We start from the raw sequence: 288,358 nt of genomic DNA on the forward strand, positions 1-288,358 counted from the left end.
CCGATCTATCACTATCAGCATAGTCATAACAAACAGCAACATTATGTTTTAGACTAACTTAATATTGGATTGAACGGCAAGCATATTCGTATGGTCAGTGTTATATTCGATAATATTCGTTACTTTTTTCACGAATTAGTCTATATTCAGTAATATAATCTGTCGTGAGGTATTCAGGACTTAAGCAATTTTTGTCACATAAACGTAACTTCTACTTCATGTGTATTCAGATTCTGATATAGCTTTCTTGGAAATCATTCAGAAAAATTACCTATTCTGACTTTATATCGTTATATTATACCTTACTAAAACTTAATGTTATTCTAACTTAATAATAATATCGTTATAGGCGGAAAGAAAGTTATAAGTTAGCGTCCGGATTTAGCGTACCGACTGTTAATTAAAATACCTGTAGGGAAGGGAAACTTGTAAGCCGTTAATCATGGCGGTCTCCAGAGATCGGAGGATTATCTTGTCCTGATCTGCATCACCAATACTCACATAAACACCCTTCGTGCAAGTTACCCCACTAGAGCCACACGGCTCTGATTCTACTTCTACCTGGCAAGTTTTTATTAAATAAACGGATTGCTCTTATATGCTTACATCTTCCCATTCCATATATAGTACAGGGAAATCCGTCTGAAAAAATCGATCTGCTGACACACGAAGCTTTCAGAGGATTTTTGACGTTTTTGAGTCCCATTAGGTGCCCTTTATGGCTGACCAACTTTTCCAAACTTTTCCACGTGGCTTAAGGCCACTTTTTGCCACTTTACCACTTTTTACCACCTTTCTTGTTTGTCGAATATCTTTAGTTGTGAACATCGTAAAAGGTTGCGAATCAATCGAGTGTGTTCATATTATCAGGAAGAAAAACTTTTGTTCAAACAATTTTTACGTCAGATAATAAGTTAATTGGATAATTATCAATTAACCAATTAGCAAAATTCTAAAAAAATTTTATTGGCTAAAAATGATCGGAATAGCTTAAAACACGGAGAAAAGTAGTTTTTAGAAAAAATTGTAAAATTTTTCACTTACATTTTTTTTTCGAGACTTCGAAAAATTTCGAAAATTCATCAAAATTCATCAAAATTGATCAAATTGCATGAAACGCGGAGAAAAATGATTTTCAAAAATACTTAGTCAATTTTTCGTTTCAAGAATACTTAAATCACCAATATTTTTAGTTGGAGTTCAGTAAATCTCGGCAGATTTTAGTAATAATCAGGAATTACTAACTCTAAGTGGAAAGGTCTGAAACTGAAAAACGTTTAACCATACGATCGCGATATAAGAGTTTCATAACTAATTACAATACAGCCTTATCGATTTTCACAGAAACTGCACCAATGGCACAGTCAAGATCGAAACGATAGCATGCTGTACTGTCATTTTATTGATTTCAATGATGAATCAGTGGGGTTAAGATAATCACATTTGTAATAAATAAAACCTCTCTGTACCGTCAATTGTGCTAATCTAAACCGGCCTACCTGTATTACCAGACCTCTTCTTTTCCTCAACAATCAAACCGAGTTGTTCATATCGCATTTGGTGGGTGATGTAAACTAAGTAGTAATACATATCGAGCTATATTCAATCACAATACGACACAATGCAACACGTGTATATTATATTATGGCCCTTAATGAGGTATATGAAACGTTCTATACCGTACACTTCTCGTTTCTCCCGTGAGAGGCCTGATATGGAGAGGTTTTACAGTTTATCACGAAAACGTCCACTTGGTCTCATGGCTCTTTGACAGCTCAAAGAAGGCAAGAAAAGACCAGAAAGCTTAGAATGTCAACTCGCAAGAGCGGGCTACCGGACAACTGAACCCAATTTAGACATTTAGATTAACCCTAACCCTAACCCTAACCCTAACCCTAACCCTAACCCTAACCCTAACCCTAACCCTAACCATTTAAGCTGATTAGTTAGTGGGAACTAGGTTCAATTGGGTTCAGTTGGCAGTCTTCGATCTGGCCCACATTAATCCCGGGCTGATCATCATGGGCCCCGAATATCCTGCGGGAAGAACCTGTATTTTTACTTCACGACGTCCGGATTTCAAATCAACATCCTCAATAAGTCACATTAACAATCCTTCCTGATCAGGATCTGTCTCTATTAGCAATTTCCAAAATATCCTGACTCTCGTGGAACATTTCACTGAATTAATTATTACCGGTTCTTTACTACCCCTTGCCCGACACTGTACTCGTATCTAAATCTTACCCTTTCCCGTATGTTACCCTTGTTGATTTTACTTTTAGCCGACGCTGACATATGGGGGTGATTTGAGGTATCCCGCAAATGAAGCGGTATGCAGTACAATACAAAACAGTCACAGTAGATGTTGGAAGGTGTATTTACACTTGCTTCCTGGACCTGGCTGTTCCTCAGTTTCCCTGATCTGTTCTTGCCCTTCTTCGAACTGTAAATGAGCCATGAGACCAAGTAGACGTTTTCGTGATAAACTGTAAAACCTCTCTATACCGGGTTTCTCACGCTATAAAGCGTTTCATAAACCTCATTAAGAGCCATATAATATACACGTACTGTGTCGTATTGTGATTGAATATAGCTCGATATGTATTACTACTTAGTTTAGATCACCCACCAAATGCGATATGAACAACTCGGTTTGATTGTTGAGGAAAAGAAGAGGTCTGGTAATACAGGTAGGCCGGTTTAGATTAGCACAATTGACGGTACAGAGAGGTTTTATTTATTACAAATGTGATTATCTTAACCCCACTGATTCATCATTGAAATCAATAAAATGACAGTACAGCATGCTATCGTTTCGATCTTGACTGTGCCATTGGTGCAGTTTCTGTGAAAATCGATAAGGCTGTATTGTAATTAGTTATGAAACTCTTATATCGCGATCGTATGGTTAAACTTAACGTTTTTCAGTTTCAGACCTTTCCACTTAGAGTTAGTAATTCCTGATTATTACTAAAATCTGCCGAGATTTACTGAACTCCAACTAAAAATATTGGTGATTTAAGTATTCTTGAAACGAAAAATTGACTAAGTATTTTTGAAAATCATTTTTCTCCGCGTTTCATGCAATTTGATCACTTTTGGCGGAAAAAAATATTTTGAATTTTCGAAATTTTTCGAAGTCTCGAAAAAAAAATGTAAGTGAAAAATTTTACAATTTTTTCTAAAAACTACTTTTCTCCGTGTTTTAAGCTATTCCGATCATTTTTAGCCAATAAAATTTTTTTAGAATTTTGCTAATTAGTTAATTGATAATTATCCAATTAACTTATTATCTGACGCAAAAATTGTTTGAACAAAAGTTTTTCTTCCTGATAATATGAACACACTCGATTGATTCGCAACCTTTTACGATGTTCACAACTAAAGATATTCGACAAACAAGAAAGGTGGTAAAAAGTGGTAAAGTGGCAAAAAGTGGCCTTAAGCCACGTGGAAAAGTTTGGAAAAGTTGGTCAGCCATAAAGGGCACCTAATGGGACTCAAAAACGTCAAAAATCCTCTGAAAGCTTCGTGTGTCAGCAGATCGATTTTTTCAGACGGATTTCCCTGTACTAATAATTTCAAAAGTTACGCAAGACCTTTATTATAATAAGGGGACAAAGTTCATAAACCAAAACCGTTTATGATTTACGGGATCATATTGTTGTTTGCAAATCATAAACGGTTTTAAATACTCTTACCTCAAAAGTAATATTTGTTGAAGGGAGAAGCCGCACTGCCATGTAGCGACAGGATCCTTGGAAATCGAAAAACTTTCCGTCAAAAGTGCGGTAGTGCGGATCACCTGAGAAACCGCGGTTTTGAAAGGGAGTTCAGCCCTACACTAATAGCATATGTTTGTTCAATTCGCTCTTTTATCTGCTTTATTATCTCGCCTTGTTTAACGGCGAGATTTTGTGCCTCTCACCTTGTAGCTTAGCCTTACATCATGGCAGCTGTGGACGACACGGAAATTGACAGTATCATGTTTAAAGCTGAGGATTGGATGGCAAAAGTTATGAATCAGTTCGGTTGTGAAGCACCAGTTGACATGACCTCTGTAAAGTGCAACATTTTTTTGCTTAAAAGGTCATTAAGTTTAACAGATAAAGAAAAGTTTGCAGCGTTTCTGTCAGAATCGTTTCATTTGGTTCGCTTTCAAAATGACAAGTTGAAGAAGATGAAAAACTTACTGAGCTCAATCAAGAATCAGTTGATTGAGAATCAGAAATTGGTCATCAGCGCCAATAGGTTCAATAGGTAGGTTCAATAGGTAAGTAGGCTCAGGAATCAATAATTGACTGCAAAAAAAACAGTTGCAGAAACAGTTGCAGGCAGTGCAGACCGTCGTTAAAGACACGGTAGAAAGTCAGTTTAAATCGTACAGCGATGCATTTCAGGAAAACGTCATGGTTTGTCAACCTAAAAGTTGAGTTATCCTCGAAACTTTGAAGGAAGTCGTCAAGTCTGTGGTGCAAGCAGAAGACCGGAGCAAGAACATCATGATTTTCGGTTTGTCTGAAGATCCCAGTAAAGACTTGAACAGAACAGTCAGAGACATATTTGAGGAGATTGGACTGAAAACAGCAATGGAGCTAGTAGAGTTTTCAAGTTGAAGGAGAAGACTACTTGGCCAGTCAAGGTTACTCTGTCCAGCTCCAGTAGAGCCTATCAGATACTCAGTCAAGCTCGAAAGCTGCGACAGTCAGCGAAGTTTAGTTCAGTCTTCATTAGTCCAGACCGCTCATTGGTGGATCGAGTTGAGTATAGACTTCTTTTTCAAAACAATTCAGTAAGATGAGTGTGGCTTTTACTAGAGTAAATTTTGTCAATACCTGTCTTGCTATTACATTAGGTTATGTTGTAAGAGGATGGGGACTTGTCCCGTTGTGATAGCCAATTTTATTTGTTGAGTTATTCTTTCTGGCCGTTGAAGCATACGAAACTTAAAGTTTTCGCAATATTTGTCAGATGAGGTTTAAATTCCGTCGTTAAGTGCTGATCTACACAGTGTGGCATTTTTCTATTAAGAGTGCAGTGCCCTTGTGAGGGATTATTACTATTTCTATTATATTTTTGCTAAAATTAAAATTGGTCATTAGAACCACCCGGGCACCGTCTCGGAAATAGTTTAATTTTCCCTTTCATCACTCCAAAGGTAATATACACTATACAGGGTGAGTGTAGATAGCAGGTAAAGAACTTTGTATTACGCAGTACAGAGTTCTGCAGAGTTAATGGCAATAATTAAAAGCTAGACAATTTGTCGATATTAAACGTAAGAACACTCAGTCGATTTTTTAGAAATGCTATCGTTGTCAGCTGTATATAACCCGGCATGAGCTTTTTGTATTCAATAATTGGTTTCGTTTTACCTTGCAGCTGCCAGCTATACTGTAAATAAGTTTAATCCTCACTCCTCAGGCTCAATTAAATAATGGGTTTAAAACCAATTTTTCATTAATAAGCGATACTCCGAGCTGGTAATCTTTGGATATAACAAACCAGAAACAAAGCAGGAGGCAGGGCAGTACTCCTTGTCGCAGACCCAGTCCCTCCCATCACACGTGCAGCTCTTACACTGCTGAGTGATCAGGGACCCCTCAGGGTACGACACATCTCTGTAGTGACAAGACTTGGTCTCCGCTCCTACTGCTCCCAGGAGATCTGCAGGGGGTTAGTTAAATTAGTGACACGACTTCATGGTCCCCACTCCTATTGCTCCCAGAAGTTAGAATAATCTAGAGTTAGTTAAATCTAGAGTTTGTTAAATCTAGAGTTAGTTAAATCTAGAGTTAGTTAAATCTAGAGTTAGTGGTGGTGTTAAACTTTTAAAAATTGTATTATATAAAGACAGCGAAATCGGATTTAAACGTACCACAAAATTATGGTTGACACCAAAGAATTGACTTTTAAATATCGGTACTGGCACTGGATCACTTTTTGGAAATATTTTTTAATTTGGTAAAGTCTGTCACTGTAATACCAATTTTTTAGTCATCTCGTTAGTCATCTACATTGAGTTAAATCTACAGTGAGTTAAATGTAGAGTTTGTTAAATCTACAGTGAGTTTAATCTAGAGATAGTTAAATCTACAGTGAGTTAAATCTACAGTGAGTTAAATCTAGAGTTAGTTAAATCTACATTGAGTTAAATCTAGAGTTAGTTAAATCTGGTGAGGGATATAAGATAGATGCATGAATCTAGGCACCTCAGGTTTCATAAATAGTCTATGGGTCATATCAAGCGTCGTAAGATTAAACTCTTTGGTTATATAGATATTATATAACTATATAACAAATAATTTGAGGCTCTCAAGTCTCATGATGTAGTTTTTACGAAGATTACAAGCCTCATATTGTGTGTTGATGCTTATCATAACCTCATAAGTACCAATTTCATTAGCTCGTAACTCTAAGTCTTAGATTCTGGTTACCTGTGTCTGTAACTATTAGTTATTATCAGTACCTCAGTTCTCAGTTTATTTCGTATAGAGTTATTTAAATCTACATTGAGTTAAATTTAGAGTTAGTTAAAACTTAAATCTACAGTGAGTTAAATCTAGAGTAAGTTAAATCTACAGTGAGTTAAATCCATGCAGTGAGTTGAATCTACAGTGAGTTAAATCTAGAGTTAGTTAAATCTACAGTGAGTTAAATGATGTGAACCAGAACAGTTTAATCTTACAACGCTTGATATGACTCATAGATAATTTATGAAACCTGAGGTAAAGGTGCTCTAGATTCATGCATATATCTTATATCCCTCCCCAGATTTAACTAACTATAGATTTAACTCAATGTAGATTTAACTCACTCTAGCTGTAGATTTAACTATCTCTAGATTTAACTCACTGTAGATTTAACTAACTCTAGATTTAACTCACTGTAGATTTAACTAACTCTAGATTTAACTCACTGTAGATTTAACTAACTCTAGATTTAACTCACTGTAGATTTAACTCACTCTAGATTTAACTCACTGTAGATTTAACTAACTGTAGATTTAACTCACTGTAGATTTAACTCAATGTAGATTTAACTCACTGTAGATTTAACTAACTGTAGATTTAACTCACTGTAGATTTAACTAACTCTAGATTTAACTCACTGTAGATTTAACTCAATGTAGATTTAACTCACTGTAGATTTAACTAACTCTAGATTTAACTCACTGTAGATTTAACTCAATGTAGATTTAACTCACTGTAGATTTAACTAACTGTAGATTTAACTCACTGTAGATTTAACTCACTGTAGATTTAACTAACTCTAGATTTAACTCACTGTAGATTTAACTCACTGTAGATTTAACTAACTCTAGATTTAACTCAATGTAGATTTAACTCAATGTAGATTTAACTAACTCTAGATTTAACTCAATGTAGATTTAACTCACTGTAGATTTAACTAACTCTAGATTTAACTCAATGTAGATTTAACTCACTCTAGCTGTAGATTTAACTATCTCTAGATTTAACTCACTGTAGATTTAACTAACTCTACATTTAACTCACTGTAGATTTAACTCAATGTAGATGACTAAAGAGATGACTAAAAAATTGGTATTACAGTGACAGACTTTACCAAATTAAAAAATATTTCCAAAAAGTGATCCAGTGCCAGTAGCGATATTTAAAAGTCAATTCTTTGGTGTCAACCATAATTTTGTGGTACGTTTAAATCAGATTTCGCTATCTTTATATAATACAATTTTTAAAACTTATACACCACCATTATGACTCAGGATATTAATAATTGCTGCTAATAGGTACTAAAATTTTTAATCAAATAATTAATTTTTGCCCTGAAAAAAAACAAGCATTAGACGCGCAAATTAATTAGTTCCTGAGGAAATTGGAAAACCACATATTCATAAAAGCAGTACAGGGATCCACTGTAATTTATGGCGTAAAGTATAAACTCAAAGTGATTTACCGTAATTTACGGCGTAAAGTATAAACTCAAAGTGATTTACCGTAATTTACGGCGTAAAGTATAGTCTTAGACTCAAAATGATTATCATGCAGAAAACTTACTGCAGTAGGTTTTAGAGCAAACGAACTTTCCTTCTTTACAGACACTGAAATAATATAATTGGTGAGTTGAAAGCATAATTAGTACACACCAGTAATAGTATACTCAACAACAAAAAACCTATATAACAAATAATTTGAGGCTCTCAAGTCTCATGATGTAGTTTTTACGAAGATTACAAGCCTAATATTGTGTTTGTGTGTTGCTGCTTCCCTTCGTTTCCAAAGGTAACGTTACTCAAATAAATTGTACATAGATTGTTGGTAGAGTTTGCAGAGTAAACATACTGTGCTAAAGACTCTGCAGAATTTACCAAAATAATATTCAAAGACTTTTAGAGTGTATGAATTTTGCTTTGATTTGCCGGAAAAAATTTGCCAAGCTTCTCCGCACAAAAGCTCGATATTGAATTTTCGAAGACTTTTATTCTTCGGGGGACCTTTAAAACTCAACTTTTCGATTGAGTTGAAGTCAGTACACAATGGTTGAATGAGAGTCGTTCACAATTAAATCGTGAAAAAAAATAAACGTTGAAAGATTATGTATAGATATATAATATATATTATATCTTTACATAAACCGTAGTATCCATTAACCGCAACTCCAAACTTTTCTTTGTCGTTTTGTCTGCAGCGTGGAATATGAGTATTGTAATAATATATAAAATTATGCCATGTTTAGTATTGTGAATATTTTGAATCACAATATTTTCGCTGTTGACTGATGTCAAATATGTATCACTTGCGTTTTTACCGTTTTTAAGTGGAATAAACGGTCTCAATTCGCATTGAAACCGGCCTAGCTATAAGCATAACCACAACCCTAACCCTAAACGATAGAATTCATTTTTTACTAGCCTGTCTCGTGACCGAAACAGTTTTTGATCATAACTCCTCTTACTGGCGAGCGTGCTAAATCACTCTACAGTCGATCTTCGAGATTGTTCTAAAAGGGCCCCCGACAGTTGAAACCAGCTTGAATCGATGTATTTCCGAATCACCCCCCATGACATAGGGTTAAAATGCTCCCCTGCCGAGATATTTGCGAAAAACTGTCTTGATCACGTGATATGACCGTATAAGGAAGTTGGTCGAATTTCTCGTTAGGGTTAGGGTTTCAGCATATGCTTTTGTTAGGGATTGGGTTAGGGTTAAGGTTGGCATCAGATTAGAGGGCTATGATTTCGAATAGTCATTCAGGGCCACCAAGAGAACGTGTTTAAAAAGTCACGTGACAGTCGAGTGTAGAGTGATTAATCATCATCCTCTTACTGGGCGGTGCTCAGCCTGTCATTCCGCCGAATCTCTATTGTTTATGAACATTATAGCTTTATATAGTTCCCCAGGTAAAACTTCTCAGGCTCTCAGTCTTAGGGAAGTGTTTTAACCTTCAACATGGGGATGTTTTGGAATCAACATCGAAAAATATCTTAAATAATACCATTTTCATTTGCCCAGGGCCCTTTAATTCTGTAAAAATAAAAAATCCTTGGCAAGTGATTTAGAATTATTCATAGTGGGACCGCTGTGCATTACAATTACACGTGTGTGTACGCGTGTCAGTACGTGTGCACGTGTACGCACTCACGGTTTTTTTTATAGATGCGAAAAGAATGAAACTACGACAAAGACTTAAAGTTCATTGTTTCAAAGTTTTCATTCAATCGACGTCAATAAGCTTTAAGGGATAAAAAAGAAAAGATGCGCCGCAAAAGAAAAATATTTATAAATACTAGGATCTCTTCTTTGGTGGACCTTAGTGACGGGTTGTTGCTCTGCTAAATCGCAGACTTTTCTTCGTTTGTCGTTTTATTTGGGCTAATTATAAAACCAGATACCAAGGAAACATGTTGGAAAGCACGTTCATTTCACAGCCCTCAGTCGTCAGCTGTCAGGATCACATGATCAATCATATTGGCAAGTTCACCGAGATCTATAAAAACACAGCCATGAGTGACGTAATAATCGCAAAGTTCGTGTGCATCGTGTTTTTGTTTCCCTGATCTAAATAAGTGACTGAAGGAGACTAAACATCTTCTGCCATAATGTTCATCTGATGAACGACTCCTATGATCAGTTTCACAGCTCAAAATCCCTAGATTTGCACGCTGTATCTCGACATACACTGTATATCGTCACGCATGTTATATCGCCATGTAAGTAGAATGCATTTTCTGCTCGATACGCTAGGGACCCCAGAATCCAGATACTCCTTATTTTTGACCGTAGAATTCATTAAAAGTGGTCCTGAGATGATTAAACTGAGTATACCCGGTTAAACCCCAATTTTCTCGATCCAAAATGGGCTAAAAAGCCCATGTTTTTTAAAATAAGGTTAATTTCGTTGGCATATTAGCAAAATTTGCACAAAAGTGTATTAGAACTAGCTGCACAAGATAGTATCAAATATCGATATTTTGCTATTATTTTAGGATTTCCCCGGTCAAAGATCCAATCGAATGGACATATAAGGTTGTCGAGATACAGTGTATGTAGATATATACAGTGTGATTACCATATCCATAGTGTAGCCCTTCCTTCTAATGCTTCACCAGAATCCTTTTCGTTATCAGTTTGCCTTGTGACTCCTCTCATGCTACAACACGTTATAGTTGTTTGGCCTATTATCATTTTGTTAACTTCAGATAAGCAAAAGGAATCCATATCTATTGAATAGGAAATGGAATACATTCGATATATACCACTATAAACGATCCGACTAATAAATTTAATCGATCGAGCAATGATTACGCAGTTGCTATGAAATCCAATAATTTCGGGTTGTTCAAAAATCCAATAATTTCCCGGCATTAAAAGGTATTAATTATGTACAGTATTTTTCACATTTTTATAATTCTGGCATTACATACTGTAATATACCTTATCGGTCATAATTATCACGGACATTACTTTCGCGCTGAAGACCTTAGCGTGAATAATTACATCCGTGAAAATAATGTCTGTGGCATTAAGGTCTACTAATAATAAAGTCCGGTAATTATTTCCATTAATTTTAGTGTACTTATTATTATTAAGCGTAGATATGTGTGTAGCCGATTACTATATAATTAGCTTATTAGTATACCTACTAGGACAAATATAATGACTCCTCAGTCACATTCTAGGGTTCAGAAAAATAGTAAAACACTTATTAAAAAATCACCAACAACTTTCACAATTTCTTGGACTTTTTTGGGCGGTCATGACCGTGAATAGTTATGTCCGTGAAACATTTGGTCGGTGAAAGACTTGTCCGTGACAATTATGTCCAATAAGGTACTTGTGTTCTGTAGGTAGTAAAGCTACCTAATTAAATTTGATAAACGAAGCGAAGCAGATATTCAGTGCCTGGTAATGGTACAACTTGAATATTATAATTATTTATTATTTATAATTTAACCGGGTACTGCGTGTCTCTCTCTCGAGTCTTGATAGGTGACAAATACTTTACCCGATGTTAAAAAACGTTTCCGTTTATAGTTATACTATTACTACTAACCTTATTAGACGTTATTTGATCGGGCATTTTGTGATCGGGCATACCTTAATTCCCAAAAATTTGGGCGACAAAAAATTTGAGCGGGCCTCTCGCCCAAATTTTTTGCAGACCAAATTAATTGCATAAATCTTTTCCGTCTGCTAAATTTTTTGCTAACCAAACTTCTGGCATTTGGCCTGTGGCCCTGAAATCTATAGAAAGATGGCTTTTTCTTCATATCCAAGTGAAATAGTATTTGAAATTTTAGTTTTCTAATCTGTCATTCATGGCTTGACCAAGTAAAAAGGCTTATATTTTAAATGAATAGAAATAACTGGAATAGCTAACAGCTACTAATAAAACAAATGGCTAGAGGTACGGATAGCTAGTATAGAGATTTAAACAAGATCTGCAAATGGATTATCATCCACCGTAAAGTCTGATCTACAAGCATCAGTTATACCCGACTTCTCAAAGCCTTTCCTTATGTCATCTGGCCTCCCTTTTAAATATACAAAAAGTTCGTTGATCCAACGAGCGTGTACTTCACGGATCACTGTCAAGTGTCAAGCGGGTATCAATTTTCACATTGTCTGATGAAACTCATCCATTGAGCTGACACACTATGTTTTTCGCGTACCAATCTTCGTACTTATTGCGCATGAATTTCTTAGCCAGTCCATTGATAGATATGTCCAGGGGCTGTAGATGATGGGTCATATTTGCTGGAACTTTCTGTAGGATGCAGTTGTTGGCTGTCATCAGATCTTTTAGTGTCTGTGTGTGTTGGGCCCGAAACACATCTGGTAGCGCTTTCTGCTCAGGGTTGTTGATTCTATGTGGTGAAGAAGGATTTTCTCAAAGAACTGGACACTGGTCAGGGTATTAGAAAACTAAATGACTGGAATAATAAGGAATAATAATGAACTAAGGCAAATATCTAACTGAAATTTTAGTGGAAAATCGTTCATTTTTCGAAGAATTTGTGCCCAAATTTTCGGTCGCCCAAATGAGTTCAAATTTTCTGCCCAAATTTTTCGGGCTCAAATAAATTGTGCTCAATATAATGGCACACAAATTTTTGGGAACTAAGGTAATTTTGAACGGACATTAAAATGAAAGCTCAAAGGCATTCATTAAATATAGTTAATTTAACTAAGTACCTTGTCGGACTTTTTTGAACGGACGTCCAATTAATGTCCGTTCAAATAAAGTTCGACAAGGTACTTAAAATAATCACTTCGCCACAGTGAACAGTCGCGTTTAGTAAAAAGGTTATTCACTTATAATACTATACCTATTATATATACAGGATGGGCCAAAAGTCAGTGTGCAAACGATGGCCTTAATAGCTCAGTCACTGAGTGCCCAATTGAAATAATTTGTTCTGGTATGACTTACTACCAACACTGGTTCGAGAAATTTGTCAAATCGAAACATATTTGTGTTCATTTTTTTCAAAAGAAGGTTCATTTTCGCATTTATTTGATAGTTTGGATAGTCGGATCGAGCCAAATTTTATTGAATTGTGTTTGGCCATTTAAATTACGTTTGGCCTGAAAAAATGAGGGTTCTAGCTTCTCAGATGACCGAGATATGAACCTTAACGAGGTTATTCATTACGTGTGATCAGGTGATTGGTTTACCTAATCACGTGATTAGGTGACCCCGTTAACCTCCCCGTTAAACATTATGGGAATCATGAAGGCTGCCCAATTAAGGTGTCGTGTCGCGGTGTCACATAATCACCCAGTTAATTTTGTTAACGAGATACAGAAAATGATTGTCAACTTCGTCATTTCCAATCCGTTTTGCCTCATATTTTCAGATCATATGCAACATTTATTAATCTACTGTCTCTGAAAAAATTAGACATCTAGAGTACAATATAAGTGTTTTAATATTGAATGGGCGTGGTCTAAAATATTCGAATTTTCAAATTTTGCTGACGGAATCCTCGAACCAGTAGGTACAGTAAACCATCTGCAAAGCAACAACCCTCAAATACAAAACACGGCGGAGGTATAAGACCCAACGTTTGCACACTGACTTTTGGCCCACCCTGTATATATATATTTGGTGTTTATAAACTTAAAAATATGGAACATAATGCTGCATATGGATCCGTTCAGTTATTTGAAGTTTGAAATTTTAGGGTTTGTTGAACTAATATATTTTCACCGAGAATAAATCAGAAATCATATTTGTAATCATCCCATTTTTAACAGTAGAATGAACACAAACGGGTCAGAAGATTCAGCGGGCCCTGTTAAAAATAAACAAAATCTGGTGTTATTTTTGGATCCTGAGGAGCACCAGATTAGAGCATGCCCGGACAGTTCTTTCTGTCCAGATACACAGACTACTCCGGCAACATCCCCAGCTCCTTTTCAGTCCTACCCCGCTCTTCCTTACAACGAGGAGATTTATTTAGCTGATCACGACGATATTCCAAGTAAGTTTTTATTATTTGTAACAACTATAAATTAGTTAATAATTTGACATACGTTGCATGCCACTTTTCGCGCGCGAAGCGCGCGCCGCATATTTGGATACGAAACATGTATCAATTATAATTAAAGAGTTGATTTGACTGATGAGTCTCGTAACTTCATGGGTTTAACACTGAGTGGAGACTTTCACAGGTTTCACTTCATTACCAACTATCAAACTATATAAGTATATACGATCGTTTTTTTCTTTATCTCTACTATAATTCAGAGAATTATTTCTGTACGACCGCCCACGTGCAAATCAGATGAGAAATAGGAAGTTGCATAGTAACCTTGGTAACGAGGGTTGTTACACGCACGGGCACGTGCAAAGATTTGCGAGCGATATTTTGATCGGTTTTGTGGTAATTACGTTGTGTTCAGTGCTTAACGGGTGATACTCGTAAAATATTTGTTCCAGCGGCGCGCGTCCTGGTAGGTTGTAAACCTACAAGTTCAGTGCGAGCTACATTTTAATTGGCTGTATCTTCGGTTGTGACGGATATTTGTTGATACTATGAAAACTGACTTCCAAAGAATACTATTATGTATTAGCTTCCTCCCTGTGACCACGGGCTTTCTAGTACTTTTATAATTCTCGTTGTTGTAAAGTTGTAAAGTCGAGACATTTCATGATGCAACTTTTATACTCGAATCATAATTTAAAGTATGCACGTTTCTTAACGATGCAAAAACAACAATTTGTTGACAAATAGAATGAAAAAATCTTCATTTTATTTGAAATTTTTTAAAGATTTACATAATATTGTATTTGCAAAATTTGTTTAAATAGATTTTATGACTTATCTTTTTGCTATCCGTTAGTTTTATAATTTATTAGAAAGCCCGCGGTAACAGGGATGAAGCTATAAGCAGTGTTCTTTGAAAGAAAGTTTTAATCGCATCAAACAATTTGTATCTTAACCGAAGATACAGCCGATTCAAATGTAAAACACTCGCATTACAACACCGTTGCTATGCAACCTTTTGGTTTTTACCTAACTTCCTTTTTCTCGTCTAATTTGCACGTGGGCGGTCGTACAGACAGAAAGACATACAAAGAGAATCTTTCGAATTATTATATAGACTAGAGAGCCCGTGGTCACAGGGAGGAAGGTAATAATATTCTTCGGTAGTCAGATTTTATCGCATCAAAAAATATCCGTCACAACCGAAGACACAGCCGATCAAAATGTAGCTTGCACTAAACACAAAGTAATTACCTCAAAACCGATCAAAATGTCGTAACAATAATCATTGCACGTGCACGTACGTGTACAATCCTTGTTACCAATACCATGGTTACTTTGCAACTACCTATTACATATGGTTGAGTGGTTAAGGGGTTTTCCAAACTCCAGGGGCTCGTGAAGTGTCTTACACAACCTCTCCGAGCCCAAGATCCGTAGTGCGTGGTGAAGAGCCACACCCTTCTCGAGGTGCCACTGTTAAGCTTAGTAGCCTGTTCTGGGTGATTCCAGTTAAAACAGGTGAACGGTAACAGAACACTGCGGCTCTAGACCAGTACAGGTCGAAAAATATAACCGGGACATCTGTCTCGTTAGGACTGCATGCAGTTCATCGGGTGCGAAGGGCCAGCATCCCTTCCACCTCAAATAACATCGCTACTGAAACAACACACACATCAAATGGACGGAGTGCTACTTCCAATTCAAGGACGGATGGTTCCAGCATGACGGAGGCTGGGCAAAGCCTACGGGAACCCAGTCGCCTGATGAGAAGAGGGGGTACTCGTCATCCGACCAGATTTATTAGTCAACAGATCATCCATGTTGACCCTGCTTCCAACAAATCCAATCCAGTAAATTATTGCAAACAGTTTTTACGTTTTGGAACATGGAACGTTCTATCTCTTGTCAGCTCATCTACACAGCTCTACCAACTTAGTCAAAACATTGATCAGTACAGATTGGATCTTTTGGGGATCACCGAGACTCACATGCCTGGATCTGGCACCACTCTACTGGACAATGGCAGTCTACTCATCCATTCCGGTAGAGTCGACGGGATCAAGAGACAGGGAGTCGGTCTCAGTCTTTCAAAACGAATCAGAAACTCCCTGATATCGTTCACTCCCACATCGGAGCGGGTTTTAACTGCTAGGCTGCATAGTAAGCAAATCAACATCTCTGTTGTTGTGGCCTATGCTCCAACTGAGGGTGCAGAGGAGAGTGAGAAAGATAAGTTTTATAGGACACTCACAGATACATTTGATGGGCTACCTCGTCACGATATCAAGTTACTGCTCGGCGATTTTAATGCAAAAGTAACATCAGGCAGATATGGAAGTGAAGCGGTCATCGGTGGGGAATCACTCCATAGCTCATCAAATGACAACGGGACAAGACTTGTGGATTTCTGTGCGACGAACCAGCTTGTCATCGGGGGAACTCTCTTCGAGCACAAGAAAATTCACAAGGGAACATGGCGGTCCCCCAACGGGCTCACCGTCAATCAGATAGATCATATCTGCATTGGAAAGCGGTTTCGTCAGTCACTTTTTGATGTTAGGGTATGTCGCGGGGCAGACATCGGCCCCGATCATTATCTGGTTCTAGGACTGCTGAAAATCAAACTTCAGTCAGTGACAAAGATCAACGCCAACAGGCCCAATGTGCCTGCCATTGAGCGCCTGAGGGATAGTACTACGGTTACAGAGTACAATGTGGCTCTTCAAAACCGATTTGCAAGTCTGGATAGTGAGGTCAACCTCGAGGATATGTGGCGTAATCTCAGTCAGACCGTCACTGATGTCTCACTGGAGGTACTAGGCAAGAGACCCCGGAAGGCAAAGGAGCAACACCTGTCACGGAAGACCAAGGATTTATTGATTCAGCGGGCACAGTTTAAGTGCAAAGACCCAAACTCGGACGCTAACAGGTCAGAGTATTCTAAACTTAATAAGTTAGTCAAGAAAAGCAGCAAGCTAGACGACAACAACTGGGCAGTTAGAGTAGCTACTGATCTTGAGGAAGCAGCGAGCAAAGGTCAGCAGCGTGAGGTATGGGCAAAGATCAAGAAGATCTCTGGTAAGAACAAGAAGCCTCAAGCATCTTGTGTCCGGGACAAGGACGGTAGGAAGATCACGGATCCCCAACAGCAGAGGGATAGGTGGAAGGAGTACTTTACTGAACTTCTGAACCCTCCATTATCAAGTGTCGACCTTGCCGACCTTGATACAGTACCACCCCAACCCCACTTTAACTCTCTCTCTTGTTCGGATGGACCACCCACCAGAGACGAGATTAGTTACTCCCTGACAAAGCTTAAGAACAACAAAAGCCCAGGAGTGGACGGGATAACTAACTGAAGTATGGTGCGAGTGCTCTAGTTGATCAACTAGAGTGTCTATTCAAGAAAGTCTGGGAAGAAGAGACTGTTCCTGAAGATTGGTTAAAGAGTGTGATCATTGTTATTGGGAAGAAATGAGACACTTCAGTCTGCGGGAACAACAGAGGGATCACCTTAAGGTCTACAGCATCTAAGCTTTTTCAGATGATTCTTCTTAAGCGGTTACATGCTGGTATGGAGTGTCTTCTCAGGGAGAATCAGTGCGGATTTAGACAGAACCGCTCATGTATTGATCAGATTTATTCTCTCCGAACTATTATTCATAACTGTCTTGAGTTTAACATTCTTCTTTACATTAATTTTGTCGATTTCAAGGCAGCGTTCGATTCTATCAGAAGGGACTTTATTTGGTGCAGTATGAGACACTATGGGCTGCCTGAAAAATATGTCAGAATATTTTAGTCATTTTTTGGGGGTACCATGAGTGCCGTGAGGGTTAATGGGGAGCTGACAGACTGGTTTGATGTTAACTCAGGCACAGGTCAGGGCGACATTCAAGCACCTCCTGTCTTTAATTTCTGCCTAAACTTTTCTGCATTTCTGGCTGAGACCAACAAGATCATCAGTCAAGGCGCAGTGCTGCAGAAAGAGACGAAGACGGTCGAGGAAAAGGTCATTTTGGACACCGATTATGCTGATGACATGGCTATTATGGACAACTCAGGGGAAGGCCTACAGGAGTCAACTGATCTATTAGTTCATTACAGCTCCTACGCTGGGCTCAGAATAAATGCAAAGAAGACCCAATGCATGGCTGTAAGCAAGTGCGCCTCCCAGCGACCTTTCATCAAGGATGATTGTATTGAGCTGTCGGTTGAGGGTGAACCCGTCGAGCAGGTTAGCAACTTTGTCTACCTGGGTGCAACTATCAGTGGGGATGGGACAATCAACAGAGACCTGGATGTCCGTATCCAGAAGGCTACTGGCGCCTGGATTATTTTACACTTTTGAATACGTTTACATTTGCATAGCTCTCTTATCTAATATTTCTATTTGAGATAAGACTGGCTCATCACTGTGTGCGTGTAATTGTTCGACGGATTTTTACACACTATACACAATACAAGTACACGGAATCTGTAAACTATGTCAACTGTCATTCCAAATTTCGATGAAAAGATACGGCTTATTATTGGTAATCTTTTGAGTAAAGCAGATCCACTTCCCAAAACACTCCTGACTGCTTTTGACTCGTCTAAAGATGTGTCCGATAATCAGACTGTACTCGGTGGGCCCCGTTTTCAGTTAGCTACATTGAACGCTTGTGCTCTTTTTCTCAACATCAAAACCGAGGAGCCTAAAGGCAACCGTATATTTTCAAATAAGCCTTCACTTGCCAAGAGAATCATACTCGAGATTCAGTCACTGTACCCTGCCATCTGTCCGGATTGTGATATCGAATACTCGACTCAGTTTGATTCTGTTACAAAACCTGCCGCATGTTGCTTTCTTTGTTTGCAAGGCTGCCATGATTGTGATTCTTTTGAACCACGTGTGTCTTCAGCTACTTCTGTTTGGCTTTGCAAAGCATGTTATGAAACCAACTTATCAAATCAGTCAAAGGCGAAATCCAAGGCCCCTAGTAAATTGGCCTCTAAACAGCAATCTGGTGCAAACACTCCATCTTCCCAGAACCAGAAAAAACAACATGTCTCCCTTGATCAAGATGAGCTTCAGAAAAAGCTTTCAATCGTCAAATCACAGGAAGATGAACAACATTCAGTAAATGACGATAAATCGCAGCTGCCCAATTTACGGCTTGATGAGATCTGCAGCTTGCTAAAACTTGGAAAATGCCCACACGGTGTCAGTGGTAAAACGCCAAGTAATGATCAATCAGCATGCAAAATGTTCCACCCTCCACGCTGCTCTAAGTTCATTAAAAATAGTACCCACAGAAAGTTTGGCTGTAGGCGTGGTGATAAATGCAAATTTTTTCATCCCCAACACTGTCCAACATCCTTGTCTGATAAGTCTTGTTACGATGAGGAATGCTTATTAGTTCACACTGTTGGTACTAAACGACACAAACCCAAGGAGCGTGATTCCTACAGAAGAGACATCTCTGATAACAGAACTTCCAATGATCAGAAAAATAAAGAGAATAACAACAATAAAAGGACGCGCTCTTCTTCTCAGTCTCATACTAAGTCAACACCCCATCATGAGAACAAGGATTTTTTAGAGATTCGATCCCTTCTGACGAACTTCCAGACCACTTTTCAGAAAGAGATCGAAAACATAAAATCCAGTATTGTGACTCAGGAGAACAGAATTGCCTCGCTCTTCCCCAGTGCCAACCAGCACATCATCAGGCAGTTCGTCCCTCACGGTCCTCCAAGCCAGAACATCATGTTCCAACATCCTGTTCCCCAGTTCCAACCGCAGAGTCGTTTTCCTCCTCCCCAAGCGAACTGGTCGAACATTCTAGCATCTGGCTGCTAAACATTCAATCATTTAACCCTAGCACCCATAGCACCTCCAGATGGAAAGCCTCTTACCTTGAAGACGAATTAAGAAAGGAACAAGCCAAGAACCACACTGTTCCATTAATCGCCTTAACAGAGACATGGCTTAAGTCTTACATTGAGGATGCTCAACTTGAAATTCCGGGTTACTCTCTGTTCAGAAGTGATAGAGAAGCTAGGGTTGGAGGTGGAGTTTTACTTTATACACATGATGAACTCCCCATAACTAACGTCCAGACATATGATGATAGATACTGTCAGGCTTTGATGTGTACCAGCGAATCTGAAAAGTCAATCATTTGTGTTCTATATCGCCCGCCCGAGTGTCCAGTTCCCAGTTTTAAATCATGTTTGGACTTCATTGACCAGTACATTGCCAGTGGCGATGGCGAATACCGGCTATCACTTCTTGGAGACTTTAATATTCCCCTCATTGGCTGGTCCACTAATTCTATCTTACCCGGTGGTTCCTCATGTTCAACTTACAGTGCAGCTCTTTTACTTGACTTCATGTCTGAGAATCTATGTACTCAACATGTGCTGGAACCCACCCGACTCAGAAATGTATTAGATCTGTACATTTCAAACTCAGAGGATCTAGTTTCTCACGTCTCTATTTCGGACACTCCACTATCAGATCACAGACGTGTAGAGATATTTTTGTCTTACAATCCTTGTTCTCCTACTCATTCAGATCCTCCGGATTTCATTGATTCTTCGTTTAGAAGCTTAGACTTTAATAAAGCAGATTTTTCATCGATCAATGACATGCTCTCATCTGTTGACTGGGCTCAACTCATCAACCTTTGCGACAAAGAGGATTTTCCAGAGCTATTCACTCTTATTACTCTACAAATCTGCCAGATTGGCTGTCCGAAGAAGATCCCTCCCAAAACCCAAACTCGCTCATCTGTGCGCATCCCCTCTCGCAGAAAACGAAAGCTTCAAACCCAGCTAGAGGCTGCAAAAATTAATCCTCATAGCCCTCCCACACAGATTGAATCTTTGAACCGGAAACTTGCTCTCGCTCATATGGATATTCGTGATGCCATCAACCAGGATCTCCTGTACCGTGAACAGCAAGCCGTAAGCAAGGTAAAAGAAAATCCCAAGTATTTCTATAGTTACGCTAAGAAATTTTCGAAGAAGAAAAGCAACATCAGCATGCTTTTTGATGGAAACGGTGCCATCAAATCAAATCCAAAAGATATTGCCAACCTCTTGCAGAATCAGTTCTTGTCAGTATTCAGTGATCCTTCGAAAACTCGGATCGACTCTGCTTCTTTCAGTCCCCCTCCAATCAAGCATCCTTTTACTGACGATATGCTGAATTTCTCCGTGGACGACATCATTAAGGCCATTGAAGACATCAAACCTAATGCTGCATCAGGTCCTGACGAAATTCCAGTCACCCTTCTCAAGAACTGCAAGAAAGCCCTAGCAGAACCAATGCACATCATCTGGTCCCGCTCTTTAGTTACTGGGGAGGTCCCTAGTTTCTATAAGTTCTCACACGTATTTCCTCTCCACAAGAAGGATAGTCGAGCCAAACCAGCTAACTACCGACCTATATCACTCACCTCTCATGTGGTTAAAGTATACGAGAGGGTGATAAGAAAAAAGCTGGTAAACTATTTGGAGATCAACAACCTCATATGTAGTAAGCAGCACGGATTTAGATCTGGCCGGAGTTGCCTTACTCAACTTCTCCACCATTTTGATGACGTTTTGGATTCTCTGAGCAACAATTCAGATTTTGATTCAATATACCTCGACTATGCCAAGGCTTTCGATAAAGTCGATCACAAACTCCTACTGAGAAAGCTCCAACTCTATGGAATCCATCCTAAAATCATAAAGTGGATAGAATCTTTCCTCTCAGACCGGAAACAAGCAATTGTTGTTGACGGTCATCTGTCCATCCTTGCACTGATAATCAGCGGAGTTCCACAAGGTACTGTTTTGGGGCCGATCCTTTTCTTGATTTTTATCAATGATATCGAACATTGTATCATGCACTCTATAATTCGATGTTTTGCTGATGACACTCGCATATCCATTGCTATCAAATCGGAGCATGACGTCAAGCTCCTCCAAGAAGATCTGCAAAATGTCATTGACTGGTCTGAAAGAAATAATATGGCCCTTCACAAAGACAAATTTGAGTACATGTGTCATAAATTCAACCACCAATATGTACTATCTGAACTTCCATTTGTGGTTGAACACTATCAATACTCAGTTTCCAAAGACACTATACTTGAGCCAATACATCAGCTCAGGGATTTAGGCGTCATAGTGTCAAGTGATCTCTCTTGGTCCCCTCACATACGAGCCATTGCAGATAAAGCTCGCCAAAAAGCATCATGGGTTCTCAGTGTATTTCACACACGATCTCACTCCATCATGCTGACGCTATACAAATCAATGGTTCGAAGTCTGATTGAATATTGCTGTCCATTATGGCATCCCTCAAAAATCAGCGATATCCAAGAACTGGAGAGTGTACAGAAAGCATTCACCGCCAGAATATCAGGAATGCGCGATCTCCACTACTGGGATCGCCTGGTCTATCTATCTCTGATGTCTCTTCAACGAAGGCGGGAGCGATTCATCATTCTCCATATGTGGAAAATCCTCCACGGAAAGACCAGCAATGATCTGAACGTTCTATTTGTTTCACGCCCAAGGCTTGGAAACCTTGCAGTAATTCCATCAAAACGTAGAACCAGTTCAACAGCAAACCTCACCTTGTTTGACAACTCATTTGCAGTTCAGGGACCTAAATTGTGGAATGCAATCCCCTACCATCTGAATGTCATTCAAGATCTAGAGCACTTCAAAGATAAGCTCACAAAGTTCATGTTGTCTCTCCCTGATAAGCCGCCGATCAGGGGATATACTCCTCCAAATACGAACTCTCTGCTGTGCTGGCGCAACGAGCGAGACTCTACTTCGCTATGGGGTGGTCAGAAGATGTGATGGCCCCGTCAAGTCTTGACGAAACTCAACATAGGTCACATAGGTAGGTAGGTAGGTCCTTTCATCAGCTGTGGAACATTTGGAATAGCAGAACTATAAAGACTCCAACCAAGATCAGGATCTATAGGGCTGCTGTCCTCACCATCCTGTTGTATGGAGCTGAAGTCTGAAACACCACCAAAAAGCAGATGAAACGCTTCAAGGTTTTCCATCAAACCTCCTTGAGAAGGATCCTTAGGATTAAATGGTTCTTTCATGTGACCAACGAAGAAGTTCTTAGGAGGGCTGGCATCAAGTCAGTCGAGACTTTCATCAGTGCTGCCAGGTTACGTTGGTATGGACATGTAGTTAGAATGCCAGACTCTAGACTACCAAGGTTTCTGTTGAACTGGAAGCCAAATTATGGAAAGAGGTCAAGGGGCAGACCCCGTAAGAACTGGAAGTCCTGCGTACTCGAAGATGCTGCTAAGTTTACAGGTGTTGAAAACATCGACAACAACACGACAGAAGCTTTGGCTACCAACCGAGTACAGTGGAGACATATGTTACGCCGCCAACGCGATGTGTGTGATGCAGGCCACTCCAACGACTAGGAGGAGACCTTACCATGTAACATGTATGTATGTATTACATATCTATTTGCACGTGGGCGGTCGTGCAAACAAAGAGAATCTTTCGAATTATAATAATGACTAAAAAACCCGTGGTCACAGGGAGGAAACTAATAGCGTTCTTATCGCATGAAAAAACATCCATCCCTACCATAGATATAGTCGATTTAAATTAAAACCACTCTCAACACAGCGTAATTAATTAGTATTGCTGTACAACTACTACAGCGTAATTATCACAAAGCCGATAAAAATGACGTTCCAACAATCATTGCAACAATCGTTGCAGAAGTTGCTATGCAACTTCTATTTCTCATCTGATTTGCACGTCGACGGTCGTACATACAAAGAGAATTTTTCGAATTATAAGTAAGATATACAATAATATCGTATCGATTTTTTTCTTTCTTCAAAATAATTATTTTCACAAAGATATATTACGGCACCTTGGTACTAGTATTGCTGTATTATAGTATTATTATAGCTTATTATTATAAGTAATCATAGTAACAAAGTATCATAGTAACAAAGTAACAAACTTACCACTGAGCACAGGGTTTGTTGACAGTTTCTCCCTCACTATACAGCTCCCCGCTCATCTGACACTTGCACTGTGACTTCTCCACACAGCTCTCGTCCTCATCCCTTACCAACCCTGGAGAGCGAGGGTTTAATGATTAAGTACTGGGAGAATATGTAGAATTAAAATATAACTTTTGAGACAAAGGTGGCAGAGAATTTTAGTAAGGTGTTTTATCCTTGGCCAATAATAGCAGCTGCATCTGTACCCATTATTTATTTTTTGATTTCCCCCTGAAATTTCATGTTGTAGAGGCTTTTACCAATGCAGCTTGTGCTTTACCTTGTTTAAAATATTCTTGTAATAAATATTACCAACCTGGTGGACAGTTGCAGCCCTCCACTGTGGCTGTCTCATCACATCTCGGAGTTATACCAGACTTTAGATCAGAGCACGTGAGTTGGCATGACGACCCTGCTTCTTGGTACGTCTCCCCGGAAACTTGGCAGTCCACCTCTGAGGAAATCACTTGTCAGACATTGGGTGAAATGAAATCAAGATCTGGAGTTGTCTTGATATCAACTTGTTTGTTTGGGGACCAGCTTTTGGTACACTGGTTAAATGTTTACTAATATTGAACTTGAAATAAAGACAACTCCAAACCTTTATTACCAATTATATTACCTAAAGTTTTAACACAAAGTAAAAGCTTGCGCTTATCAGACATTTAACTATTTTATAAATGCAGATAAATGATGTAATAAAACTAACTGCAGTTTGCGGCGGATCTCCACCATAGGTTGACATCATGTCTCTCGCATTGTTTAGCGTAGAGCTCCAGTGCTTCACAGCGACATTGAGCGTGTGTCATGTGACCAGGGCAGGAGCACATGTCCTGGGGAGATGGCCGTTATTTTAGAGATTAGAGAGTAGATCCTCAGCTCTAGACAAGGTGCTCTAGACAATTGGTGCTGGTGGGTACATTTAAAAAGTTATAACTCTATAAGTTGACTGCAAACTACAGTCTACACTATTGGATACGGGTTGTTTTTATAGTGATACAACTTCATTCGGTTTTTGAGTACTTCAATTCTTGTCTGTTAAAACTTGTTTGAACCACGCCAAGTTTTCCAGAAATGCGGCAGAACTTATAACAACACGCAACACTCATTGCTCATGTATTGTATAAAATGTAAAATAACTAAGTCATACTCATATCCAACCTGCAAGCACATTTCATAAAACAGTTCAGGGTCCACAGTACCATGACACCTCTGAAACACCCCCTGCTCCCTGATAATCCTACAACTCTCCCGGGCCCAATTTATCTGCTCCTCCTTTCCATCACAGGGTTTCCCGGAGAGGTCTCTAGTTGGGCACTCTTCCTCTGTCCTCCAACTGTTTGCAAACTCACTTGATGAGGTCGAGAGTGCGCTGAAAGTTTGGAATTGTAGATCAACTGCGTTTAATGTGAAACTCTCAATCGATATTATAATTTCATTTTGCACTTAGAAAGTAATTACCTTATCGGACCTTATTTGGACGGACATTAACATGAATGGACACAATTATGAACGGACATTAATATGAACGCTCGAAGGCATTCAAAACCATCAAAAATCCAAATTTTTTTTTGACGTTTTTTAATTTCAGCAAATGATTTTTAAATCCATTTTTATACAGTAAAGTAAGGAAGAAAAGCAGTCATTAAGCAGTAAAAATGTTAAAATATGTGTACATGATCAGTGTCTAATATCACATTATATCATCTTTATCAAATGGGTTTTCGTGCATGAAATTGTCCATGCTTAAAGCATCAGTGATTTCTAGCTTAATGGAAACCTTTTTTATCAAACTACCCCGGTCATGCATTTCAGTGTTAACTTTTACAAGCCATTCGGCGTGAAGTGGTTTTATCTTAGACAACTTAATGTTAACCTTCACATTACGTGGAGCTTTCCTAGCACTGTTTCATTACCGCCCCCGAGTAATATGAACTATAACAACTTCGGACAATGTCCTTGGCAACACGATTTACCGTCATATCTAGAGGCTGGAACAAGTTTGTCATGTTGGCGGGGACTAGTTCATGAACTATGTTGTTGAGTGCCATAATTTCGTTGACTATTTTCCGCCAAGTGACCCTTGAAAACATCATATACTAGTAGTAGTAGTAGTAGAGATTTTGTGCCTCCAGCAGACCAAGGAGAACCTTTCCGTCGTTAACTTAAGGCACAATAAAGTTCTCAAAGTTGTCATATTCTGGACAAAAAGTTCGAAATGGAACAATTTTTGAAAAAATTTCAATGGACTTTATTTGAACGGACATTAAGATGAACGCTAGGGCCTCCAGCGTTCAAGTAATGTCCGTCCAAATAAGGTCCGATAAGGTATGTGATTATTTGTTTGAACATATTCTTGAGGTGCAAATAGCAAACACGTTTCAGCCATGCAAGGTTTTTGAAGAGTGGTGGGGTCGATACGTCACGGGTTGAAAGTTAGGTAATTGTCCCTTCCCGAGAAAATCGAAATATTGGGAGGGCCTGATTTGATTTTAAATAAAGCTGCGTCACAGACAATAACTCTTGCTGGTAAATTAAACTGTTTTTACGTTTAACTGTTTAAAAGGATCAGAATTACAGAGTTGTAATTAAGAGAATCATTAAATCTTGTAGTTGAACTCCCAACCAGCTCAATTATAGTTTTTGACAAATGGGTTCTTTTGCGATAGTCAAAACGCGACAACTAGCGCTAGTTGGCGACAACTAGCGCTGGATAGCGACAATTATCGAACATATATATTTTGCGCTGGCCAGCGTTATCCAGCGCTGGATAGCGACAACTAGCGCTGGATGGCGACAACTAGCGCCGAAATGTTAATCAGAGTTACAAACTTCTTTAAACCTGTGCGCGGAGATGAAGTAACTAGGTGGTAACTAGGTGGTAACTAGGTGGTAACTAGGTGGTAACTAGTTGGTAACCTGTGTGCGGAGACGAAGTCGTCACTGCTTCTCCCATTGTAGGAACCACACAGACCACACACACTCTTCTGTAAACTGTCCGGAACCGATACCTGAAGTGGGTCATTTCCGGATAATTAATAATATGTGGATAGTTAATGATATGTGGATAATTTAATGATATGTGGATAATTATGATATTCAGTTTCAACAGTAAGTAATTAAATCAGATTTTCAAATAATCCGATAGGAAATACTTTGAGTTTGAGAGTGACGGCTTGAAGTAACAATACAGTTGTGGATCAGATCTTGATATTAAAATATCCTTAACGTTCGGTTATTAGTGATTACATCTCATTGGTTAATAATTAATCTATTAATTACAATCACCTTGACTAAGGGATATGTACAGCAGTGTGTCTGAATTATTGGCGTGTTTTTATGCGTATTTTATGATGAAATAAATATTTTTCAACGGGTCATAACTTTACTTCTGAATATCGAAATTACAAAATTCAAAAACTGGTCTGTAGACAATCGTTTAAATTTTTTCTAGTTTCAGAATATTGCGTTGGTGTACTTCAAAACACATAATTTAGGCCGTTATTTAAAGGGTCGATTCCATACTTGGTTAGGTTTATAAAGGAGTAAGGGATTTATGTGTCTTTTTTTCTGAAATGATTCTTTAGACTAAAGTGTACAGCTTTTCAGGCGATAGCGAAACATATAGAATTTAGAAAACTATAGCTTTTATAAAAATTCTCTTTCTCCCCTAACTGATGAAATAAAATTTAGTCGAGCGGATGCATCCCAGAAATCAGGGAAAGTAGCCACATTTTTCACTTTCGTCGTAATTATCGACAAAATTTACCTTCTTTCAGACTTCGATTAACTCTCGAATGATCAAAACTGCAAAACTAACTCTAAAAAGTCAAGAAATTATCGTTTTTATAAGCTTCGGTAAGCTAAAATTTCGCGCAAAATTGTCTACGCGGTCGATAATTATGACACCCTAGGCTGTAGGACCTACCTACATCCTCTAAAATCACCTAATTTGTTCAATTTTAGGGAGGGGCGCCAAAAGGGGAGGGGGAGCTGATAGGGGGGGGGGGCGGATTTTCGGCGGGGGTGCCAACAAGCAACGTTACGCCACTGCTGTAGGTGTCAAATTTAAAACAAGGAATGCTTGAATGCTTGAATAAAGGAATGTGCATACACCCTTGTAAAAAGTTGCTATTATTCCATTCCCATTTGAAGTGCTTTGTCCTGTTGGCTATTTGGCGACAGGTACATTTCTCATTTCTTGCTGTACTTTAAATTTCTTATTTCTTGTTGTAAATTTAGCTAGGACGGCAGTTCTGATGTCATTTGTATAAATGTATTTTTCTTTCTTTGATTATATCATCCCTGAGTATCACGTTGGTAGATACTGTAGTGTTGTAGTACCCTTACCTCGGCATAATGACTACCGTCCCAGGATATCTTAATGTTATTGTAGAGACTGATAGTGACTACAAGTGAGGAGGCTTTATCCACAGTCAGGTACCGGTTATAGTACGGTATGTTGTGCTTAGTGCTCTCCTCTCCAACTCTTTGTACCTGTGGTAGTTTACTGTGGTTACTGTGGTTACTGTGGTTACTGTGGTTAATATTCAGCTACCTCATAATGGCTAATATCCCTCATGTAGCAGACCTCTAGTTTCTCAAAGTTCTAATGAAAAACAAACGAGGAAAAGAACTGACCTGAGTAACACTAACTCCGATGATTGTAAAGATTTCTTCTGCAATAGATATACGGAGCTTCCTTCCACATGTCTTGCTGTCTTCGCAAGCTAAAGAGTAAAAAATTATAGTGTAGTTTAGATGACCCTAAAAAATCCGCCCATCTCGGATGATATGACCCCACTAACAACCCCCACTAACAACCTCCACTAACCTCCACCGCGCTGAGAGAGGATCCTGAAGCTCTGTCCTATGTTGGGGTCCAGGGGGTCACCCTGGTCACAGTTACTGAGCAGAACATACTCGCACTCCCCGTAGAAGTCAAACAGGGTATGGTCTAGTGTCTGGTAGTGTCCAAACCCTCCTACTGAGCAGGTAGATCCACAACCTGGGATATTACCACACTCCCACCGTCCTCCAACACAGTAACTAAAGGGACAGAGTGGTTACTAGGTCGTAACTAGGTCGTAACTAGGTCGTAACTAGGTCGTAACTAGGTCGTAACTAGGTCGTAACTAGGTCGTAACTAGGTCGTAACTAGGTCGTAACTAGGTCGTAACTAACTAAAGGGAGTTGTATATTAGTGGGATCTTTAAAATAGTTAAATTAACATTAGCCGCTCGTTCGTTGTTGTGAGGCTAGAAATTGACTTTTTATTTGACTATTTTTCTCAATTATGAAAATCTATGAAAGACAAAGAAATGTATCTGACCATTGTTCACAGTTCTGGGTCCTCTTAGCACCGGAAGGATAGACCACGTTGTTATGTTGACAAGTGCACTGTGTTGCCGGGATGCAAGCTCCTCCAGCATGTTCATCTGAGGGATAATTACTAATTAGTAATTAGTCTTATTTAGTTAAGTTATCCTCCTCAAGGCATTGGTACTACTTCCGACATACACACCATTGTTCATCCGACAATGTGGCTTCCTGGCATTGCCCTATATTTCTAGCCATAATACTTCTCTTCGTGTCCGTGCCAAGAATTACATGTCGGCCAACAGGTATTTAATACTGACAGTACTATCGAAATGATAACTACTAGTATTGAACCTGCTCTGAAGCTTTAGAGAGCACACAAAAACCAGTGCTTTTATCTCTTCTATTGGACAGTACGTTGTAATATATTTTGTAATTAAAAACTCAGAAATAAATTCGTTTTTGAATTCTGTTGGCTCTAAAATGTATTTAATGTTTTATACCATGACGGCACTTTCATTTTAAATATAGTTCAAATTTCAAGCAAGTAAACGCTCCATTAGAGTTCAGACGAATTTCCCTTTGAGTGTATTAACTTTCATTTAAATTAGTTTGAATTCTATTGAGACAAATGCGGAGACTCCCTTGTGCACCTCAATGTCAGGATATTCAGTTTTTAATTTTGGACGTTTAATCATCCGTTTAATCCATTCGTCAGTTACATACTCCATAATATAGAAACCACTTAAATGATGTCTGGTGAGAAATGCTGGTTAAGTTTAACAGCTATGACAAGCTTTAAAGACATCATTTGAGGACGCTCAAATGATGGCTCGCAACCTGTCAGAACATTTATATAAACCATCAGAAACTGCGAAACTACCGAATATGAAACAGCTGCCCTAATGGAAATTCTTTGCTGGACTGGAGTATGAAGAAGGCAGCAGTGATGCTATAAGGGTGATCGAACTATTCGATGACCCAGTAGAGGAATCTACGAATATCTCCTAAGTATCCTGAGTAAGAAATGTTGTGCACATACCAGCTACAGTTCCAGCAGGACAGAAGCACCCCTCAGTACACTCCAGGTCGCACGTGTCATGGTGTTGGTAGTTTGCGCAGGATACCGGGCAGGAGGTCCCACAGGTTGAGTAAACCGTGTCCCCCGGACACTCTTCAGCTGGAGAATGAGAGTCTATTAGTAACAAACAACAATTGGGATAAACTTGTTCAGGATTATTATTGAGACTAGTAAGTAGTACACCTAGTTGTTTTGTTAGTTGTACCAGCTGCCAGGAAAGTAGCTGGTATAAGATAATTAGCCTCTATGACAAGAAATCTCGGTAGAATATTAGTTACTTAAAATTCCTCCTTAAAACTCCTCCTTAAAACTCCTCCTTAAAATTCCTCCTCAAACTCACAACACACGGATCCAGATCTCCAGTTGACATCAAGTCCAGTATTTCTGGCGCAGTTGGAGAAGAAAGTAGCTAGGACGGTACAGGACGAGGAACCTGAACAAGAACTCCGGGTACAGGCTGAGTAGTAGGAGTCATCCGGGTCCGGACACTGGTCAGAGAACAGCTTTATAGCCTGAAAGGTAGGTCGTGGTCAGTGTGGTCATCATTCTACACTGGTCAGAGAACAGCTTTATAGCCTGAAAGGTAGGTCGTGGTCAGTGTGGTCATCATTCTACACTGGTCAGAGAACAGCTTTATAGCCTGAAAGGTAGGTCTTGGTCAGTGTGGTCATCATTCTACACTGGTCAGAGAACAGCTTTATAGCCTGAAAGGTAGGTCGTGGTCAGTGTGGTCATCATTCTACACTGGTCAGAGAACAGCTTTATAGCCTGAAAGGTAGGTCGTGGTCAGTGTGGTCATCATTCTACACTGGTCAGAGAACAGCTTTATAGCCTGAAAGGTAGGTCGTGGTCAGTGTGGTCATCATTCTACACTGGTCAGAGAACAGCTTTATAGCCTGAAAGGTAGGTCGTGGTCAGTGTGGTCATCATTCTACACTGGTCAGAGAACAGCTTTATAGCCTGAAAGGAAGGTCGTGGTCAGTGTGGTCATCATTCTACACTGGTCAGAGAACAGCTTTATAGCCTGAAAGGTAGGTCGTGGTCAGTGTGGTCATCATTCTACACTGGTCAGAGAACAGCTTTATAGCCTGAAAGGTAGGTCGTGGTCAGTGTGGTCATCATTCTACACTGGTCAGAGAACAGCTTAATAGTCTGAAAGGTAGGTCGTGGTCAGTGTGGTCATCATTCTACACTGGTCAGAGAACAGCTTTATAGCCTGAAAGGAAGGTCGTGGTCAGTGTGGTCATCATTCTACACTGGTCAGAGAACAGCTTTATAGCCTGAAAGGTAGGTCGTGGTCAGTGTGGTCATCATTCTACACTGGTCAGAGAACAGCTTTATAGCCTGAAAGGTAGGTCGTGGTCAGTGTGGTCATCATTCTACACTGGTCAGAGAACAGCTTTATAGCCTGAAAGGTAGGTCGTGGTCAGTGTGGTCATCATTCTACACTGGTCAGAGAACAGCTTTATAGCCTGAAAGGTAGGTCGTGGTCAGTGTGGTCATCATTCTACACTGGTCAGAGAACAGCTTTATAGCCTGAAAGGTAGGTCGTGGTCAGTGTGGTCATCATTCTACACTGGTCAGAGAACAGCTTTATAGCCTGAAAGGTAGGTCGTGGTCAGTGTAGTCATCATTCTACACTGGTCAGAGAACAGCTTTATAGCCTGAAAGGTAGGTCGTGGTCAGTGTGGTCATCATTCTACACTGGTCAGAGAACAGCTTTATAGCCTGAAAGGAAGGTCGTGGTCAGTGTGGTCATCATTCTACACTGGTCAGAGAACAGCTTAATAGCCTGAAAGGTAGGTCGTGGTCAGTGTGGTCATCATTCTACACTGGTCAGAGAACAGCTTTATAGCCTGAAAGGTAGGTCGTGGTCAGTGTGGTCATCATTCTACACTGGTCAGAGAACAGCTTTATAGCCTGAAAGGAAGGTCTTGGTCAGTGTGGTCATCATTCTACACTGGTCAGAGAACAGCTTTATAGCCTGAAAGGAAGGTCGTGGTCAGTGTGGTCATCATTCTACACTGGTCAGAGAACAGCTTTATAGCCTGAAAGGTAAGTCGTGGTCAGTGTGGTCATCATCCAACACTATGACGTGTTGGAGAGTGACGTAATTTAGCACGCTCGTGTATAGAGACTAGAGAGAGGTACGGTACATAAGGCTCTATAGTGAATAATTTAGTGTCAAGTGCTGCTCAATGGCGACAACTTGGTCTCTTGATTGTTGACAACTGCATCTGATGAATTTATAAATCATTTTAGTGGCCTTAGGGTACATGTACTCTACTTCGACACACACTCTATATGACATGTACTATAGTTCAAAAAACCCTTAAGTTTGACTGTGTTGAACTAGACTGCTCTTGAAATCGCACAACTTAGTCTTTTTGTTGTTGCTAATATATAGGTACTTATAGGTACTATAATTGAAACATGAAACATCAGGCCAACGTCGTGAATTTTCAACTAATTTGTTTAGCTTTTATAAGCTTCTAATAGAGCATGGAACGGATAGTTTGTAGTTTGATTATTAGTTTGATAACTTGGAGAACAGACAAATTAATGATATTTTTGGCAGATAAAAGAATTTTTATGAGGGCAATCTTCTCATAATGACACATTTCCAATATCTCTTATTGGGATACGATATTGTATGTGATATTATTTCTCAATTAATATCTCTGGTTGAGATAATTGGCCATCAGTCTATCTCTACAGATACTATACTTGTATCTATGGATACTATCCTTGTTTCTAGGATACTATCTTTGTTTCTAGGATACTATCTTTTTATCTAGGATACTATCTTTGTATATAGGATACTATCTTTGTATCTAGGATACTATCTTTGTATCTAGCTCTCACCTTGCACTCCTCCGCTGGTTGCTCTTCATCGCAAGCTCTCGGAACAGTACAGTTCCCTGCAAAGAAGGCGAATTAGCAGTGAATTAACAGTAAGCGTTAAAGATGATTTCACATTTAGTCACTAATTGCTAAGGAGTATGGTCATATTGCTATATTGGCATTGTTTAGTAGGTTAATATTACTTAATAACTTGACGCTACTATAATTTTATTTATTTTAAAGCAGTTAATTAGCGGATGTGATGTATCAGATTCAATAATAGTGGCTTGTAATGATCTTCGTTAATGTCATCGGAACAATTACAAATAACGAGAATCCAACATTTACCAAAGTCTCATTCGTCGTACAAAACGGTTTATTATGATTGATGCACGTTCCGTTAATTAGCTAAATATCAAGACTGCATATAAATAATTTATGATCATTCCCTCATTTTATCATCTCTTGTAGTTAATTCTTTTCGTTTCTTTGCAGCTTACCTATTTGACCTAACCTATCTAGCTTCTCATATCAATATTGATATCTTAATATAAGGTCATACCGCGAGTAGCACCAATCATGCCTCATCGAGATGTATAGTGAGTTACCTTGAGCCCATGAGTTCAGGAAGGAGATAGCATCAGTCTGGTCCCCGAATGGGTCAGTAAACTCATCCTCCGAATCTCCGTTGAAGTCTCCACAGAGACCACACAATCGCTCCCTGATTGGATAATGAGGGGGTTTAATAAAATCAGTTATTATTGTGTTCACCTTCTGGATTGGTACTTGGATTTAATTTCTAGTGCACAATGTCTTCATACTACAACTTTTTTAAATTTAAGTCTCTCGATTTTCGAACATTAACTTTTGTTGGTTTGTGTTTTCTGGTTATTGTTGGATTTATTCATGAAGTATGATGGGTATCGTGTTTGGATGACATGCCGTGTATAGGAGGAAGCTACTACAAGATCAATTAGCTCGCACTTCCTCGGGACGTTGCCACAATCTGACACGTGACAACGATTAACCGATGAGTTTGCAGCAGTAACCAATCAAACCCTCGGTTAGTTAACTGACGTGGTAACACAAATGTGTCACGTCATTGCAAATGGTGAAACGAAGGGCTACGCCGACCCCGCTGTGCGGGGGGGGAGCAATCTTAGGGGGTCGCCAAATCGACGTTTGAATGAGGGACAATTTCGAAAAATCAACAGGGGGGGCGCTTTTTCAGCGGGGGGGAGGGGGCGCCAACAGGCAACGTTAGGGTCTTTTTTTTTAATCTGTGCCTCTATTCCCCGAGAGTTTCCTTGCCAACTGGCGGGAGCTCTAAACATGTACTGTGCCTTTTGACCCACGCCATGACCCACGCCATGTGGTCCGTCACCACATGGCGTAGTGTGGGCAGAAATTCGGGGAATAGAGGCGTAGTGTGGGCAGACCCTTACGCCACTGTATATGGCAAATGTGTCACGTCATGGCAAATGTGTTGCCCTCTATTTTACCTGAAGTGAGAGTCTGCGTGTACATGTAAACTATCTGCTCCGTCCCAGCGAACTGAAATGTCCTGAAAAGTGGATTTTATAAAGGGCGTTATCTTATGATTTATCTGTAATGGTATGTAATGAATTTTAGCAGACTATGATTGCCGTCAAGGTGTGCAAGTTCGAGTCAAAATCATGGAGAGTAACTCAAAAAATCACTTAGAAACATTTAAGTGAATGTCACGACCTTATTTGTCTCTATTTTATATTAGACCTGAACTTCAATCAGAAAATATATGTAATTTCTCCTAAAAAGCAATTGCTGATTTTAACATACAGGCGTGGTTACAAAGAGGAAGAATCCGACTCTCTGCAGTATAATCTCGTTAACACTGTGCGGGAGAGCGACAGTCACCCCGTCAACCTCCACTAGCCCGTCACGTGACAGTACAATGTGATGTGTTGTGTAGTGGATATCAACCTGGAGAATAGGGGGTCATTACTGGGACATTATAAATACTGGGACTTTACAGCTCCGCTACGTATACCGCTGTGGAGTGTGGAATAGGAGGTCATTACAGGGACATTATAAATACTGGTACATTACAAATAGGAGGTCATTACAGGGACATTATAAATACTGATTACTGGGACATTACAAACCACACCTTGCTCCACCACGTATACCGCTGTGGAATGAGGGGTTATTATGCTATGTCTCCACAACAACGTATACCGCTGCTATTACGACATACGTCACTAGACATTGTGAGGTGTAATTTGTATCCCTATTCCCTTTAACCTGATATTGGCAGTGCCAAGCCCAACACCTGTCAGTATCCTGACAGGTTCTACATCAATCTGATATCTTGTGCTGGGTAATTTTCATTCTTTAGATATTTGAGGTCAATTTGATCTCTGCTTCAGCGGTTCTTGGCGGTTGTCAGTGTAATTTTAGCTTTTTGTTATTTACATTTTTTGTTGACTCCAACTCTTTGTAGTTCTGTGACGCAATATAACTGGTTGTAACTTTTCGAACCTATGACGCAACATGACTGGTGGCTGGCAAACCTTTTTTGCGAACACTGGCCTTCAAACCAGCACGTGAATAATAGAGTTTAAAACCAATCAACAGAAAGATGCAATAATCTCAAAACTGCTGACGGCAACAGGTGGTGAGCCTGTAACTTACCAGTGAGATCTGTGATACTCTGTCACGTGACTGCAAGGTTTGGTCACGTGACAGCGAGGTTAGCAGAATCTTGAACTTCTGTTCTTCAGAGCAGTCCTTAGCTAGCACGTGCTGGCAGTTTGTGGTTTTCTGGTAGTGCAGACCGTCGAACGACAGCAGGTTCCCCCCAAAAACTTGACAGACACCTGCGGAGATGATGATAAGGTTTTTTTTTATTCTTTCGTTTTGTATCTCGTATGATTGGTCTCAGCTGAGAAATAAGATTTCTTCTGACGTCACACGAAGTTTAATAACTTGATTAAAATAATAAAAAGTGTGCAGTTTTAATGTTTAGATTGATAGAAATGCCTTTACAGTTTACAAGCTTAACAAGATCAAGTCGTTGCTCCAGGAATTAACTGTATCCCTTATGACACCGTCTTATTGCTTTATACTTTTATAGAGCGGATACACTTATGAATATCATTATCTTGAGTGAGTGAGGGGTTTCATAACGTTTTACGGCAGTTATTAAGGAATACGTTTATATAGGGGTTTGCCTTGGTTGCAGCATCGCTTCACTTATAGGTGCATATAGGGCCCAATGTAATTGCTATGATCAGTTTACTGGTCAACTGGTGTTTCGGTGTCCCTAATTTTGTTTACACTCGGTCACTTGTCAAGGCATGTAAGGTCATTCGGCGATATTTTCTTTGAAATAAAATGATGTATTTGTGTAACAATTTGAAAGTTTATTGATTAAAAAAAAGAAAAAAAAAAGCTTTGTGATTATCGCAGTCTCCGATTCGCCTAGTGATTCTCGGATCTTTACTAGCTTCATTTGCTGACGTTTCAGTTCAAACACCTTGAGCAATTACACAGAATTGATCAAGCCTGTACTCTTTAAGAGCTTAGCAATTCAATTTAATTTGTGAGGGTTTCGCTCTAGCTGAGCGTTGCTGACCAATGACCATTTACCAGAGCGGTGATATCCATGTACCTTGTAACGTGAACTTTATTGCTTTTATTTCCAGTCTAGAGTTATTTCCTTGATTATAAACTGTGCTTAGTAATCAGAGTTTATAAGCAGTGCTTACCATTGCAAGAGCTGGTATCACAACTCCACCTTCTGCTCTGACATTCACTGAGAAACAACGATTTATTAATTCTTGAATGATTTAGTTTTAATTAAACAGCGTGCAAGACTTTCTAACTATCATGAAGTCATGATATCACAGTGACTGCTACTTTTTTCTAATATTAGGTAACAATTCACAATCCACACAGTGTCCACTGACCATCTCCTACACCCTGCAACTCTGATCTGACCCTCAGTCTCACAGACTACCTCATCTTTCTGTATTTCTGATCTGTAATTTGGTCCTGTCAGCACTGAAAATACAATAGTTGTGCTTTGTTTGTGGGGGAGGTATAAATAAATAGAATACATAGAAAATAATGGTTTTACAAAGAAAGTATTTAATCTCCACAAATATGGCTAAATACTTTCTTTGTAAAACTTGCTATAAATTGTTTATATTGACGTGGTTCCTTTATTTTACGTGAAGATGAGTTTTACATAAAAAATTGCTCTCTAAATGTTAGATCTGAGTATCACAGCTAGTTTATATCACGACATGCTGGATTAAAACTAATGTGGTTTTATCAAGTCTTTAATATTTTGACCTGCTAATGATCAAGCAAATGAACTGTGTTAGTTATAATATATCTCATCAGAGTGAAATAAGTATGGAGGACGTAAGACTTTTAACTTATAGTTATAAAAACAGTAAAATGGACAGCAGCATGCAAGTACTCAAGAAGTATCCCCTTTCTTAATAATTAGTTTCATTAGTATAATTACTACTAATTAGACTGACCTTGATCGCAGTCGTCTCCCGTCCAGCCTGGGCAGCATTCCCTTATTTCCCTAGGGTCGTGTACATATGTCATTCTGAAATCATACTTTAACTTACTTTCCGATGTTCAGTAAGAAATAAACTTTTGTAGAAGAAATAAACTTTTGTAGAAGGATTGGCACGATCAATTAATGAAAATTTAACATAATTATTACTTATTAGCATTATTGGGCAGTATCCAGATAGCCCGACACTTTTTCGCGAACAGGTGTTCGCGAGTTCATTCGTTTTGTTTTCTCTGTTTGTGTACAACTGTCGGGTAATCTGGATACTGCCCACTATTGCAATTAGATTATTATCATTTAATATTTATATGTAAGAGTGTCATGAGCATAATATGATCCATGAGGCCTTTGTTAGCGTCATTCTTTCATTAACTTCATACAGACAGAAAGATCTTCAAATGTACAGCTCATTCTTTATATCCCCAATAATTACTTGCATTTAATCTTTGTTGTTTGATAATTAATTAATTTTTTTAAATTTGATATCTTTTGTTTAATGGCCAATTAATTACTATCTGTTTAATCTCTGTTGTCGGAATGAGTGTGAACTTGCTTACCAGGCAATCATGATTTCCGCTTGGTACTCATCAGGTCTCTAAGAAAGCCAACAGTATGCTGATATGTATTGTCATATGTACTTCCTAGAAGCAGCACACGGCCCATTTCGGACTTGCACGAGTTATAATTATATTTTTATTAATCTCTGTTGTTTTAATGGTGAGGCAGGCTAATCAATGAGTGTCTTACAAAGCTGTAACAGCTGGTGTTGCATTCAACCCACCCGGCGTCCAATGCACAATTTATCTAATGGCTAAATAAATTGCAAGAATATTGGTGAGAGAAGGCGGAATTTATTCGGATTGTTGTCTGGTAAGCTGCAGGTAACTGTAAAGCCGTAAGTGGTGTAGTAAGTAGTGTAGTTACGTTTTAAAATAGACTTGCAATGCAGGTATATTTCTGCATTACGTACAGAGCATCCACTAGTACGATATGATATTGCTGTTTTTCTGTTAATCATAAAGATTCAGACGCGTATATTAATATAATATTCAGTCACTACATATTCAGTACATAATAAAATATTTCTTTGAAATTGTCATTTTTTATTGAAATCTTGTATTCAGATCTGTTAACTGATCGGAATTGTATACTAAGATACTAGTTCTGATTAACTATATTTTTATTTTTAGCAATAAATTAAATATAGATCGTATAATGATGATCGTGTGCCTAATCACAAATTATTCATAACATTTTTTTTCTTAGATTTCTGTTTATCTTGAAATTGCTCAGTTTTTATTCGTTTTCATTTTCACAACTACAAATCACTACAACTGCAAATCACACGAATCGAGATTTCTCAGTATTCGGGGCAATTATAACTCTACATTTGTAACATCATCGAGCAATCAGCAAATCATCACTTTATTGTAGCTTACTAAACATTCTAATCTACAAAAATTTCAAACTTACTAAGCATAAACCTTACAAAATTAATTTCGACCTGTAATTATAAAACTCACTTTATCCGATGACAAGCTTCAGTTCCTCCATCTGGGTCAGCACATCTTCGTACCCTAATACTCCTTACAAACTTTGCTCCCTCCTGATAATTAAATATTAAGTCGGTAAACTTGGTGGTTAGCGTGGTTACTAGGTGGTTACTAGGTGGTTACTAGGTTGTAATTATGTGGTTACTAGGTGGTAACTATGTGGTTACTAGGTGGTTACTAGGTGGTTACTAGGTGGTAACTAGGTGGTAACTATGTGGTTACTAGGTGGTTACTAGGTGGTTACTAGGTGGTTACTAGGTGGTTACTAGGTGGTTACTAGGTGTGGTTACTAGGTGGTTACTAGGTGGTTACTAGGTGGTTAATAGGTGGTTACTAGGTGGTTACTAGGTGGTAATTAGGTGGTTACTAGGTGGTAACTATGTGGTTACTAGGTGGTTACTAGGTGGTTACTAGGTGGTTACTAGGTGGTAATTAGGTGGTAACTATGTGGTTACTAGGTAGTTACTAGGTGGTTACTAGGTGGTTACTAGGTGGTTACTAGGTGGTTACTAGGTGGTTACTAGGTGGTTACTAGGTGGTAACTAGGTGTTTACTAGGTGGTAACTATGTGGTTACTAGGTGGTTACAAGGTGGTTACTAGGTGGTTACTAGTTGGTTACTAGGTGGTAACTATGTGGTTACTAGGTGGTTACTAGGTGGTAACTATGTGGTTACTAGGTGGTTACTAGGTGGTTACTAGATGGTTACTAGGTGGTTACTAGGTGGTTTATAATATGACGTAGCTCTTGAAGGTGTTCAAACATATCCTTGAAGTACGAGACCAGATCGCACTTGCGGAAACTGAGACTCTAATTACAGATACTCTCTACGTTACTGTACGGTGAATGAGAAAAGCAATCTGACGTTAGCATTGAAGCACCTGCTAGACTCAAATAAGAAGCCGATTTACGCACTCTAGTTCGACACGCATTATAGTTCGACAACTTAAGATATCACCCTTGTAGAACTTCGGTACGTGTCGAACTAGAGTCCAGGTAGAGCACTTTAGTTCGACAGAGTGGTATGTGGTAGATATTTACCTTATCGGACATAATTATCACGGACAAGTTTTTCACGGACCAAATGTTTCACGGACATAATTATTCACGCTCATGACCACCCAAAAATTTCCAAGAAATTGTGATAATTTTTGGTGATTTTTTAATAAGTATTTTACTCTTTTTCTGAACTCTAGAATGTGACTGAGGAGTGATTATATTTGTCCTAGTATACTAATAAACTAATATAGTAATCGGGCTACACACATATCTACGCATATGTAGGACACACACACTAAAATTAATGGAAATAATTACCGGACTTTATTATTCACGGACCTTAATGCCACTGACATTATTTTCACGGACATACTTATTCACGCTAAGGTATTCAGCGTGAAAGTATAATGTCCGTGATAATTATGACCGATAAGGTATATAGCGTACTCTACCATCTAGATCTATAAAATAGAGTACGGGTTACACGTAAGTCTTTTCTCCGCTTAGTCTACATTAATTATGCTAACTAACAATTGAGTATGAGGCCAGTTAAATTTTCATAGATGAGTATTACAGAGATTACATTCACACCAATCACACATAATTGAACAGCATGAGACAAGTGGAAAACAAACAAACAAATAGATTTCAAGCTCGTAAAGAATCGTTGCTTGATATCGGAGATTTCAAAACTCTAGTTCGACAGTCGAAGTTATTTTGTTGAAAAACTTTAGTACATGTCGAATTTGAGTCCAGGTAGCGGCTAACGCACTTTAGTTCGACAGAATCGAACCTTATAGTTATAGGGTTTGTCGAACCACAGTACGTGTCGAACTAAAGTGCGTGTCGAACTTGAGTACGTCTACCGAAATGGAAATGAATTCTCGCACAAGTTCTTTCTTTTCTTTTTTCTCTTTTTTTTAAATATGCAACCTACCAAAACCAATGGTTGAGGCCGACCGTCAGCCTGGGATGCAGGGCCAAGTGGGAAACAACGTCAAGGCCCCTTCCTACATGGGCCATGTTGGTTCTGGTAGATACTGTAGTAATAAGATATGAGGTGAATTGAGTGAGGTGATGTGAAAAGGGCGTAGTAAAGGAGGAAGTTAAAAGGTAATTTAGGAAATGAAGGAAGCAGGGCATGAAATAGAAAATTTGAAATTTCGTTTTCTGAGAAAAGTGCTTAAGTACAGCCACATCAGCAAAAGCTCCATGTTCTGATGAAAATGACCCGTTCAAACCATTGGTCATCGAAAGTAAAACGAAAAATTAGCCTAAAACTTTTTTGATGAAACATTGGTTGTAAATAGGGGACACGCTGAAATAGAAAATTTCGTTTTCTGAGAAAAGTGCTTAAGTACAGCCACATTAGTGGGATCTTTATCTGCGATCATTCTGACCTAAAATTTTACGACAAATTGATTGGTGGTGGTTTAAGAACACGAAAACACTCCCTTCTCCCCAGCGGATTAAAAAATAGTCGAAATTCTACCAGCATTTCAACGAAGAGTTGATTGGTGAAAGTACGGGATAATAATAAATAAGTTTCTTTCTTTAGAAATTAAATTAAGAACTCAGATGAGGCTTTCTTCATAAAGACCAATGATTTGAGAATTATTGATATCGTAACGCGAGGCAAAGAAAAACAAGCGTATAAAAATGTAACATAATTGTAAGTAATGCTGTACATAAATAAATGGTAAATAATACAAGAAATAGATGATTTTTAGTCAAACACTCGATTAAGATCTGTTATATAGCTTTACTATCAGGCAAGTTCATCCAGAATACCCTACTACTCGGGGCCATAAGCCTGCACAGTTTACGTATAATGTCTTGTTTTTTGGGAGTAGCTATCCCCCGGGGCTCTTCCTGGGCGAAAGCTATTTTGCAACCTATGGAAATGAGTCTCTCGTCTTTTTGTCTGAGAAATGGAGTGAAATGAAAGGAAACCTCGTCATGATTTGTTTTCGATTCCATTTCTACAGACCCACGCTGGAAACTTACAACTTTAACATCTTTAGTTTTTTAGTTGCTTGTTCCGTAGGACCTTGGCCACGATTCAAAGTCTGTGCAGTTCATGCTTATCGCAAAACCCACCTGTTCAACTGCCCGAACAAAGTCCTTATAATCATGAAGTTGACCTGATTGTTTAATGGACAACTCCACTTTATGGTGGAATGAGTCTGCACTCATAAAGGTGTGCACTGGCTTTAGATACTTGACCGTTATCTTGTCCAGGTCAACATCTGGGCTGTTGATGAACATAGGGCAGTAAATAAAGTCCAACACTTGTTTTGAGCAGAACAATTGTCTGCCCAAAAAATGATCTCCCTGCTACCACCAATCTTGCCAACTGGCAAAATGTTTTATTGCCCTTATCCAAGTCGAGGACACATTCTCATCTTTCCTTCCTGCGATTGACTCATTCCAAAGAATTGCTAAAGGAGCTCCGTCTGACCCCAGCCTCGCGAAGGTCTCGTTAAATGTGACAAGGCGTCTTGTAAAAATCGCCTCCTTGTACTCCGGCATGTGTGGTAGTAAAAGAACTTTCTCCATATCAACAGAGAAGGAGCAGTGAAGCAAATCGCTTCTATCTCTTTGCTAATGTTCCCTTGCCTCTCGATAATCCCGCCAGTCTCAACTTATAAGAGAATAAAAAATTTTAAAGCAAATTATGACGTATATTTTGAAACGTTCTGCATTAACAAACCGGCAATTTTGACGGCGAAGCTAGCGTTTCTGAAGTTTATGACCATCACCAATCGATCCGTCGTGAAAATTTAAATTTGTTAGTGCCGATTATATAGTTTCAGTTGGCAGAATCAACATTTAATTAAACGTATAATGGCACTTAAGCACTTTTGTGAGAAAACAAGCCCGTTTTCACAAAAGTGCTTAAGTGACATAAATTGTTTTTTCCCAGGCCAAAAGACCCACGATCACCAAATTGCCGTCACTAGGCCAGTTTTTGACGTAGAAAACAATGCCACCGTTTTTAGTTTCCAAAATGGCACCATTTTTGAAATAAACGGCACCCGTTTTCCAAAATGTTACTTAAGCACTTTTCTCAGAAAAATGACCATTTTTTGCATTTTAGGGGGTTTCAAAAAGGGGGTTTTGGGGGGTCGGCGAATGCATCCAGTGGTCCTCAGGGATAGTTCTTGGCCCAAAAACAAAAGTTAGACCAAAAAACCCGAAATTTCCAAAATGTTACTTAATCACTTTTGTCAGAAAACGGCAGATGTACTACTACTACAAAACAGTTAGTAGTACTACAAGATAATAACAATAACCATTAATAATTAAATATCGTAGACAGCAATTTAAATGGAGTGGACATTTTGCCCTAATCGGCAAAGATCGACACAATAGAACTTATGTGACCTATTTTGTCTCCTGTTAGTGAAAGCTTAAGTAATTGTGAAAGCGTAACTAATTTGTGAAAGCTTAATTAAAGCAAAGAGTTCTTGGCATTTTAGTGTTTTGATGTAGGATACCTTAAGCCGGACTCGGTATTAATAATTAGCACAAAGGTATAAAAATAAAAGTACACATTTCGTTGTTATCTTCCAGACCACTCAGAAGATAACATTAAAGGAGCTGTAGTAATACTCATCAGCAGCAAAGTGATTCACGTTTCTGCGCCATTCAGAATAACAGGTACTATTGTGGTTCTGAAAATCTTCGTCTTGATCTTCCTACATATTTCCGATTTCCAAAAAGCATTGCTTTCCAGGCTGAGGCAAGGCTTTTCCTAACATTGATGTCTCTACTCTCTGCTAGTTGAACTTATGTAACTGTAAGATCCACGGTATTTGAAGTCATTCACTTCTTCTAGAGGTGTGCCGTTGAAGAACACACGCACTTATTGTTCTTTGTTAAAATGTATACAGATAAATATTTCCCATTAATTTTACTTAAAAGCCGTATAATTGTTGCGCAACAGCTTCCAAAGATTCATACTAATCTATGTAATAAGCGCCATGAGTGGGCACAGAATTTTTGTCTCCGATTTTGATAAATTTTGTATCGAAAGTTACCTTCAAGTGTGCATAATGCAAATTCACCGTGCAGCACGATAAGATCGAGCTGTATGTGGGCCTCCTGTGCATTGCAAGAAGGACGAAAAATGGGTAATTTTTTGCTTAAAAATAAAATGCCTATAATTCCTAAAATATCGAATAGTTTGAAATAGCTTGGTCAGACGAAATTTTGTACCAAAATTATAATAGTTTAAAATTATAATAGTTTAAAATAGTTCAAAATTTTACACAAAGGGTGAGTGACCCTTATGTTCAGGTTTTAAAATTTTTTAAATAATGTTCCTTTAAATCTATTGAGATATTAGTACCAAAAGTTTCGTCTCGCTGAGCTGATTACGACTCCGTATCAATTATTTCAAAATAAATGAAACTGTGGAAGTTACAGGCTAAAATCTAAAAATGTTCGCGGAGAAAAGTACGCGCGGCGAACAAGCGCCGTGCAGCATTTTTATCGAAAATTGCTACACGGTGAAATTGTTTAATTCACATTTTAGACAAATTTTTGTACCAAATTTATCAAAATCGGAAGAAAAAATTCTGTGCCAACTCATGGCGCTTATTGTATAAACTATACCTGTTGAACTTGAGGAGCAGGGTAAGTACACCAATTCCCATCATCTGCACTCGTCAGCAGTCTGTGTAGTGAGGAAGTAGTTTATTTTACAAAAAGTCTCGCCAGTAATCATTTAAATTACCGTCTGCAGTGTTTATAAGCGGAGGATCTCGTATTAAATTAAAAAACCACTGTTGCAAACATGAGAGTAAATTATTGATTAACACGAAGTTTAACAAATGGTCCTCTTTGACAACCTACCTAGACAAATCGTTGAGAATCCCACCATCAGAAATAAAAAGCAGGGCAGCTATAAAAAACACGCTTACAGCATGACTGCCAAATAAACTCATAGTTGAAACAAAAATATTATCCTCTCACCCACAACTGAGCATATTGAGCGTCCGATCACATGACGACACTTCGAATCCCATTCTCCCAGAACCGCTTCTGATTGGACAGTCCCTATCATTTGGGCAGTATCTGGCTTCTGATTGGCTTAGAGAGGATCGGAACGACGGGTGTTGGTGTAGGGGTAATGATATGAATGCAGGTGATTCTATAAGGCGGGCCCACATCTAACAGTGGTGCGAGCTTGATAATCACATCACATGATGTGGTTCCAGGTTCTTACTTACTACTACTAGTTACTACATCAACAATACTGCATTTTACTATCTCATATCAGGTATTGAGGTTACTGGAGCAACTGTCCCAATCTTCTTAAATAAGTACTGTAATTCTGTAGATTATCTGGAAGCTCGGTTAGTTGGTCACATTACGGAGGGTTGCTAGCATACAACAGAGATAGCAGCTTAGGAAGATAACGATTGTAATTTTAGAAATGAAAATAGTGATTTTACAAAGTTGAATTCTCAGTATACACTATTCACATATATTCAAGGAGAATGCCAATATAGCCGGAGTCCAAGTATCCAATAGCAATTCAAATACCTTTCCTTCTCTTTATACGTGTGCATATAGTTCGGTATAACGGTGCGTTAAGTGTTTTTTTTGTTAACTGTATGTCTCAAGTGGGACCGGGACTCTGTTTCAAGAAATATCCAAATTCTCTACAGGATCTTCAAAACTCTGTTTTTTCCGTCAGGCGTTATTTTTATCTCTCTTGAACGATGGGCGTGTCTGAAATGCACAGGGCTACTCAGGTGAAAATGTGATTTTAATCAGAAAGTTCCTCGACCTTTATCCAATTCCAGCTGTTCTCATCTGAAAGTATGTTTTAAGTTTACGTAGCATACTTTTCACGTAGCTTTTATTTCAGTTGTAGCTGGGCTTTTAATGCATCTTGTCTTTCTCATCGATCACGAAATATATTCAACAACAAGCTCATTGTTCAAGTTTCTTGTTTTGGCGCTCAGGTAGCATGATTAATAATAGTCCAGGATTAAATATTGGTTAGTAGAATCAGGTAACACGACTCCTGTCCGACAGCGACATCTGTCCGACAGCGACATCTGTCCGACTAAGGGTACCAGAAAAAAACGACATTTGTCCGAAATTGTGATTTGATTTCAATACCCAGGTGTCTATCTCCAGGTGTCTATTTTCCAGGAATGAGTCCATAGAAGAGGGGGAGGTGCCAGCCATCAGGGAAGAGTCCGTGGACTATGAAGAGCTGATGGAAGAGATTAGGTGCGGATTTGAAGGTACCGTCGACTACCCAATGCTCCGCGACCACCATATGATCTGCGTTCTTAGAAGTCCCCCAAAGGAAAGATCGACGAGTCTGTTGATCGTCCCATCCAGAGTCCCAGAGTATCATTGGACTGTTGTCGGTAGAGAGGATGTAGTTTGCAGGAATGGATAGCGTTTCCAGATCTCTCGGGTCTGTTTGCTGCGGATCTGGGTCTGTTTACTGAAGATTGGTTGATTTTGTGGATTGCGATAACTGATCTCCATACGGCCGCTGTCCTATATGCACTCATGTAGGCTGTGTCCTGTGATGTGATCGACAGTGTACGGCTAGCACAACCCTGTCCTCAAATAGTCAATCACGTATCGATGGATCAGATCTCAATGGATCACATCAGCATTCGAACAATGGGAGCAACGTCACGAGATTACCCGTGAGCTTGTGAAATACGAATGTGAACCGAAATTACAATATGATCCGAAATTCGGACAGATGTCGCCAAGAACGACTCCTGTCCGACAGCGACATCTGTCCGAAAACCCCAATTCGGCTGTCGGACAGATGTCGCTGTCGGACAGATGTCGCCCAATCCTAACGTAATTCTCTCCTATTACAAATATTATCCAGAAAAACCCAATATTAATTTCTAACACAAAGATATGGGTTACTATGAGTTTAAACGTCTGTTAGTTGGCCTGCAACATTTTACATTAATAAATAGAGCGGTAAAACCTTTTTTGAAAAGGAATTACAAAGATACCCGACTGCTCCATACTATATTATAATTATATCGATAAAGGGTTTTACCCCTTTTGTGACCTCCTGCCTGAGTGCACACTTTGCGTGCACGAGAGAGGCTTGCAACGTGTAGCAAATAAAGGGGGAGTTATAACTTGTATCATAGGTACCCAATATCATACATGGAGAACAATGTTAAAGCATCGGCGGGCAGTAAGGACTTTACCTGTGCCTTATACTTATAGCTAGTGGAACAAATGACAAGTTTTAAGTGCTAACTTCATGGCGAGCGCTATTTTGATCGGTTTGTGAATTGTGGTAATTACGTTGTGTTCAGTGCGAGCTTCATTTCATCGGTTGAATCTTCGGTTGTGACGGATATTTTTTGATGCTACTAAACACTATAATACTAAACACTATAATACTAAACACTATCATACTAAACACTATAATACTACACTTTAAACACTGTAATACTACACACTTAACACTGCAATACTAAACACTTAACACTGTAATACTAAACATTAAACACTGCAATACTAAACATTAAACACTGCAATACTAAACACTAAACACTGCAATACTAAACACTAAACACTGTAATACTAAACACTAAACACTGTAATACTAAACACTATAATACTAAACACTATCATACTAAACACTATAATACTACACTTTAAACACTGCAATACTACACACTTAACACTGCAATACTAAACACTAAACACTGCAATACTAAACACTAAACACTGTAATACTAAACACTAAACACTGTAATACTAAACACTAAACACTGTAATACTAAACACTAAACACTGCAATACTAAACACTAAACACTGTAATACTAAACACTAAACACTGTAATACTAAACACTAAACACTGTAATACTAAACACTAAACACTGTAATACTAAACATTAAACACTGTAATACTAAACATTAAACACTGTAATACTAAACATTAAACACTGTAATACTAAACATTAAACACTGTAATACTAAACATTAAACACTGTAATACTAAACACTAAACACTGTAATACTAAACACTAAACACTGTAATACTAAACACTAAACACTGTAATACTAAACACTAAACACTGCAATACTACACACTTAACACTGTAATACTAAACACTAAACACTGTAATACTAAACATTAAACACTGTAATACTAAACATTAAACACTGTAATACTAAACATTAAACACTGTAATACTAAACACTAAACACTGTAATACTAAACACTAAACACTGTAATACTAAACACTAAACACTGCAATACTAAACACTAAACACTGTAATACTAAACATTAAACACTGCAATACTAAACACTAAACACTGCAATACTACACACTTAACACTGTAATACTAAACATTAAACACTGCAATACTGAACACTAAACACTGTACTACTAAACATTGAACACTGCAATACTAAACACTAAACACTGTAATACTAAACACTAAACACTGTAATACTAAACACTAAACACTGCAATACTAAACACTAAACACTGCAATACTAAACATTAAACACTGTAATACTAAACATTAAACACTGCAATACTACACACTTAACACTGCAATACTAAACACTAAACACTGCAATACTAAACACTAAACACTGTAATACTAAACACTAAACACTGTAATACTAAACACTAAACACTGTAATACTAAACACTAAACACTGCAATACTAAACACTAAACACTGTAATACTAAACACTAAACACTGTAATACTAAACACTAAACACTGTAATACTAAACATTAAACACTGTAATACTAAACATTAAACACTGTAATACTAAACATTAAACACTGTAATACTAAACATTAAACACTGTAATACTAAACATTAAACACTGTAATACTAAACACTAAACACTGTAATACTAAACACTAAACACTGTAATACTAAACACTAAACACTGTAATACTAAACACTAAACACTGCAATACTACACACTTAACACTGTAATACTAAACACTAAACACTGTAATACTAAACATTAAACACTGTAATACTAAACATTAAACACTGTAATACTAAACATTAAACACTGTAATACTAAACACTAAACACTGTAATACTAAACACTAAACACTGTAATACTAAACACTAAACACTGCAATACTAAACACTAAACACTGTAATACTAAACATTAAACACTGCAATACTAAACACTAAACACTGCAATACTACACACTTAACACTGTAATACTAAACATTAAACACTGCAATACTGAACACTAAACACTGTACTACTAAACATTGAACACTGCAATACTAAACACTAAACACTGTAATACTAAACACTAAACACTGTAATACTAAACACTAAACACTGCAATACTAAACACTAAACACTGCAATACTAAACATTAAACACTGTAATACTAAACATTAAACACTGTAATACTAAACATTGAACACTGCAATACTAAACACTAAACACTGCAATACTACACACTTAACACTGCAATACTAAACATTAAACACTGTAATACTAAACATTAAACACTGTAATACTAAACATTAAACACTGCAATACTAAACACTAAACACTGCAATACTACACACTTAACACTGTAATACTAAACATTAAACACTGCAATACTGAACACTAAACACTGTACTACTAAACATTAAACACTGTAATACTAAACACTAAACACTGTAATACTAAACACTAAACACTGTAATACTAAACACTAAACACTGCAATACTAAACACTAAACACTGCAATACTAAACATTAAACACTGTAATACTAAACATTAAACACTGTAATACTAAACATTGAACACTGCAATACTAAACACTAAACACTGTACTACTAAACACTATTTATTATTATCTTTAGTAAATGGTATAATATCGAACGCTGTGTTCTATTATATTAGATGACTAAAGTTTACTTTTGGGTTAGTTGAGAATCCATCTATGTTACTGAATAACTGATCCTGAACCAAATACCATCTGATTTAAATGGCTTTATTACAAAAGCTTTAATTGACCAGCTTTGTTGAAGAGAGTTTTGCTATATGTTGTATATCTCTTATCTTTTCTTAGAAAAGGGGTTGCAACGTGTTGAAGAGAGTTTCAGTACGTTGCGACCTCGACTATAAATAGACAGTGTCACTGGCAAAAGAGGGCGCAAGCGTATATTATCTTATTATTTGTAAATGTAACCTTTCCTGAAAGTAATATTTACACACTAATTACAGGTATGTATCTACAAGCACCTCAATACAGCTTAATTGTGTCTCTTCGTTTTCGGTGTGTCTTTGTTCTCAACATATGTAGATTGTAGGTAGCTAAGCAGCCTAGCTTCTTGCGTCTGCTCTGCAGTGCTTCTCTCGCGTTAAATACCACATGCGTTTAATTCTTCAAGATATCAGCAGAGTTACCTTATCGGACGTTATTTGACCGGATATTTTGTGAACGGACATAATTTTGATCAACGGACATTAAAATGAACACTCAAAGACATTCATTTAATATATTTAATCTAAAAACCTTGTCGGACTTTATTTGAACGGACATTAAAATGAACTCTAAGGCGTCCAGCGTCCAATTAATGTCCGTTCAAATAAAGTCCAATAAGGTAGTTAAATTTAGCTCAAGTAGCAAACTATGGACAATCTAGTATCTACATTGTGAACGTTTCTTTGGAAGCAACTTTTATATTCCAGTGACTTGTACGAGTCAGCACTAGATCACAGCTATAATATGCAACATTGTAATGAAACTTGAAACTTGATACGGCTCCCCTCATCAAGCTTACACAACCCATTAAAAAGTCACAAACCCATTAAATAGTCGCATATTGTTCAATTTGAAATGGTCCGTGTATCAATATTCAATAGTTTTTCAATTAACTGCATGTTGGCATACCTTACTTTTTTTCTTTCCAGTGGAAAACCCAATTGATTTTCAGAATTAGAAAAAAAATACAGCAAATTTGAGCGTCTTCCTTTTCTATTTTTAATCGGCATATCTATGCGAAACACTTCTATAAACATTTAAATTCGATAGTGTTTATATACACTGTACTATATTATATTCCTTGTGCACTTACAATTTCAGATGTAGCGTTTAGTAATTTCGTTTAGCTTTAGTAATGTTCCCTCTTTAAGTACTTACGTCTTACAGTTACAATTACTCAAGTACAACTACTGTGCATGTGGTCAAAGTTTTCAGTACGCGTACTCTAGTTCGACATGCACTGTAATTCAAGTTCAACACGTACTCTAGTTCGACATGCACTGTAGTTCGACATGCACTGTAGTTCAAGTTCAACACGTACTCTAGTTCGACATGCACTGTAGTTCGACATGCACTGTAGTTCGACATGCACTGTAATTCAAGTTCAACACGTACTCTAGTTCGACATGCACTGTAGTTCGACATGCACTGTAGTTCGACATGCACTGTAGTTCGACATGCACTGTAGTTCAACACGCACTGTAGTTCAACACGCACTCTAGTTCAACACGCACTGTAGTTCGACACGTACTCTAGTTCAACACGCACTCTAGTTCAACACGCACTGTAGTTCGACACGTACTCTAGTTCGACATGCACTGTAGTTCGACATGCACTGTAATTCAAGTTCAACACGTACTCTAGTTCGACATGCACTGTAGTTCGACATGCACTGTAGTTCGACATGCACTGTAGTTCGACATGCACTGTAGTTCAACACGCACTGTAGTTCAACACGCACTCTAGTTCAACACGCACTGTAGTTCGACACGTACTCTAGTTCAACACGCACTCTAGTTCAACACGCACTGTAGTTCGACACGTACTCTAGTTCAACACGCACTGTAGTTCAACACGCACTCTAGTTCAACACGCACTGTAGTTCACCATGAACTGTAGTTCAACACGCACTGTAGTTCAACACGCACTGTCGTTCGACACGCACTGTAGTTCAACACGCACTGTAGTTCAACACGCACTCTAGTTCAACACGCACTCTAGTTCAACACGCACTGTAGTTCAACACGCACTCTAGTTCAACACGCACTGTAGTTCGACACGTACTCTAGTTCAACACGCACTCTAGTTCAACACGCACTCTAGTTCGACACGTACTCTAGTTCAACACGCACTGTAGTTCAACACGCACTCTAGTTCAACACGCACTGTAGTTCACCATGAACTGTAGTTCAACACGCACTGTAGTTCAACACGCACTGTAGTTCAACACGCACTGTCGTTCGACACGCACTGTAGTTCAACACGCACTGTAGTTCAACACGCACTCTAGTTCAACACGCACTGTAGTTCAACACGCACTGTCGTTCGACACGCACTGTAGTTCAACACGCACTGTCGTTCGACACGCACTGTAGTTCGACACGCACTGTAGTTCAACACGCACTGTAGTTCGACACGCACTGTAGTTCAACACGCACTGTAGTTCAACACGCACTGTAGTTCGACACGCACTGTAGTTCAACACGCACTGTAGTTCAACACGCACTGTAGTTCAACACGCACTGTAGTTCAACACGCACTGTAGTTCAACACTCACTCTAGTTCAACACGCACTGTAGTTCAACACGCACTGTAATTCAACACGCACTCTAGTTCGACAAACTTTGAAGTTCGACTACTTTGACCTGCTTAATTCAAATATTTATTCCTAGAAGATATCTAACACTCCAATTGGTACACGTACACGTATTACACGTGGTTTACAAATATCAGGTAGCATGTTTATAAAGTTATAAGGTGCAAAATACTTTTCAGAACATCAATTTGATGCCCTTAAAAATAATTGTTTTCACTTTTCATAATTTATTTTGAATTTCGGAACAGTCTGTAACCTTTCGACTCGGGTGGTGATTGGCTACAATTTTGGGCGATCCATTTATTTGTTGAGTCATTTTTTACAAACTTTTAAATTACTAGGCCAGAAGTAATAGTATGCTGTATGCGACGAAGAATGTTCAAATGATATGTGATAAAGTGTGATTTGAGCATGCGGCATTGTGCAATATGTCACATACTACCCTGTAGTTACCTTATAAATCTAGCTCACGATTCTTATATATCATGGAATATTTTGTATCACGTCGTGTCGCGTAACCCCCATTGTCGTTTCACTAAGTAGTAGTATCATGGCGAAAGCCTTGTGACAAGGAATATTCAGATACTGGAACAATGACAAATATGACTAATTGAATAGCAATACACTTACAGTTAAACAGTCACCTGGCTTCACTCACTTGGTCAACACGTGCAAGCCATCCTATATGTGACAGGGCTTTTGCAGTACAATCATTATTATTGTTATAGTGTTATTGAAATGTAATCTACAACTTCTTGATTGCACTATCAAAGCAGATTATTTGCATATATAGATATATGTACGCGATTGTATCAAAGATGTGTTATTTGAACACCATAATGAGCCATTCTGAGAGCATCTATTTTTGGAAAAACCTTTATTCTGGGAACTAATTTGCCACAAGCATTTCTGTGAAGGGTTGTTCATGATAGTCCCACCCTAAAGACTTGTTAAGGTAGGTTTGATAGGCTCGTTACCACGTGTTATGGGAAGTGCTCGATGTTAACAATAATCTCTATAACTCCATCATTTCTGAATTCTGAACTCCAATGCTTGTACTCTTGTATATATTTTCGCATCTCCATTTGTTTTATGTTCAACTTTTTATCTATTTATTTATGTTTTGAGCCAGTGTTTATCTAATTGGTAAGCGTGTCGGCACGAGTTTCATGTTGTGTGAGCACGATACGAACTTCCTGTTATCAGCCTAGTGGTTTACTCACATATTATACATACAGTTCATGTTTGTTTTATAAACGGCTCATGTCCGGCATGTCAATTATATTCTTGTTTCAAGATGTGATAGTTTAAACTTTATTAATTCGTCATTTAAATTTTTTTCTTCCATTATAACTGATCATTATCAATGCTACGTTTATATATGTATATATTATTTCATTCATTGAATATTTTGTTACTTTAAATTAACATAAGCGAACAGAAATGAAGTGGAGTGTTTTCGATGGCATCTTTTCGAACATTTATATTTTTGTTCAAGAAAAGATCCATCTTCTTGTAGTTTACCACTCCTGGTTATGTTTTTCTGGGAATCAGAATATACCTAGGTACAGTCTTGCATCAGTCACATACTGATCAAAATTCATTTACAGCTATTATACTAAATAAGTACCTTTTTTCTATAATACTAGAAATGTGACGATTTTTCTTCAGCAATGTCGTGTGGAACAGGAGTGGTACGGATCGTACTGTTTATCTGCAACATAGTAGTATGGGTAAGTCATACTTATTCTCCCTTTTCTATCTATTTGAGGTGCTCTTAACTTATTTAAAAACATAAATAAAAGTGGGCTGGGGGTTTCCATTCATGCGAATGAATACTGAATGTTGTTGCACAATGTAAAGTTTGTTATTTGCGCTTAACTAGTTTATCAATAATATAATATAACCTCAGTTGCTAGGTGTGGCCCTGTTTGCAGTGGGTCTCTACATCTTTATAGATGGTAAAGACTACTCAGAGCTTATGGACGGTGGTCTCTTCAGTGCGAGTGTTGTTCTTCTAGTGGTCGGGTTCCTTATCGCTCTTATCGGCTTCCTGGGCTGTTGTGGAGCCGCTAAGAAGAACGGCTGCATGCTCTTACTGGTGAGTGTAGTTCGAGAGTTTACCTAGGTTACCACGTGTTACCTGGGTTACCATGTGTTACCTGGGTTACCTGGGTTTTACCACGTGTTACCTGGGTTACCACGTGTTACCTGGTTTACCACGTGTTACCTGGTTTACCACGTGTTACCTGGGTTACCACGTGTTACCTGGGTTACCACGTGTTACCTGGGTTACCACGTGTTACCTGGTTACCACGTGTTACCTGGGTTACCACGTGTTACCTGGGTTACCACGTGTTACCTGGGTTACCACGTGTTACCTGGGTTACCACGTGTTACCTGGGTTACCACGTGTTACCTGGGTTACCACGTGTTACCTGGGTTACCACGTGTTACCTGGGTTACCACGTGTTACCTGGGTTACCACGTGTTACCTGGAGTTACCACGTGTTACCTGGGTTACCACGTGTTACCTGGGTTACCACTTGTTACCTGGGTTACCACGTGTTACTTGGGTTACCACGTGTTACCTGGTGAGTGTAGTTCGAGGGTTTTGGAATGAAAACCAATATTTATACCCTCTGAGTTATACTTATGCTTTTAGTTAAACGTTACTCTCTGTATTAACTTAAGTTATAAATCATCTATAATAATAATTTTTTTATTACTTAGAAAGTTCGTCGATGCCTCTACAAGGTCGTCGTATAGTTCGACTGCCCTTTCTTTACAGTACACTTCATTGTAGATGTTCTACAATGAAAACCCTCCAAATTTAACACGCGACTTATTTACCTGCAATATTATTTTCGGAACAAAATTTGAAATCCACCGAATTTACCAGTCATATTGCAAAATTCTACCCAATTTTGCTTCCAGACTGCGTTTTTGTTCGCAGTTTCAAAGTAAAATAACATTTTAAATTAAAAGTATTGTAGTATAATATCTTAGTAATTGATATGAATAGGTAGTAAGTTTGAATAGGTAATAAGTATCATAGTACGGTATCAATCAGTTTGACAGTACTTATTCGTCTATTACAACCAACGTATTTGAATAAAACCACCTCGCTATGGTCGGACTACCTAGAAAGTGAGTTCATGACCCTTGTTTCAATGTAAAATAGGAACGATACAATTATTATGATATATTCCCTGTCAGTAATCCAAAAGTTGACTCGGCGGGTTTTTATTATGGCGGGTAAAAATAATGGCGGGTTAAAATAAGACGGAATTTCCGAAAAACCGCCGAATTTAACCCGCCATAATTAAACGAACTTGGGTATATATAATATAATATTATCTAAAACCCACAGTAACTCAACTTTAAGTAATAATGTTTTATTTCAGTATGGAATTTTTCTTCTGATAATAATCCTAATTCAACTGGCTGGGATAGTCATCGCTTTCCTCTTCCAAGACGATGCTGAGTCTTATATCAGGGAAGGAATCACCAAATCTCTAGCGGCGTACGGAGGGACCGAGTCGGAGGAGGAGGCTTATACAACCGCTCTCAATTTAGCTCAGGTAACCTGATTTCACTTTGATATCAGTATATCAGAATTCAGAGTATTTCACTATAATATTATATCAGAGTGAAGTCTTAATAATCAAATAATAGGGAAATCCGAAACTAAAACTGACTAAATACTTTCAGGAGAATCTCGACTGCTGCGGGTTGACTGACTACAAAGACTATTCTAACTCCACGCTAGCTGTAAAGTGGGTTGCTGCTGGTAACTCCACTCACGTGCCTGACTCATGCTGTCTAAAGGTGGAGCTGAAGTGCGGGGAAAACCAGGGCACCAAAGCTGACTCAATTCACACAAATGTAAGTTTATCAAAATTCAAAACGTTTTAAAAAATTCTTAAACTTATTGGATTAATTACGTTAAGATTGAATTAATTCTGTATTTGAAACCATTTTCAGGGCTGTGTGACGAAGCTGGAGGATTTCGTGACGGGTAACCTCAAGTTAATGGGAATTGTAGCAATAGTATTTGTGGTGGTGGAGATCTGCAACCTTGTGTTCGCGTTCTGGCTTTACAAGAGATACAAGTGAAGATATCAGGAGTAGGCACTACTTGTTATCTCACGATATCACCTCACACAATCTCACATCTCATAGTCATAAGAGCAGCTATCTTTTCTCAGGATCAGTGATACCACTTGGTATAATGCAATGACAACTTTCATATCACAATATCACCTATCATATCACAATATCAATTACCATATCACAATATCATCTACCATATCACAATATCTCCTATCATATCACTATATCTCCTATCATATCACATTATCACTTACCATATCACAATATCACCTACCATATGGCAGTGTAAGTCATTTCACCTGATAACTTGATCACTTATTTCCTCATCGCCCATCGATCAATGCTTTACTTCATATCAAAGAGGACAGAACCACGTGGGAATGAAGTGAGGACATTTAGGATACCATGTTCAGACGGTAAAAGATAGTGAAATAAAGTTAAATAAAGTGAAATAAAGTGAAACATAGTAGACTGAAGAGACGTTAGAGCGAGTAAGATAGTCATACGCCTAGCTAGAAGACGAAGAAACAAGACACCAACTGCGGAAATTTTATCAGATACATTATAATTTGAATTTGCGATTATGATTTCTTCAATTTCAATTGATTGTTAATAGTTCAGACTTTAAGACTAACAATTGCTTTGTTTTCATTTGAGGGGTAAGCCATGATAAAAAGCCATTTCATTTTTGTTTGTGCCATGTCATAATATGTTAATATTTTTATCGGTATTACTATAGTATGGAACCATAGTAACTAGTAACTATAGTAACTAACTATAGTAAGGAAAATAACTATTGATATACTGGCATCTCGTGATTTTGTCAATTCAGGACCGTGAACACGATATCTTACTTCTAGCACACATACAAGGAAACTTTTTCTAAACTTCACCTATATATATTATATAAGGAACTTTTGTTCTGTAGTATTGTTTTGAATGGTTACTGTTCAAGAAGTAGAATACAAAGTGCCCTGCCAAGATTACCATAACGCTGGAAACAAAAAAATTCTCTCAAATCTGTGAACGAATTTGATTGAACTCAAGGACAAAGCCAGTTAATAATAGGTTGAAGTAGCGGGATACGGCAAATAGTATACCACCGAATCTGGATCTTCACATTTCTTTCAGTGACTGGGCGGTGCTGAGCCTGTCGTTCCGACTTCAATCTGTTTATGAACAGAAAAGCCTGAGGTCCGGAGGTAATTTTTTTAAATCTTGGAGGTCTCTTGCTTACATTCAATAAAACATTTTGCCTTAAATTATTAAATTTATTTACGAACATGAAGATAATCAACCCAGCAACACGCACAATTGACCCAATTTGAATTTAAGTAACGTAACTGCAATTATTTCTAGTCACAACATTCAATTTAAATTTGGTAACGAAAATATGAGATTTTTTTCCGAAATCCACCGCATTTCGCACCCCAAATTAAATCATCGTATTTGAGGAATTTTTTATTTGAGAAAATCAATAAAATAAAATATGAAATTTGAAAAATTACAAGTCAATTTCTTCTTCTGGTTCAGGGACGTTTCTCTCTCCAGTGTAGTCCCAGGTGTAGGCACCTCTAACAAGCTGTTTCATCTTATGAACAGTTTCTCCGGCGCCTTTAAAAGTTAGTTTTAACTTGACTTCTAATCCTCCAGACGGGAATCGGAATGGGAGACCGCCGGCATTTATTTTCCTCCACCGCTCCCGAAATTTCACCGCCGTGGCAAATGAAATAGTAGCAGAGCTTGCTGACTTCTATAAATGGAACGTGTTCAACCGTTATGAATCATATTTATAACTTACTAAATTGATAGTAAATCGACAAAGTCTTCTTCTTTCTTCTTTTGATTGGTCGGCGTCGACTGTAAGCCTTCCTTGCGGTGGCTTTCACAACGCGTCCCCATTCTCCAACTCCTGCTGCTAGAGAGAGAGACTCCCAAGTTATATACCATAATTATATTATACATAGATATCGACAACAGAATCCGAGAGTCTTGAAGTTCTGTTACCACCGCCCCTGGTGCAACCCCTTACGGGTTAACGATGAGGAGACAGGGACTTCCAGGGACGGTCATGGCCTGCTACATGCAACTCGTAGGAGTATGCAATGTTCCTGTAACGTCACTATGTAGACCACTCCTCTGTCGTTGTTTTGAGTGTCCGATCCAAAAACCAAATCCTAGGGTACACGAGACGTGGAAGCCTGTGAGCGTGTTAGAGTCTGTTAAGTGTTAGAGTCCTAAGGTTACACGAGACTTGGTAGCCTGTGAGCGTGTTAAATCCTAGGGTTACACGAGACATGGTAGCCTGTGAGCGTGTAGAGTGTAGACCGCTCCTCTATCGTTGTTTTGAGTGTCCGATCCAAAACCAAATCCTAGGGTACACGAGGCGTGGTAGCCTTTGAACGTGTAAAATCCTGGGGTGACACGAGACATGGTAGCCTGTGAGCGTGTACTCGTGTAGTCCGCTCCTCTACCGTTGTTTTGAGTGTCCGATCCAAAACCAAATCCTAGGGTTACACAAGACGTGGTAGCCTGTGAGCGTGTTAAATCCTGAGGTTACACGAGACTTGGTAGTCTGTGAGCGTGTAGACCGCTCCTCTATCGTTGTTTTGAGTGTCCGATCCAAAAACAAAATCCTAGGGTACACGAGGCGTAGTAGCCTGTGAACGTGTAAAATCCTGGGGTTACACGAGACATGGTAGCCTGTGAGCGTGTAGACCACTCCTCTATCGTTCTTTTGAGTGTCCGATCCAAAACCAAATCCTAGGGTACCCGAGACGTGGAAGCCTGTGAGCGTATTAGAGTCTGTTAAGTGTTAGAGTCCTAGGGTTACACGAGACGTGGTAGCCTGTGAGCGTGTTAAATCCTAAGGTTACACGAGACGTGGTAGTCTGTGAGCGTGTAGACCGCTCCTCTATCGTTGTTTTGAGTGTCCGATCCAAAAACCAAATCCTAGGGTACACGAGACGTGGAAGCCTGTGAGCGTGTTAGAGTCTGTTAAGTGTTAGAGTCCTAAGGTTACACGAGACTTGGTAGCCTGTGAGCGTGTTAAATCCTAGGGTTACACGAGACATGGTAGCCTGTGTGCGTGTAGACCGCTCCTCTATTGTTGTTTTGAGTGTCCGATCCAAAACCAAATCCTAGGGTACACGAGACGTGGAAGCCTGTGAGCGTGTTAGAATCTGTTAAGTGTTCGAGTCCTAAGGTTACACGAGACTTGGTAGCCTGTGAGCGTGTCAAATCCTAGGGTACACGAGGCGTGGTAGCCTGTGAACGTGTAAAATCCTGGGGTTACACGAGACATGGTAGCCTGTGAGCGTGTAGACTGCTCCTCTATCGTTGTTTTGAGTGTCCGATCCAAAACAAAATCCTAGGGTACACGAGACGTGGAATCCTGTGAGCGTGTTAGAGTCTGTTAAGTGTTAGAGTCCTAGGGTTACACGAGACGTGGTAGCCTGTGAGCGTGTTAAATCCTAAGGTTACACGAGACTTGGTAGCCTGTGAACGTGTCAAATCCTGGGGTTACACGAGACGTGGTAGTCTGTGAGCGTGTAGACTCTATCGTTGTTTTCAGCGTCCGATCCAAAACCAAATCCTGGGGTTACACGTCATGTGGGGGCCTGTGAGCGTGTTAGTTTCCTGCGGAAGGTGTTATTTGCCTGTGGGAAAAGCGGTTATGCTGCGGTTCTAAGGTTAGTAGAGGCTATTAGAGCCTTTCCTTGTTGTAGAGATGGCTAGTCCCTTCCTTTGCATAGGTTAGAAACACCCATGCACCTCCCGTTCGAGCCACCCACCCCACACCGCGTGGAGGTTCGGTGAGGTTTTTCGACAAAGTCATACCTAATTAAAGAAAATACGTGAAAAATAATTTGGGGAAAATGATGATGGTGACCTAAATTGTGGTAGTCCGAAAATATGGTGTTTTTTCGGAAAACCACCGACTTTCATACCTTTTTAATATTTCTCGTAAGGTATTACCCACTACCCCGGGTAGTACCCGTTCGATTTTTTAAGAAGACGATCTCCTTGTTCTTTTGTTGCAAGATCAAAATGTTCTTCGTTTGAGTAAAGCATAAATTTTAGGGATAAGGTTGTTGAGTTGTAAAACCAACTTAAATCGATTTCTCGTGCAATGTCAGGTGAGGAACAGTCACCAAAATGAGTTGCTTACCTGCTGTGTGTTTTCGTACTCTGCTCTTCAATCAAGTTGCAAAGCTGCAATAAACATATTGCAACGAACATTTCTCTCTGAAAATTATGTTAGTACCTGTTCGATCAGTTAAGTTGACGATTGCCTCGATCTTTCGGTTTCGGTTTAACCCCCGAAGATCAAAATATGTGTTGCTTGCTGCTCGTATTAACTGTAAAACATCAATTTTAAGGGATAAGGAAGTGTTTGTGGGTTCTGAAACCTAGTTAAATCGATTTCTCTCTCAGGTACTTACTATTGAAGTTAAAAAATGTACCTCTCCTCCCCACGATACGAGAATCCACATCTATAACAAATTTTCTTTATTTACATTTTTCCTTGTTCCATTATTCTATCGCCGAGAAACTTTTTGGAGCACTTGTCACTTATACCCAATCAATTGGGTTCTGGCCTGGTCAGCCCCCTGTCACCCGATCTTGAGGTGACGTACGACACCTCGTTGACCCATTCAATGTCTGGAAGGCTGCAAATTTTCTCATGCCAAATTCACAAGATTCTTAAAGTTAGAGAGTTGTGCGAGATGACGATACATAGAGGCCGCAGAATTATGAAGACTACCAGATCCTGGTGGAACATAAGCGATCCATAATATCACGACAGGCCCTAGCACTTGAGGCACAACATTACAATCCGCGTTACAACTACATGCAGCACTGAAAGAATTTGACTGACATTTCATTCTATTTGATTTTGTAAACGATGAGTATACAGAGGGTAAAAACATGACACAATGTTTAATGGGTTGGTCTCAGCCTGATTGTTCACTCTTCCAGGACCTTCCATAGTGCTAGTACATATCCTTTATTTATGGTTGTTAAACTATCAAATCCTACGCGAGGTAGTATATTAGTTTAACACAGGGTAACTGCTATATTTTTACTGTGCACAAATCGTACCTTTAAAATTACGTGGAGAAACATGCTTCGGTGAGGCCAATGTTTACAGTAAATTTCTGTCAACATTGGTCTCTCTGGCCGCACCAAAACATTGGTCTCTCTGGCCGCACCAAAACATGGATCTTTAGGAGATCCTAACGTATATTGGGAGGTAAGATTTCTGTACAGTATACGTGTTCATCATTTGAGTTTTACGACTGTGTTTAATAAGTCCATGGTCGTATTACTATTAATCTTATCTTTGAGTCTACGATATTTGGTTAATACTTTCAACATTACTATATAACAAATAATTTGAGATCATGAATACGATGTAGTTACATTGAAACGTCGAGTAATCTCCTTTCCCTAATAAGAGCATTTTTACTTGTCGCAACAACCGGGATAAAGATAATTTTACCCAGAATACATTACAACAATGCGACTCATAAATAATACTCCAATCCGGATTTTACATATTTGGTTCCACCATATAAGTGTCCGAAGTAATGTAATAGTGTAACTGTAATGTGATTTCACCATAATCTCAATCCTTTCCGAAAAGATCCACCCGTCCGCCGTAAACTATATGTTGTGTCGATTTCATCTGGATAAACTTAAATCGTTAAATTGTTTTCATACTAACAATAAATAGCTTGGACAGTAGTGTGTCACATGACTCCATTTGAATGTGGGATATAAATTCCACTGTAGGTCTGATGATGATAGTCTTTTAATAAAATCCCATCGACTTCTATTTATTATTTAATATTTACGGCGAATGATATGATGAAATAATAAGAAGATTTTTTTGAAAGTGGGGAGTTTTCACATGTTCAGCATACAGAATTACTAAACACTAATAAACGCATTTTGGTCCATTTGCTCGCTACACGAGTAATCCGCTTGCAACGTCCACACAATTTATTTCCCAACCTTCAAGGCTCGACAGGGTTGGTTGCTGCTTGAATAACAGTTCTGCTTGTATTTGAGGTATGTGGAATATAGCGATAGCGATATATATTGTATAATGCGTATATCACCAAACCTTTATGAGCTTTGGGAAATGACTTTTCTTTATTTTTGATTTTGTATTTATTCAATAAAAACACAACATAACCGCTCAATCAACCTTTAATTTATGCTCCTTCAGGAAATGAAGCTGTTTCTACTCCTCCTATTGGTTGGCACAGGGTATTGCCTTGACAAAGAGCAAATAAAGGGCCTTAAGGCTCTTCTCAAAAACCTTGACGGAGCTTTCGCAACGTGCCAACTTGTCTTATTCAGTGTAAGTAAAATAAAGCAAAATAAAATCAACTTTCGTGCTTGCCAGCATTGTGACATAATAATGTCACAAGAACAGAAGATTTAGCTTATGGTTGATTTTTTGAAGATGACTAGGTGAGTCGTATATTTTCTGTACCGGTTATTAGTTAAAACTAAATCCTTGAATGAAGGTACGTGTGCGTGTATTCGAAATCACGCATTACATTTTCTTACTTAAAACGGTGCGAAAGTGTGAACTCGCTCATTCCAAACAGACTGCAATTTAATTCTGGGTGCCCTTCACAAGTCACATAGCTAATACTCTTGAAGCAATACTTGATAACCAATCTTGAGACCTAGTCCACTGCCAAATTACATAACTATAATATGATATATTGCAAATCTGTTATGAGGGGAGAGATAGTAGGAGAGTACACTCACACACTTTAGTATCACATTTGGGTCACAAAATGATCAATTAAACCACTTACCATCGACCGATTTTTAATCTTGGACCTCGTTTTTTGATGATTTTTTGAGGTCCACGATTTTCAAAATCGAATAAAAATTTTTAAAAGGCCTATCTCAAAATTTTGTCTGGCTCATCTCTTTTAAATGATCCCTAGAACATATCCTGAAAGTTTCAGGGTGATTGCTTTAAAAATGTAGGAGAATATAGATTTTTAGACTCGATTTTCAGGGCACACGATTTGAGAACCCCATTAGGACGAATTTAAGATTTTTTGGAAAACTGCCAAAAATCAACCAAATTATGAGTTAGAATCAAATGAGAGGCAAAAATGAAATATGTAAAGTTTATGAACTGATAGCAATTCACCTTTCAAAATTTGCTCCTTCATAAAAAAGATGATCGATTTTTACTTTCCACACACTATTTTCAACTCACCCTGTATGTAATGAGGTCTGATCGTCATCTTCTTACAGCGTTCGATGTCTGTGTGAAGGTAAAATGGTGATATCCTCTGGATCAGGCAGAGGTTGAGTGTTATCGGGATTATTTCTTTAGTAGTGGAAGAATTATACACCCTGTATATAATCACAACTACTTCATAATCAATACTTCACGATATGTATCCTGCAGGAACTGGTTGACTACGACACAGCAGAGCAAAAATGTCAGAACTTTGATATAGGTCAGTGTTTGTTTATTCCTTTGTGCAGCTATCATGTTAAAGTATATCATCACAGATTAGGTACTCAAAACCCCAAAGAATATAGTTCAAAATTTCAAAAATCATTTGTTTATTCATATTTCGATAAAACCGGCACTATACTTACAATCTTAGTTGTTATGGACGGTTGATTTCGGAATAAAAACGTTTTTAAACTCTTCTTGAAAAATAAACGATAAAAAAGATTTTAGCTTAAACGATTCAAAAATTTTCAACAGCAGGTATTTATGTTTTTATTAGTGAACTTACGAATTCATTTGAATTCCACCTTCTCCGCCTCCAACCCTAAATAAAAACTTTGATTTGGGATACCCTTACAAAACGTTTTTTATCGTTTCAAACGGTAATATGTGAAAAAACGTTTTTAACGATCTTGTGAAAACGTTCTTAACGTATATAACAACTAAGCTTACAATAAATAAAACGTTTATTATCAGATCCCATCAAAGTAAAAGGCTGAATTATTTAAAAATTATGAGCTTGGATTTGGAAAAGCCATTTTGCCCAAAATATTAATTACTCACTATTCTAACGGCCAAATTAAACTTAAGGCCGATAAATTAGCGTCCCAATTAGCATGGCACATTACACAATACTTAAAACGCATAATTACCTAAGGAGTATGACTTTTCTATTTCCATACTTGTTTTTATAGATAGATTAAACATTCCAAAATGTATAATATTTTCATTTTGTCCCAGGTACGGGAAGTGGTACCGGAAACCTGGCAACTGTGTCAGATGAGGACAAAAACACTGATCTGAAGTTGCTGTTAGGCATGGCTTATGATGTGAAAGAAGACAAATCTGGCAGGTATGATCATATAAGTAATTGTTTCACAAGTAAAAATGGCGGTCGTGCGCTATTGGTACTGCAAGCGCAAGAGTGCTCTGGTTAGAGACATTTTATAGGATGGCTCAGAGTTAACACTATACTATCTAAGGTGGCATATATATTTTTAGTTGTGAGCTATTTTTTAAACACGATCGTAGTGTTAGCTAAACGATCAATAGATTGACTTTAGTTACATTTTATTTTGTTTACGGACGACGACTTTATTTTAAATCAATCAAGAGGAAGAGCTGTTCAACAAATTAAAGTAATCGTATCATCAAAACCTATCGTAGTTAAGTTGTTAATATAATAGGTGGGACCCTGATCAATGGGTTTGGGCTGGACTAAGAAAAACGACAAATAACGACGGTAGCCAAATAAGTCGCACTTACAACGCAGAGGTAGGTTTTTTGTAAATTTCGTTTAAACTGTTCATGCCGGTAAATATTATATCTATACAAAGTCCCCCAAAGAAGTGTAACCAAATAATCAGTTTTAATAACTCAAGATCGGCTTGAGACCGTTGTTTTTTGTAACGTTAAATCTGAGTCGAATTATTAACAAAAGTAATTTGGTTGCGTTTGTTTTGGACCACTCCGTATCTATCAATTTTACTTCTAGGATTGGGAATGGGCAGACGGGGCCAATCCAAACGATTTCAAAAAGTGGATGAAAGGACAGCCTGATCAGAGGAAGGATGGTGACAACCTGCAGAACCAAATGAGAATCAGTCATCACGGTACATTAAACATTTCAATATCGGTGATAAGATCACTGATAAGAAAAGAATGATACTAAATCGTTTTTATAAAAAGTTGGAAATTTCATGGTGTTTAATTTTATGAATATCAAATTTCTCCAACTTTTCACAAATAAATCTTAGAACTGTGCAGTATCGATAATAAAAAATAAAAATAACTCTGCGCCAGGAATCAGTAAATTAACGGTTAAGGGGGGGTGGGGGGGGGGTTCACCCTGATTTTTTTGTGAAACTTGGTTTCGAGATAGCAGTTGACCAACAAACTAGGACCGGTGACCAAACTTTTGAGGGGGTCCCGGACCCCAACCGCCAAACGGTGCCCGCGGGGCAGCCACGCCCATATTTGGTCCAAATTAGGTCAAATTTAGCCAAATAGCCTGAACATGCCCAAAAACCAGATTTTAGGTGCTCTTCTTGTAGCTAGTGGTCTCTTGAACTCGTATATGAATTTTCATTAAGATTGGACAAAAAATGACCGAGTTATGAGCCAAAAACCATATGACCATATTTGGGCATACGCACCAAATTTGATCGATTTTGGCCCATAAATTGGTCAAATATCAATATTTTTGAATGAAACCAACTTTATATGGAAGGTAAGCCTATACTACACATCCTCTATGATTATCAGCTCAGTATCTACCTAACTGTGGATTCTGTGTTCAAATAATCGCAAAAAATGAACAAAATCGTCCATATCTCAGTTCGCGATATTTGCGAAACTGATTTCGCTCAAAACAATAGAACTCAATAGGGTTTCCATATTTTTACATGAAATTTTCAGAATCAACGTAGAATCGCATTTCGACCTTAAGTTTTGTATTGGAATTTTGAGTTAGGCCTTTAAAAAAATTTGGCGGCCAAATTCTGAAAAATGCCAGGCAAATTTTGGAATTTGGCCGCCAAATTTTTTTAAAGGCCTAACTCAAAATTCCAATACAAAACTTAAGGTCGAAATGCGATTCTACGTTGATTCTGAAAATTTCATGTAAAAATATGGAAACCCTATTGAGTTCTATTGTTTTGAGCGAAATCAGTTTCGCAAATATCGCGAACTGAGATATGGACGATTTTGTTCATTTTTTGCGATTATTTGAACACAGAATCCACAGTTAGGTAGATACTGAGCTGATAATCATAGAGGATGTGTAGTATAGGCTTACCTTCCATATAAAGTTGGTTTCATTCAAAAATATTGATATTTGACCAATTTATGGGCCAAAATCGATCAAATTTGGTGCGTATGCCCAAATATGGTCATATGGTTTTTGGCTCATAACTCGGTCATTTTTTGTCCAATCTTAATGAAAATTCATATACGAGTTCAAGAGACCACTAGCTACAAGAAGAGCACCTAAAATCTGGTTTTTGGGCATGTTCAGGCTATTTGGCTAAATTTGGCCTAATTTGGACCAAATATGGGCGTGGCTGCCCCGCGGGCACCGTTTGGCAGTTGGGGTCCGGGACCCCCTCAAAAGTTTGGTCACCGGTCCTAGTTTGTTGGTCAACTGCTATCTCGAAACCAAGTTTCACAAAAAAATCAGGGTGAACCGCCCCCCCCCCCTCCCCTTAAACAAACCATACATCCCCAGGTGAATGGGATGACACATTCAAGTACAAAAAACACCCTTACGCTTGCGACTACCAAGGGAAATATATCCTCTCCAGTTCTTTGTCGAGTTGGAGCCAAGCTAAAGCGGCTTGTGAAAAGGCTGGACTACAGCTGGCAAAGGTAAGACTTGAAGAACTTAATCGACCCTTAATTTTCTGGCCTTTGGCTTTAATACTTAAGATATCAAGAGTTTAAATTCCCAAATAGCCAGACTGAGCAGGTTGAGCTGTAGTAAAACAGAGTACTGAGGTGTTAAAACATTTTCATTACTATCTTCAGTAACATCCTGAATCAGAAACTCGGTTAATATCAGTTCTTACAAAGTGTAACATTGGAAATGAAATGACACAACTAAAAACGATATGAATATTTTTAAAAACATAACTCTTGTGCCCCAATGCAATACTTAAAATATAAAATGTCATCTTACAAACTCCAGTTCTATCTACCATCTACTTCATCAAACTCTGTCCTACTTTTCCCTCTCCCTCCTATTCTGGTTCTTTTCAGCAAGCTCGGGCTATATTCTGCTCTATCTAGCTCTATCCTATTTTTCTCTCTCCTCCTATTCTAGTTATTTTCAGCAAGCTCGGGCTATATTCTGCTCTATCTAGCTCTATCCTACTTTTCCCTCTCCCTCCTATTCTAGTTCTTTTCAGCAAGCTCGGGCTATATTCTGCTCTATCTAGCTCTATCCTATTTTTCTCTCTCCTCCTATTCTAGTTATTTTCAGCAAGCTCGGGCTATATTCTGCTCTATCTAGCTCTATCCTACTTTTCCCTCTCCCTCCTATTCTAGTTATTTTCAGCAAGCTCGGGCTATATTCTGCTCTATCTAGCTCTATCCTACTTTTCTCTCTCCTCCTATTCTAGTTCTTTTCAGCAAGCTCGGGCTATATTCTGCTCTATCTAGCTCTATCCTACTTTTCTCTCTCCCTCCTATTCTAGTTCTTTTCAGCAAACTCGGGCTATATTCCGCTCTATCTAGCCCTACTCTACTTTTCCCTCTCCCTCCTATTCTAGTTCTTTTCAGCAAGCTCGGGTTATTTTCTGCTCTATCTAGCTCTATCCTACTTTTCTCTCTCCCTTCTACTCTAGTTCTTTTCAGCAAGCTCGGGTTATTTTCTGCTCTATCTAGCTCTATCCTACTTTTCCCTCTCCGTCCCTCCTATTCTAGTTCTTTTCAGCAAGCTCGGGTTATTTTCTGCTCTATCTAGCTCTATCCTACTTTTCTCTCTCCCTTCTACTCTAGTTCTTTTCAGCAAGCTCGGGTTATTTTCTGCTCTATCTAGCTCTATCCTACTTTTCCCTCTCCCTCCTATTCTAGTTATTTTCAGCAAGCTCGGGCTATATTTTGCTCTATCTAGCTCTATTCTACTTTTCCCTCTCCCTCCTATTCTAGTTCTTTTCAGCAAACTCGGGCTATATTCCGCTCTATCTAGCCCTACTCTACTTTTCCCTCTCCCTCCTATTCTAGTTCTTTTCAGCAAGCTCGGGTTATTTTCTGCTCTATCTAGCTCTATCCTACTTTTCTCTCTCCCTTCTACTCTAGTTCTTTTCAGCAAGCTCGGGTTATTTTCTGCTCTATCTAGCTCTATCCTACTTTTCTCTCTCCCTCCTATTCTAGTTCTTTTCAGCAAGCTCGGGTTATTTTCTGCTCTATCTAGCTCTATCCTACTTTTCTCTCTCCCTTCTACTCTAGTTCTTTTCAGCAAGCTCGGGTTATTTTCTGCTCTATCTAGCTCTATCCTACTTTTCCCTCTCCCTCCTATTCTAGTTATTTTCAGCAAGCTCGGGCTATATTTTGCTCTATCTAGCTCTATTCTACTTTTCCCTCTCCGTCCCTCCTATTCTAGTTCTTTTCAGCAAGATCGGGCTATATTCTGCTCTATCTAGCTCTATCCTACTATTCTCTCTCCCTCCTATTCTAGTTCTTTTCAGCAAGATCGGGCTATATTCTGCTCTATCTAGCTCTATCCTACTTTTCCCTCTCCCTCCTATTCTAGTTATTTTCAGCAAGCTCGGGCTATATTTTGCTCTATCTAGCTCTATTCTACTTTTCCCTCTCCGTCCCTCCTATTCTAGTTCTTTTCAGCAAGCTCGGGCTATATTCTGCTCTATCTAGCTCTATCCTACTTTTCCCTCTCCCTCCTATTCTGGTTCTTTTCAGCAAGCTCGGGCTATATTCTGCTCTATCTAGCTCTATCCTACTTTTCCCTCTCCCTCCTATTCTAGTTCTTTTCAGCAAGCTCGGGCTATATTCTGCTCTATCTAGCTCTATCCTACTTTTCCCTCTCCGTCCCTCCTATTCTGGTTCTTTTCAGCAAGCTCGTGCTATATTCTGCTCTATCTAGCTCTATCCTACTTTTCCCTCTCCCTACTATTCTAGTTCTTTTCAGCAAGCTCGGGCTATATTCTGCTCTATCTAGCTCTATCCTACTTTTCCCTCTCCCTCCTATTCTAGTTCTTTTCAGCAAGCTCGGGCTATATTCTGCTCTATATAGCTCTATCCTACTTTTCCCTCTCCGTCCCTCCTATTCTAGTTCTTTTCAGCAAGCTCGTGCTATATTCTGCTCTATCTAGCTCTATCCTACTTTTCCCTCTCCCTACTATTCTAGTTCTTTTCAGCAAGCTCGGGCTATATTCTGCTCTATATAGCTCTATCCTATTTTTCTCTCTCCCTCCTATTCTAGTTATTTTCAGCAAACTCGGGCTATATTCTGCTCTATCTAGCTCTATCCTACTTTTCTCTCTCCTCCTATTCTAGTTATTTTCAGCAAGCTCGGGCTATATTTTGCTCTATCTAGCTCTATCCTACTTCCCCTCTCCCTCATATTCTGGTTCTTTTCGCCAAGCTCGGGCTATATTTTGCTCTATCTAGCTCTATCCTACTTTTCCCTCTCCGTCCCTCCTATTCTAGTTCTTTTCAGCAAGCTCGTGCTATATTCTGCTCTATCTAGCTCTATCCTACTTTTCCCTCTCCCTACTATTCTAGTTCTTTTCAGCAAGCTCGGGCTATATTCTGCTCTATATAGCTCTATCCTACTTTTCTCTCTCCTCCTATTCTAGTTATTTTCAGCAAGCTCGGGCTATATTTTGCTCTATCTAGCTCTATCCTACTTTTCCCTCTCCTCCTATTCTGGTTCTTTTCAGCAAGCTCGGGCTATATTCTGCTCTATATAGCTCTATCCTACTTTTCTCTCTCCTCCTATTCTAGTTATTTTCAGCAAACTCGGGCTATATTCTGCTCTATCTAGCTCTATCCTACTTTTCTCTCTCCTCCTATTCTAGTTATTTTCAGCAAGCTCGGGCTATATTTTGCTCTATCTAGCTCTATCCTACTTTTCCCTCTCCTACTATTCTAGTTCTTTTCAGCAAGCTCGGGCTATATTCTGCTCTATATAGCTCTATCCTACTTTTCTCTCTCCTCCTATTCTAGTTATTTTCAGCAAACTCGGGCTATATTCTGCTCTATCTAGCTCTATCCTACTTTTCTCTCTCCTCCTATTCTAGTTATTTTCAGCAAGCTCGGGCTATATTTTGCTCTATCTAGCTCTATCCTACTTTTCCCTCTCCCTACTATTCTAGTTCTTTTCAGCAAGCTCGGGCTATATTCCGCTCTGTCTAGCTCTATCCTACTTTTCCCTCTCCGTCCCTCCTATTCTAGTTCTTTTCAGCAAGCTCGTGCTATATTCTGCTCTATCTAGCTCTATCCTACTTTTCCCTCTCCCTACTATTCTAGTTCTTTTCAGCAAGCTCGGGCTATATTCTGCTCTATATAGCTCTATCCTACTTTTCTCTCTCCTCCTATTCTAGTTATTTTCAGCAAGCTCGGGCTATATTCTGCTCTATATAGCTCTATCCTATTTTTCTCTCCTCCTATTCTGGTTCTTTTCAGCAAGCTCGGGCTATATTTTGCTCTATCTAGCTCTATCCTACTTTTCCCTCTCCGTCCCTCCTATTCTAGTTCTTTTCAGCAAGCTCGTGCTATATTCTGCTCTATCTAGCTCTATCCTACTTTTCCCTCTCCCTACTATTCTAGTTCTTTTCCTTATATTTGACCAATTATGGCCAATCGATCAATTTTCGTCTACCCCAATATGTCTGGTTTTTGCTCATAACTCGGTCATTTTTTCCAATCTAATGAAAATCATATCACGTTTCAAGAGACCACTACACAGAAACCCTAAATCTGTTTTTTGGCAGTCAGCTATTTGGCTAAATTTTGCCTATTTGGACCAAATATGGCTAGCTTGTTCCCCGTGCACCGTTGGCAGTTGGGGTCGGACCCCAAAGTTTTTCACACCGGTCTAGTATTTTGGTCACTGCTACTCAAACCAAGTTCACAAAAAAATCAGTACCGTTCCCCCCCCTCCCTTAACAACCATAATCCAGTGAATGGGATTACAATTCAAGTACAAACACCTTACGCTTTGCCACTACCTAGGATTATATCCTCTCCAGTCCTTTTCGAGTTGGATGTTCCAGCAAGCTCTTGTGAAAGCTGATATCAGCTGCAAAGTAACTTGAGACTCTATACCTAATTTTCTGGCCTTTGGCTTTAATACTTAAGATATCAAGAGTTTAAATTCCCAAATAGTCAGACTGAGCAGGTTGAGCTGTAGTAAAACAGAGTACTGAGGTGTTAAAACATTTTCATTACTATCTTCAGTAACATCCTGAATCAGAAACTCGGTTAATATCAGTTCTTACAAAGTGTAACATTGGAAATGAAATGACACAACTAAAAACGATATGAATATTTTTAAAAACATAACTCTTGTGCCCCAATGCAATACTTAAAATATAAAATGTCATCTTACAAACTCCAGTTCTATCTACCATCTACTTCATCAAACTCTGTCCTACTTTTCCCTCTCCTCCTATTCTAGTTCTTTTCAGCAAGCTCGGGCTATATTCTGCTCTATCTAGCTCTATCCTATTTTTCTCTCTCCTCCTATTCTAGTTCTTTTCAGCAAGCTCGGGCTATATTCTGCTCTATCTAGCTCTATCCTACTTCCCCTCTCCCTCCTATTCTAGTTCTTTTCAGCAAGCTCGGGCTATATTCTGCTCTATCTAGCTCTATCCTACTTTTCCCTCTCCCTCCTATTCTAGTTCTTTTCAGCAAGCTCGGGCTATATTCTGCTCTATCTAGCTCTATCCTACTTTTCCCTCTCCCTCCTATTCTAGTTCTTTTCAGCAAGCTCGGGCTATATTCTGCTCTATCTAGCTCTATCCTACTTTTCCCTCTCCCTCCTATTCTAGTTATTTTCAGCAAGCTCGGGCTATATTCTGCTCTATCTAGCTCTATCCTACTTTTCCCTCTCCCTCCTATTCTGGTTCTTTTCAGCAAGCTCGGGCTATATTCTGCTCTATCTAGCTCTATCCTACTTTTCCCTCTCCTCCTATTCTAGTTCTTTTCAGCAAACTCGGGCTATATTCTGCTCTATATAGCTCTATCCTACTTTTTCCTCTCCCTCCTATTCTAGTTATTTTCAGCAAGCTCGTGCTATATTCTGCTCTATCTAGCTCTATCCTACTTTTCCCTCTCCTCCTATTCTAGTTCTTTTCAGCAAACTCGGGCTATATTCTGCTCTATCTAGCTCTATCCTATTTTTCTCTCTCCTCCTATTCTAGTTCTTTTCAGCAAGCTCGGGCTATATTCTGCTCTATCTAGCTCTATCCTATTTTTCCCTCTCCCTCCTATTCTAGTTCTTTTCAGCAAGCTCGGGCTATATTCTGCTCTATCTAGCTCTATCCTACTTTTCCCTCTCCCTCCTATTCTAGTTCTTTTCAGCAAGCTCGGGCTATATTCTGCTCTATCTAGCTCTATCCTACTTTTCCCTCTCCCTCCTATTCTAGTTCTTTTCAGCAAGCTCGGGCTATATTCTGCTCTATCTAGCTCTATCCTACTTTTCCCTCTCCCTACTATTCTAGTTCTTTTCAGCAAGCTCGGGCTATATTCTGCTCTATCTAGCTCTATCCTACTTTTCCTCTCCCTCCTATTCTAGTTCTTTTCAGCAAGCTCGGGCTATATTCTGCTCTATCTAGCTCTATCCTACTTTTCCCTCTCCCTACTATTCTAGTTCTTTTCAGCAAGCTCGGGCTATATTCTGCTCTATCTAGCTCTATCCTACTTTTCCCTCTCCCTCCTATTCTAGTTCTTTTCAGCAAGCTCGGGCTATATTCTGCTCTATCTAGCTCTATCCTACTTTTCTCTCTCCCTCCTATTCTAGTTCTTTTCAGCAAGCTCGGGCTATATTCTGCTCTATCTAGCTCTATCCTACTTTTCCCTCTCCCTCCTATTCTAGTTCTTTTCAGCAAGCTCGGGCTATATTCGCTCTATCTAGCTCTATCCTACTTTCCCTCTCCCTCCTATTCTAGTTCTTTTCAGCAAGCTCGGGCTATATTCCGCTCTATCTAGCTCTATCCTACTTCCCCTCTCCCTCCTATTCTAGTTCTTTTCAGCAAGCTCGGGCTATATTCTGCTCTATCTAGCTCTATCCTACTTTTCCCTCTCCCTACTATTCTAGTTCTTTTCAGCAAGCTCGGGCTATATTCTGCTCTATCTAGCTCTATCCTACTTTTCCCTCTCCCTCCTATTCTAGTTCTTTTCAGCAAGCTCGGGCTATATTCTGCTCTATCTAGCTCTATCCTACTTTCCCTCTCCCTCCTATTCTAGTTCTTTTCAGCAAGCTCGGGCTATATTCTGCTCTATCTAGCTCTATCCTACTTTTCCCTCTCCCTACTATTCTAGTTCTTTTCAGCAAGCTCGGGCTATATTCTGCTCTATCTAGCTCTATCCTACTTTTCCCTCTCCCTCATATTCTAGTTCTTTTCAGCAAGCTCGGGCTATATTCTGCTCTATCTAGCTCTATCCTACTTTTCCCTCTCCCTCCTATTCTAGTTCTTTTCAGCAAGCTCGGGCTATATTCCGCTCTATCTAGCTCTATCCTACTTCCCCTCTCCCTCCTATTCTAGTTCTTTTCAGCAAGCTCGGGCTATATTCTGCTCTATCTAGCTCTATCCTACTTTTCCCTCTCCCTCCTATTCTGGTTCTTTTCAGCAAGCTCGGGCTATATTCTGCTCTATCTAGCTCTATCCTACTTTTCCCTCTCCCTACTATTCTAGTTCTTTTCAGCAAGCTCGGGCTATATTCTGCTCTATCTAGCTCTATCCTACTTTTCCCTCTCCCTACTATTCTAGTTCTTTTCAGCAAGCTCGGGCTATATTCTGCTCTATCTAGCTCTATCCTACTTTTCCCTCTCCCTACTATTCTAGTTCTTTTCAGCAAGCTCGGGCTATATTCTGCTCTATCTAGCTCTATCCTACTTTTCTCTCTCTCTCCTATTCTAGTTCTTTTCAGCAAGCTCGGGCTATATTCTGCTCTATCTAGCTCTATCCTACTTTTCCCTCTCCCTCCTATTCTAGTTCTTTTCAGCAAGCTCGGGCTATATTCTGCTCTATCTAGCTCTATCCTACTTTTCCCTCTCCCTCATATTCTGGTTCTTTTCAGCAAGCTCGGGCTATATTCTGCTCTATCTAGCTCTATCCTACTTTTCTCTCTCCCTCCTATTCTAGTTCTTTTCAGCAAGCTCGGGCTATATTCTGCTCTATTCCACTACTACTAGTGTTTATATGATGTCTGGAGTATCAATGAGGGGGGTTCGAATTTCAACGCAGTTAGTGCTTGGTGTGGCACCATACATCATTCAAAGTGCTGAACACCTCTTAACATAGTTGTATTGGTAATTGTCGGTAGATATGATGAATGGCTTCAGGCACTAACTTATTCCAGGTAAGAAGTGACCAAGAAGTAACGGAGATGATGGCGGCGGCAAATAGTTTTCTGGGACTCCGGTAAGGTCTAGACGTTACGATCGCTTTTAAGATCATTCTCATTGTGTTCTAGACTCATTATTCTAGACTCATTGTCCTAGACTCTTTATTCATAAAGAGAGTACTCAAAATATTTTAGATTGTTCCAGAAAATGGTAAAAGTGTTATGTATTTAAAATTCTCTTAGACGTACCTCAAAAAGCTTTTAAGGAAAAAATATGCACTCATTTGACAAATGACTTTAATATATTAAGTGAGTACATTTGCTGCACGTTCTTTAAAAACGTGCGATCACCACATGATCTACGTAATAAGATCACAAGCCCAGTTAATAACATTACAACTCTATACTAGTCTAGTAAAACTAGACTAAAATAGTCAAAACATGTTAGTAATATTACAACTTTGGGCTAATCATAATCTATAAGTAATTTATTTATTTCCAGTCTAGACCGGACTAATAGTACGTGATTCGAGAATTTGGAGTGGTGGTGGATCCGCATTAAAATCTACCCATAAGTCATGAGTTCCAACACTTGGATTGCAGTTTCTTGATTTCGTTCCCTAATTAAAATAATCTAATCCGCAATTTTCATGAATATAAATGTTGGAATTCTCTCAGAGATGAATCTCTGAAGACGTGGAATCCTTCCAACTGGATCTGGCTTGGTGGGTCTGATGCCGCAGAAGAGGGGGTCTGGAAATGGGTCGACGGATCTCCTGTTAGTATATTAAGAGGGAAAGTAACAAATAATAATATAAACATTAATTGTAAAAGCCGATTACATTGTGAGATAATCACTTTATCAAGAAACATTCGGTAAGTTATCAATGAGAACGACATTTCCTGGCTGCTAATGGGATAGTTCTCAAGTTTGATAAATCAATGTCTGACTAATCTTTACTGACTATCCAACATTTCAGATTGACTACTTCGATGGAATGGATTGGAGACCCCCTAACCCCGACAATGCTGACTTTCTAGGCGGCGAAGATGGCCAACATTTCCTCGCTCTTTCACGATGGGGTAAATTTGATGACTCCTTTGATAGCAAGAAAAAACAACGACCATTTGCTTGCCAATGCCCAGGCACGTGAAACTTGGAGGGAGTCTGTGGAATATAGCTGTAGAGGGATTATTGTGTATGAAAATTGATTGCTTTAGATAAAACTTGCTCCAGAAAAAAACAAAGATTATATCATGGAAGTTGACAACTGTAAAATATTTTACATTTTCAATAGTTTCAAAAAAATATTTTTTTATTTTGAGTTCTCGACAGTGAAAATGATAAAATAGCATTATCGTCACATTTTAAGCTTTCAAAAAATTATTTCATCTGAGTAGCTAGAACTCCCATTTTTCAGGAGAAGTCTATTTTAAAAGGCCAAACACAATCCATTATAAAATTATAATTTTCAAAACGCGAAAAAGAACGTGGTTATTATTTGATTTGATATTATAATCCTCGAATGAGTAATAATAGCAAGTCATACCAAAAATATTTATTAATCGATGAAATTATCTTATTCACATTTTAAGACAACTTTTGGTACCAAATTTATCAAAATCGGAGAAACAAAATTCTGTACCAATTCATGGCGCTTATTAATATTACATTAGACTATTACATTAGACTTATTACATTACATAGACTATCGGGCGCACTCAATGAATCAGAAATAAGCCCCAGTGTATGTGTACTGACTTCTCGCACACACCTCCCCCTTCCCTTAATATTTACGGCGAATGATATGATGAAATAATGAGAAGACGTTTGTACTTGTAGATTTTTGCGCAGTATTTAGAATCGTGAACATGTACTTTAGCCCGTAAAGCGGAGAATTTCTATGTGTTCGTAATACTAAACACTAATAGTAATAGACAATTTTGGAAAAATGAGCAATTTAAACAAGATGTGCTTCATGTCATTTGCTCGTTAGAAGAGTTGCATATCGCCCACTTTTCGTGTTGCAACGCCCACGTTCACAAAATTTATCTTCAAACCTTAAAGGCTCATTACATTATTTTTGTTGCTCGTGCCTGGTTGCTGCTTATAGATTGAAGTTCATTAAATACAGACTCTGGTTGTCTTTGAGGTACGTGACTTTTCCCAGCTTTGGGAAATTAATTTGTTTCATTTTTGATTTTTGATTTATTCAGTCAAAAATAACATAGGTAACCAGTCAATCAACCTTATCGTTTTATTTTTCCTTTTTCAGGAAATGAAGGTGTTTCTACTCCTCCTATTGGTTGGCACAGGGTATTGCCTTGACAGAACGCAACTCCATGGCCTTAAGGCTCTTCTCAAAAACCTTGACGGAGCTTTCGCAACGTGCCAACTTGTCTTATTCAGTGTAAGTAAAATAAAGTAAAATAAAATCAACGTTCGTGCTTGCCAGCATTGTGACATAATAATGTCACAAGAACAGAAGATTTAGCTATGGTCGATTTTTTGAAGATGGCTAGGTGATTCGTATATTTTCTGTACCGGTTATTAGTTAAAACCAGGTATGTGTGCTGTAAAAACAAATTTGTGTCACCGATCCGACCATTAACCAACTTTATCAATCAGTAAGAGCATTAAACTTTGAGATACCATTAATACATCTACTATTATATCTATACTACGGCCGGGACTTCACTATCGCAGTTGAAATGCAAAAGTATAAAACCTCTATTATATTCTAAAACACGCATTACATTTTCTTACTTAAAACGGTGCGAAAGTATGAACTCGCTCAGTCCAAACAGACTGCAATTTAATTCTGAGTGCACCTCACATATCTAATACTCTAAAAGTAATACTTGATAGCAAATCTTGATACCTCCACTGCCAAATTACATAATTATATGATATATCGAAAATCTGTTATGAGGGAAGAGAGAGATATAGCGAGAGTGGGAGAATACACACATACACTTTAGTATCACATTTGTCATTTGGGTCACAAAATGATCAATTAAACCACTTACCATCGACCGATTTTTAAAAACTTAATCGTTTGGCTTCGTCAGAGTTTTTTCGACAGTATACCGAAAAAACCAGTCGCGTATCTCTTACCGTTTTCTTGATTTAACCGTTCGGAAATTTCCCACACACAAACAGACACACACATCCTGGGATTATTAATATTGATATATATAATCACAACTACTTCATAATCAACACTTCACGATATGTATCCTGCAGGAAATGGTCGACTACGACACAGCCGAGCAAAAATGTCAGAACTTTGATATAGGTCAGTGTTTGTTTATTCCTTTGTGCAGTTATCATGTTAAAGCATATAATAATAATATATATATAATAAGGAACATGCATTTTCTATTTCCATATTTCCAAAATGTGTAATATTTTTCCTTTTGTCCCAGGTACGGGAAGTGGTACCGGAAACCTGGCAACTGTGTCAGATGAGGACAAAAACACTGATTTGAAGTTGCTGTTAGGCATGGCTTATACTGTGAAAGATAAAGCCGGCAGGTATGACATAGGGTTTTAACTTGTTTCGCAAGTAAATCAAGCGTGAGAAGGCTCTCGTTAGAGCAATGATATATAATAGCTCAGAGTTAATCACGATCGTAATTACAAATGTAAGCTGAACGATCAATAGCGCAGATCTAGTTTAGTTAACATTTATTTAGTACACTACCGACATATTTATTTTAAATGAATCATGAAGAAGAGCTGTTCAATAAATCTAAACTATTATCATTATAAAACTTAGGTGGGACGCTGATCAATGGGTTTGGGCTGGAATGAGAAAAACGAAAAACAACGACGGTAGCAAAAAATCTCGCGATTACAACGCAGCGGTGGGTTTTATGTAAAACTTTCTTCCAGTAATTTTATACAGGGTGCCTCAACAAAACTCATCCAAATTATCAGTACTGGGTTTTATTTCGGGTTGGAATTAAACGCTGGACGCCACAATAAGATGATGGTTTAACATATAATGATGGTCTTACTAATATAACATGTTGCTACACGTTGTATACCTCTTATCTTCGGCCGCCGAAAAGAGGTATTTATACAAGCGTGTGTCAAAATACATTTTTTCTTCCATCTTATCAATTTTACTTCTAGGATTGGGAATGGGCAGACGGGGCCAATCCACAGGATTTCAAAAAGTGGATGAAAGGACAGCCTGATCAGAGGAAGGATGGTGACAACCTGCAGAACCAAATGAGAATCAGTCATCACGGTACATTTTTAATATTATCTTATCAGTAATGTTTTGTCTGGTCGTTCTTAAAATTGGTAGAAAAACAACCGAATAACATCGTGCACAATTTTTACCATCCAATTTATCACTGATAAAATACTTTTCAAAAGAATGGTACTATTAGTATTACTAAGTCGTGTCCATAGAAAGTTGAAGATATTTGGTGGTATCGACTATCGATAATAAAAATAAGATAATTCTGCGTCAGATCAGAAAATTAACGGTTAAACAAACCATACATCCCCAGGGGAATGGGACGACACATTCAAGTACAAAGAACACCCTTACGCTTGCGACTACCAAGGGAAATATATCCTCTCCAGTACTTTGTCGACTTGGAGCCAAGCTAAAGCGGCTTGTGAAAAAGCTGGACTACAGCTGGCAAAGGTAAGATTTGAACGTCCCTAGTTTTCTGGCCTTAGAGTTTTTTTGATTTTGGTTTCAGAGGATACTGGGATAGAAAAACAAAACCCCGTGAATAATTAAGACAGAATTAGGCTATGTACGTAAACTCATGAGTCGTGACGATCAGTCACTTGATCTGAACAAGCGGAATATTTGTATACAACAATTAGTTCAGAAATAAGATGTGAATGGAGTGGTGTTATTGTTAACGGTAGAAAAATTGAGTCAAGGATTTGACAATTTCGATTGACAGCTTAACAATATAAAGATTGGGAGAATTGGGACAGAGATCAAAATGTTTTATTAAATTAGGGCCGAAATTTCTGAATAATTCTTAATTATTTGAATATTAAATTTGATTGATTTTATCAGTATAAGCACCCCAGACCAATTTATTTGTTAATTATTCAAAAGGAAATTGTCGTTAGATATGATAAATGGCTTATTCCAGGTAAGAAGTGACCAAGAAGTAGCGGAGATGTTGAGGGCGGCAAATACGTTTCTGGGGCTCCAGTGAGTACTATCCGCTACGAACGCTTTTAAAATCATTTTTCCATCATTTTCATTTTGATCTTGACTCTCATTATTGATCAAGTGCGCTAAAAACAGTTTAGAATTAGATTGTTTCAGGAAATGGTAGAGGAGGTATGTATTTAAAATTTAGTCGATATTCGTCCTTAACCTACCTCACAAAGCTTTTAAGGCAACAATATGCACTCATTTGACAAATGACCTTTATATTAGTAAGTATAAGTACATCGTATTTGCTGCACATTTTTTAGAACGGCCGATCACCACATGATCCACGTACTATAACTATAAATAACTATAAATAAGATCACAAGTCCAGTAAAGTAGATAACACTACAACTCTATATAACTGTATACGGGCTAATAGTACGAGATTCGAGTGAGGATTCAGTGGTTTCGTGTTAAGATCTAGTCATAACTCATGAGTTTCAACACTTGGAGTTCGTTTTCTTAATTAAAACAATCCGCAATTTAGTACAATAAATATAAACCCTCCCAGAGACGAGAGTCTAGCAACCTGGGATGCTCCCAACTGGATCTGGCTTGGTGGAACTGATGCTGCTGAAGAAGGGGTCTGGACATGGATCGACGGATCTCCTGTTAGTTATTTATATTTTAGACAGATCAAAGTCACAAATAATAATATCCACATTTATAAAACCGATGAAATTATGGGATGATTATTAATTACTCTACACTCGAATGTCACGTGACTTTTTCAACTCGTTCTCTAGCTTGCCCTGAACGACTATTCGAAACCCTAAGTCTAACCCTCTAATCTGATCCCAACTTTAACCCTAACCCAATCCCTAACAAAAGCATATGCTGAAACCCTAACCACTAACCATAACGAGAAATTAGACAAACTTCCTTATAAGGTCATATCACGTGATCGAGACATTTTTTCGCCAATACCTTGCCACTTATTTTAACCCTATGTCATGTTGGGTGACTTCGAGATTTTTCAAGAAAAATCTCGAAGTTCGAGTGTACTTGTAGAGTGATTTAACACGCTCGGAAATCATGACGGACGTCAATAAAACATTTTTTGGCTGTTTAAGGCTATCCCACTGAAAGCGGGAACTCAAGTTCAATAAATCATTGTGTGACTATTATGTATTATCTACTGACTATCCAACTTTTCAGATTGATTATTTCGATGGAATGAACTGGAGAGCGCCTAACCCTGACAATGCTGCCTATGTAGGTAAAGATAGCCAAAACTCCCTTTCTCTTTCACGATGGGGTGAATTTGACGACTCCTTTGATAGCAAGAAAAGACGACGACCATTTGCTTGCCAATGCCCAGGCACGTAAAACTTGGTGGGAGTCTGTGGCATAGCTGTAGTATGTAGAGGGATTATTGTGTATGAAAATTGATTGCTTTAGGGAAAACTTGCTTCAGAAAACACAAAGATTATATCATGGAAGTTGATAACTGTGGAATATTTAACATAAATATTTTGATCGCAAGAGATCAAATTTTTCAATAGTTTTGAAAAAATAAAACAACCGAAAATGTTTAAAAAAGTGTTTTTCTTCATAAAATTATTTAACTATGTATAGTTTCAATGACAAATTTTTCAAAAAAGCTTTTTTATTAAAAACCCAAAGTCCTCGAAAGTGAAAATGATGGACGCTACAGATTATAAAAATTGTATTTAGTTTTACATCACAATCACATTTAAGCTTTAAAAATAGTATTTTAGATACAATGTTGACATTTCACACTTGGAATTGGAAATGATGTTATGAAAGATACGTACTACAAAAGAAAAGTCCAGATATTAATTCAATCTGTTCAAATTGATGCTGCTTCCAAATTGTAGTACAATGCACAATATAGTTATACTGGGCCGCGCCGCGCATCCAACAATTCTTTTCGTTAGATCGGCGAGATGGCGGGATGCATAGACTAACCCGGCGCGTGCTACTTCGTAGCACTTGCCTCGAGAAGAAACAAGAAAGCGGCTTACCTGTGGACCTCAGGCTATTATGTTCATAAACATAGAGATTCGGCGCGGCGGAATGACAGGCCGAGCGCGGCCCAGTAAAAAGTTGTATCACGTTGCGACCCCCACGGTCGTTTCACTATACAGGGGGAGCCGTGCACTTCGTGCGCGACGGGTCATACAACGTATGACAAGTAAAAAGCGGCGCGAGCTACTTCGAAGAAATTTAGACGAGTACACTCCTGCGCGCAGTGTCGTGACCTCCTTTCGTCGTAATTAGCTCGTATTCAGATTGAACAATTTTGAAGTCAAATAAATGTGGTTTCTTTTAGACTTAAATAAACAATATGGATGTAGTCCGAAAGTAATTTGTCTACTAAATAACATTTTGAAATTATGAACAAAATTGGCGAAAATTTGCCGTAGATGTGACCAAAAAACTACGCGCAGAACTAAATATTTCTTCATAAACGCGTGAAAATTTTTTCCTTTTCACCCTTTTGAAAAAAGGCAATAGTGAAAGGTTACGAATGGAGGTTTTTGCAGAAAAACGTGGATTTTGGAGAACGAGATAGGTGGGTTTAAATATGTCGTGTGTCCTTCCTTCCGTTCGTTACCATGCAACGAAAAAGTTGGGCGCGCGCGAGGATTGCTTGCGGAGATGTGATGTATAGATAGCCTGTGATCTATGAATGCGCGGCGCGACTGTGTTTTAATGTATATGATGCATGTAATGTATAATATTACTATTGGTTAATACGCCCAATTTGTACGTGGCACGCGTAGTGTATTGATGTGTACACGAGTATAGTTTACCTTTGCTGATAATTTCTTGAATTACAGATACAAGTTAAGTTCTACGGCAATTGAACAGAATTTCAAGTGTTTCCCGTATTTGATGCATAATTTATCAATATTATTATCATGAAGATTGAAGTGAGCTGATTGGAGCTTATACTTAAATTTATAGTAAATCTGACCAAAACCCATAATCATGGGTAGAGTGAACCGCTGCCAGTGTCTCTGATCTTTTCCAAACAAAAGGAAATGATATTAATTTGAGGAACCGTCCGCAAATGCAAATTGATACCGAGAATGAAATCGGTCGCTCGCTTTTCCCATTCAATAAGCTTTATTACAATTCGTAAGCCGTGAATGAATGGGAAAAGCGAGCGACCGATTTCATTCTCGGTATCAATTTGCATTTGCGGACGGTTCCTCAAATTAATATCATTTCCTTTTGTTTGGAAAAGATCAGAGACACTGGCAGCGGTTCACTCTACCCATGATTATGGGTTTTGGTCAGATATCATCTCTTTTTGATTATAATGTCAGGATAATTTACAAAGTCGAAACTTCATTAATAAGGAGGTAATTTCAACGATTTCGAAATTTTACCTTTGAAAACGTTTCCTTGTGTTTAGGTAGGTATATCTGTCGATAACAGACTGAATATGGCACTTTTTATTCATTCAAGTTGGCATTTAATTCATATATAATGCCATTTAAATATCGTGGGAAAGCAGAATATATTCGATATCACGAATGAGCAAAATTCTCACCTTTCGCACGTACAAACTTTGAGCGGACGTTGCGTGCGCATACAATATTGAATCGCCGTAAAATTTTGCATAGTGGTATTTAATATATAGTTTAATAAGCATGCAAAGTTTCAGAAGATTTCAACAAGAACTTGAATCACAACGGGACTCCAAAGTTGATAAAAATCGTGAAAATAACAATTTTCAGTGATATAAGCTATTTTAAATCAATTTGGGCGTGTCCCCACGTGTGCAACTTTTCGATTTTTAACTTTAAAACTAGTCTATAACACAATTTAGACCTTTAGGAAGCAAAATTGAGCTCCACAACCCAAGGGATGGTCCAACACCAGAGAATACTAATTCACAACTTTTGTGTTTTTATAAAATTATTCTTCAAAAAAGCACTAACTTCAATAGCGAATATCTTTATGAAGGAGTAAGGTAGGAAACTTTTCCGGTAGATTTTCAGAATGCTTGAACAATTATCTAAGATGAAAATGTCCTCAGATTTTGAATAAAATTACTTTTTAATGGTGTAATATCGATTTGAAAAGTTGTTACTTTGTCAAAAATCAAGTTTTAAAAACACTTAAATTGATGACGTCATCAAGTGATGATTATGACGATAAATTATTTTTCAATATAGTGTAAACTAAAGTATAAACAATTATCTTTAAAACCTGTGGTTCGAAATGACTGTATCTTTTATACTTTTGAATCTATGGACACTTAAATGTAGGCTATAATTGACTGCCAAAGCGTCTATACATATATACATATTATATACTATACTTCACGACAATCTGTTGTAAAACAGGGGTTCCAGAAAACCCACTTCCCAATACTCCTGAAACATGAAATTTTTTTAACAGTCGATTTGGACAAGGTCTAGACGCCCTGCAAAGTTTCAGATCTCTAACTCAATTTTAACATGGTTTTTAAGGCACCTGAATATGGCGATTTTGGGTTTTTTACCTAATTTCGTATAACATGCTGGCGCGTATTTTGCGCAAATTTCTTAAAAACCTCCACATAACTATTTCTTATTCCTGTCATCTTTAACATTGAATTAGAATGTTTTGAACTTAAATGTACCTGCTGATCTACTTTCGATGAGTCTTAATGCCTGGAAATCAATAAAGGGGATATAATAGTATAGGGGGTAAATAGTATTGTGGATATAAGGGCGACGGTAATGCTTGCCAGCATTGTGATGTGAAATGGAAATCTAGCGTCCGCCGAAACGAAACAACGGGCGCAATTCTTGTTGAGTTTAACATTGAATATTTTAGCTTGGTTATTGTAATACTTAATTTTCAAGTCTCTATCCGATAACTAAATATTTTATCTTTACGACAGTATAAAATTTGTTTGTATATTTGCTAAATTAAAAAAACAGTAGCAATAGAAACGTCGAAGGTCTTGCGCTTATTTCAGTCCCAAAATATACCCTAATCATAAACTTCATAAAACCCACTGAAAATGATGTCTACAGGCATATTTATCCCGTACACCTTCCTAAATCATTTAGCAAGGGTTCAGAGCCAGTTTTTAAAATTAGCTTTCGAATATCATTGTCAAGACATAAAACTATAAATAAATGAGTGCCTTTTTCTCTTTCGTCTCAACAATTTCTCTTTCATTTTAACACTATGCATTAGTTAAAGCAATCAGCGATCTTTATTAATCATTGAAGGAGTAGAGTAATTGGTCCTCGTCAATGTTTAGTGTCTGATTACAGTTTCGGTCCGACCTCCACAACTGAAAAGATATTGGGGGTATTATCAGTTATGTAAATGGACAAATTATATTTGCATCATAAAACTATGAAAAGATTGAAACTAATGTTTTTGAAGGCTCGCCTTTTCGTTTAACTTTAAGCAATCAAATAGTCAGTGCATGCACAGTAAAGAACAGTTGAAGGCACCGGGAATGTTTCAAATATAACCTCTGTCTACTATCAAGTATCAGACCACACACCCCATTATGCACTACAATGTACAATGGCAATTAAAATGTGTTCCCGCCATTTTAAAATGCGCGCATCTTGCGCCGTGACCATGATGGTCACAGCGCATGCTGGTGAACGAGTTATTGGGACAAAATTGGAACATTTTGGAACATTGGTTACATCGGTTTTGGACATGCAGTGATCCCCAAACTTGGTTTGAGTGGTCCTAGGACCAATCTAAACGCTTTCCGGCCAGTTTTCAACCGTTCTGAGCACTTTTAGTTTTAGGAGATTCTTAATTTTTGTTCATTTTCGTGCATTCCATGAACCTGGGTAATTTTCATGCTCATTGGAAATTAGAAGGTAAAATAACTCACATAACAGTGCTCCCGACAAGTTTCACGGATATAGTGATTGAGTTTCTAGTCACCTAACCTCTTGGCCTGAAAGATTTCTTGTTCGCCAGGGTGACTGCTCGAACGTCAACTTCAACCTCTCCCACTGCATCGAATCGAGGTAGAGTTGTTAACTGAAATATTACATTCAGTCTAGCGGCCAAATTTCATTGATTTCAGAGGGTGTGGCACGTCACCCTCTCCTTTTAGTTTTGATTATTGTCGCCATAAAGCGAGAACACTTTATACTAGGAACTCCAAAGTTGACAGACACATTTGGTATAACAATTCAAGTGATTCCCAAAATTCCCACGACAAAGGGGAACCCCAATTATTTATATTAGGGGGTCAAATTATATCACCAATTAGTGCCGTATAATTAATGATGTGATCATCCATCCAGTTGTTTGACAAGTGCCCGGATGAAGTATATGAAAAGTAGAATGGTATGAAGAGAACAGTGGAAGTGGAGGCGTCGAAGAAAGTCTGTGTCTAGGGGGAGCGGTGATTCCAAACGTAGCGGAAAAGCCAATCAAGTTCCTGGGTCGGTGGATTAGAGCAGAGGCAGCACAACAACAGTTTTCTGAGGAAGTGGCAGGGTGTAGGCCATACACGGAGTAACATCTGCTTATTTAGTCAACCATTTAGTGTGGCCTTGCCCATCAGCAGCCTGTCCGATACTCCATCAGTCCTACCAGCAGTTTTTTGATGACATGATAAGGGCGATTTAACCGCAAGTCAGGTCAGGGAGAGTTTGGAGACCAGACAAGGAACTAGATTGTGCTGAGAGGGACTTAGTCTGTGAAGTCGAAGAGGTGAGAGGAATGGTCCAGCCGTACAGCAGGGCAGGGATTGGTTTTGGAGAATGGAAGAAACCGTGGAAGAAGATGAAGACGGACATGAGCTGGCACACACTCTTTAAGTATGGTGATTCGCTCACAGGTTTTATGCTCAGTGCGACTTATGGTACTGTGGTCACACCAAATTGATTTTTTCAAATAATCCAAATACAGGCAGCGATTTAGTCAACTTACGTTTTTCATTTATGTAATTGAACATTAAAAATGTATCCTTCATAGAATTTTACATTTTTCATTATCTCGAGGATATAAAATTGTCAATTGAGAAACACGTCATAAATCTAAATAAATAAGTTCATTAAAATAGCTATCAATCAGTAAATGAACGAACCTGTACATCTAGATTCTAGATGATGTAGGTCCACCACTTGTAACTTGTCAGACCGGTTGTTGTACAGCTTCCTGCTCAGCCTGAAAACACATTTCTGTTACCATGACAACGTTACCATTACAAGTTACACGTGATGGGGAGTGTCCCGAGGTTACGTGACTGATAAAGTTAATAGACGTAGACTTAGTGACTCTAGGGACGGAATTGTATAATTGCCAGAATTATGTTAAATATGAAATAAGTCTCAAGACAAACATTTTGACATGCGTTTTGACACACGTTTTCTCTGCGTAATTTCCACACTTGAGGGGGGGGGGGGGGGGTATAAAGCATGTCATCAAACCCTAATTATACAATTCACATTCAATATTCACTCATGTACACAGACAATTAATTGACACGTGTTTGATGTTTATCGTTAATCTACTCATGTACATACAACAACAAGATACGAGGCTAGGTCACTCCCGGTGTTGGGATGGCCTGAGGTGCTAATCTCCTTTTCATTAACCCTAAGCCACACTGTGCCAAGGCACTATACTTGCTCATGCTGTAGGGGGGTTAGTCCTGCGCCAGAGAAAGTGTATCACCAGCCGAAGCTGTACCAAATCACATCTTGGTAACTAAATGACTATTCCAGAAGTTTATGAAATTCGGAACTTACGTAGATGAGGGCAATCTTCGATACTGGAAGCTTCCTAATTCTTTGCGTCCACCTAGGACTAGCTGCTTCAGAAAGATTTCTTATTTTGTAGAATTCTAAACTGAAAAAGTTGAAAGTATCATTATAAGAAATGCATAAATTCCACAATAAGACTTTTCGTTATTCTTTAATCGTGAGACATTAATTGTTAATGCTTAAAAGTAATTCATCCGGACGAATCCAAGAGTACAATATGTGGTAGGTGTGCTGAGTATTTAGTAGGGTAATTATAAAACACATTATTTGGCCGTTTTAAATCCTGAAATGAGTGCCAAGAGTCAGTTTTGTGGATTATATTGCTGGCTTTAAAGTGGTTTTTAAAAGTTTAAATAGTAGGGTATTTATAAAACACATTATTTGGCCGTTTTAAATCCTGAAATGAGTGCCAAGAGTCAGTTTTGTGGATTATATTTCTGGCTTTAAAGTGGTTTTTAAAAGTTTAAATAGTAGGATATCTATAAAACACATTATTTGGCCGTTTAGGATCCTGAAATGAGTGCCAAGAGTCAGTTTTGTGGATTATATTGCTGGCTTTAAAGGGATTTAAAAAGTTTAAATAGTAGGGTATTTATAAAACACATTATTTGGCCGTTTAAAATCCTGAAATGAGTGCCAAGAGTCAGTTTTGTGGATTATATTGCTGGCTTTAAAGTGGTTTTTAAAAGTTTAAATAGTAGGGTATTTATAAAACACATTATTTGGCCGTTTTAAATCCTGAAATGAGTGCCAAGAGTCAGTTTTGTGGATTATATTGTTGGCTTTCAAGGGATTTAAAAAGTGTAAACAGTAGGGTATTTATAAAACACATAATTACTGAACACGTAACGAGATTTACACCCCTCGGGAAACGTGAGCACACACTTATAACGTGAAAAATCAATAATCAAGTAATAACACGTTTCCTTGCCCCTTCCCTTGTCTGAAAAGTGAAAACTATCCCCTCCCCTTTCACCAAACGTGTGTCTAATCACGAGCAATTTAAATCTAACACGTAAAAACAAGTAACACATAAATGTGAGTACAGTGGCAGTCAACTACATGAGTGGTAGTCAACTGATAGTGCGGAGAAACACGGCACACACGTTAGGCCAGGAATGTTCCGCGCCGTATAAGGAATAATTCATTGGGTGTACAAATAAACAATGTAGTTGGGCCGTGAACTGGTGGTATTTTTTACACAACTTGTTTTAGTGGGCTTGTCAAGTCCTGTGCTCGATTATAGGAGTATAGAAGTGAGGCGGAACACCATAGTATTAAGAAACAGGCACTTTTAGAGTCCATATTATCACTTTTCACGCTCAGTGCTTCAGACTTTAAAGTAAAATTGGCACTTTCCATTTTAACTTCGGCTAATTGATCCCTTACCAATATAAGATAAGTTGTAAATGTAAGTATGAAATTGTGGGTCAAATAAGACAGTAGTTTTTATGTTCTTAGGTGACTTTTTAATCTATAATTCCCGGCCAAAAACTCAAAATTGGCCGGGGCCGGGAATAAACACCTCCCCCGGCGCCGGGAATCCCGGTCGTTCACTGCATTACAGCACAGTAAACAGAGCCAAAGTTGTTACTTGTCAAATGCTAAAATAGAATCTCTAGAATACAAATAAATTCATTCGATCAACATCGACAATGACGTCACAACGACGGTAACGTCACGAAGCTCACTTGAAGTGTTTGCTGCTGTCTGAGTTTATCGGCGCCCAGCTTGTTCGCCAGTCTCTGTACTTCTTCAGCGTGCTGATTCAACAGCTCTTTAGGAGATGCTTCTTGGTCTTTCAGCGCTTTTATGTTTTAGCTTCACCTGAAATAATCGAGAGGTAATATTGTCTTCTTTCTCTGATAACAAACAAAATAATAAACAAACAAATAAGCAAAGTTTTGTCTGTTTTCAAGCTCAAAAGTAATAGTTTAATATAACAAGACTGGCTAAGTAAAGTAAAACAATTATACTCGTTCTAATTGATATTAGCTTACTTTGATTCAACGAAAACCTACCTTTTATCTGCTTTCGTGAAATTCAAAAGTGATGTTAAACTTTAAAGTAACACGAGCCCTTTTGATAAATTATGTACCAAGTACACTATGTAATACAGCAAAGTCGATAACTGCTGTTAAAGCCAAAGTTCAAAGCGAGTGTAGAAACAAGAAATAGCGCGAAATTATAATGATCACACCACGTACACGTACAACGTATGATCTGCATTATGCTCCTTCATCAACTAATTCTAGTTTTAAACGATTTTGACACGCTAAAATGCGCGCGTGGATTTGCGCGGCGCCTAGAAAACTTTTAAAGCTGTCGGATAGAGGTTAATTAATTTTTCTACTGTCAACACAGCCCAAGTTATACATGTTTTAATATCAAAAAATGTCCAATTTTTTTGTATCATTTTTAACTAATTTCTTTTTTAAATCGCTGCCACATCAAAATTATTTTACGAAAGTACATTAAAGTTTCACAAAAAGCAAGCTTTATCGTTTTAGAACCAAATTAAAAAAGAATTTGGTATAAAAATGTTAAAACTTTAAATTTATCAATGGAATAAATTGGCAACGTCCAAATATGTGTAAAATAAGACGAAGAGGGGTCACAACACTGCGCGCAGCGGTGGAGTAAGTGTAACATGACATCCGTCGATCGAGAGTGATGTGAAACTTTTACTAGCCTCTATCTGCTCCTGTCTTCCAGAACTTGGGTTCAAGTTGCTGGTTACAGCAGATACAGGGCGGGTAGCAATTATGTTTAATTGACGATGTCAATTCATCGCAGCTCCAAGCTCGCGGCGAGGCCCAGTTGCGCATTTCGCGGCCGATCTAGCTGTGGTTGCGAGACTCATAATTGAGTGCGCGGCGCCGCCCAGTAACGCATCGTACTACAAGATTTGGTCTAAATTTAATTTCTCGTTAGGGTTAGGGTTTCAGCATGTGCTTTTACATATGTTTTATTAGGTGTTGGGTTTGGGTTGTGATCAGATTGGCGGGTTAGAGTTTCGAATATTCATTCAATGACACTTAGAGAATGGGTTCAAAAAGTCACGTGGCTGTGATTAATCATCGTTCACGTACACGGTGACATAATAGTGCAAAATAAAGCAAGTTTTGAAACTTTTTCATACGTATCAAATTGAATGTGTTTTCGCGGGAGATATCAGATATACAATATAGCAATAGCGCGCCATAATTTAACGGGTGATACTCGTAAAATATTTGTTCCAAATACTAATATATTTGGATTAATTAATACCGTCGACGATCGTCCAACTCGGCGCGCGTCTTGGTAGGTTTTTTTAAATCTCAACACTTATTTTACTTCGGACATTCCAACAGCCACATTCAACATTGTACACAATGTGTAACCAGCCAAGTGTGTAACCAGCCAATTACAGGAAGCCGAAGGATTCAATTATACATTAGGCCAGTGACGGTTAAGGTAGTGTGTACCATACTTTCTTCGCCCGAGACTTTGCTGCAATGGGCAGCTCCTCATTTAACCCTCACACCCGATTTCTCGAGTATTTGGCTGAGTGGACCGGGGGCTGCATAGACCACTCAGGATCCTTAGCTGAGCGTCGACGACGCTCACCCCACGGCCGGCTAGTGACAGAGTCGGGAATCGAAACTGGTACCTCAAGCAATACCAGGCGGATTAACCAACTGAGCCACTAAGCCGTTATAAACCTACAAGCCATATAATAATATATCGCAATTATTGAACCCCGGCCCCCTCAGTGGTTACTTGCTACACGTTGTATTTTACTGGGCCGCGCTCAGCCTGTCATTCCGCCTAATCTCTATATGTTTATGAACATGATAGCCTGAGGCCCCCAGGTAAGTTGTATTATAATTATATGCCTTTAAGTTTAATCTTTGTAGCGCGATGCACTACTAGGCCGCGTCGCGCATCCAATAATGCTTCTTTGTTCTTGCCGAGCTGCTGAAGGATCGAAATCGCGTCAAGTTTTGATTTTAAAGTAATCGTGAAGATAATATAAAGATTTGAAGTACTAACAACTAATTTCTACACATTAACTTTAAATACTTCAACTTGCCATTATTATTAAAATAGAAATTAAATCAGCATTTACAAATGTACACAGAACGGTTTAAATCTAATTTGCCATACGTCATGCGTTGTATGACCCGCCGCGCACGAGTGCTCGGCTCCTCCTGTATCGTAGAAACGATAGTGAAACGACAATGGGGGTCACGACGTGATACAGGTCATTCCTCCAGATCTCTATGGACATAATAGCCTCGAGTCCCCGGGTAGTATTGTGCTTTTAACGGAGAAATACGTCAGTAGCGTTTTTGAGTGTGATATTCTCTTTTAAAAGTATTCCAAGTGCAAGTGATTTGTATTTACCTGGGGACCCCAGGCTATTATGTTCATAAACATTATGTTCATAAATGCCGAATAAAGACTCGGCGGAATGACAGTGGCGCGAAAGCACATGGTTAGGTGAATTTGACCATTGTTAATGATCTGGCCCGGGCGCGCGCTACTTCGTAGAACTTGCCATCGAGAAGAAAGCGGCGCGCGCTACTTCGAAGAAATTTAGACGAGTAACATCCGTCAAAGGTGAATAAGATTTGTATAAGTGCATATATTAATTTTGAATACATTGCAAAAGATTTTATCTCGATTCATTTGCTACACGTTGTATACCTCTCTCGTGCACTCTAGCTCTGGCTGGCCGCCACGCGCGCGGTCATATTCATAAGGGGATTACACTTACAGCGTGTGTCACCGATTCATGAAGTTAATTATCAAGGTCGTTCACATATTACGTAATCAGCAGAGGGAGGTGGGGGATTTCCAAATTGCGAATGAATACGTTAGTATAATTTTGACACAATAGCATTGAGCATGTGTAAAACTGATAATACGGAGGGGTGGGGTAAAGAGTTTACAAAAAGTGAAATATGAGAAAGAGTCGACCCCTAAACTGTAAACTGCTTACTGCGCTTTACGTAATAATTGAGCGACCCCTCAGAAAATAAATTTGAACTTTCCATCCTATCTAATCAAGACAAAAATTCTGCTAAGAAATGCGAAAAGAGCGTAAAATTTCCGTTGTTTACAGTGGCACAATAAGGCGGAATATTAGCAACAACGAAATACTAATACCTGAGGACCTCAGGCTTTTCTGTTCATAAACGATTGAAAATATGGCGAAATGGTTGCTACACGTTGCAAGCCTCTCTGATCTCGTGCACTCCGACCTTGGACCTGAAGCCGCCGCGTGCGAAGGGGTTACAACGTGTATCAACGAAATGGCAGGCTGAGCGCCGACCAATAATGAAATAGATTAAAAGAAAATTAGGCGTACATTTTTTGAAGAATGGCCTGAATATTGTTTGTGTGTTGTGCGGTTAATTTTATTTTCCTAATATATGGCGATGTTTTAATCAGGGAGGGGGCTTAATAAATGATCTTCAATAAAACGAATTCTGAAATAAGCTCAAAAGGTGAAAAATAATCATTACAATAGATACTCTACTGTATTAATTTATATATAGTCAAGCCATCCACACCACCTAAAGGTCTACACCCTAACTGTGGTTTAGGTCGCTACATTACAGAGGGTGTAACAGGACACACCTACTGTGTATTGAAGATATTGGTATTAATTGATAATTCACATCAACATATGCTTTCGTTTAAGCTTGCAGAACATCTTCGCAAGTACATTACACCCTGCAACTAGACGTGTACCCTGCTACTTCTCATCTTTCTGGGAGACTGCACAGTTCTCCTTATTTTCCTTTTTAACTTCAACGAACATATAAATCAAAATAGCCATGACGTCCTTGGGATTTGGGAAATCAATATAATATAATTTAATAAACTTAACACTGACTTAAATTTAATGTATTATAAATAATAAAATATCAATCAACATCAGTGATTGACATGGGTCGTTTATAAACAGAACCCTGATCACTAAAATAAAGACAACGAATTTGACTCGCCACGATTTAGGGTTCTGTTCACCGAAAAATATGTACAAAATTTCGTTTCAATATTGATAAGATGTAACGCCAAAAATTATCGATTCCTCATCGTTCGAAGCCAGATATTCTCTATATGTAATATAAACTTAAATATGAGCAAAAATTGGTCAAACCACCATATAACACCGAAAAATCAAAAAAGTTGACCAGAAAACGGAGTAATTAAGTACTCACAACAAGGTTATGAGTTGAATAGTCCAACCCTAAAATGTTGAATGATAAAAGGGACGCATTTTGTCCTGCGATGGAGCGCGCACAAAAACAGCACGTGCAGCTGTTCACGCCGCGCACTTTATCATGACGTAACAACTAGATCGGTTATCTTGTAACAGAGCCTCTCAATCGTTCATGTTTTCTTCCGTTACTTCGTGCGGGTTGAGAATGCCGGGTACAGTCATCTGGTATTTGAGTTTAGCGGAGGCGGCCGTCTTTAGTTGTTCCTGCTTCTCTTGCAGATACAGGTCTGTCATATCCTCTCCAGCGCATTCCTGAGGGTAATATTTGTGATATTCTGAGCACCTCACATCGGTAATTAAATATTATTATCTGCCATGAATTCTAACCGTTCACCGTGAGCGTTATAAGCTACTTATACTTTTCAGTCAATGTTTGAGGTGCAAAGATATGATGGCTATGTGTGTTAACTAATAAATTCTCGTTGTTTTTTTAAATATAAGAGCAAACATTTGTCTCTTATTCTCAAGAAGCAGAATATTCTCCAGAAGAAGACTACTAGGAACTCCTTTACGCAGAAACTGACAACCCAAAGAATTGGGTCAAATCTATAGTTGAGTAAGGACGGTATTCAGTCCCTGGTATTCAGTCCCTGGTACATATTTTCCTGCAATTTCGTACATAGAACTTCTCTCACGTTCCCTTTCGTTAGCACAAAGCAATGGAGGAAGCTGAGTGAGTGAGTGAATGAGTGAATGAGTGAGTGAGTGAGTGAGTGAGTGAGTGAGTGAGTGAGTGAGTGAGTGAGTGAGTGAGTGAGTGAGTGCCCTTGGTTGAAAGTCACAATATCGTTACTAGAGAATTGTAGAATCTGAACACCTGTTAGTAGTATTCCACGTGACTTTAACTCGAATAAGCTCACCAGCTCCCTGGGGATCATTACCCGAACAATTACAGAGTTCCAAGTAACAGCCCCTGTGTCGGGAGCCCTGAACTTGTCCCACCTGTTAAAGGAGAAACTCACGTGACTTAACACGTGACACAAGGCTCCACTCACCTCTAACCAGATTATAAGTGGATTATAGAGAGAGCGGAGATGTGGAAATTTAGTTACCAGTCTCAGTAACGGTCTAAAGCACTAGTGGCTAATTAGTTGCTATGACACCCAGTTGCTATGGCCTATCTCAAAATTCTGTCCGAGTCTTTTTTTTAAATGATCACTAGAACATATCCTGAAAGTTTCAGGGTAATTGCCTAAAAACTATAGAAGATATATTTTTAGAATGAAATTTGCTCGCATCTTAAACTGAGTTTAAGGACTGACTGGGGGAGGGGGTGTATGCACTGTTCCTAAGTCCTTTGGTATTGTACGAGTCTTTATTAACAAAACTTTTGAACAACTGAAACTTAATATAAAATTGTTCTTAAAAATTCAAGCTAGAAATACCACGCTTTCTCGGTCATTTCCAATAATTCAATCGACATTTTCAATGTTAAGTTAGTATTCTCTAGTGCCATAACAGACACCAAGGACACTGCACTACTACTAACATGTCTAATATACATAGCTCCCTCCCCATTCCTGAATACCTAGGACACTACTACTGTGCAGTGTGCTATAAGATGTAATCATAACTGCTATTTCTGTGTTTCCACACGGTTCCAATACCATCTCCATAGCAACAAACAGCAGGATCACGTGACTGAGAATAAGAGCCGGCCAGGTGGCAGCCGTAACCCGAGCTGGTACTGCACGTGGGCTGAGGGAGCAGCACAATAAGACACGTGGTACTGCACGTGAGCAACAGTTTCTACTTTCACCTTTGTCTGGAGAGGTCACGCAGCGGATAATCAGTTGCCACGCAACGCGCTGCCCCTCGCTCTCATATTTTAATGGCTCCTCGAGGACGGTATCCTCATTCTTACCTCAGTACCATTTTCTCTTGCGACCTTGCTGAACCTACTGCCAGGGAGAAATGCTGTATTTTACATTATATTCGCAACTAGTAGCATTTCTTAATAAGGCTTATTTAATCCTTCAGATTAAAGTTCATTATTTACCCTATCTAATGTGTCTGTTTCTTAGCTAAACTCGATTTAAAGATGATGAAACTTGTGGTATTAGCCCTATTTCTGGCGACTGCTTATTCTGAGGGTAAGTAATATATCACACTCCTTATTGATATTTATAAACCTATTTGATTTTAGTTATATTTTATTATGGTCATTTTAGTAAACGACATATTCTTTCAATGTGTTTACAGATGACATCCTATTAGTATTAGAGATGTATTTTATACTAACAGCTATAATTAGATAAACAGGTTCCTGCTAATATCTGTAACATATAAAATGGTGTAATACTCCTTCATACAAGTCAACTTTTCAGCCATCAAGTGCTTCCAAAAAGAAGGTGATGAAGTCGTAGATAAGGTGTGTGCTGATGCTGGGGCTACAAAATGCAAGGGGTACGTAGCCAACATGCACACAACATGCAAACTGATTATATTCGCACTATGAGACAAACTAATCTTATCTCTTTTTGTGTTAATAAGGGATTCAATGAAATAATATGAAAACGTATTCATGATTTGAGAGCGCTTTATCAATAAGTGAATCATCGAATTATTTAAAATCTTAGTTATTTAATTATGTTACAATGAAGGCGGTATTATCAATGTTAAATTTCAGGCCGGCATTTACATTCGCAGAAGGATTTTCAGATTACGCGTTCGGTTGTGGTGAATGCGCATCTGGTGAGGCAGGGTGTATGGATTGTGCAGGGGCAAGCTGTAACAAGGTAGAGGAATTGGGTAAGGAATATGAGTGTACCAATTACGAGTGGAACGCTGATGATACAAAGTTTGTGGCAAATGAGGCGATGACCAAGTGCAAGAGTAAGGCGAGCACAGACCAGAACCTGTGCAACAAGTAAGTTTATAAAGCTAGGAGCAAGTAACTTAACAGGTATAAGTCACTTTTTGTGTGTGAAATTTGAAATGCTTGTAATAGCTTGTTATTTAACAATAACTTTACTTCTAGGCCCGGTGCAGAGGCAAAGGCAGAAGCAGATTTCACCAAAGTTAACGTAGGATGTGGACCCTGTGAAGTTCCAGCACAAAAGACCGCTGAAAAATGCGCGGAAACGAACAGTGCAGTGAGCATGACAGCTCTCCTCCTGCCCCTTATCGCAGCTATATACGCTCTCTTCTAGACACAGCACTCTTCTAGACACACACGTACTCTAATACAAACTCTAATAGAAACTCTAATTGTACCGCTCAGTAACCTTGGTAACGGTTCAGTAACCTTGGTAACGGCTCTCACTTCCAGATTCGTAAACCTTGTCCTTGCTTAATTCTTTGTAATTACCAAGAACTCGGGTAAAGCTGCGCAAAGTGATATTTCTAAGTTGACAAGAACAGAATAGATATGTTAGAGGATGATGTTTTGTATAATGTGAATTGTTTAATACTTTATCTTTCCTTTAATTAATTTATTATTTCGTTTCTAAAATAAATAAACAATTACTCCGTGTACCTGTTAATATAAGTAGTATGAGGAGTAATTATCCAACTAAACAACAAATCTGAAGATCTCCTAAAGAAAAAGTGATAACTATTACATGAATGATGAAATTAAAATACAAAAGGCGTTATTAGGTGCAACTGAAATACAAAAAACGTGGATAATATCTGGTAATATTTGATAACTTATATTGTAATATCAATAACTTATATTATGATATTAAAGTTATAAAGAGGCCATTTGAATACCGAAAATGGACAAGTCGTACTTAGTTTAGGGCCAGCATATGAATTGTAGTGATTTTTCAACCCAAACACAACTAATTAAACTTTTGCACCCAAATGTTTATAATGCCCGTAACAACTACTAGTATTAATTAAACCTGTGCACTCAAATGTTTATAATGCCCGTAACAACTACCAGTATTAATTAAACTTGTGCACTCAAATGTTTATAATGCCCGTAACAACTACCAGTATTAATTAAACTAGTTCACTTAAGTGTTTATGATGCCCGTAATAACTACTAGTATTAATTAAACTTGTGCACTCAAATGTTTATAATGCCCGTAATAACTACTAGTATTAATTAAACTTGTGCACTCAAATGTTTATGATGCCCATAACAACTACTAGTATTGATTAAACCTGTGAACTCAAATGTTTATGATGCCCGTAACAACTACTAGTATTAATTAAACTTGTGCAGTCAAATGTTTATGATGCCCGTAATAACTACTAGTATTAATTAAACTTGTGCACTCAAATGTTTATGATGCCCATAACAACTACTAGTATTAATTAAACCTGTGAACTCAAATGTTTATAATGCCCGTAATAACTACTAGTATTAATTAAACTTGTGCACTCCAATGTTTATGATGCCCGTAACAACTACTAGTATTAATTAAACTTGTTCACTCGTATGTTTATAATGCCCATAACAACTACTAGTATTAATTAAACTTGTGCACTCAAATGTTTATGATGCCCGTAGGCCGTAACAACTACAAGCATTAATCAAACTTGTGCACTCAAATGTTTATGATGCCCGTAACAACTACCAGTATTAATTAAACTTGTGCACTCAAATGTTTATGATGCCCATAACAACTACTAGTATTAATTAAACTTGTGCACTCAAATGTTTATGATGCCCATAACAACTACTAGTATTAATTGAACCTGTGCACTCAAATGTTTATAATGCCCGTAACAACTACTAGTATTAATCAAACTATTATTAAGAAACTGTTTACACCATTAAAATATTCAAAACCCCTAAAAGAAATCAAGTCATCCTAAAATGGTGATCAGTACAGATCAAGACAGCTAGAGTTAAAATTTGTTTCTCCAAGCAACTCTATCTTCGGCTAATATCTTAAGCTTATTAAGATCATTCAAAGAGTTAAGTTTTAAACCTCTACGGGTCAAATCATTCACAATAATCTTGAACAAATTCTTACGATGCGCACCGACGCGCCCTTTACAGTTTGTTGTGACAGCAAACTTTAACGCTAATGCAGCGGGGGAGTCATCAGCACTACGCAAGATATGACCTAGGAGCTTCCACCTTGCTTTAGGGACACGATCTGATAGTTTAACTGAGTTACATCTTAGGTATAAGTTTGCATTGGATATTGTTCCATGAGGCCAATAAATGTTCAGTAATGATCTAAGGTGTTTTCTATGGCAAATGTCTAGTTTTTCTAGTGACTTTGCAGTAGGACACCAACTACTGCAATTGTACATGATGATTGATACAATTTGGGCTTCGTATACTGCTATCTTTCTGGTAACGGAGATATTCTGCTGAGACCAGATCTTGGTGAACTTATAGAAGGCATTGTTCCCAGCAATGCATCGAGCAGCTATATCACTTTCACTACACAACAATGACCCAAGAATCTTACTCTTCCGCCAATCTTCATTTCCACGTAACATGGTATCATCACGACCAGGGATTGTTTCTCCAACAGGAGCGAGGAAAACATGGGTAAATTCTGTTTTCTCTGTGTTAATGAACAGGTTAAACTCCTTGAAGACTTCCTTAGCTATTGGTAGGATAGCTTCTAAGGATTCTTTTTCCACGTTCATGAAGTTACAATCATCTGAATACGCTGACTCCAGTGGCATACCTTCTTTTGAAATAGGGGGATTGGGTATGTGTGGGGGAGACTCTGCTAGTCGATGGCGTAGTTCTATAAGAGCTCCTGCTAGGACAAGAGTGAAAAGCTTGCCGGAGAGACTGTCACCTTGAAAGGACCCAAGAAGACTCTCGAATACAGCAGATAGTTCTCCTTCCACTCTGACCTTGAGCATGGTGTTGGTTAAGAGGAGTCTTACTAGCCTGAGGTCGTCGTCTGTGCATCCAGCTTTGACAAGAAGGTCAAGTATAGTCTGGCGTTTGATTGTGTCAAATGCTCGAGACATATCTATGCCCATCTTGTGATACTGGAAGTGTTTACGCGTGACAACCGATATCAACATCCGCTCAGCCCACACTAGATCACCACAACTTCTACCATGTTTGTACCCCGCCTGCGTGCTACCAGTGAAAGCATCAACTTTGTCTTCAATTCTCTTCAGTACAATCATGGATAATATCTTACGAGCACCATTTGATAGACATAGAGGTCGTAGACTAGTGACAGGACCAGCTGGTTTGCGAGGTTTCGGTAAGGGGGTGATGATGGCTTCACCTATAACATCAGGAAATGAATTGGTCTCCAATGCGCTATTGATGATCTCGGCATATTTTGACCAGAATTTTGTACCAGCATTTTTCAACCACTCGTTGTAGACTTTATCTGGACCAGTGGCTTTGTTGTTCTTGAGAGATTGGGCGGCTTTCTTTACTTCATCACATGTGATGGGTATGTCTAGGCAGCGTCCATCCCCTATAAATGCTTGAAGTGGTTCATCCTCACACGTGAACTGCTTTTCGTAGTAGTCTCTGATCACTTGAGCTTTACCAGCATCTGTGGCAACAAAGTTACCTTCTTCATTGTGGACACTGATAGTAGATTTGGGCTTAGTGTCAGCTAGAGTACGCACAGCTTCAAACATCTGCCTTGTGTCATCTGTTGACATGATGGTTCGAGCGATGTCATCGGCACGTGTGTCAGCAAGGTTCTTGAGATGCTTACGGATGTCTTTCTGTAACCTGTTGATCCTTGTACGGACTTGAGTTCTGTCAGCAACTTGGTTGTTACAGTTAAGTGCAGCTTGCAGGGTTTGTCTCTCTTTTACAAGGGCTTCAACAGTTGAGTCACTACTGAAGTTACGGTTTCTGGAGCGTGGTAGTGTCCCGATTACTTCATCAGCAGTTGTCTTAAGGACATCCATCAGGTTAGTGAGATCATCATTAGGGTTTGATGTTACCTGAGAGTTGTTGACTTTCTGTTCGACTGAAAGTTGGTATTTGACTTTGGTGGGAAGGTCAGTGGTGAGCAGGGAGTTGTTATATCTCTTAACTACTGAACTTATCTTTTTTGTAGGAAAGATTTTGTAGTAGGGGGCTAGTTTGATCTTACAAGCAACGAGTCTGTGGTCTGAGTTAGTAGCAAGACCGCCATATGCTCTACAATCTTGGAACATGAATCTGCTGCGTGTTCTGCACAGAATATAATCTAATTGGGCAAAGACTGGACGAGTAAGTTTGCTACCTTTAGGGCGACCTTTGGCAGAAATACACATAGAGAAAGTAGTTCGATGTCTACAAGGATGATCAAAATAGGTATTGGTAGCAAACAGTTTGTTTAAGCACATGAAGTTTAATAAATGTTCACCGTTGAAATTCCTTGTACCCATTCCAAACTTGCCCATATACTCTGTTACACCATACTGATAGTCCAAAGGAGATAAGGTTCCCAACTTACTGTTGAGATCACCACAAACAAACAATTCATGAGATGCAGGAACTGAAATAGCATGGGTGAGTTCTCTGTAGAACTTTCTAAGAAGGGCAGGGTTTCCTTCTGCTTTAGGATTAGTCGGGCCATAACCGTTAACAATTCTGATATTTTTAGGATGGGATGAGAGATTAGAAGGAATGACGACATTAAGATAGGAAACCCGGTCTGAGGTATACTGATAGTCTGTGACATAAGGTAGTAATCTAGGACTTATGATGAAACCTAGTCCACCATGTCGTCCTTGATTTTGCTCCATCATGATCAATTTGTAATTGTTTCTGAGATATCTAGTGGAATGATTTTTGACTTTTGTCTCTTGAACGCACAAGATATCAACACTATATTCAAAACAATCCGTTCCGAGTTCTTCCTGTTTCTCCGTCTTAGAGAGCCCTTTTGCATTCAGTGATGCTAGGCTCAGTAAGGAAGTAGAAGAAAACTTTGAACTCATAACTGTCTCTTTCTGCTTTAACGTCTGCTTCGTCACACCAGTTTTCGCTGATGCTTGTGTCACGCGTCACCGTGTCATACCACCTAAACTTGTCAAACTTGTGCACTCAAATGTATATAATGCCCATAACAACTACTAGTATTAATTAAACTTGTGCACTCCAATGTTTATGATGCCCGTAACAACTACTAGTATTAATTAAACTTGTTCACTCGTATATATTGTTTATAATGCCCATAACAACTACTAGTATTAATTAAACTTGTGCACTCAAATGTTTATAATGCCCATAACAACTAATAGTATTAATTAAACTTGTGCATTCAAATATTTTTAATGCCTATTCGTGCAGTAAACATTTATCCCCCAAAGAGTGCCATAATCTAGAACCAGTTTATGGTGTTATCATTATTATACATAGAGTATTATAACTTAGGGTACTAGTGTCACCGTACCCGTGCCTACGGCCGGGACTTCACTATCGCAGTTGAAATGCAAAAGTATAAACCCGCCTATTATATTCGAAAACACGCATTACATTTTCTTACTTAAAACGGTGCGAAAGTATGAACTCGCTCAGTCCAAACAGACTGCAATTTAATTCTGGGTGCCCCTCACATATCTAATACTCCAATAGTAATACTTGATAACCAATCGAAATCTTGAGACCTACACTGCCAAATTACATAATTATATGATATATCACGAATCTGTGATGGGAAAGAGAGAGATAGAGTAAGATTGGGAGAGTACACACACACACACACACACACACACACACACACACACACACACACACACACACACACACACACACACACACACACACTTCAGCATCACATTTGGGTCACAAAATAATCAATTTGACCACTTACCACCGACCGATTTTTAAAAACATAATCATTTGGCTTTGAAAAATCAGTCGCATATCTCTTACCGTTTTCTTGATTTAACCGTTCGGAAATTTCCCACAGACAGACAGACAGAAAGACAGACAGACAGACAGACAGACAGACAGACAGACAGACAGGCAGGCAGGCAGGCAGGCAGGCAGGCAGGCAGACAGACAGACAGACAGACAGACAGACAGACAGACAGACAGACAGACAGACAGACAGACAGACAGACAGACAGACAGACAGACAGACAGACAGACAGGCAGACAGGCAGGCAGGCAGACAGACAGACAGACAGACAGACAGACAGACAGACAGACAGACAGACAGACAGACAGACAGACATCCTGGGATTATTAGTATTGATTATAGGTGTTTTACTTGCGGATCAACTACACTACTCAGCAGCAGATTTTGGGGTTTAGTAACGTTCTTAGACCAATCAAACACTGCCTAGATGTTCATGTGACAAACTTGGCAGTCGCTGACTCTACGGTTACCCAGGTTTAGATCAGGGGTAGAACGCACCAGGACGGGGATTTACTTTGGGCTGACGAGTTTCACTGAGGTGTGTCCACTCGATTTTAAACTATCAATTCTCTTATCTCAGTCTTAGCAAAGGGAGGGGAGGGGAGGGAGGGGTGGAGGACCGTAATTTTAGCTGGTGTCTACATTTGCTACTAGTGACTTGTAGACTCTACAAGTCACTAGTAGCAACTGGTCGTTATTAACAATGTTTTCTGAAATGGCTATTTCTAGCTGTGGCTCTGGTAACGTGGATCTGAACAGGTGGCTCTGCATCATCTCGCTCAACAGATTACCGGGCCTCTATGAGATTAGCTGTTATCACGTGACCCCAGTACCTGAGGCACATGACCTCGTGTCTCTGTCACATGAATACAGTTGATGAAGTTGGAACAGGTGGAATTGGAAACTCGATCAGTATTTAGGAATGTCACGTTGTCGTGACTACAAGTTGCTATTATATTCACTGGTCCAGCTGTGTCTATCAAAATGAGCTGATCTTAGCGAATGTTTATAAAGTTGGAGGCTGATGTCTCAACAAATGAATGATAAATGTAGTTACTAAGCTACCTCCAATATTATGGTAACAAAAGTTGGGCTTATTCAGACAATAAATTAGCGATGGTTATACTGCCTCGAGTGGTTATGCTGCCTCGAATGGTTATGCTGCCTCGAGTGGTTATGCTGCCTCGAGTGGTTATACTGCCTCGTGTGGTTATGCTGCCTCGTGTGGTTATGCTGCCTCGTGTGGTTATGCTGCCTCGAGTGGTTATGCTGCCTCGAATGGTTATGCTGCCTCGTGTGGTTATGCTGCCTCGAGTGGTTATGCTGCCTCGAGTGGTTATGCTGCCTCGAGTGGTTATACTGCCTCGTGTGGTTATGCTGCCTCGTGTGGTTATGCTGCCTCGAGTGGTTATGCTGCCTCGAGTGGTTATGCTGCCTCGAATGGTTATGCTGCCTCGAGTGGTTATGCTGCCTCGTGTGGTTATGCTGCCTCGAGTGGTTATGCTGCCTCGAATCGTTATGCTGCCTCGAGTGGTTATGCTGCCTCGAGTGGTTATGCTGCCTCGAGTGGTTATGCTGCCTCGTGTGGTTATGCTGCCTCGTGTGGTTATGCTGCCTCGAATGGTTATGCTGCCTCGAGTGGTTATGGTGCCTCAGGTGGCAGAGATTTCTAATCGCAGCAACCTTTTTAATCCGATAACTTGATATTATAGATATTTCATCTAACGCTGCTGAACTTAAGCAGATTTCATTTCTGCTACAATTCAAGCTAAGGAACCTTACTAGTTAGTTACTAGTTAGTTACTAGTTAGTTACTAGTTAATTACTAGTTAGTTACTAGTCAGTTACTAGTCAGTTACTAGTTAGTTACTATCTAGTCACTAGTTAGTTACTATCTAGTTACTAGTCAGTTACTAGTTAGTTACTAGTTATATTTCCAGGTACTAACCTTTATCTGGACGATAAAATCTCTGAGGTGCTCTCTAAAGGCGGCGTTGTCTTGATTCAGGGCGTACAGACCGTCCACAAATACTGACACTTGCATCCTGTACAGTTTATATTTAATTACTAATCACTTAATCACTTAATGGTACGTGATACTTTAGAAATAATCCGAACAGAAGGTTGAATTACAAATTATATACATTTTTGGGGTATTTGGTATAAATAATATTATTTATTAATTACATATTTGCATAAATGAGTTCAAGGTGTGGTCAATGTGCTGTAACCAATGTTACCTTGGCTGTAACTATACAATAATGACTTACTCCTGGAGGTTTGGGAAAGCTTTCTTGAGGAGGTCCTGTGTGTAGCTCTTTACATACGCCACATTGTCTATTTCACCCGGATGATCTTCCTGATAAAAAGCGTTCGTTATCTCGCCTGGTTTTGGAGTTTTTACTATACTTACCAGTTGCATAATGGTAAGTATAATGAAAATAGTCATAACCCCCTCCCCCCCCCCCGCCTGCAACATTAACTTTCCACCGAATAAAAGGAAACTACCCGGCAACTTAACCATAGCTATTATAGGCACATGACTCTTACGGTACTCCGCTCAAATCTACTTTCACTTTCACGCTATATTCCACACTTTCCAACTTTTACTTCCACGCCTTGACCTGGCTAGGGATAGTTTCACTTTCACTATCACAGCTGTAACTTGACTAGTTTCACTTTCACTATCACACCTGTAATATGACTCTATAAACTGTTGAGTGAGTACCAGGTGCGGAGACAAACTCAGATAATTCTTGTGGGCTAGCTGGTGTCTAGCTGTATAGTTCCGCTTCAGGGCTGACACAAAAACAAGCTGGTGGGCTGGGGTGGCACACATTAGCTGGGGTGGCACATATTAGCTGGGGTGGCACATATTAGCTGGGGTTGCACATATTAGCTGGGGTGGCACATATTAGCTGGGGTTGCACATATTAGCTGGGGTGGCACACATTAGCTGGAGTGGCACACATTAGCTGGGGTGGCACACATTAGCTGGGGTGGCACATATTAGCTGGGGTTGCACATATTAGCTGGGGTTGCACATATTAGCTGGGGTGGCACACATTAGCTGGGGTGGCACACATTAGCTGGGGTGGCACACATTAGCTGGGGTGGCACACATTAGCTGGGGTTGCACATATTAGCTGGGGTGGCACACATTAGCTGGGGTGGCACACATTAGCTGGGGTGGTACACATTAGCTGGGGTGGCACACATTAGCTGGGGTGGCACACATTAGCTAGGGTGGCACACATTAGCTGGGGTGGCACTCATTAGCTGGGGTGGCACACATTAGCTGGGGTGGCACACATTAGCTGGGGTGGCACATATTAGCTGCGGTGGCACACATTAGCTGGGGTGGCACACATTAGCTAGGGTGGCACACATTAGCTGGGGTGGCACACATTAGCTAGGGTGGCACACATTAGCTGGGGTGGCACACATTAGCTAGGGTGGCACACATTAGCTGGGGTGGCACATATTAGCTGGGGTGGCACATATTAGCTGGGGTGGCACACATTAGCTGGGGTGGCACCAGTGGTCGACCGGGATCGAAATTTAGTCCCGGCCGGGACCGGGCCGGGATTAGCCTCATCCCGGCCGGGACCGGGACCGGGATTTTTCCAATATTTCTCAATCTCAGTTAAAATGAAACAGTGTTATATGTTAAATAAAATCTTCCAGAACAAACTGAGGTATGTCAAGTTAAAATTGACAGTAAGTAGTAGTAACTACTCTATCTCTCTCTAATCTCTATCTCTCTCTATCTTTCTCTATCTCTCTCTCTCTCTCTCTCTCTCTCTCTCTCTCTCTCTCTATATATCTCTCTCTTTATCTCTGAGATAGATAGAGAGCCCCTGACTCTTGAATATTTCTAAGTTTGTTCGGACTTCAGCTTTCTTCTAACATTTTGTAATTTGTTACTCATGAAGTGAACAGTTGAACATATATAATTAATTTTGAACATTAGTAAATTTTGTTTGACTTGAAATTTGCCAACTACCATTGATCAAAATTCATAGAATTTTGATCATGTAACATAAACATTTCACATAAGACTTGAAAGTTGAATTTTCAATAAACTTTTGACGACGAGAAAGTGAAATGATCTAACTATTAAGAAGCACTGTAGAGCACTGTTGTAGTAAAACTTTTCGGAAAATGTTCACAGGTTCGTGAAATTTGGGCTCAAATATACGCTCAAAAACCGACTTTATTTTGGAAAAATCCCGGCTAAAATCCCGGCTAAAAACAAAATCCCGGCCGGGACCGGGACCGGCACAAAATCACCAAATCCCGGCCGGGATCCCGGCTGCGCCGGGATCCCGGTCGAGCTCTGGGTGGCACACATTAGCTGGGGTGGCACACATTAGCTGGGGTGGCACATATTAGCTGCGGTGGCACATTTAATTAGCTGGGGTGGCACATATTAGCTGGGTGTGACTAGTTTTTAGTCATCTTATTATTAGCTGGGTGTGACTAGTTTTTAGTCATATTAGCTAGGTGTGGCTAGTTTTTAGTCATATTAGCTGGGTGTGACTAGTTTTTAGTCATATTAGCTGGCATGGGTGTGGCTAGTTTTTAATCATATTAGCTGGGTGTGGCTAGTTTTTTGTCATATTAGCTGGGTGTGGCTAGTTTTTAGTCATATTAACTGGGTGTGGCTAGTTTTTAGTCATATTAGCTGGGTACGGTGTGACTAGTTTTTAGTCATATTAGCTGGGTGTGGCTAGTTTTTAGTCATATTAGCTGGGTGTGGCTAGTTTTTAGTCATATTAACTGGGTGTGGCTAGTTTTTAGTCATATTAGCTGGGTACGGTGTGACTAGTTTTTAGTCATATTAGCTGGGTGTGGCTAGTTTTTAGTCATATTAGCTAGGTGTGGCTAGTTTTTAGTCATATTAGCTGGGTGTGACTAGTTTTTAGTCATATTAGCTGGCATGGGTGTGGCTAGTTTTTCATCATATTAGCTGGGTGTGGCTAGTTTTTAGTCATATTAGCTGGCATGGGTGTGGCTAGTTTTTAATCATATTAGCTGGGTGTGGCTAGTTTTTAGTCATATTAGCTGGCATGGGTGTGGCTAGTTTTTAATCATATTAGCTGGGTGTGGCTAGTTTTTAGTCATATTAGCTGGGTACGGTGTGACTAGTTTTTAGTCATATTAGCTGGGTGTGGCTAGTTTTTAGTCATATTAGCTGGGTGTGGCTAGTTTTTAGTCGTATTAGCCGCATATAGTTTTTTAAAGCGTTACACTCCAGACTTACCAGGCTATATAGCGTTACACTCCAGACTTACCAGGCTATACAGCGTTACACTCCAGACTTAACAGGCTATATAGCGTTACACTCCAGACTTACCAGACTATATAGGGCTACAGCTATCTTCTTTTGCTCCACAAGACTGAACATATAAGCCAGTACTTTGCTCTGGTTGCTGAGTTGCGCAGCGTTCATAGTGTCCGTGACCACGCTGAATATGTGCTGCAGAATGTTCAGGAAGTACGTTTGGTAGAAGCTCTGGGAAACGTCCTTCCCGTCTAGGTTCTGAAGGAGGGTAAGAACAGTGGTAAGGCCCGTATCTGCCACGTTCCTCATGGTGTGCTTGAAGGCCCACACGATGGAGTCCATGACCAGTTTAAACTTGTCTGGGGGGATCTGAAGGAGGGCACTGAAGCAGTGCTGGTTTATTGATTCAAGGAGCAGGTAAAAGTTGGTTCTGTGTTCAGGGAAGTCTTGGAAGTTTGCTTTTATCATTTCGAGCGTGCACTCGAACACGGCATCAAATATAACGGGAACTTCAGAAGTCACGTGGTTCTCCAACTTGTTGATGAATACGGTCATGGTGCTGAGAACCTCCGAGTCTCGCGCATTTGGATGGTTACGATTATAGTCCCCCAGCACTGCGTTCAGCAGAGGCGGGACAAAGTTTTCGCACACTTGTTTAGGATCTGTGGACTTGCCGACCCACGCGGATATAAGTTTGAGAGTTTCTTTCTTGACTGTCCTCATGCTGGCTACTAGAGGCTGTTTGAGGACTTGTTCTCCGTTCTGCTGCACTGCTGATGAGATGTTCTCTGATAACACCTGAGGGTGAGAGGAGGTTAGGTCATGAGGGGGAGGGAGGGACTAATTATTACTAATTATATTATTACTAATTACTACTAGTGAAGATGTGTATTCTACTAGTTATCTAGTGTTTTTCAAATTGGTACCAGGCTAGGTCCTAGTAGTAGGTCCTACCATGCAACATTCACTTGTTAGTTTGGATATTTTTTGAAAGATCAATAAAATTAACCCGGTTGATGATAAATATTGAAAATGATTTGATAAAAGGTACTTATAATCGTAATTACAAACGTAATCGCATATAAGTTACAGATAAAAATATAAACGTTAATATCATGTGAAAAGAACATATCAAGACTGTTGTTTAATTTTATCTCACATAATGCATCTGATAGACAGGCACATCTCATAATGCATCCATTCTAAAAAGCTTCCGGTCAGATATAACTCTCACTTTTCTGTTAAGAATTAAGACGGTTCTCTTCTTAAATAAAGTAGAATAAAACAGTCAAGATTTAATAAATTCGGCAAAAACGATCCGAGAATTTTCATTTTAATCTCTGTAGAACCCTACAAGTGCCGACTCAGTGGATGGGTTAATGATAACTGTTCGCGATAAGATCACCAGAAGAGCTGACTGGTCAGGTACCCTCTCACTGATTAGGTCTTGAGACAGGGTTCTGCGCTGACACGGGCTCTATCCCGTGATTCTGTAGCTGGTTCCGGAGAAGGAGGTTCTCTTGTTCCACCCTCTTCAGAGTTTCTCTGATTTTAGCCATTTCCACCAGGACCTGGTTCTGTTCTTGAAGTCGCTCCACAACTTGGGAATGTGCGATCTGAAGTTCCTGGATAAAGTTAACGGTCTTCTGTAACACCCCGCAATTACTTTTCTGTCCCATCCCTGTCTGAGTAGGTCCGCCGGATCGCTTAGTTCCCATTTCGTCCTTGCAGTTAGGCACCATCTCTGCTAACTTCTGGATCCATCCGTTTATCTTAGTTCGTCTCCTCCTCTCCACCTCGTTGTGAGTCTGACGACGCTTCTCCTCCCGCTCTGAGCGCTGAGCTGCCAAAGAGTCAGTAGCGGTCTGATGTACAGCACCCATAGGTGCTATCTTCTGGAGCTGGTTATTACCGTCTAGTTGCTGCTGGGGTATCATCACGTAGAAGTTCTGTCCTCCTGCTCCGTTAGAGTTTGGGAGATTGAGGATCTGACCACCGAGGGAGGCCGCATTTGTAGCACCCAGGTTGAGAATCTGTCCAGCTTGGGAGACACCCTGCACCAGTGAGGGGGCTAGAGGTGAGATAGTGGACAGTTTGTTATCTCCTGGAGCTGAGAGAGTGCTCAGGGACTGGGTCAGGGCCGACCTCAGGTGCTGATCCATGGGTTTAGAGTTCTGCTGGGATAGCTGCTGGGGTTGCTGTTGTTGCTGCTGTTTCTGTTGAGGTTGGAGCTGGGACAGCTGCGTCTGGTTACTGTACATAAAGTTCATACTGTGCTAAATCCTAGAAATAGAATTAGTTTTACTATTCGGTAATGGTAAATATATATTTAAAGATTACAGGACACACATGTTCTAGAAACATTATATCGACTATCAAGGAAGGTTTACATGTAATACACTACAACTTACTACACTACAACTAGCACTCAGAAACAAGGATGGAATAAAGGAGCTTAGTAAGTACAGTGAATAAGGAGCGGGACATAGAGCCAACTGCAACAGAAACAAGTAACAAACTAGTAGCTTGGTAGGAGTGTACTGAGGAGAATGTACGGAACTAGACACACTACAGTCTTCACAAAGCCTGCAAGGCTTTACTAGCTAATGAAGGGAGACACAGTGCTCTTCCTTATGTACAGGGACAGCAGTGATCCCTAATTGGGTGCACGTGACTAATTAGGTGGCTTATTAGGCTGCTTATACCAGAGTGATGAGGTGTGGGGATCATTAGACACGTGATTACACTACACTGGACACGTGACCTGAGAATATGACACGTGACAGGTGGGAATATGACACGTGACTCGGATATCAGGCGGGGTAACCGCCCACCCGACACTCAGACAAGCTACTTGAGACAGCGTCCTGATTGCATGGTGGGTTATACTGACCTCGTCAGATGGTGCAGAATAATAATCTTATAATACTAATTAGATAATAGGATGAGTAGGAACTAATTCTCAGCAATAATATCAACCATCTTTATTATTTTATTCAGAATAAAATCAGAAATACTAAGAAATAAAATAACGTTCAACAATAGACTATACTGAGTAATCTTATTTTCAGTCTATAAAATGAGAGATACTAAAACAGTTGCAATTAAAGAGACGTGAAAATGTATACGAGCGGCGGATATCGAGCAAGTCTGAACAATTGTACACAATTCTTGTACACAACAGCCACTATTTACTTAGCATGTACCAAGTACAAGTGGTAAAGTACAATAGTATACAAATTATATACTCTCTTATTCTCACTAGCAGGTATTAAATAGACAGGATACACAATATACTCGTTTAGTGCTTGGACCACTGGCGGGAAAGAGGGATGAGAGAGGGAAGACGATAGAGAGGGGATGATATAGAAGGGACGATAGAGGGGGCGATAGAGGGAGGGAAGGGCGATAGAGAGAGGGGACGATAGAGAGAGGGGACGATAGAGAGAGGGGACGATAGAGAGGGGGATGATATAGATGGGGATGATTTAGAAAGGACGATAGAGGGGGTGATAGAGGGAGGGAGGGACGATAGAGAGAGGGGACGATAGAGAGAGGGGACGATAGAGAGAGGGGACGATAGAGGAGACGATAGAGAAGAAGATAGAGAGAGGGGAAGAGAGAGAGGGGACGATATAGAGAGGGACGATAAAGAGCGGTGACGTTAGAGAGAGGGGATGATATATAGAGGGGCGATAGAGAGAGATAGAGAGTTGATAGAGAAGGGGGACGATAGAGAGCTAGAGGGAGGGAGGGACGATAGAGAGAGAGTTGATATAGAAGGGGGACGATAGAGAGAGTTGATATAGAAGGGGGACGATAGAGAGAGAAGACCGATAGAGTTGATATAGAAGGGGAAGATAGAGAGGGAGGGAGGGACGATAGAGAGAGAGAGAGTTCCTATAGAAGGGGGACGATAGAGAGAGTGGACAAGAGGGGGGACGATAAAGAGGGGGATGATATAAAAGATATGATAGATGAGCGATAGAGAGAGGGGACGATAGAGAGAGGGGACGATAGAGAGAGGGGACGATAAAGAGAGGACGATAGAGAGAGGACGATAGAGAGAAAGGGTTGATATAGAGGGGGATGATATAGAAGGGGCGATACAGGGGGCGATACAGGGAGGGAGGGACGATAGAGAGAGGGGATAATAGAGAGGGGACGTTATAGAGAGGGGACGATAGAGAGGGAGGGAGGGACGATAGAGAGAGGGGACGTTAGAGAGAGGGGGCGATAGAGAGGGAGGGAGGGACGATAGAGAGGGATGATATAGAAGGGGGCGATAGAGGGAGGGAGCGAAGATAAATAGAGGGATGATATAGAAGGAGGCGATAGAGAGGGAGGGACGATAGAGAGAGGGGACGATAGAGCGAATGAGAGAGGGGGACGATAGAGAGGGGAATGATATAAAGGGATGATAGAGGGGGCGATAGAGTGGACGATAGAGAGAGGGGACGATAGAGAGAGGGGACATACTGACCAACAGAGAAAATATCTTGGAGGAGCATACATTTTGACCTAAAAGAGGAACATTTATAGAATATAGGGGTGTCCAGCCCTAAATGAAGTTTCGCCTTCGGCGGGGTTTGCCCCTTCGGGTCGTAGCATTTACATTTTTAGTCAGCTACTTTCATGTATACCAGTGCATAATTAGCTTCAGTTGCATCTACATTCTACCCTATGGGGAATTGTCAAATTGAAGAAAGATGATATGGTCGGCATTCGGCGGCGCGGTGTAGGGCCAAGGGCCCACATCCAGAAAGTTTAAAATTTCCTCTCAGATACAAATTTACTGTTTTCTGTGGCTTCACAGGGCTAGAACGGCGAGAGAAGCAAACACATAGCCAGTTCTTGGGCATTTGGAGCTGGGCCCCGGAAAATCTTTTGCGTTTTTGTTTGGACGCAGTAAAATCTACAAATTTAACAAAATATCTGAGGCCTTTCAAAATAGAGGGCTAGAAAATTTGAGAAATTAATATTTTAAAGTGGCTTTATTCGACAACCCACAAGTAAAACACATCCAGCTGGCACCATTTATCGTAATTATCACAAATTATGATATGTCTCTTTCAAAGTAGAGGCAACCATGTCCCGAGAAAAGTTTTGTACGGAGAAAAGGTTTGTGCGGAGAAAAGGTTTGTGTAGATACAACATAAATTTTGGCACAGACACAAATTGCAGATATTTTTCCGCAGTAAAAAAAATTTTCTTGCCCATTATATAGTGAGGTAAGAGGAAATAGATGTTTATTATATTTTTTATGTAGTGAGGTTAGAGGAACTAGATATTTATTATATTTTTTAAATTGAGGTAACCTATAATAACTCAATCACAATTAAAGAACTCAAATAATGGTGCCAACAGTTGAATTTGAAAGTAATCCCAGTGCCACCGGCGAAAATTTTTGGGGAAATTAGCTGATTTGAACAGTTTTACTTGCTTCAGAGGGATAAATACTTATGCCCCTCCAAAAGAGGGGCATTAGACCCAACGAGGGGCATTAAGAGGGGCATGGAGGGGCACCCCTCGAAAGAGGGGCATGTTGGTCACTATGAGAGGGGACGATAGAGAGGGGCGAGAGAGGGGGGACGATAGAGAGGGAACGATAGAGAGATGGGACGATAGAGAGAGGGGACGATAAAGAAGGGGACAATAAAGAGGGGATGATAAATAGGGGGAACGAAAGAGGGAGATGAAAAAGAAGGGGATGGTAAAGAGGGAGGGAGGGACGATAGAGAGAGGGGACGATAGAGAGGGGACGATAGAGAGGGGACGATAGATAGAGGCCGATAAATGAGGACGATATAGTGAGGGAAGATCGAGAGAGGGGACAATAGATGGACGATAGAGAGGGGGATGATATAGAAGGGAGACGATTGAGGGAGCTGGAGGGACGATAGAGAGAAGGCGATAGAGAGGGGGATGATATAGAAGGGACGATAGAGGGAGCGATAGAAGGAGAAAGGAACGATGGAGAGGACGATAAAGGGGGGACGATAGGGAGATAGATAGAGAGAGAGGGGACGATAGAAGGGGCGATAAAGATGGAATGATAGAAAGAGGGAACGATAGAGAGGGAAATATAGAGAGGGGACGATAGAGAGTGAAATATAGAGGGATGTAGATAGAGAGAGGGGACGACAGAGGGGATGATATAGAAGGGAGGAACGATAGAGAGAGGGATGATAAAGAAGGAGATGATAAAAAGAGGGGCGATAGAGGGAGGACGATAGAAGGGACGATAGAGAAGGGAGACGAAAGAGAAGAGGAGATAAAGAAGGGGATGATGAAGAGGGGATGACAAAGAGGGGGATGATAAAGAGGGGACGAATAAGAGGGAAACAATAAAGAGAGGGATGATAAAGAGAGGGCGATAAAGAGAGGGACGATAAAGAGCGGTGCGATAAAGAGGGTATGATAAAGAGGGGACGATAAAGAAGGGGATAATAAAGAGAGGGGCGATAAAGAAAGGGATGATAAAGAGGGGGTGATAGAGAGGGGATGATCAATAGGGGGGACGATAAAGAGGGTATGATAAAGAAAGGGACGATAAAGAGGGGATGATAAAGAGGGTATGATAAAGAGCGGGACGATAAAGAAGGGGATGATAAAGAAAGGGGATGATAAAGAGGGGATGATAAAGAGGGTATGATAAAGAGGGGGTCGAAAAAGAGGGGGGATAATAATGAAGAGAGGATAATAGGGGGTAAAATATGGATATATATTGACCACTGCCACCTCCCACAAATATGGATGTATTTGATCACGGCCACCCCAGCTCAAATATGGATATAACATTCTAATCTTCTCCATATAAGACCAGGGCCAACACCCCCCCCCCCCCCCCCCCCCCCCTCCCCCGAATATGGATATATTGACTACGACAACGGCCACCCCCTTCTCCATATTTGTGGGAGGTGGCTTTAGGAGGGGGGGGGGGGGGCGGGTTGGCCGTGGTCTAATATAAGGGAGCCCTGGTCAATATTATTAGTCCAGACCTTAAGGGGGCAGGGGGGTCTTCATGGAAATTTTCTCAAAATCGACTTTTTGTTGTTTTTGATAGAAGGGAGTGATATCTATCAGATGCTTTTAATCCGATAGAAAAATATTGTTCCTAGCCGAAATTATCGCCGGTAAAAGGTCAGCGCTTGCGTGTATTTGTATTGCGCGAGCGATTTTTGATTGCGCGCCCTGAAAATCGAGTCTAAAAATCTAACTTCTCCTACATTTTTTGAGCAATCACCCTCAAATTTTCTGGATATGTTCTAAGGATCATTTAGAAGAGATTTCCAAGCAAAATTTTTAGATAGGCTTTTAAACATCTTTTATTCGATTTTTAAAATCTTGGACCTCGAAAAATCGTCAAAAAACCAGGTCGATTTTTAGAAAATTTCCATGAAGACCCCCCCCCCCCCCCTGCCCCCTTAATATACCACAGTAAAAACTCCAAATCCTAATTTTAACTATAGGGGGGGTCATCAGTATTTCTGAGAATTTTTGAATCTGAGAATTTGACCATTTTCGCCGGGAATACTCAAAAAATGTCAATATATCCATAAATAGGGGAGGATACATATATTGACCACGGCTGTGGTCAAATAACTCTCCCGCGTATAAATATATTTGACCATGGCCGCCCCCCCCCCCCCCCCCCCCCCACAATATGGCCATATTAACCACCACTTTTTTTCACAACGGCCACCCCTGCCTCCCCCTCAGTCAATATATCAATATTTGTAGGGGGGCCGGGGGGATTATTTGACCATGGCCACCCCCAATATTGATATATTGACTTAGGGGGGGGGGGGGGGGCGCGGGGGGGGGGGAAGATGGCCATGGTCAAATATATTCATATTCTGGGGAGTTATTTTACCACAGCAACCTCCCAAATATGTACATATTGACCATGGCCACCCCCTCCCCCCCCCCCCCCCCCCCCAGGGGTGGCCGCTGTAAAAAACTCCATATATGGGGGGTGGGGGCGTGGTCAATATATTATCTATTATATCTCCCAAATATGTATATATTGATCACGGCCACTTCCCCACCTCCCCCAAATATTAATATATCGACCACCCCGGCTCCTCAATATGTATATGTTGACCACGGTCATTTCCCCCAAATATGGATGTATTTGACCACCCAGCTACACTAAAACATATCACAGATTACACAAGACGATAGAAATATGACACCACCGAAACGAGTGCGAGAGAGAGATAGGGGGGAGAGAGAGGGAGAGAGAGAGGAAGAGAGGGACAAGGACAGGGTGAGGGAGAGGGAGAGAGGGAGGGAGGGAGTAGGAGAGGGAGAGGGAGAGGGAGAGGGAGAGGGAGAGGGAGAGGGAGAGGGAGAGGGAGAGGGAGAGGGAGAGGGAGAGGGAGAGGGAGAGGGAGAGGGAGAGGGAGAGGGAGAGGGAGAGGGAGAGGGAGAGGGAGAGGGAGAGGGAGAGGGAGAGGGAGAGGGAGAGGGAGAGGGCTCCCCAATATGTCTATGTTGACCACGTACAGAGTTGACATCATTTTATTAGATAAAGTTCTGTGTAACCGTGTGTGTACATGATTGGTGACGTCACCACGACAGAAACAGATGAGGGTAACTTTCAGACAGTGTCTCCAATATCCCACTTTATTATGATTATTATTACGATGACTGTGGTATATATATTAAGGTTTGGACTCTGGGCAATAAGATAAGGCTACACTGACTGCACTAAAACATATAATCACAGAACACAGTAAACAGTAAGATAGGCTACACTGACTGCACTAAAACATATCACAAAACACAGTAAACAGCAAGATAGGCTACACTGACTGCACTAAAACATATCACAGAACACAGTAAACAGTAAGATAGCTATCTTAGGCTACACTGACTGCACTAAAATATATCACAGAACACAGTAAACAGTAAGACAGGCTACACTGACTGCACTAAAACATATCACAAAACACAGTAAACAGTAAGACAGGCTACACTGACTGCACTAAAACATATCACAGAACACAGTAAACAGTAAGACAGGCTACACTGACTGCACTTAAACATATCACAGAACACAGTAAACAGTTAGGTAGGCTACACTGACTGCACTAAAACATATCACAGAACACAGTAAACAGTAAGATAGGCTACACTGACTGCACTAAAACATATCACAGAACACAGTAAACAGTAAGACAGGCTACACTGACTGCACTTAAACATATCACAGAACACAGTAAACAGTTAGGTAGGCTACACTGACTGCACTAAAACATATCACAGAACACAGTAAACAGTAAGATAGGCTACACTGACTGCACTAAAACATATCACAGAACACAGTAAACAGTAAGATAGGCTACACTGACTGCGCTAAAACATATCACAGAACACAGTAAACAGTAAGGTAGGCTACACTGACTGCACTAAAACATATCACAGAACACAGTAAACAGTTAGATAGGCTACACTGACTGCACTAAAACATATCACAGAACACAGTAAACAGTAAGGTAGGCTACACTGACTGCACTAAAACATATCACAGAACACAGTAAACAGTAAGGTAGGCTACACTGACTGCACTAAAACATATCACAGAGCACAGTAAACAGTAAGATAGGCTACACTGACTGCACTAAAACATATCACAAAACACAGTAAACAGTAAGACAGGCTACACTGACTGCACTAAAACATATCACAGAACACAGTAAACAGTAAGACAGGCTACACTGACTGCACTTAAACATATCACAGAACACAGTAAACAGTTAGGTAGGCTACACTGACTGCACTAAAACATATCACAGAACACAGTAAACAGTAAGATAGGCTACACTGACTGCACTAAAACATATCACAGAACACAGTAAACAGTAAGACAGGCTACACTGACTGCACTTAAACATATCACAGAACACAGTAAACAGTTAGGTAGGCTACACTGACTGCACTAAAACATATCACAGAACACAGTAAACAGTAAGATAGGCTACACTGACTGCACTAAAACATATCACAGAACACAGTAAACAGTAAGATAGGCTACACTGACTGCGCTAAAACATATCACAGAACACAGTAAACAGTAAGGTAGGCTACACTGACTGCACTAAAACATATCACAGAACACAGTAAACAGTTAGATAGGCTACACTGACTGCACTAAAACATATCACAGAACACAGTAAACAGTAAGGTAGGCTACACTGACTGCACTAAAACATATCACAGAACACAGTAAACAGTAAGGTAGGCTACACTGACTGCACTAAAACATATCACAGAGCACAGTAAACAGTAAGATAGGCTACACTGACTGCACTATAACATATTACAGAACACCTGCCTACTGCCTAGGTCGGTCCAGATGAAATCTGGAACGAGTTTCGTGTCAGCGCATGTCTCCATTTATCTCTATCACTCATGAGCAGACGTATCATGTGGGGCTCTAAACCAGTATCTTATTGAAGGACGTCCGGAAAGGTCTTGTGTGGTCTTCCTCGATACCTTTGGCCGTAAGATGGTTGCCAGAAAAGGAGTTGCTGAGCAGGTTGGTCCTGTAGACGGTAGACATGCCCTGCAAAACGAAGTCTCCGTGTTTTGATGGTATCAGTCACCGATGGTATATTTCCGTAGAGGACGGAGTTAGGTGTGTAGGATTTCCATGAGATACCAAAGACCCTTGGCCTTCGTAGCATTCGTGTGTAAACACCGTCTAGTGCTTTAGTGTCAGCTTTCTTCAAAGTCCATGTTTCTACGCCATATAAACGAACAGGCTCGACTGCAGTTCTGAAAATTTTAGTCTTGATCTTTCTAGACATGTCAGATTTCCAGAAAACATCTAGACTTTGAAGTGCTTTCCATGCAACGCCTTTCCTGACATTGATGTCTTTGCTGGTTGAAGCGATGTAGGATCCTAGATATTTAAAGTCGTGGACTTCTTCGAGAGGGTTGCTGTTAATGAAGACCCTATCATCCGAGTTTCAAGCCGTGGTAGGTTGTAGGACATGTATTTTGTCTTCTCGATGTTGATGAGTAAACCATACCGGGCTGCAATATCAGAGATACTTTGACAGAGGCGGCTGTTATCGCTGAAGCTGGGTGTGATTGTAGCTAAGTCATCGGCGAAGTCCAAATCTGCTATGTAATCACATCCAACTTTAAGCCCATCGTGTGGACCTATTGCCAGTCTAAGAATGAAGTCCAGGACGATAATGAAGACAAGCGGAGCAAGAACATCGCCCTGGAGAATTCCAAGGTTGGTCAGGAATTCAAGAGTTGTACCTTCAGGGGTCATGATCTTGGCTTTGGTGTTGATGTAAAGGGACATAATGGCTTTGATTATTATCTTAGGGAAGCCATAGGACGCCAGAATGTTAGGAAGATGAGATCTAAAGATGCAATCAAAAGACTTAGAGAAATCAATGAAGGAGATGACGCAGGGGAGCTGGAAGTTGATGAATTCTTCAATTATTCGCCTAAGGGCCAAGATCTGTTCACGAGTGCCCCTTCCAGGACGGAAACCATTCTGGTTGTACCGTAAGCGAGGTTCAATATAAGTTCTGATACGATTGAGAAGCAGCATGTTGTAGATCTTGGTGGCAACAGGAAGGATGGATATGCCTCTGCTGTTTTCAGGACAGAACCTTTTAGCACCTTTCGGTATAGGGAGAATCGCGGTGACAAGCAGTTCTTCCGGGGCTTTACCAGTGGCCAACATGTTGTTGAACAAGGAGAGTAACGTGGTGTTCAAGTCAACACACTTGTAAAGAAGCGAAGGTATGCCGTCGTGACCTTCTTCTTCGTAGGGGGCTGTGGTCTTTACTACTAAGGAATAGATCAAAACCACTATAAGATAGAGCATTGAAGCCCTGTGCTTACCCCGGTAAAGTTAATCTGTGCAGAAAGCAAGGTTAAGCCTTGTCCTCTCCACATTTGGTAAAACGTTTTGTTGCTTGTATAAAGCCGATGATCCTTGGTAATGAGAACTTGTCCACTATATCTGTCACACTGAGGTAGAAGGAGTCAAAGTATCCTCCTCGCTGGTAAGACCATTTCGGGCACTGACCAATAAAGTGGTTCATTGTCTCCTCTTCCATGAGACAGTGTGGACAGGTTTTAGGGACAGTTGTCGGCTTGTACTTATTGATGTGATAGTTTAATTTACAATGTCCCGTGAGGAATTGTGTTGCTGTTCTTGTGCTCTCTTTGCCAAGTTTCGGGATTGATCTGGCGAACTTTTGTCTCCATACTCGTTTAAAGTGAGTGTTGGGTAAAGTTCTCCATCTTTCCCTCATCTTCCGATGACTTATACTCCGCAGTACTCCCTTCCATAATACTTTTGGTATTGGTAGTTGCACTTGAACGGAGTCCAGATTGTCGGAGCCTTTTTTGGCAAGAGAGTCTGCCTTTTCGTTGCCATCGTAGCCTTTGTGAGCTGGTATCCATCGTAGTAGGACTTGATTGTCCATTGCTAGTTGGTTAAGCTCACTTATAGCCGTGCTGGTGCTTTTAGATTTGACTTTGATGTTGCTCATTGCCATTATTGTCGCCTAGCTATCGCAGTTTATGATTATTTTCCTAGTTTTGGTCCCAGATTCCCGTAATATTTTTGCCGCAGTGCCTACGGCAAAGGTTTCGGCCTGGAAGACGGTTGAGTTGATTCCTAAGTGGTATGACTCCTCACATGTGGGGTTGTCGTTGTCCACAATGTACACTCCTGCTCCAACTTTTTCATTCATTTTGGAGCCGTCTGTGTAACATTGTATGGTATTGGTATCATTCTCGATTACCTCATACTCAGAGAGTCGGGGAATTTCTGTGTTGAAGCCAATGTCAACATTCAGTGATGTTGTCTGTTGATCTTGTCCTTCAGAGTTGAGACTGATAGCCTTTAGTAACTGTTCATTAAGTTTTGTGTGGGTGGTTAGGTTGCCCTTCTTGTTTACCATCGGCTCATATATCCACTGGTTGTTGGATTTGAGTCTGAGAGCTCCTTTTTCAATTATTCGCCTAAGGGCCAAGATCTGTTCACGAGTGCCCCTTCCAGGACGGAAACCATTCTGGTTGTACCGTAAGCGAGGTTCAATATAAGTTCTGATACGATTGAGAAGCAGCATGTTGTAGATCTTGGTGGCAACAGGAAGGATGGATATGCCTCTGCTGTTTTCAGGACAGAACCTTTTAGCACCTTTCGGTATAGGGAGAATCGCGGTGACAAGCAGTTCTTCCGGGGCTTTACCAGTGGCCAACATGTTGTTGAACAAGGAGAGTAACGTGGTGTTCAAGTCAACACACTTGTAAAGAAGCGAAGGTATGCCGTCGTGACCATACGTGTCCTTTGTCTGCTTAAGGGCTGTTGTTAGTTCATCTGCTGTGAATGGTGACGTCAGAATAGGGAGCTCTGGTTCAGAAACATCAATGCTGTCCATTCTGATGCTGTTCATTCTGGTGGAGTCAGCAGGGTTGTAGAGCAGTTTGCTGTAGTGGTCAGTCCACGCCTTTGATCGTTCTGCCTTGTTTCTATATCCAGGTAGAGGTGACATAGATTTAGGTTTACGATCTGTCAGATCATTAGTTAGTTTCCACGCGATACCGGAACTGTTTGACTTGGTCTGCCATGGTGCAAACCCTGGGTTGTTTGTGGGTTGCGGCATGAACAATTGATCAACCTGGTCGATTTGGTTGTTCACAAACTGTTCTTGTATACTCGTCTCGACCTCTCTGACTTTGAGGGTGGCGTCACGCAGGGCTTTAGTAGCGGCTCCTGTCTTCCTTTTGTGACTATCCTTCAAAGCAGCATCTCGTGCCTTGACAGCTGCCAGGTACTCAGGGTTGAACGAAATCTGGGCCGTTAGGCTCGTCTTCTTCCTTTTAGAAAGAACCTTTTCAGCTGTGTCGTTGATAGCACTTATCATGTTGGTGTAAATGTGCTGATTTTGTAGGATCAGGTCTTCCGACTCACTTTCAAGGTCCATTAAGGCGTTGAACCTGTTCTGGAGCTGAAGTAGGAAGACATTCAACAGTGGTGTATCACTCTTTAACCTTTCCCAGTCATACTTAATAACCTTAGGCCGGGTGATGTTGGCCCTTATTGACAGTTTGATGGTCGCTGTAAGAATCCGATGGTCAGATTGAACTGAAGGGTTGACGTATGACTCACAGTTTTTAAGAGAGTTCTGCCAATTAGAACGAATGAGGATGTGGTCATTCTGATGCAGTTGACCATTTGGTGCAGTCCAAGTCACTTTTTTGGAAGCTTTCTTCTAAACTTCAACCCGCCGATAGTAAATGTGTTTTCTTGGGCAAAGTCTAGGAGATGCTGTCCATTTCGGTTTGTACACTCATAGTATGCGTTGTTGTTGCAGGTGTATTTACCCAGATGAGCGTTCAGGTCGCCAGCTATAACTACTACGTCATGGGGTAGAAAGGAACGTACACAAGTAGATAGCTCTTCATGGAACTGCTCAATTTCCAGATCTGTAGAAACGTTTGTAGGGGAGTGACAGGTTACTAGATGAGTGTGTACATCACCAGTAAAGGAAACGGACATGATACTGTCGGAAAAGATGTTGTGGTCAATGTAGCAGCGTTGGGCCCAAGGAGAAAGGAGGAAGCCTAGACCTAGGATGGTTCTACTTTTAGGGGGAGGAGAAGCCAAGAGGAACTTGTAGCCATCGCGCATTATGCAAGTAGACTTCTTAATGCGGTGTCCTTGTAGCGCTATCACTGGGATGTTGAATGTTTTAGCTTTACATACACGCTCCCACTGTTTCCATTCTTCAGTGAGAGATCTAACATTGTAGGTAGAAAGATAAAAGGACTCTGAGATTTTTTTGTTTATTTTTGGTTTTTTGTTGGTCTTTCTTTTAGCACAGATACCATCAGCTGTATCTCTCTCAGGAGGGTTTAAAGGTGTAGCGTCATCATGAGCTGTGCTATCAGAAAGAGAGTTAGGGGCTCGAACCCTAGTGCTTAAGTTGTCTAGCTCGATGTAATATAGATAAGCGGGTGCGTGGCAAAAAACTTTGCGAGTACCAAGGTATTGCTAGAGGTTGGTAGGCCACTAGCATCATATCCATGTTCGTAAGCAACGGAAAATGACTGAGGATTAATCTGAGGGTCTGCAGCCACACACAGACAGAAAGGAAGGGAAGGTGGTAGAAGGGTACTGGTTAATGTGCCTCAGAACACAGGACCGGGGTCATCGAGCTGTGAGGAGGTTCTGACAGCAGGGTTGAACTAGAAACTGTGACATCAACAGAGTTCTGGTAAGAGTAAGGAGTGTAATATAACACTCAAAAGTGTTACAGAACACAGTAAACAGTAAGATAGGCTACACTGACTGCACTAAAACATATCACAGAACACAGTAAACAGTAAGATAGGCTACACTGACTGCACTAAACATATCACAGAACACAGTAAACAGTAAGATAGGCTACACTGACTGCACTAAAACATATCACAGAACACAGTAAACAGTAAGATAGGCTACACTGACTACACTAAACATATCACAGAACACAGTAAACAGTAAGGTAGGCTACACTGACTGCACTAAACATATCACAGAACACAGTAAACAGTAAGATAGGCTACACTGACTGCACTAAACATATCACAAAACACAGTAAACAGTAAGATAGGCTACACTGACTGCACTAAACATATCACAGAACACAGTAAACAGTAAGATAGGCTACACTGACTGCACTAAAACATATCACAGAACACAGTAAACAGTAAGATAGGCTACACTGACTGCACTAAACATATCACAGAACACAGTAAACAGTAAGGTAGGCTACACTGACTGCACTAAACATATCACAGAACACAGTAAACAGTAAGATAGGCTACACTGACTGCACTAAAACATATCACAGAACACAGTAAACAGTAAGATAGGCTACACTGACTGCACTAAACATATCACAGAACACAGTAAACAGTAAGATAGGCTACACTGACTGCACTAAAACATATCACAGAACACAGTAAACAGTAAGATAGGCTACACTGACTGCACTAAACATATCACAGAACACAGTAAACAGTAAGGTAGGCTACACTGACTGCACTAAACATATCACAGAACACAGTAAACAGTAAGGTAGGCTACACTGACTGCACTAAACATATCACAGAACACAGTAAACAGTAAGGTAGGCTACACTGACTACACTAAAACATATCACAGAACACAGTAAACAGTAAGATAGGCTACACTGACTGCACTAAAACATATCACAGAACACAGTAAACAGTAAGGTAGGCTACACTGACTGCACTAAAACATATCACAGAACACAGTAAACAGTAAGGTAGGCTACACTGACTGCACTAAAACATATCACAGAACACAGTAAACAGTAAGATAGGCTACACTGACTGCACTAAAACATATCACAAAACACAGTAAACAGTAAGATAGGCTACACTGACTGCACTAAACATATCACAGAACACAGTAAACAGTAAGATAGGCTACACTGACTGCACTAAAACATATCACAAAACACAGTAAACAGTAAGATAGGCTACACTGACTGCACTAAAACATATCACAGAACACAGTAAACAGTAAGATAGGCTACACTGACTGCACTAAAACATATCACAGAACACAGTAAACAGTAAGGTAGGCTACACTGACTGCACTAAAACATATCACAGAACACAGTAAACAGTAAGATAGGCTACACTGACTGCACTAAAACATATCACAGAACACAGTAAACAGTAAGATAGGCTACACTGACTGCACTAAACATATCACAGAACACAGTAAACAGTAAGATAGGCTACACTGACTGCACTAAACATATCACAGAACACAGTAAACAGTAAGATAGGCTACACTGACTGCACTAAAACATATCACAGAACACAGTAAAGAGTAAGATATGCTACACTGACTGCACTAAAACATATCACAGAACACAGTAAACAGTAAGGTAGGCTACACTGACTGCACTAAAACATATCACAGAACACAGTAAAGAGTAAGATATGCTACACTGACTGCACTAAAACATATCACAGAACACAGTAAACAGTAAGATAGGCTACACTGACTGCACTAAAACATATCACAGAACACAGTAAACAGTAAGATAGGCTACACTGACTGCACTAAAACATATCACAGAACACAGTAAACAGTAAGATAGGCTACACTGACTGCACTAAAACATATCACAGAACACAGTAAACAGTAAGGTAGGCTACACTGACTGCACTAAAACATATCTTGGTAAACTATAGGTAAAAATATAATATTAATCATAAGCTAAAATGTACTAATCTTTGTATTCTAAATGGGGAAAAAAAAGAAACATTGTCAGTCAGTCGAGAAAATTGTCAGTCAGGCTATATGGCAGCTTTGTAGATGTTGTATGCTAGTAGTGGTCCCAGGCTTGCGACTGGAATTGCGGTGTTAAATCGATTTAATGGTATACCAACGATCCACCTCCCACTTGTTGTTTGGTACTTAGCATTAATAGTGTTAGCTATCACAGAACACAGTAAACAGTAAGATAGGCTACACTGACTGCACTAAAACATATCGCAGAACACAGTAAACAGTAAGATAGGCTACACTGACTACACTAAAACATATCACAGATTACACAAGACGATAGAAATATGACACCACCGAAACGAGTGCGAGAGAGAGAGAGGAAGAGAGAGAGAGAGAGAGGGAGGGAGAGAGTTGACATCATTTTATTAGATAAAGTTCTGTGTAACCGTGTGTGTACATGATTGGTGACGTCACCACGACAGAAACAGATGAGGGTAACTTTCAGACAGTGTCTCCAATTTCCTACTTAATTATGATTATTATTACGATGATATCATGTATAAGGCCGTTTTAATTTGGAGAGATTATATTAATGTTTTACAACGCAATTTTCTCGTATAATTTGATTTATTTACCGTTGGCAAGTAATCCGTTTACAAGGTTAGAAAGTTAATATAATCTTTTATAAAATTATAACATGTTTTTAACGGTACGTATTATTTTACAATTCACATTGTAGTAGTAGGCAGTGGGCAGTGGGCAGTAGTCAGTAGGCAGTGGGCAGTAGGCAGTAGGCAGTAGTCAGTAGGCAGTAGGCAGTAGGCAGTAGGCAGTAGGCAGTAGGCAGTGGGCAGTGGGCAGTAGTCAGTAGGCACCTTATTGTACGTCACTTTGAAGGTGATAATTAATTTACTAGTGAGCTGTAAACATAGTGGCACTTAAGTTCTGCTACTATAGTACTTAACTTCTGCTACTACCCAGATTACTGGAGTCAGTGTATTTTCCTAAGTTTGGCTTTTCTCAAAGTCTGTACAAACTCCAAGGCATGAATTCACCACCAGATAAAACGAGAGATACACTGATTGAAGCTGAGGATCTTGCAAGCTTACAGATGGAACAAACAAACAACAACTACTGTGAATTATTGACATTAGAAAAGGGAAATATACTTAATTAAAGAACATCATCATCTAGCGTGCAAATGTAATTCCGTCCTAAAACATGTTAAACCATCCCAACTGTTTAACATGTTTTTTTTTTATTTAGGTTTAGGGTTAAGGTATGGGTTGCGAATCAACCTAACCGTAACCCTAACGCAGGGTACAAGTCCCATGCTGACGAGTCCCTTCTGTGTAACCATGGTAATTGGTAACATTTCATAAAGCTATAATAAGACATATAATCTGACCTGGTAAACATTGAGCATGTCCAGGTATATCCTCCCCAGCTGGGTGACGAAGGGGTGTCCTATTGCCTGGCAAGCGCGCACGTTAGTTTTCAGGATGTTCCCCAGCTGTTTAACACACTCCGGGTCCTTGAGTGTCTCAACGTTGTGTGTTGCGTTGTTTATTATCCTGTCCCACACCTGCAGAGGGGCGGTCAGAGGGCGGTTACACTGGTTAGTGGGGGAGACACTGATAAGTGGGGGAGACAACCCCAACACCACTTTCTTTTTTAGTTTTTATTGATAAAAATAAATATTGAAATCGCTATTCACTGATTACGTAACATGGTGCCTATCACTACTATACCATGTACCTGATTGGGAAGTGACATGCACTTCTCAATGAGTCTCTCCTGTACCACGGTGTCAGCTTGTGCTTGTATCATGTACCCTACTGCCTCGTAGAACGTGTGTACCTGGTAGAGGGGGACACTGGTTAGAGGGGGACACTGGTTAGAGGGGGACACTGGTTAGAGGGGGACACTGGTTAGAGGGGGACACTGGTTAGAGGGGGACACTGGTTAGAGGGGGACACTGGTTAGAGGGGGACACTGGTTAGAGGGGGACACTGGTTAGAGGGGGACACTGGTTAGAGGGGGACACTGGTTAGAGGGGGACACTGGTTAGAGGGGGACACTGGTTAGAGGGGGACACCAGGGACAAAAGGATTTCGCGATTATTTTGGCCAAAAATCGCGGTACCGCGAAATTTAACAGGCTATACATTAAACTATAGATAAAATTTGTCGCAGAGAATGGGAAATTTCGCGATTTCGTACATGCCGCGAAATCCTTTTGTCCCTGGGGGACACTGGTTAGAGGGGGACACTGGTTAGAGGGGGACACTGGTTAGAGGGGGACACTGGTTAGAGGGGGACACTGGTTAGAGGGGGACACTGGATAGAGGGGGACACTGGTTAGAGGGGGACACTGGTTAGAGGGGGACACTGGTTAGAGGGGGACACTGGTTAGAGGGGGACACTCATGGTAAGAGGGGGACACTGGTTAGAGGGGGACACTGGTTAGAGGGGGACACTGGTTAGAGGGGGACACTGGTTAGAGGGGGACACTGGTTAGAGGGGGACACTGGTTAGAGGGGGACACTGGTTAGAGGGGGACACTGGTTAGAGGGGGACACTGGTTAGAGGGGGACACTGGTTAGAGGGGGACACTCATGGTAAGAGGGGGACACTGGTTAGAGGGGGACACTGGTTAGAGGGGGACACTGGTTAGAGGGGGACACTGGTTAGAGGGGGACACTGGTTAGAGGGGGACACTGGTTAGAGGGGATTATTATTACACATCACCTCACAAAGCAATAACAACGTTTGAAAACAGAGCAAATTCGAGATATTTGATAGCAGCTACTAGTGAGATACCTGGTGAGGCTGCAGATCACAGATAATAGCGTTTATTCCGTTCAGGATCTCCTCAATAAAAGGCATTACTTCAGCCACCTGGGATAGTTTAGTGTAAGTAACTAACTAGTCCACTAACCAGTACGTACTAACTACTACAGTACTACTTTACCTTTAAATAAGTTAGTTGATAAACACCAGTACAATCTCCTGTTAATCTCTCTGAGGTGGATTCACAGGTAAAATTTTCAAATCTCGAATTGGTTTACAATCTAGTGCTAGTAGTTGGAATCTAGTGACAAACCTGTACAGTGACAAAGTGACGTTTGCACTTCTGAGCTATCTTGATGAAAGTGTCGCAGGCCATATCCTGAACACCGTCGTGTGTTTCGTGCATAAACTCAAACAGTTTGTTTACTACAGTCTTCAGGAACTTCCAGTGCTGTCTCAGAAATCTGGAAACATTCGGAGTTAAGAGAATTTCATAATATTACATATAAGTGAGGTTAATCTCAGCTACAAGTGAGGTTAATCTCAGCTACAAGGGAGGTTAATCTCAGCTACAAGTGAGGTTAATCTCAGCTACAAGTGAGGTTAATCTCAGCTACAATTGAGGTTAATCTCAGCTACAAGTGAGGTTAATCTCAGCTACAAGTGAGGTTAATCTCAGCTACAAGTGAGGTTAATCTCAACTACAAGTGATAACAAGGTTTGTTTACCTGGGGTATTGTCCGACAATGTACATAATGTTACTCGCAATAATAGCTTTATTATCCTTCCCTCGCTTCATCTCGCACAGCCCAAGCAGCTCTTTTATCACAGTTACCAAAAACCTGAACAAGTCTTCACTAACTCAGATTTACTAACCCATCCTCGTGTACTTTAATTCAATAATTAGCAGAATTAAAGAAAATTATCCAAGCTAAATGTAGAAGGTTTAAGATCTGACCTTTTCTCATCCTCCTCGTGCATTGCCCCACTGATGGACCCTATAGCCCAACACAATGTGTTCAGGTTCTTCCAGCTCCACTCTGTCCCGTTTACTTGGTTGTGCAACTTCTGAGTCATGATGTGCTCTGTATCTGCGTAATCTGGACGAGGGATAGGTTAGTTGAGAAGGGGGGGGCAGGTTAGTTAAGGGGCAGGTTAGTTAAGGGGGGGGGGGGTCACAATTCTGAATAAAAAGCACTGGAGAGATAAAGATAAAAGAGGCACCCACCAAGATGGGTGAGATAAACGAGAGTCTCCCTCATGGTCTTATAGAGACTGATAGCGTCAGTGTCCTTCATGAACTCCCTCACTACCTCCCCCTGGTCGTTCTCCACTACCAACACTTCCTCCGGCTTAGCCATGTGCGATATCAGTACCACCCGAACCTAGGTTATTATCTATCAACCTCATTAACTAGGATTCTTAATTCACAAATTTAATACAAGTTTCAAAAAGGTTCTCCATTTTCAATTTGACCATAACGATCTGTTAACTATAAATCTAAAATCTTCCATTGTGAAAAACATGATTATAAACCTTGCTTAGAACAGCTAAATATAGTTGTCTGCGAGGAGGTATGGAGTTATTGTTTGACAGCAGTGGGTAACTCATCGGATTGGAACTGTAAGGGCTCTGAAATAAGAAGGTTCAGTTACAATAACCAATCATCTCTTAACTATACCTTTAGTGTAGTTAAGGACACAATTATCAGAAAAAGGTAGTTAAGTTATTGAATTTTATCACGTTTGTTTTCTGTAGACGACTCGGTGAGAATATTAGGAATTTGTAACTTAAATAGATACACCCTTGTGTCTGAAGGTGGGGCCTATAACTCTGTCTGTTAAGAACTCACCTCTCTATAAAGATCACTAGCGAGGCTGTTCCAATATTCCAGAGATATTTTGAATATTTCCTTCTCCTCTACCTCAGAGATGAGTACCAGATAGTGGAGTGCTTCAAGTAGAGACGAATGCAAATCGTCCTTACCCTCTATGTATTGCCTGAAGGGATCAGTAATCTGTGACCAGTGTGACCAGTGTACGACAGAAACTGCCAAATGGGATACGCTTCATACCGTATTCTTATTACGGTCAACCAATCAAAATACACGTAAAAATCAACCGAATCATTACCGGACTACTTTTAATCGATTCAAAGGTAAAAAATACGTTTAGCAAAAGCCATCTCTTGTTATTATCAGATATCTCAAGTCACAACCGCCACTTCTAAATGGTTTCACAACAGAAGTAGTATAAATACCCGTGCTCCTTCAAGATGGTAGAAATGAACAGCGCCATGTTCTGTATAAAGTTTTGTTCGTCATCCCGACCTGACTTGTAAGCCTCCCGAAGGTTCGTCGTTAAGGGCAACATCGTCTTTATTTGGTTCATCGTCAGATTGAACAGCTCGCAAAACTGGGACTCGTGGGCCCGGGCGTCAATGCCTGATTAAAAAGGAGTGTTATGTGTGCCCCTGATAAACAAGCAAAGTGTGACCTAGTCCCTGATGAACCCTCGCAACAAGACAACACTGACTGAGTAACATTACGAGTGTGATCTAATCTAGAAAACGGCGGACGTTACTGTGTAGCGTATAGTCAATACATGCTTGACAAAGAAATATCCATTAATAATGGCCCCGCCTCCACATCATACGCGGCTAGCGGCCTCACGGCTCACATAATGTGTACAATTTATCATACATTACACACCTTGTATGTGACCCCTGTACAAAGTGTACAAAGTGTACAAAGTGTACAAAGTGTACAAAGTGTACAAAGTGTACAAAGTGTACAAAGTGTACAAAGTGTACAAAGTGTACAAAGTGTACAAAGTGTACAAAGTGTACAAAGTGTACAAAGTGTACAAAGTATACAAAGTGTACAAAGTGTACAATGTGTACAAAGTGTACAAAGAGTAGAAAGTGTTTACTGATTTTAATTACACAGTTGTACTCAACACTTTTACCAATCTGGTCTGTTCTGTGTCTTATCTAGTTACCTGCTATTTCGGTGAGGCATTTCAGAGTAATATTCCTAAAGTCAGGTACGCTAAGGAATTTGAAGGTGAGTTGAGTTATCAGCTTTGTCTCGAATATGTAGCCAAGTGGTATCCAGTTTAAAAACCCTGAGAGAATGGTTTTAATAGGATGAGTGGTGATAAGTTGTTAGTTTGCTCGGTGAATAAGAGGTTGGATCAGCGATTTGTTCTGTTTAACTAATAACTATTAAACAATTTTAATTTCGGCTCTTTTAATGTTTAAATCAACTACAGCAATCAAATTAACAAGTCAACAACTGTAAAAGAAACAAGGTTAAAACTGTAAAGAAGGAATAATACCTAAGAGAGTATTTAGGCAGGCCTGAACAAGTGGAACACTAGTTGAGTTATCTAGAACCAATGTGCACAAAGAAAACACTTCACTGAACTCATTACACATCGTGTCCTTCAGATGCTTCACTTTTGCTTGTGTCATTATTCCTTGGGAGAAGTCGAACACTTCCTCGCTGAAATGTTTGATGGAATAATTGATGAGATTATCAATTAATTAATTACAGGATTGGCCCTAAAAAACACTGCGAAAACCGGACGAATACTGGAGACAGGGTGCACCGTGGACTTACTTTCTATGCACACCACATTACAGCCGTAAATCATCAACATTAAATATTATACACATACCTCAGGAGTTTGAGAATGATCATGTTGTTCCGACAGAGGTTTTCGTTCGTTTTAGAAGATCCAACTATATCTGATATAAACGTTGGCCAATTTCGTGGCCATTCCTGTTTCACAATCTGGAAGGGAAGAACTTATTAGTATTTTAAAATAGAAATCGAGGGATGTAGCAAATCTCAGCTTATTAAAGAATAGAATAAAACAAAGGATTAGAGATGAGGTACGGTTTGCATGCTGTTTAAGATGACTATTCGTGATCGAATGAACCCGCCGAGTGCGCGCCAAACATGTGACGCGCGCGAAATAACGAATCACAATATGGTCGCTTTAGTAGTAATACTTGTTCCGCGCCAGCCGACAACAGTATGCAAAATAATTTTGAGCCAGAGGGACACGGTTTCTAAATTTTATCAAACTATTGTAAGTAATATTATCATGACGGAGCTATCTCCGATGGACTTATTTTTAGTTGGAGGTTTAACAAGAAATGGCAGAAAAGCTGAAGATCCATCGAAGTAATTTTTGGGGGCGAGGGGAGGGGGAGGGGGAGGGGGAGGGGGAGGGGGAGGGGGAGGGGGAGGGGGAGGGGGAGGGGGAGGGGGAGGGGGAGGGGGAGGGGGAGGGGGAGGGGGAGGGGGAGGGGGAGGGGGAGGGGGAGGGGGAGGGGGAGGTTGAGGGGGAGGGGGAGGGGGAGGGGAGGGGGAGGGGGGAGGGAGGGAGCCGGTTAGCAATCTCCGCAAGCCTGGTTGTAACGCAAAATTTTCACACGTCAATTCTCATGACGATTTTGGGCAAAATGAATTATAGTTACACAAGTAATGACAGAAAAAACGATGATAAAAATTCCGTGGAATCATCTACTAAACAAGTCAGCTATTCAAACCATCGTATACCTAACCAACTGTGACCAACTACAGTTGGTCTGTGGTCAACTTGAGTCCAAGCAGTAACCCTAGATATGTACAACAAAATGCATTGTAGAAAATGCATTGTAAGAATAACTTTCCTGTTACTGTTAACGACAAATGTAACACAATTGAAAATAAGTAATGTGTAACTTTAGGAGAAATCTAAAACCTACCTCAATCAGAACGATGTTGAGCTTGTTGAGGAACACCTTTTCTTTCTGAAATAAATTCTGTTATTTGGTATTATTAGGACTATATTGACGATGAAATATAAGTTAACTTGAGTCGCTCTTTTAGATCGCGTTAAAAGAACGGGTCAGTAACTGATGGTCTATATTATTATTATATAGATATAATAACAATAATTCATTGAAGTTTAATAAACCACTTTTAAGATAAAACTTACACTTAGCAGTGTTTAATCTAAACATACCAGAAAAGTAATTGAATAAGATAAGGACTGGTAACGTATGCTTGAAAATATATCGCTAAGTATAATGACATAAAATGATACTTATTATATATAAAAGTCGAACTCCAATATTGACCAAAATAAATTATCGATAAAGTTTTTCAAGTTCATGAAGGGGCAGCTTTAAATGATTCCAGTGATTGAGCCGATGAAATGGTATCAGGCAGACGATTGTAGATCTTTGGAGCCACCACAGAGAAGCTACGCTCACCAAACTTAGAGTTACAAAATGGTAAAATTAGTTTTAATGTGTGACCATGATGTGAGTACCTAAACATGTCCTGCAGATAAGTTGGTGCCAATCCTAGCAATGCCTTGTGAGACAGCAGTAAGATTTTGAAAACAATTCTGTGTATATACAGAATTCCAATGTTAATCACTCGCCCTAACAAAAGAATGCAAGTTATACCTACTACTATACGTCCTACTACTATACGTCCTACAGTAATAAAATAGCTATAACAAGTCTCAAGAATAATAGACATTGTTAATAGTTCACACCAGAGTACCTGAACTCCTTTTTTCCCCTCGATCAATTACAGCAGGGGATTTATCAACTTACGTAGTAATTCATCAGACTATTAAAAGTCAACCTAGGTTAGACTAGTAGTCAACCTTCACAACCTGAGCCACTTTAATATCCTCAATACAGACTAGTAGTCAACCTTCACAACCTGAGCCACTTTAATATCCTCGATACAGACTAGTAGTCAACCTTCACAACCTGAGCCACTTTAATATCCTCAATACAGACTAGTAGTCAACCTTCACAACCTGAGCCACTTTAGTATCCTCAATACAGACTAGTAGTCAACCTTCACAACCTGAGCCACTTTAATATCCTCAATACAGACTAGTAGTCAACCTTCACAACCTGAGCCACTTTAATATCCTCAATACAGACTAGTAGTCAACCTTCACAACCTGAGCCACTTTAATATCCTCAATACAGACTAGTAGTCAACCTTTATAACCTGAGCCACTTTAATATCCTCAATACAGACTAGTAGTCAACCTTCACAACCTGAGCCACTTTAATATCCTCAATACAGACTGGAACTGTTACCAGACCTTCAAATACCAGACAGCATATTATACTCTGTTATATTCGCCTTACACAAGAGCAGGAATGATAATCTCGTCTAAAATAAACCCTGGATGTTATAGAGGCTTATAAGTTATCATAGGCTAACATAGGCTAACATAAGCCAACGTAGGCTAACATAAGCTAACGTAAGGTTTTGGTTGGGGGGGGGGGGGGGGGCGGATTATCGTGAAGTACACGTATAGCAGCTGTACTACTCATGAAGTATTGTACACGTATGCACATTTAGGTGAATCGGTTCGATCAAGAAGTTGTTAGTTGGTTGGGCTGTGATTGTATCATGAGCATGAGTACCAAGCAAGCAGATATTTAAATTGACTAGATTTCCACTGGTAAATAATTTGGAAAATCATAGGCTGGCATAGTGCCGGGGCGGGCCGCGGGTATGATCCGCCAAACTCCGAGTCACATGCCTGGTGCTCTACCAATTGATTTACCGGCCCTATTCAGCTCAGGAATTTCTTGCAAGTCTATCAGTAAGCGATCGTGCTGTTATCTCATATCTGCTGCTATTAGTACACTACATTATATGCAGCTGGGATAGTCACTGCCATATATGAGTGTGCATACTGTGTGTAATGTACTGTGTGTAATAAGGTAACGTAGGTTAACATAAGCTAACATAAGCTAACGTAGGCTAGCATAAGCTAACGTAGGTTTTAAACTAATTACAACACTATAAATCTATTACATTTATTGAGTATTATGTAACGCGATGGACATTTTAAGCGGGTAATATCCTGTCCAAACCCAGGATACATAACATGAAGATTTTGTTGTAACTTTGTATGAAAAGCATGAAGGGGGCCGAGGGGGGTCTTCATCACAATTCTCTCGAAATCGACTTTATAGTTGTTTCTGATCGAGGGGAGTGATATTTATCAGCTGCTTTTGGTCCCATGGAAAAATATTGTTCCTAGCCAAAATTATCGCCGGTCAAAGGTCAGCGCTGCGCTTATGTGTAATTGTATTGCGCGAGCGATATTCAATCGCGCGTTCTGAAATCGAGTCTAAAAATCTATCTTCTCTTACATTTTTTGAGCAATCACCCTCAAACTTTCATGATATGTTCTTAGGATCAATCAGTTAGAAGAGAACTCTAGAGCTAGAATTGTGAGATATGCCATTAAAGATTTTTAATTCTATTTTGAAAATCTTGGACCTCTAAAAATCGACAAAAATCGAGGTGTGCTAGTTGCGGTTATTTTGCGCCCTTCAAAAAGTCACTAGCACATTCCTATCAAAATTTTAGAAAAATTAGTAAATATTAAAAACGAAAAATGTGCCTAAATTTGTTGTTTGGCTTTGAGGTCCAATAGATCTGAAGATAAATGAGTAAAAACATTTTTGAGGGCATCAGAAACTGCGCCAGAATTCAGAGAACAATTTCATGTCAAGTATCAAATCAATCCGATCTTTCCTGACTGACTTTTTGTTAAAATAAGCCTGAAAAGGACAATTTTAGCTTTTTGACTTGAAATAGATGTGAATAAACGGCGAGCAAAATTTCAACCCGATACCGCAAGAAATGATTAACCTATAGCCTTTTCGAAAAAGTGTGTTTTTCCGAAAATTCCACTCTAACCAGGATCGGAAATGCCCGATTACAAAAATGGATATTCTCAAAATAAGTTTTTTTGATGTGGAAACGGTGCGCTAGATGGTCACTGAATTGCCTATGAGGTCATTTGGGTTGGACAGGTTTGGTGTATGCCCCCTTAATAAGCTAACATACGCTTACATAAGCTAATAATAATCATAAATTGAATTATAAACACTGCTTTTAAGTTGTAAAACTTTTACTCAGCAGTGTGAGAACAACTACAAAAGAACAAACTGGGTTAAGGGCCACAAAAACTCTATCCTAAATTAACAGCCTTCCCGGCAAAACACGATTTATTAATATAACTCAGTAACTTAGAGTCTCGAGTTCATGAATAAAGTTTTTCCAAATCATGAGTTGATAAACTGAACAGATAAGTCTTGAGGGCCGATTTGAAGCTGTTACTAGTAGGACAGCTTTGAACAGACAGAGGAAGGTTGTTGAAGATTTTGGGACCTATCACGCTGAAAGATCTTTGGCCTAACAATATCATAGGCTAACATAAACCGTCAGACCATGATCTGGTTGATTTCGTTGTCGACCAAACCAACTAGAACCGAAAGAAAGAACTTATCTAGATGTTGATTCATATTCATTCAGACCATACAATTATCACAAAGCTAAGTTCGATTAAAAAAATCTAGATTGACTAGAATTCTCCAACATCTCACTGTGCTGAAGATGATGATTGATGATGGTAACCATTCTTTTGAGCTAGCCCGATTCTCAAATGTATCCATGTCGACAGAGCCGGGTCGAATTTAATAAAATCTGTCCCCTAAATTCAAGGTTTGAAAATGTAGTTTGGTGTCATTATAACCGACCAGACAGTAACCTTCTCAACTTTTGTATCAACTTTTATATCAAGTAAATCAGAAGAAAGCTTGAGCTGTTGCGTTGGTTGATGGTTCTAAATAATCTTAGTAATGCTTGGCATCAGCTCGCAAAATTGCCTCTTTTGTGTTTTCCACAACACCATTCCTAATGCTGATCCTAAGGCTGATCCAAATGCTGATCCTAATGCTGATCGAAATGCTGATCCTAATGCTGATTCTAATGCTGATCCTAATGCTGATCCTAATGCTGATCCTAATGCTGATCCTAATGCTGATCCTTATGCTGATCCTAATGCTGATCCTATATTGTAATGGCCGGAAGAGCTGTGATATAACGATGCAACATATCTACATTCCTAATACTGTGATATAACGGACGCACATCTACAGTGCACACGCGTCTCCTCAACTGATGCTGAAGGAGGCGTTACTGTATAATATTCCCCCTAAAATGATAGTATCATTCCTCAAATAATATCGTGTCTAAATTAAAAGCGATCCTCGCCTTGGCACCAGGCTTTTCCACGAAGTTAACACACCATAAAAATTCGTTTGCGGAGAAGGCAGCTAGAACAGTCTACTCAAGTCACAATCTAAACTGTTGTCTGGCCCCTCAAATTAGCCTTAGGGAACTATTTAAAAAGATATGCTGCGACAAACAACCAGATTCCTGCAGAAGAAAACAAATTTAACAAAAAGAACGAACCTCACTAGATGTAGCATCAGAAGAGAGTTTGATAATAAGACCAACAATGAAAGTTTTAACACCATCACATTGTTCCCTTGGTAAAACTTTCCATCTCGTTTTAATTACGCCTGACAGAATTTGCAGAGCGTAGTGCTGAAATGCGGAATGTTAATAATAAGATATTAAACCTATAACACCAACATTGAACAATAAAAATAGGTCAATACGCACCATTTGTATCAATGAAACAATAAATAAACCAGCGATAAATTTAACCACTCTATTATTATGTGTATACTTAATGTGTCAAATATGCGATAGTAACATGATAAATACAGGAATAAGAAAAAATTTGCTGAATTAGCCAAGAGATAGATCAAATTTAGTAACCTTAGTTTCTTGATTAGTGGAGAATTCTAGAATAAGATCTACTCGCTGCCAAGCTTCCGGGTGAGTCTGCAACTTCACCAGCACTTCTTGAGCTGATTTTTGCTGAAAATTTGTAGATTGCTTTAAATATTCAACAATTTTACATTCGTTTCATCCAACAATAAGCCTTCTGAATTAAAACATCTTTTCAATGACTAAATTTAAAGATCTGTAATACATAAGCTCAATATTTTTTATAAATATTTGTGAAGACACGCGACTCAAATTACTCCTTTAAAAGTGGGTTTAATCTGCTTATCTTTTGCCTGAAAGCAATTTTAGTGTTCAAATAAACAAGATGATATTCACAAAATTAACCCCACGAACCTGAGGGCCCGTTCCATGGTACATGGTTTTAATAACATTGTCTAGTAGATTAATGTCTAACTTCTGGCTGAAATCCAGCAGTTGTTGAGCTCCTTCTAACGCCATGGCTGTATGATCAAAAGTGTCAATACAAATTACACATCGTTTACAAGCTTGATACAACGAGAAATGCCAAAGGGTAACTTAATGCATTAAGATATCTTCTTCAGATTGAGAAACTTAATTCAATTCGAAAGGGATTTTCAGTCTTAAATTTTAAAAATTACACAGTAGGAATTTGTATAGTATCAGAAGATCAATAAAGAAAGAATGACGACTTTTCAAATAGATTACTGATAAGATAAAAGTCAAACTTAAATACTCAGTACATTAATATTGCTTATATCCCCAAAGATCAAAGTAAAACGAAACAATACTGAACAACCAATTTCAGCAATGAATACATCATCACAAACAGTAACGTAGCGACAGATGAAAGAGTCCATAGTAAAACCAACACAACTAACTCTTTGAGACCATATGCCTCATCAACAAAGCATTTAGCTTATCTAACTTCTTCCCATCCTGAATTTGATCTGACAGGTACTTGATGACGATTGCGTTGTTGGTAACTTTCAAAACCATTTTCCCATCACAATGACGATATTTGATAACAAATCTGAACTTTCCGGGAGCGTCCAAGTACAACTGTTCTGATGCAGCATAAAAGTCGTCCCAAGTATCCAGGTAAGATTTCCTCATCTTGGAGTCTTGGGATCCTACTGAAATGTGATTTTCTGCTTCAAAAGACTCCAAAAAGGATCGTTGAAACAAAATAAATGCTTAAAAAGAACTTGAAGATCCAATGAACTGTTCCTTGATGACAACTAAGTCGATTTCTATGAGGCCCAAAAACCCTACAACTGCAACGATCGCAGCAACCGGTTTGATCCGTCCCTCCAAAGTGGACTGCAGATGTTAGGACTCGATGATGCAAAAAAATTACAAAAACATGGATTATAATTTATCAATTAACAGAAAAAATAAAATTAATGCTGAAAATTGGTATGAATTTTACATAGACTTTATTTTTAAAAGAATAAATGAACTATAAAATTTGTTGCTAATATATACCCACTAATACAAAATCGTTGTAATGATAATTTGCAAAGTTATTTTGATAACGTGTGAGCTATATTTTGTTACGCGCGGCTCAATTTAACGATCGTTATAACAAACAAATATATAGCGTGCCCTTAAAAGTATTTCAAGTGATTGATTATATGCACTCATAAAGTGCATATATTATATGTTGATTTTAAATACATTACAAATTATTTGATCTCGAATCATGAAGTTTGAAGGAAGTTACTGCAATGCACGCAATTTCGGGACTGTGCTTTCGGCGGGGATACAACTTGCGCTAAAAATAAGTTGACTTAAACATTAAAGAAACACTGCAATGTGCATAAGAAATAAAAACAAAAACAAACCAAAAACAAAATCAGATGCAATTGAAATTTGACTTAAACTCTCAGGCGATTTTAACATTTTTTCTAAAAGGGCCCCTGGCATAACCAATAACAATTAATGATTGAAACCAACTTGAATCGATGTATTTTCAAAAACTGATTCCAAATCACCCCATGACATATAATAGGGTTACAAATCTTCCCTGGGGTTTCTCGTTACATCATACATGTTTAACGTTAGAGTTAGTGGTTTAGTATGTGGTTTTGTTAGACGGCCCCAACTGCCAACGTTATATTAATGTTGAATGTAGCTTTTTAAAATTATATATAGTATGTGTCGGCGCGGTTCAGCCGAATTAATTATTATGTAATCAAGTTTATATATTTTTTGTTTAGTTAGTTGTCATTCGGCCACAGTCCGCACTTGATTGACAATGTCGAGATTGTTGCTTTGCGACGCAAAGCAGAACAACGATCGACGATGGGTTGCAACGATCTTCGATGCAAAGCAAGAATGCTTGCTCTAACCAGAGCCCTCTCGCTTGCAGTAGCGCGCGACCGTACTTGTGAAACAAGCGCGTCACGCAGTACGCGTAGGCACATGGCTATGTGAACAAGAATGCTAGTTTGTAGTTTGCGCGGCGCGTCGAACATCGAAGCGGCGAAGTCCTCCAAAGTTTACACATTAAGCAACTTATATTGCTACACCATTTATCAATTAGTATATCAAAATGTGTCATTGTAATTTTGCATGGCTGAAATGTAACGCTTGATTTATATTTATAATAATGAATTGAATTTTCAAATAAAAGAAATAAGATCAGGGTTAAGGTTGGGATCAGCTTAGATTAGAAGATTAGGGTTTCGGATAATTATTCAGGGCCACCTTGAGAACGGGTTTAAAAAGTCACGTGACAGTGATCTTGTTCATTGATAATGGACTAGCCCAGCATGCGCTACTTCATAGCCAGTAGTACTTGCCTCGGACTAACACATTACCAATTACATTTCGAGAAGAAATGAGAAAGCGGCGCGCTCAGCTCAGCTAAACGCTACTTCCAACTTCGAAGAAATTTAGACGAGTAACATCCGTCAAGTGACAGTCGAGTGTCGAGTGATTAATAATTATCCTTAAACTCTCGTTAGGGCGTTACTTATTTAGTTCAATAAAATATGATAAAGTAATGTATAATTAGATTTATCAAGTAAAAGTCTGATAGAATATTGAAAACAGCAGAAAACAGCAGCCGCGCGCATTTGTTGAATTTATTCTTATGGTCCTCGAAAAGAGCAGCCGCTTTTGGATCGAGCGCTATTGAGTTGATTTTTACAGCGCTCTCTCTAACTGAAGGCAATAGTCGAGCTTTTTGTTTACACAATTTCAATGTTTGCAAGTCTCACTACTATAGATTTCCAATTCCGACGTTTTTATATCCATGAAATAGTTACATTAATTAGTAATCAACGGTCTACAGGAGTGATTCTCTAGTCAGTATCTCCTCACGTTGTGACTCCCTCAAGCTTCTGTTTCAGGGTTTCACAGACAGTTGGTCGCAAGCTGGAGAGAGGATGCCTGCGAAAGAAGTGTTATCTTTTGCCGGTAGCTACTCCACCAGACGCGACTCAGTTTGCACAAAAGTTCACCAGGTTTGAGCTACGTGCAAACTCCCAACCGTGAAACCGATTTCAGATACTTCAAGTAGGAATCGTCTTGTCTTGTTAATCAGATTATTTGCCAACTCCAGCATGATTCGCTCGTTCTCCAAGATAATAATATTTACTTGAACGTTAATAACTACACGAAGTAGCATATTTACTTGACTTCTTATTAATCCCCAGTATTACATTTTACACACGTCTGTAGCTCTAACCGAATACATTTCAGATGATAACTTGACTGTTTCTTCAGTATTTTAACTTGTCATTCTCTCCTCAGCTGAGCAAATTATGTCTAGATACGGTAACAGCAGGGGAGGTGACCGTGGTTATAACTCTAAGTCTTCTATCCAGAACGAACTGTCTGCCGTCAAATGGAGCTCTTACAAGCTGACTCCGTTCCAGAAGAACTTTTACACCGAGCAGCCGGAAGTAGCAGACAGAGGCCAGGCTGAGATTGATGAGTACCGAGAAAAGCACCAGATAGCTGTTATTGGACGGGGGTGTCCGAATCCTATCCTCCAATTCAAAGAAGCCGGACTAAAAAGTGCTGTCATGTCTGTCATCGAGCGTAACGGATTCAAAGAACCCACTCCAATTCAAGCTCAAGGCTGGCCTATAGTTCTCTCTGGTCAAGATATGATAGGAGTTGCTCAGACTGGCTCAGGAAAGACCCTCGCGTTTGGGATCCCCGGGCTAATTCACATAGCCGCTCAGGGTTACCTGGCTCCAGGAGATGGGCCTATTGGGCTGGTCCTGTGTCCTACTCGTGAACTTGCTCAGCAGGTGATGAAAGTGTGTGACGAGTTCGCTAGAGCAGTAAACTTGAGGATATGCTGTGTGTACGGAGGTGCCCCTAAAGGTCAACAGATAAGAGAACTAGACAGAGGCTGTGAAATAGTGGTAGCTACACCTGGCAGACTTATTGATCTTCTTAACATGAACAAAACTAACCTCCGCAGATGCACTTACTTGGTGCTGGATGAGGCTGACAGAATGTTAGACATGGGTTTTGAACCTCAGATCCGTACTATCGTCAGTCAGATCCGTCCAGACAGACAGACTGTCATGTGGTCAGCTACTTGGCCTAAAGAAGTTCAGTCGCTCGCCAGAGACTTCATGAAGGAGCCTATCCAGATAAACATTGGTTCAAACACTCTGAGTGCAAACCACAACATCTGCCAAATAGTGGACGTGATCTCCGAGTGGGAGAAGTATGACAAACTTCAGCGACTCCTCACCGAGATAATGTCTTACGGACCTTGCAAGACAATTATATTTACAGATACTAAGAAGTGTGCTGACGATATCACAAGACAGATGAGACGGTCAGGCTGGCCCACAGTGTCAATACACGGCGACAAGAAGCAGGAGGAAAGAGAGTGGGTACTTAATGAGTTCAGAACTGGTAACTCACCCATAATGATAGCTACAGACGTGGCTGCTAGAGGTATCGACATCTCTGACATTAAGTTTGTCATCAACTATGATTATCCCAGTTCTGTTGAGGATTATATCCATCGTATCGGCAGAACAGCTCGAGCCAATGGTACCGGTACATCCTACACTTTCTTCACTCAGTCCAATCAGAAGAATGCTAAGAATCTGATCGAAGTGCTGACAGAGGCTAAACAGAACGTTCCGCCAGAGTTGGAGAAGATGGCTCAATCCTGGGGAGATAATGCTCGGGACAAAGGTAACAAGCGATGGAACAGAGGAGGAGACAGCCGAGGGGGCAACAAGAGAGGCAGGGCGGATTATGGGTCTAGTAACGGCGGCTCCTTCAACCAGAAGCCAGCAGCAGCTGACGATTATTACTCCAGTTTCCAACAAGGAGGGTATACCACACCGTACTACTAGAGCACCTCTCAACTCTAGGCTTCAATTCCAAATTATTATTTGTTAATGAGAAGTACAGACAGAACTAATAATGTGTTTAATGCGGACTAAGTTGTTATTCATTTTATCTGTAAGAGGCTGTTTTAACGTTCAGTTTGGTGTAGTTTGCTTCATGAAACACCCGAAAACAGTTATACTCCAGTACTGGAGAGTTAGCAATTTTCCTGATTTTGAAAGAGAAATTATTTGTTTTCTCAAGTATTTTGCAGAATAAACATATTACTCTGGGTCATAGGATAGATGACCACAAAATGCTTGTTGAAATTCAATTGTTGAATATTATTTACTTAAACACTACTGTTAAATGTATGTGTTATTTTGACATGACATGTTAAAATTGCTCAGCACTCAATCTATATTATATAAATTGTACCTTGTACAAAATTTTTATCATTACTTGTTTGAATTACTAGTCATATTCAATTGTGTAATGAATGCAGACGTATTAAGCAGATGTTCAATGGAAATTCTGTTGATAATTGCGTCTGAAAATTGCAGTGAAATATTCGGTGATGGAACCAGGAAATTAAAATTAATGTGCCCTATCAGCATAATAATTTATTGTCCCACATTTTGTACGATGATCCATAATGTTTAAGAATTTACAATATTCAATTTCCAGGTTGATGTATGGGTAAGCGAAAGAATAATGTTGCTCCAAACATTGCACAAAACTATGTTGTTGAAAAAGTTCTCGACCGCTACATAGATGAATTAGGGAAGAAGTGGTTCTACTTGAAGTGGATGGGCTATCCTGAGGACCAGGCTACTTGGGAGCCGGAACAGAACGCAGATTGTACCGGACTCATTAAAGAGTATGAGCGGAAATTATCTAAGAAGATTCCTAAAAAATCATCCGCTACGGTAAAAGATTCAGAATGGTCCTTAAAGCAAGCAACTGGTAGTTCCACTAAGATAGTCTTGAAAAAGATTAATCTTGAACATTTAGAGCAGTGCCCTAAAGCTCCTTCCGACCAGCCATGTACCATAAAGTTAAAATTAAATGGAGAGTACACTCAAGCATCATCCCCTCCCCAGCGTAAAACAAAGAGAAGGAGATCTTCAGCCATCGGTGTAGAAGTGGGGACTCCAAAGAAGAAGCGAGCTGGAGGGAGACGAAAGAAGAGCGAGTCTGAGGGGGCTGTGGTCCATGTAGGACCAACTGAGGAATACATGGTAGAGGCAATACAGGACAAATGTTTGGACGCTAATGGCAGGATCTTATACTTCATCAAATGGATAGGATATGATAGTATTTATAATACTTGGGAACCTGTCGAGAACTTGAACTGTCCTGAACTTCTGAACGCTTTTAATGCTGATAACAAGCACCCCAAAGTCATTGTGTCTAAGATATTAGATAAGCGAAAGGTTGACGGAAATAACGAATATTTGGTGAAGATCAGCGGGTGCAGGAAGCAAACTTGGATGTTTGAAAATGAGTTGCAGTGCTCTGATTTATTGAAAGAATTCAATAAAGAGTATGATGCACGAAATTCTAAAGTATCGTTAGCAGATATTGCTGACAACTGTAGTTCTTCTGACTCTGAGTCAGAGCAAGAAGATGAAAAACCTAAAACCTTAACATCTGGAATTAAAGTTAACAGAGACTGTACGACCAGTTCAGACGAGGACACTTTCTCACCCACTGTTCATAAGAAGGAGCCGTCTTGTATCAATGGTGCAAATTTTAAAACGAAAACTAGATTTTCAAGCAGCAGTAGTAGTGACGGTGACTTAGATTTTGAGGATTTGTTGAAGCGGTACAATGAATCTGTTAAGACAGAGAAACCGCTCGATTCTGCACCTCCCAGCCCTCCCACTCCTGAGGAACTGATTCCGTCTGGTTCCATCAAAAAAGATGATGATTCAAAACCTTCAGTTCCTTTAGAAACAAAGCCGTCCGCTCCTTTAGAAACCATGTCGTCAGCTATAAAATATGATCTTCCTATTTCTCCACCCAAAACGAACTTTAACAAACCAGTCGACCTCAGCCCTGTATCATCTAGAAACGATTACGACGATAAAAGAGATCCCTTGTCTGATATCCCTGCTGCTAAGTTTGACTTACCTCAGTTAATAATTCCTAAAGATAAGAAAGCTTTCCCCAGGAAGTCTCCTTTAAGAGAGCTCGCCGAACCTGTCACTCCCTCACCCCCACCATCACCTCCTAGACCACGAAGTGTCTCTCCATCACCACTTACAGTTTACAGCTATCCTGGCACCTTGACCTCTGACAGGGGTAGAGATCTATCCAAGGATACAGCCAAAACAGAACCTAAGGTTACTATCCCTTCACCGAAACCATCTCCATTGGCTAGCTATATGAAGCCCATGCGATCTGCTTCAGACGAATCTGATTCAGATGAATCACTTTCAGATCTAGAAAGTAAGCTGACTGAAGCATTGCAAGGGGGAAATAGTAACCACTCAGAACCCGCTATAAACCTTGAGACTAAACCTGAAACCAGCTTTACCGGAGTAGATTTAGGTGCCCTTATATTCACTGACGCTGCTAAACCAGGGGATACGAGTCTGAACATGTCAGGTTTGTTAGACAGCATAGTAAGTCAGACTGTTACCAACTCTCTCCAATCTGCCTTCATGGACACATCTGTTACTTACAAGGACCAGAGTCACAGTGAACTGTTTGAAGTGGTAGCTCAACACTCCGGAGCTCTCAACCCTGGATCTGATCACATTAATGGAGGAGGACTGCCTCCTTCTTCAGAGAAAGAGATAGATAATGTACTCGGTGATTTGTATGCCACTGCTTCAAGTACTGATGTGAAGAAAGAATTAGGAGCAAGGAGCTATTTCCCTGAACCACAGATAGATAACGAGGAGGAGGAGGAGATGGAACCGCTAGACCCGCCTTTGAACAGTATTATAGGTCATGAAGTAGACAAATCTCCTCCTCCACCAGTTAAACTTCCTCCTCCCCCTGTTCCTTCTCCTCTTGATCCCTTCCAGGACATGCTCAGCACTTTCTCCAAACCTGCCAGAAAACCAAAGAAAACAGTTCTTTCTGTCCGGACTTTCTCCAAAAAGACTCCCGTCACCACCAAAGTCAAGAAGTCTGTGTCAACTCCTGCGAATGATATTTTTGCTGACATGGGCACTACATCAGTGGGTTCAAAACGAAACATTGCCGCGAACAGTGTTCCTTGTCCTTACTGTTCTCGCAAGTTCAAAGACAAGTCCAAGTTAGATTTCCACATGAGTTTCAAGCACCCGCAGATGCTAGAGCTGGCGTGTGATAATTGTGGGGACTTTTTTCAGAGTGCTATAGAGTATCAGTGTCATCAGCTTAGTTGCCCCAAAGGGTAGACCAGTACCAGTACCAGTACCTGTTTGTATTACTAATTTCAGTGTTTTATATATTTTAAGTTGGCAGTCATCGTGCTATAATTATCGTTAGGTATTTTATGAAAATGTACGTCTAAGAGAAGATACAATAAAAAAATTTCAAAATTTGTATCTTTAAGAAGCCAAATGTTACCGGTATACGATTGCATTTAGGATGAAAACTATAACTCACCATCTCACTAGCCTCTAAATCCTAATAAACTTGTCATTTACTTTTCTAATGTCATTGATTTAAGTTTCCACAAATTTAAGTGCTCATTAACGGGGTTGTCATTAAAATTACACTGGATTTTTGTTGATCATGTGATCTTGATGCATTCATAGACTGATATATCTTTTTAATTGCACATTGATTGTAAATATAATGATTGTTTGAATACTTTGTTACAAGCTGCTGTTTTCCTCTCTTATTTATAATATTTGTAATAAATTTAGTTATACCTTAAATTTAATGTCGCAAATTAAAAAAAGGGTGCGGTTTATTGGCTGGTTACATGTAATTAAAGAGGAAATTAATTGATGCGTATTTTACAGATGTAAGATTAGTACAGTGTACAGTGTACAGTACTAAATGAACTTCTTTAACCGGAGAAAACGTCCCCGTCCTACTGTCCCTATATCTGAAACATCCCCATGGCAACTATATGGATCTCAAAGTTTGTAAGAATAAATGTGGTATTAGTCATATTTTGTGCTTAATTTTATGATATTAAGTATAAAAATATAGCAGGCTTTTAACCGAAAATATTGAAATATAATGATGCTATGTTGAGTGATCAAACCATTAATGTCTAGTTCTCTTGTATTTCAGTACACTCCACTTGCGAAATGTTGGCACCTTAACATTTAGCTTCATTATATAGTGTCTCCTAACTTATCGATAGGTCATCGCAATGTGTGTCAATATATTTAATGCGTATAATTGTGTTAATTATTCATTTAACATAATTATGCAATTAACGTAACTACCTGCACACAGGAGCCGTGAGAGGAGTGACACCGCAGCGAGCCCACTCCGAGACGGTTAACTCTAAACTGTACATCTACCTGGGTGATATAACAGGTCTACAAGTAGACAGTATAGTAAACGCAGCTAACAACTCCTTATTAGGAGGTGGCGGGGTGGACGGCGCAATACACGCCGCTGCGGGGCCCAGCCTCCGCACTGAGTGTTCTAAACTAGGCGGGTGTAGTACTGGGGACGCCAAAATTACTAAAGGTCAGTTACCAGAGAAGATGCTGTGCTGTGTCTATTATAATGCCTTTCTTTTCCTGGTGCCCCCCTCCCCCCTCCCATTACACAATACGGTACAATAATCCTGTCCACAATATGTTTACTTTAGCTCTCTTTCAGGTCACAACCTGCCTTCAAAACATATTATACATACGGTTGGACCGCGGGGGAAGAATCCAGAAGTTCTCAAATCTTCTTACAACAAATGTTTCCAGCTCATGAGGGAGAACAGTTTGAAATCCATCGCTTTTCCCTGTATCTCTACAGGTATGAATATTACTTCCTTTTCCTTATATTTTTACTAATTTGAAAGTTTTTTCCTTTTTCCTGTATTTCCACTGATATCATATGAATATTGCTTTGTTTTGGAAGTAAAAGCTTACCTGACTATATTTCTATTCGCTGAATAAGGAATTGTGAATTTGTCTTTAGAGATGGTGACTGTTTAGTGTTTCTGTCAAAATTTAAAAAATATGATAAATGTTTGTTAACTAAGCTTCATCTTGGTATCTACATTAAATCTCTCCTTTAAGAAGGCCGTAAGAGTATAGCTCTGTATAGTATAATTAATTAGTGATTACAGCGTACTAGTTACAAAACTGGTGTATTGTGTCCACCTAGTTGGGGAGAGAAGGAAATGGAACCAGCCAGCTTGATATTACACTTCAATACATTACACTTCAATACATTACACTACAATACGTTACACATATTATATGTACATAACACAGATAAACATTGGAAACGAACTTGTATTTCTAGTTATACGCATCTACTCACTGCACGGTATTCTAGATGTTTAATATGATATAGCTGATATTCAGATATTAATGAATCACAGTAATTTTACAAAATGCGCCGATTACGCGTGTATTGGTTAATGTTTGTACAATTTAGTGGCAAAACATCCTTCCTTTCAACTATTTTTTTAAACGCAAGAGCAAAGAATTTCAAATAAAAACTGTTTCTACATTAAATCCAATGGCTGTGGTAACGATTTCTTGAGTTCTTGACATTTTTAATATTATCTTTATACTTTTATTATGGTTTCTATTGTTTCCTTATCGTTATTTTATATACCTAGTCTGTTCAGTGTGTTAAGTCCGGCCCTGCCAAAAAGACAAGTTAATATGGCCTTAATATCAAGTTAATCCCGAAAGTATTAAGTATTGCCCTCCAAGTTTAGCGATCTAGCTGGGCACTGTCCAAGAAAGTGTGGACGGTATATTCTCCATCGCCGCACATAGAACATGCACTGGTGCTTGATTTGCAAATGGTGTGGAGACGTTTGTTCAGACCACAGTGTGCCGTGATAAGGTGCAGTTCTGTATTCTGTATTTGTTATTGAGTGTAGTGTGAAGGTTTGTGAATGTGTAGGCATGTTTGATACCCAGTGTCATCTTGGTGTGTCCATTTGTGGTTCAGTTTCACAGGCAGTTACACTGAGTGTAACACAGTGTCACAAGCAGTTACACTGAGTGTAACACAGTGTCACAGGCAGTTACACTGAGTGTAACACAGTGTCACAGGCAGTTACACTGAGTGTAACACAGTGTCACAGGCAGTTACACTGAGTGTAACACAGTGTCACAGGCAGTTACACTGAGTGTAACACAGTGTCACAGGCAGTTACACTGAGTGTAACACAGTGTCACAGGCAGTTACACTGAGTGTAACACAGTGTCACAGGCAGTTACACTGAGTGTAACACAGTGTCACAGGCAGTAACACTGAGTGTAACACAGTGTCACAGGCAGTTACACTGAGTGTAACACAGTGTCACAGACAGTTACACTGAGTGTAACACAGTGTCACAGGCAGTTACACTGAGTGTAACACAGTGTCACAGGCAGTTACACTGAGTGTAACACAGTGTCACAGGTAGTTAGAGAGGAATTTAATTCTCCCTTTGAATCAATCAAGCTAGATGATTTGTTGTAAATACTGAGATCAAACTATCAATTTACAGGCTATCGTCAAACATGTTGCAAGGCGTCATCTTCAGTGACATAAGCCTAAAAATTGTAAAAAGTTAGTAAAACCCAAAATTCCTTTAAAAATCTGAACACTCTTAAAACGGTTATATAATAATTAAAATTAAGATGTTAGGAGTAACGGAAGGCCAAAAGGATTTATAGTGTTTATTCCCAAAGGTTTTAAAGTCTTGAGTTGTTGAATATATTTATGTTCACGAACTTCTAAAGTTTTAGGACTAGAATTATCAATAATTGAAACATTAAAAATTTTGTTAAAATCCTCCCTTTGTTTAAAACCATGATCCAACAAATGTAAGCCCAAACTATATTCATCACTTGTTTCATCTACCTTATCACCATTTAAAAGTTTATAATATTTGACCCTATGTTCTCCAGTTCTAACCCGTAGAGAGCGAGTAGTGCGACCGACGTAAGCCTTTCTACAGAAACTACATTGGAACAGATAAATGATGTTGTAACTCAGGCAGTTTCCAGGGGAAGCTTTAACCTTCTCGCCGTTCACTTTGAATTCATGGCTGCCTTTGACAAGTTCGCAGCATTTGCATCTTGGCATATGGCATTTGCTGGTTGGACCATGTTTAGCTCCTAAAGCAAGTTCTTTCAATTTGACGAGGCGAGATTTTAGGCTTGGCCCTGTTTTCTTGGTGTAACTGAATATTTTCTTCCTAGGAGTGGAAGCTGTTGAGGAGGTCTCTTGGGATGTTTCAACAGTGTCACTTTCACTGAAACTCCTTGTTCTTGAGAGGTGTTCTTCATACTTCTTAGTCACAGACACCAAATCATCATCACTACCATAAGTAGATATGACCCTGATTGGAAGGTGTAAAGATGTCTGGTCATCAGGAGATTGAACTTTGCGTAACAGTGATCTTGTTGAATTGAGCACCTTATTACTAATGTTCTCAACCATTTTCCTAGGGTAACACGCAGCAAGGAAGGCTTTTTTGAGGTTGTCGAGGTGTCCTTTGAGGCGTTCTTGGCAGTTGATGATCCTTCTGAGTCTAAGGCATTGAGAGTACACGATACCGGAATAGATATGGTTTGGGTGGGAGCTTTTAAAGTGTAGGTATGAACGAGAGTCCGTTTTCTTTATGAACAAATCCGTTTGGAGGGAGCCCAAGGAATCGAAAGTGAACATTATGTCAAGGAAAGATACGTATTTACCAGGATCTTCTATTTGGTACTCATCAATGATTAGGCCATGGGGGAGGAGTGCTTTGTTGACATCTGCAATCCAAATTTTGAACTCATCTGTAGTTCCCTCAAACAAACCTGCTCCGTCGTCAATGTAACGCCTGGCTGATACGATCTTCTTCATGAGCTCTGGGTTACTATAAACACATTTGTTCATTAGGTAGTAGACTGCTATGTTTGCGATTTGGACACATAGTGATCCACCCGTAGGGATACCAATGAGCTGTATGAACCAATTTTGATCGAACACCCCAACAGAGGATCGGAGGCTTAATTCCACCAGTTGTGTGAGCCACTGGCAGAAGTCTTCAGACCAATCTTCTCTACATGATGACATAGCGGACCTCAAGGCCTCTATGACGAGGGGTGGTGTTAAAGAGTCATAGAGGGCCTTAAAGTCGTAGGTAAACGATCTGAAGCCTTTCTTCTGTACTGGGGAATGTTCACTATCCACGAATTCCAACCATTGAAGGGCATCGGTGTTATCAGTCAAAAGGTCAGAGCAGAAATCCTTTTCAAGATCCTTCAGGTATTGGCTAGCAAGGAAAACATCACTGCGTTTTGTGATTCCATCTTGAAGTGCCGTGATGAGCCTGAAGGGGGGCTCGACTCCTGGTTTAAGGTCTTCCTTTTGAAGCTTGTGGATCTTTAGAGTGGGGTAGAAATAAGCTTTACCAGGTTTGAAGTGGGAAGAGGTACTCTTATTGTTAGTAACTGTACCATCACTGTTCAAATTGTTGGTTATACCCATGATGTTTTGGGCTTCTTTTGGTGTAACAAAGTTTTTCTTTTTTCCCTCGATCGTCACAGGTAGTTACACTGTGTTATGAGAATTTATGAACTTTTATATATTGTTATGTTCACATTCTTTATCTACGTGCCGATACTGTTTAGTTTGTTTTACAATTTACATAGTATGTATTTAATGTAAGTTGTGGCTGATGATTTCTATAAACCGTTTTTACGATGCAGGGTTTTGTGTGGAGATTTTGGTAGAAGAAAGAACTGGCTCATATTTTGTTATATTTAGGTCAAGGCATAATACTATATTTAGGTCAGCCATGATCCGTTGAGCTCGCAGGACTGAAAGTCCTTACCTCACTGAAAATGTTATTTAAAAAAATAATTGTATTAAATTTATAATGGAAGAATACTAATGCAAGTATTAAGATAATTTGTAACTCTATTTTAATCATAATATAAATTGTAAAAACATTTAAAGTATAAATATCACAAATTAAATCACTGCGCAGAAAACAGCAGGCAGGACGATATTGTCACACTGATTGTCACACAGTGCACAAATTGCACCTGCAATAACAATAAATTACGACAGTTTCGCAATATAGTAGTGTTGCTATATAATGTTGTCCTAATCTAATAGAGTACTCAGCGAAATCTCGCAGCTCTTTCCGTTCGATTTATCAACCCTTTACTGAAAATGGTGCCCCATTTATCCGTCTTAAAAAATCTGCTTCTCTGAGGAATCACCTCAAGTTATTACTCAGAATACAAGCATTTGACTGTAAAATGTATCTTAAAGTTTACATCTCATTCTCAAGAAAAAGTCACTAAGTTTTGTCTCTATCAGGTGTTTACGGGTACCCAAATAGAGCTGCTGCTCAGGTAGCGATTGAAACAACACGAGACTTTGTTGAGAACAATCTAGATCATGTAAGTTAGATTTGATGGTTCATAATGACTACTTTTAAAGCAATTTGAAGGAACGCTATTTATTCTTTGCTTAGAACACTTTATAATTTGAACTCTCTTCATAAAACTGTTTTATAATCAAGCTTACTCTAAAACAGTATTCGAAAATGGTCCAAATCGGTATACGGCTTTCTGAAATTCCTCTTGTGCGTCAGTCGCTATGCAACTTTTGCTAGGAAAGTTGAAGAGACTTAACATTTGCTGCGCGCGCACTGAAATATACCGCTTTCATTTTGCATTCAGGTTCATGAAGTAGGGCGTAGAATCTGTGATGTAATCGCGTTTCAATTCAATCGTGTTGTTACTGATACAGAATGACGTAGTCATTACATGAACAATTCGCTCAAGAAATTTCTATCATACCCTTGTCTGCCACTATCTGACTTGTGGAGGTTAAACACAACACAGATGCAAGTTTATTGATATCTTTAATATTACTTGTGTCACGCTTTTACTTTTATCCTCATTTTCAGGTTGACGCCGTTATATTTTGCTTGTTCACCAAACAAGATATAGAAGCTTACCACGAATTTTTGCCAGCATTCTTTCCTCTTGGTTTAAAAGCTAAGGTTGAAAATAAAGGTGAGGAGAAGAAAGAAGAGGGAGTTTCAGTGGTGGATAGTAAAGTAGAGGAAGGAGAGGGGGACAAAGAAGAGGAACCAGCAAGGTGTTCTGAAGGAGAGGATATTACTGCAGAGGTAAATGAGGCAATTGATGAAATCGACAATGCAGAGGTAAATGAGGCAATTGAAGAAATCGACAATGCAGCGAAATGTGAAGATGTGTCTGAGTCTACGAGCAAAGAACAATCTGCGCCTATGAGTCAAGAAAAGTCTGAGCCTATGAGTCAAGAACAGTTCACAGCATCAAGTCAACAAGATGAGAAAGAAGAGCCTATGTCTCAACAGGAAACCCAAGATTTGAAATGACAAGTTTGGAGAACGTTTAACCGTAGGTTTAGTTTACAATTGTGTACTATTTATAGTACCTTTTATAAAAGTTGATGTTGGAATGCATATGCTAGCTGTTAAGTATTTTCACTTCGCATGACCAGTAGCGGCAGGAATCTAGAGGTTTTTATTTTATATTTTATATTATGTAACTTTACATGTTTGCCAGAGAATGAAATTTGAAATTCGCATTTGTTTTGCTTTTTGTACATTATACATACGAGCATTATTTTTTTTATGAGCACATTTCTTTTCATTAATTCTGTGTAACATCTTCTTTTCGTTATCTGTGTGTAACATCTTCTTCGCTCTGAATGACAGAATAATAGATTTGGATACTAGTATTTACCATTCAAAATCCACAACAACTACCACATTTCAAAGTGAATATGGTTCACCACTACCAGTATCCACATCTATTGTCTGTAAAATAAGCTCAAATTAATTTGTGAAAAAAATGTGAAAATAACATTTAATAAAATATTCAGGAATGTAAGGAATGACAGCCTCTAACGGCAATGGCCGCTTCGCTGACTCCTGTACATGTGTCGACCCTCGCTCCTGTGCTGAGTTCATGAAAACTTACGTAGAAACAATACTGGACACCTCCGTAACTATATCCCCCTTTAGCTCGTTGAGGGAGCAGTATAACGCGTTGTGTTTGCAGGAGTGCGGACGGCGGGAGTTCTCCAGACAGGTCACTAAAGCACGCTCTGCCAACATGTTGCTGTGTGAGAATAAGTTCCTCCAGCTAGCAGCTAACTTCGCCACTATTCTCCATATCTGCGAGCAGGAGGATGACATCGAGTCTGCTAAAGTACTCATGATCCTCGCATTCACCTACCAGTGTGAGGGTCGTTTCCTTTACCAAGAGCTCATGAGTGTGCCCATTTGGAGCAGCATGCGTTTCTGGAATGCTGCTTTTCTTCACGCGGTCCACTCGGAGAGGAAACTGCGGTCCTCCCACAACAGGTGTTTCAGCGAACAGACTCAGGAACAGCGTGTGGAGGCGGCTGAGGTGCACAAAAACACTTTCTTCGGGCAGATGAGCTCTTTTATTACGAATATGATGGCGTTTCAGCTGCCCCTCAGTGACATAGCAGAGTTCAGAGAGAAGATGTTCGTTATGTCTGAATTGGAAGAGGAGCAGAAGTTGATGCTGAGACAGCTGTCTCCTGTACTTCCTGATCAGGAGGAGGGAGAGTTCTCCTTCTCAGATAAATTGGAGAATTTAAAAGAACGGGGACGTTCCTTCCTTCATTCTCTTTCTAGGAATTTTTCTGTTGAACTTGCGACTTCGAATAACGGTAATGCTGGACAAACTTAAACTCTTGTTTCTGAGATGAATTGTCATTTAGTTACGTTATGTTTATTTTTGAGCCTTGTTTTAGCATTTAAATGATTCGGTATTTTGGTGGCATGAGAAATGTGACATTGTGGTAAAATAACATTAAAAGTTGTCTCATTTATTTTGATAATTAAACTCAATAATTCTAGAATTTCGTGCCACCAATATCAGACTCTAATTTATTTGGACGTTTCCAAATTATATGGAATTAAACTCAGCAAAACAATTTGTGATTGTTGATGATATCTGAGCTGCATGTTTTGTCATGTATCTAGTTGCATGTTTTTAACTTTTCTGTTAGACTTTTTTCTGATCATTCTTTGTATTTTCCGCTAGGATCAAATTTATAAGGTAATTAGTTTAATTGTTCACTCTTTTAGCACGAATAATGTTGTTATTGTTTCTGTTTATGAGTAATTTGCTAAATTTGATTTTATATGAACAACAAAGATTTTTAAAGAATTATTTTCATTCAACCAATTGTTACAAGACTTCGTTTCATTATTCAAAAACAGTGATAATCCGTTTGAAAATAAATATAATCGCTTACTTCTCTTGTTAATGATCTGTAATGGTTACTTTTCAGACTTGTTAGTGACCAGTAATGGTCGCTTCTTCATGCACGACTAATTAAATACCTATTTTTTCAACCGTCCCAACTTATGTTTTACTGAACATTACTCTTTCTTAAACCTTTAGCTAACCATGGAGGACGGCTCTGATGCCCAGTTCATTGTGAAGATGTCGGGGATGCCCTTCTCCGCATCTTGTGAGGATGTAGCCAAGTTCCTGGCTGGGCTGGATATCAAGGGAGGGAGGAAGAACGGGGTACACATCACTAAGGATGACTCAGGTACGTGGTATTCCACATCACTAAGGATGACTCAGGTACGTGGTATTCCAGATCACTAAGGATGACTCAGGTACGTGGTATTCCTTGTTCACACATCTGTTTTTAGGTCGGGTGAGTGGTGAGTGCTACGTGGAACTGACCTGTAAAGAAGACGTGGAGGCAGCTATCCGTAAAGACCACCAGTATATGGGGGAGAGGTGGGTCAGTGTTACAGAAGCTAGTAACGAGGCTATGGTTAACGACATCAGCAAGTGTGACCAGATTCAGCGTGAGTAATCAACTAGAGTAGTCAACTAGAATAGTTACCCAACTAGAGTAGTCACAGGACAATATCAAAATATACGATTTATTAGCCCCTAATTAAAACTAACTTAGTTTAAATTATGAAATGAATTACAGAGAAGTTGGACGATAAGGGCGAGTTTGTTATTAAAGTGAGGGGTTTACCTTGGTCCTCAAATACGGAGGATATTGAGAGCTTTTTCGGCGGGTGCAACTTAAAGGATGATAAAGAGTCTTCAATACACATTCTCCGTAACTCTGAAGGTGGGAGATTAATTAATTATAGTTAGAGCATTATGAACAGTCAATAAAGTGGCTTAGTGTAATTATGATTGATGAGCAGTCAATATTGTACATTGGTTTACTGTAATAATTAATTAATTAGTTGCAAGTAATGTTAATTACTCACTAAGTTCTATAACTCATTACAGGACGCCTAACTGGGCAAGCGTTTATAGAGTTCGGAGATATAGAGAGTTTGAACCAAGGTTTGGGTAAAAACAGAGAGCACATGGGTAAGAGGTACCTAGAGGTAAGCAGGTCCTCTAAAGATGAGATGTCCAGGTTCACGGAGAAGTCAAACACGGTCTCCAGTAAGTTTACATGTAGCAATCAGTGTAACACACAGTGTAACACACAGTGTCACACTGAGTGTCACACTGTGTGTTACACACAGTGTTACACTCAGTGTAACACACAGTGTCACACACAGTGTTACACTGAGTTTTACACAAAGTGTCACACTCAGTGTCACACACAGTGTTACGCTCAGTGTTACGCTCATTGTCACACACAGTGTCCAGTAAGTTTACTCAGCAGACAACATGTCAAAGTTTTGTGAAGAATTCTAAACGTTAGCTAAGTAGTACAGTATAGTTAATAATATACTTGGTTAATTGTTGGGAGGTGTATTACAACTAACCCTTTCCTCGTCTAGAAATGAGAGAGCCAGTAGTATTGTGCAGAGGACTGCCTTTTTCTGCAACCGAGGAGGATGTTTGTAGCTTCTTCTCCGGACTGGAGATTGCAGATCTACAGGTCAGTCTTTCCTTTCCAAACTTTACATGGATTTAAAATGATTAGAGTTAAAAGAACATTTTTTTGACATTTTTCAAGATCAAAATAATAATACATACTAAAAAGGTTATATGATTTATTAATCAACTTGTTAGTAACAATATCTTACCAAAAGATGGTGTACGACACAGATGGAGTGCGACCAATGGGCAAATGTTTTGTGCAGTTTGGTTCTGTTAAAGACAGCGAGGCTGCAATGGCTAAGTTTGGCGAGAAGATGAGCAACAGGTTGGTGTGCAATGTTAAGGAGGGGGAGCATGGTTGAATCTGAAGATTTGAGACTTTAACGTCGCATATTTATCTAATTTATTACTTTAACATATGTCTTTTACCGCAGGTATATAGAAATATTCCAGTCCAACAGAAAGTACTGGTACGCCCAAGAAGGAGTGCCTATGGAGAGAGGAGGGCCGCATGCGGAGGAAGCAAGACACGCCCCTCCCCCCAGAGGTAGACCTCGTCCCGGTCCCTACTCTAAACCACCTAGAGGAGGTGCTGGAGGTTATGCGCCTCCTCCACGGGGCGGCCGAATTAAACACATGTCACATGACCGCAGATCCTCGCGTGAGTACCGTTATAATACTAGTTTTGTAATTTAGAGAGCACTGTCAAATATTACCTTAATTCATTGTTAGTGAAGTTTTTGACTGTGAGTAATCCCCTAATTCTAAATTAAACAATTTATTTTCAGCTTATGGAGGATACGATGGATCTGAGGGATTCGCAGTCCAGTGAGTGTTCCTACTACAACTGTTCAGTATTGTTAACATTTACTAGAACCTTGTTCTTCCAAAACTGTAAAACTTGTTTTTAAGTATTCATTCACATTGGTATTGCTAATGTTAAAATAATCTTTCAAGCTAAAATTAAACATAAGTTTCAAAACTGAAAACTTGGGAAGATAAATTAGTTGACAGGGAGTACTTGGTAACGAAGTGGTTATATAACAGGAAGTATAATTTGGTCACTGTTGCGGTAACAAAATAGGGAGTTTTGGTGACTAATGCGGTTACTATAAAGTATAACAATTTCAGGGGATACACAGGGAAAGCAGTATTAATTGTTAAAGTGTTATAATATAGGGATTATATGATTATAGGGATTTAAATGCGGTTCATTGTGGAAATTGTATAGGGAGTTAAAGGTTGAACTATTGCAGGGATTATTCAGCGGGGGCAGGAGGGACTAGGGCTGCCGGTCTTCCAAAAAAGCACATAGTTGTGGTAAAGGGGGTCTCAATGGATGTTTCCATGGGGGATGTTATCAAATTCTTCACGGAATCTAATCCGCCTAAAAATGTGGAAATGAAGTTCGGGGAAGCAGTGGTGGAGTTTCATAGCCACGGGGACGCTATGAGGGCTATGTTGAAGGACAAGACCATGCTTGGTTAGTGGACAAAAGTGGTCGGTTATCTGGTAAAATTTGGGCTGTGAATTGATAACGATTTTGTCTAATAAAGTTGATCCATGCCTAGGACAGAATTTAAGAAGCTTTAATTTGCATAACCTCCAGCTGGTGTGAAAGTGAACCTTGAACTGCAGTCCAAACCAGAGGACTACGTGGGGTATTCAGACAGTGCTCCTGCTGAAGATCCTTATCAGGACCCCTACTCAACCACCTTCAGCGACCCGTACCAGCAGAGTAAACCTTACCAAGGTACCGGTTAATCTATAACGTATATATAAGTTTAAATATATATTATATAACCTATATAACCTATATATATTTTATAACCTATATAACCTATATATATTTTATAACCTGTATAATGTTTTCCATCGTTAATGGATTGAGCCGCGCGATACTTCGCAGATGACAAAGCTTTGCCCGGTTCCACTACTCCTGTCTCTAATATTTCGCCTGGTTCTAATATTTCGTCTGGTTCTAATATTTCGAGAAGAAGGCGCGCTACTTCGAAGAAATTCAGACGAGTATCACTACATCCGTCAAATATAACCTGGCCTCCTTGTTACCCGTAACTCTGTACCAGTAGAGTGTTACCCAGTTACCAATTGTTTACGTTACCAAGGTAGGTAACACAGTTAACTTTTCAGGAACATACAGTTCCAGTTACAGATGGTAGATCTAAAGGAGATCAGATCTTTGAGTTGACCACCAACTGCCGGTGCTCTGAAAATCTTGCGTTTCAGCATCGCTCAAATGAACTGATCGATCACATTTTTATTATTTAACCGGCTTGATTTCAAATATTTTGTTTTATTATTCAAGATACGTTTTATATTTGTTCATTCTAACTATTGCTGTGTGATTAATATGGCTGAGAACAAGTGTGAATATATTTCGACAAGTTTATTCTACTGCTGCGTGCAGGTTTTACCATTAAGTCGAAGAGGAACTACTTATCCAAGCTGACTTTTGTACTTGAAACACAATTACAAATTATATCCATGTATTTACGATATTAGTAAAACTGTTAATTTTAGACCTAAAACAGAGTTTAAGTTTGTTCCACGAATGTCTTTTTATTTTACCTGGGGAACACTTGTAGGTTTATAATCTATCACCCGTTAAGCGCGCACCCGTTCACTTTATCTCTCACACGTTGAACGGGTGATCTCGTAAAATATTAGTTCCTAGTATAGACCGTCGTCGAGTCCAACTCTGCGCGCGTCTCGTAATACGAATATATGTAGGGGGTGCACAATAAAAATAAACTTGCTCGGACTTAAAAATGTCTGTACCATTGTTTTCTAGAGACTGTGAGAATTTTCACAATACCAAATTTGTCATACCTTTTCGGAAAGATCAGTGAGTTTCGCCTAGGTGCCATATTTGTGGGTGCGCGGCTTTTGGAGCAAAATTAGCTGTAAAAGTCGCGTAATTTGACCAAATTCGTTGATTTTTGTCGTATTGTTCGGATATATCTTCGGTTCCTTGAATGAGATCATTCTTAAAATTGGCGACGACCTTCCGATAGGGCTTTCACAACTGTCCGAAAAATTTGGTGGATGTCAGATTTGATATAGTGATCAAAATGAGGCAAAATACGCTGCTTTTACATTTTAGCTGTAACATAATGTCTGATCGTTGAATATGCTTTAAATCATCGGACACTTTCCTTGTTAGTCTATGAGTAAGCTTACCAATTTTTGTTGCAATCGGAGGTTGGGAAGGATACTCAATATCTATTTGTTTGAAGAAAATTGTGCTGGCCGAAATTAGCGCTAAAAACCACCCTACGGTCGGCACGCGCGACTCACTGTCGATGGCGCACTACCTAATATATGTAATTCAATTATGCATAATGAATTTCAAAATGCAGCGATTTCATTGGACGAGAGCAACTGTATCATGAGCTTAAATTTAATTGCTTTTGGCGACGTTTTACTACAAATGGCAGCGTTTGATCGGAAACCTAGTTCCAGCCCCCTGTGAAGCACATGTTGCTCTATCCAGAGCCCTTGCGCTTGCAGTAGCGCGCACCCGCCTCACGGCGGTAAAACTTGACTTGTGAAACAAGCGCGCCCGCAGTGGCGCGAAAGCACATGGTTAGGTGAAAAGCACATGCAACATGGTTGATGGTCAATGGTTAGGATTACACAGGATTACACAGGATTTACACAGGATTACACAGGATTAAAATTAAATTATAGATCCATTATCATGGACCGTCATAATTGTTTACAGAAGTTAATGAAAACAATCATCTTTGCTTGAAGTCAGAGGCCAGGGTTATCCTTGAGTCTTAATTATGACTAATTCGCGAGGTTCTCACCAAATTGATAGTAAAATTGTTTAAGTTTCGTGCATTTGAATTACGCTGACGCGTATCTTCGGTGAAGCTATTTCGCTCTTCGGAGCAGCGAAGGAAAAAAGTGCACACACAGTTGACAGCATAGGAGAGCCTTTCTTGAAATTGAGTATACTGTGGGGTGTTTGGTTGAATATCAAGTGAGCGGTGGCAGTGAATATGGAGGCTTTGGTGATTTTGAGGAATTACAGTTGAGTAAGGAGACAAAATTTCCATGAGATGATCTTTGAGATTTGTTTCATTGATATTGCTGGAGTCGGTGATTTCATTGCTTATTTCAATGATTGGCATTTGAGAAAGATTTTTGACTAATTTCGACCTCTGTTTTGAATACAAGTCACATATGTAAAGAACATGCGACTCGTCTTCGATGGTCTCAACGCCCATACTTGATTGGCACCAACCACATAGTCTTTGCTCACGGGGTGTGTTGGAGTATCTGCCTCTTTCAATATGGAGATCATGTGCGCTGATTCTAAGTTTTGTGGTACTGTAACGACGAGAAAAGCCTTTGCATAAGTATAAGTAGGGCTCTCGGTTAGGTGAACCGTTCGGCGGTCGCACGCTACTGCAAGCGAGAGGACTCTGGTTAGAGAAAAACAGGGGGTCTCGACTTAACGGGTGATCGAGCGTGCTAAATCACTCTACAGTCGATCTTCGAGATTGTTCTAAAAGGGCCCCCGACGGTTGTAACCAACTTCAATCGATGTATTTTCGGACGCTGATTCCGAATCACCCCCCATGACATAAGGTTAAAATGCTCCCCTGACGAGATATTGGCGAAAAACTGTCTCGATCACGTGATATGACCGTATAAGGAATTTAGTCTAATTTCGCGTTAGGGTTAGGGTTTCAGTATATGTTTTTGTTAAGGATTAGGTTAGGGTTAGGGTTGGGATCAGATTAGAGGGTTAGGGTTTCGAAAAGTCGTTCAGAACCAGCTAGAGAACGGGTTGAAAAAGTCACGTGACAGTCGAGTGTAGAGTGATTAATCATCATCCACGGGTGATACTCGTAATATATTTGTTTCAACTCGGCGCGCGCGTCCTTGTTATAAACCTACAAGTCACGACGTGATACAACTTTATTTTTATCTTTGTCTATTACAAGTTATGGACTGACCCAGCGCGCACAACTTCGTAGCACTTGCCTCGGGTCAATATTTCGAGAAGAAAGCGGCGCGCGCTACTGAGAGGAAATTTAGACGAGTACCATTTTTCATATCAAAAGCAATAAACTAACCAGCTAGATAAATTTTAATCATTTTTGATCTGTAATTAAAGTCATGACCCAGGGAATTTTGAATTATACCCAAGAAACCTTACTGGTAGGGGCATAACTTCGAAAATAAAAGAGATAGAAACGTCTGGTTTTCAACAAAATGTTGGCCTTGTAAAAATAACGTTTCCACCCCCAGGGGGGAATCAAGACAAATTTTGAATTATCGCAAAACGTCTTATTTTGGGCCTTTTAAAAGTGCGCAGTTTTAACTGTGCGGATTCTTGTTCGATCTGATTGGCTAAATCGTATTACGTGGTACGTGGTCCAATTTTACTGGGCGGCGCTCAGCCTGTAATTCCGCCGAATCTTTATTTTAATAATAGCCTGGGGTCCCAATTTAATTTGTTGGCTCTAAATTAATATCTAAATCTGATATTTTAACTATACCACCACTTTTTATTCCTCGTTCTCCTACAGGGTAGACCAGAAGTAACTGCCCACACGCAACCCTTTAATGACTCACGTAATTCTTCTTAGAAACAAAAAATATTAGGCTAGAAGATTGCTCCTCGAACGAAATATTGAAAATCATAAGCGAGTTCGAAAAGGTAAAGCCAGTGATATTTATAAGTGTAGTAAAAAAAAAGATGGTTCCTCTAGTCAACCGTAGGAGAAGAGAAAGCTTAACAACAAATTAGGTGGCTGCATTTTGTTTTGATTTTATTAGGTCCTAGTATTTATTCCTATTGTCTTAAAGTTTAAAGAGAACTCTCCTTAAATTATTTTAATGCAGTCACTCAGGAAAGTTTATATCAGGAGTCAGGACACTTCAACAAAGACACATACTCTGCCCACAATAAGGGGCCATAATTGTTTCAATTATGTAACTGTATAGAATTATTATTATTATTAAACATACTTTACAAAAGGTAAATTTGACAAGTACACTACAATGTACAGTAGATTTACCTGGGGACCCGAGGCTATAATGTTCGTAAACATATAGTATAGAGATTAGGTAGAAATAAACAAATAGAGATTAGGCGGAATGACACGCTGAGCGCCGCCCAGTAACAGTAGACATACTGAGCTTGAAAAGATCATTGATCTTCATTTAACCCTCAATCATGTTTTCTGATCATTTGTCTTAGTCGACCAAGGAGACATTACTCGCATAGGTCTTATGCAATGGATTCTTAGCTGGGTGACTCTGGGATTCGAACCCTGGACCTTCTGGGCAGAAGGTGGAAGCTCTAACTGCCAATTCTTAATAGGTGCCCTGTAAAACCATACATTATGATTTATGCCAAATTGTGGTGTCGCTCACATTATTAGTGATACTCAATAAATAACTCAATAAATTTATCTGAAATATTCAATGACCTACCCGACCTACCCGACCTACCCGACCTACCTAGTACCTTAAGAACGACAATTTTAGTCTACCATAAAATTTGACTAAAATTGTTGTAAACAAAATTTATTGCTAATTTTTCGGAGATTAATTTAAAATCAGACCAAAATTTCAGTAGAGCATATATGACATGAATATTATTGAGCTTACTTTGTTTATAATTAATATATGATATAATGACATCACCGTTCCTACTGCTGAACTGCTTTGACAATTACACGTGTAATTCGCTGCTTTTATGCTTCACATTATCTTTCTTCCTTTTATTTTCCCATAAGGCAATATCTGCATGGAGTTTAACTCATTGAAGTAATTAAGTGAAACGACCCCTTCTAGAATTTAGTCTTTAAAACCACTGCTTATGGAAAAATCAAATAAATGGAATGGAAAACGGTCTCGAAAAGTCGAAAAATGTGACTAAAATTGCTGTAGACTAAAATATTTGTGAAATTTGTCACTTAAATTATGGTAACCAAAATTGTTGTAACCAAATTTATTAGCCTTAAGGTATTGTATTACCCTGCAGTTCCACGGCTCAGTTTTGCAACCAGATTTGCTCAAATTTTTTCTCACATTTTTGCGACCGGAAATGAAATTCAAAAATATTTCTCCGCACGGAGAAATATTTTTGATATGACCCAAAACTCCGTGAAAGCAGTTTTAACCTGGGCGCTAATTTCATTATAATGCGCCCACGTGCGCTCGCAAATCTGCGTGCAAATACCAACCGCATGGGAACGTACATTGTAAACAAAACTGCCTTCGCGGAGTTTTGCCTTTCAAAACTCTTTTCGCGGAGTTTTGTGTCAAATCTGGTCGCAAAACTGGGCTGTGGAACTGGGCTGTTAGGCCAAAACGTTGAATTTTTCTTCATCTCTTTGTAAACGGCAAACACGATCCTTAGACCAATTCCATCCAATTGGTTTAGCCAGAAATAAATTTCAAAAGTAAAAAATAAATATTTAAAGACCATGCTGTAAATGCAAATGTAAGCACCCTACCCACACTTTTTTCCATAAACCTTTTTAAATCGGCTACAAAACGCATGCTCTTGAACCTGCAGAGTGAAAATGACGATGACACGTGGCCCAGTTTCTTATTACATAATATTCCAGGTCTAAGAAGGTCACAACGTGTCTGAAAGTTACTGGACACAACGGTCATTATATCAGTTTAGTGAATTAGTTAATTAGTTAATTAGTAAATCAGTTATTAGTCATATGGTTATTATTAAGTACTATATATTATATGATATTAAAAAAATAAACTATGAATATACATTTGCACACAAAAAAACCAGAACAAACTGATCACAGACTAGCGGCAACTAATATTAATGGATAAGCCACACATCCTAAATTCCAGGTCCATATTTACACTGCCACATTCCCCACTATCACTATTTTCCTATCAGCACAAACCGTAATTAATTGATTTCAACAATCACAAACACTACATATCCAAACTAATGACATGGCATAGCAATATCTACGATATCCTAAATCAGTCCCTAACAAACTTAGCGCGAGTCTGAAAGGCTGTTGGAAGCACAGAGTGCTCCATATTTTGTTTTATCAATAAACCTTTTTTTTTTCATTTTCATTTTTTTTTTTTTTTTTAATAAATTTATTAACTGCGTGCAAATTTGTGTTTCAGATTTGATCTATTTATGATATATATTTATGATTATGTAATAAAGTTATTAATATTATATTCGTAAACATTGGCTGGCTTACAAACCAGTCCCCAAACAAACAAACAAACATGCATTGCAATTGCAGAAGCAGAGTACACAGCAAAGCTCAGGTAACAGAAACGATCCATTATTATCAAAATTATTTAAATTTTCACTGTCGTGTTCCTAAGTAAATATCGATGTAAGTGTAATACCAAGATTAAGGTTGAATGGGATGAACCCAACATGAGCTTCAATAACAGGTTTCCCCTGACACCTCAAATGACTGTGAGAACACTCCAAAGTAGTATAGAGCAAAGCGAAGTCTTGTTCTTATAAAGCCCATCACATGAGCATATTGCTCCCCTCTTTTTTCCGACTGCAATATATTGGCTGCTACCTGCTTTATGACCTTGGTGCAGCTTAGTCCTGAGCCCAGTGGTGTAATGTTTCATGTTGGCTCCCCCTGTGCCCTTAGTACCACCTCAGTAAATGTCCAACGTCAGTAAATGTCAGTTATTTGAGAAAGAGCCAAAACTGACATTGAAATCTATGTCAGTTAATGACATCTATATATGACATTAACTGACATTAACTGTCACTAACTGACATTTATCTACCCCGTGCATCCCCTAGTTTCCCTTTCAGAAACAGGAAGGTTAAATTGAACTAATTAGGTGATTTCATTTAAAAAATAATGTGTTACCATCGCAAAACGCTTAGTTTCAAAAAGAAAGTGTGTTCAAAGATAGTGCGCTCAAATGCTGACTGTAGTTCATGAGCGGGTATGTCGAGTCTAGATCCATCTGTTGTATTGGTTCTAGCACGCCAGAAATATATTAAATCATAATACTAAAAGCCATTATTGTCTAATCCATACTTACTGAAACTTTTGTGGTGTCTAATGTGAGAGGAGTCCCGGATTTGCCAACTATGGGGGCAGCCCCCCGAAAAGTTTTTTGAAATTTACCCCTCAAAACCTTGTCTGAAAGTGTCCAAATTGACTTGCAGAGGGCAATAAAATACAATACAATAGCAGATAAAATTAAAACAATTAGCACAATCATACAGAAATTAATTCCCATGATTCACTTCAGAACAACTCAGCGCTTTGTCTAAGTAAACATGTCGATGATAGTGTTAATGTCCATTGCCTTTGTGAGCTTCTTTTCATGGCTCAGAAGGGTCAAAAAACTGGTTCTCTCATCAGATAGTCTGCTTTTTTGGAGTTTTCACCCTATTCATCGAAATGTATGTGTTCAATTGGCAGTGCTACGTTCACACTGGATTAATATCTTTAGAAGTCAATGATTTAGAGTCGAATAATTCCAGATTCAAATCAATTTTTAAAATCAATCAACTAGAAATTAAAATATATCCCACACAAACTTCCTTTTGAAATGATTTCCCCAATTTTGGTTTTCAACCGGGGAGGGGGGGGGGGGGGGGGGTGCACCCCTGCAGTGGAGCCATGGCATACCTGCTGAAAACTAACTCTAAACTATCCACTCTGATAATCGTAATCTATAATTTTCTTTCATTATTAGATACAAATGTTTATCTGTTTATCTTTGTAAACCGAATTTACACAGGATGTTCACATCACTTATTGCTTGTCAGTTAGTTTTATATTAGAACACATCATCTCGGACTGCATGCATGTCGATCATGTTTATTAACTAGTAGTTGCAGAATACAGATTAACTGTTTTCACTCGACGACTTTGCCTTGCATGCAACTGTGCAACAGATATAGTAACTTGTATAACATAGCTTTACATAGGTAACATCTCTACTAGTAAACGAAACATAACTTTAAGCACTGTTTAGTTGTTTAGTCTATTTGATTATTTCTACTGTTTTACAGATTACAGTACAGTTACTAGTAGCAGTTATTAAATTGTTATTGTTATTTATAACAACTTCTGCTTGACTTGATTTATTGTGTTTGTAGTAGCCAAAATGTCTGACGATGGAAGCGAAGAATTTCCCGAAGAGGGAACCAACTTAGGAACATACGAGGGAGATAGAAATGAGGCCGATGAGAGGTGAGTTTATAATAATAGAATAATAGATCGGGGAGCAAACTTGCCACATAAGGGCTGTGGTCAGCCGTCAGGGTGACCACTAAATGAGTATTGAAGCCCTATTGAAGCCCTTGTAATTTAGTATGTGGAATGAAACATTGTATGGTTTTTCCACAATTGTTGGTGAAATGTTTCGTTTTTAAAATTTAGCCGATAATCCTGTGGACTGTGGAGTGAGAATTTGTCCACTATGTCACGTTGTGGTAGAGAGAGAGAGAGAGGGGGGGGGGGGGGGGGGAACCAATTTGACGGTTTTTCTCATTTTCAAGACCATCTCAGGATTTCTAGACCAAATCTTAGCCCTTTGCTTTAACGATTTCTACATTTTTGTTGTCATCATACTTCTCATTAAGGACAGTGTGATTATGTTTTCACCTAAAATCGTTCGGCAGACACGGACGAGGAAAGGCCGTACTACCAAATGGAGACACATATGAGGGAGAATACCAGCATGGCATGAGGCACGGCAAGGGAACATATCGATTTAAAAATGGTGCTCGTTATATCGGTAAGTCTGATTGGTTGTATATCTGAAGACTTCAATTAATTCAGAGTTAAGATCGTTAATAAACTTCGAAAAAGTCCCGAAATTTCGTTTAGGCATACCGGGTAATGAAGGCAATCGATGGTAATGTCATGATTGGTTACGAATAATATTAAACTTTTTACCACTTTTTCTATGACTCCGACGGCCGAACACTGTTTTTAAAGCTTGCGGTCGGCGGTCGCCACTCGCACTAAGTTTCATAAATATCGACATTTGAACTATTGGTCCAAGACAAAATATAGTCTAAACTTGACATCTAAGAAACCTTAACTCAGCGAGGAAAATGTTTTCTAGCTACTTTATTAATGTTTATGAAAGAAAAGACAGTGTTAGTGATTAGTGAGCTTTGAATCCGTTTGGCGTTGCCATGCCCGTCGACAAATCTTGTAACACTGTTGGTTGCTATGAAAACTGATGAAATTCTTCAAAATGTGTATGGAAAGTTGACGCGCAATCTGCGCGGCTTTGCGCGCTAAAACTAACTCACAGTGGAAAATGTTGGCCATTTCGCAGATTTTATTTTTGCAGCGATAATCGCACTCCCTCGCGATTATCGCGCGATAATCGACTCCTTGTGCGATTATCGCCTCATTTTGCGATTATCGCGCGGTTATCGCCTCATTTTGCGATTATCGCCCCCCCTTGTGCGATAATCGCCTCATTATGCGATTATCGTGCGATTGTCGCCTCAATTTGCGATTATCGCAGTATATAACGAGAACCTAGCTGCCACATCTACAGATCTACTGGAGCCATTTCAGATTTTCAGTGGTAACATAAGTTTATAATTAAAGTTAAAAGATTAACAGCAGTCGAATATTTAGAGTTGACAAATTGACAAAATGCTGCGTTGACAAAATGGCTACGTCAAATGATCAAATAGTTACTCTATATGATTCAATTGTAAGCCCACATAATTTAATTTTGGTCAACGTTGATTAGCGGGTTTTCATCTTTAAGTTAATATATGATTCATCTCATGTTCGTTGACTAATTTACCTATTTCTAGCTAGAATCCAGAATTCTTCCAAAATATCGAGAGCTCAGATTAGACTGAGAGGGGACTTTTTGTTGTGACTTCCCTAGTCACCGCTTATTGTGCGGCCGGGCGCGTCATGCCCGAACCTCGACAGCCATCATCCCGAACCGTTTATATTATCTGACAGCCGCTTTCAAATGTGTTTAACTTAACGATTAGATTTATATTTTTAGAATACTTTTCCGTTAGGCTTATAGCATGTGATCACCTCTAGGGCTCAGGTTACCATTTTGACAGTTAATTCAATGCTCATAGTATGTCCTGGCCTTATCGTTTAACTTAGATCTGATTGCTTGTGACGAGATGATGTATTTCGTTTGTCTCTATCCATCCCGGTTACGAGGCCTATCGAGCTGGAACTGTTACTTAAGGGTGCCCCAGTGAGGCACACTTTATATATATAATAATGATAACATATACACTAATTTGATCCATCGGATATTAATATTCACGTCTAAGTATTACTGCTATGAGTATGACATAGTGTATTCCTGCTCGCATCAGAGTTATTTCCGATGTCATCCCAATTCAGTTATCTAAGGTCTAATTTTTACCGGAGAAATTGTCAGCTCAATCGTTATCTTCGATTCAAGTGATTCCTTGCGCTCAAAATTGTCCCGCACTCGTCAAATTACATCCTCTGAGAATTATGGCGAAGTGGACAAAATTGAATCACCCTCGCGCGGCGACAAAAACTTGCGTGATGCGCGGTTTCAGTCGCAGTCACTACTATAACGAAAAAATTTTAATGGCAAAACATAAGCGGCGTTTTACATAATATGTGGCGAATATCATTATTGATCAAGTAGAAAATATGAACAGAGGGTGAAGCATCACCAAATTAACAATCTTTCAATTTTAGGCATATAGCAGATTGTCCCAAACACTAAATCCATCATGATTGACCCATTTCAGTCACACAGCTTGGATTTCACTTTCAACAGGTATTTCCGTGTTGCTAGCTCGCACTTTTTCACAACTCGGTCTTCGTCATTACGAACATAAGCTCAAGTTGAAGTCTAGATTTCATGAAGAAATACCTTAAATATGACCTCCATGTTCCTGCGATGGTCCGGAGCTTCGGTGTACACCAGCATTGGGTGGGCATACGAGCTGTTACACGAAGGCTGGTTTAGCACATTGACTGCCACTTTAGTGGAGCTCGTGTCTGCGTCTACAAACAGCTTAACATGTATAGTTTTGTCAGTTCCCACATCTAACTGGCCTGGAATATATAGAATTCAGCTGGCTGTTAATGAACTATGTGATAAAAACCGCTAAAAGAACTGCCCACCTTGACCTATTTAAATCAAATTAATTTTTTGTAAACAGCTCTATAATCTCTAGAAATTTGAAATACCGGTATTCTTCAAGGTTATAAGTGTTTTGGTTAGCAGTTCCTGTCCATCACAGTAGGCTACTGGGGTACGTCTTGCTAACAGCTCACCACTTTTAGTTTCATTTTTATCATGTGCTGCAGCTTTATGGGAAAGAGAAACCATTGCACTCATATAGTTCACCTTAAAACATGAATGATGTTAATTTTTGATGTACAATATATTCTATATTTCAAAATCTGGGTTGTGCTATGCTATATGCTAGTACGCCATGACACCAAAATGATATATAATTGGTTTTGAGTTCAACTGAGCACTCACGGTGTATAATTCTTCCATTGACTTGATTTCCTTCTCTGATTCCATTTTTATATCATATTTTTTTAGCAGTGGCCGCAGGTTGTTTCGTACATTGGCTGTCCCCGTGTTAGCTAAAAATTGAGTCAGCATTTAATTTATTGCGATGAAATCTATTGCACACTAAGAATTAACTTTTCCACCCGCTAAGTTGTAATGATAATGACAATTTGTATCGTTCTTAACAACTTACATTCAGCTTTGAACATAGCAACATGAAGAGCATCAATTCGTTTCTTACAGTCAACGCCAGCCAACGCCTGTACATACTCCCGCTGCTCTTTAGAGAGTGATGTTAACTCCGCAGTTCGGATCCGTTTGGTCACTGATTCGATATCAGAGTCATTAGATTTTGAACAGCTTGACTCAGCCTGCAAATATTCATGTTGATTGAACTAAATTGCCTGTAGGGATTCGTTCAGTTTCAGTATGGCTATGATGGCAAACTGCGGAAGTGATATACAGTTTAACTTATTACCGATAACGTTATTCAGGATACCTGGCTCTCTACTATATCCTTGAAGACATGAGTGTGCTTCCTTTTAACACTGTCAGCAGGAGTTTTTATTTCCTTGTGCGGCTTAATGATAGTGGTGATGAGGAGGGGTTTTCCCTGTGAACCCTTCACCTCAAAGGTTGCTCCCTCTTCAAAGCACTTATCTAGTAACGACCTGCAGGATTACACGGATGATCACCTTCAGATGTTTAATATTCACAAGTTCAGCTCTTAAATATCCTTTTAAAGTGCTACACTCAACCCACTCTGATCCTACTCAAGTTACGACTGATGATGTTTTATAGTCAAAGATGCAGACAGCCTGTGTCTTATTAGTAAATTACCTCAGCACGTGGTGAAAAAGTTTGTCTCCCGGATCGGTATGTTTGATAAAATCAGCCAACAGTGTTTTCTTCATGTGACCGAATGAGAGCAGATGTTCCTTTACCGTACGGTCGGACAATTCATTCTCTTGTTGACAGAGAACACACGGGCAAAGCATTTTGTTACTATAATGTCCGTGAAGGTTAAGTTCTTGAGGCTAAACTTTACTTGAAAACATTTCAAATGTTGGGATGTGATAATTGATGAAATATCGAGAGAGGGGGAAGGGTGAAAAGAAAGCGAGCAAAAAGAATTAAAGAATTATTAGTATAAATCAAGAGGCTTTCATATGAACATATTGGCACGGGTGTAGAGTTGAGCCTGTACGGAACCTAGTAGTTTCAGATCCTTGTTTAACTTGCCGTACAGCAAGGTCATTCACTACTTTAGCCCTGGCGAGGCACATAGCTCACTCTACAACTCCGTGTCAAATGTTTCATATATACCAGCCAAGTTCACAAGATATATCCTTGTGTTTGAGAAGAGCTCGTTAGAACTGCTTCTTTTCCCTTCAGTATCCCACAGTCTATCAAAATTAGTGTCACAAAATTGGTATCATAAAATTAGTTAATAAATTAGTATCACAAATAGAGTTAATGAATTAGTGTCACAAAAAAAAGTTAGTATCACGGAACAAACATCACATAATTTTTCAAAAATTAATAATAAATTCAGTGTATTTACAAGTTTTATAGTTAAACTGAACCTCCCCAACGCTGTCGGAAAATCTCAGTCGCAGTGAGCTTCTTTTGAGAGGCCTTTTTTTTTCCTCTCAGCAGCCATGCGGACTCTGGCTTCTATGACAGATTCGGGCCCCCAGTTGTCCGCACTGATACTGAAATTAGAATGAGTGAGGCAGGGACAGGGAGGGAGGGCCAGGGAGGGAGGGCCAGGGAGGGAGAGCCAGGGAGGGAGGGCCAGGGAGGGAGAGCCAGGGAGGGAGAGCCAGGGAGGGAGGGCCAGGGAGGGAGAGCCAGGAGGGGGGTTCACTGCCTAATACCTGGATGCTGCTGAATTAATCCGTGATCGTGGTTGCACAGCACAGACTGGTGTACCGTGACTGGAACGGGACGGTCTGAAATAAATATGGTGTTAAGATTTCATCACAAATGATATAACGCATCGCCAATCTTCATAAGAGTCCTTTCTTATCAATAAAATAACTAGTTGACTTACCAAAACACCACATACATTAACTCATTTACTTTTATGGCTTAAAAATTTACCCTGGCCCATTTGAACTGACGGAGGGAGTTCGCGAGCGAGAGCGGATGGGGTCAGGGGTTCTGATCAGGATACTGCTGCAATATTTAGATGTGTTATATATCAGTTTTAAATTTGACTAAATATTGTTAGCCTGGGTACAAACATATTACATAACCCTGGCAATAACATTACAATGGAATTAAACTGCATACTAAATGACGATTTTCAACCATTTCAAAAACATTGGACACCGGGTCATATTTATTCTGCTATGCTACCTGACGGGTGCTGGGGTCGGAGAGGGTGCTTGGTGGAGGAGGAGATTGGTCCTCATCTCCGCAATTTCCGCCGCCTTTTCGTCCAGGACATGCCGCATGGCATTGGTCACACAATCCTGAATATCACTATTTTAACAGCTTTGTTTCAACAGGGATTCAGTGGATCTCATATCATGACAGATGAAATTTGATTGTTCATATGTGATACAGGTGCAGCTTACCTTGCAGTGCAATGCGTGCAGTGGATCTGTCTGGGTACCAGCAGCAGTAACTGGGGGATGATCCGATGCTGCTCTCTGCTTCACTGCTGCCCCCTTCCTCTTGCATTTCTTGTCAACAGCATATTTCTTATATCGTAGCTGGACCTCCCTCACCCAATCAGAGTGTACGCCACTTTCTGAAATGTATTCATCTCCTTAATGATTAAAGAACGATTTTTACAAAAGATATATCGATCAGAGTTGTCATTTTTTAAGCCATGATGTTTTGCGAGAACTTCTCTAGTTCCTAATAAGAAGTGAGGCAATGGCAAGTGATAAAAACTTATTTACCCTCGATATGGCAGAAACGTGCCACAGCTCGTTTTATTTCGGGAACCGCTTCGAGAGTAGGGAACCTGGCTCTCATGTGCCTGAAGAGTAAAATTTGGGGGGGGGGGGGGGCCAACCATATTAAAGTATATTAAAGTATATCCCCGGGTCAAAATCGGAAAAAATCCTACATTTTAATATACTTTAATATACCTACAATTAGAAGATTTATATAATTTCACTTACAACTCGTGCAGATTGCAGGTCGAGTCAGCAAAAATGTAGGTAAGAGGAAACAAACAAGTTCGATGTATAATAACTTACAACCAACATCTCCTGCGGAAGCCATCGGAACCAAGTGGTCTTAACTGTCGTGTTACAGTTAACCCTGCGAACATTTCTGTCCTGCTTCCACTCATGTTCTCACTAATGTGATAATCGATATGAACGTGCTTAATTTCGTTCTTTATAACAACAAATGCAATCATTTAATTCGATCGAGCTGTCAAGCAGATTACGGTATTAGGTGAATAGTGTGGCCATTGGTAACGACAATAGACAAGTCACTTGGTGACATGATACCGATTACCGCACGTGTGTAAGTTGTAACATCTTATACACTCTTACAGAGATATATCTATATTCGATCCAAGCACTCTCACTTTTGAAAACTGAAGTCGAAGAAAATATTCTGATCCAGGTCACACTAAGAGGTACAAATCATAACAAGTAAAGTTGGCTGGTAACTAAGCGCTAAGTGAGCGCCCTAGTAGCGCTCGATTCATAATTTGATTTTCGTATAGTTCAAATCCAACAAAAGTGCGCGGCTCACCGCGCGTGTCAAACTTGAAATGCAGTAATGAACTCCGTGTACTATTTGAATATAATATTGATATAATTGCCATCGGCAGACAGAATGAACAATATGTATTGATTCAGATTCTTATTCATGTATAAGATTTATTTCCATAACGGAATTATGAGATAATTTTCGAATTACAAATTGAATAGAAGTTTATGTTTATGGTTTCGGGTTTGTCGTAGGGGCCCAGGGGTCATTCGTAAATAGCGTTTGCGTCCGTTAAACAGGGGGAAGAGGAATGAAATTGGAAATATGAAATGTTGATGCTTGTGTTTACTTTCGCCTTTGAAGGTTATAGTTTGATTGTAAAATGTAATTGTGAGGCCAGGGTCAAACTCAAAATGAAAATGCAGGATCCGCTGCGCGCGGCGTCAGGCACAAGGTTTAATATATATATCAAATATAATATTTTTTATTGCTGTTCAACCATAATTTTGATTCAGTGCAGTGTTGAATGTTGATGCAGTATATGACTCACAGTATGTCAAAATTAACTCATCATTTCACTATTGCATTATCATCGCAGATTTTAGCGATTATCACTATTTAATGGCGATTATCGTGCATTTAGCGATAATCGCCAATGTTAGGCGATAATCGTGCGCAATAATCGCATGTTAGGCGATAAACACGCGATAATCGCATATTGGGCGATAAACACGCGATAATTGCATTATCGCTTTTATGCAAGAATAAAATCCAGATATTTTCCACTGTGAACTTGTGACCGACGCGAAATTGCTAAATCGACGTTCTTCTTCGGCTTTGTGTATAAACGATGTCAGAGTTATCTCTTTATCTTATCATTTTTTTATTTTTACCAGGAGATTACGCGAAAAACAAGAAACAAGGCCTCGGTGAGTTTATTTACCCCGATGGTTCTAAGTACGAGGGAAACTGGCAAGATGACCTGAGAAACGGTCACGGAAAGTACACTTACGTCAACGGTGATACATATGAGGGAGAATGGAACAATCACGTCAGACATGGACAGGTACATTTAACTGCATTTAGCGTTTTATATCTCATCAAGAATCTTTCACCCATGGAACTGGTTGTTGGTTGACGGTATTGTACGCCAACGATGACGATAATGTTAGAATTTAGATATGAAACATAATAATTATAACAATATTGACATTAAACCTATCAAGTTCTCCTTTAAAGCTATTTCAATGGAAACCTTGTCAGGGCAAGTACACGTACCAAGCCACTGCGTCACAATACATCGGAACGTGGAAGGACGGTAAGAGAGAGGGCGGTGGTGAATGGATACACAACAATCACAAATACGTGGGAGGATTCGCGAACGATCAGCCTCACGGGGAAGGAAAATACGTGTTCCAACACGTGGGATGTGAACAGAGAGGAGAGTACGTTACTCACGAGCTGCCCCAGAGTAATGAGGAGGAGGAGGAAGAACCCACAATTATAACTGTCGCTAAATGGAAGAGCAAAACGATCCATCCTCTTATCAGCGCTTAGATAAAAACAGGACTTACTTTCTCAGTCGACAGACCTTAACTCACCACATCTCAGCTCATTAATCTTTAATTTATTTCGTTCCCATCAGAAATATGAAATGTTGTCACAAAGTGTGTTGGGGGGGGGGGGGGGGGGGGACCCCACAGAGTGTACCTTGCCTGTGGGGGAGGGATTTTGTATCATCTCAGAATGCTGGAATTATTATCTATAATCTATGAGCCTAAATAGTGAACCATATTTTACTGGATATTGGGCCAGTTACAGTGAACGTTTTTTTTGTTAAGTGTGAGTTTTGATGTTTTTCATTTGTTCTCTTGGTCAGATAACGTCTTCAACCAACTGTTACGCCTCTACTTTCATTATGGCTTGTTTTCCGAATCTAATACTCATTTGATGTCAGGTAGCCAAAAGTCTTGTCTTTTCCGTCAATATTGATATAAATTGTTTGTAAATACATGTAAATACCGAAAAACTGCTAAAATTATGAAAATTAATATGGAATGGTTTTACTTGTCAAAATATTATTCGAAACAGTATCCGTGAGCGATTATTGATGATAATTTATGTTTGGATATTAAGAGAAACAAAGAAAATAAATGATGTAGTCGAGGAGAAATGAATGTAGAAAAGCTTGATAAGCCTTCAGTCTTAAAAAGGGGCAGTAGATGGTGAGTAAGATTATAGTGAAAGTAAACCTAGTAGTTTCTATGAGGGCGGTCCCTCGCATTACCCCATTGTGATAGTTCAAACCGCTGGAAACATTGGTAATCTTACATTTATTAATTAATTTTGATCCTCCAGTCAGTTGTTAGCACACTCACTATCTCGTTACTAGGTAACACTCATTATCTGGTTACTAGGTCTATACACTCACTATCTGGTTACTAGTTAACACTCACTATCTGGTTACTAGGTAACACTCACTATTTGGTTACTAGGTAACACTCTCTATCTGGTTACTAGGTAACACTCACTATCTGGTTACTAGGTCTATACACTCACTATCTGGTTACTAGTTAACACTCACTATCTGGTTACTAGTTGGCACTCACGTCTCACTATATGGTTACTAGGTAACACTCACTATCTGGTTACTAGGTAAAACTCACTATCTGGTTACTAGGTAAAACTCTCTATCTGGTTACTAGGTAAAACTCACTATCTGGTTACTAGGTAACACTCACCATCTGGTTACTAGGTAACACTCACTATCTGGTTACTAGGTAACACTCAATATTTGGTTACTAGGTAACACTCACTATCTGGTTACTAGGTAAAACTCACTATCTGGTTACTAGGTAAAACTCACTATCTGGTTACTAGGTAAAACTCAACATCTGGTTACTAGGTAAAGCTCAACATCTGGTTATTAGGTAACACTCACTATCTGGTTACTAGGTAACACTCAATATCTGGTTACTAGGTAACACTCACTATCTGGTTACTAGGTAACACTCAATATCTGGTTACTAGGTAACACTCACTATCTGGTTACTAGGTAAAACTCACTATCTGGTTACTAGGTAACACTCACCATCTGGTTACTAGGTAACACTCACTATCTGGTTACTAGGTAAAACTCACTATCTGGTTACTAGGTAAAACTCACTGTCTGGTTACTAGGTAAAACTCACTATCTGGTTACTAGGTAACTGGGTAACACTCACTATCTGGTTACTAGGTAACACTCAATATCTGGTTACTAGGTATTCTAATCGGGATAGTCCCAATTAACCGTCGCCAGGACGACCAACCGTATAATTTTCCTCGTGTATAATTTTATTTTGTATAATCTGTTTAGTGTTAACTACTTGTCATACGGATCATTTAATTCTACCGGTTTTCCTAATTATAGTTGAGTTGATTATTGGGTAAAAGGTGCCCCGTAATGAGTAATGACTTTGAGTTTGAGAGTAAATAACGAGTTATTTAGAAATGGCATATTAATCGATTCTACGGTCAAATATACATATTGTAAGGTCTGTTCAAAGTTCTTACTCCAAGCGTTTCGAGTGGAAATACCTTATCGTCCTCAACCGCTGAGACAAGGAATCGACGTTAAAACACAAAGAACTTTAAGTATAAAGGTATTGCGATATTTGTCAACAACCTGCGTCCTGCAGACTGCTGCACCTTCATGAAACTCCGTCGTATAAGAACTTAGATTTAAATGCGTTGCACAATGTACATAGACACCTATGATAACTATAAATATAATAAATGCAATCAATTTTGAGAGTTCTAATTAGCATAACTCGTTACCGTTTTTACTGATATGAAACATCATTATAGCACTCTGCAGAACCACTCTGCAGAATTCAAAGGATACTTCCTTAGAATTAAAGTCCCGCAAGGTTCAATTCTAGGTCCAATTCTGTTTATACTGTACACAAAGGAGCTTAATCATATTGCAAAGAGACATGGATTTAAAATCCACATGTACGCAGATGACACCCAACTTTACATTGAGTTTAAACCACTATTTCGAGATCTGTCAACAATCGAAAAGAGAATAACACATTGTTTTCAAGAAATTAAGAGCTGGATGACCCAAAATAAACTCAAATTAAACCAAAACAAAACAGAAGCTCTACAGACCAAGAACAGTTACTCTTCATGTCCAGTCAATTCAATACAACTTGACAATGCAGCTGCAACCCTGTGGATGCATCCCACACAGTAAAAAGTTTAGGTGTCCTCTTTGATCAATTCCTTACATTTGAAGATCAAGACTCAAAGCTTAATTATGACCTAAAAAGACAGCTCATTCACTGTTTGATCTTTTCAAAACTAGACTATTGCAATGGACTTCTCTATGGTTTACCTGATTTTCTCATAAAGAAACTCCAGAAAGTACAAAATTCCTGTGTACGATTCTTTTTTGGTAGAAAAGTTATTAAAAAAGTGGCAGTGTCACTCCATTCCTGAAAAAGGCCTATTTTCTTCCAATTAGACAGCGAATAGAGTATAAAATTGCTCTAACAATGTTTAAATGCGTCAACAACATAGCTCCAGAGTCCAGACTATATATCACCAAATGCATCGACATCAAGAGTCAACCTAGCTGTACGTGTGCTACGAACTGAACAAGACTATTTCCTCCTAAATGTTCCTCCTGTCTCAAATTATAGTAAAACTGAGAGAGGTTTTAGTTACTGAGGACCCTCCGTATGGAATAAGCTTCCTTATCAATTGAGAACTTTGACCGATATTGTCTTGTTTAAAAAGAGACTCATCTCTTTGAAAAAGTGTTCTTATAAGTTTCATATAATATCTTTCTCATACAAACCATACTTCATAAAATTCTAAGTTCTTATGTACATGTTCATGATTCGCTTTAGATGGCTTGAACTGAATCTTTGGATTTTGAGTTCTTTTTGGCTATAAAGCGAAATATAAATTTTTAGTTATTATTATTATTATTTTTTGGCTACGGTAGACGGTAGTATCTTTCTTCTTTAATCTGTTAAGCTGACGAAAATCATTTAAGGTTGTAAGATTTTAATTTTTCGAAACTCATGGTATTTAAATTATCCCGATATTGTGTTGATTGTTGAACCATTCACTATGCACTATTGCGTGTGTTCATTGATGTTAGTCCTAATGATCGATATAATAAAGGTTTGCTGGCAGTGGATCCCTTGAAATGAGTTCGAGGATATATCCAGTTTTATTTCAGTCCAACCATTCAAATTTTTTTACAAATACAAACTTTTTATTAAACTAATTAACTAGTCCTACGAGGTACTAAAAATATATAAATATAAGTCCCTGCTCGTACTATCCAACTTTTAGCTTTGCAAAATAAATTACCTAATATTACGGCTTACGTACTTGTTGGAGGTACACTACCTAACTACGTCATGTTGGCTATTTGTATTAGTATTCCTGATGTCGACCTACTGTCATGCAAATTTGGTACGAGTAAATGCCACCTCTAATGGAAATGCTGAAAATAATGCCATTTTGAGCTTTAAAGAACTAGAAGGTCGAAGCGTTCGCCAGGACTTAAGAAATTTGACACATAATCCCGAAATGCAGAACGTTCCGCCGGAGATGTTAATAGCGGTCGTTTTCTAATTGATTTCGCAAGCACTAAAATGTGCCCTATAAAAGAACGCTTTTTTGCCAGTACAGCGTCTCCTGTTGCCATGGTAACTTGTTTCAGTGCAGCAGCTCACGTTGCCATGGTAACTTGTTTCCGTGCAGCGTCTCCTGTTGCCATGATAACTTGTTTCAGTGCAGCGTCTCTTGTTGCCATGGTAACTTGATTCAGTGCAGCAGCTCATGTTGCCATGGTAACTTGTTTCAGTGCAGCGTCTAACTTGTTGCTATGGTAACTTGTTTCAGTGCAGCAGCTCCTGTTGCCATGGTAACTTGTTTCAGTGCAGCAGCTCATGTTGCCATGGTAACTTGTTTCAGTGCAGCAGCTCATGTTGCCATGGTAACTTGTTCCTGTACAGCGAGGAACTTGTTGTCATGGTAACTTGTTTCAGTGCAGCAGCTCATGTTGCCATGCCACCATGGTAACTTGTTCCTGTACAGCGAGGAACTTGTTTCAGTGCAGCAGCTCCTGTTGCCATGGTAACTTGTTTCAGTGCAGCAGCTCCTGTTGCCACGGTGACTTGTTTCAGTGCAGCAGCTCATATTGCCATGGTAACTTGTTCCTGTACAGCTAGGAACTTGTTGCCATGGTAACTTGTTTCAGTGCAGCGAGGAACTTGATGCCATGGTAATTGGTAACTTGTTTCAACTACTTGAATTAGTTCTAAAAATTTGGGTTTTCAACATCAAGTAGTTCAATAAAATTCGCAAAATTGTACGTAAGCATTTAAAAAATGTTTATCAAAACCTCAGTTTTAATAATTATTCCAAAACTCCTCTCTTGCGTTCCCTCTTTTCACCGCCACGATCATAAAATCTGGACAGTTGACGAGATGCTCATTTGCTTTAACTAAATAGTTAAATAGTTAAACAGACATAGTTAATATCCTATTAATACCTTACATAGAATCAAAACTGCGATTGAATTGAGCTAAAAATATTGCGAAATTCCAATTATAAAAGTTCCAACCTAATGTCAGGCTACTATTTCTACATTCTATCTACCATTATTTCGTAAGGGTCGTTCACATATTACGTAATCGCTTTTTGGACAATTTGTAACCCCCTCTTCCTCCGTAATCAGTTTTACACATAGCTATCGTGTCAAAATTACACTAGCGTAATCATTTAGAAACCCCCTCCCCCTCGGCTGATTACTTATAGTATGTGGACGACCCTTAAAATAGCTACAGACCTTTTGTTTAGCTTTACCTGGGGACCCCAGGCTATTATATTTATGTTCATAATCTTAATCCGAATGGAGATTTGGCAGAATGACAGGCTGAGCGCCGCCCAGTAAGTTTAGCTGAGTCAATTTTTAGAGTAGAGAAACATTTCAGAAACAATTTCATTAACTTGAAAACTCTTTAAGAACTTATATTATTCTAATACATCTCGTATTGTTGTAATATGTCAGAAACGTGGCCGTCTTTGGTAATCAGGGTACATACCATAACCCTGAGGAACAATACTATGTATTTAATTGATGAAAATGTAGAATGACGAAGGTGCTTATAGTGGTGTTGAGCGTTGTATTAATGGTGCTGACTCTAGATGCAAACCAGACAGGAGGAGGAAGTAGCCAGGTGAGCACTTCATCGTTTAGTGGATAATTAAATTATTTAATAGGGACCAAAACGGACCGACCTAATATCTGAACGGACATAAATAAGAACGCTACTAGTACTAGGGCCAGGGGTACTTAGTTAGATCGGCGAGATGCACTACTGGGCCTCGCCAAGCTGCGAAGAACTGACATCGTCAATTAAGGCCTCCAGCGTCCACATGATGTCCGTTCATGGGTAACAGAACTGTAACTATCCGATAGGCGATGACACAACATAACCTTCAGTTTAAATTCTAACAGTAACCTCTACAAGGTATTGGAAGAACTGATAATTGGAGGAGAAGAGCTGAGAGTGTCAGAACTACAAGATCAGAGTTTGTCAAGGTTCAGAAGACACGAGCTTCAGCTACCTGGTGCCCGGAGAAAGGACCGGTTTCATGCCGCAAAAAAGAGTTATGGACTCTAGCTAATTAGCGGGTTATGGACTCTAGCTAATTAGCGGGTTATGGACTCTAGCTTTTTGCCGGGTTATGGACTCTAGCTAATTGGACAAAAAGAAGATACGGTTGTGTAAAGGGTAACTTTTGAGTTACAGTTTCTAAGAACTTTTTATTGTGGCAGGAAATATACTTGTTAAATAGGAATACATTTTGTAATGTTATCGATAAATAGGAATACATTTTGGGCGAGTAAGATCATTTTGGACCGTTAGACACTTTTTAGTAACTTTTTGGCGAGAACTTACCTGATGACGCCCATACAAGATGTGAAGCTGAATTCAGACTAACAATATTCAACTCTAAAATATTGATTATTTAACTGTATATTTAAATGAAATGAACCAATACGTAAGCAGTCAAACCTATACTTAGTTTCGTTACTTTCTTAAAAATATAAAATATAAGGCATAATTAATGAGGACTGAATACCAATTTGAGGACTGAAGAGAGAGATGAATTGAAACTAAAGTTTTAACGAAAAATATAACAAAAATCTAACTAGACCTTACAATTTCATAAATAATATTCCTATTTGAATATAATAGCTAAAATGATCACAGCTTTGTCAAAACCCTTCGAATAGCAACTTCTAAGACAAGTTTTAGTTATATCTTAAAGTGAATTCAGAATTCTTTAAAAAGAAATAGCAATGACTAAAAAACATTTAATAAACCATTGAGTTAATGTTGATTTGTTCACTCCTCGCCTTTCCCAGCAGGTAAAGTTATAAATTGGTAATTAACCTCTCTCCTGAATATTACAAACCTACCACAAAAAGATGTTAACCCCCAATTATATGATAATGGGGGGGGGGGGGGGGGGGGGGGTAGTTATAACGCATATTGTAGTGTAAAAAGAATACCCCGATCTTTATTAAGATAAAGAACTCCCCGATTAAAAAGATTCTAGTTACCAGATTGTTATAACGCATATTGTAGTGTAAAAAGAATACCCCGATCTTTATTAAGATAAAGAACTCCCCGATTAAAAAGATTCTAGTTACCAGATTGGTCAAACTGATCGTCCTAGAAAAATAAATTAAAGATGGCGTGTTCGGTGTTAAGTTACATTTTTTACGCATTTGAAAAAATATTTAAAAGTAAATCCGTCCTCAAATTATAACATCAAAAAGTCAAACTACAAACTAGAATAAATCGATAATAAATAAATTAGTCTGTAATTGTTCATTCTAAGTCCTAACTAGTTCTGAAGTCTGAAGGGATGAATAATTTATTATTTATCCATTAGACCAACTAATTGTAACTATTGTAACCAAAATAAAGTAAAACCCCGTGTTTTATTTCTATTGTTCTGATTTGTCCCCGAAGTCAGAGGGCCTGATGGGAAAGGGATGTGCCTCAGTGTTAAACACATATCTGCTGAGTGGTATGACGTCATCAGCTCCGTTTATCAGATACAGGTATTTGAGAGTCTCCGCCAGGAAGAACGACTCCATTTCTCCTTTTCTTCGTGATTTATCTGTGTTAATCTTCTCCATCGAACTGAAGGGGACTATTTCAAGACAAAAATAACAATTATTAAAGTAAAACGATCCCGATAGCTAGAATTCGTAAATTGTAAACGAAAATTAGATCTTATAAATATTTGTAACAAAGAATAAGTGCGTTTAAGGTATTATAGTTTCAGGTATTATAGTACCTGTATCCCTTCTCGGAGCGTTTAGCAGATCTCTCTATAGAACTGAAGATGTCCCATGCCCACGCCTGGTATTTGGGCTTCTTAGTCACTCGCCATAATATAAACAGGGATTCTACTGTCTCGGGTCGCAACAAGGAAAATTCGTCATTTCTCTGAGGCATTTTTATACTTAATGAATAAAAAAGTCAGAAACTGGAGGTGATAGTAACATGTAAATATTCACCTACCATGCTGATACTCCTAAATATTTACCTGTAAACCACTCTATAATATTTATAGTATACATATTAGCGACAAGAGAAACGCCATTGTTGGACTTGAGGAGAGTGAGGACTTCTCAAACTACATTAAATCAATTCCTTCTGTAACGTCCTCAATAAATGTAATATATTTTTAGTATTGAAATTAGTTTAAAACTATAATAATATCTGTAGTGTCTCTCTCTACTCACGCTGATAAAGAGTCTAGAGCTAGAGTCGAACTTGATGATCTCCGGAGCTAGGCCTGTTTTAGTATGGTACATCTCCACACAGGTCCTGATGACCTGCTCAGCTAGCTCCAGGTGCCAGGAGGGAGCTCCGTGTAGGGTTCCCAGTGCTAAACTCCCCGGCAGGAAACACACCAGGTGGTCCTGTAAACATAGTGGCAAATCAGATCTGAGCCTCTAAATGATAAGAATACTTGGGAAATCTGGTGGATTCGTGTAGTGTTATTGAGTCTCATGATTTGATAGTTCTTTCATTCAAATTTCTGATCGTTTCTGAATAGACTCAGTGAAGACAGATTCTAATGGAAATAAATATTAATAGCTGAATAACGTAATAACGTATCGAAATTTCTACGTCATACTCGTATTCTCAAATTATTTGTTATATAGTAGTGTTGAAAGTATTAAAACTTTTAAAAAACTTATTAAAACTTTTTAATACTTTCAACACAGTATATATAACAAATAATTTAAGAATATGAGTACGATGAAGAAATGTTGATATGTTATTCAGCTATTTATTTCCATTAGAATCTTTCTTCACTGAGTCTATTCAGAAACAATCAGAAATTTGAATGAAAGAACTATCAATACTTGGGAAATAACGAAACGCTTCATTCGCTTTCAAACACATTAATATTAAAGAGAAAGTGTGCGAACCATTTTGTGGTTTATCTTTCCCGACTCCAGGATTTCAGCAATGTATGTCAGGCCTCTCTTTGATGAGAATACCAATTTATTTTTTATTGACTGGACTGCGGCAATGTATTCTTCTTGGTAGCTGAAAATAGGATTTTTATAAGAAATATTGAACAAAGAAGTCTTAAATCCGGTTCTGACTTTCCTAGCCTATAAACTTTTAAATCGGTCCCAGTTTCAAAAATAACCCATTCTTCGTAAAATGTTTCGATTTTTAATGTCCATCTGAATTTTATACATTGTTTGTATTGGATAATGGCGAGAGGTAAAATAGTAATCTTTTAAATTTAGTATAGAAGGTAAATATTTTATATTATATTCACAATAATTGATGTTGGGGAAAAAGAAAATTCGTCTTCACTTCAGTAAAACGCTCCAGTAAAAACTTCGTAAAAAGAGAAATAAGAAATGTAACCAATAATAAATATTATATTATTTAGTAATGATAAATATTGTTATCAACAAATACACGTTATGTTGTCATTATACAGTCTTTGAGTTTTCAACAAGTCCTTGAGGGCAAGTCTTCAGCAAGTCATTGTTGTCAAGGGAACAGAAAGACCCTATAAAAGTGCAGCGAGGGCGCCCGCAGCGAACATGAGGAATAAGTGAGGACCAAACGCACGACACCCCGCCTCATCATCAGCGTCATTCATGATATTGTCTAAATCGATGTCCAGTTCCTCAGCTTGGCAGCATGCCAGCACCAGAATCAGCACCAGGAGGGTGGAGGAAAGTATCAACTTGTTCATCTCAGCGGTCACCAACTAGGGTAGAATGGGTGGGTTCAACTACAAGTGAAATATGAAACTTACAAAATATGATACACTAAAACAATCGGTGGACAAAACAAATAATGAGGTTCAAAACCAAGCTGATACATACAATAATCTTTAAGACAACGACAAAAGTGAAACAAGCTGAACTGCTGCGAGAAGGGAAATGAGCCAACAAATGAAGCAGAGTAGGCATCCCAAGTAATGCAGTGGAAGCTTTTTAAGTTCATGTTTACCACGTCAAATAGAGGATTTCTCAGCGTCAACAAAATAATTCTCTGCTGTCAAGTTGTGATGGGTACTGTTAAAAGTCTGTTGAGGTTATGATAATGAGTCACGGTAATTGTTCCAAATATTTGCCCCTTTTCCAGGAGAACCCCGCCAACTTCTCGCTAAATGAACCAGCTAAAGAATTACAGGCAAGTTGCGAGGAAGAGTAGGTCCGGTACAGGAAACCTCACTATTTAGTAAATATGTTCGGAATCCGGTAAACGGACTAATCAAGGTCTTGTGAGCGTGGCCGGCAGCGTGGCCGGCACCGTTCTCTTCTTCAAGAAGAAAACATTATGTTTCAGGTGGGATCGTTTACAGTTGATTACAGTTGTTACCATGGTTACAGTTGATTCTACTGATGGCGCCTCCTTAGTTCAGTAGTACACATTAGTGGATAACATATATTGCAACAATGCCACACATGATCACAATATCAGACTAGTTCATAGTTCCTTCAGAGTTTTCTTAATAGTTTCAGGACATCTACAAATCATCTACAGAGCAGCTTCTACACTTGTCAACTTATTCAGTTTAGAAGTCGTGACAGCTTTAACCACCTGATAATTGATGAAGTGGGCAGGAACGCTAGCGGAGTAGCGGCTAGCTAGTATACCAGCTAGTAACAATGTGTCAAATTTATAGTTGAGGGAGTTTATAATTACCAGTAATTATACACATATCACAGTCTACTTACCTACCAACTAACTGAAGAAATCCATTATTACTGAACAGTATTCTCCATCACTTTAATGATAGATTACACGGATAAGTAATATTAATTTCTTCAGTTGATTACTTTATAATAAATGAAAGGTTTCTCAACAATTCGTAAATGACAGGAAATACCAGTCTCCAAACAATTGCCCCTACCCGGCTTCACATTTCCAGCCAAACAAATTCTATTTAGTAAATATAAAAGAATGTACCTTACGAGACATATCTAAATGGCTCGAAGGTCGGTGGTTTTTCGAAAAAAAGCACCATATTTTCGGACTAAAAAAATGTAGGTCACCGTCATTATTTTCCCTAAATTATTTTTCACGTATTTTCCTTAATTATGAATTTATCGATTTACTATCAATATAGTAAGTTATAAATATGATTCATCAAACAAATGAACACTATTATTCTATCAGAATTGCTTTAAAAATGACTTTCGACACGTTCCATCAAAAGTAAGCAAGCTCTGGCCTCAGTCACTACTTTATTGGCCACGGCGGCGAAATTTCGAGAGTAGTGGAAGATAACAGACACCGTCGGTCTTCTATACCGTCTGGAGGATTAGAAGTTACTTTCAAAGGCTCCGGAGAAATTTACAAGATGAAACAGCTGGCCAGAGAAGATTTCTGTATTTAATTTTCTCAAATATTAGGCTTCATTTTTGTAGAATAAGGAGATTAAAAAAATCCCCAAATACAATGATTTAATTTGGGGTACGAAATTTGGTGGTTTTCGGAAACAATTCCCATATTTTCGTTCCCAAATCATTTAGGTCACCGGAATTATTATATGTCGTTCATAAATATGTCTCGTAAGGTATTAAGTATTACTATTGGATACTCCGAATTAAATTTACTATAATGCGGCCGGTTTTGACTAAGCGAGTTCATACTTTTGCACCGTTTTAACCTTTGCACCGTTTATGCTTTTGCATTTCAACTGCGATAATGAAGGCTGTAGGCCTGGGTTACACTAGTGTTATAATAATGGTGTTATTTCCTTTATTGGCACTAAAGTGTTCTACTTGAGATCAAGGAGCAGGGTAAAGAACAAATGAAACAAAGTTCAAATGATAAGTTCAACTTTAAGTTGCAAACTACTACTGCAGCAATCGTTAGGAACTTAAACTAGATCTAAAATATTTTCTCAAAAGTCAGTCTGCTCCTTCATAAGATTGACCATATTGATGGGTTTGGTAAACTCAGCAACAGTGTATTATCAGAAATGCTATACGAGAATGCTGAGGATGGCATTTAACATGGTCAGAGCGGCAGACTAACGACAAGGTGTATCCATTACTCATGAGAGCGTCTGATAAGATAGGTGAACGGAGGATGAGGCTCGCTGGTCATCTCGCCAGACATGACGAGCTTCTGACCCATCAGCTTCTCCTCTGGGAACTCCTTCACGGACATCGTCGTAGGGGGAAGACCATACATCACCTATATAGACATCTTGAGGAGGGACACGGGGCTTGACGACAGCAAGGAGATAAACAAGCTCATGGCCATGCTGGATAAAGATTTGGAGAAAAATTATATCTGCTCGGACATTGAAGCCGCCCTAAGACAGTAAGTCAGTGTACCCTGCTGTAGTGCTGTGCATTGTTTTTTCTATTGTAAAACAATTAATTAACACGGTGTTAGTAGCACCAATAAATTAAAATATTCTACAACCTATCAAAATCTTTTACACCCTTAGTATCAAAACATAACTTGTGTATTATTTGAAGAATTCCCAAATTTTCGATCCTGCTGTGGGGATTGTCGTCTATCAATTTAAGGCGGCTATTTATTTTGCCGGCCCAAATTCCAATCTCTTAGCGATCCTGCAGCACAGTTCTATGGATTGATCTGGGAAGCATTTTAGGATCTTATCCTTTGGGAGTCCCTCTAAGAAAAATGTTTTCCATGAAGATTCTCTAAGAGCCATTATCAGGAGAAATGACCCCGTTACTTTGACAAAGACATGACAGTTGCCCAATCGGTCACTAATAATTATAGTGGTAGCGCGCAGCTCACTAACTTCTCATTCTGGGAAACTGGATACCAAATAAGATCCTTTCATCAGAATAATGTTACCGCGCGTCATTAACAATTATTCGCGCTTTTTCGTGGACTAGAGCGCACATTTTATGATGTGCATTACGCGGGGTGTGACGGGAAGGAATTCATATTACATTCACAAGTAGAATTAAGAACTATAACATATATTAGCACTTATTTAACAGAGCAACTCAATCTCAAGGTGACCACGAAATGATTAGTGTATTCTTATTTATAGCGACGATTAAATATTTTGGCTATAGCGATCCGTGCCGCCCTGCAAAGCAAATTGATATTAAGATAATTAGCGATAAATAATACTTTTAGGAAACTTTAGAAGGTAAAATGATCATGAACGGCTATTATTTTACACATTGTAGATAAGTAGACTCGTCACGTACCGCTAATGAGATGTCAATCGGTTATAATTATCTAATTAATTAATAATGCTGTATAGAAAGTTAGTGGCTAGTGAGTCTACTGAATATTGTCACCCTCAGGGCTCCGTATTATAAAGAGTGTATATCCCAACACCACTAGCACCCCTAGAATAATGTAGGCTAATATTCTCTTAGAATTAAACAAGGAACTGAAACCGAGGGGTTCCGTTCAGGCCCTTCACACTTTGTTTCTGTCTAGTTCTAATGTACCGTCACAATAGTGACTTTAATATAATAACATTCTTACACGTCATTTGGGAGGGAGTTGAAATGTTACACAAGATAACACAGGACTACAATTATAATATAATAACTTACACACTTAACAGTTTAATGATATTACGCCCTATTATCTAATTACATGTTGAATGATATTCAGTGCATGGTAACACAAACATTACACACACGCCAACATTACAAGTTACACGATTCCTAACCAATAGTTATTAAACCTCTCCCTTTCCTCTCCCTCTCCCTCTCCCTCTCCCTCTCCCTCTCCGAGAGAGAGAGAGAGAGAGAGAGAGAGAGAGAGAGAGAGAGAGAGAGAGAGAGAGAGAGAGAGAGAGAGAGAGAGAGAGAGAGAGAGAGAGAGAGAGAGAGAGAGGGAGGGAGGGAGGGAGGGAGGGAGGGAGGGAGAGAGAGAGAGAGAGAGAGAGAGGGAGGGAGGGAGGGAGGGAGGGAGGGAGGGAGGGAGGGAGGGAGGGAGGGAGGGGGAGGGAGGGAGGGAGGGAGGGAGGGAGGGAGGGGAGAGAGAGAGAGAGAGAGAGAGAGAGAGAGAGAGAGAGAGAGAGAGAGAGAGAGAGAGAGAGAGAGAGAGAGAGAGAGAGAGAGAGAGAGAGAGAGAGAGAGAGAGAGAGAGAGAGAGAGAGAGAGAGAGTGAGAGAGAGAGAGAGAGAGAGAGAGTGTGTGTAACCACATTAAAATAAGGACCAGTGTAAGATATTGAGTGAACAAAGGGCCAATTATATATATATACACACTACAGTAAAAACAGAGTAGGGCCGGGTGACGGGTGTCTCGATATCAGGCTGCCAACAATTATTATAGCTATAGAGTAGGACCTGGTGTCTCGATAATAAAGTCAATTGAATTGGATGTTAGACTTAATGATACTGATAGTGTGAATCCTTACCAGGGACGGGTGTGAACCACTAGTGCCCTAGAGAAGTATATATAAAGTAGCAGGGTGGTAATTGTATGGGTTCACGTCTTGATCACATCTGATTAGATGCATATTACTCAACATTTGCGTGGTCAACATGAATACGGTGTTCAAATTATGTTCAAATAATTCAGTTTAGGTTACAATTTGAATATTGTGGTCTCGGTAAAATCTTCCTAGTCCCTATATTTGTCTTCTTCGTCCGACTCAATTTCATTGTCTCTGGGATCTCTGTGTAGACTGCTGGGGGGGGGGGGGGGGGGGGGGTTGGTTGGGGGTGGTGACGGGGGCAGTGTGGAGGGGGAGGGGAGGGAGGTGTGGTACTGAATATCATTTAGTGGGACCGGATCTAGTAGTGATTTCGTAGTTTAATGCTCTCAAATTGTAATTTCATCTCGAGTTAAGCTGCAGCTTCGCCCTATTATCTCCCACAACGCTTTTGGCTGTTGGACGCTCACTTGCAAGCTGTCTAGTTGAGGATATAGATTGTGGTTCTCACTTGTAAGCTGTCTAGTTGAGGATATAGATTGTGGTTCTCACTTGAAAGCTGCCTAGTTGAGGATATAGATTGTGGTTCTCACTTGCTAGCTGTCTAGTTGAGGATATAGATTGTGGTTCTCACTTGCAAGCAGCCTAGTTGAGGATATAGATTGTGGTTCTCATTTGCAAGCTGCCTAGTTGAGTATATAGATTGTGGTTCTCACTTGTACGCTGCCTAGTTGATTGATTGATTGATTGATTGAAAGCCCCTCGTAAGGGGGTCGTCTCTTATGGACTAATTTATTGATTACAATCATAATAAGTTAAAAATAAAGACCCCAATGGGCACTCCTGAAAACATAACTACTAGAAAATATATCAAAACTAAATAGAAAAATAAACTGACGACAAATGTGATAAAATCGCAACAAACTGCAATAGATCCCAGTTCATTTTGTAACGGAGTTTTATATTAACAGGAAACGATGTAACAGAGTCGATATATTTTAATGTTGCCATGGGGTGGCAAGTCCCCATACATCGTGGTCCGGTAGTTTCATTGCGTCCTAATATAGTGAGGATATAGATTGTGGTTCTTACTTGCAAGCTGCCTAGTTGAGGATATAGATTGTGATTCTCACTTGCAAGCTGCCTAGTTGAGGATATAGATTGTGATTCTCACTTGTAAGCTGCCTAGTTGAGGATATAATAGATTGTGATTCTCACTTGCAAGCAGCCTAGTTGAAGATATAGATTGTGGTTCTCACTTGCAAGCAGCCTAGTTGAGGATATAGATTGTGATTCTCACTTGCAAGCTGCCTAGTTGAAGATATAGATTGTGGTTATCACTTGCAAGCTGCCTAGTTTCAAGGATATAGATTGTGGTTATCACTTGCAAGCTGCCTAGTTGAGGATATAGATTGTGGTTCTCACTTGCAAGCTGCCTAGTTTCAAGGATATAGATTGTGGTTCTCACTTGCAAGCTGCCTAGTTGAGGATATAGATTATAGATTGTGGCTCGGTTCTCACTTGCAACTTTGCAAGCTGCCTAGTCGAGGATATAGACTGTGGTTCTCACTTGCAAGCTGCCTAGTTAAGGATATAGATTGTGGTTCTCACTTGCAAGCTGCCTAGTTGAGGATATAGATTGTGGTTCTCACTTGTAAGCTGCCTAGTCGAGGATATAGACTGTGGTTCTCACTTGCAAGCTGCCTAGTTAAGGATATAGATTGTGGTTCTCACTTGCAAGCTGCCTAGTTGAGGATATAGATTTTGGTTCTCACTTGCTAGCTGTCTATTTGAGGATATAGATTGTTGTCCTTTCTTCAGAGGTCAAGAGGACTTGAAATGATTACGGTCAATTTTGACCATGTAAAATGGTCAAACATATGTTGTACCAGGTACCTATGTACAAAACGGAAGCAAACCCATAAAATTAAGATATGTGGTTATATCTTGGGGTTGGTGTTATCATGGAATTTGTGATACTGTTATCTGAAGAGTAGTTCTAGAATTGCAACTCCCTAAATAGCCAATATCAGCTGTTTAGTGTACGGATGGTGTTTCCCTTAAATTCTTCTTATTTCTAAGCTTTCCTTTTAATTTTGAGGAATCGTTTAAAGCACTAGATACCTTATTGGACATAATCATCACGGACATTACTTTCACGCTGAAGACCTTAGCGTGAATAATTATGTCCGTGAAAATAATGTCTGTTGCATTAAGGTCCGTGAATAATAAAGTCCGGTAATTATTTCCATTAATTTTAGTGTGTGTCCCTACATATGAGTAGATATGTGTGTAGCCGATTACTATATTAGCTTATTAGACATTAATATAATAGGACAAATATAATCACTCGTCAGTCACATTCACTCTGTATTCAATTTAGGGGGGGGGGGGGGGGGGGGGGGTCCACGTTAAAAAAAGTTAAAAAAGTTAAACTAATTAATGTTAAATTTCAAAATTCAGGCTTAGAAAGTTTAACTTTTTTAACATAAATTCAAATTTGGGTTGAAATTGCAATGGAGTGAATATTCTAGACTAGTTTACTTTTAGGTCATGCGTTGGTATTTTTGTTCATTAGTCATTACATGTAGGAATATAGGAATGCCCATGACAAGAGTAAAACAGTCATATAACATAGGTACAACCGATAAATAATTGATACATTTGATCATTACAATAATAAATTATAATTCATAGAAATATAAACAGCTGATTCATAAATAATTTTTTTTTAAACAACAGATTCCATTCACAGTGTCAACACTGAAAATAGGGCTATGATAATCTATATCATTAAATCTAGTGATACTAATCGTAATGAATTAATAACTGAATAAAATTCTAATGATGTTTCATAAAAGTTATCGCTTACACAAAGAGTCACTGTGTCACGATATTATATTACAAAATTTAAAATAGTGTCTAATGATATTTCATAAAAGTTATCGCTCAAACAATGAGTCAATTTGTCACGATATTATATTACAAAGTTAAAAAGAGTCACGTCTAATGATGTTTCAATGTAAAAGTTATCGCTCAAACAATTTGTCAATATATTATATTACAAAATTAAAAAACAGTGTCAATGAAGTAAAAATTTTACAGGTGTTACTGTAATAACGTAAATAAAAGAACTTGAGGTTCTAATTTGAAGTTACTTATATCATTTAACCTGAATATAAAAGTCTATCATTAAAATAATTTTCACTATAGTGCAGCCGAGTCCTTATCGTCGTTCATATATTTTAGAACTTCACTTGTAATACGATTAACATCATACGGTTGAGGAATCTTCATTATATCACGACATACATCATTATTCAGTAATGAAAATAGATGTTCCTCAATAATCTCTTCCTCGGACATTCCTGATGTCCCAAGACTAGGGAGGCTACCTCTTATGGCCAAACAACTGGCTAAAAAAGCACAAATCCTTCAGTACTGATCCTGAGATCGCTGAACTGTCACTTGAACGCAAGCAGCTGATGATTGCGAATATGCAGAACAAATTCCCGACCAACAGGAAGCATGTCAAGACCAACATCAACCAGCTGAGACGTAAGATTACAAAGAGACTCAGAGATATCAACAACCGCAGTGCTGACACACTCGTCGAAGAGGTAAACAACACAGACGACGCCCGGAGATACTTTGGAGCCTCTAAGATACTCGCCAAAGGATATGTTAGACCAGCTCTAACCGTCCACAACCCTGCTGGGAATATCGCAGGTACTAATGAGGAGAAAGCGAGGATTATTAAGGAGTACTTTGAAGCTGAGTTCAACGACGCTGATGAGCCTACCCTTCCTGCCTTCCTTGACCCCCCATCTAGCCTTAACAGTCCCATCACCGTTGCAGAGATAGAGAGAGCCATCAGTAAACTCAAGTCTGGTAAAGCAGTGGGTATTGATAAAGTTCCTGGCGAGGTCATGAAAGCCCTGAACAACCCCCTCCTTCATGAAGAGCTGGCTAATGTGTTCAACGAGTCTTTCGAGAAAAACATTCACATTGAAGCAATAGGAGCAGGCATCCTCACACCACTGGCTAAGCCTGGTAAAACTCGTGGCCCAGTTAAGTCGATACGACCATTGCAATTGACCCTGCTGAATGTTTCTAGAAAGATCCTGTCACTGATAGTGCTAAACAGAATAGAGAGAGCTGTGGACAACTTCACCGGACCGTTCCAAGCTGCCTACAAAGCTGGCAGGAGCTGTGCCGACCTAGTTTGGGCACAGAGCATGCTCATATCTGTAGTAATGAAGAAGGAGTTTGAATGGAACAAAGTGAGTATCGACATGTCAGCTGCCTTCAATACCATCCGCAGAGGTACAACAATCAGACTACTAGAAGCTGCAGGATGCTCCAGAGACGACCTGAGGCTTGTACAATACCTCATGGCTAACACCACTCTAGTAGTCAGAGTGTGTTCTACTGACTCAGAGATGTTCTCTTTCAACATAGGAGCCTCCCAAGGAGACAGCACAGCTGGTAAATTGTTTACCCTCAATCTAGCTGGAGCTGTAGTGCACATAAGAGCAGTCCTCCCCTCAAGACCCAACCCTCCTATAGCCGATAACCACATGCCTCTTGAGTCCGGCTATTCAGACGATTTAGAGGAGATTGGTGAAGATATGGAGGAGTTACAGGATATCTTTCAGATCTCCAAGAATATTCTCAGTGAATGGAGTCTCTTTGTCAATGACACAAAGACAAAGTTTACCAGAGTGTATTTAGAAGAAGTTGGTGCCTGTGACGAGTGGGATAATGAACTAAAGAACTAAGAGGAAAAGAGGAGTGGAGAAACGAGACGCTTCTTGGTACTAAGCTTGGATCAGAGCAGGATGTTACTAATATGTAGAATAAACAAAGCTAACTCTGCCTTCTGGTCATTTGACAAGCTGTGGTGTCATGGATCAGAGAGGAGTCAGATAACTGAGAAGAGAAAGATCAAACTCTACGACTCACTAGTAGTATCAGTGCTCCTGTACAACTGCTGCTGCTGGGCCGTACCTCAGCATGTTCTAGAGTCTGTAGATGTTCTTCAGAGGAAGCACCTCAAGCGCATCCTACACATATATTGGCCTAGCTCAATATCTAACAAGGCCCTCTACGCTCGTACCCAGACCAGGCCCCTTTCCGAGAGAGTGGAAAAGGCACGGTTGACAATGCTAGGTCATGTTCTACGCAGTGACAACGACACACCTGCCTACCAGTCTCTGTTATTTGCTACACTAGGATGTCAAACACTAAAGGGACGAGTGGGTAGACACAGGAGTAATTTGTATGATATTATTATGAAAAAGGACCTATTTAAGAGACAAATTTATTTTAAAAATGAAGATGATTTTACCAACTTAGTGAACTTAGCAAGAGATAGAGTAGAATGGAGGAGTTTATTTACTTTGAGACATATTGAACGAATGAGTCTTCGTAAGCGTAAATAGGCCAGCACTTTGCTGAGCCTCTTTAGGTGCTCTTTTGTTTATAGATGTTATTATATTATATAACTGGCTAAATGGCTCTTTAGATTATGAGAGCATCTATGTTTTGAAACAGAACTTCGATCTGGTTGTTTCACTTTCACACACCCCAATAGGTTCTTTACCTGCTTTAAGACTTCAGGGACTTCATTTTCAATATCTTCCGCGCTATCAATTACATTTAGATATTTCTTTGAATCCTGATTATTTTTTATTTCATTCAACGATCTATGCACAAGTTCCTCATCGTCACAACTTTTCAAATTGCTTGGACCTAGTGATCTAGTTAACTCTAGCATTACCGCAATGTGGGAAATAAAGGCAAAAGAATGCTTCCCTGTCACATTTGCATGGACATAATTAGTAGACAGCTTTCCTTGTATTTTTGGAATAGATTGAATAGTTTCCGATGACAAGATTGGTTTCACTCTAGCTATTGGGCATGGCTGATGCACAGTATTCTGCACCACATCATCTGTACTCTTTGTTCCATTCTGACATTCCGGGGTAGGTAAAATACTCATCATCCGACGACGTCTTTTCTTAGATTTTAGTCTTAATACCCGCTCCATGGATCGCACAATTGATAACGTAGGACACCTGGATTTTTTTCCTCCGAAAATATTGTATATATTCTGTAGGCAAGCTTCCTCTAAAGAACACCCAAGTCTGAATAAAACCCGTTGAATTGCTTTGGCCTTGATAATCTGGCCAGGTACCATGTCGTTACACTTCCACAATTCAATTTCAAAATTCGTCCTGACCGTGCATCTATCTTTAATCGTTTCGGCATCGAACGCCTTTCTTCCGGATTTCTCCTTACAAAGTTTGTTTTTCGGCGTGGAAGTGCCATCTTCTGTGGCGAATCTTGTAGAAAGTTTGTTTAAAACAGTCTCTTTCTTCGCAATCACAGGCTTATCACCTTTTCCATCGTGTACTGGCAGTCTAATTGTACTCAGAGAACTTGTTGGAGGAGTATTTCTATAGTTCAATTTGTCCCGATTTCCCTGCTGATTCTCATTCTTGATTGCAGTTCCACCTTCAATGAGTCGTGTAGACAACTTGTTAAGTGCTGTTTCCTTCTTTGAATTTAACACTTTCTTGCTGCTGTTTATCTTATCAACATCAATTGGTCGTCCAATTGTGAATTTAGAATTGTCTACTGTGGGAGTTCTCGTGGTTAAATTATCAGTGTTAGCCCGCAAATGCTCCTTCTTCTTCAGACCCGTCGATGAAGATTTATCCATAATCGTCAATTTGCTTTGCACCGTCGGTTTCTTAATCTTTGGAATCCTAAAAGTAGGGACAGCTCTCCTCTTGAATGAGTTGCTTGTTATTATCGCAGTAGTGATAACATCAGCAGATGATTCGTCTTCAGAATCATATTGAGTTCTAGGTTTTGATGAATCAGCAGCCCTTTTTGAAGTGTTGACAACAACTGATACGTCCTCAGTAGATGGTTCGGGTACAGGGAAATTACAGCTGGAGGAAGCTCCGGAGTATCAATACCTGATGATGTGTTCTCAGTAGATGGTTCGGGTACAGGGATTACAGCTACAGGAACCCTTCAAGCGAATGAGCGACTCTCCTGATGCCTTCGCTAAATTGCAACGTAAACATCTGTCGTATGTGAGACTTTCCATAACCCTTCCGCACTTACACCGCCAAGCCATATTCTTTTTTCGTATTATATGAATGATTATATTAGTAAATTATACAATTATGTGTATATATAGATACTAGCTGTTTTTTTTTGTAGAGTTATCAAATCAGTTACAACTACAGAAAACAATTGCAAGAGCGAGGTACTAATAGTACTAAAGGTCAACACTCATAATTGAGTTTAATTTGGGTAATTATGTAATTTATGTTAAAAAAGTTAAAAAAGTTAAAGTAATTAATGTTAAATTCCAAAATCTCGATCTTAGAATTTAACTTTTTTAACGTGGACCCCCCCCCCCAATTTACATAACAATAAGTTAAAGTACTTAAGGGGGGGGGGGGGGGGGGGGGCCAATGGATATTTTTTTGCGAAACTTGATTTCGAGATAGCAGTTGACCAACAAACTAAGACCAGTGACCGAACTTTTGAGGGGGTCCCGGACCCCAACCGCCAAACGGTGCCCGCGGGGCAGCCACGCCCATATTTGGTCCAAATTAGGCCCAATTTAGCCAAATACCCTGAACATGCCCAAAACCCAAATTTTAGGTGCTCTACTTGTAGCTAGTGGTCTCCTGAACTCGTATATGAAATTTCATCAAGATTGGACAAAAAATGACTGAGTTATGAGCCAAAAACCATATGCCCATATTTGGGCATACGCACCAAATTTGGTAGATTTCGTCCCATAAATTGGTCAAATATCAATATTTTCCACTGAAACTTACTTTATATGAAAGGTAAGCCTAAACTACATATTCTCTGTAAGTTATAGCTTTATATCTGTTTAAATGTGGATACTAAGGCGAAAAGACCACAAAAAAAGAACTAAATTGCCCATATTATATCTTGGTTCGCGATATTCGCGGAATTGATCTCATTAAAATTGTAACAACTCGATCAGTTTTCAAAATTTTTCGGAATCGACTCGAAATCGTATTTCCACCTTAGTTTGAGAACAAATTTTTGATTAAGGCCTCAAAAAAAATTTGGCGGCCAAATTCTGAATTTCTCCGGGAAAATTTTGGAATTTGGCCGCCAATTTTTTTTGGAGGCCTAAATCAAAAATCTGTTCTCAAACTAAGGTGGAAATGCGATTTCGAGTCGATTCCAAAAATTTTATGGAAAAATTTTGAAAACTGATCGAGTTGTTGCAATTTTAATGAGATCAATTCCGCGAATATCGCGAACCAAGATATGGGCAATTTAGTTCATTTTTTGTGGTCTTTTCGCCTTAGTATCCACATTTAAACAGATATAAAGCTATAACTTACAGAGAATATGTAGTTTAGGCTTACCTTTCATATAAAGTAAGTTTCAGTGGAAAATATTGATATTTGACCAATTTATGGGACGAAAACTACCAAATTTGGTGCGTATGCCCAAATATGGGCATATGGTTTTTGGCTCATAACTCAGTCATTTTTTGTCCAATCTTGATGAAATTTCATATACGAGTTCAGGAGACTACTAGCTACAAGTAGAGCACCTAAAATTTGGGTTTTGGGCATGTTCAGGGTATTTGGCTAAATTGGGCCTAATTTGGACCGAATATGGGAGTGGCTGCCCCGCGGGCACCGTTTGGCGGTTGGGGTCCGGGACGCCCTCAAAAGTTTGGTCACTGGTTCTAGTTTGTTGGTCAACTGCTATCTCGAAATCAAGTTTCACAAAAAAATATCCATTGGCCCCCCCCCCCCCCCCCCCCCCCCCCCCCCCCCCCCCCCCCTTAAGTTATAACACCATGATCACTATGACTTTGGTTCGAGTTCAGAAAAAGAGTAAAACACTTATTAAAAAATTACCAAAAATTTCACAGTTTTTTGGACATTTTTGGGCGGTCATGAGCGTGAATACTAAATAATTATGTCCGTGAAAAATTTGGTCCGTGAAAAACTTGTCCGTGCCAATTATGTCCGATAAGGTAGTCTACTTTATTACTAGCCAAGTTCAAAACTAGAATTCAACCTTAAAATAAACCAATTTATTGGTTTATTTTAAACCAGTTAAAGATAATAATAATATGTTTTGCTGAAACTACATACAGTATTATATAGCAACAATATACGATGTATTGTTGGTATAATTTTATATGTAATATTATTTTACCAAGAGTTATCACGGGAACGGGGTTGGGTAATATTCTATTGGTGTTATACTGAAATATCATGGCAGGATAAACTCTCGTAACCTGAAATCCTGGCTTAGTCCCAGGGGATGCTAAAAACAGTAAATACCTTATCTCTCCAGTCTGTATCCACTGTTTGGGGATGCTAAAAACAGTAAATACCTTATCTCTCCAGTCTGTATCCACTGTTTGAGCAGGTACTCGTAGTAACTGTCACCTCGAGCTCCCAGCGTCAGCGTTCCTGGAACATTGCTCATTATTATTTATTAGTAGTAGTGTGTATCTACTAACTAGAGCTGGCCGCTTCACAGTTTTATAGAGCAAATGTTTCATTAAAACCAATATAATATATCGAGCCTATCGAGCCTTATTGCAGAGCTTTTCCTTGACAGAGTGTAGGTAAGTTAGTAAGTAGTACCTGTCTATAAAGCACAGACCCAGGTACCAGCCTCCCTTATGGACTGAGCACTACAGCACTACTAGTAGTGACTACTACAGCACTACTACACCACGTCATATTTAAGTGTTCATTAAAACCGCAGATTTAGATATTTTACTATAATATTCGTGTCCAAAGTTCGCATTTTATTGTTTTAATGCTCCAAAATTGTGCAGCTGTTGATACTGTCTTAAAGATCAATGGAAAGAAAATAGCTACAGGTTACTAATTGCAATAAATGGGGAAATGGGCGGTTTCCAGACTCCTTATTTCGACGGTGATGTAACCTGCGAGGCTGTGATGTAACCTGTAAACATATTCCAGGAAGGTATTTTAACTAATCTGTCTATTTAAGACAGATCCGGCTATTGACGGCAGACAACTTTAGACACAAACCTGATGTTTTAGTTTAGAAGACACAAATGTAATAATAATATCTAACCTGATGTTTTGCCGCTGTTGACATCCACATAGATCCTTGGTAAATGATCAGCAGGTACTTTGTTCAGAACTGTAGACATAGCTCGATCAGTTGCCTCCTGAAATTATAACTCGGTCAGTTGCCTCCTGAAATTATAGCTCGATCAGTTGCCTCCTGAAATTATAACTCGGTCAGTTGCCTCCTGAAATTATAGCTCGATCAGTTGCCTCCTGAAATTATAGCTCGGTCCAGTTGCCTCCTGAAATTATAGCTCGATCAGTTGCCTCCTGAAATTATAGCTCGGTCAGTTGCCTCCTGAAATTATAGCTCGGTCAGTTGCCTCCTGAAATTATAGCTCGGTCAGTTGCCTCCTGAAATTATAGCTCGGTCAGTTGCCTCCTGAAATTATAGCTCGGTCAGTTGCCTCCAGAAATTATAACTCGGTCAGTTGCCTCCTGAAATTATAGCTCGGTCAGTTGCCTCCTGAAATTATAGCTCGGTCAGTTGCCTCCTGAAATTATAGATCGGTCAGTTGCCTCCTGAAATTATAGATCGGTCAGTTGCCTCCTGAAATTATAGCTCGGTCAGTTGCCTCCTGAAATTATAGATCGGTCAGTTGCCTCCTGAAATTATAGATCGGTCAGTTACCTCCTGAAATCATAGCTCGGTCAGTTACCTCTAAAACTACTATATGTATATAGTGTGTAGTGTGTACACTGACTTGATTAATAGATCCAGTGTCTCAGCTAAAGAGGGTGAATGAACCCGCATATAATTATAGTGCTGTGTACCAGGGACAAAGTGTGGCACTTGGATCAACACTGTCATTATATGGGGGGGGGGGGGGGGGGGGGGGGGGGTGCGCCCTCACAAATTAACAGACATTATAATAAGCAATTCGTGAAACATGCAGATGGTACGAAGTTATTCCAAAAAAAGGTGTTCTTCGTTATATTATCTTTATATGAAGGGTTTGCTAATACTACAATATGTATTTGGAGTATTTCATAGCTCTGCTAAATTAATTGCAGCCAGGAACTACTACTAATTGAATCTGCGTACTGCTACAAGTGTGTAACTAGATTACACTCTGTGTGTGTCAACTGACGTTACACAAACATTGGGTGTTTACACAGATTTATTGACTCAATAGTATTAAGACACATAAAATAGAGAAGTTATTTTTTTCTAAAAGAAGAGTAATTTATTAAATTAGTAAAATTAAGATTTAGTCCGCACTGCGGGAATGCCTCTAGATACCTCCCAGTATCTTGCTACCTCCCAGTATCTTGCTACCTCCCAGTATCTTGCTACCTCCCAGTATCTTGCTACCTCCCAGTATCTTGCTACCTCCCAGTACCTTGCTACCTCCCAGTATCTTGCTACCTCCCAGTATCTTGCTACCTCCCAGTATCTTGCTACCTCCCAGTATCTTGCTACCTCCCAGTATCTTGCTACCTCCCAGTATCTTGCTACCTCCCAGTATCTTGCTACCTCCCAGTATCTTGCTACCTCCCAGTATCTTGCTACCTCCCAGTATCTTGCTACCTCCCAGTATCTTGCTACCTCCCAGTATCTTGCAGTATCCAGTATCTTGCTACCTCCCAGTATCTTGCTACCTCCCAGTATCTTGCTACCTCCCAGTACCTTGCTACCTCCCAGTACCTTGCTACCTCCCAGTATCTTGCTATCTCCCAGTATCTTGCTACCTCCCAGTATCTTGCTACCTCCCAGTATCTTGCTACCTCCCAGTATCTTGCTACCTCCCAGTATCTTGCTACCTCCCAGTATCTTGCTACCTCCCAGTATCTTGCTACCTCCCAGTATCTTGCTACCTCCCAGTATCTTGCTACCTCCCAGTACCTTCCTACCTCCCAGTATCTTGCTACCTCCCAGTATCTTGCTACCTCCCAGTATCTTGCTACCTCCCAGTATCTTGCTATCTCCCAGTATCTTGCTACCTCCCAGTATCTTGCTACCTCCCAGTATCTTGCTACCTCCCAGTATCTTGCTATCTCCCAGTATCTTGCTACCTCCCAGTATCTTGCTACCTACCAGTATCTTGCTACCTCACAGTATCTTGCTACCTCCCAGTATCTTGCTACCTCCCAGTATCTTGCAGTATCCAGTATCTTGCTACCTCCCAGTATCTTGCTACCTCCCAGTATCTTGCTACCTCCCAGTATCTTGCTACCACCCAGTATCTTGCTACCTCCCAGTATCTTGCTACCTCACAGTATCTTGCTACCTCGCAGTATCTTGCTACCTCCCAGTATCTTGCTACCTCCCAGTATCTTGCTACCTCGCAGTATCTTGCTACCTCCCAGTATCTTGCTACCTCCCAGTATCTTGCTACCTCCCAGTATCTTGCTACCTCCCAGTACCTTGCTACCTCCCAGTATCTTGCTACCTCCCAGTACCTTGCTACCTCCCAGTATCTTGCTACCTCCCAGTATCTTGCTACCTCCCAGTATCTTGCTACCTCCCAGTATCTTGCTACCTCCCAGTATCTTGCTACCTCCCAGTATCTTGCTATCTCCCAGTATCTTGCTACCTCCCAGTATCTTGCTACCTCCCAGTATCTTGCTACCTCCCAGTATCTTGCTACCTCCCAGTATCTTGCTATCTCCCAGTATCTTGCTACCTCCCAGTATCTTGCTACCTCCCAGTATCTTGCTACCTCCCAGTATCTTGCTATCTCCCAGTATCTTGCTACCTCCCAGTATCTTGCTACCTCTCAGTATCTTGCTATCTCCCAGTATCTTGCTACCTCCCAGTATCTTGCTATCTCCCAGTATCTTGCAGTATCCAGTATCTTGCTACCTCCCAGTATCTTGCTACCTCCCAGTATCTTGCTATCTCCCAGTATCTTGCTACCTCCCAGTATCTTGCTACCTCCCAGTATCTTGCTACCTCCCAGTATCTTGCTACCTCCCAGTATCTTGCTACCTCCCAGTATCTTGCTACCTCCCAGTATCTTGCTATCTCCCAGTATCTTGCTACCTCCCAGTATCTTGCTACCTCCCAGTATCTTGCTACCTCCCAGTATCTTGCTACCTCCCAGTATCTTGCTATCTCCCAGTATCTTGCTACCTCCCAGTATCTAGCTACCTCCCAGTATCTTGCTACCTCCCAGTATCTTGCTACCTCCCAGTATCTTGCTACCTCCCAGTATCTTGCTACCTCCCAGTATCTTGCTACCTCCCAGTATCTTGCTACCTCCCAGTATCTTGCTACCTCCCAGTATCTTGCTACCTCCCAGTATCTTGCTACCTCCCAGTTTCTTCCTACCTCCCAGTATCTTGCTACCTCCCAGTATCTTGCTACCTCCCAGTACCTTGCTACCTCCCAGTATCATGCTACCTCCCAGTATCTTGCTACCTCCCAGTATCTTGCTACCTCCCAGTATCTTGCTACCTCCCAGTTTCTTCCTACCTCCCAGTATCTTGCTACCTCCCAGTATCTTGCTACCTCCCAGTATCTTGCTACCTCCCAGTATCTTGCTACCTCCCAGTATCTTGCTACCTCCCAGTATCTTGCTACCTCCCAGTATCTTGCTACCTCCCAGTATCTTGCTACCTCCCAGTACCTTCCTACCTCCCAGTATCTTGCTACCTCCCAGTATCTTGCTACCTCCCAGTATCTTGCTACCTCCCAGTATCTTGCTATCTCCCAGTATCTTGCTACCTCCCAGTATCTTGCTACCTCCCAGTATCTTGCTACCTCCCAGTATCTTGCTATCTCCCAGTATCTTGCTACCTCCCAGTATCTTGCTACCTCCCAGTATCTTGCTACCTCACAGTATCTTGCTACCTCCCAGTATCTTGCTACCTCCCAGTATCTTGCAGTATCCAGTATCTTGCTACCTCCCAGTATCTTGCTACCTCCCAGTATCTTGCTACCTCCCAGTATCTTGCTACCACCCAGTATCTTGCTACCTCCCAGTATCTTGCTACCTCCCAGTATCTTGCTACCTCGCAGTATCTTGCTACCTCCCAGTATCTTGCTACCTCCCAGTATCTTGCTACCTCGCAGTATCTTGCTACCTCCCAGTATCTTGCTACCTCCCAGTATCTTGCTACCTCCCAGTATCTTGCTACCTCCCAGTATCTTGCTACCTCCCAGTATCTTGCTACCTCCCAGTACCTTCCTACCTCCCAGTATCTTGCTACCTCCCAGTATCTTGCTACCTCCCAGTATCTTGCTACCTCCCAGTATCTTGCTATCTCCCAGTATCTTGCTACCTCCCAGTATCTTGCTACCTCCCAGTATCTTGCTACCTCCCAGTATCTTGCTATCTCCCAGTATCTTGCTACCTCCCAGTACCTTGCTACCTCCCAGTATCTTGCTACCTCACAGTATCTTGCTACCTCCCAGTATCTTGCTACCTCCCAGTATCTTGCAGTATCCAGTATCTTGCTACCTCCCAGTATCTTGCTACCTCCCAGTATCTTGCTACCTCCCAGTATCTTGCTACCACCCAGTATCTTGCTACCTCCCAGTATCTTGCTACCTCCCAGTATCTTGCTACCTCGCAGTATCTTGCTACCTCCCAGTATCTTGCTACCTCCCAGTATCTTGCTACCTCGCAGTATCTTGCTACCTCCCAGTATCTTGCTACCTCCCAGTATCTTGCTACCTCCCAGTATCTTGCTACCTCCCAGTACCTTGCTACCTCCCAGTATCTTGCTACCTCCCAGTACCTTGCTACCTCCCAGTATCTTGCTACCTCCCAGTATCTTGCTACCTCCCAGTATCTTGCTACCTCCCAGTATCTTGCTACCTCCCAGTATCTTGCTACCTCCCAGTATCTTGCTATCTCCCAGTATCTTGCTACCTCCCAGTATCTTGCTACCTCCCAGTATCTTGCTACCTCCCAGTATCTTGCTACCTCCCAGTATCTTGCTATCTCCCAGTATCTTGCTACCTCCCAGTATCTTGCTACCTCCCAGTATCTTGCTACCTCCCAGTATCTTGCTATCTCCCAGTATCTTGCTACCTCCCAGTATCTTGCTACCTCTCAGTATCTTGCTATCTCCCAGTATCTTGCTACCTCCCAGTATCTTGCTATCTCCCAGTATCTTGCAGTATCCAGTATCTTGCTACCTCCCAGTATCTTGCTACCTCCCAGTATCTTGCTATCTCCCAGTATCTTGCTACCTCCCAGTATCTTGCTACCTCCCAGTATCTTGCTACCTCCCAGTATCTTGCTACCTCCCAGTATCTTGCTACCTCCCAGTATCTTGCTACCTCCCAGTATCTTGCTATCTCCCAGTATCTTGCTACCTCCCAGTATCTTGCTACCTCCCAGTATCTTGCTACCTCCCAGTATCTTGCTACCTCCCAGTATCTTGCTATCTCCCAGTATCTTGCTACCTCCCAGTATCTTGCTACCTCCCAGTATCTTGCTACCTCCCAGTATCTTGCTATCTCCCAGTATCTTGCTACCTCCCAGTATCTTGCTACCTCCCAGTATCTTGCTATCTCCCAGTATCTTGCTACCTCCCAGTATCTTGCTACCTCCCAGTATCTTGCTACCTCCCAGTATCTTGCTACCTCCCAGTATCTTGCTACCTCCCAGTATCTTGCTACCTCCCAGTTTCTTCCTACCTCCCAGTATCTTGCTACCTCCCAGTATCTTGCTACCTCCCAGTACCTTGCTACCTCCCAGTATCTTGCTACCTCCCAGTATCTTGCTACCTCCCAGTATCTTGCTACCTCCCAGTATCTTGCTACCTCCCAGTTTCTTCCTACCTCCCAGTATCTTGCTACCTCCCAGTATCTTGCTACCTCCCAGTTTCTTCCTACCTCCCAGTATCTTGCTACCTCCCAGTATCTTGCTACCTCCCAGTATCTTGCTACCTTCCAGTATCTTGCTACCTCCCAGTATCTTGCTACCTCCCAGTATCTTGCTACCTCCCAGTATCTTGCTATCTCCCAGTATCTTGCTACCTCCCAGTATCTTGCTACCTCCCAGTATCTTGCTACCTCCCAGTATCTTGCTACCTCCCAGTATCTTGCTACCTCCCAGTATCTTGCTACCTCCCAGTATCTTGCTATCTCCCAGTATCTTGCTACCTCCCAGTATCTTGCTACCTCCCAGTATCTTGCTACCTCCCAGTATCTTGCTACCTCCCAGTATCTTGCTATCTCCCAGTATCTTGCTACCTCCCAGTATCTTGCTACCTCCCAGTATCTTGCTACCTCCCAGTATCTTGCTATCTCCCAGTATCTTGCTACCTCCCAGTATCTTGCTACCTCCCAGTATCTTGCTACCTCCCAGTATCTTGCTATCTCCCAGTATCTTGCTACCTCCCAGTATCTTGCTACCTCCCAGTTTCATGCTATCTCCCAGTATCTTGCTACCTCCCAGTATCTTGCTACCTCCCAGTATCTTGCTATCTCCCAGTATCTTGCTACCTCCCAGTATCTTGCTACCTCCCAGTATCTTGCTACCTCCCAGTATCTTGCTACCTCCCAGTTTCTTCCTACCTCCCAGTATCTTGCTACCTCCCAGTATCTTGCTACCTCCCAGTATCTTGCTACCTCCCAGTATCTTGCTACCTCCCAGTATCTTGCTACCTCCCAGTATCTTGCTACCTCCCAGTATCTTGCTACCTCCCAGTATCTTGCTATCTCCCAGTATCTTGCTACCTCCCAGTATCTTGCTATCTCCCAGTATCTTGCTATCTCCCAGTATCTTGCTACCTCCCAGTATCTTGCTACCTCCCAGTATCTTGCTACCTCCCAGTATCTTGCTACCTCCCAGTATCTTGCTACTTCCCAGTATCTTGCTACCTCCCAGTATCTTGCTACCTCCCAGTACCTTCCTACCTCCCAGTACCTTGCTACCTCCCAGTATCTTGCTACCTCCCAGTATCTTGCTACCTCCCAGTATCTTGCTACCTCCCAGTATCTTGCTACCTCCCAGTATCTTGCTACCTCCCAGTATCTTGCTACCTCCCAGTATCTTGCTACCTCCCAGTATCTTGCTACCTCCCAGTATCTTACTACCTCCCAGTATCTTGCTACCTCCCAGTATCTTGCTACCTCCCAGTATCTTGCTACCTCCCAGTATCTTGCTACCTCCCAGTATCTTGCTACCTCCCAGTATCTTGCTACCTCCCAGTATCTTGCTACCTCCCAGTATCTTGCTACCTCCCAGTATCTTGCTACCTCCCAGTATCTTGCTACCTCCCAGTATCTTGCTACCTCCCAGTATCTTGCTATCTCCCAGTATCTTGCTACCTCCCAGTATCTTGCTACCTCCCAGTATCTTGCTACCTCCCAGTATCTTGCTACCTCCCAGTATCTTGCTATCTCCCAGTATCTTGCTACCTCCCAGTATCTTGCTACCTCCCAGTATCTTGCTACCTCCCAGTATCTTGCTATCTCCCAGTATCTTGCTACCTCCCAGTATCTTGCTACCTCCCAGTATCTTGCTATCTCCCAGTATCTTGCTACCTCCCAGTATCTTGCTACCTCCCAGTATCTTGCTACCTCCCAGTATCTTGCTACCTCCCAGTATCTTGCTACCTCCCAGTATCTTGCTACCTCCCAGTTTCTTCCTACCTCCCAGTATCTTGCTACCTCCCAGTATCTTGCTACCTCCCAGTACCTTGCTACCTCCCAGTATCTTGCTACCTCCCAGTATCTTGCTACCTCCCAGTATCTTGCTACCTCCCAGTATCTTGCTACCTCCCAGTTTCTTCCTACCTCCCAGTATCTTGCTACCTCCCAGTATCTTGCTACCTCCCAGTTTCTTCCTACCTCCCAGTATCTTGCTACCTCCCAGTATCTTGCTACCTCCCAGTATCTTGCTACCTTCCAGTATCTTGCTACCTCCCAGTATCTTGCTACCTCCCAGTATCTTGCTACCTCCCAGTATCTTGCTATCTCCCAGTATCTTGCTACCTCCCAGTATCTTGCTACCTCCCAGTATCTTGCTACCTCCCAGTATCTTGCTACCTCCCAGTATCTTGCTACCTCCCAGTATCTTGCTACCTCCCAGTATCTTGCTATCTCCCAGTATCTTGCTACCTCCCAGTATCTTGCTACCTCCCAGTATCTTGCTACCTCCCAGTATCTTGCTACCTCCCAGTATCTTGCTATCTCCCAGTATCTTGCTACCTCCCAGTATCTTGCTACCTCCCAGTATCTTGCTACCTCCCAGTATCTTGCTATCTCCCAGTATCTTGCTACCTCCCAGTATCTTGCTACCTCCCAGTATCTTGCTACCTCCCAGTATCTTGCTATCTCCCAGTATCTTGCTACCTCCCAGTATCTTGCTACCTCCCAGTTTCATGCTATCTCCCAGTATCTTGCTACCTCCCAGTATCTTGCTACCTCCCAGTATCTTGCTATCTCCCAGTATCTTGCTACCTCCCAGTATCTTGCTACCTCCCAGTATCTTGCTACCTCCCAGTATCTTGCTACCTCCCAGTTTCTTCCTACCTCCCAGTATCTTGCTACCTCCCAGTATCTTGCTACCTCCCAGTATCTTGCTACCTCCCAGTATCTTGCTACCTCCCAGTATCTTGCTACCTCCCAGTATCTTGCTACCTCCCAGTATCTTGCTACCTCCCAGTATCTTGCTATCTCCCAGTATCTTGCTACCTCCCAGTATCTTGCTATCTCCCAGTATCTTGCTATCTCCCAGTATCTTGCTACCTCCCAGTATCTTGCTACCTCCCAGTATCTTGCTACCTCCCAGTATCTTGCTACCTCCCAGTATCTTGCTACTTCCCAGTATCTTGCTACCTCCCAGTATCTTGCTACCTCCCAGTACCTTCCTACCTCCCAGTACCTTGCTACCTCCCAGTATCTTGCTACCTCCCAGTATCTTGCTACCTCCCAGTATCTTGCTACCTCCCAGTATCTTGCTACCTCCCAGTATCTTGCTACCTCCCAGTATCTTGCTACCTCCCAGTATCTTGCTACCTCCCAGTATCTTGCTACCTCCCAGTATCTTACTACCTCCCAGTATCTTGCTACCTCCCAGTATCTTGCTACCTCCCAGTATCTTGCTACCTCCCAGTATCTTGCTACCTCCCAGTATCTTGCTACCTCCCAGTATCTTGCTACCTCCCAGTATCTTGCTACCTCCCAGTATCTTGCTACCTCCCAGTATCTTGCTACCTCCCAGTATCTTGCTACCTCCCAGTATCTTGCAGTATCCAGTATCTTGCTACCTCCCAGTATCTTGCTACCTCCCAGTATCTTGCTACCTCCCAGTATCTTGCAGTATCCAGTATCTTGCTACCTCCCAGTATCTTGCTACCTCCCAGTATCTTGCTACCTCCCAGTATCTTGCTACCTCCCAGTATCTTGCAGTATCCAGTATCTTGCTACCTCCCAGTATCTTGCAGTATCCAGTATCTTGCTACCTCCCAGTATCTTGCTACCTCCCAGTATCTTGCTACCTCCCAGTATCTTGCTACCTCCCAGTATCTTGCTACCTCCCAGTATCTTGCTACCTCCCAGTATCTTGCTACCTCCCAGTATCTTGCAGTATCCAGTATCTTGCTACCTCCCAGTATCTTGCTACCTCCCAGTATCTTGCAGTATCCAGTATCTTGCTACCTCCCAGTATCTTGCTACCTCCCAGTATCTTGCTACCTCCCAGTATCTTGCTACCTCCCAGTATCTTGCTACCTCCCAGTATCTTGCTACCTCCCAGTATCTTGCAGTATCCAGTATCTTGCTACCTCCCAGTATCTTGCTACCTCCCAGTATCTTGCTACCTCCCAGTATCTTGCTACCTCCCAGTATCTTGCTACCTCCCAGTATCTTGCTACCTCCCAGTATCTTGCTACCTCCCAGTATCTTGCAGTATCCAGTATCTTGCTACCTCCCAGTATCTTGCTACCTCCCAGTATCTTGCTACCTCCCAGTATCTTGCTACCTCCCAGTATCTTGCTACCACCCAGTATCTTGCTACCTCCCAGTATCTTGCAGTATCCAGTATCTTGCTACCTCCCAGTATCTTGCAGTATCCAGTATCTTGCTACCTCCCAGTATCTTGCTACCTCCCAGTATCTTGCTACCTCCCAGTATCTTACTACCTCCCAGTATCTTGCTACCTCCCAGTATCTTGCTACCTCCCAGTATCTTGCTACCTCCCAGTATCTTGCTACCTCCCAGTATCTTGCTACCTCCCAGTATCTTGCTACCTCCCAGTATCTTGCTACCTCCCAGTATCTTGCTACCTCCCAGTATCTTGCTACCTCCCAGTATCTTGCTACCTCCCAGTATCTTGCTACCTCCCAGTATCTTGCTACCTCCCAGTATCTTGCTACCTCCCAGTATCTTGCTACCTCCCAGTATCTTGCTACCTCCCAGTATCTTGCTACCTCCCAGTATCTTGCTACCACCCAGTATCTTGCTACCTCCCAGTATCTTGCTACCTCCCAGTATCTTGCTACCTCCCAGTATCTTGCTACCTCCCAGTATCTTGCTACCTCCCAGTATCTTGCTACCTCCCAGTATCTTGCTACCTCCCAGTATCTTGCTATCTCCCAGTATCTTGCTACCTCTCAGTATCTTGCTACCTCCCAGTATCTTGCTACCTCCCAGTACCTTACTACCTCCCAGTATCTTGCTATCTCCCAGTATCTTGCTACCTCCCAGTATGTTGCTACCTCCCAGTATCTTGCTATCTCCCAGTATCTTGCTACCTCCCAGTATCTTGCTACCTCCCAGTATCTTGCTACCTCCCAGTATCTTGCTACCTCCCAGTATCTTGCTACCTCCCAGTATCTTGCTACCTCCCAGTATCTTGCTATATCCCAGTATCTTGCTACCTCCCAGTATCTTGCTACCTCCCAGTATCTTGCTATCTCCCAGTATCTTGCTACCTCCCAGTATCTTGCTACCTCCCAGTACCTTACTACCTCCCAGTATCTTGCTATCTCCCAGTATCTTGCTACCTCCCAGTATGTTGCTACCTCCCAGTATCTTGCTATCTCCCAGTATCTTGCTACCTCCCAGTATCTTGCTACCTCCCAGTATCTTGCTACCTCCCAGTATCTTGCTACCTCCCAGTATCTTGCTACCTCCCAGTATCTTGCTACCTCCCAGTATCTTGCTATATCCCAGTATCTTGCTACCTCCCAGTATCTTGCTACCTCCCAGTATCTTGCTATCTCCCAGTATCTTGCTACCTCCCAGTATCTTGCTACCTCCCAGTACCTTACTACCTCCCAGTATCTTGCTACCTCCCAGTATCTTGCTACCTCCCAGTATCTTGCTCTAATCATGTAGTAGTTTAACTATACTAGCAGGAAACCGTCTAACCTTAAACTCTTAAAGTGGTGTCAAGACTCGAGAGACTAAAATAATTATTACCTATTTAATTCGCGTTTTTGACACCTCTTGGGAGTCCAAATTTTGGGCACTAAAATTCTTATTCCTTGGCCAATTTTTCATTTTTTCATGCTGATTTAAAGGCTATTAAAGCATTTGACCCAGTCAAAAAAGTTTCAGTTGTATATCTTTTACGGGTTTTGCGGAAAGTCGCGTTAAAGTTGATGCCTTGGTGTCAGTAAAATGGCACGGATCCATATATCCATATATATCGTCTCGCTTTATATATAGTAAGATGTCAGATAACAGTGACAGTTGTAAGATATCAGTGTAAACTGTAACCGTCAACTCTAATTTGTTTGTGCTAATGATATGAGGCTAGCTGGCACGATGTTTTAGCTACCAAGTTAATAATGATGTCAAATTCTTTTTATCTTCTTTCTTATTTAGCCAGTGTAGGCCACCAGAAGATGTGTTGTAATTAGTTTACAAATTAGTAACACACAAAGAAAAGAAGATCTGATTTACCTTGTATCTAGGATCACTAGTAAGACGAGTAAGTTCGTTAAATTCCAGCTGAATTGTAGTTACTTCGCTCAGAGAACTGTGTTTACTGCAACCTGGACACGTGGGTCTGTGTGATATACCTGCGGTTAACATGGTTACTAATAAATACGGTTACCATGATTACTTAAAACAGTAACAACTTCAACACAATTACCATGGTTACGAGAAACAGTGGAAGTGAATATTGCTTCTTCCATTTGAATATTTTATGGAAACAATTAACATTGCTAAATCAACTATAAAACTCCAGGCTGCGCGAACTATTTGAACCCTATAAACTATCGAATGGGTAAAAAGAAGGTCAGAGAGCTGATTGGTGGTGTTACCATGGTTACTGATTAGTGCTGTAAAGGTACCGAATATAACCAGGGACACTTGAAACATACTATCTAACTAACCAATAAACACCCTCTCAGGGCTAACTTGTTGGTTAATTATTTGGAGAAACATGATTCCTTCTTCACTCTTCCTCCTTTTTACAATCAGAGTGGAAAAGAAGGCTATAATTACGTAGTGCACATAAATACTGATACCATGGTTACACTCAGTTACCATGGTTACACCCGATTCTAATCAAAGCAACATTGATTACCTGGAAGCCCGATGTACTACAGAATGGACAAGATATATAATATGTGACAAAGTATATTGCATTAATTAAATATTTAATGAAGGCTCACCAGTTGAGAGGTCGATATCGGAGAGAGGTACACCAGAAGTAGTTCTAAATGCTCCAGAGTCAATGAGCATGTCACCTAGCTGTACCTGATAAATAATGAGCATGTCACCTAGCTGTACCTACAAGTGTCCTGGTAAATAATGAGCATGTCACCTAGCTGTACCTGGTACATAATGAGCATGTCACCTAGCCAATATGCAATATTACGCCACTGCCTGCAAGAGTTGATATCTACAATAACATCACAGCGTCGTATCTATAGCTCTATAGTACAGCCAATAAAAATGTGATGACAGATCAATGTTAGGAATGTTGTACAAAACATAACACATTGTAAGGGGGAGGGGGAGATATTAAATAGCACAGCACTAGGCGCTAATATTTCATGCGTCAGTGGTTTAAATTTCATACCAACGCAGCTTATCCCAAAATATACCTTTTCTATATAACTTAAAAGTCAGAAAAGATCAGAAATTTTCTTGAAAGAATCATCAAATGAAACTGAATAACGCTACACGACTTAATCAGATTAACTGAATATGCTCCACGTAGGCAGCACTAGTGTGGGAATACTGTTGTTAGCTTAGCATTCCTCGGATACCAGTAATAAAGGTCAGCCTGAGTACACTGTTAATAATGTTACCACCTTACTCTACACTCTACACACTACACTCTACACACTACACACTACACACTACACACTACAGTCTACACTCTACACACTAAAACACACTACACTATACACTATACACTCTACACACTACACACTACACTCTACACACTACACACTACACACTACACACTACACACTACACACTACACACTACACTCTACACACTACACTCTACACACTACACACTACACACTACACTATACACTCTACACTCTACACACTACCCTATACACTCTACACTATACACACTACACTCTACACTATACACTCTACACACTGCACACTACACTATACACTCTACACTCTACACTCTACAATCTACACTCTACACTCTACACTCTACACACTACACTCTACACTATACACTCTACACTCTACACACTACACTCTACACTCTACACACTAATCTCTACACTCTACACACTACACTCTACACACTACACTCTACACTCTTCACACTAATCTCTACACTCTACACACTACACACTACACACTACACTGTACACTGTACACTGTACACTGTACACTCTACACTCTACACTCTACACTCTACACACTACACTCTACACTCTACACACTAATCTCTACACTCTACACTCTACACACTACACACTACACTCTACACTCTACACACTACACACTACACACTACACTCTACACTCTACACTCTACACTCTACACTCTACACTCTACACATGTAGTCGTGTACACTACATGTAGTGTACACGACTACATGCGTTTTAACGCCCTCCATTCTGTGTGTATTAACACTATAATAGAGAGATTTACAAGTTTCTAACTTACACTCATCTTACTACCGATAATAAGGTTACCGTGACAACAGGTTCATTTGTGTAATACGTGTGGAATGTTAGTATGGCTTGAAAGCTTATTAGAATTAATTGGAATCATTAATTGGAATCATTAGAATCATTATAATTAATTAGAAGAGAATGCAACTTAATCAATCATTAGATCGAGAAACAAAATATAATATGTAGAATAGTTAGAATACCCCTCCAACTTGTGTATTACATTTGATCTGTACTAAAATGTAAATATTACGTGTTTCCCAAATTAATTATGCAGACATTAAGGAATATTATTACTACTAGGAGTGTTATGTAACACTCCAGGTAATCAAGTTACCCCCCCCCCCTTACAACGAGAGATGTTATTTTAACGTTATTAGCACAAATGTTATCTATTGTGGTGCTCATCATATCAACATATTAGTTACTTTTAAATGGCAATACAATTAAACTTAATTAATTACTTCTCAGTAAGATATTATATTATGTACTGGTGTAACCCGTGCCTACGGCCGGGACTTCACTATCGCAGTTGAAATGCAAAAGTATAAACCCGCCTATTATAATATTCGAAAATATGCATTACATTACATTTTCGTAGTTAAAACTGTGTGAAAGTATGAACTCGCTCAGTCCAAACAGACCGCAATTTAATTCTGAGTGTCCCTCGTGTATCTAATAGTAATACTTGATAGACAATCTTGAGGTATACTGACAAATTACCTAATTATATAGCAAATCTGTTATGAGGGGAGAGAGAGAGAGTGGGAGAGAACGTGAAACACTTAAGTACCACAAAAAGATCAATTAAATCACATGCCACCGGCCGATTTAAAAAACCTTATTCATTTGGCTTCGTCAGAGTTTTGTCGGCACTATACCGAAAAAACCAGTCCCATATCTCTTACCGTTTTCTTGATTAAACCGCTCGAAAATTACCCACAGACAGACAGACAGACACACAAATTATGGGATTATTAGCATTGATAATGTGATCTTTGGTAATATAACATAACTTACTGCCTTAGTAAGGTATATGTTATCCTTGGTAAAGTTGAACATTGTCAGGAACGCGCCTAGTACTCGAATAGTTATCTCGAATATATTCACGTTCTTTGCTCCACTTCTGAAAAAGGGATCGTGTAAATCCTACAGTTCGCTACCATGGTTACATGGCACGATAACAAACTGGGAACTATCAACAGTACCTACAAGGAAAGTAGCTGAGGTAGTGTTAAAGGTCCCCTTAATATTCCCAATATCTAATAACAGACAATAACGTATTAGCTGTAGCATGAAGTTAATTGGGCTCGTTCCCTCCAGTACAGGTCTTACTTCTAACAATTTGTTCATGTTATCAGTGTAAAGCACTTCTACCATATAATCAATATGTACCTGTAATCAATATCCTGAACAAAATCGTACGCTTCCTTCAATTCTTCCTTCATTCCCATCAAGAACATCGTATCAAGAGAGTCAATAATAGTTAAACCTGCGTAGATGTGGTAAAGTGGTAGGTGGTAGGTGGCAGGTGGTAAGTGGCAGGTGATAGGTGGCATTTGGTAGGTGGTTGTTGTTATATACAATTAACAATATTATAATTAAAGAACTGCACCCCAATTTCAGTAGTATGAACTTACCTAATCCAAACCAAGTGCTACCATGACACGAATCTGGATGCAGCTTGTCAGTACCCCAGGCACATTCTTTGTACCTTTTCCAAGACAACTTCATACTTTCTCTTATTGATTTCATCCTCTGTAATTATTAATAGTTTTAACAAGCTTGTTTCAATAGAAATGCTTCTTGCACAATATAAAATAGGCGTCAGTTTATAAATAGTATTATAACATTTATAAGAGTATTAATGTGAGAGAAGTAATGTATAGGGTTTATCTGGCTATTTTGTACCTTATTTAGAAGAGGGCGAGGAATGGGGAAATTTACATCTTCTCCAGGGAGCTGGTACAAGTGAGCATCATCCAGATCTGGTTCCAGTGGCCATGGCGCACTCAGTGCTGCATACTCACTTTCAACTGAGTCTATCAGCTTCTTTTTCTCTCCATCAGCAACTTCTCCATCAGCAACGTCTCCATCAGCAACTTCTCCATCAGCAACTTCTCCATCAGCAACTTCATCATCAGCGACTAATCTCTGTTCAACTGTGGCATCGCGATGACTTTTATCAGCAATGAATGGTTTTTCTTCAGCTATTACTTCCTTTTCTTTTTCTCCTATATTTGCCGAATTATTGAAGCTATCTGTTATATCACCTCCGTCTACTTTATTACCCTGTTTGTCTTCGCTTTCAAATAATTTATGGTCATGTTTTAGCCGTTCTAAGATTTTGTTGGGATCAGCAGGGATTTCGTCGGGTTGTTTCTCTTCTAAACTGAAATTAAGCATATAATTATAACAATGCTAATTATTGACTAGAATAATACATAATGTTAAAAATCTAAAATGTTTGTGCCATTTATACGCGATCTTGCCTTTTGACACAAGTTATACATGATGAACACATTACAACAACAATTATAATTATCCAAGGCTTACACTATAAAAACATCTTCACTGTGAGTATGGAGTTCCGGCTGTTCTGCTTTATTTATCACGATCACGAAATAAATTGTAAGGAATCCGAATAGTGCAGAGAAAAGTCCGAGATTCCAATAGATCTTGTTGTGCCACTGAAAAGGTCAGTATTTTAACTTTGTTATTGAAATATTTGATAATTATTCTAATTCTAATTATAAACCTAATTCTAATTCTAATTCTAAACGTAATTCTAATTTTATACAAATAAAAAGAGCAGGTCTAGATTGAAAATTAAAATTCGTACATACAAATCTTTACTTATCGGTTCACATAAATGTCAACAAAATGATTAATACATACTGTTATAGGGATTAGTGTAGGCACTATAAGAGATACGTGCGACATGATCTTATTGATTTAAGACTGATGCTAAGAAAAAGGAAGACTGTAACGCACTGTAATACACTGTAACGCACTGTAACACACTGCAACGATAGGGACACTGGTGATACTAGTATGACCGATATAGCCAATGTGTGATAGATGCTTCAACAAGGCACCATTCCATTTTAATACAGTTGCCATTGTGAATATCACGTGACTAAAAAGTACAATCAAAATATCACTGAATTCGCCACTGTTATAGCTCAAGTCCCCATAAGGAATAAAGCAAATCTACTCTTCCATTATTTGGTAGTGTCATTGTTAAAAACCAGTTTCAGTCGATACTGTTTTGAGGGCTACCTTACCATTGTCCTTGGCCAGGCAATTAATATTTCAATACAAATTATCTTCCATTTTAGAGCTGGGATAACTATACACAATATACGAAATGTAAAGGTTTTGATATCTGGACGTTTTGCTGTAAAAAGCAAAAGAGCACAAATAAAGTTACTGCTTCTTGAAATATTAATCGATCTAGATGTTTAAAACCGTAGTTACGTGAACACCCAGTAAAGAGTATTACTTTTAGTTTTACAGCTCAGGTCTTTAAAATTTAGAATTAAATAAAAAATCACATTACTGATGAGATAATTGATGGGGTATGATATTATGATACAAAGAATAAGAAAAAAAACTTACTCTTGAATTCTTCTTTGTAGTGTTGTTGCTAACTGGAACATTGATAACATACATCACACATGGTGATCTGCAACCTACAGAATGAAACTTGTTAATTGTGATCACAAATCAATTATGTCATGTAGTTTAACACCTGTAACTAAGTACACAGGACCCTGGTCAAGTGAAAGAAACTCTATAAAAAGGCATAGCTCACTAGCACAGAAGGACATGGAGCTAGGAAGTTTTTATAATTTCATCAAGTCACAACTCACAATTGCACCAACATGAAAATAGTGGGACAAAGGAAATGTTTAAAGGTTAACAAGCTTGCTCGTCTATGACTCACTTCTCTCATGTTTACCTGGGAGATGGGAAGGCGAACCCTAAAAAGCATAGATGGACGGCCGCATACTTAAGGTGTCATGGTCTGCGCAATACTCTAAGAGAACTGTAAACAGAAGCTGACCTGGCACAAGGAGTTTGTTTGACTGTGAACGGTTAAATTAAAGCTTTGTGGTGAGGCTGAGCCTCGAGTTAGTGCACCGTTGTAGATTCCTGAGTAATGGAATAACTTTAAAGATTTTAAAAATTGTCACTATAATTGATTTAAATACAAATTTGACACCATAGATGTTATCCCAAATTATAGGGAACAGACCTTGGCCCTGGTCAGGCAAGGAGAGACGGTTAGCATCCGGAAATTTGCAAGATAACAACCTATCTACCAAGACGAGAGGCGAGAGCAGAATACCCAGCTTTCATGCCTTGATTATGTCATTCAGGAAATACCTATTTCGGAAAGAGAAGAGTCATGGAACCAGAAAAATAGATCTGACACAACTATTATCAATTATAACCATGTACCGTGACCGTTCAAAGCATTTAGTGTTTCCTTACTGGGCGAAGATCAAATCGATTTGATTTAATTTGAATGAAGTCCCTAGGTAAGTGTTCATGCTCGCTGTAACAACTTTAAATAGCTTTTATTTAACTTGTATAACTTAACGAGCTTAACAGTTAAACAAAAATTTCAGTTAAACAAAAATTTCAATTTTATGCCATTTATTACAGATTAAACAAGTTTACAATAAATCAATTTGATATGTAACGGAATCCTAATTCAATGTGCAGTATGGTTGTCACTCTTTAAATAGATTAGATATAGGTTGACGGGGCAAAGTAGTGTGCGTGCTGTTCGCTATTGCTCACACCAAACGGCAACCTAGTAAATGTTTTGTATGAACACCGGTCTCCATCACGATACAAAATTTGGATTGTAGAATTTATTGTATAACTATTAGTGCAGTGGAGGTAGCGGTGTGGTGCATTAATAGAGTGACAGCCTACTGATTTAGAGTTGTTTTTAAGTGAGCAAAATGAGTGTATTTTTGGATCTAATGGCAACTTAAAAATTTGTTCTTTTAATCATTTATTAAATATCTGTTTAAAAATATATAAATCTGGAATCTGTTCACTCTGTGAACCAGTCCTATAAAAATTTCAAAAACCCTCCTAAATTAAATATTAAAAACGTCTCAGTAATGGAAATAGTCATACAATTAAGAAATTAACCAAATTCTTAATATCTACCTAATAGAAAAATACCTGCCTAAGTCAATTTCTACCTGTAATACACTAAATATTAGGTTAAATACATAGGTGGTGGAGTCAGCACACATTTACCAAAATCAAAATTGTTCAATAGGAGGAGCCTGTGGGTCGAGATCACTGGATTAAATTTGATGAAGGGGATTGTTTTCAAATGACAGCTGCATTATGTCATAATCGCTTGTGGTCCATGCCGAATCATTATGAGCATGTTGCAGCTTTAGAAGTGCCTTTTTCAGGCGACTTTGAGCAAGGCTAATCTTGTAGGAGTAGTCAAAGAGCTTAAGTTTAGGTGCAATTGTGTTCCAAATTTTGGTGGATCTTGATATAAAGTCATTAGATGGGAGTTGTGAAATGATAGTGGTTTCCTTTCTAGAAGATGACTGATAATGCTGTTGCAGTGATGCTGGGCACCTTAGTTTTAGTATTTTAAAAACTTCCATAAATGTGTGATATGTATATAAATTTTTGAAAGCCAGGATGTTTTGTTGCTTGAAAAGTGGTTTACAGTGCTCTAGTTGGAAGAATGTATGGTCAAGTGCTTGGCTGTCAAACTCTCTTGTTCTTGCACATGTAAGGAACTTGTTTAGGTATGCCTCTTTATCACCAAAGAGGACCCGTACACAGTGCTTCTGAGACAGCCAGATACTTGCTGTCCTAAAGAGTGCTGCATCACCCCAAACTGAGATACAATATGTAAGGTGGGATTCAAATAGTGTGTGGTAGAGGTCTTTATGGAGTTCCTTTGGTACAGAGTCCCTAATTCTATTTAAGGTGGCAGAGGCATAGTTTAACTTTCGTTTAAGTGCTGTTATATGAGGCCCCCAGGAAAGTCCGTTTTGACTCATCTAATAAAAAGAGGCAGGTTATATCTCCACCAAAAGTAGGATGAGAATCCCTGCCACGTTTTTGGTCAGTTTCGCGGGGCTCATGTCTTTCCTCGAGGGAGCATTAGTGTCTACAGAAAAACTGACAAATCCGAACCACATCTTCCATCAGAGGTGGTGCTGGGTCAGCTGGTTACTGAACTGATTGGCCTGGAGAAAGGCATAGTCCTGTTATTCTCAAGTTAACCATAGAGGGGGTCAGGCGCTGTTCGCTCACGGCTGGTTCTTGGAGCCAACACCCTCAGCCCCACAGAAGTGGGAGCACTGTCGGTGGTGGCTCACCCAGATAACGCACAGTGTCTCTCCAGTCTCATTCCCAGGCGAACCCACCCCCACTCACTCACTCACTCACACGCCGCCCCCCGGATCGCTCCAGCTAGTGGATATCTAGCAATTAGTTATTTTCCAGCTAGTGGATATCTAGCACTTACTCCTTTTCCAGCTAGTGGATAATTAGCACCCAGAAAAACTCCGGTAAACGGAAGCAACACGAACACACAAACAAAGAAAGTCACACGCGGCCCAAAATTTCAAATTAAACAAAAAAAGGGTCTTCACAAAACACAAATTTGCTTGGTAGCTTCTTATTGTCAACATTATACCGCGCGCATCACAAAGACGCGCGCAAATAAAAGAAATCATAGATTTGGGCAAGAGATACTAGATGCTCAGGTATGCCTGGTAGGTTCCTGTCTGCTCACTAGAAAAGACAGGGGGCAGCCTGTTCTAAAAGAGCGCCCGGGAGATCACCTAGGCATGGGTGGTGCTCTCCCGAGACCGAGCATTATGACAGTTTTCCTTCGGGAAAACGTCGCTCACAAGGCTTTATCCTCCGGAGGGTAAGGAGCACTAGCCCATGCCAAGAGCCCGTACCCTGTGACACCTACAACCGGAGGGACCCCAATAGACGTTAGTCACCAGACGGACGTAGCCTTCCGATAGGAAGGTAAAGTGGGTTTTTTTATTTTTTTAAAGAGAGGCTGGGCATAGAAAGCCCACTGGAGGATAGCATTAAGATGCTTTGCCTACCTCTGGGATGTGGGGGAGTTTGTCGGGGACAACAGTGTGAATTGTGGAGGACGGTGGTGGTAATGATCTGAATGGGAATACCGCGCTTTGGTACCAGATGAGATTAGAAATCAGTTAGGCAAGGCTGCATATGTACATGTATGTAATGTGTTAATGCGCTAAGTTACGCCAGTCTGATCCAGTTCTTCTGGTACTATTAAGCGTTTGGTGCGGTTTGCGAAGTTGACGATTGTGGTAATGTGGTGGTTGTCGAATATGTCGTTGACCGAGAGGTAGTAGTAGTCCCGAAAGTATTGACCCCCAACCCAAAAAAAAAAGAAAAAAAAATGTCCACCGAAAGCACACTCCCAAAATTGTACTTGTTGCAGTAACTTCTTTCAGACTTCATAAATCGAGATCAAATATTTTGCAATGTATTAAGAATCAATATTATATGATGCACTTATGCAGATGAGCTTCATGTATTGCGCACTTGCCTTCTCTATGAAGATTTCCATCACAGTTTGTCTCCACAAAGTAAAACATTACTCTTCTCTGATATTGGATTACTGGGCAGCGCTCAGCCTGTCATTCCGCCACATCTTTATGAACATTATAGCCTGGGGTCCCTAGGTAAATATTGGAGAGCAAACTCCTAATAATAACTTTTTTGCTTATGCATCGAATTTGTGAGCTCTGTTATCAGTACAGTGTATTAGTTGTTAGAGTGTAAAGGGGGCAGATGGCTACCTTTTACCAAGATGCAGTGAAACAGATCGGAACAACAGAGGCGGTTTTTTATTCTTTAAAGTAAAAGTAAAAGTAAAAAAAGGAACTTTAATCGTTTTTGTTCGAAGTTGTTAACTGTTTGCTGGACTTGATTAAGCTCCTGAAAAGTGGATGTTTAAAAGTAGATTTGTTGAAATCGGAAGCGAAATGCGAAGGAGCACAAAAAACACGATTTTCAAAAATGTTTATCTGACACCTGATCGAACCCTGGAGCAGAGAGTAAAACATCGAAAATTGGTAGCAGAGTCGAAAGAGAAAGCTCTAGAAACGACAAACCAATATTATTTAGCAAATTCTTTGAGAGAGAGCACACCAAGCCAATTTTTGCCCGTCAATCACTCATGACATTGCATAATTTATACGCGTATCACTGCTGCAATGAACTTTTTAAAGTCTTTAAGTATCGAACACCAATTGCACTATTTGAACTTTTCTGTTTGTCTAAAAGACCCGGCAAATAAACTCTTCTTATAACAACCATGCCCTCAAACAGTTTCGTTTACAAATCTAGTTGCCTTTGGAATTCATTCCGTCAGATGTTGGCACTGAACGACCTTGAAATCACTCATAGTGTATTCAAATCAAAGGTAAAAAAAGTCATTCTCTCGTCTCAGGGTAAAGGTGACAAGAATACCTGGGCCCCTTTGGCAAACTTTCTGAACTCAGGCAGCTTGAACAACTAAATTTGAAAAAGTAAAACTTCTTGTCTGAATGAACTATTAGAACCTCAAGAAGCTGATCCGCATGTCTCCGCTACTAAAATGTTTAATGAGCCCAATCACTCATCACTTAACAGTTTAATCTTCAAAGTGAGTTGTACAATCTAGGTTGTTTTAAGTAGCTGTTGATAGTGTAAAACAGGAGTGACTTGATCGTTTTCATAACTTCGATTTACAATTTGTACCATAATAAAACTAGCACTGCCATGGGGTTCAAAAAGGGTCATTGTAAGCCTTCAGCGTAATGGTCCTAAGTCTCTGCCCCATGCAGTGCCTGTCAGCATCAGCTAACAGAATAGCCCTAACATAACGATCAAGCCACAAATTAGGTTCTATAATGATTTAATATTGTTGAATAAAGAGATTTGAATATAATATTTGTTTTATTCTATTTTATTAAGAATGGTGCAGTTTGCAGTCGAGCAAATCAGTAGAAGATAAGAACATTGTCTCGAAAATTTCAATAATCAAAAGTATGAGCATTAAGCTCAGTTAATGTAAGAGCCGCTTTAGAAAGCACTGGAGTTTATCTCCAGGATTAAATTATATCGAGTTATATGATTTAGCTATAAGGCGGTTTATAAATGTTGTATTTATTATTATTAAGTAGCAGTGCAGGTACTAAGAAAAAGGAAAAGAAACCAAACCACTTTTACCGCATCACATAGCGATAAATCGACGATAACCACAAAGATATGCGTCACCAGTAACAACTGACTCGTCAGATTGTGATGGATAGACAATTAACAATTTTGTCCCCCCATTTTCAAATTATTCTAACTGGGTTGATTTCTGAGTGATAACGCTGCTTATCTTTTAACAGCAACACATTTTCCGGGTTACATGGCCGATAAGAGATTTGTTAAGTACATACATATAACTTGTATCACGTGGTGCCCCCACTGTCGCTTCACTATAGAGTTTCTACGATTCAGGGGGAGCCGCGCACTCGTGCGCGGCGGGTCATACAACGTATGACAACATATAACGGTTTACATATTACTACATAGCACATTTTAGGATTGTAGGTTTATAACCTACTAGGACGCGCGCCGAGTTGGACTCGTCGTATTTGGAACAAATATTTTACGAGTATCACCCGTTACATTTTACGATAGTATTGTAATTAAAATGCTTGATGTAGCAATATGTATTTTAGATTTTCATCCCAGGAAACCTTACCGTTAGGGGCCTAACTTCGAAAATAAAAGAGATAGAAAGTGCAGGTTTTCAACAAAATGTCCATCTCGTAAAATTAAAGTTAGCTCCCCAGGAGCCAAATTTGGGACAACTTAGATTTTGAATTATCGCGAAAAGTTTGATTTTGGGCTAAATAAAAGATCGCAGCTTTTAAACGTTGCAAAGTAATGTCGTTGTCATGACTCCAGATTGTAATTCACGCGAGTGATCATGCAGTGAACATGACGTCACGCGCGCTGCAACACACGTGCTATCTGCTATCGAAAAACAACCACCTCTAGTAACACGGCCAGCCGGTAAGCTTTCGATCCTGGAACATGGGATCACCATAACAATAACAATATTTTCTTATGTAAAACTTAGAACACTTTCACAAGGGTTCAATTAATTAAAAAATGTCATTCTAAATAACAACATTTTATTTTTTATTATGGTGTCTTGCTCTATCCAGAGCCCTTGCGCTTGCAGTAGCGCGCGCCCGCCCTTGTGAAACAAGCGCGTCCGAAGTAGTGCGAAAGCACATGGTTAGGTGAAATGGTGTCTTCAATTTTTATTATCCCTTTTGAATTGTGTTATTGTAAATATATTTGACTTGTGGGTAAATTTACTTTGGCGCGCGCTAATTCTCCCGCGAAAGCACATCCAATTTGATAGGCATAAAATAGTTTTATAACTTGCCTTATTTTCGATTTTGCACTATAAGTACGTTAACGTGCTAATTCGATCAAAATTGAAAATTGAAAATTGAACGGGGAATTGTTACCAGTTTAAAATTTGTTTTAAGGCACCTCAATAAAAGCTACTCACGTAATTGTGCTTTTTACGGAGAAATAAATTGTAGCTTTATAACCTACCAGGACGCGCGCTGAGTTGGACTTGAAACAAATATTTTACGAGTATCACCCGTTAAAGAAATAAAACAATATTTTTGAGCTTGTTATTCCTTTTCAAAATGCAAAAGTATTCAAAGTGATTTACATAAGTGCATACATTGACATGATTCTAAATACATTGCAAAAGATTTGATTGACGATGTTAACCCTTTCAGATCGTTGCTCTGCAAATTAACAAAGCAACGATATCGTCACTTCGATACGAAGTAAAAGTAGTTGTTTGCGCGGCGTGTTGAAGCAGCGAAGTTTAACAAAAGATTTAAAATCGATTCACAAAGTTTGAAAGCAAAAAGAAGTTATTACAATTGCCAGTGCCCAATGCGCGCAATTCAATTTGGGAGTGTGCTTTTGGGCGGGAAATATAAACTGCAGAGCCATTTACTTTTTTATATTGGGTCAGACATTATTATTGTAATTTGTTTTGCAATTTTGTATTACGTCGTGACCCCATCATATGTCGGTTCACTAATAAGTATCAGTTCACTAAGTATCGTTTCACTAAACATCGTTTCACTATTATCGTTGCGAAAGCCACGATCAACGATACAGCCACGCACTCGTGTGCGGCTGGCGGGCAGGTCTACAACGTGTGTTGTAGGTTTATATATGTGTTGTAGGTTTATTATAACCTACCAGGACGTCCTGGTAGGTTATAAACCTACAAGGACGCGAGCCGAGTTGGAACAAATATTTTACGAGTATCACCCGTTAACAACGTGTGATACAATTTTTCTGTTATTAATAGACTGACCCAGCGCACGCTATACTTCGAAGCTTTGTGCCTCGAATATTTTGAGAAGAGTAGCGGAGAGTCATGGAGTGCTTGTTGGATGGTGGTCTAAACTGCTTTTTGTTGTGATGTGATTTAGTGGATTTTACATATATTATTACAAAGGGTTTTATTTTACCTCAGTTTTTAAATTTGTACCATTTTTACAGAATCTTTATAATTATAATTATTTTTATATAGGGTCATTGCTATATTATGTGTATATTGTTTGAAAAAATAAAGAGTAGCGGAGATGCAGTTCTGATTAACAAATCACTGATTCCACGATTTGACTAGTATATAGCTCTTGCAGCTGTTTAGTTGACAGGGTGTATCACATTATGTTGTACATATCATGAATGAATTTTTGGGGATACGACTCAGTTTCAAATTGTTCATGTCCGCAGCAGCAGTTCAATAAGTCCTAAAATCCGATCAGCCTCTATACTAATGTCTAATCTTAAAGAAAATGAATGGACCAAATGAATAAGTTCCTGGCGTAATTTTGCCTTGAAATTCCTGACAAAGATTTTGGAACATAATATAACATGGCTATCAATGTTTTAAGAAGTTGAGTTTAATTTGAGGCAAGCTATTGAAGGTTAATTGGTCGCCTTTTTTATGAGACACTCTGAATTATTTCATTAAGGTTAAAGACATAAAAAGTTTTCAGAGAGTACACTCCTGACTCCCTTAAACTCTCAGTACACATGTCTTCAGTGGTCAGTTATACCACATTGTGAATTGTGATGGATTAAAGTTTTACATTTGTACTGTCTTTTTGGGTGAAGAAGAAGGGCATTATACATATATCGGGCGAGTACGGTAATGTTATGCTTATGTAAGCTTTCATTCAAGATCCATCCTAATTATTAATGGCAGCAATCAGTTGCAGTGGCGTAACGAAGGGCCCCGCTGACCAGTGGCGTAACAACCGCCCCTGCTAACCCTGCTAGCAGGGGGGCGGCACCTTAGGGGGGCGGCATTTTCCTGGATTGTATTGGCCCTTGATATTAACTATAACCGTGTTGATGGTTTTAAATTTTGTATGTTGTAAGTATTATATTTTAGTTTGTGAAGCGTTTACTCCTCCCCCTCAGCAAGACAGTTAGATTGTAGATTAATGATAATAATTGTCAAATGACGTTATATATTATATAACAGTTATAAATGTTCAATAGTTGTAGAGCGATTTCAAGAGTAGTGGTCCACAGGGGTCCGAAAAAGCCGTACAGGCGCTTGGGTCCTTATCCTTGTCACTAATCTCAATTGGATTCGGTTTACACAAAACATGAACATTTAGACGTACACATTGACACGATATTTATTAGAAAGCAAAAAGTATAAAATAATACGTGCGTGCGCGGCTTGAGCCGCGCCGCATAAGAACGGATGCGTGCAGGGGCTGGAGTACGCTTGTATGTAGATTAATGAAATGTTGCATTGTAAATATTGAGAATTGACGATATACTATGATCTAATAGTAAATTTTACAAAGCTGGCTTTGGATTTAGGTAAGATTATAATTCATTAAAAAAAAAACCACGGATAGTTTAAATTTATTTTTATTTGTCGTATAATCATAAATTATTTAATCCTGTTTTCAAGAATGCGCGGCTTTGGCGGCCAGTTATTGACTTATAAGTACATTAAATTGAATTTTATAATAGAAATGTAAATACATTAAATTGAATTTTAAATAGAAATGTGAATACATTAAAATTTAAAACTTTCAAAACGGAGGCTTATAAATATTATTATATTATGATTGTAAAATAAAGGATAAAATTTTAAATTTGTTTCACTAAAAATTTGTTTCACTCTGATTTCATGAAAAAAGCGCCTTATTGGTGTACTACCCTGTCGAATTTAGCGTTCGGTCGACGTGGGCGGCAAAAAGGTGTAGGGGGCGGCAAAAAAGTACCTGACCTTTTTTTTTTTTTTTCTTTTTTTTAGGGACACAAAATTTTAGGGGCGGAAAAGGGGCGGCAAATTTCAATCAGCAGGGGGGCAGCACAAAGTAACGTTACGCCATTGCCGCTGACCTCGCTGTGGGGGGCGCCATCTTTTTTCGGCAGGGGGCGTCAACAGGCAACGTTACGCCACTGGCAGCAATTAATATAATGGCGTTTAAATGAATTGTTAATGATAATTGTACTGATTTTATAAATTCAATACAATTTAGCAAAACAAGTCTGGATGTATAAGCAGACCAATATCAAGAAATCTGTGAAGAAGAGTGGGTCTTTAGAATCTGCCTCTGACAGGTATGGGTTTACTCAATCATTACCAAAATACTTTGCATACTAAATTAATTTGTAACAATCTTAACTATGCAATAAATGAATTCAAATTGTAGTTTGAATAGAACATTTGTTTTAGGTCTGTGTCTCCAAACGACATTATGGGGGCAAATGAGAACAAATCTTCCACAGTGAAGAATCGACAACAGGTTTTGGCATAAAATTCATTTAAAAAATGTGATATTTAAACTGACAAGGTAATTTAATTGACAATGATAATAGCCAGTACATGGGAATTCCTGTATAAGACATGATAAAATGATAAATGTAACAAACAATCATGCTGAAGGACCATGTAGGTTATTTAATAGATCACAGCACAGACATAATAATTATTGTCAAAAGTATTTTAATCTGTTTTTTTTCCCAATTGTCTATTTTAACCATGTTTTAAATCCAAAAATGCTATCAGATAATCCCTAAAAAGACCAAATCTGATAATGTAAAGACTGGAATAACGAAACCAAAACCAACAACCAAGTCTTCCACCAAATCAGCAATAAAAACATCTCCTGTAAAGCAAACAAAAGCGAGCAGCAATGCCAACTCAAAGCTTCCTAGAGTCAAAACTGGGAGTGCTACTCCGCCTACTCGTGCCAAGTGAGTTTATGTTTCTATTTGCACACAATAATATTATGTTTTCAATCTTCTGAGACAAACTTGTTTATTCCTTTCTGTCTCAATCCTTGACCATTTTCCTTTAATCAGCACAAAGAATTTGAACAGTGCAAAAAGCCCTCCTAATCTCAAAGCAGCAAAAAGTCCTCGGTCCTCAAACGATCCCAAAGCAGTGAATCCCAATTGGAAGGTGCCCTGTGTGAGCCCCCCTCTGGGAAAGGCATCTCCTGTCAAGTAACTAGTTCACTTTATTCTTTTAATTATAACACCCTTCAAATCATCTTCAATTATTCAAAATAAATCAATCCCGAATACTAAAATATGTTTGCTAATTACTGTAACAGATACTAATGAGTAATGACTGTAATTGATATTAATGACTGTAATTGATACTATATTACTATATATAAAGCGAGACGATATATATCTGTGCCATTTTACTGACACCACGGCATCAACTTAAATAACGCAACTTTCCGCAAAAACCGCAAAAGATATACAACTGAAACTTTTTTGACTGGATCAAATGCTTTAATGGCCTCCAAATCAGCATGAAAAAATAAAAATTGGCCAAGGAATAGTGATTTTAGAGCCCCAAGTGGACCCCCAAGTGGTGTCAAAAACGCGAATTAAATAGGTAATAATTATTTTAGTCTCTCGAGTCTTGACACTGCCTACGTACGGGGTAGACAGCCACGGATGATTTTGTCTGTGAGCTTTTCATCACTTCCTGACATGAGCCAGACCTCAGCTGGATCCTTCCTTTTCCTTTTTCTTTACTTCCCGTTCAGTCTACCTCTTCATCATCAGTTTGAGTTGCTTCCGTGCTTCGCCTTGCATTCGAACTTTGCCTCCACAGTTCACCACGGCACCTCTTTTGGATGCCTCCTGCCAGGCAACACTAGCTCTCAGACACTGGCTAACTTACAGCGCACGGTTTAGTTTCTGTGTCTTTTCTGTGGCCGTGTATTCCGTTTTATGCCACCCTCTCTGCCGTTCTCGCGCTATCGCTCACCCACTCCTCAGTGGGCTGTTCATTTGACAGAGTTACTGGCTGGCACTCCCATCATCTTCTCACTCACCATCACTGCCCAATCAAATTTATGCAATCAAAATCACTATACACCCATAATCATATGATCAAAACACAAAGCTTTAAATAACGTTACTGTAATGTTCCAAATTATATTTTAAATGTTTAAAAATTAAAAAAAAGACACCATTTAGGGTTATATTATACGGGTTCCTGCTAGTTACTGTAATTGATGCTAACATTTCCTCAGACCACTACCAGGTCGGGGAGGACCTAAGAAACTAAAGAAGGTGTTTAATCCCCCTACCCTCTTCTCGATGTGTAAAGCCGCTGTGTCCTCTATTGTCATTTCCCCTCAGGTAAACTGTAGTATTATAGTGTATATTCTCAGTTGTTTGCTGCATTATATTAACGTTTTGTAGTTCGCCAGAATCTTGTAGTGTAATATCACACATCTCATATCTATCTAGTGCTACAGCTTTACAAATGTGCAAAAATGTTAAAAAAATTTCACACAAAACAAACTTATGTTTATCAGCTCTTCTGTAAAGGTATTGTTCTTATGTTTTGAGGGGTCCTATTATTTTATATGGTAATTGATAATCAACCCAAGTATCAGTAATGCACAGAACTTAAGAAATATGACTTACTTTTTGTACTGTACTGTACTGTACTGTAGTGTACTGTACTGTACTGTACTGTACTGTACTGTACTGTACTGTACTGTACTGTACTGTACTGTACTGTACTGTACTGTACTGTACTGTACTGTACTGTACTGTACTGTACTGTACTGTACTGTACTGTACTGTACTGTACTGTATTTAACGGTAATGATTTTCAAGTCACGCTTCACGCTCTAACTATTCTACAAACAAATGCTCAATAAAGTGCTTTATTTCACGCTATTATCATTACAGAACACTATTGCAGACACAGTAGGTCATTACTTGTTGGTGTATTAGGTTTCAGTTTGCACTAGTGACTTGTCTGTCTAAATTACAAACGATGTTCATGATCATATTACTTGATGAGCGCAAATACGATTATTACAGTGGGTGATTACGTAATAAAGTGGTTTAATTCTCTATCTGTCTAATTAAGTAGCTGAGAGAGATTACTTTGTTGTAAATAATTGTAATCTCTACAATACTAGTTATAATCATTATAATTCTAATTAGTTTCAGATCAATACAAAACAAATTGTACATCTCTTTCAAGAGCTGCTGGATCTGAAATAAATAGTTTTGTAAAATGTGTCCCTCTTCCCCTGCAGTAAATATGAAGAAGACCATGTTACCTGTGTTATTATCAGGTGGACGAAGAAGCGAAGGAGTTTCTAAAACGGCGACTTTTCAGTCAGGCACTCTTCGGAACCGTGTGGGAAGTGGTGAGTAAAGTAATGCTATATTGTTATTAAATCTAACCAATTATCTTAGTGTCCAATTATTGTAGTGTCTTGAATATTGGGGGCGGGAGGGGGGGGGGGGGGGGGGGGGTGTACAACAGAGTGCAACTTAATAACCGTATACAAATTGTGATAGAAATCCTTTTAACATGCCTGCGGATAGAATTTTGCAGGATTGTTGCAGAAATATTTATTAATTTCCACAGTAGGTAGTAGTACTATTTTATCATGCTCGTATAACCCCTGTAGAATGAGATCCTTGTAGAGACATGTTACTGAGGGTACAGAGGGCCCCTATCTGCCACTTTAACCTAGTTACCCTCTATTAATCTAAATAACTCACCCCGCTCTACAGCTCTATAATTCCTCTTGTTTTCCTTTTCCTGAAGTTGTGTTGGGAAGTACCAGTGACATCACCATATCAAATATGCTTTAAACGTTGTAGTTAATACGTCACTCCTCCTATTATATTAATCACTTTACTGAAGTAATATAGAAACTAATCTTGGCACACACGTTACTAAGTACTAGATCCGCTTCTCATTTAATGTCGTCCTGAGTTGCTGGCTAGTTGTTAGCTCGGACAACAAAATAATTGTTAGCTCGGACAACAAAACAACAAATAGTTCCGTTCTTTGATCCTTGTTGTAATAATCATTTGAATGCTTTTGTTTTATCTAAATTTTTAGCAAGAACGGCAATTTCTTGTGTGACTTTTCACATTGATCCGATTGAGTGGACCGCTTTTTGTATCAATTAGATCTAGTAGTATATAGTGTAGTGTGAAATTCAGTTTCGTTTATTTCAAATTTCTCCGGACAATATTAAAATAACTGTCATTTACTTGTTAATATATGTCTGTGTGTGATATGTGTATATTATGTATATTACTGTCAAATAGAGACCTGAGTATTTGTAGTAGATCCTTGTGTAAACAATGATCCCACAAAAACACAGTGTCTAGAGAGCTGTGTAGTAGAGACCTGCACCTAGTTGTACAATACCGACACCTCTGTGGAACACAGACACTATCAGTAATAGTGTTATCCTTATCAGTAACACTGTTATCAGTAACCAGAGAGAGAGATACTACAACAGCTGATATAGTCACGTCCAGCGTTTCTCTTGTCGCTGATATATAAACTATCTAGAGAGGGTACTACTAAGTAGGGGTATGGAAGGTCTCTACTCCGGTGTTGGCTGCTGTTCTGTGTTAGTCTGCTGTGTCTGTACAGCACTAGTTATCCGCAACAACATCTTTCAAATACAGGTTTGTAACATTTTTACTTGTAGTTTTATTAGCACAGGCAGTGCTACTTGGAGTCTGGAGATGTTGTTAAAACATCAGCCACATACCTTAAATTATTAGTACTAGCATTAATATATAGTAGTATATGATACCATATATAAATACTATATAAATATGTTGAAAATATTAGAACATTATATGTTTTGTGCACTGTTTTTATGAGCTAAGTTGACCGGTTCAAAAGTGCAAACGCATGCTTTAAATCAAACTCTGTATTAGCTAAAAACGTGATCGACGTAAAATAATAGTGCCAATTAACGGAACGTATTAAACAAAATAAACGAGTTAAGTGGAGAGATGACATTGTTGATTAATATAATATAGGTTATTAATTCTTTAGTGTACATTATTTTCATTTTTACCATAATTTTTTAATATCGTCGAATTATAATATGATAAAATTGGCAAGTTTCCATAAACGATATTTTATGATCGGCGCCGATAATCGCTTATTGAGCGCTTTTTCGGCGCTTTTTTTTTTAAAAACCGTTTACAATCGCTTTTTTTACGATTATAAACGGTTCAAAAAAAATCGCTTATAATCGACTATAATTGATGTCATAATTCAAAAAAGCGCTTTTTTGAATTTAAAAGCGCTTATAAGCGCTTTTAAGCGCTTACTAGCGTCGCTGAGCGATTTGAAAGCGGTTTTCCAGTAGGATTGGCGCCAAAAACGGGTGGATAAGCGGTTGGCCGGATAAGCGATTCGTAGGCGCTTTTTTGAACCATTTATAAGCGATTATAAGCGCTTATAATCGGGGTGCAATTTAGCTGTTTGTAAAGCGCAAATAAAGCGCTTATAAGCGCTTTTTAAATTGAGTCAGGAAAACGCTATATTACACCTTATAACCGCTTATAATCGATTATAAGCGTTTTTTTAGAAATCGCTTATTACGGCTAATTCATCGCTATTTTACCGCTTTTCCTATCATCCATGGCCAGGTGAGCAGGAATTAAAAAGCGCTTATAAGCGCTTTTTCAATGCTGCCCCTTACCTGGTCGGAACGGGGTAGTGCCCGGAATTAAAAAGCGCTTATAAACGATTTCTCAATTCTCTTCAACCTGGTCGGAACTGGAGAGTGCCCACTTGCATGTGCTTTTCTGAGCAACTTGGGGTGCACCGGCAGAGTCAGGATTTAAAAGCGCTTATAGGCGCTTATGATTGCTTTTCTACCGCTTTTCCCATCACCCATGGCCTGGTTGGCAAGAATTATAAAGCGCTTATAAGCGTTTTTTCAATGCTGCCCCTAACCTGGTCGGAACGGGGGAGTGCCTGGAATTAATAAGCGCTTATAAGCGATTTCTCAATTCCCCTTAACCTGGTCGGAACTAGAAATCAGAGTGCCCGCTTATTAGTGCTTTTCTGTGCAACCTGGGGTGCACCGGCAGAGTCGGGATTTAAAAGCGCTTATAGGCGCTTATGATCGCTTTTCTACCGCTTTTCCCATTACCCATGGCCTGGTTGGCAAGAATTATAAGCGCTTTTTCAATGCTACCCCTAACCTGGTCGGAACGGGGGAGTGCCTGGAATTAATAAGCGCTTATAAGCGATTTCTGAATTCCCCTTAACCTGGTCGGAACTGGAAATCAGAGTGCCCGCTTATAAGTTCTTTTCTGTGCAACCTGGGGTGCACCGGCAGAGTCAGGATTTAAAAGCGCTTATAGGCGCTTATGATCACTTTTCTACCGCTTTTCCTATCGCCCATGGCCTGGTTGGCAGGAATTAGAAAGCGCTTATAAGAGCTTTTTCAATGCTGCCACTAACCTGGTCGCAACGGGGGAGTGCCCGGAATTAAAAGGCGCTTATAAGCACTTTTTCAATGCTGCCCCTAACCTGGTCGGAACGGGGGAGTGCCCGGAATTTAAAAGCGCTTATAGTTATAAGCGATTTCTCAATTCCCTTCAACCTGGTCGGAACTGGAGAGTGCCCACTCGTATGTGCTTTTCTGAGCAAACTGGGGTGCACCGGCAGAGTCAGGATTTAAAAGCGCTTATAGGCGCTTATGATCGCTTATCTACCGCTTTTCCCATCACCCATGGGCTGGTTGGCAGGAATTAGAAAGCGCTTATAAGCGCTTTTTTAATGCTGCCCCTAAGGATTTGGAAAGCGGTTATAAGCGATAACAATCACTTTTTATTGCTGGTTTTTACCGATTTATCTATCATTTATCAACATGGATTTAAACATAGTTGTTTGACTGGCGATCTAGAAGCCAAGCAAGAAGGCTAAGTTCACGGCGCGGCAAAGTTCTCCGACAATAATTGTCAGAAATTGTAAAGCGCTTGCAAGCGTTTATTTATATGTTGTTAATGGTGGTGGTTGTCCTGGTGGCGGTCGATGCGCGCTGCGCGTGCGTCATCAGCATAGTTGTTAAGTCCGTCGAAGAAATGCGAAAAGTTCGTCCAGTTCGGCACCTTTTAAAAATTCGTGAAAATTCGTGAAAATTCGTTGCGTAAATTTTCTTGGCATATGTTTTGATTTTATAATGAATGGCTTAGGTGCGATCACTATTACACTTGTAAACAAGTGCGCTGTATACAATATTGTATAGCGTGTACGCCGTGTACAATTTGTGGTGAGCAAAATTTAGAAAATTGGTATTTCAATTGTCCAGTGATCTGAATTTTGGGAGGTCATTAAAAATTCGGTTAAAGTTCGTCTATTTCGTTAAAAAATTCGTCCAGTTCGGCACCTTTTAAAAGTTCGTCCAGGACGTCCGTAACAACTATGGTCATCAGTGATCAGTCATACACACTTCACATTCAGAACTTGCAAAAGAAAAATATAGTATATGAAATTAAATTATTGCGCTGGGCCACGCTCAGTCTGTCAACGAGTATGACAGGCCTGTTTATGTCATTCCAAGGAATCTCGAGTCGGGCTGAGCGAATCACGACGTCTGAAAAAAGTGCGGTGCTCATTGAAAGTTAGTGTGTGCGTGACCAGCATTCACGTACTTGTTCATAATCAATCGTGGACATAAAAACAAGTGCACGCTGAGTACCAATACTAATAGGAAAAAAGTAATGTATATATACGCTAGTAAAGCCGTGCGCGTGCAGGCGTGCTGAGATAGCTTGTAAAATTTGGTTATTAGATAGTAAAACTGCAACAAATAAACCGCGCCAGCTTGCGCGTTTGAATCGCTCCTACGAAATCGCTCGCCCAAATTTCAAGAAAATTATTGTGAAAAGGCCTTTGGGTATGACATTGATCTAACTCGGTGTAACTGTATTTTTTGGACGCTGATCCCGAATCACCCGCCATGACGTAGGGTAAAAATATTTCCCTGGAGAGTTACATGGGCAAAAACCGTTTTAGTCACGTGACAGGCTAGTAAAACATGATTTCGATTGTTTAGGGCTCATGTTAGGGTTTGGGTTAAGGTACGCGGGTTATGGATAGCTTTGGGGTTATGGTTGGGATTAGGGTGATACTCGTAATATATTTGTTTCAAATATTAGGACCGTCGACGATTGACGGATGTTACTCGTCTAAATTTCTTCGAAGTAGCACGCGCCGCTTTCTTCTCGATGGCAAGTGCTACGAAGTAGCGCGCGCCGGGCCAGATCATTAACAATGGTCAACGTCGACGAGTCTTGTCATACGTTGTATGACCCGCCGCGCACGAAGTGCGCGGCTCCCCCTGTAGCGTCGAAGAAACGACCGTGGGGGTCACCACGTGATACAAGACGAGTCCAACTCGGCGCGCGTCCTGGTAGGTTATTAACCTACAAGGACGCTTCAATTCCGAATCAACCCTCATGGCTGTATTATATATAGTTATAACCATAAGTTTGTGTGTTTATAACCATACAAGACGTATTTATACCATGCAAAACGTATTTATAAGCATGCAAGACACTTAATTGTCGCCGGTCTAATTGCTTATATTTGTAATAAATATTTTAAGAGTATCACTTGACCATTGCATGTTACATGTTACTGGTCTGGCCCGACAAGCGGCGCGCGCTACTTTAGACGAGTAACATCCGTCAATTAAGAGTATCACCTGTTAACCATGGGTATTGGGTCTATTTGTATCATTCAGGTCGCGTCGTGACATAGTCATAAGTAAATTAAACAATTGCGCGGTAATTGGCGAGGCCCAGTCTAGTGGTGAATTTTTACCAAACTAGCGAAGCGCAATGTTGAATGTGATTGCGAGAATTGACGGGTAACACTCGTAAAATATTTGTTCCATATAATTATATTGGAGTCCAACTCGGCTTTTACTAATTCACTCGCCCAAAAATTTCACGTGACTTTGGTTTTTATGGTTTTGCAGCCGTACAAAACGGTTTTACATAAATCCTAATCCCAACCCTAACCCTAACCATAACCCCGAAGTTAACCATAACCCTTACCACAAGCCTAACCCTAACCCGGGCCCTAAACAATCGAATTCGTATTTTACTAGCCTGTCACGTGACCAAAACGGTTTTTTGCCCATAACTCTCCAGGGAAGCATTTTAACCCTACGTCATGGGGGGGGGTGATTCGGAATCAGCGTCCAAAAATACACCGATCTAGATCACTTTCATGCCCCAAAGGGCCTTTTCACAAGAATTTCCTTAAAATTTGGGCGAGCGATTTAGTAGAAGCGGTAGAAAAGCGATCATAAGCGCCTATAAGCGCTTTTAAATCCTGATTCTGCCGGTGACCCCAGGTTGCACAGAAAAGCACTTATAACTATAAGCAGGCACACTGATGACCAGTTCTGACCAGGTTAAGGGGAATTGAGAAATCGCTTATAAGCGCAGCATTTAAAAAGCGCTAATGAGCGCTTTTTAATTCCGGGCACTCCCCCGTTCCGACCAGGTTATTGGCAGCATTGAAAAAGCGCTTATAAGCGCTTTCTAATTCTTGCCAACCAGGCCATGGGTGATAGGAAAAGCGGTAGAAAAGCGATCATAAGCGCTTTTAAATCCTGACTCTGCCGTGTACCCCAGGTTGCTCAGAAAAGCACTTATAAGCGGGCACTCTGATTTCCAGTTCCGACCAGGTTAGGGGCAGCATTTAAAAAGCGCTTATGAGCGTTTTTTAATTCCGGGCACTCCCCCGTTCCGACCAATTTAGTGGCAGCATTGAAAAAGCGCTTATAAGCGCTTTCTAATTCCTGCCAACCAGGGGTGATACGAAAAGCGGTAGAAAAGCGATCATAAGCGCTTTTAAATCCTGACTCTGCCGGTGCACCCCAGGTTGCTCAGAAAAGCACTTATTAGCGGGCACTCTGATTTCCAGTTCCGACCAGGTTAGGGGCAGCATTTAAAAAGCGCTTAAGAGCGCTTTTTAATTCCGGGCACTCCCCTGTTCCGACCAAGTTAGTGGCAGCATTGAAAAAGCGCTTATAAGCGCTTTTTAATCCCGGGCACTCCCCCGTTCCGACCAGGTTAGGGGCAGCATTGAAAAAACGTTTATAAGCGCTTTATAATTCTTGCCAACCAGGCCATGGGTGATAGGAAAAGCGGTAGATAAGCGATCATAAGCGCTTTTAAATCCTGACTCTGCCGGTGCACCCCAGGTTGCTCAGAAAAGCACATGCAAGTTCCAACCAGGTTAAGGGGAATTGAGAAATCGCTTATAAGCGCTTTTAAACTCCGGGCACTACCCCGTTCCGACCAGGTTAGGGGCAGCATTGAAAAAGCGCTTATAAGCGATTTTTAATTCCTGCTCACCTGGCCATGGATGATAGGAAAAGCGGTAAAAGCGGTGAAATAGCGATGAATTAGCCGTAATAAGCGATTTCTAAAAAAACGCTTATAATCGATTATAAGCGGTTATAAGGTGTAATATAGCGTTTTCCTGACTCAATTTAAAAAGCGCTTATAAGCGCTTTATTTGCGCTTTACAAACAGCTAAATTGCACCCCGATTATAAGCGCTTATAATCGCTTATAAATGGTTCAAAAAAGCGCCTACGAATCGCTTATCCGGCCAACCGCTTATCCACCCGTTTTTGGCGCCAATCCTACTGGAAAACCGCTTTCAAATCGCTCAGCGACGCTAGTAAGCGCTTAAAAGCGCTTATAAGCGCTTTTAAATTCAAAAAAGCGCTTTTTTGAATTATGACATCAATTATAGTCGATTATAAGCGATTTTTTTTGAACCGTTTATAATCGTAAAAAAAGCGATTGTAAACGGTTTTAAAAAAAAAAAGCGCCGAAAAAGCGCTCAATAAGCGATTATCGGCGCCGATCATAAAATATCGTTTATGGAAACTTGCCATAAAATTGATATAATAAATGTTTTTAATATCCTATTGAGGCACATGCCACCCCATCACGGGTTTACTACTACTACTACTACTAACCCGATTCATGTAATAGATCATTGCCCGTACTACTGATCGATTATACTGTAACATGAGATTTGAATTAGTCAAAGTTTTCTTAAATATTTGATTCATTAGGCGCGCTAAATTTCCTAAATGCGCGATAATGGCCTGTATGACAAACTTCTGCATTTTCTTTGTTTCGCATATTTGCTCAGCTTTTGTTATGTCTGGCTCATTGTATTGATAGATTATATTTAGTTGACGTTTCCTCGCTGAATTTTATCCTTAATATTTTACTTTTTATCCGATACAAAATTAAATAAAGAATAAGAGGAAAACGCCATATATAAATTAACCCTGAGAAAAGGGAATTGGATGTAAGTACGGACCAAACTGCATCGCCTCCTCCCTGCGCATGCCCCTGAACCGTCAACTGGTGAATAAAGAGGCCGAGATAGGTCAAAGTTGATAAAAAGGACCAAAAGGATTTAGAAAACTGAAGATTTATTAAGAACTTGAAAACAAAACCGATTACACCTTCTTAATTAAGTATTACAAAATAAAGCCTAATGACCACGCTGCCCAATATTGTTATCTTCAGATTATAAGTAGATACCATCCTGTGTCCAGCAAGTCTACACTAGTAGTACACACTATTACATTCATTTTGTTATACAGATTGAAGAGACTTTGTTTTGAGAGTAACAAATAGCCATCTAACATGCAAAACAAATTAAATAAAACATAATAAATAACACTCGTGCACACTAGTACAGCACGTTAGTAAGAACGCTCTGTTGATAAAAATACTTCAAACTTAGTATCTTCTCTGCTATTCTTAATTTTATTTAAATCGAATCATCACTGTTATTTGATATCGTAACTAGATTAAATTACTTTTAATTAAACTTGATTACTGTTTCCTTGCTAAGTTACTAGTAACTGTCACGTTAGTATCAGTTAAGATGTATCATTGTTTCTGTGTTTCTAAGAATGAGTGGAATGTGAAACATTACCCTTCCCAGACGGATCATTGCTCGTTGTCATGGTATCACACCCTACCCTACCCTAATACGATCCTCTAGTTCCTAGTTATTCTGTATTAGTTCCTACTTTTTCTGTATTAGATTATCATATTTGTGATTATTTATTATTGAGATGCTAGATTAGTCGTACGTTTCGCTCTGCATTTTGTTCAACTGGTTACCTTGTTCACCAATGAAGTTTTCTTCGACTCTTGGTTGTTTTGGCAAAGGAAATCCACATAAGAAGGTTGGTTTATCACGTACACAATACTACATTACCTACATCACCTACATTACCTACCTTACCAGTACTCGTACCCACAAGACTTGATGTTGTAGTTTACTGCAGAGCCTAAGTTCAGTGTCCTTACTCCTTACACTACAACTTTGTTAACCACCTGTTGTATTGCTGTAGTATACGTATATTAGCCTTACACGCTGCCAGATTCTAATATCAGTCTAACAGCTTTCACGTGTCCACCTGTTATCTGTTCAATTAAAGGCCACTATAGGCCACTACAGGCCCCAACAGGCCCCTACAGGCCACTACAGGCCCCTACAGGCCCCTACAGAACCCTACAGAACCCTACAGGCCACTACAGGCCACTACAGGCCCCTACAGAACCCTACAGAACCCTACAGGCCACTACAGGCCCCTACAGAGTACAGGCCACTGTAAAGAAGTATCTTCTCAGCCCCTCTCTTAAGGTTAAAATTCAAAGCCAGGTTAAATTTTGAAAAAGTTCAAGTGAAAAGATTAACCTGAAGGAAATTTAACTTGAAAGAGGTTAATTTAACCTGTTTGGAAGTCCCAGAGAGCAATAAAATTGATCATTTTGCCCCAAATTTTCGGCCTTCCAATGATCATCCGTGGCGCCTCTTCGGCCTCAAGGAGGATATTTTACAAGGGTTTTAGGGCACCAGCCACCATATCTCAAAAAATCTCCGTCTCTGACGATTTTGCCCCTCCGCCCTTGCGGTCTCTAGGTGATTGTCATTTGGGTGGACACCTTGCCATTTTGCTCCGAACACAATATGACATGTCCGTCACAGGAAGCATACGGAGAAACCCTCAGAGAATTAATAATAACTCAATCTGATGTTGGAAAAACCTTTTTAAAATTCAGCGGTAATAATCTCTCGCAAAAAAAAGCCAGGTTAAAAAGATGTCAGCTTAATATGTTAATGTGTCACTTATTACCTATGCCCCTAGAGCCCCCCCCTACATGCCCCGCTAAAGGACCTTGAAGGCCCCTCAAGGCCACTACAGGCCCCTAAAGGCACCTACATGCCCCGCTAAAGGCCACTAGAGGCCCCTAAAGGCCCCTATATGCCCCGCTAAAGGACCCAAAGGCCCCTAAAGGACCCTACAGGCCCCTAAAGGCCCCTACAAGCCACTAAAGGCCACTACAGGCCCCCAAAGGCCCCTAAAGGCCTCTGCTCTGAGCACCATGGTCCTGTATCCTAGTTTAACAATGAAATAGCACTACTAAACAGACACTAAATGCTCAGTGCTACCTTACAATAGTTAGTTAATGATTAGAGCGCCAGGCTTACACATTACACATCATACTGCACTCAAACTATCCTTCAATCTGAATTCTGGGCACTTCAACAAGCTCTACATATGGGAATTTGTACAGTATTTTACCTAAAATCTTGCAATATTCTTTTAATCTCTTTACAATAAATCGTCCTATCTCATTAATATTAACAAAGGTAATTATAAAGGGGCACTGGTCCCCCTGCTATCTACATAATCACGCACTACCCACAGTGTACAGTGTATAACGTTATATAGTGCACACTGCCCGGCTATTTATATCATTACTCTCATGAGTTGTGAGATTCGTGTTTATCTTTCTGTCTTCTTTCTGTGTGTTTCATCAGTTACAGCTTGTTGGGAGATATCACACAACTAGTAGTGTGAAGGTAGTACTACGCTACATATCAGGATTTCAGACTGATTATTACCCTGTTTAGTGTATACCTGGAGTCTTCACTACTAGTGTGTATAAAACACTCAATTAGAGTAGTTGTCGGAGGTCGGGAGGTGGTCTCCATTGTTAACTGCACCCCACAGAGCACCCTACTTAAGGAGGAACTGCTGCACCCCACAGAGCACCCTACTTAAGGAGGAACTGCTGCACCCCACAGAGCACCCCACTTAAGGAGGAACTGCTGCACCCCACAGAGCACCCCACTTAAGGAGGAACTGCTGCACCCCACAGAGCACCCCACTTAAGGAGGAACTGCTGCACCCCACAGAGCACCCCACTTAAGGAGGAACTGCTGCACCCCACAGAGCACCCCACTTAAGGAGGAACTGCTGCACCCCACAGAGCACCCCACTTAAGGAGGAACTGCTGCACCCCACAGAGCACCCCACTTAAGGAGGAACTGCTGCACCCCACAGAGCACCCCACTTAAGGAGGAACTGCTGCACCCCACAGAGCACCCCACTTAAGGAGGAACTGCTGCACCCCACAGAGCACCCCACTTAAGGAGGAACTGCTGCACCCCACAGAGCACCCCACTTAAGGAGGAACTGCTGCACCCCACAGAGCACCCCACTTAAGGAGGAACTGCTGCACCCCACAGAGCACCCCACTTAAGGAGGAACTGCTGCACCCCACAGAGCACCCCACTTAAGGAGGAACTGCTGCACCCCACAGAGCACCCCACTTAAGGAGGAACTGCTGGAGTTGTTAAATAAATCAGATTAGTACTGTCGTGCTGAGTTAGTAACAATAGTAATACAGTGTTACACTACACTACTACACTTCTAGGAGGGCTACTTCAGTTCAACAAAATGTATAAATTGTCATGAAGTTTGGAATAAAAAAGAACAAAGAAGTGAAAAAGCAGCGAAGTAGTGAAATCACGGAACTGGTTAAAGACAATACTACTGATTCTAAAGACAATGAGAGGAAGAAAGAGAGAAAGAAGGATAAGATACAAGATCAGATCATTGTAGAGGAGGGTAGCCGTGTAGCTTCTAGCCCGCTAAGTAAAGACGATTCTCCTGTGAGCAATGTTAGGAAGAATAAAGAAAAGAAGAAACTATTTAAGGTATATTATATTAGGACGCAGTGAAACTAGTTATAACATCCTCCATAGTCCATGTGTGATTATCTTAATTGAAACAGTGTTACTCGTACTGTACCGTGTGTATAATATAGGTAATAGTACTACTACTAGTGGTAAAACAGTAGTGGAGAGGGCAACTCTACTCCAGCCCTCATATAATCTTATATAATATTTATTCTTCTGTTCTATAACAGTACACCCAGGAGTAAGTTAAACAACAGTAAGGTACCACATACTCAGTACCAGTTCGGTGCCACCTAGTCACTAGTAAAACCTGCGGAGTTTGGGGGAATTTTGTAGTACATAATGAGGGGTGTTATATTCCGTTAATTAAATTTGTTACTTAAATTCTAACTAGCCAGTCACAGTGAACAGGATAATTACAGCACTCTGAAGTCTAAATTAAATTTACTTAAATTCAGGTTCATACTCTTTGCAGTATTACTTTAGCAGGAGTTTACAATGGTTCAACAGCAACTATTTATCATTCACATTTTCGTATTTCAGTTAACGAAAGAAACGAAATCTAACCGTGTCACTAAGGGTGAGTACCACTTTTCTAACTTTCAATTGGAAACTGAAATCTAAGTTAAGCTATTCTATTCTTTAGAGAGAGAGAGAGATGTGTAGAGATGTAAGGATTAGGAATGTATTCTATGATCTATTGGTGGGGTAAACCTGGGAAATACCTGAATGTTTGGACTGGTATCCTAGCAAACTCCCCTCTAACTTATGTGATATTATAATAAAACTACTTGGTGGTCGACTCTTGTTACTACTGATTATGGTTTACTGCATTGTTACTACTGATTATGGTTTCTCAGTTAGTGTTATGTTTTGTTTAGAGATCTGTACGTTACTATTACTAGTAGTAGTTGTTTTAGATAAGTAGCTAGTTTCGATTTAAATGGAATGTTGCTTCAATTATATGAAATCTACGTATACTGCAGAAGGTAAGTTTTATTCTAATCAAATATTTATCAAATAAATTATGGGGATTATGTGAACCTGATTACTTACATAGTACTATACTATACTTACTAAACATCAGTATAGTAAGTATAGTATTAGCAATACCAACTAGCACTTGCTTACTGAGTCACTAAGAATACAACTAGCACTTGCTAACTGAGTCACTAACAATACCAACTAGCACTTGCTAACTGAGTCACTAACAATACCAACTAGCACTTGCTAACTGAGCCACTAAGAATACAACTAGCACTTGCTAACTGAGCCACTAGCAATACCAATTAGCACTTGCTAACTGAGCCACTAAGAATACAACTAGCACTTGCTAACTGAGCCACTAGCAATACCAATTAGCACTTGCTAACTGAGCCACTAGCAATACCAACTAGCACTTGCTAATTGAGCCACTAACAATACCAACTAGCACTTGCTAACTGAGTCACTAACAATACCAACTAGCACTTGCTAACTGAGCCACTAAGAATACCAACTAGCACTTGCTAACTGAGCCACTAAGAATACAACTAGCACTTGCTAATTGAGCCACTAATAATACCAACTAGCACTTGCTAACTGAGCCACTAAGAATACAACTAGCACTTGCTAACTGAGCCACTAACAATACCAACTAGCACTTGCTAACTGAGTCACTAAGAATACAACTAGCACTTGCTAACTGAGTCACTAAGAATACAACTAGCTCTTGCTAACTGAGCCACCAAGAAAACAATTAGAACTTGCTAACTGAGTCACTAAGAATACAACTAGCACTTGCTAACTGAGCCACTAAGAATACAACTAGCACTTGCTAACTGAGCCACTAACAATACCAACTAGCACTTGCTAACTGAGTCACTAAGAATACAACTAGCACTTGCTAACTGAGTCACTAAGAATACAACTAGCACTTGCTAACTGAGCCACTAAGAATACCAACTAGCACTTGCTAACTGAGCCACTAAGAATACCAACTAGCACTTGCTAACTGAGCCACTAAGAATACAACTAGCACTTGCTAATTGAGCCACTAAGAATACAACTAGCACTTGCTAACTGAGTCACTAAGAATACAACTAGCAGTAGCACTTGCTAACTGAGCCACTTAGAATACAACTAGCACTTGCTAACTGAGTCACTAAGAATACCAACTAGCACTTGCTAACTGAGTCACTAAGAATACCAACTAGCACTTGCTAACTGAGTCACTAAGAATACAACTAGCACTTGCTAACTGAGTCACTAAGAATACAACCAGCACTTGCTAACTGAGCCACTAAGAATACCAACTAGCACTTGCTAACTGAGCCACTAAGAATAAAACTAGAACTTGCTAACTGAGTCACTAAGAATACAACTAGCACTTGCTAACTGAGCCACTAAGAATACAACTAGCACTTGCTAACTGAGTCACTAAGAATACAACTAGCACTTGCTAACTGAGCCACTAAGAATACAACTAGCACTTGCTAACTGAGTCACTAAGAATACCAACTAGCACTTACTAACTGAGTCACTAAGAATACCAACTAGCACTTGCTAACTGAGTCACTAAGAATACAACTAGCACTTGCTAACTGAGTCACTAAGAATACAACTAGCACTTGCTAACTGAGCCACTAAGAATACCAACTAGCACTTGCTAACTGAGCCACTAAGAATAAAACTAGAACTTGCTAACTGAGTCACTAAGAATACAACTAGCACTTGCTAACTGAGCCACTAAGAATACAACTAGCACTTGCTAACTGAGTCACTAAGAATACAACTAGCACTTGCTAACTGAGCCACTAAGAATACAACTAGCACTTGCTAACTGAGCCACTAAGAATACAACTAGCACTTGCTAACTGAGCCACTAGCAATACAACTAGCACTTGCTAAGTGAGCCACTAACAATACAACTAGCACTTGCTAACTGAGCCACTAGCAATACCAACTACCACTTGCTAACTGAGCCACTAACACTACCAACTAGCACTTGCTAACTGAGCCACTAAGAATACAACTAGCATTTGCTAAGTGAGCCACTAAGAATACAACTAGCACTTGCTAACTGAGCCACTAAGAATACAACTAGCACTTGCTAACTGAGTCACTAAGAATACAACTAGCAGTAGCACTTGCTAACTGAGCCACTAAGAATAAAACTAGAACTTGCTAACTGAGTCACTAAGAATACAACTAGCACTTGCTAACTGAGCCACTAAGAATACAACTAGCACTTGCTAACTGAGTCACTAAGAATACAACTAGCACTTGCTAACTGAGTCACTAAGAATACAACTAGCACTTGCTAACTGAGCCACTAATAATACCAACTAGCACTTGCTAACTGAGCCACTAAGAATACAACTAGCACTTGCTAACTGAGCCACTAACAATACCAACTAGCACTTGCTAACTGAGTCACTAAGAATACAACTAGCACTTGCTAACTGAGTCACTTAGAATACAACTAGCTCTTGCTAACTGAGCCACTAAGAAAACAATTAGAACTTGCTAACTGAGTCACTAAGAATACAACTAGCACTTGCTAACTGAGCCACTAAGAATACAACTAGCACTTGCTAACTGAGCCACTAACAATACCAACTAGCACTTGCTAACTGAGTCACTAAGAATACAACTAGCACTTGCTAACTGAGTCACTAAGAATACAACTAGCACTTGCTAACTGAGCCACTAAGAATACCAACTAGCACTTGCTAACTGAGCCACTAAGAATACAACTAGCACTTGCTAATTGAGCCACTAAGAATAAAACTAGAACTTGCTAACTGAGTCACTAAGAATACAACTAGCAGTAGCACTTGCTAACTGAGCCACTAAGAATACAACTAGCACTTGCTAACTGAGTCACTAAGAATACCAACTAGCACTTACTAACTGAGTCACTAAGAATACCAACTAGCACTTGCTAACTGAGTCACTAAGAATACAACTAGCACTTGCTAACTGAGTCACTAAGAATACAACTAGCACTTGCTAACTGAGCCACTAAGAATACCAACTAGCACTTGCTAACTGAGCCACTAAGAATAAAACTAGAACTTGCTAACTGAGTCACTAAGAATACAACTAGCACTTGCTAACTGAGCCACTAAGAATACAACTAGCACTTGCTAACTGAGTCACTAAGAATACAACTAGCACTTGCTAACTGAGCCACTAAGAATACAACTAGCATTTGCTAACTGAGCCACTAAGAATACAACTAGCACTTGCTAACTGAGCCACTAGCAATACAACTAGCACTTGCTAAGTGAGTCACTAAGAATACAACTAGCACTTGCTAACTGAGCCACTAAGAATACAACTAGCACTTGCTAACTGAGTCACTAAGAATACAACTAGCACTTGCTAACTGAGCCACTAAGAATACAACTAGCATTTGCTAACTGAGCCACTAACAATACAACTAGCACTTGCTAACTGAGCCACTAGCAATACCAACTACCACTTGCTAACTGAGCCACTAACACTACCAACTAGCACTTGCTAACTGAGCCACTAAGAATACAACTAGCATTTGCTAAGTGAGCCACTAAGAATACAACTAGCACTTGCTAACTGAGCCACTAAGAATACAACTAGCACTTGCTAACTGAGTCACTAAGAATACAACTAGCAGTAGCACTTGCTAACTGAGCCACTAAGAATAAAACTAGAACTTGCTAACTGAGTCACTAAGAATACAACTAGCACTTGCTAACTGAGCCACTAAGAATACAACTAGCACTTGCTAACTGAGTCACTAAGAATACAACTAGCACTTGCTAACTGAGTCACTAAGAATACAACTAGCACTTGCTAACTGAGCCACTAATAATACCAACTAGCACTTGCTAACTGAGCCACTAAGAATACAACTAGCACTTGCTAACTGAGCCACTAACAATACCAACTAGCACTTGCTAACTGAGTCACTAAGAATACAACTAGCACTTGCTAACTGAGTCACTTAGAATACAACTAGCTCTTGCTAACTGAGCCACTAAGAAAACAATTAGAACTTGCTAACTGAGTCACTAAGAATACAACTAGCACTTGCTAACTGAGCCACTAAGAATACAACTAGCACTTGCTAACTGAGTCACTAAGAATACAACTAGCACTTGCTAACTGAGCCACTAAGAATACAACTAGCATTTGCTAACTGAGCCACTAAGAATACAACTAGCACTTGCTAACTGAGCCACTAGCAATACAACTAGCACTTGCTAAGTGAGCCACTAACAATACAACTAGCACTTGCTAACTGAGCCACTAGCAATACCAACTACCACTTGCTAACTGAGCCACTAACACTACCAACTAGCACTTGCTAACTGAGCCACTAAGAATACAACTAGCATTTGCTAAGTGAGCCACTAAGAATACAACTAGCACTTGCTAACTGAGCCACTAAGAATACAACTAGCACTTGCTAACTGAGCCACTAGCAATACAACTAGCACTTGCTAATTGAGCCACTAACAATACAACTAGCACTTGCTAACTGAGCCACTAAGAATACAACTAGCACTTGCTAACTGAGCCACTAAGAATACCAACTAGCACTTGCTAACTGAGCCACTAAGAATAAAACTAGAACTTGCTAACTGAGTCACTAAGAATACAACTAGCACTTGCTAACTGAGCCACTAAGAATACAACTAGCACTTGCTAACTGAGTCACTAAGAATACAACTAGCACTTGCTAACTGAGCCACTAAGAATACAACTAGCACTTGCTAACTGAGCCACTAACACTACCAACTAGCACTTGCTAACTGAGCCACTAAGAATACAACTAGCACTTGCTAAGTGAGCCGCCACTAAGAATACAACTAGCACTTGCTAACTGAGCCACTAAGAATACAACTAGCACTTGCTAACTGAGTCACTAAGAATACAACTAGCAGTAGCACTTGCGAACTGAGCCACTAAGAATACAACTAGCATTTGCTAAGTGAGCCACTAAGAATACAACTAGCACTTGCTAACTGAGCCACTAGCAATACCAACTAGCACTTGCTAACTGAGCCACTAACAATACCAACTAGCACTTGCTAACTGAGCCACTAAGAATACCAACTAGCACTTGCTAAGTGAGCCACTAAGAATACCAACTAGCACTTGCTAACTGAGCCACTAAGAATCACAACTAGCACTTGCTAACTGAGCCACTAAGAATACAACTAGCACTTGCTAACTGAGCCACTAGCAATACAACTAGCACTTGCTAACTGAGTCACTAAGAATACAACTAGCACTTGCTAACTGAGTCACTAAGAATACCAACTAGCACTTGCTAACTGAGTCACTAAGAATACAACTAGCACTTGCTAACTGAGCCACTAAGAATACAACTAGCACTTGCTAACTGAGTCACTAAGAATACAACTAGCACTTGCTAACTGAGTCACTAAGAATACAACTAGCACTTGCTAACTGAGCCACTAAGAATACCAACTAGCACTTGCTAACTGAGCCACTAACAATACCAATTAGCACTTGCTAACTGAGCCACTAGCAATACCAACTACCACTTGCTAACTGAGCCACTAACACTACCAACTAGCACTTGCTCACTAAGAATACCAACTAGCACTTACTAACTGAGTCACTAAGAATACCAACTAGCACTTGCTAACTGAGTCACTAAGAATACAACTAGCACTTGCTAACTGAGTCACTAAGAATACAACTAGCACTTGCTAACTGAGCCACTAAGAATACCAACTAGCACTTGCTAACTGAGCCACTAAGAATAAAACTAGAACTTGCTAACTGAGTCACTAAGAATACAACTAGCACTTGCTAACTGAGCCACTAAGAATACAACTAGCACTTGCTAACTGAGTCACTAAGAATACAACTAGCACTTGCTAACTGAGCCACTAAGAATACAACTAGCACTTGCTAACTGAGCCACTAAGAATACAACTAGCACTTGCTAACTGAGCCACTAGCAATACAACTAGCACTTGCTAAGTGAGCCACTAACAATACAACTAGCACTTGCTAACTGAGCCACTAGCAATACCAACTACCACTTGCTAACTGAGCCACTAACACTACCAACTAGCACTTGCTAACTGAGCCACTAAGAATACAACTAGCATTTGCTAAGTGAGCCACTAAGAATACAACTAGCACTTGCTAACTGAGCCACTAGCAATACCAACTAGCACTTGCTAACTGAGCCACTAACAATACCAACTAGCACTTGCTAACTGAGCCACTAAGAATACCAACTAGCACTTGCTAAGTGAGCCACTAAGAATACCAACTAGCACTTGCTAACTGAGCCACTAAGAATCACAACTAGCACTTGCTAACTGAGCCACTAAGAATACAACTAGCACTTGCTAACTGAGCCACTAGCAATACAACTAGCACTTGCTAACTGAGTCACTAAGAATACAACTAGCACTTGCTAACTGAGCCACTAGCAATACCAACTAGCACTTGCTAACTGAGCCACTAACAATACCAACTAGCACTTGCTAACTGAGCCACTAAGAATACCAACTAGCACTTGCTAAGTGAGCCACTAAGAATACCAACTAGCACTTGCTAACTGAGCCACTAAGAATCACAACTAGCACTTGCTAACTGAGCCACTAAGAATACAACTAGCACTTGCTAACTGAGCCACTAGCAATACAACTAGCACTTGCTAACTGAGTCACTAAGAATACAACTAGCACTTGCTAACTGAGTCACTAAGAATACCAACTAGCACTTGCTAACTGAGTCACTAAGAATACAACTAGCACTTGCTAACTGAGCCACTAAGAATACAACTAGCACTTGCTAACTGAGTCACTAAGAATACAACTAGCACTTGCTAACTGAGTCACTAAGAATACAACTAGCACTTGCTAACTGAGCCACTAAGAATACCAACTAGCACTTGCTAACTGAGCCACTAACAATACCAATTAGCACTTGCTAACTGAGCCACTAACAATACCAATTAGCACTTGCTAACTGAGTCACTAAGAATACCTACTAGCACTTGCTAACTGAGCCACTTACAATACCAACTAGCACTTGCTAACTGAGCCACTAAGAATACAACTAGCACTTGCTAACTGAGCCACTAACAATACCAACTAGCACTTGCTAACTGAATCACTAAGAATACCAACTAGCACTTGCTAACTGAGTCACTAAGAATACCAACTAGCACTTGCTAACTGAGTCACTAAGAATACAACTAGCACTTGCTAACTGAGCCACTAACAATACCAATTAGCACTTGCTAACTGAGCCACTAACAATACCAATTAGCACTTGCTAACTGAGTCACTAAGAATACCTACTAGCACTTGCTAACTGAGCCACTTACAATACCAACTAGCACTTGCTAACTGAGCCACTAAGAATACAACTAGCACTTGCTAACTGAGCCACTAACAATACCAACTAGCACTTGCTAACTGAATCACTAAGAATACCAACTAGCACTTGCTAACTGAGTCACTAAGAATACCAACTAGCACTTGCTAACTGAGCCACTAGCAATACCAATTAGCACTTGCTAACTGAGCCACTAACAATACCAATTAGCACTTGCTAACTGAGTCACTAAGAATACAACTAGCACTTGCTAACTGAGCCACTAAGAATACAACTAGCACTTGCTAATTAAGCCACTATTACCTGACATGTATGGTTATATTCCAACTCCCTTGGTTCCTGTGTAATACTCCGCATAACACCTGGTATCAGCTGGTATCAGCTGGTCTATGTGTGTTTGTAAGTTGTATCGCTACTGTCTACACTATGCTGCTGCAGTATTGCTGTTTACATTATCGGTTATTTTTATATTATACAGGCTTTTCCTTTAACCTGGTCTGATTATTATTATTTAGTTTTGAAAAAACCAGAATAACTGAAGCCTGCCTGTTAAGAGCACGTGTCATGTTAGCTTAATAGTATTTAATAAATGTTTAGTAAAGTACAATTAATGCAAATTAATGAAAATAACAAGTAATGAACCAGGGTACATTGCACATTCCACTAAATTCCAAGTATTGTGGTATTTTAGTAGTCTATTGTTTATAGTATGTATACTATTATACTATATTCACCGCTCTATAATATATATGATATTGTTTAGGTTTTATTGAGAGAAATATAACATATTCACTATATATCTGCATCAGAAATTATTTTTATTACGACTACTAAATCAAATTACCCTATATAATATGATATATGATTGAGTTGCAAAAACTAATTTTATTTTCCAATCCACTCGGTTTCTTGCGTTTCTTAACTAAACTATCCGAGCTCTCGTTTTGACACGTGCATTAGGAAAATGTTAGCATAATATATGCATTTATGTAGCTGTATAATTATTATTGTTTATGTTGCAGTATGTTGCTTCAATGTTTATTTGTTATCATTTGTCTACACAGTTGTTTGCTTCTGTACTTTATTCTGCTAGTCGGACTCTGACGATATAATTACATTGATATTGGCCATTTAGTGTTGCTTCGAGCAAACTTTTAATTAAAACATATATCAGAGAAGGGGGGTATGGTATGGGAAAATAGTTATTTTTTGAAAATTATGCCCATTCTGCCCATCGAAACACGACTCTTATTTTGTTGTTTTTCACAGAACTGCGAAACATATTATTATTGTTTCTGTTAGACTCTTATTTTCCACTACAATTATGTATTTGTTGTTGTGAAGTTCATTGATCTCCAATAAATAAAAAAAACAAAAGAGTATATCTACATCAAAAGTATCTAAAGAATAGCAAAACATTCCATTCTCACCCAGTTCTCTTAGTGACTCTCTCACTCATCTCAGTGACTCTCTCAGTGACTCTCTCAGTGACTCTCTCAGTGACTCTCTCAGTGACTCCCTCAGTGACTCTTAGTGACTCTCTCAGTGACTCTCAGTTACTCTCTCAGTGACTCCCTCAGTGACTCCCTCAGTGACTCTCTCAGTGACTCTCTCAGTGACTCTCAGTGACTCTCAGTTACTCTCTCAGTGACTCCCTCAGTGACTCCCTCAGTGACTCTCTTAGTGACTCTCTCAGTGACTCTCTCAGTGACTCTCTCAGTGACTCTCTCAGTGACTCTCAGTGACTCTCAGTTACTCGCTCAGTGACTCCCTCAGTGACTCCCTCAGTGAATCCATCAGTTACTCTCTCAGTGACTCTCTCAGTGACTCTCTTAGTGACTCTCTCAGTGACTCCCTCAGTGACTCTAGCTAATACCTTGTTTTTAGGGTTTAGAGTAAAGCAGTGTTGTGCTTGTACACGCTCCTCGGTAACTTGACTAAATGTTAATTTACTAAACAGTTCACATAGCACCACTTTCAGCAGCACATCAGCTAGATTTTTACCCAAACAGTTCCTGGGGCCAACCATAAACGGGATGTAGCTACCAGTGGCCGGCCACGGTGATGTCACGTGGTTTGGGGACGTCACGTGGTTTGGAGACGTCACGTGGTTGGGGGATGTCATGTGGTTTGGTGATGTCACGTGGTTTGGTGACGTCACGTGGTTTGGTGACGTCACGTGGTTTGGTGACGTCACGTGGTTTGGTGACGTCACGTGGTTTGGTGACGTCACGTGGTTTGGTGACGTCACGTGGTTTGGTGATGTCACGTGGTTTGGTGACGTCATCCTGAGCCACCTGTCAGGAATGAAGCTGTTAGGATTGTCCCAGTAGCGTGGTAGCCTGTGCTGCACGTAAACACACGCCTGTATCTGAGCTCCCCTAGGAATGAGGTACTGGCCCACTGTAGTAGGGGCCGTGTTGGTGCGGTGTGAGACGGGCCCAGGAGGAAACAGCCTCATAGACTCAGCTATACAGGCGTTAAGATAAGGGATATCTCTGTACCAGGCAGGTGAGGAGAGATTAGCTTGTGTTATCTCCCTCACTAACCTCTCTCTGCTCTCTGCGTCCTCTAGAAGTAGAGCTATTGTGAATGCGAGGACGTTAGCTGCTGTGTCGTAACCTGCTATCAGGAACACTATGACGTCATCAACCATACCTTCTTCGTCACCATGGTTACAAGATATTATCATATCCAACATATCTTCTTTATCTTGACTTGCTCCCCTTGTAATTCTGTTGTGCAGTAACTGGCGACTATACTGTCTACTGACCCGCACTGCCTCACTCAGCTCCTTCTTTATCTGCCTGTCTAGAAAGGGAATATTGTTCCTCACTACAAAGAATGCTCGTTTAAATGCCGTGTTTAACATGGTGTGGAGGGAGTGTCTCACTTTACAACTAGTAACCATAGTAACGCTATCTGCTGAGTCACTAGTAACCTTAGTAACGCTATCTGTTGAGTCACTAGTAACCGCAGTAACGCTATCTACCCCGAATGCCAGGTGACTGATTATATCAAATGTTACTTGTTTGGACGCCTCCTCCATGTCCACTGCCCCAGTCTGTGTTGTGAGGGTGTCCACTAGCCGTGCAGTGTGTTCCTGTATCACTTCTACCCAGGAACTCTCGTGGAAGTTACTAAAGAATCTCCTGAAATTCCTGCGCTTGTGGGCCCATATAGCGGTGCCAGGCTCGTTGAAGATGCTGTTCAGTCCACAGATCCTGTGTCCCATACAGTAACCTAGGAATGGGTAGAGGAACTTCTCGTGAGGCTGGGAGAAGTAGGAGTGGAGGAAGTCACCATCCGTCAGACACACCTGAGAGAGAGACAACTAGTTTTATTTGGATAATTAAAATTATAATTCTAATTATTGGCCCAATAAAAACATTGATTTCAGGAAATAAAAACTTGCGAACAGAAGAACAGTTTGAAGGTTATAAAAAGCATATGTTTCCAACCTGCGGAGTGTTGTACAACCAGACTAAATAAAGTTGAGGGAACTGAATACTCCACTCCATTCTGAGCGAGTAAGCAGTCCCCTCCCTCCGCATAACCTTCAGGAGACTAGTCACGTGACCAGAGAAGAAGGAGACAGGAGGAGGTCCGGGGAGGTGGGAGTAGGAGGAGAGGAGGAGGAGGTGGGAGATAAGAGTCACTAGTAACCATAGTGATATTATCAGCAGTACAGTTACCAATCCAACTAACATGAAGACTAATAATAAGATAGCAGCAACTGGAGATACGAATAAGGTCCAAGAAAGTTGAGTAATAAACAAACCAGCACAAACAAAGGGGAGGGCAGTATACTGGTAGGTTTGGGAAGAGGACCATTGTTCAATAGTAAACTCAACAGTTACTTTATAAGTCCTGTAAGATTGAGGCTGAGTCACGTGACAAATCCTTTGTTACTTATGTCAGGCACGTGGTTACTTTGTATTGTTAGGCGTTGGATCCTACATAATTAAAAAGGTTTCATCATTACTTACCTAATATAACGGGACATGATATAGCGTTTATCCAAGTTCACTGGAAAACCTCAGTGGGACGTGATAGTGGACTCAGTTATTACTTTATTAGGTAGATGAGTAAAATTTGTCACTGATCTCATTTTCTCACGTAAAATGTAATATAGTAATCTAGTGGGCACTTCCAGTGGGCACCTCCAGTGGGCACCTCCAGTGGGCACCTCCAGTGGGCACCTCCAGTGGGCACTTCCAGTGGGCACCTCCAGCGGGCACCTGCAGCAGGCACCTCCAGTTATATGCAGTAAATTAGATCTCTTCTGGATTAAGTTTGGAACAAATTAACTAAGCTCTCTAGATTAAGCCAGCCGGCGTTCAAGTTTCAAATTACTTTCCAATCAGTGCTAGAATTTGTCAGCTGTTAACTGTTCTGTTTCTCCTCTTGGTTCCTTATACTCCTTATACTTATTTTACTCCTTGTTCTTCCTCATATCTTCACTTCTGAAGCTTACTTCTCCTTGGCTTGGTAGGACTTCCCAATTTAGTGCAGTTTATTGAGTCAAACGTTATAACTTCAAAGCAGATTTCTTCGATCAAGATTAGACATACGAACTTTTTTAATTAGGTATCTCAATTCATCTCTAATTTGGGTTTGTGGAAAAATAGTAATTATTATAAATCAGTACTAATTATGATTACCAGAGAGTATAATAAGATTCCTCAGACTTCCATCAGTGTTACTATCAGACTTGATACAGTAAAACCCCGATTTACCGCAAACCCCGATTTACCGTTGCCTTTTCATTTCTCCCAAACTCCGTGGTAAATCGGAGTATTACTGTTTAAGACGGATATTAGAATTATAGGGGCTTTATTAAGCAGGTTTATATGTCTAGAGAACTTGAGAAAACTGTTTTATTTTTGCTAAATTTCGCAATATATGACTTCTCTAAATCAACAGACAAGACTAGGTCTGGTATTATATATGGGTCCCAGCCATTATACTCAACTAGTCCGGGGACTACAGTATATCCTAGAGCTTAAGACTGTGAGAGCTGTACAAGCTTGTAACCATCTCGTACTCCGTCCCATGTGACACGTGATGTGACACGTGGTGGTTCAGCTGGTCACGTGGTGGTCCAGCTGGTCTCCAAATGGAGGAGAGAACAGAGCACAAGAGTGTTTTCAAGTGGTATTATTTACGTAGTAAAATTCTCTACCTTGCTTTACTCGGTTACTTTTGTTCAAGTACTACAGTGTTCACAATCATGTTTACCTGTGTTTACAGTATTTACAGTGTTTACAGTGTTCACAGTGTTTACAGTGTTCACAGTGTTTACAGTGTTCACAGTGTTCACAGTGTTCACAGTGTTTACAGTGTTTACAGTGTGTACAGTGTTCACAGTGTTTACAGTGTTTACAGTGTTCACAGTGTTTACAGTGTTTACAGTGTTTACAGTGTTTACAGTGTTCACAGTGTTCACAGTGTTCACAGTGTTCACAGTGTGTACAGTGTTCACAGTGTGTACAGTGTTCACAGTGTGTACAGTGTTCACAGTGTGTACAGTGTTCACAGTGTGTACAGTGTTCACAGTGTTTACAGTGTTCGCAGTGTTCACAGTGTTTACAGTGTTCGCAGTGTTCACAGTGTTTACAGTGTTTACAGTGCTCGCAGTGTTTTTAAAGGGGTGTGACCCTGTTATGTCACATGACAGTTTCACAGTATCTGCTATATCAACACAGGGCCATTAAAGAGCCACTAAAGTGTAAATAGTCATACCCTGACTACTGAGCCTATAACCACATTATTGCTTAGTTTTCGTTGTTAATATATATTGTGTTGTATTACACTTAGCAGGGGGCTGTACTGTTCCGGCACCTTATTAATTGGTACACTACACACTACACAGCTTACACTAGTTACATAATGTGTATCATTGTACCATGATACACGTTGTGTTATCTAGTGAAAAGTTACTGATATCTGTCCTAATATTTGATATGACAGTATACATTCACTAACTGCTTGTTTCAGTGCCCTTCATTCTTCAAACAGGACATCTGACCCACTCTGTGTGCAGTTTACAATTATCTGGTTATTCTCCTTCTAACACCACTACTGTCTCTCCGTACAATACTCATTATTAAAGTTAATCACAGCGTTTCAGTTTTGTAGTACTGTTAATCACTAGCAGTAAGCTCTCATCTGATTTTATGTCTCCTGAGCTTGCTAGTAAGGTACCTTGCTGTTAGACTAGCCGAAGTAAGGTACCCTGCTGTGGACTATTGTTTAGTTAATTGGTGAAACTTTTCCATACTAGGTTTAGTGTGAGAACAATTGCAAACCGTGCAGTTTACAATAATTCTACTTGTTACCTAGTACAATTATACAATATGTAGTAGTGTTACAAGTCAGGACTAGCCGCCCCATTTCGTCTACATATTATACCATGTAGTTATATATAATAGTACTATATAATATGTATTATATAGTACTATATAATATGTATTATATTGCTATTATTTCACTTCACGCCAGCTGAGCTATGAGGCTGCCTGTAGAAGAGAGAAATGCCCTTTTTACGAAGGGTTTTATGGCCGCTAGTAAGTCTGATGTTAACTTTATAACACTGAGTAGGCTGATCTATATTATAAACTACTTTTCATATATATATTTAATATTTAAAAACGGCTGACTATAAGAATGATGCTGTTTTTAGGTACCAGTTTGTGCGCATATTTAAATAAAACATGTAATCATATACATTATATTATGTAATAACAATAAATTCATTATAAATAGGACTTAACAACTTATAAATGACTCATGATTATTGGCTCGACTACGAATAGTTTTAAGTTAATTGTTAAAAATGAATTGCTGATGCGTGTCACACTTAACTCGCTAGCTTGTAAGTCCAATATAATGCGATCCATTATATGTACAACTACACATACAATACATAAGTATACCTTAGAAAGCATTGTTAATAGTATTACATAAGCTTAAGGTAACACAAACGATTAATTAATAAGTTACAAGGGGTCCGCTATTTTCTTATTTTACAATCTATTTGTGTACCCAACAAACCATCAACACCAGTTGTTAACCCCCATGAGTCAGTATTGAGTAACTATGTTACGGTATCTTAATCTAACAACTTGTGTATTTCAGAGGCGCTGATCAGCGAGAGAGATGAGCTATCAAGCGAACTAAGGGATCTTAAGGATAATGTGGACACTAAGATCAGTAGCCTAACTAAACAACACACCAACACAGTAGCTAATGTTACTGCCACTCTTACCAGCTCCCACCAGACCCACACCAAACAACGTGAGTAGGAAACTACTATTGCTTACTTTACAAATTGTTCATTTGGTTCCTGTTACTCGTAAAATATCGGTATAGTTTTTATTCTTTAGTGTAGGCCACTGAATAACACCACGAAGGGTGTTTGTCGTTGGTCAGTGTGGAAAATGTCAGATTTTAGTGTAGTTATCGGCGCTGTCATTGGTGGATTTGTAAGAGGTACACTGGTTACTACCTTCTGTCAAGGAGCAGAGTAGTCATTAGTGAACATACTACTAGTAACTAAGTAACCTGGTAACCTATTTTATCTAGAGGGTGTGGGAGGAGAGGCCCGAGAGGGGGTGGGATGAGGGGGTGGGAGGAGGGGGTGGGAGGAGAGGGGGGTGGGAGGAGGGGGTGGGAGGAGAGGGGGTTGGGAGGAGGAGGTGATCTACCTTATACATAGAAAGACGACGCTAACGTTTCTATTGATATAGACAATACATAGTGCGCGAAGTGTCTGTCTTTGTGTAAAATATATGGTTCTAACGCAGTGTACAGTGCGCAGTGTACAGTGTGCAGTGTGCGGTGCGCAGTGCGCAGTGTGCAGTGCGCAGTGTACAGTGTGCAGTGTACAGTGTGCAGTGTGCAGTGTACAGTGTGCAGTGTGCAGTGTACAGTGTGCAGTGTGCAGTGTGCAGTGTACAGTGTGCAGTGTACAGTGTGCAGTGTACAGTGTGCAGTTTACAGTGTGCAGTGTACAGTGTGCAGTGTACAGTGTGCAGTGTACAGTGTGCAGTGTGCAGTGTACAGTGTACAGTGTACAGTGTGCAGTGTGCAGTGTACAGTGTGCAGTGTACAGTGTGCAGTGTACAGTGTGCAGTGTACAGTGTGCAGTGTACAGTGTACAGTGCGCAGGGTGCAGTGTACAGTGTGCAGTGTGCAGTGTACAGTGTGTAGTGTGTATGGTTCCAACGCAGTGTACAGTGCGCAGTGTACAGTGCGCAGGGTGCAGTGTACAGTGCGCAGGATGCAGTGTGCAGTTCTTCTATGACGCAGTGGCGTAACGTTGCCTGTTGGCGCCCCCAACCCCCCTCGCCAAAAAAGCGCCCCCCTGTTGGTGCCCACTCCCCTGTTGGCGCCCTTCCCTAAAATTGAACAAATAAGGTGATTTCAGAGGATACGCCGGTAAAATCTCTAAAAAAGTGTGTTTCTAGAGCAAAACGCGCAGTCTTGCTAGTACCTCAGTTAAGTTTTTCAAAATTGTCCCACATTCAAACAACCACTCCCCCGCCTTGTGTAAGTTTAAACAAGCTTGCATATCAATCTCTCGTGGAGAATTAATATTCACTTTAATAAATCAAACTTGCCAATCTGTCAGCGCTTATTTAGTTATTATATACGTAGCAATAGGTGGTATATAATATTATATATATTTAGCACATTCTTCTCCCTAAGCTGAGGAATGTAAAGTGTATTACGTTACTCCCTTGGGAGTACTCTAGTAATCAGACGTACCTACGTACGTTGTTTAAATTTCTACAGTTTCTCTGTAACTACAGTTTGTGGAAATTTTGCTTTCAATCTCAATAGAGTATTTCATTACTGCGCCACTTGTTCTCTAAATTCAGTTTTTTAAATGCTTTTAAACTGAAATTGATTTTGAAGAACTACCGCTGGCATCAGGCCAGTGTCCCTTATGTAGTGACCAGTGACTAGTGACTAGTGACTAGTGACTAGTTACAAGCGACCAGTGACCAGTGACCAGTGACTAGTGACTAGTGACTAGTGACTAGTGACTAGTGACTAGTTACAAGTGACTAGTGGCTAGTTACAAGTGACTAGTGACTAGTTACAAGTGACTAGTGACTAGTGACTAGTGACTAATGACTAGTGACTAGTGACTAGTTACAAGTGACCAGTGACCAGTGACCAGTGACCGGTGACCAGTGACCAGTGACCAGTGACCAGTGACCAGTGACCAGTGACCAGTGACTACTAGTCACTACTGTGTATGTACACACTTCACAACATGCACTATACACTGTACCCAGTATAACACGTCCCACATTAGACCCAATGTGACCTATTGTGTTATTACCATTATCATGGCTCCTACTTGACACTACTAGTTGACACTACTCTCTGTTAACTGGTTTCCTCCTTTACTGTGTGTGCTCACATGTTAAATGCTCACTAGTTCTGGTAGTGTTCACCCCTCAAGTTTCTATTCGACATTGCATTGCTTTTTCCCCGTTTCTGTACGATATTTGCTATTTGTCACATATTATTATAGACATGAGTATAAATAGTGAGTACAAGTAGATCTCTAACTCAGCAAGCAGCACTTGAGTGTGCTCTGTAGTAATGCTAGATAGCACACTCAGCAAGCAGGGCAATAGCACCTGAGCGCCACTAGTCATCACAAGCAATTCACAGCACTCATCACACGCACAGCTACTATACCTGCTATCTCTGATATCTCTAATCTACCTTTAGGATGACTTGCAGCAGATCTGTGTAGTGTTCAACATATCATCTGTCTGATTAACAAACTCCTGCTAACTACACGTGTGGTTTATCTCCAGATATCACCACGTGACCTGCCTTAGTATCTCTGTTTCTATCAAATGAGTGCCTCTCATCTCCCCGAATGCCCTCTCTGAGAATGTTCAGCTACATTACGGGGGTGCTAAAGTGCGGCCTATTGAGTGTGAGCCAGCTTTGTGGGTTTTACAATAGTGTTAGGTATTTTCCAGCGGGGTGTCAAGACCTAGAGACTGCTAGCTTTATCAAAACAGACCGTACGTTTTAAAGCTTTTTCAAAGTTCTTGAATACCTTGTTATTACTACTATATAATACTGCTTGTTATTGAGAGAAGAGGGATGAGGAGGATCAGGAGGAGGGAGGATAGGGAGAATGAGGAGGAGGGAGGAGGGAAGGAGGGGGAGGGAGGGAGGAGGGGAGAAGTAAGGAGGGAAGTGGGATCATATTATGGGAGGTCTTAAAGAAACTGACCGCACATTCCTACGACTATTTATTAAAGACGGTGAAAATGAATCAGTAAAGTGCGATATCCTTGTGTCTAGTCAACAGTATACATTAGAATATATTATATACTCATTATATATAATACACTTGCAATGTGTAGCGAGTTGTAATACGGATCACTCAGTTATGACGGTTTATGTAGTTCCCACAACCTAACACCTTGCCTAATGGTCTGCAAATATATATCATGATCTTGGACCTACGTGGCGAGTTTGCTCCCTAACTAAACAAAAAATGTAGCTCCAACAGTCCGACGGCATTCCTTAAATATTTCTCCTTTTTCCTTAAATATCTTGACTTATATTGCATTTCAGTGAAAGACGGATACGAGACTACGATAGCCGATCTACGGAGTCAGGTTAGACTGAACTGTTTATTGAGTTGTTGCCCCTCCCCACCCGTCCAGTGCCCCCCCTCCTCCCTCCCCGTCCAGTGCCCCCCCCCCCCCCCCCCCCTCTAATGTAAGATTAGACTAATTTTATAGATTATCAGGGATCCTAGATGTACCATCCTGTGAATTGTGAAAGGATTTTAACATTTTAATTAAAACGATCAATGTTAATAATAAAAAACCTTTCGCATTTCGGATTCCGCCTAAGTAAACAAAAGTAAAAAGTGAAGGTCACTTCGACTTTATCGTTATTTATATAATAACACTGTATTCTAACCACCGTTTTTTATTACTTTTTCTAAACAACTTAATCCTTATCAAATCATTGCTTGAAATGACGGAATATATCAGTAGATTTTACGGCAGCCATTATCAGTATTACAAAATATACAACAATTACCTTGTCTCACTGTACTAATTATTAGTATTACTTAATCAGCAATAACACTAAATCCACTACTATATGCTCATAGATGTATACACTCGTTTGTAACTGGTAGCTAAACTACTAGTTGTAACAAGTAGTTGTAGTCGTAACTAGTAGCTAAACTACTAGTTTGTTAATACGAAGATCAAAGCGCCTGTACAGCTATTACTTTTGTCCGTTTCCAATATAACATGCTTTATATGCCTCACTATATATTAACTACCTGTACAGTGTACATGTTAGTTAGTTACTACTACAGTACCTGTATTACCATGTGCCTCACTGTTAGTTCCGTCTTACAATGTATTCTAAAAGCCAGCAAAGATAGTTTTATAAAGGGGGGGGGGGGGGGGGGGGGCACATTGTTTGCTATAGTAACTATAGCAACACGACGAGTGGAGAGTGTTGAGTTGTGGCCCCCCCGGCCTCATGCTTCATTGTAAGCATTCCTTGTGAAGACATAAAAGTTAGCTGTTAGTGCGCCTATCTAGTAGTGCTGAGTGCTCTGTCTTTACTAAAAATACAATAGGTTCAGGCTAACTTCATTAGAAGTAGTGAGATAATAACTTGAGTAATTAAACTGATTAGTTAATTAATTAATTAATTAGCACGTGTGTTATTAGTGTGATCATGTTATTGCTAGTGTTGCACCTGCACATTGTACACATGTTACAAGAATGTTTCCGTGGTTACATTAAAGCTACATTTCGATATTCGCAAACTTCCCACGTACCGTTTTGTAAGTAAGAAAGAAATTCAACGATTTAATTGGTTCTCTACAACTTATAAAATACTCTCTGTATATATTTCTGCTTGAATGCATATCATTTATTGTGAGGAGAATGAGCATGCATGATGTTTGGGATAAGTAAATTACAGGCCTCGATTGGAAAGAGCGCAAATTATCAAGCATCAATTTAGCTTGTTATTCGTGGCGACAATGCAGATAATATACGATAACAATCCAGATTGAGAGTATGAAATATGAATAATAACTATTGAGCTATTTCGCACGTGTGTGTGTGTAATGTGTATCATGTGTGTACTGTTGAGCCAGTTTTTACGTGTTTAGGGGATATGGTCCACTGAACGGAAGGGTGGTTGTTAATATAATAATTACTGTTAAAACAAGGGAACAAACTAAAGAAAAAGAATATCTAACCCGGACTAGATTGCCAAAATGCGAATATGGCGATTTGGTTCTACGTTTAGCTTATCTGCAATAATTTATAGTAAATAACAGAATGATAACCTTATTGTCTCCATCAGTTGTCTGTGATAGAAGATAAGCACTGTAACGAGATACACAACATACGAGATAAGCACTCAGAAGAGATAGCGACACTACACCGGGAGTATGAGGGTCAGAGAAACCAACTCATTGTCTCTCATCAACAGGACACCGCTAGAATGGAGGTCAGTTTACACGGGTGCTTTTTATAAGGTTAATCGTACAAGATCTTGTATTTACACCTTTTAGCCAAATAAAATTATGATGAAATTATTTGGATCTGTAGCTCAATATAATTTAGTTAGCTATCGTTCGTTCGTTCATTTGTTTGTTTGTTCGTTCATTTATTTGTTAGTTTGTTTGTCCGTTTATTCGTTCGTTTGTTTGTAACATAGTACACCTTTACTACTCTACTTCTGTCAGGGAACACAGCGGGCTCTTGAAGAACAGAACGATTATCTGGACAGCCAGATAAAAGAGAAGGAGGAGATAATGCAGATTGAAATACAGTCCCAAGTACAGGTACTGTATTAATAAAACAAATATTTAATAAAACAAATATTTATTTTTACGGCACAATCAAACAATTAAATATCAATAATAAATAAATCAGGGGAGGTTTGAAGAGGTTTCAAGTGCCGAAGGCCACTGCTTATCTTTAGGATTTGAGAGTGACCTGTGCTTGAAACCCCCTCAACCATCCACTACGTCAATATACTTGTTATACAAATATAGAAAAATATAATAATCTAAAATTACCTATTGGTTTAGTTTGGTGACATAGGAGAGCCCAGTTGAGTTTTAGTTTAGGTTTAGGTTTTAAATCATAGTTTAAAAGGTTAGCCATGTTTCATGGCAGAGAGAGATATCATGTGTGCAGAGCCGTACCGGATGTAGAATTTGAGATATAATATAAATTAGTTACCATGTATTAGGGTCATCTCGATTTTGGAGGGATAGTAAGTGCTTTTTAAGGTTAGATTTAATAATACCTGACGAGGCTGATAAGTCTGAATTCTTGGAAGAACCCGGGATTATTATCCCATCTTCATTAGCATCACATATTTCGAATACATAGGGGCTGAGGTCATTCCAAATTTTCGTAGAGGTGTACAAAAAGTTCTGTTGGGAGATATCTAACCTCAGTAATGGGACAATCAGACGAAGTTTTTCATTTCTAGGACAGAACTTGAAAAGATCTTTAATCGACTGGGGGACATCAAATTTAAGAATTTTGAATAGTTCCATAAATGTATGGTACATGTGCAGATTCTCCAGGTTCATAATTTTCTGCTCAGTGAATAGCGGTTTAGTGTGTTCAAGACAGTAGTTCTTGCTAGCCATATGTTCGTTATAAGTTCTTGAACGTGCACAGGTTAAATAGTATTCTTTATGATAAAAATTGGGAATGTTACCAAATAGCAGTCTTATACATCGTTTTTGAATTGCAAAGATTTTATTCAGCTTATGTTTAGGGATCCCACCCCAGCAACTTATACAATAGCTAAGATGTGACATAAAAAGGGCATTGTATAGTTTCAAATATTCAGATTTGGGAATGAATTTGCAAATTCTCTTAATCGATACAATACTGGAGTTCAGCTTTAAAGATAAATGATTAAGATGTGGTTCCCAGCTTAGCTGTTCGTCTATTATCACCCCAAGAAACTTTGTACATTGAACTTTTTCTAGCTTTTTGCCATCTATTAAAATCGTTAGATTCCTGTTAAAGGGCCGTGTTCTGGCACAGGTCTGTGTTGCTCTTGACAAACCTGGCTGAAAATGCATGTAACAACTTTTCCCTGCATTTATATGTAACTTGTTAGACTCCATATAGTTACTGACCTGTTTCATTACATGATTAGCTTTTTCAAAAGCTTCCTGTGCTGAACTACCTATCACAAAAATATTTGTATCATCAGCAAACAGGACGAATTCAGCCAAGCTTGAGGAGCTCACAATATCATTTATATAAATCAGAAATAGTAGAGGTCCTAACATTAGTAACTAACTAGTAACTAACAAGTACAGGTACTGTAGTAGTAACTAACTAGTAACTAACAGGTACAGGTACTGTAGTAGTAACTAACTAGTAACTAACAGGTACAGGTACTGTAGTAGTAACTAACTAGTAACTAACAGGTACAGGTACTGTAGTAGTAACTAACTAGTAACTAACAGGTACAGGTACTGTAGTAGTAACTAACTAACAGGTACCACCCTGGTACCACCCTAGTATGTACCAGCAATGTTGTGTATTATTGTAAAGCTGGGACCTTTATAAACACTAATTTGTTAAAAACTTTAAACAGCCTAATAGTCTGTTACTAGTAACTAGTTGCTAGGTAACCAGCTCTTTCTATACAGTAAGCTACTTCCGGCTCATTCACCTGTTATCTGGTCCCTATAACAACAACAACTTATTATATATAAACTATATAATATTAGTATATAGGTACTAATAACAATAACCTGCCGCACTAATACATGTAATTACACTATAACTCTGGTTTAGAGCAGGCCCTTACTGGGGCTGATAACAGGGCACCCTATAATACTAGTGGTTACTGGCTATACTCCCCTGTGTTACTGGTTACTGGCTATACTAGTGGTTACTGGCTATACTCCCCTGTGTTACTGGTTACTGGCTCCTTACTGGGGCTGATAACAGGGCACCCTATAATACTAGTGGTTACTGGCTATACTCCCCTGTGTTACTGGTTACTGGCTCCTTACTGGGGCGGATAACAGGGCACCCTATAATACTAGTGGTTACTGGCTGGCTATTAGTCTCTTTACTGCCCATTTCTACAACCCACTATTATACGTGTATTACATGTTCTCGGTTGTCATGGTAACTATAGAGGTAGTGAGCTAAGCTGCATGCTCACAAGCAGTATAATTACGATGAGAAAGTTACTCGACTTAGCGATAATATGTACTATTTTTATCTTAAATCTTTTCAAACAATCCATAATTATACAGATTTTATCCTAAACCAACCCAGATATACAAGGAGAAAACAAATATAGACCTATAAAGGTATCCAGTATTTTGTTATTTTCGAAACCTAAAAATATGTATTGTAGTAACTATTATGGTAACTAGTAACTATAGTATTGATGTAACACTGTAACACTGTAACACTGTAACACTGTAACACTGTAACACTGTAACACTGTAACACTGTAACACTGTAACACTGTAACTGCTGAAGTAATTGTGACGCTGGTGATTTTGTATTACAAAGAACCTCAAAAGTTAACTAATAGTACAGACAGAATAAATTTAATAAACCCTTTATTTCTATAATCTACTTTTTACATAAAATAACTCTAAATTATAGATTATTTTCTCACGGCACATAGCAGCAATTAAAAACCTGTCGTCACTCATTGAGCGATGAAAAGTTGAATAGTGCTCCCTAATTTTCTACTTCGGAGGAGATGAATTCTTTCGTTCCTGCAGCTTGCCCTTCTAAACTATATATATAGCCGGCGGTGGGGAACAGAGAGCATGCTTAGCTTAGCTAGCTTCATCTCGGGTTCAGACCTCGTACAAACTACACATATTCCGGGCTATTTCACAGTTTAGGAATGTAAACTGGTTCTATTAGATATCAACACCTAATTTCAATCAGTCTTAGTAGATATTGAAAATTTTCTAAAGAAACTAACAGAGTAACGGAGAGGCTAACAATTATTGGAATTTAAGAAACCTGTAGCCTATGATTCCGGAACGTTAATTATATTTCGTCCTCAAAGAAAAATATTATATAACTATAAAGCTTTGTTCTGTAAGTAATGCTGGGTGTAATTTCTATTACACTAGAATAAGAACATAGTATTTCACTAAATTGTGAGTTGTATTATTCTAAAAAAGTGTTTGTTTTCACTAAGTTTTGTTATTATATAGGAGCAAGTGCAGCGCTACTCTACAATAAACGCAGAGCTACAATCCTTACGAGACGTTATTGACATGAGAAACGCGGAGATTAAGAAGCTGAACACTAAAGCCAAAGAAATAGAATTAAAGGTACGTCATCAATTATTATTATTATATATATATATCGTTTTACGCTCGACTGTGTCTTTAATTGCAGCTATTGAGCTATAAATATAATAAAATGTATAATAATAATATAGTAGTTCGTCTTAATCTACCTAGTAACTATAGTAACTATATAATAGTAACTATAGTAACTATAGTAACTATAGTAACTATAGCAACTGGTTTTCTACTCAGGTGGAGAATATCCCTGGTCTAGAGAAGGACTTGCGGAGTTACAAGGACCACAACGAACAACTGCGCGCCACAATAGAGATGAAGGCTGAGTCTGAGCGAACCCTGAACCTCACACAGGAGACACTGTACCAGAATTTAAAAGAGAAGGAAACAGATAATAAAAACATTGTCCTCAAGTGTGAAGAACTACAATTCCGGGTAATGGAATGTCTTACTAATGGAATATCTTACTATATATAAAGCGAGACTTTACTGACACCACGACATCAATTTTTACACGACTTTCCGCGAAAACTGTGAGGGATATACCATTGCAACTTTTTTGGTTGGGTTGATGATGATAATGATTTTATAGCCTTTTGACCAGTATGAATAAATATAAAAATTGGCCAAGGAATAAGAACTTCAAGTCCTGAAATCTGAATCCGGTGTAAAAATCAGAAAATAAATAAATATTGTTGTCTCTTGGCACGACTTTGTGGTTAGTTAGTTGTAGTTCCTGTTGCTCACAAGATACTCTCACCAGTTGTCCCTGATTGAGGAGAAGGAAGGAGGAAGTAACGGGAAGATATTCGCGCCAATAAGCTACAGCACCCCTACCTGTAGCCCTAGAAGGCAGTTTTCCGAACCTCCTATCAGAACTTCTGATTCACCTTCTAAACATTCCAACAGGTTAATTCTTACTTATTTTAATTAATTAACTTATTAATTATTTTAATTAATTAACTAATTGGATAATAATCTGTTATTGATTTTATATGTAACAAGATACAATAAGGTTGATATATGATCGCTAAGATAACATATTTTAGAGTTGATACTACTGACACACAGAATCAGACTTTCTCTCGTACACGACAGACATCACTAGATTCAGGAACTTACCTTGTAAAAAGGAACTCTCTAAATGTGTTGAACGTGGGAGAGGATAACAAAATAGCTGATAAAATAATTAAAATCTCTAAAACAAGCGACACAATAAGAGATAGTCCAGTATGGATTGCGAGGAGGAGATGTTGTTCTGCCAACCAATCACACAGTACTGATAGAGTTTCTACTGATAAGAAAACTGCTGATAAAAGTACTTCAGATTACAAGTCTCCTACTTCTCGCTCCAGAGCTCTATGGTTTGTTCCCATCTCTAGAAAGGATGGAGTTGAGTTAACTGATAAAACCATGGATACACCCGTGAAGTCTACTTCAAATCCGCTCTCATCCAAATCAGAATCACATCTCTTATCATCAGACATTTCTACTTCTTCTAGCCGACAACCCATTCGCTCCTCACTCCGACTCAAGAAGCACAAGCTGAAGAACAACAAGTTCACATACTCCAAATACCTTGCTCAAAAAGACAGCTCTGAAACTGATTCCCTCACAAAGTCTAATGTTTGTCTGACTCCGGGGGCTGGCAATAACATGTTACCTGACAACGCTTTAATAACGTGTAATATAACCACCAAGGATAAACCGACGGAGGACTGCGAATCATTTGTAGATACTTATATTTCATTAGATGCTGCTGACATGGAGCTGAGGTCTGTTAAAAAAGACTGCGCCCAAAATACCACCCAAAATTTCACCAACACAGCTGATCCGGGTGATAAAATATCACCGGGTCCGGGCGATAGGCGGTCTTCTAGAGGTAAAAGTAAATCACCAGGCAACACCACTACTAGTAAATCACCAGGCAACACCACTACCAGTAAATCACCAGGCAACACCACAACCAGTAAATCACCAGGCAACACCATTACCAGTAAATCACCAGGCAACATTATTACCAGTAAATCACCAGGCAACACCATTACCAGTAAATCACCAGGCAACACCATTACCAGTAAATCACCAGGCAACACCATTACCAGTAAATCACCAGGCAACACCACTACCAGTAAATCACCAGGCAACACCATTACCAGTAAATCACCAGGCAACACCACTACCAGTAAATCACCAGGCAACACCACTACCAGTAAATCACCAGGCAACACCATTACCAGTAAATCACCAGGCAACACCACAACCAGTAAATCACCAGGCAACACCATTACCAGTAAATCACCAGGCAACACCACTACCAGTAAATCACCAGGCAACACCACTACCAGTAAATCACCAGGCAACACCACTAATACTACAGATTTGTTCATGAGGGTTTCTAACAGATTAAGTAGACGACTTAGTCTGACTAGGAAACACAAAAAACCGAGCATTCCTGTAGAGACATCTGCACAAACTGAGATCGAGAACTATTTATACGGTAAAGAGAGCAGCATTGAGGTGAACTACACCGACCTCAATTACACGGCTAACAACTACACCGCTAACAACTACACGGCTAACAACTACACGGCTAACAACTACACGGCTAACAACTACACGGCTAACAATTACACGGCTAACAACTACACGGCTAACAACTACACGGCTAACAACTACACGGCTAACAACTACACGGCTAACAACTACACGGCTAACAACTACACCGCATGATTCAAAATACAGATTGAAAATATTTAAGGGTACAAGCTTTATTGTGGGATAATTATTACCGAGTGAAATGTGGAAAGTTAAAAATTGTTAACAATTTCCGGTGGCAAGATTAATCTATTAGTCTATTTAATTCGATCAAGAATTGTATTTAATTGTTGTTTATCTGCTTTTATCAATTAAAAACTATCACTTTATTATATTATGACTGATAATTATTTCAGGCCGAAGTCTCAAGTCAATCTGTTCGATGCAATGGAAGCTGCCACTCAAATTCTACCCCTTCACGACTGAACGAAACGTTTCACATCTTTGCATGAACTGTTCGGTGTGTTTGTTGAACGAATAATAATTTAACTTTTGTTTGGTAATATTTGTATTGTATTAATAAAGTTGTGATGAGAATTGAGCTTGAGTTTAAACTTTGAATCACCTTGAAGATTTTGAAATATTTATTTCTTGCTTCTGTTAAGGTAATGAAAGAAGCCTCCTTCTTAAAAGTAGATTCTTAGATTGCTTATACTTGTACATTTTGCTATTTTAAATTTCAATAACAGATCATGCTTTTCGTTCGTTATCAAATTATTTGTGGAGTGGGATACAGCTGGTTCCCATCACTTGCTAGATAGGTTAGGGGCAGGATTTTGGCTGGGGTTCAGGTAATGGTAACGTTAACAACATAGTTTCTCCATGTGGGGGGTTTTTTTCTGTGTGGAGTGAGGAGTTATGATCGAAACAATCAACACCCCCACTTGTGGCCCGCTTGCCCCAAGCCGTTTTAAAATGGTTCAGTGTATGGGTTCGGTATATAATATGACTACAGCAGTTGCTATGAAGGTTAACCAGTAATATTACATCGTAAAGTAAACCATCTTAAGACGTTTTTACTAAAATTGTGGCGCAGCTTACCCCATCTATATTCTATATCTGACCTAAATACTTGCTCAATTCCCGATTATCGATTTCAACCATAGTTGTTGATAGCTTAAATCAGAATAAGTTAGAATTATACTGTTAACAGCTCGATAATAGTAAATTACGAAAAGGAGGCCGTGCCACAAAATCTGAGAAAACACCCGCTGCATCCTCCGGGTGAGTGGATAAATTATTAACTTAATGGAACGCGCCATTCTATCAAAATAGTCATTATGGCGTTCAAACCACGCTGCTGCGCGCGCCGCACTCAGTTCCGTTTCTATATAAATTAAAGGAGACACGGTGATTCATGATAGTCTGTTCACTATTCTGAAATAACACGCGATCACAACGGGTGGTGTAGTGTGTACTCTAACGACCTTTGATTTACCTTATCGGACATCATTTTGAACGGAAATTAAAATGAACTGTGGAAGACATTTGGGTGTTTCCCCCCAATTTTGGCGGATAATTTCACAATCGATTTTTAATACAGTAAGCAAGATAAGACATAAATATAATGCATTGCATTTATTAGAGCAAGATAAGAAAAGCGTTGCGAGCGGTAAGCATGCAAATGTTGATATAATTTAGTCCGATGGTTACAATTGACCAAAATTAAAAACTACTACTAGTCATATCTGATATCTTGGACAATAATACTTTTTGGAACAATTTCAACGGACTATGGACTTTGAATTTGACAGATTTTACTTGAAAGGACATTATGATTAAAATGAACGCTAGGGCCTCCAGCCGAGCGTCTAATTAATGTCCGTTCAAATAAAGTCCAGTAAGGTAATCATTTTATGATTTACCTGTGGACTCCTAGCTCACTTCAGGTGAACACTATATAAATACTAGTGAAGTCAATTCCGACATCGGGATTCCCTAATCCCGGGATCTCCCGACGAATTTCGGTCGGGAATTTCCGACCGGAAAATATTCTTGATTCCCGAATTTCGGGAATTTTCAATATTTGTATGCAAGATCTTACTAATCTTAGAATAAGATCTTAGAATATTCGAATGAATTTACTGCAATATAGTTACACGGGAGCGTTAATCAGGTTTTCGAACTTCGTAAACTGTTAGCCTGCATTGTTAAGGTTAAGAAAAACAAAAGTAAAACGCTATATGAGTTTCTAGACGAAACAAAAGGTTCATCCAGCAGTTCTGACTTCTGAATGCTAAAGCCAGCCAAAAAAAAGTACCAACACGTATCTCTATTAAAATGGAGGGGGAGATGCTGGTATTTATGGATGCTGCTATAAAAACGGTCCCGTCCTGATCGTTTGAGCCTGGACGGACCTTGTCAACAGCTGGTAGGACGCAGACAAAAGTCCGTTATACTTCGTTTTTAGACTGAACTTTAGTATAAAGGATTATCTCTCGAATGATCAAGACTGCATAGGAAACTGACCCTCAGAAGTCAAGTAATGATCGTTTCTAAATTAAAGCTTGGGTATGCTAAAATTTCACGCAAAATTGTCTACGCGCCAATAACTATGACACCCTGCTGTTGTTTGATGATGAGGCAAATTTAGTTGTACTATTGAACTTAAAAAGTATATAAGTACAACCATAAAATTAAAAGTTGGGTCATGCCCATGGCAATTTTTTTAAAGAGAGGCTGGGCCTGGTTGGCCCACGAGAGGATAGCATTAGCATGTGGATGCTTTGCCCACCTCTGGGGTATGGCAGTCCTGTGGAAGGATGCCGGTGGAATCAAGATGTGTAATCAAGGATGATGGTAAGTGTTGTGGGGTGTGTCATAGATGAACGCTTAAGTGGTGGTTGAGTGTGGAAGAGAGAGAGGCGAAATAAGACTGCGTTTGAGTAGTCGCTATGTTACACCGGTCTGGTCCAACTCCTCTGGCACCATTAAGTGTTCAGTGTGGTTTGCAAAGTTGACGATGGTGGAGATGTACGTTGGTTGTCGAATATGTCATTGACAGAGAGGTAGTAGTCCCGGAAATATTGACCTCTTATTTGGGCAATAGCCGGTCACTGTCCGAGAAAGTGTGGGACAGTCTCCTCTTCGTCGCCGCATTTAGGACAAGCACTTGTGTCTGATTTGCGAATGGTATGTAGGTGTTTGTTAATGCCATAATGTCCCGTGATGAGGTGCACTGCAATTCTGTAATTTTGTCTGTTGTTACTGAGTGTAGTGTTGGGATTTTTGATGATGTTGATGTTTTTGTGTCCAGTTTAGTGTGTCTGGGACCATCAGTAATCCATGATTCTTGATTAAGTTTGGTGACTTTGTCTTCGATCAGACGTTTGATGTAAGATTGTGGAATTGGGCAATTCAAAATGGATTCACTGGTTGTGCCAATTTTGGCCAGCTCGTCTGCTTTTTCATTACCCCACAATCCGATGTGTGCAGCTGGGTCCCGGTCATGGCATGGACATGACTTTATTACACAAAATGGAACTTAAATATGAGCGCCATTTGCTCTCGGGGATCCCGATTAACGGGTAATCCCGGGAAATTCCCGGTTTTCGGGAATCCCGATTTTATTTCCCGATTTTCGGGAACCCGGGATTTTTTTGCTCGGGATTCCCGAATCCCGGGATTAATTATTTTGATCGGGATTGACTTCACTAATAAATACCCAATACAAGGACTTAAATATTCAAATTAAGCTCTTAATATTGAATGTAAAATAAAGATAATGAGTGTCAAGAACTTTTTTAAAACTACAATTAATGTACATACTTTTTAATCAAACCACAAACGCGATATCAGAAGGGGATGGATCTATCATATCTAGCTATCAAAACTCTAAATTACTAAATTTCAGTCTAATTATAAATTTATCAAATGGTCCCTATCATACATATACTTATAGCCTCTTTTCTAAAAGCATGCAACCTTCATGAGCAATGTATGAACATTCTAATTATAATTAAATATCTTTTTAAAGCTTTAAAGATCTTAATAGATCTTTCCTGATTTCTAAAAGTTAAACTAAATCAAAAGGTCCCTAAAAGATGCAAATATGTTTTGTTCCCCTCTATAAGTATACAATTTTTGAGATTAGAGTAGACAGTAGGCAGAAACAAGGATTGCTTGAATAACTGAAACTTTACTGTAGAAACCTACTGCTCCGGAGCCACCATCATCCATTTTAATGTCTGAAAATAAAACGAGTTTTAATTTCAATAACGGGTACAAAATTCGAATATAACAATATAATATAATAAACGAGCTCTCGAATATAACAAATCGTTTCACTAAGAGTTAAATAGTATAAAGAAGCTGACCTGTGCAGTCAGTAGCTGCAGTGCCCTTGCCGGCTCGCACCGCTGTACCATCAGGGCACACAGTGCAGTGTCTGGCTCCGGGCTCTGCGTAGCTGTCACACGGGCAGGGGTGACAGAAGAGAGCATCGTCTCCCTGACTGTAGTGACCCGCCGAGCACATCTCACACCGCCCTGCTTCGTCTTGGTAGTAACCACCCGGACAGGGAGCTGAACGACATTGGTGCAGGGAAAAGTGGTACATTTTAGCTTGCTGTTATTGATTTTAACAGCAAATAAAAGTTCTCATGGGCGCTAATTATTTAGTTAAAATAACATTTATATAGCGTCAATTCGGATTTTAGCGTTACCCGGTTACCAGAGAATTGTTGTATAGAAACTTACCCCAGTAAGTGCAATTACTTTCGTTAAAGCCGACCCCTGAAGGAACCATTGCTCCAGGGGGACAGGGATTACAGGAGTTAGAGTAGCCTCCCTCACTGTAGTGATCAGCATTGCAATCCAAACACACACTTATTCTATCGCTCAGGTAGGTGCCAACTGGGCATGCTGAGGAGAAACACTTGTAGTAAATCATTATTAAACTGCTAATAGTAGTGATAGTAATCATTATTACTACTTGCAGTAATCATTATTGAGATATTCTTGCTCGCTGTTTAATATCCTTTATATGGTCTGTAAATTGGCAGCTAGGAAATCTTAAATTCTAAAGTTAACTAAGTTGCGGCTCATACCTTTTACAAGTCTATACTCCATAGTGAAGTAATCTTCCAAACTAAGCCCGGGAGCTACAAATTTAGTGTCAGTTACCTTCACTGCCAGCTTCCGAATCTTATCCAAACTTCGTTTCCATGACAACCAGGTATCCGACCCATCATCAGCTTCTTCACACCCCTCCTTAAAGGAGCCTCTCACTTTTCCATTGTTCAGTTCCACCGTGTAGTCCGAATTGAGGTCGATACTTGCCCAGGAAGGAATAACTAACATGTCAGGGTTCTCCTCGATACATTCGGAGAAATCCTCAGCAACGTGGAGGAAACACGCCGCTCTTGTGACCGGGCTTAGTGTGCCAGTCAAAGTTAACGGACGACACGAAACTGCTCCTCTTCTCCTCTTCAAAGAACTCGTACTGAACCCCAAACTGCCCCATATCTTCCACCTCTCTTAGTTGGGTTAGTCTCATGTGTATTCTGGTGTCCAGGGGGTTAAAGTCCACATACGGGGTACTGTGAGAGTGATCACCTGCCTCTAGTTTAAATTCCTCCCAACCCGTCTCAACCCAACCTGTACAAACATGGAGTTAGAAAAATGTATTTCTTTCTAAAGACATACCTTCTCTGACGTTATTTGACAGGACATTAAAATGAACACTTGAAGGCATTATAAAACTATTAGCAATCCGAAAGCAGTCGTTAAGCAGTAAAAATGTTGATATAATTTAGTCCGATGATAGAAATTGGAATTGACCGAAGTTAAAAAGTATTCATACGGACTTTGACTTGGACAGACTTTATTTGAACGAGAATTAAAATGAACGCTTGAGCCTCCAGCTTCAAATTAATGTCCGTTCAAATAAAGTCTGATAATGTAGCTTATTTAGACTGGTTTTAGCTGATAAAAAGTTTGAATTGAAATACAACTGAAACTAGTTTTAGGAATATTGTGAGAAGAAGACTGAGTGTTATTGAATAGTTTTTATATTCTTTTTTTATAAAACTTGTTCCTGAAAACTTACTGTGGGCAGTAGAGACGATGGCCGCAAACAAAATTAAAGTTTTCATCTTGTTCTTCTGAGGGCTTACCATGAACAAGTGCCTGTACTACTACTGTAAATTATTAGGTAGGATTAATGATTTCATAAAAAACTCGTTAGTTTCAGAACAAAAGGCAATAAAAAGAACCAAGAACCGACAAACAATTCTACAAGCTAGCAGGTGCGAAAAATACCTAATCAAAACCGTAAACGTAATCCAAGGAAGGCCAAATAACTGAATTCAAGATTGAGGAAATGCACAATGTCAACGGTGTGTTTGCTGTTTACTTACGAGGACGTGATTGTAAAGACAGGTACCGCAAAATCCAGCAAATTCGGAGAAAGGGAAATCGAATAATGTACATTCTTCTACCTTACACCTTGGTTAAGTGTGGTGAAAACTAGGTAGTAAAAACACGATTAAGTTATAGAGTGTAATGTGACGTCATTAAACCTGGTATGTGATTAAACCCTGGTATGTGATTAAGGGGGGGGGGGGGGGGGGGGGGGGGGGGGGGGGGGGAGGGGTTCACCCTGATTTTTTGTGGAATTTGATTTCGAGATAGCAATTTACCAACAAACTAGGGCCTGTGACCGAAATTTTGAGGGGGTTCCGGACTCCGGGTGCCCACCGGTCCCAATTATGCCAAATTATCTTAAAATACTCAAAAATCCATATTTTAGGTACTCTACTTGTAGATAGTGGTACCCTGAACTCGTCTATGGATTGCCATCATCACCAAAATATGGACATACGCACCAAATTTGATCGATACTGGCCCATAAATTGGTCAAATATCCATATTTTTGAATGAAACCAACTTTATATAAAAGGTTATCCTAAACTACACAGTCTCTATGATTATCAACACAATATCTAGCTAACTGTGGATTCGGTGTTCAAATAATCGCAAAAAATGAACAAAAAATCGCCCATATCTCAGTTCGCGATATTTGCAAAACTGATTTCGCTCAAAACGACAAAACAATGAGTTTCAATATATTTTCATGAAATTTTCGGAATTAACGTGGAATTAAGTTTTGGAGTGGAATTTTGAGTTTGTTCAAAAGGAAGCATTTTAGGGTGTTTGTTGTTCATAACTTATATATAAATGTGCTAGTTCCGGTTATTTTGCACCCTTCCAAAAGTCTTTAGCACATTCCTATCGAAATTTTAGAAAAATCTGTAAATATGAAAAACGAAAAATGTGCCTAAATTTGTTGTTTGGCTTTGAGGTGCAAAAGATAAACTTTCCAGTTGAATAAACACATTACATTTTTGAGGGCAGTGTTCTCGAAATCAAATTTTTTGGGTTGGAATCGGTGCGCTAGATGGTCACTGAACTTTCTGTGAGGTCACTTGGGTTGGCTGACACAAACCCCTGTTTTGGTGTATACCCCCTTAAACCCTGGCGTGTGATTAAACCCTAGTGTGTGAATAAACCCTAGTGTGTGATTAAACCCTGGTATGTGATTAAACCCTGGTGTGTGATTAAACCCTGGCGTGTGATTAAACCCTGGTGTGTGAATAAACCCTGGTGTGTGAATAAACTCAGGTGTGTGATTAAACCCTGGTGTGTGATTAAACCCTGGTGTGTGAATAAACCCTGGTGTGCGAATAAACCTTGGTGTGTGATTAAACCCTGGTGTGTGATTAAACCCTAGTGTGTGATTAAACCCTGGTGTGTGAATAAACCCTGGTGTGTGATTAAACCCTGGTGTGTGATTAAACCTTGGTGTGTGAATAAACCCTGGTGTGTGATTAAACCCTGGTGTGTGAATAAACCCTGGTGTGTGATTAACCCTGTTGTGTGATTAAACCCTGGTGTGTGATTAAACCCAGGTGCGTGATTCCCTCCTTCCCTCTCTTTTTAACAAACTGCTATTTACAAAGAAAACAAAGAAGTTTCAAACGTTTTTTATCATAAGCACGGAGAGAAAAGAATATATTTGTCTAGTAGATACGAACAAGTATTTCTATCTGTATCCAAACTTTTTGGTAGGTAGAATTTCATCAATCATATAATTAGATAAAAGGTAAATTCAGTTATTGCAAAGTCCGAGAGTTTATATTCACTTTACCAGTTTACAGTCTACAGAAGAATAGCTTAGGAGATGGACCCAAAACTAGCATGTAAAGTTTCTGTATCAGAGGTTATCTACTTATCTATTCCGTGTGTGGGGGTCGTTAAATCCACTAAAGCTGACACCACCACACTCTTCCTCTTTTCTCTCTCCATTGAATTGACCAGCTTCTTTTCCTTTTCCTTTTCAATAACACTCTGTCTCTTCTCGTCAGCCTCTATGTAACTGTGAATAGCGTTACTCAGCGTCCCCTCAGCGTCTATTAGATCATCCTTCTTCAGCAGGACCACTAGTTTAGGGAAGAAGATGCAGAAGAGGAAGCACTGGGAGATGCAAAAGTAGACGATAGCTCTCAGCAAAGACTTGATAGAGGGTTCCGAGATGGAGTAGCCACTGAGGAACATGAGACAGACAACCACGATAACTAGAGAGGTGGTGAAGATGGTGGTGGTTTCCTTGAAGTTGTGAGGGAACAGCCTCATTTTGTAAGCTATCAGTAGGGTGGCAGCCAACATCACACACGGCACAATGAAGGGGTAGCAGGTAGCCAGGAAGTTTGCGGAGTTGCACACTTTGTGGATACTGATATGAGGATCTAACGCTTCCTCGTAAACCCAACCCTGGTGCATTATAGAGACCATGGTCAGCAGAGCAGTCGCTCCTATCATTATCGCCAGGATGATATACTGAGCAGGTCGAGTCAGGAACTTGAAGATGAATGGACGTTTGAGCTGAAAGTTAATAGCCGTCATGAAGATCTTGTAGATCTTGAGAGAGCGGTAGAAGAGGTTAGTGCAGACACAGCAGACGAAAAGAGAACAGAAGTAGAATTCCAGGTTGCATGTAGAAGGGGAAGGTTCGAGAAGAGTAAGCACTGTGAGGATGTCGCCTACACAGAGCGAGGACAGGAACAAGTAGCAGAAAACAGGATCAGATGCCTTTATCACGGGTCTGTTTCTGTTGACCGCAATGAAAATAGCTATGAAGATTGTTATGAGTCCAGCCGCCCCACTTAAAAACAACCCTATCAGGAACGGTGGAGACCTTAAGGAGATGAAGTTTTCGGGGACCTCTTCACAAGTAGTTTTATTTTTCACAGCGTGCTGAGTTTGTTTACATTCTGTACACTCGTTAGAGTTAACAAGTGAAGATACAGAGTCACCAGTACACCGGGGACAGGTCCAGCACTTACCGAGCCCTGGAGAGTATGACATCAAGGAGGTGTGACTCCCTGGGGGGCAGTCCTCCGAGCAGGCATCAGCTCCTCCTATATCTTTAACGTGGTATTTAAGAGTGTCATCCATACCTCCCTGGTTGTGGAACAGCACCTTTCCTCTCATCACTTCGGAACTGTTGCGATATTCTAAAACTTGATATCCCATTGCCAATGTGCTTTTGTTGAATGTGATATCTTTTAAAGATTGTCCGTATATCTGCACCTGCTGTGTTCCAGACTCCAAAGTTGCAAAGAGATGACTCCTCAGATCGTTAATGTCCATATCTCTACCTTTACTCTGCAATACTGTTTGTACGTTATTCTTAAGGAGCAAAGTAGCTGTGGCTACAAAGCTCATCCAACTAGTTGGTAATCTGGTGTTCGTACAGGCCTCCATCAGACTCTCTGTTGGACGGGAGAAGTTGCACGCCTTGCTGTGGTGATAATCCTGGGATAATCTATCATCAGCCGCCTCAGCTCGGTCGTACAGCAGTCCTCCTTTTATTGTCATCCAGTCCCGGTTCGCGTTCTGCACTACAGATCTCAAGTAGATGAAAACCTCATTATCCACATTTAGCCCTCCTGTTAGGATCTCCTTCTGACTGGTTCTAAACTGGTCTCGGGATATGGTGTAGCCAAATATGTACGTCTTGTTTCTCCATTTTCTATTCAGGATTGTCTCGTTTAGGAACGGAATAGCGTGATATTTGTTTCCATTAAAAAGCATCAGCTGTATTGGGGCTGGAGGAACTGAAATTATACGAGATTGTTAATGAATTATCACGTGGGACTACCAGTATCCAACAATGTGTAGCAAGTATCTTATCATTAGTCGGTACTGTATTGTACAGTGGGGTGCCATATTTTACACTTTTAGATAAATACGTACCTTCACCGTAAGAATCGTATTCTTGAAACTCGTCCACTATTCCGCCTTCTCCTTTTCCGTACAACTCGATTAGCCTCCCACCTCCAGCCTGAGGCTTTATTTATTAGTTCCTTGTTATATTTTTAATATTTCATTCAAGATTTGTCATACAGTTACAAGAGTTGCCGGCTGCCGCACAGTTCCACTTGTTACAGGTTACTACTACAGTTACACTTGTTACAGATCACAGGATCACTACTACAGTTACACTTGTTACAGATCACTACTACAGTTACACTTGTTACAGATCACTACTACAGTTACACTTATTACAGATCACTACTACAGTTACACTTGTTACAGGTTACTACTACAGTTACACTTGTTACAGGTCACTACTATAACAGTTTTACTTGTTACAGGTCACCTGGTCACTACTACATAGTCGGCACTTCCTTGAAACAAACAACATCACAACAAGTATGGTACCTTGGAGACATAGTTGTCGTAAACATAGTGAGCAGCTGTTTCAGAGAGCGGATTGTACCAGACATCAACATATTGAGCGTTCAGGAACTTCAGGAGGTTTATAACACTCATCGCCTCCATTTCTTCGGTCTCCAACAGAGAAAGGTATGTGGGGTATTGTTCCTGTGTGGGATATTGGGGTATTGTGGAGTTTTGTGGGGTATTATGGGGTATTGTGGGGTATTATGGGGTATTATGGGGTATTATGGGGGTATTGTGGGGGTATTGTGGAGTTTTGTGGGGGTATTGAGGGGGTATTGTGAGGTTTTGTGGGGTATTCCGTGGGAAAATAATTATTTGGGAGATGCTCAGTCAGGGCTTATTTTATAAATGACCTTTTTAAGAAAAGCGTCCTCCGAGTAAATATATCCGATTGTAGGAATAAAAAATGAGGTGGGAGGTCCTATAGATGGCATTACTCCGGCTTTCTGATCAGAAGCAAGGAGACCAATAACTTTCTCGTTTAGAGCGACTTTGCTGCTGATCCTTTGGTCGAGGTATGGTTCATCGCACCTGGGCATTATCAAAGTTTTAGGTACAACCAACAACAACATATTTACTTTTAGGTTCATATACTGCAAGTACAACCAGCAACAACAGATATACAAACCCCGAATAGATCTCGTATCCAATGGTGTAGTTGTCCACAGCTGTGAAGTTCCGCATCAAGTCTTGGAAAACGAGCGCTTTTTCTAATGAGTAGACACTCCTAGAAGTCAAAACACACTCATCATTCTCCCTGGAATATAACAATAGTAGACACTCTTAGGAAGTTAGGAGTCGACATGCACTATCATTCTCTTTGGAATATAACTGATACTGATACTGATAATGATACTGATACTGTTACCGATACCGATACCAATACCAATACCAATACCAATACCAATACCAATACCAATACCAATACCAATACCAATACCAATACCAATACCAATACCAATACCAATACCAATACCAATACCAATACCAATACCAATACCAATACCAATACCAATACCAATACCAATACCAATACCAATACCAATACCAATACCAATACCAATACCAATACCAATACCAATACCAATACCAATACCAATACCAATACCAATACCAATACCAATACCAATACCAATACCAATACCAATACCAATACCAATACCAATACCAATACCAATACCAATACCAATACCAATACCAATACCAATACCAATACCAATACCAATACCAATACCAATACCAATACCAATACCAATACCAATACCAATACCAATACCAATACCAATACCAATACCAATACCAATACCAATACCAATACCAATACCAATACCAATACCAATACCAATACCAATACCAATACCAATACCAATACCAATACCAATACCAATACCAATACCAATACCAATACCAATACCAATACCAATACCAATACCAATACCAATACTGCTAATATTCTATCTAAGAGGCGGTTAAAACTTACAAAGTTCCGATTTCAAATATCCCAACGATGAGGAAATCTCCGTCTTCTCTAACCAAGGGCTCAGTAAGAGATTCGTAGTTAATTTTGCAGAGGACAGAGGAAGAGAAGAACCCCACGACTAGAAGCAGAAGAGCTTTCATAACGCCGCACAATAAACAACGCCGCACAATAAACGTGCAACCAATGGTTTAGATAGCCCAATATATTATGCTTTATTCATTGGAAAATTCTATTCTTATAGTCAATAAACACATTATTCTTCAAAACAAAGACAGTACTAATAAAGACGTACGTTAATATATCGATCACAAAAGTTAAATATAGAATAGTTAATACAAAAACAATACATTTGACGACCTGACATAATAAAACTTTTGTCTCAGAAGGTCTGGGGAACAAAGAGGTAATAAATAAGTGCTCTTCACGTGACACAAAGGATTTAAAGAACACTAATGTGATCAGAGAAATGATTCGTTGAAAGTGGACATCAATTTGGTGATACAGACTACAGTGTATCAATAATGACAATAATATGGTATAATGACAATTCAATAGGTGATGATACTGATGAACAGTTGAATTATAGTGAACAGCAATAGATTTGTGTTACTACTTCTAGTACTACTAAGGATATACTGATATAGATATATTATTGAGATTATTAGTATAGATAGTAATACAGTATAGTTTAATTTTATCACAGACATGAGTCAACTGATTAAAAACAATAAAAAGTTGGAGGTATACAAAAATAAGGCGATTCAGAGAATAATTATGATGATTAATCACTCTACACTCGATTTTAAACACTCTCTCCAGATGGCCCTGAGGGAATATTCAAAACCCTATTCTGACCCCATACCTAACCCTTACCCAATCCTTAACTGAAGAATATTGTAAAACTCTAGTTCCAAACCCTAACGAGAAATTAAGCCAACTAACTTAAATGGTCATGTCAAGTGATCAGAACATTTTTTCGCCGATAACTCGCCAGGGGATTTTAACCATGTATCATCAATCATTGATCATCAATAAATTCTTTGACAGACAGGACAGCGAGATACTTCGTCATCATAGTTCTTTGTTTGCTTACGGATCTGCCACAAGGTTTCTCAGTAGACCAATCAGATAGTTGTTACTGTAGATAGGTTCCGACAACAAGAGTGCCGCAGCACTCTTGTTGGGGTGCCGTGGTGCGTGGGGTGATACGGAATCAACGTTCAAAAGTTCAAGTGTAGAGTGATTTAGAACACTATATTAATTTGTTGTGAAAAGGCCCTAAGAGTATGAAAATTGAAAGTAATCCAAATCGGTATATTTTTGGAGGCTGATTCCGAATCACCCCTATGAGTATGACATAGGGTTAAAATTTTCACCTGGCAAGATATCTCGATCACATGATATAACCTTTTAGGACGTGCGCCGGCCTTCGAGTTGGACTCGTCGACGGTTCTAATATTTGAAAAAATATTTTATTTTACGAGTATCTATATTCTATATTACCCGTTATATTAAAACTCAGCAGTATGGCTCAAATCATCAGGATTGATTTTTGCTGATGACGGGATCAATCTATTCAGCAACCTCACGATTGCCGGCCCGGGACCATACCCATTACCATTGCACCACCAAGCCCTTAATGATGAGGGAATGAAATAGGTACCAGAGTGTTCTACAAAATCAATAATCATTACGAGTTAGGAGCTTTGCCTTTAAGCTAGGTGGTAGATTAATTCATTCCCCCAGCAGAGACCAGAGTTCAAGCTTAGTAAACTAGGCCTAGGCGAGCATAATTTATCACAGTGCTGGCTAGCACGACCGTTGCATTTATTGTGGGTATACTATGTTCCCCATTTACTATTATACCCCCTTTACTATTATACCCCCTTTACTATTATACCCCCTTTGGTACACGTTACAAGCCTCTTTTTTGCACGCGAAGCGTGCACTCCGGCCGGAGGCGGCGGCCGAAGGCCGCCGCCTCCGGCAGGAGTTTTCCAGGCATTAAGACTCATCGGAAGTCGTTAAGCAGAATTATTTTTAGTTCAAAACATTCTAATTTGATGTCAAAGATGACAGGAATAAAAAATAGTTATGTTGAGATTTTTAAGAAATTTGCATAAAATACTCGCCAGCACTGTTATACGAAATTCGGTAAAAAACCCAAAATCGCCATATTCAGGTGCCTTAAAAACCATGTTAAAATTGAGTTAGAGATCTGAAATTTTTCAGGGCGTCTAGACGTTGATCAAATCGACTGCAAAAAAAGTTTCAGGTTTCAGGAGTATCGGGAAATGGGTTTTCTAGAACCCCTGTTTTACGACAGATTGTCGTGATATATATATACTAATACATACATATTCAGGGATAGACGCTTTGCCAGTCAATTGTAGCCTGTATTTAATTGTCCATAGATTCAAAAGTATAAAAGATAAAGCCATTTCCGACCACAGGTCTTGCAAATAATTGTTTACACTTTAGTTTACATTGTATAAAAAAATTATTTGACGTCATAAACACCCCTTGATGACGTCATCAAGTTAACCGTTTTTAAAACTTGATTTTTGACAAAGTAATAACTTTATAATTAATTTTAAACCATTAAGGAGTAATTTTATTCAAAATCTGAGGAGATTTTCACCTTAGATAATTGTTCAAGCATTCTGAAAATCTACCGGAAAGTTTTTCTAGCTTGCTCCTTCATAAAGATATTCGTCATTGAAGTTTGTGCTTTTTTGAAGAATTATTTTATAAAAACGTCAATTTTGCGATTTAGTATTCTCTGGTGTTGGGCCATGCCTTGAGTTGAGGAGCTCAGTTCTGCTTCCTATAGGTATAAATTGTGCATTAGGCTAGTTTTGAAGTTGAAAATCGAAAAGTTGCACACGTGGGGACACGCCCAAATTGATAGAAAATTGCTAAAATCACTGAAAATTGCTGTTTTCGTCATTTTCTGTCAACTTTAGAGTGCCGTTGTGATTACAGTTCTTCTTGAAATACTTTGAAACTTTGCATGCTTATCAAGCTATATATAAAACAATTACATGAAAAAATTTACGGCGATTCAATATTGGATGCGCACGCAACGTCCGCTCAAAGTTTGCACGTGCGAAAGGTGAGAATTTTGCTCATTCGTGATTTCCAACAAATTCTGCTTTGCCACGACAGTTTAATGTCATTATATATGAATTTAATGCCAACTTGAATGAGTATTAGGTGGCATATTCAGTCAGTGATCGACCGATATGCTTACCTAAACACAAGGAAATGTTTTTAAAGGAAAATTTCGAAATCGTTGAAACTTCCTCCTTATTAATTAATGAAGATATCAGTTTATATTTCGACTTTATAAAATACCCTGACATTATAATCAAAAAGAGATGATATTTTACCAAAACCCATATTCATGGGTAGAGTGGACCGCTGCCAGTGTCTCTCTTTCCCAAACAAAAGGAAATGATATTAATTTGATTGACCGTTCTCAAATGCAAAATGATACCGAGAATGAAATCGGTCGCTCGCTTTTCCCATTCATTTACAATTGTAATAGATTAAGAAGATCTACCCAAAGGCAGCTGTACTCGGCAATAAAGATTCAATAAACTTCAGCTAATTCAATAAGCAATAACTACTACCCTTACCCCGAAATACTAGGTATCGATCCGAACGCAACCCAAAGAGATTTTTACAGCATCTGACTGATGTAATCAATCGAAACTTATTACAATTCGTAAGCCGTGAATGAATGGAAAAAGCGAGCGACCGATTTCATTCTCGGTATCATTTTGCATTTGAGAACGGTCAATCAAATTAATATCATTTCCTTTTGTTTGGGAAAGAGAGACACTGGCAGCGGTCCACTCTACCCATGAATATGGGTTTTGGTAAAATATATGTATATAAATAGTTCATAGTTGCTGCTTGGTTTCCCAAAGAAAGTGCTCGACTACAGTTTTATTGTGTACTGGGCGGTGCTCAGCCTGTCATTCCGCCGAAACTTTATTGTTTATGAACATAATAGCCTGGGTGCTGAGCCGTCCCCAGGTAAAGCTACAGCATACAGTTAAGCAAGAGCATATATACATATTAAAACATATAATTATATGTCATGTAACAGACAAAGTGTGATACTCGCAAAATATTTGTTTCAAATATTGAAACCGTCGATGAGTCCAACTTTTGTATTACGTTGTGACCCCCCCCTGCCCACGGTCGTTTCACTATAGTGGAGCCACGCACTCGTGCGCGGCGGGTCATACAACGTATGATCACAATCCAACTCAGTGTTGTCAAATGTTATATGACCCGCCGGGCCGCGCACGAGTGCGCGGCTCCCCCTGTATCGTAATAACGATAAAATGAAACGACCGTGGGAGTCACGACGTGATACAAACTCAGCGCGCGTCTTGGAAAGTTATAAACCTACTTCACATAGCCATGTGCCTACGCGTACTGCGTGACGCGCTTGTTTCACAAGTAGGATAGCCTCTTTTGCCGCCTACGGCGGTCGCGCGCTACTGCAAGCGAGAGGGCTCTGATTAGAGCAATAAACCTACAAACAAAGTGCTACGAGTAAAGGTACGTAGCGCGCGCCAGGTCAGTTCACATTATTTAACAATTATAATTAAATTAATTCTACATTTTAGGAAATAAAAATGATTTCATTTTATCATTCATGTAAAATGTCAAATGTATTTAACCTGATAATTTCAAATAACAAATAACCTTCCATGCATTAATTGATTCTTGTCGCGAGACCACTATAAGATTTTGATTCGCTTCTGTGTTCTGTGCGGTGGGCTGCAAAGTTAAGCGGTTGCGTTTTTATAACCCTTTTCATATTTAAGAATCTTCATGTCCCACTGCAACATACTTAATATATTATAGCAGCCAGCAAAACAATAATTGAAATCAGCTAAGCTGAAGTTTTTAAATTTATAAGAGATTATCATGGTTTAATTCTGTTTGATAAGTATGCGAGTGATGTACATCTC

General features: G+C 39.6%; 16 protein-coding genes and 1 long non-coding RNA gene across 23 annotated transcripts; 10 read left to right on the forward strand and 7 right to left on the reverse strand.

Moving 5' to 3' along the window:
* The first annotated feature begins 8,170 nt into the window (after positions 1–8,170).
* Positions 8,171–77,011, forward strand: LOC134817716 (uncharacterized). Of its 2 annotated transcripts, none has more exons than XM_063826957.1 (11): positions 8,171–8,181; positions 63,132–63,181; positions 63,342–63,476; positions 64,557–64,608; positions 65,349–65,460; positions 65,795–65,882; positions 66,103–66,220; positions 67,834–67,973; positions 75,651–75,712; positions 76,314–76,413; positions 76,616–77,011. In XM_063826957.1, exons 3-11 carry the CDS (start codon positions 63,345–63,347, stop codon positions 76,787–76,789), a joined length of 978 nt encoding a protein of 325 aa, XP_063683027.1. In that variant the 5' UTR covers positions 8,171–8,181; positions 63,132–63,181; positions 63,342–63,344; the 3' UTR covers positions 76,790–77,011. The 2 variants fall into 2 exon arrangements, with proteins under 2 accessions (XP_063683027.1, XP_063683026.1); XM_063826956.1 differs by lacking the exon at positions 8,171–8,181 and adding an exon at positions 62,489–62,506 and having other exon boundaries at positions 63,130–63,181.
* LOC134817718 (CD151 antigen-like) lies at positions 13,750–57,738 on the forward strand. The gene is made up of 6 exons (XM_063826960.1): positions 13,750–13,972; positions 54,659–54,720; positions 54,900–55,088; positions 56,395–56,571; positions 56,702–56,875; positions 56,975–57,738. The coding sequence occupies exons 1-6, from the start codon at positions 13,750–13,752 to the stop codon at positions 57,104–57,106; spliced, it is 957 nt and encodes a 318-aa protein (XP_063683030.1). The 3' UTR covers positions 57,107–57,738.
* Positions 77,012–77,691: 680 nt separating the features above from the next.
* LOC134817717 (uncharacterized) lies at positions 77,692–82,381 on the forward strand. Its single transcript, XM_063826959.1, has 10 exons — positions 77,692–77,788; positions 77,912–78,046; positions 78,883–78,934; positions 79,065–79,173; positions 79,418–79,505; positions 79,777–79,894; positions 80,163–80,302; positions 80,772–80,833; positions 81,351–81,450; positions 81,998–82,381. Exons 2-10 carry the CDS (start codon positions 77,915–77,917, stop codon positions 82,166–82,168), a joined length of 972 nt encoding a protein of 323 aa, XP_063683029.1. The 5' UTR covers positions 77,692–77,788; positions 77,912–77,914; the 3' UTR covers positions 82,169–82,381.
* Positions 82,382–85,623: 3,242 nt separating this feature from the next.
* On the reverse strand, positions 85,624–90,828 carry LOC134817723 (uncharacterized). 2 transcript variants are annotated; one of them, XR_010160559.1, is made up of 6 exons: positions 90,585–90,828; positions 90,255–90,390; positions 88,549–88,648; positions 87,885–87,964; positions 86,734–86,827; positions 85,624–86,108 (listed from the first exon to the last, which is right to left on the reverse strand). It is a non-coding gene; the product is annotated as an uncharacterized LOC134817723 (long non-coding RNA). The 2 variants fall into 2 exon arrangements; XR_010160558.1 differs by having other exon boundaries at positions 86,676–86,827.
* Positions 90,829–94,038: 3,210 nt separating this feature from the next.
* LOC134817710 (exportin-1-like) lies at positions 94,039–185,450 on the reverse strand. The gene is made up of 22 exons (XM_063826949.1): positions 185,424–185,450; positions 139,026–139,132; positions 138,660–138,761; positions 138,288–138,422; positions 133,739–133,783; positions 132,661–132,776; positions 132,319–132,485; positions 131,980–132,105; positions 131,240–131,423; positions 130,833–130,980; positions 130,517–130,612; positions 130,209–130,365; positions 129,939–130,080; positions 129,709–129,822; positions 129,294–129,444; positions 129,011–129,088; positions 127,947–128,048; positions 127,597–127,773; positions 108,959–109,684; positions 105,870–105,958; positions 105,548–105,644; positions 94,039–95,092 (listed from the first exon to the last, which is right to left on the reverse strand). The coding sequence occupies exons 2-22, from the start codon at positions 139,128–139,130 to the stop codon at positions 94,943–94,945; spliced, it is 3,207 nt and encodes a 1,068-aa protein (XP_063683019.1). The 5' UTR covers positions 139,131–139,132; positions 185,424–185,450; the 3' UTR covers positions 94,039–94,942.
* Positions 109,900–111,197, reverse strand: LOC134817719 (upstream stimulatory factor 1-like). The gene has a single exon (XM_063826961.1). The coding sequence runs from the start codon at positions 111,154–111,156 to the stop codon at positions 110,320–110,322; it is 837 nt and encodes a 278-aa protein (XP_063683031.1). The 5' UTR covers positions 111,157–111,197; the 3' UTR covers positions 109,900–110,319.
* On the forward strand, positions 135,477–177,231 carry LOC134817721 (radial spoke head 1 homolog). The gene is made up of 5 exons (XM_063826965.1): positions 135,477–135,486; positions 168,082–168,177; positions 168,609–168,724; positions 176,077–176,246; positions 176,444–177,231. The coding sequence occupies exons 2-5, from the start codon at positions 168,092–168,094 to the stop codon at positions 176,735–176,737; spliced, it is 666 nt and encodes a 221-aa protein (XP_063683035.1). The 5' UTR covers positions 135,477–135,486; positions 168,082–168,091; the 3' UTR covers positions 176,738–177,231.
* Positions 135,833–160,500, forward strand: LOC134817714 (heterogeneous nuclear ribonucleoprotein F-like). 3 transcript variants are annotated; one of them, XM_063826953.1, is made up of 12 exons: positions 135,833–135,841; positions 156,534–156,689; positions 156,796–156,957; positions 157,089–157,235; positions 157,403–157,564; positions 157,909–158,009; positions 158,164–158,276; positions 158,386–158,612; positions 158,740–158,779; positions 159,208–159,434; positions 159,561–159,704; positions 160,103–160,500. In XM_063826953.1, the coding sequence occupies exons 2-12, from the start codon at positions 156,542–156,544 to the stop codon at positions 160,129–160,131; spliced, it is 1,500 nt and encodes a 499-aa protein (XP_063683023.1). In that variant the 5' UTR covers positions 135,833–135,841; positions 156,534–156,541; the 3' UTR covers positions 160,132–160,500. The 3 variants fall into 3 exon arrangements, with proteins under 3 accessions (XP_063683023.1, XP_063683025.1, XP_063683024.1); XM_063826955.1 differs by lacking the exons at positions 135,833–135,841; positions 156,534–156,689 and adding an exon at positions 156,696–156,724; XM_063826954.1 differs by lacking the exons at positions 135,833–135,841; positions 156,534–156,689 and adding an exon at positions 156,747–156,759.
* LOC134817713 (probable ATP-dependent RNA helicase DDX5) lies at positions 142,355–144,437 on the forward strand. The gene has a single exon (XM_063826952.1). The coding sequence runs from the start codon at positions 142,424–142,426 to the stop codon at positions 143,990–143,992; it is 1,569 nt and encodes a 522-aa protein (XP_063683022.1). The 5' UTR covers positions 142,355–142,423; the 3' UTR covers positions 143,993–144,437.
* Positions 144,658–147,784, forward strand: LOC134817711 (EH domain-binding protein 1-like). Its single transcript, XM_063826950.1, has one exon. It carries the CDS (start codon positions 144,662–144,664, stop codon positions 147,359–147,361), a length of 2,700 nt encoding a protein of 899 aa, XP_063683020.1. The 5' UTR covers positions 144,658–144,661; the 3' UTR covers positions 147,362–147,784.
* Positions 147,933–154,748, forward strand: LOC134818208 (ADP-ribose glycohydrolase MACROD1-like). Its single transcript, XM_063827653.1, has 5 exons — positions 147,933–148,056; positions 148,380–148,619; positions 148,755–148,901; positions 153,417–153,499; positions 154,012–154,748. Exons 1-5 carry the CDS (start codon positions 147,972–147,974, stop codon positions 154,465–154,467), a joined length of 1,011 nt encoding a protein of 336 aa, XP_063683723.1. The 5' UTR covers positions 147,933–147,971; the 3' UTR covers positions 154,468–154,748.
* On the forward strand, positions 154,439–156,325 carry LOC134818209 (uncharacterized). Its single transcript, XM_063827654.1, has 2 exons — positions 154,439–154,489; positions 154,977–156,325. The coding sequence occupies exon 2, from the start codon at positions 154,988–154,990 to the stop codon at positions 155,813–155,815; it is 828 nt and encodes a 275-aa protein (XP_063683724.1). The 5' UTR covers positions 154,439–154,489; positions 154,977–154,987; the 3' UTR covers positions 155,816–156,325.
* Positions 170,861–175,342, reverse strand: LOC134817720 (uncharacterized). Of its 3 annotated transcripts, XM_063826963.1 has the most exons (12): positions 175,053–175,342; positions 174,715–174,816; positions 174,412–174,491; positions 174,082–174,257; positions 173,861–173,976; positions 173,603–173,677; positions 173,377–173,451; positions 173,061–173,211; positions 171,690–172,167; positions 171,461–171,570; positions 171,163–171,322; positions 170,861–171,027 (listed from the first exon to the last, which is right to left on the reverse strand). In XM_063826963.1, the coding sequence occupies exons 2-8, from the start codon at positions 174,807–174,809 to the stop codon at positions 173,106–173,108; spliced, it is 723 nt and encodes a 240-aa protein (XP_063683033.1). In that variant the 5' UTR covers positions 174,810–174,816; positions 175,053–175,342; the 3' UTR covers positions 170,861–171,027; positions 171,163–171,322; positions 171,461–171,570; positions 171,690–172,167; positions 173,061–173,105. The 3 variants fall into 3 exon arrangements, with proteins under 3 accessions (XP_063683033.1, XP_063683034.1, XP_063683032.1); XM_063826964.1 differs by having other exon boundaries at positions 171,690–173,211; positions 173,603–173,674; XM_063826962.1 differs by having other exon boundaries at positions 171,690–173,211.
* Positions 181,557–219,013, reverse strand: LOC134817712 (endoplasmic reticulum mannosyl-oligosaccharide 1,2-alpha-mannosidase-like). Its single transcript, XM_063826951.1, has 14 exons — positions 218,939–219,013; positions 217,874–218,007; positions 217,229–217,709; positions 216,958–217,075; positions 216,713–216,809; positions 216,338–216,443; positions 213,834–213,918; positions 213,115–213,233; positions 201,304–201,400; positions 200,585–200,663; positions 185,715–185,835; positions 185,019–185,198; positions 184,568–184,719; positions 181,557–184,410 (listed from the first exon to the last, which is right to left on the reverse strand). The coding sequence occupies exons 1-14, from the start codon at positions 218,990–218,992 to the stop codon at positions 184,212–184,214; spliced, it is 2,022 nt and encodes a 673-aa protein (XP_063683021.1). The 5' UTR covers positions 218,993–219,013; the 3' UTR covers positions 181,557–184,211.
* Positions 219,014–228,967: 9,954 nt separating this feature from the next.
* On the forward strand, positions 228,968–271,828 carry LOC134817887 (microtubule-associated tumor suppressor 1 homolog A-like). Its single transcript, XM_063827251.1, has 15 exons — positions 228,968–229,060; positions 229,176–229,245; positions 229,509–229,696; positions 229,805–229,948; positions 230,998–231,106; positions 232,063–232,137; positions 244,364–244,400; positions 259,319–259,477; positions 262,799–262,842; positions 264,572–264,718; positions 264,957–265,055; positions 268,449–268,568; positions 268,779–268,976; positions 269,305–269,450; positions 271,496–271,828. Exons 1-15 carry the CDS (start codon positions 228,993–228,995, stop codon positions 271,563–271,565), a joined length of 1,674 nt encoding a protein of 557 aa, XP_063683321.1. The 5' UTR covers positions 228,968–228,992; the 3' UTR covers positions 271,566–271,828.
* A 3,040-nt stretch (positions 271,829–274,868) lies between these two features.
* On the reverse strand, positions 274,869–277,278 carry LOC134817869 (signal peptide, CUB and EGF-like domain-containing protein 1). Its single transcript, XM_063827221.1, has 5 exons — positions 277,188–277,278; positions 276,187–276,736; positions 275,837–276,001; positions 275,456–275,662; positions 274,869–275,326 (listed from the first exon to the last, which is right to left on the reverse strand). The coding sequence occupies exons 2-5, from the start codon at positions 276,437–276,439 to the stop codon at positions 275,229–275,231; spliced, it is 723 nt and encodes a 240-aa protein (XP_063683291.1). The 5' UTR covers positions 276,440–276,736; positions 277,188–277,278; the 3' UTR covers positions 274,869–275,228.
* Positions 277,279–279,126: 1,848 nt separating this feature from the next.
* On the reverse strand, positions 279,127–283,550 carry LOC134817986 (metabotropic glutamate receptor 4-like). The gene is made up of 6 exons (XM_063827391.1): positions 283,365–283,550; positions 282,513–282,641; positions 282,238–282,415; positions 281,864–282,025; positions 281,396–281,483; positions 279,127–281,256 (listed from the first exon to the last, which is right to left on the reverse strand). Exons 1-6 carry the CDS (start codon positions 283,502–283,504, stop codon positions 279,365–279,367), a joined length of 2,589 nt encoding a protein of 862 aa, XP_063683461.1. The 5' UTR covers positions 283,505–283,550; the 3' UTR covers positions 279,127–279,364.
* Between the last annotated feature and the right edge of the window lie 4,808 nt (positions 283,551–288,358).

Source organism: Bolinopsis microptera, chromosome 7 (genome assembly GCF_026151205.1).
Source record: "Bolinopsis microptera isolate Bmic1 chromosome 7, MBARI_Bmic_1.0, whole genome shotgun sequence".
NCBI lineage: Eukaryota > Metazoa > Ctenophora > Tentaculata > Lobata > Bolinopsidae > Bolinopsis > Bolinopsis microptera.

Coding starts and splice junctions, on each gene's coding strand:
- LOC134817720 (XM_063826963.1), bottom strand. CDS start 174,809: ATGAGTGGAAGCAGGACAGAAATGTTCGCAGGGTTAACTGTAACACGA. Junction 174,492..174,714: donor TTCCGCAGGAGATGTTGGTT/GTAAGTTATTAT, acceptor TTTACTCTTCAG/GCACATGAGAGCCAGGTTCC. Junction 173,678..173,860: donor CCGACCCCAGCACCCGTCAG/GTAGCATAGCAG, acceptor TAAATATTGCAG/CAGTATCCTGATCAGAACCC.
- LOC134817986 (XM_063827391.1), bottom strand. CDS start 283,504: ATGAAAGCTCTTCTGCTTCTAGTCGTGGGGTTCTTCTCTTCCTCTGTC. Junction 282,026..282,237: donor AGGACGCTTTTCTTAAAAAG/GTCATTTATAAA, acceptor TATCCCACACAG/GAACAATACCCCACATACCT. Junction 281,484..281,863: donor ACGACAACTATGTCTCCAAG/GTACCATACTTG, acceptor ATAAAGCCTCAG/GCTGGAGGTGGGAGGCTAAT.
- LOC134817716 (XM_063826957.1), top strand. CDS start 63,345: ATGAAGCTGTTTCTACTCCTCCTATTGGTTGGCACAGGGTATTGCCTT. Junction 65,461..65,794: donor AAAGAAGACAAATCTGGCAG/GTATGATCATAT, acceptor TTAATATAATAG/GTGGGACCCTGATCAATGGG. Junction 65,883..66,102: donor GTCGCACTTACAACGCAGAG/GTAGGTTTTTTG, acceptor TTTTACTTCTAG/GATTGGGAATGGGCAGACGG.
- LOC134817710 (XM_063826949.1), bottom strand. CDS start 139,130: ATGGCGTTAGAAGGAGCTCAACAACTGCTGGATTTCAGCCAGAAGTTA. Junction 132,777..133,738: donor TCAACATCGTTCTGATTGAG/GTAGGTTTTAGA, acceptor CTTCCCTTCCAG/ATTGTGAAACAGGAATGGCC. Junction 130,981..131,239: donor ACCATCTTGAAGGAGCACGG/GTATTTATACTA, acceptor TGATCCCTTCAG/GCAATACATAGAGGGTAAGG.
- LOC134817721 (XM_063826965.1), top strand. CDS start 168,092: ATGTCTGACGATGGAAGCGAAGAATTTCCCGAAGAGGGAACCAACTTA. Junction 168,178..168,608: donor AGAAATGAGGCCGATGAGAG/GTGAGTTTATAA, acceptor ATCGTTCGGCAG/ACACGGACGAGGAAAGGCCG. Junction 168,725..176,076: donor AAATGGTGCTCGTTATATCG/GTAAGTCTGATT, acceptor TATTTTTACCAG/GAGATTACGCGAAAAACAAG.
- LOC134817719 (XM_063826961.1), bottom strand. CDS start 111,156: ATGAACTTTATGTACAGTAACCAGACGCAGCTGTCCCAGCTCCAACCT.
- LOC134817869 (XM_063827221.1), bottom strand. CDS start 276,439: ATGTTAGTTATTCCTTCCTGGGCAAGTATCGACCTCAATTCGGACTAC. Junction 275,663..275,836: donor AAGTAATTGCACTTACTGGG/GTAAGTTTCTAT, acceptor AATGTCGTTCAG/CTCCCTGTCCGGGTGGTTAC. Junction 275,327..275,455: donor TGCAGCTACTGACTGCACAG/GTCAGCTTCTTT, acceptor TTTTATTTTCAG/ACATTAAAATGGATGATGGT.
- LOC134817718 (XM_063826960.1), top strand. CDS start 13,750: ATGAACACAAACGGGTCAGAAGATTCAGCGGGCCCTGTTAAAAATAAA. Junction 13,973..54,658: donor TGATCACGACGATATTCCAA/GTAAGTTTTTAT, acceptor ATTTTTCTTCAG/CAATGTCGTGTGGAACAGGA. Junction 56,572..56,701: donor CCGCTCTCAATTTAGCTCAG/GTAACCTGATTT, acceptor AAATACTTTCAG/GAGAATCTCGACTGCTGCGG.
- LOC134817711 (XM_063826950.1), top strand. CDS start 144,662: ATGGGTAAGCGAAAGAATAATGTTGCTCCAAACATTGCACAAAACTAT.
- LOC134817712 (XM_063826951.1), bottom strand. CDS start 218,992: ATGTATGTTATCAATGTTCCAGTTAGCAACAACACTACAAAGAAGAAT. Junction 213,234..213,833: donor CGATATCGACCTCTCAACTG/GTGAGCCTTCAT, acceptor TGTTAACCGCAG/GTATATCACACAGACCCACG. Junction 200,664..201,303: donor CAACAGCGGCAAAACATCAG/GTTAGATATTAT, acceptor GCAATGTTCCAG/GAACGCTGACGCTGGGAGCT.
- LOC134817887 (XM_063827251.1), top strand. CDS start 228,993: ATGTATAAGCAGACCAATATCAAGAAATCTGTGAAGAAGAGTGGGTCT. Junction 259,478..262,798: donor CCAGACCCACACCAAACAAC/GTGAGTAGGAAA, acceptor ATTGCATTTCAG/TGAAAGACGGATACGAGACT. Junction 264,719..264,956: donor AGGACACCGCTAGAATGGAG/GTCAGTTTACAC, acceptor TACTTCTGTCAG/GGAACACAGCGGGCTCTTGA.
- LOC134817717 (XM_063826959.1), top strand. CDS start 77,915: ATGAAGGTGTTTCTACTCCTCCTATTGGTTGGCACAGGGTATTGCCTT. Junction 78,047..78,882: donor GCCAACTTGTCTTATTCAGT/GTAAGTAAAATA, acceptor TGTATCCTGCAG/GAAATGGTCGACTACGACAC. Junction 81,451..81,997: donor CATGGATCGACGGATCTCCT/GTTAGTTATTTA, acceptor CCAACTTTTCAG/ATTGATTATTTCGATGGAAT.
- LOC134817714 (XM_063826953.1), top strand. CDS start 156,542: ATGGAGGACGGCTCTGATGCCCAGTTCATTGTGAAGATGTCGGGGATG. Junction 157,236..157,402: donor CATTCTCCGTAACTCTGAAG/GTGGGAGATTAA, acceptor AACTCATTACAG/GACGCCTAACTGGGCAAGCG. Junction 158,010..158,163: donor TGGAGATTGCAGATCTACAG/GTCAGTCTTTCC, acceptor TCTTACCAAAAG/ATGGTGTACGACACAGATGG.
- LOC134818209 (XM_063827654.1), top strand. CDS start 154,988: ATGACAGCCTCTAACGGCAATGGCCGCTTCGCTGACTCCTGTACATGT.
- LOC134817713 (XM_063826952.1), top strand. CDS start 142,424: ATGTCTAGATACGGTAACAGCAGGGGAGGTGACCGTGGTTATAACTCT.
- LOC134818208 (XM_063827653.1), top strand. CDS start 147,972: ATGAACTTCTTTAACCGGAGAAAACGTCCCCGTCCTACTGTCCCTATA. Junction 148,902..153,416: donor TTTTCCCTGTATCTCTACAG/GTATGAATATTA, acceptor TGTCTCTATCAG/GTGTTTACGGGTACCCAAAT. Junction 153,500..154,011: donor TTGAGAACAATCTAGATCAT/GTAAGTTAGATT, acceptor CCTCATTTTCAG/GTTGACGCCGTTATATTTTG.